We start from the raw sequence: 267,607 nt of genomic DNA, 5'->3' as shown, positions 1-267,607 counted from the left end.
CTGTCTGGTGACCAGTTTCATTCTCTTCTCTCCCTCCGTGGCCTGTGGTTTGTTTCTGTTTGTCAGTAGGTATTTGAGGGACTCAAAGTTGTAACTTTGTGTGAGATGATGAAAGACTTCAGTCCATCCCTCTGAGATGGTGGCAGCCAGGGGAAAAATACTTAATGAATATATGACAGTAAGGTCTGTGCAAGATACTCACAGTAGACCAACCATGTGAGATTCTGGGCCAAGCAAAACAAATTATGCATTTGAAGACAGAGACAAGTTAGATGTTTATAACCTCGAAGTTGTAAAGGAAACTTAGAGATGGCCTTTGACTAATTATTTCATTTTGGTAATCAAGACGTGTAAGATACAGACACATTAGGAGAACAAGGGCCCTGCTATACAAATAATTTCTTACAAGTACTAGCAAATAAAAAATAAAACACACCATTGAAAATGCGGCAGAATTACCTTTCTTTAGCCAGTTGAGCTTTCTATCTGGGGTCCTGGCTGATCTTTTGAGGTTATCTTTATATGTACACTTTTCACTTTAACAACAAGTTACAAACACTTGCTTTACAAACAATTTTTTCAACCTTTCCTTCTCTAGAAAGAGAATGATCTTGGAGCAAGGTGGATGAAATCTGTCCTTTATCTACATTTGGTGGAAATTGGACATATTGCTAGATTTGCTTTAGAAAAGAGATATGATTTATGTTTGCTTTAAAAGGAAATCAGCATAACATAAATAAGCAAGGCGGCATAGTATAGCAGGTTCTTAAATCATACTCTATGGGTTTGAATCCCAGCTTACTACTCAGTCCCTCTGCAATTATGAACAAATTCATTAACGTTTTTTGTGCCTCAGTTTCTTCTTCTGTAAATGGTGACAATGAGGAGACACGGGTCATATGATTTGGAGGAATAAATGAGATAATATACAGAGCACTTAAAGCAATGCCTGACCCATGGTAAAAGGTCAGTAAAAGCCTGGGCATGGTGGCTCACGCCTGTAATCCCAGCACTTTGGGAGGCCAAGGCGGGTGAATCACCTGAGGTCGGGAGTTCGAGACCAGCCTGACCAACATGGAGAAATCCTGTCTCTACTAAAAATACACAAAATTAGCCAGGCTGGTGGCACATGCTTGTAATCCCAGCTACTCGGGAGGCTGAAGCAGCAGAATCACTTGAATGGAAGTTGCAGTCAGCTGAGATTGCACCATTGCACTCCAGCCTGGGCAAACAAGAGCGAAACTTCATCTCAAAAAAAAAAGTTAATAAAAGTTAGTTGCTCTTATAATTTCCTGTTTTCCTCTTTCCCACCCCAGCCTCTGATAACTACCATTCTACTTTCTGTGAGTTTCATTACCTCACGTTAAGTGGAATGATTCTGTGATGAGATTACTTTACTTATCAAAGTATCTTCAAGATTCATCCATGTTGTAGCGTATGACAAATTTCCTTCTTTTTTTTTAAGGCTGAATAACATTTCATTGTGTGTGTATACATATATACATACCACATTTTCTCTTTTTTTTTACTTTCTTATTTTTAATTTTTGTGGGTACTACATACCACAGTTTCTTTTTCCATTCATTTATTGATGGGCATTTAGGTTTCTTTTAAACATCTTGGCTATTGTGAATAATACATCAATGAACATGGATATAGAAATATCTCTTCTATTATGTATTATTTTTAACCTTAAATATACATAGCATTATGATCTCAACTTGGGGGTTTTCCTTAAACCTCCCGTGCCAGAAACAGAAATTGATTAAAACAATGTTAAAGAAAGTGTCTTAGAAGAAGCTCAAGGCTCATTAAGTATTAATTAGCTACATTTTTAAAACTAATAGTTACTTATTTGAACCATTAAATATGGTATGCAGATTAATTTTTTCATAATTGCTAGAGAGTTATAAGAAGACAAAATTAAAAGAATTATTAATACCAGGATTAAATGATTATTCTTTAGAATAATATCTGTGTAGATTATTGACATGTTTGTCCGAAGGCATAAATATCTTACAAACATAAAAAGGACAAGAAACAGCATTAGCATCAAATTGTGAGCTAGCTTTTCATGGGGTGCAAGCTGTTTTTTCGTAGTAATCAAAGGAATGATAAGTAAATTAATCCTTTCAGACATGCTGACGAGATACAAATTGATACAGCCTTTACTGAGAGCAATTTGGGAATATATATTTAAAAGTTTTGAAACAGAAGAACAAAGAGATTTCTGATCTAGCTATTCTACTTTAAGGAAATTATTTTAAGGAAATGATCCAGCATATGTGAAAGGCATAGATAACATGATGTTTATCACAACGCTGTTCTTAGAAAGCAGAATGCATTGGCAACCTGACTGTGTGTGTGTGTGTGTGTGTGTGTGTGTGTGTGTATGCACATGGTGTTTCAAAATGGAACTATAAGATTTTGGGGGTGCTTTCCTATTTTTGAAAAAAAGAAAAAAAAGAAAAAGATATTGGGGGCCTGTTTTTTTTTTAACTCAAAAATAGTTTGTTGAACATACTTACATCTTTCCATTGCTTCAAATTTAGATGTACCTCAGTGTGTCAATTTATAGCATTGATGATTAGTTAAGTAAATTTTAATAAACCATAATAGAAAGTATGCCATTAAAAACAGCAGTCTAGGTCTACCTTTATAGATAAGGAAAATGCTCAGAATAGATAGACATTTGAACGAAATAAAAACAGGCCCCAAAACATCAGGTGCCATATGACTCTGTTTTTTGTCAGCAACATAAATACATACATATACATAGAAAATAAGTTTGTATATGCATAGAAAAACATCTAAATGTTAGCAGGTTATCTCTAAGAGCAGAATTAAATCGTTTTTAATACTTCTAATGAATATTTATTAAAGAGATTTGTTTCAAAAAGAAAAAAAGTCAGTCTGCCAATCTTTGTATGTATGTGTGTCTGATCAAACAGTGCTGGACGTTGAAGGAGATACGAAAGAAATGTAAAGCAAAGCAGAGTCTATGGTCATATGAGTCTAAATTTACATCACAATGTTAACCAGTGTCTGACTGATTGGTCTGGTAGTCAGATGAGGGTGTGGCTGCTAACCAGAGAAGGTCCCCCATGTGACATCTTAGGGCAAGTTGGTTTCACTGGCTTTTATGGTCACGAACCACACTAGTCTTAGCCAGCTGTCTCATGGTTACACTACGCTGGTCATGCCACACACCAGTCCAAGCTCAGTTTTGAGTTATGTTTGAATATCTAGTTATAATTATCTTCATTGCTTTTTAAATGTTGTCAAGTACAATTAATTTAGGGACTCTCTGAAACATACAGGTCTCAGCTGGTTAGTGAATAAGAGTTTCAAAATTTTTCTTTCTTACCCCCTCAAATGACCTACCTACCCTAAAGGATGCAAATACAGGTAAGCATCTGTATTAGCATCCTTTAGGGTAGGTCATTTGAGGGGGTAAGACCCTACTTTCCTACTCACTAAAGGAGAGGGAGCTTCATCATTGGTTTTAGAAATGAGAGGATGTGTCGAAAGGCTTCCGACATCTTTGACAGCACCATGTCCTGTCTCAGGTATTTGGTAGTTGGTCTCTCTGTATGAGTAGCAGCAACTTCTGGATTGCCCCCCATTTCTATTGGAGTCATAGTGCTGCCCAGTGCTTTACAGCAGCACCAGAAAAGTTGTACTGTTTCTCTTGCTCAGCTCCCAGTCTTGTCCCAGCTGACAAACATTGTGAATGGAAGACAGCCAAAAACTCTGTACAGTGTGAGACAAAGGCCTTTTGGAAGCTTACTTTTGCCAAAATAGAAACAGTTACTCTCACTCTCACCTTGGCCCGGAGGTTTTTACAGCATCACAGGGTTGCATAAAAGTCGGAATGTGTTCTTTGCAATGAACAGTCTTGCCCTGATTGTAGGAAGGTGAGTGATTAGTGGCTTAGATGTTCAAGAAAATATACCATCTCAATACTTTAGTGTCCAGAGAGAAATAGACAAGAAGTGGCTTTGTATATGTTATGGGAACTTTATCCAAGTTGGGACACATTCTTATATGGGAAGAATACTGCATAGAAATGTTTGCTCATCTGAAATCAGAGTAAAAGGGTCACAAAGAAACATTAACCTACTCAAATACAGAGTAGCATTTGCCTACTTTATCTCCCTTCATTCTCAAAATTAAAAAAAAAAAAAATGAATTTACAGAGTTAATTTCACTACGAAGAGGCATCCAGCTCTACTCCATCACCAAGAAGCCTGAGTGAAGGCTAAAAGGAGTGTTTTTCTGGAAGGAATTTTTTTTTTTAAATCCTCCCAGAATTTAATCTCTGAACAGTATTATCTTTCTAGTAAGAGAGCCCAGATCGGCTTCCCTGGAACCTTCCAAGTTGCAGTCTGTGTTCTGTCTATCAGAAATTTTTCCTTCCCACCCATGAGCACCCTTCTGTTGTAGGGGAAGGAGGGCCTTTCCAGTCTTTTGCCTGAGGCCAAGCCAACCCTCAAACTGTGGTTTTCTGTGAGTCTTCTTGCTGTAATGTGGCTGTTTCCCACACCCAGCAAAGAACCAAAAGTCATGTATATGCTGAGTACATGTTGACTAGGTCTTGAGTGGAGGCCAGTGCTTACACAGCTCTCTCATTCCCAGGACATTGACTAATGATGGTGCAGCTCCTATGCCTGTGTTGTTAATATTATATATCAAAACCTCATGTTTCTTACAAATTATTAGAGAGAACTTCATATAATTCTTCTGTCCTTTTATGAATGAATATCAGGACAAAACAATCCACATGATGGAGCAGTTCAGTTGATGGGGCTCTGGGATCGGGACCAGTACAGGCTATGAGGGTACCTGGAGAGGCTGATTTATGCCGCTAGTTTACATACAACCGTTTATATGTCTGCTTTTAACATTGCCTGAGTGTGTTCCTGGATTTCTTCTTATCAGATTTGATTGCTTTAATCCCATCCCACTTAGCCTTGGCTTTTGTGAAACACCTGGGGACTTGTCTACATTACCGATGCTTTGGAGTTTCAGATGGTATGCAATTATAATCATTTCATTATCTGTTCAGTGTATTACAGTATAATCACCAAACCACAAGTCACAACTAGAGGCTTTTTACTATTTTTGGAAAGAGTATCTGCTTTCTGTGATGCAGTACATGTTTGTTGTATTGAGGCTTAGGCAAGCTTGAATCTGTGGTGGATTGAGAATTATTTCTAGTTATCAGTTAAGACTCCGTTTGGCTGCAGGTAACAGAACTCCCCCACCTCACCAATGGTTTAATTAAGTTAAAGGGTTTTTTTTCCCCACGTAGTTAGAAATCTAGAGATGGGCTCTTGCAGACTTCATGGTGCCATCAGAAACCCATGCTCCTTCTCTTTATTCTCCGCAGTCCTTAGCAAGTAACTTTCACCCTATGCCTGATCACCTCTTGCTAGATATCCATGCTCTAGGTGGGAAGAAGAACAGGGAACATGAAAGGGCACAAGAAGTGCACCAGCCGAGTCTGCCCCTTTAAAGAGCTCTCCCAAAAACTGCACCCAGAAACTTCTCTTTACATCTCATTGTCCAGAATACGTATTATCCCTAGGTGAAGAGAGGTTTAGAAATACATTTCCTTTAGCTGGGCAAACATTATTACCCAAACAAAATCAGAGTAGTCATATTAAGAAGAAAGGGAGAAGTAATTGTATCTAAAGAAGTGATCGTCTCCTAAGCAGTAAGTTCTCCTAAATTATTTTATTTTGTTGTGTGAAGTGAAAACGAATCTTACGTAAAACATCAAATATCTAAGGTCTTGCCACAAATTTTACATATAGGAAGGTGTGAATTTATTTTTATGGGAAATCTGCAGAAGGGCTAACATATTTTGGGGCTGCATATGAGTTGGACACAAATAACTCACTATGCACTGTTCAAAGTTGAGAAAGTGGTACTTTTATAAGATTACATCTGGTTTTAAATGCACATTTGCCTATATTCCTTTGTAGGAATTTAGTTTTTGCTAAAAAAGGATGAATAGTTGGGGTCGTTTTATTTTTTTCATTTTTTCATTTATTAGGCACTTTTCTACTAGGCACTGTAGGTGAAACAAAAATTAATCGTATACAAATTCAGCCATTTCCACTGTCAGTCACCCGGAGGGGAGAGTACATATGTAAGTGGCTATAATACACAATAGAATGTACTGTGGTGAGACATACAGATACATTTTTCTAAGCATTCAGAAGAGAAGATTGTTTCTGCCAGAAAGAATTGAGTAAATAGGATCTGGGAGCCTAAACATATGTTTTCGTTTTAAGAATTTGCTTTCGTAACTAGTGAGTGACATAAGTCTGGAAAAATATGTTGAAAAAAGCAACTACCATTCACAAAGGATTACTGATAGGTAGACTTTCCTGTCATCCCATCCTTTAGTTTCTCAGTAGAACTGAGCTAGATAGAGGTTTGGGAAGAAATGGAACACTTGCTGAGTGCTTGCTGTGTGCCTAGGTCTTTGCTTTATTTCAGAAATCCTTACTGAATGCCTAGGCTAAGGTTACCTACATGATCTTCGTTTAACTTCCAAAAATCCAGTGAAGTAAATGATTTTTTTTTAAATTAAGCTACTCATCTTCTTTTTTTGTTGTTGTTGGAGACAGAGTCTCTCTCTGTCACCAGGCTAGAGTGCAGTGGAGCAATCTTGGCTTACTGCAACCTCTGTCTCCCAGGTTCAAGCAATTCTCCTGCCTTAGCCTCCCAAGTAGCCAGGACTATAGGCATGCACCACCACACCCAGCTAATTTTTTTTTTTTTTTTTTTTTTTGAGACAGGGTCTTACTCTGTTGCCCAGGCTGGAGTCCAGTGGTGTGATCTCAGCTCACTGTAACCTCTACCTCCTGGGCTCAAGCAATTCTCCTGCCTCAGCACCCCCAGGTAGCTGAGATTACAGGCACTCGCCACCATGCCCAGCTAATTTTTGCATTTTTAGTAGAGACGGGGTTTCAACATGTTGGTAAGGCTGGAATTTTTGTATTTTTAGTAGAGACAGGGTTTCACCATGTTGGCCAGGATGGTCTTGATCTTCTGACCTCATGCCCCACCCACCTCGGCCTCCCAAAGTGCTGGGATTACAGGTGTGAGCCACTGCGCACAGACAACCTCCTCATCTTCTAAAGGTGAAGTAATTGTATTTGCTTGTGAGAAAACTGAAGCTCTGAGAAGTTAACTTAAAAAGATCATTTACTTTGTAAGTGATAAGGCCTGCATTTGAGCTGAGGTACATTTGACTGCAAGCTGTGTCTTTTCCATTTACTGTGGGTCTCTCTGCCTTTCACCAATGACCTAATCTGCTTTTGTAGCCAGTGTTGAGCATTTAGTTCTTTCTTTAACCCAATCTGTTAGGAATCCTATATCCAGCTGGTTAAAACTTGGGTTTCACTTGGGTATCTTGATTTGTACTCTTTGATAACTTATAACCTGCTTATATGTTATTAGAACTAGACTGTCTTTTAAATTGTTTATTTTTGAAATAAATAACTATATGCACATAGTATAAAATTCAAAAGATACAAATGACTGGGCGCTGGTGGCTTGCAGCTATAATCCCAGCACTTTGGGAGGCCGAGGTGGGTAGATCACGAGGTCAGGAGTTCAAGACCAGCCTGGCCAACATGATGAACCCTGTCTCTACTAAAAATACAGAAATTAGCCGGGCGTGGTGGCAGGTGCCTGTAATCCCAGCTACTCAGGAGACTGAGGCAGAAAATTACTTAAACCCGGGAGGCAGAGCTTGCAGTGACCCAATATCACACCCCTGCACTCCAGCTGGGGCAACAGAGCAAGACTCTGTCTCAAAAAAAAAAAAAAAAAAGAAAGGACACAAATGATGTATAGTAAAAAGTTAGTCTTCCTCCTACCTTCATCCCTAGCTAACCAGTTCTTCTCCCTGAAGGCTACCAGGTTTTTGTGTATCCTTCCCAGAATCGTTCTGTACAGATACTAGTAGAGTGTATATGTGTGTATGTGCATAAATATATAGATATATGCGATGTGTATGTATTCCTTTTAAAACAAAAACAAAAATAGGAGCTCATTAAACTCTCTGTTCTGAACCCGCTGTTTTCGTTCATTATTTCATTTGTATTTAGATGTCCCAGATTTGGGGGCAAAAAATTGATGAATTTGAAAATACAATTGTCACCGTGGCAACATTTATGGAACAGAGGTTCTTACTAATGACAGTTTCCTTACAATATTAAATACGTAATTTAATAAAGAATATGTTTATTTCCAAGAGCTCTTTGCTAATGTTTTTTTCCCTCCTCTGCTACTCACTCGGGGAGTTTCTTTATGGATGGCTGAGTGCAGAACTCTTCAGCCCTCATTCTGAGTTTTGGTCTCTTCCCATCTTGAATGAGGCACCTCTCAAACACTCCTTACACCTAACCTCAGTTATTAGGATGTAGTGGTGAAAATAGATGCCTAGGGCAGCCCATTCCTGTGTCCCTCTTTACTTCCAATTGAGTTTCTCACACAGATTTTAAGGCCCTCAAATATGGTAACAGCAGCTACAAAGAAAGGGTTTGTTGTAGAACCTGTCCCAGAAGGCTGCCTCCTCCTTGTTTCCTTGTCCTAAGAAGGCCTACTTTAGAAGGGTCAGGGCTTCTTGATTCTCTTGGACCATCCAGAAACCTCTCCGTGTATACACGCTCAACAGTGCTGCCCTCCTAGATTTGCTTATGGCCTTGCATCTGTCTTTGATCCTCTTCCCCTGCTTTTTTTTTTTTTTTTGCCTTTTTTTTTTGAGACAGGGTCTCGCTCTGTCACCCAGGCTGGAGTGCAGTGGTGCAATCTTCACCCATTGCAACCTCTACCTCCCTAGCTCGAAGAATTCTTCTACCTCAGCCACTGGGACTACAGGCGTGCACCACCACACCTAGCTAATTAATTTGTATTTTTTGTAAAAACAGAGTTTTGCCATGTTTGCCTGGTTGGTCTTGAACTCCTGAGCTCAAGCAATCCACATGCCTCAGCCTCCCAAAGTGCTAGGATTATAGGGGTGAGCCACCATACCTGGCTTTGTCTCTGTTCCTCTTCTGTGACTCAGAGATGGAGAAGAATTGTAGCTCTTCACTTTCTCCCTCAGGTGGTTTACACAGGTTGGTGACATCTCAGTCAGATTGGTCAGGTTGAAAATGCTCAGACCCTTTCCCACTGAAATCTCTTTGTTCTTTGTCAAGCATCTCAGTCAAACACATTTACTCCACGCAAGACTCCTGGATCCCCCTCGTATTTGCTTAGTCTAGGACCTTTGACACATTTTCTGAAAATGGGCCATTTAAAGTCATGTTTATAGAATTTTACTAAAGCTAACCAGTTCATCTTTTAAATCTGAAAAAAAAAAATCTGTAAAGGGCAAAAATAATACTAGCAAACTGTCTAGAAGATGAATATTTCCTAAGAGCATCTCATATTATTTCATCATGCCCTGCCGTGAGTCCTTTACATGTTGTATATACAATGGACATCAGTTGCCAGAAATCCTTTTAATAAAAAAATACTATGCATTTTGTCAATGATGTTTTTCTCGTAATATTATTTCTCATTTAAAGTTTTTACAATGCATGCATGTTGAAAGCAGTGTTAATAGTATGAAAAGACCACTAACAAATTGAGACACAAAAAGACTATTTCTAATGAAATAGATAACTTTTTAAGCATCTACTTGAAGGAAGTATACTTTTATATCCTAATTACATATTTTGACACTTGTGATGTTTAGATGGTGATTTTTAGGTCTTTATTTATAGGCTTACCCTCTGAGCAAAAATATTTTTGTATCAATCGTATTCATATAACATGTATTCGTGTAGTAAATTTTGCTTTGAAAGTACTTTCAAATGTAAAATCTTACGTTAATCTTTAGGTCAACAAAGTGTTTCTATGCTAGGATTCTAAACTAGGCCTGAAGATTATAACCAGGCCTAGCTCATGGTTCCTGTTGCAGCCTCATCTTTCCCTCTGTGTTTGCTCACCGTGCCCTGGCCACACTGACTTCCCCACTTGCCTCCTACATGCAAACTTTCTACAGGAGCTCAGAGTTTCACAGTGGGCAGGAATCAAGTCAAGCTACCAGTTAGTTTTATTCTATGCTCTATTTCTAGTACTTCATGCCTCGAAAGAGACATTTATTAAAAATGTATTGAGTTTAACAATGAAGGAAACTATAATGAAAGAGAGCAAATGCTTTTCTAGTTCACATATGTGGACCAACACTTAGTATCCTAGGTGCCCTTACTCCTAGCCCAGTATGCTTTCAACAAGACCATCTCAACTCTGCTCCAAAATATTCCCCTTCTCTGAATCTAGAGCTGTAGTGGCAACTTTAGAGAAGTTTTTTTCTTTAAAAAAACAATTAACAGTTCTCCTTTTCTTTTTGTCCCTTGACAGGATTACAGACTAGTTGCATACAGCAAATGGGATGTGAAGGTGAGCTCCATCAATCTTTTTTTTTTTTTTTTTTTTGTAGGCAATATTTGGCAGCCAGACACTACCTAATCCCAATTTATGGACAGTGAATAATGGTGCAGGCTGCAGAATTTCCAGTGCCACAGCTAGTGGCCAGAAGCCAACCACTCTGCCACAAAAAGTGATACCACCTCCAAGTTCTTGCGCCTCCCTCGTCCCCAAACCCCCACCCAACCACAAACAAGTGCTCAGAAGAGCAACATCCCAGAGGGCTTCCAAGTAAGTTTGTTTCTGTTCAATTTCTACTGAGCTGTATCAGTTCTAAGCTAATAGTACTCTTTGTTTATTACTCTTCAAGACGGTTCCGCTGAAGTACTGAAAACAAGAACACCTGATGGGAAATAAAAGCTAACCCTGCTTCTCAGCTTGGCTCACAAATTAGAATGGCCTGGGGAACTACTGAAATATGCAGATGGTGGAGCTTTCTCGTGTGGGAGGGACAGGCCCTCCTCCTTCAGGTTCTCCAGGTGACTGTGATGAGAGCTGCCTGCAGGGTTTAGGGTCATTGCTAACCAACTCTGCTGGCCCCTGGCAGGAGCTACAATCCAGCAGTGCAGCAGGTGACACTTCTGAACCACAATGGGCTTGGAAAGTGGAAGTGGAAACTTCTTCCTTGATATATCTGTTCTTGGCCATTCTGAAAAATCAGATCTTTTCACTTTCATATAAAATTCAACACCCTGGCTGGGCGCGGTGGTTCATGCCTATAATGCCAGCTTTTTGGGGAGGCTGAGGCAGGCGGATTGCCTGAGCTCAGGAGTGTTGTTCAGCCTGGTGGGCAACACAGTGAAACCCTGTCTCTACTAAAATAGAAAAAATTAGCGAGGCATGACAGCAGGCGCCTGTATCCCAGCTACTTGGGAAGCTGAGGCAGGAGAATTGCTTGGACCCAGGAGGCGGAGGTTACAGTGAGCCGAGATCACCCCACTGCACTCCAGCCTGGGAAACAAAGTGAGACTCTGTCTCAAAAAAAAAAAAAATTCAACACCCTGCTTCCCCTTGGTTTGTTCACTTTTAGGCATTTGAATGGGAAGATAGAGGATTGAGATTTCATCTAGGGGGATAATATAACTTCATTGGCATTAGTCAGCAAGATCTGTGTAGCAACCGTGTTTTTAATACCTTTTGTAGTCTACCTGTTTACACCAAAAAGACATTTCCTTTCCTGAATCGAATTTTTGTAAGTCAAAATCCTTTACCTCCAGCCATTGTTGAGCCAGTGAACTAGAAATAGATTGGTGAAGAGTGTTGGTTCTAGCAGCCCTTCTTCAGTTTAAACTTGGGGAACTTTTAGAGGTGTTTAGAAGAGGCAGGCATTTCTTGCTACGTATTTGTGTAGAGATTTGTGTATTTCTCTTGCTGTCATTGAGACTCTTCGTTTATTTATCCTTCAGAAGATCAGTATTAGTTGTGAGAAGAATCCTAAAACATAGAAAAAGTCATTACTGTTTTTTCCTTGGATGGTGAATCAAATTCTGGATTTAGATAGAAACCAATTCCTTGTGACTATTTTAATTCTATTGCCGCCATTATTCATTTATCCAACAAATATTTATTCAGTGCTCGCTAAGTACCAACCACTGTTCTGGGAAGAGCTGGCATTGTAATGACTGCAGAACTCTCTGGAGTAGTAGGAAAGGGCAGTAGGAAGGCTGAAGTTTGTGGCTGAAGGACAGTAGCAAAATAGAAAGGAAACTGTGTCTTCTCACCCTAGAAAGAGTAGAGTCAAATCCAGGCCAGGCGTGGTGGCTCACGCCTGTAATCCCAGCACTTTGGGAGGCCAAGGCGGAGGGCGGGGATCACAAGGTCAGGAGATCAAGACCATCCTGTGAAACCCTGTCTCTACTAAAAATACAAAAAAATTAGCTGGGCATGGTGGCACACGCCTGTAGTCCCAGCTACTCGGGAGGCTGAAGCAGGAGAATCACTTGAACCTGGGAAGTAGAGGTTACAGTGAGCTGAGATTGTGCTATTGCACTCCAGCCTGGGCAACAGAGCAAGACTCCATCTCAAAAAAAAAAAAAAAAAAAAAAAAAACCCTTAGGTGTGCAGCCTCTATGGCCAGACTGCCTAGATTCACATCCTCAGGCTACACTTTACTAATTTGACACCTTCTGCAAGTTACACTTTACTTAATCTCTTAGTCTCATATTCCTCATGTTTCCATTTGTAAAAATAAAACAATAAGGGTATCTACTTCCTAGGTCAGTTGTTATATATTAACAGAGTAAATATGTGTAAAGTACATGGAGTAAGGCCTGGCCCTCCTAAGAACTCAGTAAGCCTTCGTCCCCATCATATGCATTCTAAAACTACACCCTCCTTCACAGATTGGGAAAGCCCATAGTTAACTAGGAAAATGTGTGAGTCAAATGCTAATGTTGAATTTGCCAGTGTGCCCCTTGTGGATTCTCCGATTATTGCCAGTACCCTCAGAGGGCCCTTGGTGGCCTGTGTGGCTAGCTGGTGGAGAGGTGGGCCCAGGCAGCAGGGCTGGACATTTGAAGACACTGCCTGCTGCTGCCCGAAACTCACTGCTGGCGGTAGAACTCCGCAGCCTCCTGAGATGGAATTTTAGCTCTTTGGGCAGACTTTGCTTTGCAGCATTTTTGTGGTTTCTTCTCTGTGACAGGCAAGAGTGTGGGAAAACCGGAAACAGCTCAGCATCAAAAATGCACAGAAGGGGGAAAAAGCAAAGATTTCTTCAGAATTTAAGTAATATAATCCAGGTATCAAAAGGCATGCTGTAAGGCGTTGTTCCAGGAAATAGTTTCCAATTTGCCTTTAAAACTCTAGGACAAGTCTCTGAAGCTAAGTTAGTACTAACAGGGACTTTAACATTCTCTCACTTAACATGTAAAATGTACAGTGTTGTGAGGACCCCACTCTTTTCAGATATTTTTCTGACTTTTAGGAAAAAGAATAGCATGGTTTCTCATCTGAACAGTGAAAACCTCCCTCTGTCAAGTATCCTGATAAAGTTTTTTTAAAAAAAAAACAGACTGTATTTTAATTTTAGATTTACAGAAAAGTAGGGATAGTACTGAGAACTCCCACATACCACTTGCCCAGTATTTTTTCCATTGTTAATATCTGACATTGCCATGGTGCATTTGAGGAATGTACCATACTAGGAAACTGTCATTGGCACATTACTGTGAACTAAACCCCATACTTACTTGGATTGGTGAAGTAATTTTTTAATCTAGAGAAACTTTTCATGGCTCTCGAAATCAGGATCCTGAGTATCAGTTGATGTATTCTCACTGTTCTAAAGTAATTCTTGTTCCTAGCCAGCATAGCAAGGTACTCAACATCTCTATGACTCAGTTTCCCATTTTAAAATGGGAACAGTAATAGTACCTGCCTCATAGGGTTATTAAGATAAATAAATGAGTTGATGAATGTCAAGCACAAATACAGTCCCGGGTATGTCATACATGCTAAATCGGTGTTAGGTACTATTAGCTTAGTAGCAAGATGGCGTTTCAAGAAATTTTCATGTAATTTTTTTACTTTCTTCCTACAAGATATGTTGCTTCATTTGCTTGGATCTTACTGTGGCCTTTATTCAGGCTCAGTTCAGATTAATCAGGAACCCCAGTTAGGACTGGTGGTACTGAGTCACACTCAGGAATGCCATAGTTGCCTCAAGAGACACAACTAATGAGAAGTTGTAATGAGCTTTTGACCATGCCAAGCCCTGTGTTTTTGGGTTGAACTTCAAACTTCTTCTCGCACAGAAGTTGGCATTAGACAACTATAGAAAGAGTTTCCAAGAGCATCAAAGTTTCCACATCCTAAAGGGTTGAGTTTTGAGTTTAGAGAACAATAGAACATTAAAGATGGAATGTCACTTGGATTTTGGTGCAAAGGGAGTTGAGAATCAGAACAGCGGGGCCCCGTTTCTTTATGATCATACCCAAGTCACTTTTCCTCTAAAGGTTTCATTTTCCCATCTGTAAAACAAAACCCACTGTCTCTACTGAATAATTAACCAAAATGACTTGTTTTCTGTCTATTCCATTGAGAACTTTTTTATGAGCACATTTGCTCTTTAATCCTCATGCTTTAAAGCCATTTTCCTCAGCCCTTTTTGTCCCAGCCATTCTTTGTTGTAGTTCTCAAATTCATATACTTATATTTCATTTAGCTAAATCTCATTTGTCAGTTCTGTGAAGGGGATGATTTAAATTTTTCTCTTTCTTTTTTTTTTTTTTTTTTTACCGTTTTCATGGTGCCAATAATCTTTCTTGATTTTCCTCTCCAATGTTTGCAACACTTCATAATTTAGTACCCGCTTCAGATCCTCCTTTCAAAACTATTTGTGGTATTTCTTCCAAGCAGTCAGCTGAACTAAGAAGGACGACAGACAGCCTACAAACAACTACATTGCATCTGAACTGTCTCTTCCTTGTAAATGACCGTTTTCTCAGAGCCAGAGACATACTCTCCAGGAAATACGGAGAAAGAAACCTGAAGAGATTGCAGTTTCCCAGGCACAAGGGCAAAACTCATAGACTGGAAATGAATTTGAAAGGGTAGGGCCAAAGCTGTTGTAACTTGGGAGACTTCGTTGAAGAAAGAAAACTGTTTAAGAAACACAGACTGAACTACAGTACTTTTCCTTAAATAGCTGAGATGGCCTTCTTTACCCAGGACTTAGGTGATTCTCATCAGGGTGACCTGAGTGGAAGTTGATGGTAATGACTGTTCTGTGTCAGCACCCAGGACAGTGGTGTTTGTTAAAGGCTGCCAGGAATTAGCAGGGAGGAAAGCCATCAGGACTAGGTAGCCTGGTAGCACCACATCCCAATTAATGCTACCTGAACATTTGGTGAGGTCAGCTGTATGATGAAAGATGTTTAAGAGATTAATGTCAGAATAATATGAAAATAAACATCAGGTTAAAAAATGTTACATCTTTTTAACATGTGAGCCTTTAAAGTGAGAGGATTTCAGGGCAAAGTAATTAGGACTTAAAATTGTCCAAAAGTTCTTGGGGTAAGCATAGTAGATACCATATTATGGGTTAACCATGTTCTGCCAGCCTTTTAGCCTTTTATTATATGTAGTCTCAAGAAACATAGTTGAATCTGTAACATATCCATCCTTAAACACAGGATTCTCTACATTATGTATTTCCAAGGTAGGTAGTTATGAAACGTTTGTGATAGAAGATAAAGGGATCGAGGCATAGTTGTGGGGATGTGAGTACAGCAAGGTACCCAGGTGGTCAGTGGCTGAGCTCAAACTGGAACTCATATCACCCGCTGTGCTCACCTCAGACTCTTCCCAGTACATCACTGATTTCGTTGTTTTTTTTTTTTTTTTTTTTTTTTTTTTTTGAGACGGAGTTTTGCTCTTGTTACCCAGGCTGGAGTGCAATGGCGCGATCTCGGCTCACCGCAGCCTCCGCCTCCTGGGTTCAGGCAATTCTCCTGCCTCAGCCTCCTGAGTAGCTGGGATTACAGGCACGTGCCACCACGCCCAGCTAATTTTTTGTATTTTTAGTAGAAACAGGGTTTCACCATGTTGACCAGGATGGTCTCGATCTCTTGACCTCGTGATCCACCCACCTCGGCCTCCCAAAGTGCTGGGATTACAGGCTTGAGCCACTGCGCCTGGCTACATCACTGATTTCAAAGGTCCCTCCCAATCTATTCGTATGTATCCATCCATACAGTAAGTGGCAGATTAATTATCCTAAAATACTACATTTGAAAAAACAATGTATGCACTTAGGAACTCACTCACTCCCCTCTTTTTCCACACCAGTGTTACCATGTAAATGACGATGAAATACTCAAAATGAAATACTCAAAAGGAGGAAGAATCAATGGGGGAATTTGTGTTAATGTAGCACAGGAAGATTGGATTGAAAAGCAACATGGAGGGCTTTTGTATAGTGTCTTCTGGGAGAGTGCAGTCCGGGAAATGAAAGGAAACCTCGACTACTGCAGACAAGAATATCCCCTCACTCTGAGGGCCAGGGCCTGAGGGTAGAAAGGACGTGAGCACCCGTCAGGAGATCACCCACTTAGACTCTGTCTTCTACTAACCCTCATTGTAGGAGGTCTTAGGGGTTGCTTTTGGCATGAACAGTGACATCAGTCAGAGGGATGTGTGCTAGCACCCACACCTAACCAAAAGTTGTGTGATTGTGTGTGTCTCAGTGGGGAGGAAAGCAACATGAGAGTCATGGAATGATGGGTCTTCCTTTAGTGATTTGTATTGGCATAATTTAAATTAAAACCTGACCTCTCATTCCTGCCTGCTGGGATGTTAAAATGGTGGTTGAAATGGTAATGTAACTGCTAGATATTTGCCATACCTCATTTCCCTCCTCTCTCACCTGAGTGTGAAAACTGCTTTTTAAAAGAGTTGGGCAGGAATTTAGGCTAACCTCTGATAGAATCCATCCATATCAATTCCTCCGTGATATAAGCCCTTGGCAAATTTAGACTTTCTTTAAGGATGAGCAAATACTGAAGAGTCTCGGGGCCTGGGGATAGGTGGCATAGCTTAAAAGAAGGCTTCAGCTAGGCGCCGTGGCTCAAGCTGGGCATGGTGGCTCATGCCTATAATCCCAGCATTTTGGGAGGCTGAGGCAGGCAGATCACGAGGTCGGGAGTTTGAGACCAGCCTGGCCAACATGATGAAACCCCGTCTCTACTAAAAATACAAAAAGAACCAGGCGTGGTGGCACATGTCTGTAATCCCAGCTACTCGGGAGGCTGAGATGGGAGAATCGCTTGAACCCAGGAGGCAGAGGTTGCAGTTAGCTGAGATCACACCAGTGCACTCCAGCCCTGGGTGACAGAGACTCTGTCTGAAAAAAAAAAAGAAATGTAGTCAAAGATGTACTCAAAGGTAAATTCATAATCTTCATCATTTTCATTACTAAAATACAGAAAGATGAAAAAGAAAATAACCGAGATACAAATGGCAAATTGATTTCAACAGATAAACTGGCTTCAGCTGATTTCCCAGAGTGTTGTGCTGGAAAGACTTATGAGAACTTATGCCTCAAACAGGGAAGAGACTGAGAGCAGTGCATAGGCCACGTATTTGTCATAACTGAAGTCAGCTTTTATCACATGACATTAGAAAAGTAACCATAAAACAAAAAGCTAAGAAAAACAGATTTAAGGAAATCAAGAAGAAAAGCAATATAAAGTAAAAAGCAATAAAATTAGTTAATTTCAAAATCTTATTTAGTTTGGGCCAGGGGAACCCAGAAGAAGAAAATAAATATACTTCTGGCAGAAAAATTAGAAGTAAAAATGAGAAAAAGGCTTTACAAGTAGATATAGGAGGGATTGAAAAATTATGAGAACACTGTGCACACTGTGTACAATTTTAAAAACTAGATGAAATAATATCTTGAAAAATGTCAAGTATAAATTGTTTCTTCTTGAAGAAAAAGAACACTTAACTGGAACATAGAACAAGTAGAAAATTTAAAACTGTCTAAATTGGTTCTTCCTATAGAAATCCATGAGTAGGTCCGGGAAACAATTTTTAAAAATCATCTCCAAAGTAGTTCTTCAAACCCTATTTCTGGAATCTTTGGAGGCTTCCAAGTGCCCACAAGATAAAGTTGAGAGTCCTGACTCTGACATTCAAGCCTTGTGCACCATGACCTCCCTCCTGTCTCCCGGCTTCTTCATCCTCTGTCACCGCTTTACACATACACTGCTCCCCATTCTGTGTTCTATGTTCCCATGTCACCTCCTCTGCAGAGTGCCCTTAGGCCTCTTGAATCCAAGTCCTGCCTTTTATTCAAGATTGCGTTTTAGTTACTCACCTTGATGCATCCTTCCCAGCTGTCCCTTCCTCACCTCCTCAGCTGACTCTACCATCCACCTCCTTATTTTATTTTTCCTTTTCTCTTCTGTTCTGCTTCCTGTAGCTCTCTTAAACACAGATACCTTGCCTTCACCCTTTCATCACATACATACTGAATCTGTTTGGCTCAACATTGCCCTAGACACCAGTAATAACACCAGTGGACAAGATAGATAGGATCTCTGCTTTCATGGTTTATTTTTGATAGAAGAGATAAGCTCCTTCCCAGCCCCTGAGATAGCTTAGATTCGTAAGTTCTCAGTAAATGGCGGTGGTGGTAGTGGAGATGGAAGTAGTGGAGGAGATAGTGATAGCTGCAGTGTGGGTGGTGACATGGTATTTTGTGTCAAGGCATATGCATCAAGGATCACTAAATAACAGTGATCTCATCACTAATTATTTACGCCTTGTAGAGTAGCATATGGGAGGCAGTAGAGTACGGTTGTTAACAGCCTGGGATTTGAAATGAGATTCGAATCCTGGTTCCTTCACTTAATTAACTGTTATCTAGAGATAGCCCTAAGCTTCTGTTTCATTATCTATAAAATATTACTTACCCCTGGGGGTTGTTCCTAGAATTAAATGAGATACTGTGTTTTCCTGACATATATTGTGTCCACTGTCTGCTGGTTGGTGTGTTGTTTTCCGCCTCTGCTGCTGTTCCCTACTAAAAGAAATCACATTTGTGTTGTTGGTAGGTTGTTATTTGTAAGTGCGATTTGGTTCCACCAATGAACTTACAGAAATTTAAACATATTCTTAATTCCTGAATACTAATAACTAAAGATGATTGAAGGCAAAAGCTCAGTTTCAAACAAAAGAAAAAATTAGATTTGGAGTTACTGACTTCCAGTCCAGTTGGCTCCCAGAGCTCACACTTTCACATCCACGTCCCCCCTCTGCTGCAGACACAGAGCAATGATGGATGAACGTTTAAAGAAAAAACCTACAGGAATAGCTGCGCTTCAAAAGAAAGCAAGTATCTCCCTGTACGAAATAAACGAGAATCAGTGAATGAAGCTGAAGCGAATAGGCTTTCTGAAGCAGGCAGTGGCGAGCTCCTGTGGCACACATAGGACCTGAAAGTGCCCTACAGGAGGAGAACCTAAAGCCAGGCTTACTACTTGAAAATAATTGATTTTCAGCCTGGGAGTTTCCCCCCTGGGAGAAATTTGGCAGTATCTGGAGACATGCTTGTCGTAACTGGGGGAGTGCTACTGGCATCTAGTGGGTAGAGTCTACAGATCCTGCTGAGCATCCTGCTAAGCACAGAACAGTCCCCCACTACAAAGAATTATCCAGCCCAACATGTCAGTAGTAGCAAGGTTGAAAACCCTACACTAAAAGATGCAGTGTGCTCTCCTACTGGGAGAGTAGTAAAACTGGCGTGAACCCACTAACTGAGGCTATATCTTTATATGAGACTACGGACCTACAGAGTCAGGAAGACAGTGTCATACCCTTGCTACTGTTCCTATCTCAAAACTGCCTTGGTTTCTAAATATCACTGAGGCAAGGGCCCCAAAATGCCACCATAAAGCCTGGTTTTGGGCTGGTGTCAGGGGTCTGGTGAAGGCAACTATATAATCTTCAGAGAGGGAGGAATGAGCAAGCACAGAGACAAGGGCGGGGAATGATTCTCATTCAAAATAAGCCTGCAAACCAAAATTCCAAAACACATGAAAAAAGTCTAATTCTAAGAAAGATTGCCAGAAAAATCAACAACTAGGACATGAATTCTTTACAGATAAATTAATACTTTTAAATAGTCAGACATGTTAGATCATGTGTCTAATAGCAGTATCTTGTGGAACATGACATGTGACTCTGATAGGAGTATCATAAGAAACACCTAAGGAATAATTGGTCGAGCAAATGCTTTAAAAAAAATAATGGAATTTTCCAGAATTGAAGAAGATATGAGTCCTCAGCTAAAAAATTCATTCATGTACCAAAATAAATGTACCTCTGGACACATCATAGTAGCAAGCAACCAGAACATTAAGGGTAAAGAGAAGTCTAAATACTACCAGAGACAAAATCTGCCTAAGTTACAAAGGAACACAGAGTACCAGCATTCTTCTCAATAATAATAGGTGCCAGAAAACAGTAGCCAATTACTTCAAAGTGTTGGTAATAAACTTTTAGTCTATTTTATACATAGCTAAACTGGCATTCAAGAGTGAAGGCAAAATAAAAATAATTTGAGGCCTTCAAAGTCTAAGAGCATACTTGAAATTCAAAGTAGGAAACAGTAAAGACTGTGTAGGAATAGAAGTGAATCCAGAAGTATTAGGTAACAAGAAACAATGAAGTACAACCAATCCATAAAATGTCAGTAAATGTTAATGACTATAAAAATAATTATTGGTCTTTAAGAAGACAAAAAACATTTAGAGATAGCAAAGACAAGATTCGAGCACCTAGAGTATTCAGCTGATAAGGTTCTATGTCAACTTAGAGGTCAGGACAGAAATACTGAATGAGTTTACACTTAGAAAAAATAACTAAATAATTAAGGCACAGCCTATAGCTTTCAAACCAATAGAGCAGGGAAAGGGACATGTAGATACTTTATTAATTTAGTGGAAGATAGGAAAATTAGAAGCAAAGGAGACCAGGTGCGGTGGCTCACCCCTATAATCCCAACACTTTGGAAGGCTGAGACGGGTGGATCACCTGAGGTTAGGGGTTCGAAACCAGCTTGGCCAACATGGTGAATCTCCATCTCTACTAAAAATACAAAAATTAGCTGGGCATTGTGGCACATGCCTGTAATCCCAGCTACTCGGGAGGCTGAGGCAGGAGAATCTCTTGAACCCTGGAGGTGGAAGTTGCAGTCAGCCAAGATGGCATGCCACTGCACTCCAGCCCGGGTGACAGAACGAGACTCTGTCTCAAAAAAAAAAGGCAAAGGAAAATGATGATAAATAGAAAACAAAAACTAAGATAGTTGAAATGAGTCCAAATATACAAGTAACCAAAATAAATGATGACCAATTAAACTCTTTCATTAAAAAAGAGATTATCAAGTTGCCTCTTTTTAGCAAGTTCAGTTATTGGCCACATAAAAGAGACATACATAAAGTAAAATCTTGAAAGAAAATAAAAGATTGGAAAAGATCAATTATGAGATGCTAATCAGAAGGAAAACTGGTATAGCCATATTAATATCAGATAAAATACAATTAAGCAAAAATCACTAATAGGGATAAGGAAAAGTACTTGTATGCACTTAACATCGTAAACTTACATAAATCAAAAGCTGACAAAATTATAAGGAGAGACTAGCAAATCATTCATGTTAATGGGTAATTTATTTGAATGTACTTCTATCAGTAACAAATAACTCAAAAATTACTGAGGATTTGAATAACTGAAATGGAGAATTAACATTTTGCTTTAATAAGTGGCTTTTCATCTTTTTGGACCAGCAGTTGTAATAAAAAATACATTTAGGGGCACATGTTCTCAGGACCTCCTGAGGGCTGTGTTATGGGCAAAGTGATACAGAAAAAGAAAAGACACTTTATATGCAACCCAATAAAAATACCTATCTATATATATGTAGGTATATGCAAAATTAAAATTTTACAAAATACTATTTTCTGTTTTTTAATACTGATTGTGAGCCCCAAAATTTATTTTACAACCCAATTAAGAATCACAGCTCACAGCCTGAAAACAGTTACAGCTATGTATAGACTTCTGCACTCAGTGATGTTCAAGTATATGTGGAATGTTTACAAAAATTCAGCACATACTATGTTACCAGTGAAGGCTCCATGCACTTCAAAATACATCAAAAAGTTCACACTCTTCAACCACAAAGCACTTAAATTTAGAAATAATAAAAAGAGGCTTTTTAAAAAAATCCATGTGTTGGAAATTTTTTTTTAAATGGAGTACCTATTATGCATTAAAGAGATAATCATAGTGAAAATTATAAAATATTTAAAACCGTATGGCTATAAAATACGACGACACATCAAATTTGTGAAATAACCAAAACTGCATTCAAATGTAAACTCTTAATACGTTTATTTAAAAGACAAGGATTACAAATAAGTGAGTTCATTGTTATTGAAAAGCTATAAAAGGACAACAGAGTAAACTAATGAAAATATAGAAAGGAAAAAAATACACAGAAATCCCCTAGAACAGTCGGGCACACGGCAGAACATGAGAGAACAGTGCCTCAAACTGTATCTGGCACAGGGTAAGGGGTCGTTAAATATGTGTTGAAGGAAAGAGTGAAATTGACAACAAGCCCTATATGGCTTCTGGAAAGACTATTGAATTAAAAGAGAGAAAGGGCCTACTCAGGGACGATAAGGACTGTAATCAGAAATATAGGGGAATAGCTAATGTGCAGTATATTTATAAAACAGAGGCCTATGTGTCTTTACTGCACCAAAGTTGACTTCACTAAATGTTTCATGATTTGGTTTTGGAACCTGAACCTAATTAATAATGTTCTAATTGTTATTTTCTAAGGATTAGCATTAACTTCTATTTCAGAATCATAATCCCTAGACTGATAGATAAAAGGAAGAGGCAGCATATACCTGTGTGTGTGTGGATATGTTGAAAGTTGTAGGATACATAATCTATGAGTAAATGTTTGGTAAGCAAAGTCAGGGTATGTATTTTTTGTTTTGTTTCTTTTTCCTTGGGAATTGAAAGAGGTTGGTTATCACTGTATTTTATAAAAATGATCAGGTTTGGAGTGTTTGTTTTCAGGAACTTCACAGATGGAGCCATGTCTTGTTTTGCCGCAGCCCTGGTAAGATCAGCATTTGTAGCTCTGCTCTTCCTGTAAAATCTTGAGCATTTTTCTTTTGTGAGTCCTTCTTTCTACAGAAAGGTCATCTCTGATGTGGTGGCATGAGTCCAAGATAAACGTATACTAAACCATTGAAATAGAAAACTATTACCCCTGTGTTGGGGATGTGGAAAGCCTTGAAAAGAACCCAAACAGAAATAATATAGCAGCAAACCACAGTCAACCTTGTGAAGTAATGAACAAAACAGGCCTTAAAGAAAGCATACCACTTTCAGAAGAGTTTCCACTGATCAAAATAATGGGCAAAAGAAGATCAGAGGAAACCACAAATAAAGAAACGAAGATCCATGAAAAAGCATGTCAGAAACCTTACCAGCAAAAGGGGTAGTGGGGATATTGTTCATTATAACCTTCCTGGACTAGGTTTATTTTTATATATATATTTATATTTATATTTATGTGTGTGTGTGTGTGTGTGTGTGTGTGTGTGTATGTGTGTGTGTTACATAGGCTGGCTGTGTGGTGTAGTCTTGATGCCAGTGGAATTCCTAGCCAACCATTTGATTGGCTTATATTCCCTAAATAGAGACTTGTACTAGAAGAAATTTTTCAAAATAATGGTAGTAATATTCGTATAAGATGAAATACAGGCATTTCATCTTATAAGGGTATTATTTGTTTTTAATGCATCATTGAACAATTTCTTTGAAAGGCTCGGGAGAGCTGTTCCCTCAGTGTAGGAATAATGCTCATGTGAGGCGCTTTCTCAGACTTCAGAAAAATGATAGAGGCAAGAGGAGTAGACAGATGTGAAGCAGATGAGTCAAATTAAGGGTTAGGAAGTATACATTTAATACTTAAGGAAACTCTTTAGCTTCCAGCTGTGAACATGTCCCAAGGAAAGAGATTTTCCCTTTATTGAGAGGAGCATACCACTATTCACTGAATTTTTCTAATTCTTTGTTGCTACTGTATGTGGTCACGTTTCTCATTATAGTTTTTAAGTGGCTAACTTAATCCGGCAGCCTGCTCTTAAGCAGTTTTGTTTTTATTTTATTTCTTTATTTTTTGAGACGGGAGTTCCACTCTTGTTGTCCGGACTGGAGTGCAATGGCGCGATCTCAGCTCACTGCAGACTCCGCCTCCTGGGTTCATGCGATTCTCCTGCCTCAGCCTCCCAAGTAGCTGGTTTCACAGGCATGAGCCGCCATGCCTAGCTAGTTTTGTATTTTTAGTAGAGATTTTGGTCAGTGTGGTCTCAAACTCCTGACCTCAGGTTCGCCTGCCTCAGCCTCCCAAGGTGCTAGAATTATAGGCATGAGCCACCATGCCCGGCTTAAGCAGTTTTTAGTAATTATTGGCAGTTTGTCCTCAGAGAAGAGCCTGAGTAAGACCATTACCACAGCTGGGATTGTAGTAAGCCTCTTACTCTCAACCTTTCACTACATCAAGCACCTTCCCATCTCCTAGACAGTCGCATCATTTCCAAGAAGAGCAGTTAAGGTCTAGGTATCACATCTCTATCATTCTTCTCATATTTGAAGTCTAACTTTTGTATAATGTAAAGTTAATGACACCTTTGTCCTATCTTTTCAGTGTTTCTCACTCTCAGGCTCTTGATACTTCTATAAATCCAGTTTTTCTAACTTCATCTTTAGCTACTTCTTTGTATTCTGGTATACTATGAGCAGAGAACATCAGATAATGGAGCTGTATCAAACACATATTGAACTTTATACATTCAGCTATTCAGAGAGAAATAGGTTATAATTTTAATAAAGTAGCTGATTCCAGCTGATTTTACACTTCGGATAAGAGGGGAGATACGTCACTCCAGTCAGTCTGTTGCAGTTCCTATAGTCCTTTCTGACAGGGCATCTGTTATTCTCATGTTTAAAGATACATATTTTAGGCCAGGTGCAGTCATTTATACCAATAGTCCCTGCACTTTGGGAGGCAAAGGCAGGTGGACCACTTGAGCCCGGGAGTTTGAGACCAGCCTGGTCAACATGGTAAAACTCTGTCTCCACAAAAAATACAAAACTTAGCTGGACATGGTGGTACACACCTGTAGTCCCAGCTACCTGGGAGGCTGAGGTAGGAGGATCACCTGAGCCCAGGGAGTTGAGGCTGCAATGAGCTGTGACTATGTCACTGCACCCCAGCCTGGGTGACAGAGTAAAACTCTGTCTCAAAAAAATAAAAATACATAGTTTATACAACATGGTCCCATAATACAAGCCTACTTTTCTAAATACAACCTACTTCATTTGGTGCACAGTTGAACAAATCATTCTGACACTGGCAGAAAAGTACATATTAGGTTTATTAAGAGGTAACCTGTCAATCTCAAACGTGACCCGTCTTCCTAAGGGATCTTAAGAATAATTTTTACTGTGAGACTTCTGTCTTATAGGTTGCCAATTAATTACCTTGTTATTTTTATTTTTATTTATTTTTATTTTTTTGAGACCAAGTTTTGCTCTTGTTACCCAGGCTGGAGTGCAATGGCGCGATCTCGGCTCACCGCAACCTCCGCCTCCTGGGTTCAGGCAATTCTCCTGCCTCAGCCTCCTGAGTAGCTGGGATTACAGGCATGCACCACCATGCCCAGCTAATTTTTTTGTATTTTTAGTAGAGACAGGGTTTCACCATGTTGACCAGGATGGTCTCGATCTCTTGACCTCGTGATCCACCCGCCTCAGCCTCCCAAAGTGCTGGGATTACAGGCTTGAGCCACCGCGCCCGGCACCTTGTAACTTTAATAGCAAATTGCTGTTAACTTCCGGGTTCAGAATGCCTATATCCGTTCTTCAGTAGTTTAGCACTAATATTTCATGCTGCTTCTGGAGTCAGTGAGTCATTCAATTTGGTATTTCTGTATGTAGATAGACTTACAGTGAATGCAGAGTGTTAAGCAATATTCCTAAGTAAAAATGACAATACTAATGAGAGTTAATGTATATTTAGTCCATAATATAACACCTGTATATATAGTCCATAATATAACACCAGTCACTGTGTTTAGATACGCTTTTTATTCACCATCTTGCTTTATCTTCGGAAGCCTGTAAGGTAGGACCTGTTATTCAGTTGTTAAACCCTAGTAACTGACGTAAAGACAACCAAGAGAACATATACGTACTTCCTGACGTAAATATTTCCTAAAACACAGGTATTCCCAGGAAAGCAGCAAAGAATCAGGGGCAAGTGCAAACTAACATGCAGGCTCTTGACAAGCTGTGTTTCAAAAGTTCTCATTTAGGGGAAGGTTGTCCAAAAGTTGGAATATATTTTCCCAAGGAAATGATGTTATCACAACAAAAGCATATTTACCCATAATGTGCCTAAAGTAGTAATAACAGACCTAAACTGTTTTGTGCACCAGTGTTTCCATGGAAAAATTCACTCAAGAGTTTCCCCTTGGATAGCTGTAGACACATTTCTACATCGCAGGGAGAAAGGGGACTCTATGCTAGAAACAGTAGAATCATTAGAAATGTTCAAATTCTGAATCAGTGGTGGCTTCCAGGGCCTTTGATGGGAGATGAGGAGAGGGAGGAGGATGGAAGAGGGAGTGAAACCGGGCATGAGGGGCCAGAGGGTCAGAAGATTTTTGGGTGAGAAACAGGATAAAGCCTGAGAAGGTGAAGGGTGGATTCGGGGTTCCAGAGAGGAGAGGGAAAAGTTTCGAGAGTTTTAGGGACCCAGAATTCATTGAGTCTAACCCCCTGCCATGGACTCTTCTCATCCCTCAGGCAGTTTTCTGTTATGCTCAACCAGTTTCTTCTACTGACCCAAAGATTTTGCCTACCTCTTCCCCCTTTTTTTTTTTTTTTTTTAAAACCACGAATACTTTGTGAAACTGAGACCAGCCCAGGGCTTTGCTCCACTCAGCTGTTCCTAAAGCGAGCACAGTGGCTCTAATGGTTTTTAACTTCTGTAAAGGAAGGAGCTTATCTTAGGCGCTCCAGAACTTTCACATGGACATGAAAGAGCAAATATCAGCTACATGGGAGATGCTTTGGGAGAATTTTTGAGTCCCGTAAGGGGCTGGAATAAAATGCATGAGGATTTCAGATGTGGCTCTCCACGGCTGAGGCTGATGGGAAAAGGCTGTTCCTTTCTCTCCTGCCTCTGTGGTTCCCTTGTCCTCCAAACGAAAGTGGAAAGGAGGAGGTAGGGCCCAGATTGCTTGCCAGAGGGGAAGGGCTATGAGACATTCTGATCCTTGCACCAGGGCTGGGCTAGATCTTCTCAAGCGACATGTCTCTTTCAGGGATATAGGAACTATGTGAATACCTCAGGCTCCACCCGACCCTCCAGGTGTACCTCACACCACCTTCCTCTTTACCCACTAGCTAGTGATGATGGGAATCACCTGGGAACCTGTCCCCAGGCCCACCTGGAAAGCTGTGTGATGAACAAGTGACCCCAGGCCCAGGTTCCTCCTGTCAAAGACGTTCGGCAAACACTGGCTGACTATTCCCACCCCATCCCATCCCGTTCGCTGGTCTTTAAAGGTTCCGATGACTCCAAAGCCTTGAAGGAAGCAAGGGCATGAGCCACAGGAAAGGAAGCACCAAGAGCGAGAAACGAAGCTGTCACAGGGCGTGTGCCTGACCTCGCTTCTCCACCTGCAGGTCTGACCAAGCTCCCTTGTGTTTCAGAGGGTCCTCCGCAGAAGGGCAGCTGAATGGACTCCAGAGCAGCCTTAACCCTGCAGCCTTTGTGCCCATCACCAGCTCCACAGGTTAGTGGGCCCCAGCTCTTCTGCAGCTGGTTAGATGACAGAGAAGGTGTTGGGCTTGGCGCATTCTCTCTTCTGCCTCCAAAGATAAAAGAGTGAAATATCCAGCCTCTTAAAACGTTGGTAAATGGGCGTTTTTGTTACATTCTTCTTTAGAATAATTTTTGGCAGCCTAAAATAGAATAGGCATTTTCGGGAAATAGTTTGGGGTAAATGAAACCTCCCAGTCTTATAAAATGCTATCAGATTTGCAGCATTTGATAAAAATGCCCCATATTGACTGGTATTTCACTGTTCATGTTGTATTTCCACATGTTATATCTCTCACTTAATTCTCACACAGCCCTGTAAGGTTTATCTTCTTATCCCTTCCACATGAGGAAAAAGGCTCAGAAAATTGAGGGCTTGAAGGTTATGCGTGGATGCAGCGCTGGTGCTCTGGCTTTTGATCTAGGTGTTGTGCTAATATCATGGTCTGTGGACAGGTTGTTACCGAGAGCCTGAAGCCTCTCAATGTAGGTGCATACAGATATGCTAGGTGGTGTTGGTCCAGAGATAGTTTTCTCTGAATAATTAATAAAAAATGCACTGAGAAGTCAGAAAATTAAAAGAAAATCACTTAGATTCAATGTGACAAATATTTATTATTGAGTACCTACTATGGAGAAAATAACATGCTGGGCACTGAGATACACACAGGATAAATAAGACAGTCTGCTCTCAGGGAGCTTAAAGACTCAAGGAGATAGAAAAGTCAGCGGGGAATGTGCTGCCAAGTGGGTATTACTGTATGCCTGAGATACATAGAATAACAGTAGACAACACTGAGCATTAGCTATGTGTCATGCACACTTCTGAATGCTTTACATGTAAAACTCATTTGTTCACCAAACAGGCACATAATGTAGGAACTATATTCCCCATTTATGGCTGAAGAAATAAAGGGCACAGGCAGATTATAAAACTTGTCTAGGCCAGACATGATGGCTCACACCTGTAATCCCAGCACTTTGGGAGGCCGAGGTGGGAGGATCAAAAGGTAAGGAGTTTCACCACCATGGTGAAACCCCATCTCTACTAAAAAAAAAAAATACAATAAAAATTAGCCGGGCATGGTGGCGTGCACCTGTAATCCCAGCTACTCGGGAGGCTAAGCCAGGAGAATTGCTTGAACTCAGGAAGCAAAGGTTGCAGTGAGCCGAGATCGCGCCACTGCACTCCAGCCTGGGCGACAGAACAAGACTGTCGAAAAAAAAAAAAAAAACTTGTCTAAAGTCTCACAGCTAGTAAGCAGTGGGTCAGTATTTGAACCTAAGCAATTGGGCCCAGATCTTTAGGGACTGGGGACGGCTTCTTAGAGGAATAAACATCTAAGCTAACACTGGAATGTGGACGAGTCAGCCCGGAGAGGGAAGGCACAGGTAGAGTAGGAAGAGGGAACAGGGCAAGCAAAGACCAGGGAGAAATGAGACTGTGCTGTGTTCCGCAGGCTTCCATGGATCCGTGTGGCTGGGCACCAGGACATGAGCAGGGAGTGGAAAGAGAAAAGGTTGTGAGTTGGTAAGGCCAGTTTCTGGGCCATGTAGGGAACTTGGTCATTGCCCTGATAGCGATAAAGAGCCATTGAGGAGTTTTAAGCAGGAGGAGCTGGGTGGTTAGGGGTCAGGGATTGACGTAATACACCTTAAAGTGATTACAAGCTCTCTGAGAAGCTTGGGCCAGGGGCAGTGGCTCATGCCTACAATCCCAATGCTTTGGGATGGCGAGGCAGGAGGATCTTTTGAGACCAGCCTGGGCAACAAAGTGAGATCCTATCTCTACAAAAAAAATTTTTTTAATTAGCCAGGTGTAGTGACACATGCCTGTAGTCCTAGCTACTAAAGAGGCTGACATGGGAGGATCACTTGAGCCCAGGAATTAAAAGCTGCAATAAGTTGTGGTCCTGCCACTGTACTTCAGCCTGGGTGACAGGGCAAGACCCTACCTCTAATTTAAAAAAAAAAAAGCCTAGTTACTTGACTGCATCCTGGGGATAATTATATGGATCTCTTAGGCTTATAGTGAGGATTAAATGAAGCAATATATAGGGAAGGCACTATAACTACATAACCACACCTAGGTCATGTAGTAGTATGATAGGAGTGTAAGGATTTGTTCACCATTGAAAATCTACATTGAGCCTGAATTCAAGAAATAGTTGATGGGTATCTACTCACCTCATTCCTCCAAACAAACAAACAAAAAGAATTACTAGAACATGGTAGTTACTATATTTTCAAGAAAGTAAACTTTTTCCACCTGGGATTGTTGTGGACTGCGAAGTAATGGCACAGGGAGTCATGGCCAAGTTAGAAGGATTTCTGTGAGATACCCTGTTGGAACCCCTTCGGCTCTTCAAATCTGCTTCAGCTGGAGAAATCTGCAAACCTCCCCCCACCTCCAAGGAGATCCCTGACTATACTTCATTTGCGTGTCTAATTGACAAATTAAGTGTTGAATTGAACTTTGTATGCACTCCAGCTGAGCCAGTTGGAAACTTGGGTGGTCAGGTGGGTCATACTTGTAGCATCTCGACCGTGAATTAGTGTTTACAGACTCTTGGTAAAGTTATTTAGAAGATTTTGTGGCACTCACTACTGAACTTGGTGTCAGTATAAACCACAGAGCAAGGAGAAGTTGTATTTTTCCTGGCTTCTCATAGCGATCTTTCCCTGCTAATTCCACCTTATGATAACAGGCAGATCATTCTTACATTGTTTAGGTAGTTTATATTGCTTACTGCTTTTGTCACCAAGTGACTCTGGGCCTCTGAACTCCTTGAGTTTGTTTCTACTCTGATTTTCCTGGTGCTCCTGATCCTTAGTTAAAGAAACACTGAGGAGCATGATAGGGTAAGCTTCAGGCATTTTCTGTACTTCCCAATGAACATGTTACCTTCACAGCATTAGTAACTAAATCTGTTACAGTTATTTATACAACTAGTAGGTAACTGTCATGCACACCAACGTTTGAAATGCAGATCATTTGTTTTCTATAAGTAGATTTAAAGCAGTTCTATCCTAGGGGTTCAGAAGGATATCCTACAAAAAGATTAGGTTGCTAATCTTTTTTCTTTAAAAAGTAGCAACATTTTTCTTTAAACCCATAAGAAAGAAGAACAACTTTCATAATAAGCCTAAAAGTTTACACTTCTCCCTGAGACCCAGGAAGTGTGTGCCTATGAAGGAATCCCTGAACTGTCCTTGAAAGGTATTTAGCCCGTCTGGCCCAGTTAATTCAATCCATTAAACATGATATTGAGTCTATGACTATAGCAGAAGTCTGTTTTCTGGTTCCTTAACTCTCCTGTGAGTCTTGCCAGCCAGGCTTCCGGCTGTGTGAATGTTTCTCGAGCAGTCTGAATGAGATGGTGGGTCGTCCCAGGCCACTGTTGGGAAAACAACTCAGTCTTTTCCTATTGATGGTGCCTTAATGGCATTCTTGGTATTATGAACATTAAATGAGATCGTGAGTTGAAAGCTCCTAGCAGAGTGCCTGGAGTACTCCATGAATGTGGCTTTTCCTTGACTTTCCAGCCTCAGGCTTTATATTCATAGTTTGCTATGGAAGGGAAGGTGTAGAGTCAGCAAATTTGGAAATTTGAGAAGGAAGCTGGAGTGAGGGCTCTTGGCCTAAAGCCAAACTCGTTGGCCTTCCTTCTTTATACCCGCGATGTCCTTCTTGAGTTCTGAAGTGGTGATGGTAAACTAAAATAGCAGAGAGCAACAGATTAGATAACTGACATTTCTCTCATGCTGATTTGATCATGTAAACTACCATTACTGTGGAAGTCTGAAGCCACAGCAGCTGCCCTCAGCACTGCCCCTTAGCTTCTGCCTAAGCCTTTCCTGTCCTGAAGCCCAGCCTCTCCCTCCTTTTATTTTTAAGCTCTTAATAGTCTGCGGTTGGTGGAAGGGACCTTACCATCTTCAGAGAATCAGTGATGGATTTTATTTGCAAGCAGTGAGCAGTGTCCTTGTTAAATGTCCATTGTTTCTGGCCCTAGTAAAATGCACTGTAGCTTTGTGCTCTTTGGATGGGGGTGGGGCAACAGCGCATCACTGTGGCTGTGACTGCCCACTTCGTTGGGTACCCAAGACAACAAGAGAAAGGAACATTATTATACATTAAACTCAGTGGAGCTAAAACCCTAAGGATCTCGATGTCACTTTAACTTTCAAGTGAAATTACTTGCCTGGCAGCTCTCAGCAGAATGACCTATTTTCATGATCAGATTCCTACTCGTTTTACCATATGCTGTATAGTTTTTGGAGCTCCTGGGTGGATCTGGAGTATAATCGCATAAAAATAAAAATAAGTAGTGTCCTATACCCCTTAATGCTCCCCAGATTTTCTCTCCAGAGCCAGAGGGGTAAGAGTCTGATGCTTCAGCCTATCACCTGAAGCATGCTTCCTTTATACTGTGAATGCAGTGTAGACAGCAGAGGTCCCTTCAACCACAGTCACAAACGAATGTCATCACCAGCCATGACAGTCCTAGAACCTCTTCGTATGTGGGCTTAGGAAGGCAGTCAAGTCAGGTTAGAGGATTTGAGTTGTGTTCGTATTACATTGTTTTTTAAAATACATGATCACCCATTTTTACTGTTGGGAAGCAAAAGAGAGGCTGTGAATTGGTATTTGGCAGGAAGTGGGGTGGTGTCATCTGGGGGAACAGTGATCCCCTTAACCTAGTTTTAGATTTCTACCTCGTGTCTTTTGGGCTAAAATCAAAACGTAGTGCTAAGTAGAGATTCTTTTTTCCATTTTTCAGGATCTTTGGAAGCTCCCCAAGTTATTTTCGCCAGATCCAAACCCCTACCCACACAATCTGGAGCCCTTGCTACAGTTATAGGACAGAGAAAATCAAAGTCGGTGAAGGCAGGGCCAATTTAAGGTAACAGTAAGAATAAGAGCATATTTTTATCATTGTCACTTGCTGACTTTATACTACAGCAAGAGATTTAGTAGCTACCAAAAGAAGTTCTAGCTTCTCAAAATGACAGTGAAGTTGGGCCTCGGAAGGACGCTCCAAAACTGCGGGTCAAAGTTGAGCCCCAAATAGCCTGCTCCTATAACGGTCTACCAGTAGGTGGCACTGTGGCAGTAAGAACTTTCTCTACTATTACTAGAGGCTTTTGTTTAAAAATATGAGGATTTTGAGACAAATCAAAGAAAGAAACTAAAACCATAATTGAGTTGTCACAGACAAATTATAACATAATACATAGGAAAACATATTTGAAGGTCAAGTTGCAGTAGTTTCAAAAGAGAATGAATATTATTAAAGAAGGCTTTTAGACTAGAGTTTATAAATTGGACTTTCAGATTATGGGAGGCAGGGAGGGAACAATTTTCTTTTTAATTTTGGTGAGGTTGATAAATCAATTGTGTTTTTGCTGAGTTACTTGAATAAACATACGCTATAATTAGCAGCAAAACAAACTATAAACCTCATCCTCCATCCAGCTAAAACAAGCTCATACATTGAAGTATGGTCTAACTGGATTTTGTGAAGCTGTTTCCACAGTTCACCAATACTGCCCTCAGTATTTTGTTCCCAGCCGTGGCCTTCAAAATTTTCCAGAAAATTCTGTGAAACTTCAAGGCTTTGGTAATTCCTTTTATCTTTGCTCTTCCCTACACACTAAAGCATTAACGGCACACCTGCTATGAGCCTAATACTCTTCTTATCTCTGGGGGAATATTTATAAACTTATTTGAGAAGCATTATTCATCAGAATACCCCAGGAGTGCAAAAGAGAGAGGAAAATTATTTACCCACCACAGGATTCATTTACATTGGACCAGCAAGCTTCAAATATCTTTCCCTAGCCCATCTAAACTCTTTCCAGAAAGGAATGAGAAGAGAGAAGGGAACACAAAATCCATGGCTTGGTCATCTACCAAAATGTACCAGAGAAACTGAAAACAACCAGAGTTCTGTTGGTAATCCTTAGCCAGTGGTCCTTTAATTCTGATACGAAGAAGTCTGTCCAATGAGGAACAACGAATAAAATATAGAAGACTAAAGCAAGAAGGTCAGTATTTCCCTCAGGAGACTGGCAGCCAGAAGAATGAATGTGACATCAAGCTCCAAACTAAACTGATGGCCTGCCAAGAAGTACTCATGTCCATCCGCTTCTAGGACTGTGATACTTGGACCTGCCACAGTTATAATATCACTTTCCTTGAACCTCGTTCATTAGTATCCTTTACAATCCACCCTGAACATTACATCGTAAAATGGGACCATCAGCAAAAGAAGCCTTGGGAAAGAGCCCGTTTCTCAACATTTTGATCTGTGTTGCAGATACAGCCCTGCCGAGCCTGAGCTGTGTATAAGCTCGGGATGGCTGATGCTGTGCTTCGTGATTAGCCGAGGCAGTGAGACAGCATGCCAAGTGTGTATGGACGAAGAGGACAAAGCGGGTCAGAGGGTCTCAGAAGTCCTGCTCCTATGGTACGCCGTCACTGCTGGGAAGCTGCAGAGGCAGGCCCATCAGCCTGGCACGTGCCCATGGTTAGAGGAATTAGGTAGTTTACAAAGTGAAAAGGCAGAACCCCACAGGCCTCAGCCCATCACCTGAAGCATGCGTTCTTTTTATTGTGAATGCATTGTAGACAGCAGAGGTCCCTTCAACCACAGTCACAAACAAATGTCATCACCAGCCGTGATAGTCCTAGAACCTCTTCATATGTGGGCTTAGGAAGAAAGTCAAGTTAGGTTAGAGAATTTGAGTTGTGTTTGCATTACGTGTTTTGTAAAACTGAGAAAAGCATCAGTTGTCCTTACCAGGAGGGAGCTGGGCTGAAGGATATTAGGCGCAACGCCTGTGTATGAGCCCTGTATGCTGCCCAAGCCAAGTGTCTTATTTACCTACATTGTTCTTTGTTTTCTTAGATTCTGTATGTGTCTGTTCATCAGAGGGCCAATTATATTAACTTTATTTTCTTATTTTCTGTATTTTCTTGAGACAGGGTCTTGCTCTGTTGCCCAGGCTGGAGTGCAGTGGCGTGATCACAGTTCACTGTAATCTCCACCTCTTGGGGTCAAGTGATCCTCCCACCTCAGCCTCCTGAGTAGCTGAGACTACAGGCATGTGCCACAATGCCCAGCTAATTTTTCATATCTTTAGTAGAGATGGGGTTTTGCCATATTGCCCAGGCTGGTCTCGAACCCCTGAGCCTCAAGCAATTCACCTGCCTCAGCCTCCCAAAGTGCTGGTATTACAGGCATGAACCACTGCACCTGGACATTTTCTGTATTCTCTGTGCTCTGGCATTTGGGGTCCTTGTAGACCCAGGGGAGAGAGTGCCTTTCACAGGGCTAATTAAGTTCTAAATGTAATAACAACTTGTCCATGAGCACACCTTTTATATGCAGACCAACCAGTTCCGAGTATCTGCTCCCAACCTCCATATCAAACTTTCACACACCAACCCAAAAATTCCCCTGCCCTAAATCATCTCAGGGCCAGACAACTAGATACCATCCCTGTATCCCAAAGCCCCCTGGAATTATCCAAACTAGCCAATCCAGCCAATCCAAAGCTGTTTAATTGCCCTGCCTTGCTTTTTCTGTGGAAACCTCAGCATAAGGTTCTGACCTAGACTTTGACCCCACTGCTGTCTCTGTCTTCTGCCTCCAGACGGACATTAGTACGTTCACTAGACCCTTCTTAGTGTGCAGTGACCCCCTCCCTGGGAGCTGTGAGAATAAACAATACCTTTCTTCCAAGCCTTGATTTTGTTTTCCTATTGCGACCATGCCAACTTTACCATACCATATCCAACATGTACATTCTTAGAACAAACGCCAAGAGGATAAATATCTTTAACTTGTGATACAAGGAACCAGAAAGAAACATGAATAAGGTTTATATCACCCAGTTCTAAGCAACTGGGGATACCACTTCGTATGTAGCCTGTATTACACAAATGATGTTTTAACAGTATGTGTTTTGGTAACAATGACCTGACCGTAGCCACACAAGAAAGACGTGGATCTATCTACATGACAAAAATCACCTGGCTTTGAGCCATCGAAGTGCATGCTTTCCTGTCCTGAGGCCTCTTTCATTTCATTTAATAACTGTGCCTACATTCAGAAACAAAACTCAAGTGTAGCTGAACAGCCTGGTTGGAAGTGAGGAAAAAGACAGCCTGACTTTTAGTTTGGGAGAAGGAATAGGAGTACTTTTAAGAATCTGTCCAAAAGGGGTTCATTGGCCTTAAAACCAGAGAACTCCCATTTCTGAAATGGATTAAGAAATAGGCTACTGAGGGAGATAACATCTGAAAATTGGTATTTTCTCTTGCTGAAATGGCAAAATCCCAAGAGAGGAGTGATGATTCTTCAGTTGTTAACAATTACCACTTTGTTATAGAGAAACACGGTGAGTGCAGTGGCCCCTTTCTCAAATTACACTGATGTTACAGAAACACATACACCTCCTGGAAAAAATGTCTGGCAGCCTGGATTGTTAGAGTTTACCCACCCCTGTGTCTTGTTGCAGAGTTGTGTGGTCCTATGTAATATCCACGTACTTTGGGTGGAAGAAGATCGGGTCTGTTCTTGCAGTTGACTGGGCAAGTAACCAGCAGAAGGCTGCCTTTCTTTCTGTCTTTATACATATCACATCAGGTTATCCATCTGTTCGCTGTGGTTATCCATCCTGTGAACCCACACACCTTGCTGCTAGTTTCAGTGGGATGCTTGTCACAGCCTTTGCTTTACTGTCCTTATATCCTCAGGGCGTAATTGCTCCTGAAAGTTCTAAAGAAGAAGATGAAGTGCTAAAGCCACGCCTGTCTTTGGAAAAAGCAAGCTTTTCACATGGAAATATTTACAACTCTGCTTCTCTGATGTAGAGTTTGAACCAGGTCTCCAAAAGTGTAGGTAGATAATAGCAGGACTTGGAGAACAATGACTTGAAGTATATTGCCCTGTTGACATAGGTGGTATTGATTTTTATCCTTTATTCTTTCATATTGTGATTATAAAGAAAAAGATTCTCTGAAGTCCTCACGATGAAGAGCATCACGAAAACTAAAACAGTAGTCTCTTACACTTCTTTGTTCTCTTCTTTTGAACATACAGATATTTCCAGTTTGTACCATAGGTGTCAAGTTCTCTTAAAACTTGAATCCAGCCGGGCGCGGTAGCTCGAGCCTGTAATCCCAGCACTTTGGGAGGCCGAGGCAGGTGGATCACGAGGTCGAGAGATCGAGACCATACTGGTCAGCATGGTGAAACCCCGTCTCTACTAAAAATACAAAACATTAGCTGGGCATGGTGGCACGTGCCTGTAATCCCAGCTACTCAGGAGGTTGAGGCAGGATTGCCTGAATCCAGGAGGCGGAGGTTGTGGTGAGCCGAGATGGTGCCATTGCACTCCAGCCTGGGTAACAAGAGCGAAACTCCGTCTCAAAAAAAAAAAAAAAAAAAAAAAAAAACTTGAATCCAAGTTACGCAGAGTTGTTTTTTTTGTGGGGAGAGGGAGGTGTTTTTGTGTTTTTGAGTCAGAGTCTCGCCCTGTTGCCCAGACTGGAGTGTAGTGGTGTGATCTCGACTCCCTGCAACCTCCGCCTCCCAGAGCCTTAGCCTCCTGAGTAGCTGGGATTACTGGCATGCACCACTATGCACAGCTAAGTTTTTTTTGCATTTTTAGTAGAGACAGGGTTTCACCGTGTTGGCCAGGCTGGTCTCGAACTCCTGACCTCAAGCGATCTGCTCACCTTGGCCCCCCAAAGTGCTGGGATTACAGGTGTGAGTCACTGCGCCTGGCTTGCTAATGCAGTTATTTGATACTAGAGAGGAGTAGCTTGAATGGGTGGACTTTGCTTAGCTATAGTAAAACATAGACTGTATCCTCATTATAAAATGGAGAAAGAAGTTAGGAAACCAGCCTGATCTCAAGACGATGAGGTGAAGAAAAAGACAGCTGCTTAGAAGTTGCTATGGTAGTGGTATATATTGGTTTGGTGTTAGAAGAATCACTTTTTCTTCTTTCTTTTTTTTTTTTTTTTTTTTTTTTGAGACTGAATTTTGCTCTTGTTGCCCAGGCTAGAGTGCAATGGCATGATCTCAGCTCACTGCAACCTCCACCTCCTGGGTTCACATGATTCTCCTGCCTTCACCTCCCAAGTAGCCAGGATTACAGGCACCCGCCATGACGCCCGGCTAATTTTTTGTATTTTTAGTAGAAACAGGGTTTCTCCATGATGACCAAGCTGGTCCGGAACTCCTGACCTCAAGTGATCTGCCCGCCTTGGCCTCCCAAAGTGCTGGGATTACAGGAGTGAGCCACTATCCCCGGCCAAATCACTCTTTTTTTAATACCTAATGGACTGAAAAGTGAGTTTGAGGTTTTTTTCTTCCCCTTTTATTTATTTGTTATTTGTTTCCCAGGGAAATTAAGACTTGTGATAAGCCCAAATGAAGATATTTTGGAATTTGACAAGAGAGTTTTTTAACTTATGCCTGAGCTTCAAATTGTATTAGGCAATGAATTGTTGATAGTTTTTTATCAGATATTGGAATATGGAATTTTCAAAAACACGACTCAGAAAAATGACCACTCATAGGCCTTCTGTTTTCTATTGATTCACCCTTTTTAGTATTCTCCAAAATAAATCACCATTATGCACCTGTACATGTGCTTACTCTTCTCTTTATACAGAGGATTTGAGTGTCTACAAGAGCCTTTTGATGATCGAGCAGAGAGAGATTCTCAGTTTACCTCTGGAAGGGAAGTTGTTGTATATGAGCACAGGCAGGGATGTCTCAAGAGCCAGACCTCGTGAAAACCTGCAGCCTTGCTGAGAGAATCAGCAGCTTTACTGGCTGAACAGCAACTCCCTTAGCCCAACCCTGTGGCCAGGTCATTTGCTGGCTCCTGGGCAGCCAGCTTCCACTGTTATCTAGGCTGACAGCTCCGCCCTGTTCATGACATGACCTCTCTTTGCAGGATTGTTTCTCTCTCTCTCTCTTTTTACTTTCACATTCAGCTTTCAGAAGACAGAATTGGAATACTTCCCATTCATTCCTCCAGCTAAGTGCCTCTGGTGGGCAGAGCTCTGTCTCTCCCAGGCCTTAGCTGGCCTAAATAAAGTGGGCGGCAGCTGCCTTCCAGACAGATGCCAGCCTAGTACTAGGGCAGCATGACTGTGAAATACAAAGCTGCCAATGTGTGCACGTCTGACCATTTTTTTAAAGATGGGATTGTAACTAGGCAAGTATAGCATGACCTTTTCATGTCTTACACAGGATCTTAAATATAAAACCACATGCAATAAAATAAAATGATAAGATATAAAGGGAAAATCGGGGCCCAAAAACAAGATAATTCCTATTTTTCAAATATAATCCTAAATAAACTTGTTGTCATTGAAGTGAAATTTGGTTCTAAGTCTCCTAATAGCCAGGGCAAACAGGGAAACATGATAGAGTATTTAGTTTTCACTATCAAAAAGAAAGAAATACTCCAGGGAAAGTCAAGGTTTTTCCTAGCATTGATTCTAACAGAAGTATTTTACTCACTTTATGTAGAAGACCCTTAACAAGGTAGTCGTCAACTACTAATGAACTATTAAAAAATAGTAGTAGCTTAGCAGTCCACAAGCCAATAGAGCGATGTGTTTCATAGGCCTACTCCTTGTCATGAACTATACAAAGGTAAAATATTATAGTACACATCAATGAAGACAGTTTTGTGAAGGAACAAAAATAATATAGCCTAAGTCTCTTTGTGGTCTCTGTAATCCAAGGGTAAGATAATGGTTATTTAGAGGATCGGGAGAATTGCATGTGTCTTAGGCAATCTTAAATATAACTTCTCTCAATTGATTGCTTGATAAAAGCTGGTTGTATTCTTAGGCAAGGTTCCAGATACCTGGTCTTTTATCTTACTGTTTGAAGATGCATCTATTAATATATGCTTTGTAAAGCAGGTGGCAGAGGTAACATCTGAAAGCGTTGGCACTGAGCAGTATTCTCAGGCAATCATGTGAGATGTTTATTTTCTGCTCCTTTGCTCACATGCATAGTTTCCTTTGCCTACACGCCATCTCCCCACTTTGTCTCCCTCCCTCCCCAATATGCCTAATTCCTATTTGTCCTCAACCCCTCTTCTCCTGTCCAGCCCTCCCCTGTTTTAGTCTGATTTAGTTGCTTTTGACTGTGCTCCATTAGAACTCTGAGATTACCTCTATCGTGGCTTTTACAACAGTCTAGTATCTTTATGGGTACTTAACTGTTCCCTCTACTAAGCTGTAATTTCCTGGAATGCAAGGATCAGGTCCAAGTGTACTCTGAAACTCTAGGGCCTAGCATAGTGCCCAGCCTGTAGTAGGGGCTTAAGAAATCCCAAATAGGAAAAGAAAACAACAAAAAATAATAAAGTGACAAAATAACCAAAAACAAAAGGAATTCTGATTGAATAGATGAATGAGTAAATTTTCCTATTTCTGCCTCTGTTTATTCTTCTACTGACATTTGGAATAGCTCTCTACATATGCAAATTCTTACTATCCTCAGGCCAGGCTCAGTGACTCACACCTGTAATCCCAGTGCTTTGGGAGGCCGAGGTGGGCAGATCACTGGAAGCCAGGAGTTCAAGACCAGCCTGGCCAACATAGCAAAACTCTGTCTCTACTAAATATACAAAAATTAGCCAGGTGTGGTGGCACATGTCTGTAGTACCAGCTTCTCAGGTGGCTGAAGCAGAAGAATCACCTCAATCCCATGAGGCAGAGGTTGCGGTGAGCAGAGATTGTGCCACTGCACTCTAGCCTGGGCGACAGAGCAAGACTCTGTCTCAAAAAAAAAAAAAAAAAAAAAATTATATCCCTAAAGGGTCCAGTTAAGTTTTCTGTTTTGTTTTGTTTTTGTTTTGAGATGAGTCTCTTTCTCCCACTCATTTATCTTGCTGTTCAAAAAATTCATAGAGACCTACAATTTATATCACAAAGTTTAACAGTTCTTCTGATTTTGTCATCTTTTATCACTACTTACTTTTTGGTTGAATTGTCTCTTCAATAAGACCATAAACTCTTTGAGGACAGAATTATGTTCTGTATGTTTCTTGAATCCCTAGTTTCACCCAAAATGTTTTATTACCTTGTACTGTAGACCCTAAAGGAAAGAATACATACATACGTAAACTTTCTGGAAAACAGTCCATTTCCTCTGTTCTCTTGGATTTAAGTAAAATGCCTGAACTGCACCCTTAAAAATGGTAGGATGGCAACGTTTATATGCATTTTGCCACAATTTTTAAAGAAAGGTTATAGATTGTGTATGTATTTAGGTGTTTTTGTTTTCTTGACTTTGCATTTGAGGAAACTAAGGCTGAGAGAAGTAGCTTGTCCAAGCCACACAGTCAATGGTGGAGCTGAAATTCAAACCCAAGCACTTTTTTTTCCAGAATCTGCTGAACTGCCTCTTCATCTGAAAGCTCTGGGCCCTTTAAGGTGATTTCATTTTATCGGCTTCCTTTCCTAATGGAGCTGAGCAGCTGGTGATCAGGGCCTCCACCTCCCTGTACTGTCTGGTTGTTATCTCAAATGGCTCATTAGGGGGATTCCTGGCAGTAGGTCGGGGGCATATGTAGTTTAGGCTGGCCATTTTTCTATCCAGCCATTTAACTTCCCCTCATTTGGATGGAGCCAGACCTGGAAAGGGGAGGATAGGAGTGAGGTGGGCCTTCTGCCTGTACTCTGCTGGATAGGAGTGATGGTGGGGGTGGCGGTGGTGATCTTTCCCACATGCCTGAACTGCCTTTGAAGGGACAGCAGTTCTGATTGGCAGTGAACACTGATGCAGATTAAGCTCTGCAGCAGAGGGTGGAGCTGAAGTGGGGAGGTCAGAGGTCAGGGAGAAATGAGAGGGCTTGGGAATCACTGGATTAGTTAAGAGAACATTCCTTGCAGGTAACAGAAACTCAGAGAAATCAGTGGCAGGGTAAGTACGGGATTTATTTTTCTCACATGTCAAGAAGTCTGGAGACAGGAGGTCCCGGGCTAGTGCCAATTTTCAGAGACAACTGAGGAGCCAGGCTGCTCTCTTTCTGCTTTACTAACTCTAAAGCATTGGCTTTCATTTTGTTGGTCATAAGACAGTTTCTGTTCCTACTGGTTGTGTCCATGTTCCAGCGAGAAGAGGGGGAAGGGCGAAAGACAGATGCCGGCTCAATCTGTCCCCCTTTCAAAGACACTTTCTTGGAAGCCTAGCAGTTCTAACTACCATATCACTGGCCAGCAGCTCCCTTGCCTACTTCTTCTTAGCGACAGAGGTGTCTAGGGAGGTGGTCTTTTGGCTGAGCACATTGTCTCCCAGTCAGATCTGGGCTGTCTTATTGAGGAAGCAAGGGGTCTGGCTGTTGATGTACATCTACTGGTTTCAATCACAGTACATTTTCTGTCCAGAGACTCCATCCCTTCTGGAGGGAGTTCATCACACTTCTGCAGCCCCTCTATCACCAGCTTCTTGACTGCTGTAAATAGATGTTGCTGCTTGACCCAGAGTTGCCCCAGTTCTGGCTACGAGTACATGGGGTTGGGGGTCCCTATTACCTGGTGGTTACAGTAACACATGAGAGCCCTCATCTTTCTGGAAGTATTTAAAGGTCACCATAAGTGAGGAAGATGGAAAAAACGAGCCATAGAGAAAAAAAAGAACCCTATAAATATACTTATTAAAACCATAAATTTGCTCTAAGTACAATATGAAATTATGATACGCCACATCCATTCACATAAATTACTACTTGATTATCCTTTAGCAGAATAATGACTATGTATACTCTTAAATTATGGGGATTAATATTATTATAACTTTATGATACTGAATTCTGTTCATGAAGGTTGTCTTCCTAAGATTTGCTCACAATACAGCTTCTTAAAACACTGAGACAGGTTATTAATGATTCCTCTTTTGTTTAAAAAAAAAAAAAAAAAAAAAGCTTCCTTATGCTCAGGTCTTTGCTGAGATTCTCCAAAAAGAATAGAACAGGGTCCTGGCAGCTTGAAAAAATCCAAAATCCAAAACAGAAGTTCACTCAGCAGTATTGAGTCAGAGAATTTTGAAAAGGATTTAAATCTAATAGTGAATATAAAACTACAGTAACCAAAACAGTGTGGCATGAGCTAGATGGATGGAGAATGGAATTAAATGTCCAGAAATAAACTCATATATCAAATGGCCAATTGATGATTCAGTGGACTAGTCTTTTCAACAACTGGCACTTGAACAGTTGGTTATCCACATGCAAAATAGTGAAGTTGGACCTCTATCTCGACTCTACACAAATATTAACCAAAAACTGATAAAATACCTCATGAAAGGACTAAAAGTATAAAATTCCTAAAAGAGTACATACGAATAAATCTTCATGTCCTTGGATTAGGTCACACTCTTAGATGTGATACCAAAAATCATAAGCAACAAGAAAATGAGACAGGTTGGACTTTATCAAAAGTTTAAAATTGTGTGCTTCAACGGATATCACCATGAAATGTAAAGGACAAGCCAGGTGCATTGGCTCACACCTGTAATCCCAGCACTTTGGGAGGTCAAGGCAGGTGGATCACCTGAGCTCAGAAGTTTGAGATCTGTCTGGGCAACATATCAAAATCCCATCTCTACTAAAAATATAAAAGTTTGTCAGGCATGTAAGTCCCATGCTACTGGGGAGGCTGAGGGGGGAAGAGTGCTTGAGCCTGGGAAGTGGAGGTTGCAGTGAGCTGAGGTCGCGCCACTGCACTCCAGCCTGGGTGAGAGTGAGATCCTGTCTTAAAAAACAAAAAGAAATGTGAAGGACAGCCCACAGAGTGGCAGAAAATATTTGTGAATCATATATATGGCAAGAGACTTGTATCCAGAATATATGCAGAACTCTTACAGCCCAACAATAAAAAGACAACCCAATTTTTTAAATGGGCAAAGGATTTGAAGAGACACTTCTCCAAAAAAGATCTACAAATGGCCAATGAAAAGACGCATCATTAATCATTAGAGATATACAAATCAAAACCACAGTGAGATGCCACATCACACCCACTAGGATGGCTATAAGCAAAAGACAGGTAATAACAAGTGTTGGTGAGGATGTGGAGAAATGGGAATCCTGGTACACTGCTAATGGAAATGTAAAATGTACAGCTGGTTTAGAAAACAGGTTGGCAGTTCCTCAAATAGTTAAACATAGAGTTACCATATGACCTAACAATTCCACTCCTAAATATATATTCAGGAGAAATGAAAACATATGTCCACATAAATGTTTGTATATGAGTGTTCATAGCAGCATTATTCATAATAGCCAAAATGCGGAAACAACCTAAATGTTAGCCAGAAAATGGAGTGATGAGGAAAATGCAGTGTGTATATACAGATTGCCCAGGGCTGGGGGGCAGCAGGGAAACAGCGAATGACTGCTAAAGGGCATTGGCTTTCTTTCTGGAGTAATGAAAATATTCTGAAATGAGACTGTGGGAATGTACTCCGTTTTGTTTTTGTTTGTGATTTTTGTGGGTACATAGTAGGTGTATATATAGGGTACATGAGATGTTTTGATACAGGCATGCAGTGTGAAACACATCACGGAGAATGGGGTATCCATCTTCTCAAGCATTTATCATTTGAGTTGCAAACAATCGAATTACACTGTTTTAAAACAATTAAGTTACTAACTGTAACCACCCTATTGTGCTATCAAATAGTATGTCTTACTCATTCTATTTATTTTGTACCCATTAACCATCTCCCCATTTTGTGTATACAGTAAAAACCACTGAACTATAGACTTTAAATGAGTGAATTTTATTAATATGTGAAATATCTCAATCAATCTGAAAGAACTAATAGTTAATATTTAGAAGGTTAAAAAAAAAGAAAAAAAGGCCCTTCAATGTAAGCAAATTGTTTTCACATCTTAAGACGGCCGGATTGTTCATCAGTACTTTTTTAGTGTGTCCTATTCATTCGTCCAACAAATAATTTGACTGCCTCCTGTGTGTGAAGTGTGCTCTAAGACCTTAGGCAGAAAGATGTCAGGGCCCTGCTTTGCCCCTAGTGTTTTACCCTCCCGGAGAAGATGATGTGCTAGGGGACAGCAGCTGTCCCTGGGCCTGGCTCACTCTCTTTTTCCCTGTTTGGAAAGGTGTCAGGCTCCCGGGTATTTCTGTTGCTTTCGTCAGCACAGAGCAAGGAGGATCTTGACTATAGTTTCACAGCCTTAAGCTTCACCTCATGCTTCAAATCCACAAACAAGCAGCTGAGAATGGGGCTAGCTGTGCCACCAATTGCTTCTCTCCCATTGTTAATCCCTTTAATTCTGCTGTTCCTAGGTACCTCTCCCTGACACCATCCTGCTGCCTGCTTGTGATGTGATTGAACAAGTGGTTTAGACTTTGAAAGGTGATTCTTAGAGATACCTCAAGTGACCCAGCCCCTGGCTTGCTGGGATGCTCTTGGTGTTCATTTCCATGGAGCACCAGAGATTGTAGGCGAACCCTTTCCAGCCAAGCCCAATTTACAAAGGAGGTAACTGCTACTGACCCCCTCTGAGATCCTCGCCTAGCTGCCAGGGTCATTAGGGAAAGCAGCTTTTCATTGCTTAGCGAAGATAGTGAGAAAGCTCCGGTCCTTTTTGACTTGTACAGAAGTTTATGTCCCGATACCTGAGTTATTTAAATTACAGCACAGCTAGCTCTGTGATGAATCAATGCCAAAAACATACATATATACAGATATATATATTGATACATCTATATATATCTCTCACTATATTTCTGCTTTGCTCTGTCATTTCCTTGTCAAAATATCATTTTATTTTAAAATTCATCCGTCTCTTTCACAAACCTCAGCTTTTATGGCAAAACACACAGACACGCACTGAGCCACTTTTCAGCTTATGTGTACTCTTTTCAGAGAGCATTAGAATTAAACTAATTAGAATTCCTCCTTTCCTCCCCCGAGATTGATGTATTTCTCAGTATTCTATGATGCTCATTATACAAAAGAATGACTACTTCCTAATGGCTTGTGGACAGAGAAAGCCAGATGTGTGCTGGGGGTAAAAGGGAGTGTTAGAGCATTAACCTGCCATTATTGTCATGCCATCCTGGTGATCGCAGGGCCCAAGGAAAGCCTCTTCTGTCCTGAGCTCTCCCCTTAGTTGCTGTAGGAAGGGGAGTAGCAGGAAATGGAATCTGCCCTGGTCATGGGATTTTTTGAAAGAAACAAGGCATGATCTGATGGAGAGCAGGTTAATCCTGCTATTTCATTTCCCCTTCAGAAAGGGCGGGGGCAGGATTGTGATATGAAGTATTTAGTTTCACATCTGTTCCAGGAATTATCCTCGGCATAAATCCATTTTTCTTTTAAGCATAGTAAAGCATCCCAGGGAGCTCCTCCTCCTGCCCACCCTCCCCACCCTCACAGTTCATTTCGTGGCCACAAAGCAGCTGAGACTCCCAGAGAGATCATCTTGTCATTGCTGCACAAGGAGGGAATCTCTGAGTCTTAGAAGTCAGAATATCTGTGGATCAGTGGTATCAATTTTGTGTACTGCTTTCCACTAAGTGTTTAGAATAAAAATAATTAGCATAGGAGCAGTGTAGTATAATGAAAAGCACTCTCAATTTAAAATCAGAACTGCTTCTCATCTCAGCTTTGTTACCATTTGTGTTAATTTGGGCAAGTCACCAAACCTTTTTCCCAAGATGTGGGAAAGAGGTGCTCATCATTTCCCAGAATGTGTCCACAAAATACAAGTCTTCACAGTCAAATAAGTTTGACTCTGCCGCTTCTTAGAGGTGTAATATATTTGCATATTAAAGACTCTAAAGAGCCTTTCACTAAAGATACCTATTTTTAATTCAGCATTTCTTAAGTGTATCTGACCTGGAACTATTTTTCCTATAATCCTGATTAGTATCTTGACCTTTTGAGAAAGAATGTTCAAGTCCAAAGTGCTGGTAATCTCTATAATCTGTCACATGTCATGGTTACCAAACTCAATTTAAAGTAACTTTTCAACTTTCAAATCTCATTATTGGAAAAAAGAAAATTTTATATATGGCAAGGGGACTTCGAATTTAAAAAACTGCACTTAAGCACCAAAGCAATTATGCAGACAGACTTGTAACTGGAGTTGCAACAGAGCTTCCGTAGACATCTGTTTTCTGTTCCCACCTTTCAGATGTTTGGTGTTCTCCTGCGGCCTTGCTTGTGTCATCTGTTACTTATTCTGTGAATAACTAATTATGCTCAGCACAATACGAGCTGCATGTAAAGAATAACAAATCCAAAGGTCCTAATCTATACATCAGAGAATGAACACATACAAGGAAAAACAGTACGTCAAATTTTAGAGTAAGGCAAAAGAATGATCACAAATTCATATGTTGACAAATATTAGCACAGGTCGAGTGTACCTAATCCAAAAATGCAAAATCTGAAACGCTCCAAAATCCAAAGCTTCTTGAGTGCCACCAATGTGACACTCATAGGAAATGCCCATTGGAGCATTTTGGATTTTGGATTTTCAGATTAGAGATGTTCAACTGGTCAGTATAATGCAAATATTCTAAAATCTGAAAAAATTCAAAATCCAAAACACTTCTAGTCACAAGCATTTTGAATAAAGGATCCTCAGCCTGTATAGTTAATTAAATATCTACTGAAGTTTCTTGCAGAGAACAAGATATTCAAGGAACAAGTGGATCAGGGGTCAAATGGGAGATAAGTGAGGGGGGAAAATGCCAAAATAGAATGAGGCAAAGAAAGTGCTTTAATGGTTCCGAGAGAAAGAATCGATCTCACCTCGTATACATATTGAGGTGAAGATTAAGTTCTAAGATTAACCTTAGCCAGAACCTAACATCATTTGAAAGTATAGCTAATGATAAATCTTTTGAGAAATCAGTAAGGGCAGTTTATTTAGTCACTCAGTTTTAAAAACGTCATCCGTATATTTAGAGTGTCGGTCTTTAACAACACTGAGTTTTTGGGAATGTTGGCTTTCCCTCTCTACCTCTCTAGCTGTTCCTCCTCCTTTCTGATAAAGCCCCCCATCCTTGCTTACTTGTTAATTTTCATATTATTCTCTAGGATCCTGTCCTTGGTCTGTTCCCATAGTTTCAGCTGACCTCCATCTAGGACAATTCCAAACCTGTTCCTCCAGCCAGGACGGTCACATATGGCTTCAAGGTTGGTTGCGCCCAGCACAATTCTGGGGCACCATACACACCAAACATGGACACAAGTAGCACTTCCCCAGCCCACACTCTTTGGATCCGTGTTCCCCCGCCACCTCTAGACATGTCTCTGGAGGGGCTCATGGACATCTCAGGTGTAACACAACCAGAACTGACCTCATCATCCTCTCAGACACACTCCTTCTCTGTTCCCTCCCGTTCACCTTCATCAGAGGTGTAGCCAGAAACTGAGAGGCATGTGAGCTCCTCCCCTCAGTCCACATATTTGGTTATTATTATTGCACTTTCCCTTTAAATATTTCTCAGTTAACAACTTAAGTCCAATCTCATTCATATCCACTGCCTTGATTCAGACACATAACACTTTGTTTGAATTACTGCAGTGTTTTCTAGACTGATCTCTTCATCCTAAGTTGTATCCTGCCTTTAACCTACTGCTCTCGAAGTGATCTTTTAGAAACAATTATGAGTGTGATGCTTCCCCACTAAAAAGTCTTCAGAAGTTCCTTTTAAAGTGCAAACTCCTTAAGTGGGTTGCCAAAACATCATGGTTTGCTCTTTAAAGACCACTCCCCAACCACTCCGTCAACACCTAGGTTTAAATTCCAGTCATCCCAAACTTCTGTACCATTGCACAAGATGCTTTCACTTCCTAGAAATCCCATCTCTTACTATCAACTCCTATAGGACCCTTTACTTCCATTGTAATAGAATTTGCTAAAATATTTTATTTTACTTATTTGGCCTCTACCACTAGATTATTAACTCCCAAAAGGATTGGGAATTGCATCATTTACCTCTGTAGCACCAGTGCTTTTCATAGTACTGGGCAAACAGTAGGTATTCAATACATAAATGTGGGATAAAAGATAAATTTCTGTTGCTATTATAAGGTTTAGCATTCACTGAATAAGTCGCTGTACAGTGGGAAGATCAGCTATGCAATATTCATACCTGTTAATTATGGATATTTTAATAACTACTTCTTTCTGTCCATTGGACTTTTGAGAGGAAACAGAATCTCCATGTATTTTTGTAATGAATTTTTTGGGGGGAGGGGGGTCTTGGTTGTTTTTTTTGTGTGTGGGTTTTTGTTGTTGTTGATTGTTGTTTATTTTTATGAGATAGAGTCTAGCTCTGTAGCCCAGGCTGGAGTGCAGTGGCGCGATCTCAGCTTACAGCAGCCTCTGCCTCCTGGGTCGCAGTTCAAGCAATTCTGCCTCAGCCTCGCAAGTAGCTAGGATTACAGGCACAAGCCACCATGCCCAGCTAATTTTTGTATTTTTTAGTAGAGATGGGATTTCACCGTGCTGGCCAGTCTGGTCTTGAACCCCTGACCTTGTGATTCGCCTGCCTCAGCCTCCCAAAGTGCTGGAATTACAGGCGTGAGCCACTGCGCCTGGCCTGTAATCAACTTTTTTTCTCATGTTCAGAAACTATTCTACTTCATTTATGCAGAACTTTGGGGTTGGGGGGAACCAAAAACGGGCCCAGAGTGGAGTACCTATCTTTAATAAGCTAAAGGTATTAACTTCACTATACACTGATACAAATCTGTTAGAATCGACTCAGTAGCAAACTAGGGTGTTTATGTCCATACTTATGAACTGCCCATTTTCAGAATGGAGTTTTTTGCTATTTGCCTCTCCTTCTCATTCATCCCAGCAGAGCCCCTATGGGGGAAAAAAAAGATAAAATAGAATGTTAACAGACTTTGTTTTGTTTTGTTTTTATTTTTTATTTTTTGAGACGGAGTTTCGCTCTTGTTACCCAGGCTGGAGTGCAATGGCGCGATCTCGGCTCACCGCAACCTCCGCCTCCTGGGTTCAGGCAATTCTCCTGCCTCAGCCTCCTGAGTAGCTGGGATTACAGGCACGCGCCACCTTGCCCAGCTAGTTTTTTGTATTTTTAGTAGAGACGGGGTTTCACCATGTTGACCAGGATGGTCTCGATCTCTTGACTTCGTGATCCACCGGCCTCGGCCTCCCAAAGTGCTGGGATTACAGGCTTGTGCCACCACGCCCGGCCTTTCTTTTTTATAAATTTTTAACCCATGACTTCAAGGAAGAAAGATGCAAACAACAAATACATAAGGTGAGCTGCTATGGTAGGAAAACCCCGACTTAGCTTCTGTTCCCATTCCTGTCACTTAGTAGCTGTGCACTCTTAAGCAAGTTAATTAACCTCTCTAGACTCAGTCTTGTCACTGTAAAATGGAAATATGTTCATTTAGAAATACTTTTAATGCCTGCTTTGTGTCAGCTGCTTTACTATGCACTCAAGGTAGCTGCCGTACCTTCTTCATGAGGTTGCTGTGAAAGCTAGCTGAGACGCTGCCTGTGGGAGTGTTTTGAGGTTGTTTTTGTTTATTACTATCAAGTGACACCTAGAACAGTCTCAATCTTCAGTCAGCAAAGACTCGCTTACTTTGACAGAAAGGTAAACTGATTCATCTGTAGCAAAGTTTGAAACAAAGAAATATTTGACTTTAACCCCAATTCACAGAAAAGTTCAAGTAGCCCCAATCTTGTTTGCCCAAGCATTCTAGTTAATACAGTTTTTTGTTGACGAGGTGAGGTGGTTATTGTATTATTGTCTACTGCTGCGTAACAAATTTTACCTGAAAACTTAGGCTTAAAACAATAACTGTTCGGCTGGACATAGTGGCTCATGCCTATAATCCCAGCACTTGGGAGGCTAAGATGGGATTGTTTGAGCCCAGGAGTTCCAGACCAGCCTGGACAGCAGAGTGAGACCTCATCTCTACAAAAAAAAAAAAAATTTTTAATGAGTCAGGCATGGTGGCATGTACCTGTAGTCCCAGGTACTGGAGTGGGTGAGGCAGGAAGGTTGCTTGAGCCTTGGAGGTCAAGACTGCAATGAGCCAGATCATACTACTGCACTCCACCCTGGCCGACAGAGTGAGACCCAATCTCAAAAAATAAACAAACAGTGATTATCTCACAGTTCCCATGGATTACACTTCCTAGGTTAACTGGGTGTCTCATGAGGTTACAGTCAGGCTGTCAGCTGGGAACAGTGGTCTCCCTGGAAGAATAAACTGATGGAATCTGCTTCCAACTTGTGGTTGTTGGCAAGCTTCTTTCCACTTGGGCTTCTCTAAGGGCTGCTGTTATGGACTGAATTGTGTCCCACTCAAAATTCATATGTTGAAGCCCTAACCCCCAATACCTCAGAATGTGACTGTATTTAAACATAGCTCCTTTAAAGAGGTGATTAAGTTAAAATGAGGCCATTAGGCAGGGCCCTTCTCCAGTCTTGCCTTTTTACAAGAGGAGGAAATACGGACACACACGGAGACACCAGGTATTTGCACACATAGAGAAAAGACCATGCAAGGACACAGCAAGAAGGCAGCCACCTGCAAGCCAAGGAAGAAACCAAACCAGCCAGCGCATCCATCCTGGGCTTCGAGCCTCTGTAACTGTGAGAAAATGAGTTCCTGTTATTTAAGCTACTTCGTATGTGGCATTTTGTTATGGCAGTCCCAGCAAGCAAATCCAGCTGCCTTATCCCTTGGTGGCTGGCCTCCCCTGAGCAAGAAAGCAGTGAGAGAGTGAGAAAGCCTCATGGCAGGAGCCACAATCTTTTTATAACTGAATCTTGAAAGTAACATCTCGTATTTTCTGCAGTATTCTCTTTGTTAGAAGTGATTCCAGTGTACACGCAAGGGGAGGCGATTACATAAGGGTATGCCTTCCAGGAGGAGGAGTCACAGAGATCATTAGGAGGCTGCCTGCCACACTAGTTTAGGGTTGCTTTTAAATAAGTTAAAGCATTAAGAGATGGACAGATTGGCAACTTTTACATGATACAGTAGTTTCAACCTCACCAAATACACAAGCACTCCAACTGTATCTATAGGCCATACCCTCATTCTGTGAATCTAAGATTGTTATGATCTGTAAGATAAAAACTTTCGACATTTAAGACAAGGTTTTCTGGGGGGGGTGAAGAACATTTTAATGGACTAGATTGAAGAGAAATGGTATTATCAATAAATGCTTAAGTCTAAGTTGAATACGGTGCTTCTCGTCCAGGGTTGCATACCAAGAGGAGGTGAGGGGAAGGAAAGAGGGATAAAGTTTATCTTTAGTTAAAAAGCATGGTCAAACTGTAATATAATCTTATGAGTGAAAAGTGAAAAGAAATTTATAGCTTTCATAAACTGCAGAAGATAAAACTGAAGATAATCTTGGCTGATGGAGCGTAGGTCATAAAAGGCTGAGAAACTGCTCTAATCATTCTCTCATTGCTAAAGGACAAAAATGAGACTGGGTTCAGGGTAGCTGTGCAGTGCACCATAATACCCAGAGAGATTTTACAGCTTAGAACATCCTGTGAAGAGTAAGAAAACAGTTAAAGGGCTGCATGGATTAGTTTGGAAGATAAATATAAAGTACCACTCATATTCTGGATCCTTTAAGAACTAATAGGAAGAAATTCACAGGAGAAGGATTGGGGGTTGTTGAACCCAAGCTTTAGTTCAAAGGATCCAGAGGACATCTGCTTTGTGGTGATAGTGAGCTGACATCTGATTCCTCAGTAGTACACTGAGTTCACAGTAGCTTTAGCCTCTAAAATTGGTAGCATTCTCAGCTTGATTGTCTTATTTTTGTATAACAATCAGAGGCTATGTGGCAAAGCTGTCATTATTCCCAACCAAGGTCAGACTTCCTTTCACCAACAGCCCTCGTTGGTTTCTTGAATGATGCTAATATGAAGGGAAACTCTCCCTTTGCCTTCCCGAGAGCTCTAAGGAGCTGTCACTAGTAACAACATCTCTACATATTCAGCTCCAATAATTGAGCTCCTGCTTCATTGGAACTCTCTCTTGGGTGGGCCTTTAAGAGAGGAAGAAGCTGTTTCCTGTTATCTCCAGGTTGCCTCGTAACAACATGACAGGCTGATTCTAGGATCCATTTCAGTTTCCCATACAACAAGCTGTGAAACTAGAGTCAGACGGATGGGGAGAGGATCCCACAAGACCCACACTAAAAAGATGTTTTGGGATTTGGATATTTCTGTGGATTATCTAAAGAGTTCTCTTGAAAGTAGATGTTTATGTTGATATGGAACAATTTTTGAGAGATACTGTTAAGTAAAAGATGCAAAATAACCCCAACCCACTGTAGATGATGCAGATTATGCAAAAAAGAGGAGGAGGAATATACATTTGTATTTGCATAGACAGTCCTAAGAAGGGTGAACCACACACCTATGCAAACCAGTAACAGGCAGCTGCCTGCCTCGAGATGGAGACCCAAGAGACTAGGGTAGAAGAGATACTTTAACTCCATAATCTTTTGTATTGTTGTTTTAAAAAAAAAAAATTCATGCATAGATGACTTTTAAACCACACAAATAGGAAATTTTTAAAAGAGAAAACCCTTGAAGAAATGATACAAAGTTACTGCATATAGCCTTCAAATTCGTGCTCTATTCTCCTAAATAGTAATTTGAGTTTTCTGGTTCTCGATCCTTTTTGTCATCAGAGTTTGAAAAATTGTGGTAGGAATAGCAGTTATGTATTGAGCACCTGCTATATCCCAGGTGCTGTAGTTTTTACATAGATTTTTTTCACTTAATAATCACAACAATCATATGAGAAATACTTCTTACTGCCTCGTTTTTATAGTGGAAACAGATATTCCTTCTTTGGGTTTTCTTTAGAAAATAGAGAGTTCCAAGATTGATTTTTCTACCAAATGTCTATTACTTTGCTCCAGCAAAGATTAGAATGGCCCTTCTGAGGGGTGCACTAGATCAGTTCTACCTTTGAGTTTTTCTCTTCTTTCTCTGGCTTGTCTTAAAGTGTAGTCAGATTTTTCTTGCTCTCCATCCCTCTCTGCTTCATGGTCTTTCCAACCAGCTCTCTTCCTCACTTTGTATTTCTCATCACAGCCTCATTGACCTCCCTATTTCTTGGGTTACATGGCTTCTTTCATGTGGCAAGATCAGATAGAGGAGTGTGATTTGATCATCTTTCTTCCTATTCTTCCCAGCTTAGTGACTACAGAGCGAGGGAAGCTTCTCTCCTCCTGTCTTAGTGTGTGTGTATATACCCAAAGAAGTTCTGGGATGGGCTTGGCCTGGAAAATAAGACAGCCTCTTGAAGTAATTGCTGTGGCCAAGGGGATTCAGGCTTTGGCCAGGCGTGGGATCACTTTTGCATCAACTTTTGTGATCAAGACGGTATGAAATTAACATTTGTAGCCTGGCAGTAAAATAGCTTGGTTGGAATAGAAGAAGTGGGTAGCAATTTCCCAAAGGAAGGGAAAGGGGCTGGAACTATAAGCAAATGGACAGTGTCACCAGGCAGAAAAAAATAGTAAATTTTCTCACTTTTCGCCTTTAGCTTCTTAGCATCTATACAAATGCAGAGTTAAATAAGACAATGCATGCAGTCAGCACTTCATATAACACTGGAGCAGAATTAGTGATGGATCAATATCTGTAATTATTGAACATCTTTAAAATTGTGGTGAACTATACATAAAATATGCTGTTTTAACCATTTTTAAGTGTATGGCATTAAGTACATCCACATTCTTAGGATTGTAATTGCCACCATTCACCTCCAGAGTTTTTTTCTTCTTGCAAAACTGTAGCTCTCTACCCATTAAACAGTAACTCCTCATTCCCTTTTGCCCCCAGCCCCTGGTAACCACCATTCCACTTTCTGTCTCTATGAATTTGACTACCCTAGGTACTGCATATAAGTGGAATCATACAGTATTTGTCCTTTTGTGACTGGCTTATTTCCCTTAGGTTAGTGTTCTCCAGCTTTATCTGTGTTGTAACATGTATCAGAACTTTCTTTTTTAAGGTTGAGTCATAATCCAGTGTATGTATACACCACATTATCCATTGATCCATTAATGGACACATGGGTGTGTAAATATCTGTTTGTGTCCCTGCTTTCATTTCTTTTGGGTATACACACAGAAGTGGAATTGCTGGGTTATATGGTGATTCTATTTTTAATTTTTTGAGGAACCACTTTCCTGCTTTCCATGGTGTCTGTACCATTTTACACTCCCACCACCTGAGCGCAAGGGTTTTTATTTCTCCACATTCTCACTAACGCTTGTTATCTTATGTTTTTTAAAATGTTTATTTTATGTTTTTATAGTAGCCATCCTAATGGATATGATGTGGTCTTAAGTTAAACCTTGGTAACTGAGATAATACTAGTGCCACTGATAAAATTAGCATCTGGACGAGTGGGGCAGATAGTACTGTTAGAATTTTCGAAGTCAAGTTTCGATGATGGCTGAGTGTTAAACTAAGCTAGGTTTTCTCAAAAGAGAGGGAGAAGTCGGAGCCAGAGGTAGAGCTGAGCAATCATCCCTACAGAGATACTTGTTAAAGCTGTGAGTGGGTACATTCTCCAAAGGAAAGAGTTTAAGGATGAGCAGCAAGGTTCAAAGGATTGAGGAGAAGGAGCCAGTGGGGAGCTCATGGAGGCAGCCTTGAGAAGCACCTGGATATTTCAGAAACTCAGAGACCCAGGATGGAAACGATCAGTGAGCTCAAATGCCAAGACAGATGACTTTATTTAAATTGCCTGTGAATAAAATTTTGTTAAATTAAATCCGTTTATATGGATAATACCCTGTAGTGCCCTTTATAATTTTCAGAATGCTTTCATGTAGATTTCCTTATTTGGCCCTTAAAACAATCCAGTGAAGTACATACGTTTTTGTTCTCATATTACAGAGGAAGAAACTGAAGCACAGAGAGATTGCAGTTTTTCTAAGGTTACTGCTGGTACATCTCGGTTTCCCAGGATGATCGATTTTGGGGAGGCCGAAGGCACAGTAGTTCATAGAAGCTTACAGCAGAGTAGGCATGAGTTGTTTTCCTATAATGCCCCAGAGGCTTGTCATCCCTAGCACATGAGATCTCATCCAGTACCTCCTGAAAACAGTATATACTGGCCACTCTCAGTTTCCTCTGAAAACTAGGCAAGAGCTTGATTGCCCATCCTCTAGAGCAGTGATTGTTAACTTGTGAGTCATGATTGTTAAATTGTGAGGGCACAGTGGCACATGCCTGTAACCCCAGCACTTTGGGAGGTGGAAATGGACAGATCAAAAGGTCAGGACTTCGAGACCAGCCTGGCCAACATGGTGAAAGCCCATCTCTACTAAAAATACAAAAATTAGCTGGGCATGGTGGTGGGTACCTGTCATCCTAGCTACTCGGGAGGCTTGAATTGTTTGAACCCAGGAGGCGGAAGTTCCAGTCAGCTGAGATCACGCCATTGCACTCCAAACTGGGTGACAGGCCAAGGCTCTGTCTCGGGAAAAAACAGCAACTGTGAATCATGACCTAGTGGTGGGTCATCCATTCATTTTAGTGGGTCACAGTGAGGCTCACGAGAACTAATAGAATGTGTCCCTTCCCAACTCTGCCTTCAGTAACTTCGTGTCGGTTATCTGAACTCAATAGTGGCGGAAATCAGCACACAACACAAAGTTGGGGCTTTCGTTTGTTTTACTGTAGAGAGCCAGTGAAATGTTTTCTAGCACACCACCAGTCACAGTCATCATTCCCTGCATCTCCTCCCCACTGCAGCAGAATGAAATAGAAAAATGCCAGGGTCTATCTATAGTAAAAGTATAGTTAAGTATTAGGGGAATTTTATTTAAGTCATAAAGATGGTTATGTATTCAGTGACAATGTGAGACACATTTTTTATTATGCATTGCAATCAGAAAAAAAGTTTGAAAGTGACTGGTGGTCACTGGTCTAGAGTCCCTTCATTTACTTCCTTTTTTTGTTTGTTTGTTTTTTGAGACACAGCCTCACTCTGCACTGAAAGTGCTGATCTCCTGATCTTCAGGCAGAGAACTGGTATCTGGTGTCCTCTTTGACTCATTAATAATACTGCACCTACCAGAGGAGGAATGAGGCTGAATTGTTATCAGACTAGAAGCTATTCTAGAAGAGACGAAACCCCACTTACATCAATCTTTTGACTCAAAGCTGTATAAAAATCCATTCTAATGCCCCACCAAAGATTTTCTCCAGTGAGCAGAAAACAAAAATAATTATCCTTAAATCCCAAAGGTTTAAGGCTTGTGAATAGGATAAATCAGTTTATAGCCGGTAGCATTGTTTTACTCTACCCCTCTTCATTGCCAGAGCTCCCTATAAAGAAATTAAATCTTTTTAAGAAAGTAAAGAAACTCTTAATAGAAAAAGTGACTCTCCTTTTAATAATTCAGTCATTTATTTTCTAAATCTAGGTTTTATATGCTTATATAAAAATACATCAGATATACTCAAGTAGGTGATGCTTCGAAACTGGCATGGTAGATCATAGAATTAGATCTCAAGAGCTTTAATTTTAATCAACCGTAAACATTTTAAATTTTCATAAAAGGGTGGTTATTAAGTATTCATATGCCAAAAAACCTCTGTCAAACACGTTAATCAGTCTTCCCTTAGGATGCTTACTGTCTAAATGTAGTTGCAAAAAGAAACACTTTTCACTAAACGACATTTGAAAGTCATTCAGAGATCTCAATCTCTCTATTCCATGATAAAATTTTAGCATACCCATCTGACAGGCTTATTGTAATAAAATGATCCAGAAAAGGGGAACATGGTTTTTTACAGGTTTGTAAGAATTAACTGTATCTTCAGAAATGAATTATGTGCATTTTTCTTAGAAGAATTAGTCTTGCATTACTACAATTCTTTATGGTAGAATTTCTTAAAATAGCATTTTATTAAAATTATTCAACACTCATTTGCGAGTAGAAAGGAAACCTTTCCCCATAGATGGACACTTGAGCTCTTGTTGGTTTTATCATCTGAACTGAACCAGATGCCTGCATTACTCGTGAGAAATTAAAAAGCATTTCTGGGAGGGCATGAGGGCTTGGTGGTGCTGTTGTAGTCAGCAGCTCCCATGTGGCTGCATTGCAGAGTTCCTTGGGCTGCCTTTGCTCTGAACAAACCCCTTGCAGCTGTGCCCGGCGCCTTTGTGACACTCAGGCAGGGTTTCATGAAATGGATCTGATGCTCTTGTGCCTGTGTTGTTCATTCCTACATACTGGAGCTCTGCCCAGGAAGGTGAGGGGGCAGCAGGTTGGCCCACACGCCCCAGCTGTCCCTTTCTACTAATGTCACTGAGGATATAAATAAATTGATTCATTCACTTCCTTTCTTATCGAACCAGAATGTTGCCAGAAGATACTGCCAGGGCTGTCCAGATCAGTTGAAAAGGCCTTAGGGACAAATCTAAGAGGTAAACATCTTTGCATTTAGGTAGTATTTTAAATTAAGTTTTTAATTTGATTTTTCTTATTTACTTCAGACCTTGGAGGGAAAAAAGTAACTTTGGTTGTATGTTCATAACATTTAAGGTCTGGACCTTCTTTATTTGCCCCGTTTTCCAAATGGCAATTTTTTCTTTTCACTGTAAGTTTTTTTTTCTTTTTTTTTTGAGACGGAGTTTCGCTCTTGTTACCCAGGCTGGAGTGCAATGGCGCGATCTCAGCTCACCGCAACCTCCGCCTCCTGGGCTCAGGCAATTCTCCTGTCTCAGCCTCCTGAGTAGCTGGGATTACAGGCACGCGCCACCATGCCCAGCTAATTTTTTGTATTTTTAGTAGAGACGGGGTTTCACCATGTTGACCAGGATGGTCTCGATCTCTCGACCTCGTGATCCACCCGCCTCGGCCTCCCAAAGTGCTGGGATTACAGGCTTGAGCCACCGCGCCCGGCTTTTTTTCTTTTCTTTTCTTTTTTCTTTCTTTTTTTTTTTTTTTTTTTTGAGACAGGGTCTTGCTATGTTGCCCAGGCTGGTCTTGAATCTTGAACTCCTGGGCTCAAGTGATTCTCCCTCCTCAGCCTCCCAAGCTGGGATTATAGGCATACATCACCACACCTGCCTGGCTTAGGGCCTTCTTTATTGGCAGAGAAGTCTAAGATAAACTTTTTTATCATAGACTGTCATAAAAAATGTGTATCCCTTGTCTTCAGACAGCTGATGCATGGTAGAAGGACTGGCCTGGAAGTACAGATTGCCACTGATCACATTAGGCCTTTTGTTGTTTGTAGAAGCCTCATTTGTATTGTTAGTTGGAAGTCGTTTGCCACCCATAGGGTAACACTGCTATTGATCAGAGGTCAATCAACTACTTACCAAGCAGCTCTCGTGTAAATATTTACAAGGCAGAATGCTAGGTGCCTTGGGTCATGTGAAAATTTGTAAAATGTGGTCTCTGCACTTAAGAATGTAGCAGTGAAAATAAGCAATATATGCCAGACAAAGTCTCTCCCAATACCACCCCCAGACAATAAAGGAAACAGTGATTTAGGTAGTTTAGGAGAGTCTATCCACCATTCCTCTCAGGTAACTTATGCTTCCAAATGAGCATGAGATGTGAATCTGCTCTTGGCTTCAATGGTTCTTTATTCCTAGGCGATTCTCATGGTGTACTTCACCGTGGCAACTGTCGATCACAATGTCTGAAAATATTTGCCTTCTCTATGGCCCCAAACACAATCCAGTCACTTTAGTCAGGTGCTAACAAAAGAACAAAAGGCTGGAAGAATAAGTGTGTTTGTTGGACTCCCTGATAGTTGCCAAACTGGCATGATGTATTTTACAGGTGCTTTAAGACTTTTTACGGTAGTTCTGAGTATATTTTATGTTTGTGTTGCTTGTTGACTTTAGGACTAACATAATAAGATATAACTTCATTTATTTCTTAAATGCCAAGTGAGTGTATAAGGACAGCATTGTCTGTAGATTTGACTAAAAAAAGAATTTCCAGGCCAAGCCATCAGAGCAAAAATAAAGATAGGTTAGCTTCAATGGCTGGCATTTCAAAGTCCTACAAAAAAGGGAGGGGGATGCGGGAAGAGCCTGGCTGTATAACTGTGGTCATAAAGGCAGTGATGGTAATTTATAACCACAAGCTGGACCCCTTGTAAACTTGGGATATGGATTCGCATTCTGTAGGTGGCCCGAAAACTTCAGACTGGGAGTTTAACCTAGCAGAATCAAATGCATATTTTATCTGGAGGAATCCTTCTCCAGCCCCAACCTCAAATAATTCTCACAGATTAAGTTTTATGAGATCAGAGTTTAAAATCAGAAAACAAATAAAGAAACGTGACGCCATGAGCAAAGCCAATAAAATAATAGATAACAGTGTTAGACTAAGATATTGAAATTGCCAAATCATGCAAAATAAATTTTCTCATATGTTTAGAGAAATTAAAAAGAGAGAGTAAACTAGGAGATTAAAATTACGACCAAGCAGATTTGAAATAGAACGAATTGAAATTGGAATTGAAAAAATAATGATTAAAGTTTAAAAATCAGTGGATGGGCCTACCTGCAAATGTGACCCGTTCACTGAAGAGAGATTTAATGAACTCAGTGACGTATTTAAAGAAATGATCTGGGCACTTGTCTTTCAAGTCGCCTTCTTGGCCCTCTTCCAAGTATACTTTCCTTCCTGCTCTAGAGCTTTTTAATAAACTTTCACTCCTGCTGTAATACTTGCCTTGGTCTCTCCTTCTGCCTTATGCCCCTCAGTCACATTCTTCTGAGGAGGCAAAAATTGAGGTTGCTGCAGAGCCGTCCAGATACAGATTCACTGCTAACGTATTCTAGTGCCATGTGACTTGTATACCTTCCGCCGGTAACCTACCTTGCTGTGTGACTCAAATACATTCCCTGCTTGCCATCAAACTTCAGATCATTCTCAGTGAGAGGTATCATCCTTTGAATATTCAAGAGTCACCCTTCTACAGAGGACCCCTAGATTGCCCATCAGTGGAACACAACAAAGACAAAATCCTGTCCCTATCTCCCTTGGGCCTGGCTGGATACCACTTTGACCAACCCACGGAGCCACCCTCGCCTGACAGCTAGCAACAGGCCAAGATCCGCAGAACAGCCAACTACCACCCCTCTGTCAGCAGAAAGCAATTACAGAAGACTGAGCTTCATCTACTTTCCCCAAAGAATCGGGGTCTTGGACTTTTGAGCGGGGAAAGGTTATAGTAGGTAGACATGGGCAGGAGAGGGCTCCTTCCCCATCCGCTCCCGCATCACCTGATGGTCAATGTCAGGCGACAGGTGATGTTTAGGCAGTTGTTAACTGTTTTTCTAAAACAATAATCAGTTGCAACCAGCACGGAAAGGCAGTCTCCTTATAGATAGGAAAAACCTGAAACTGGTATTAGTATACTCCTGATAAGATCTCAGGAGTTGGGTGAGTTGGCTTGAGCATGTGCATGAAGAGGCAAAATGGTGGCGTTTAACTGGCACAGGACCTCCTAGGGACATTCAGCTGGTAAGGGAAACACGTCTCAAGTGAGCATGCGTACAGCTCCAGCAAACACTCTGTGGATGCTCACCTGCCGAGTGCCATCAGGCCACTGCATCTGCATATGTGGACAGCCCACTCCAAGGGAAGAACCAGGGGAGAAGAGATGCAAGATGCCAGAAGTATGCCAACATATAAAACTCCAAGTCAGAAGGTCAGACGTCACGCTTGGTCCCTCAAGCCACCTGCATGGCCCTCTTCCAACTATACTTTTCTTCCTTTTGTTCCTGCTTTGAAGCTTTTTAATAAACATTCACTCCTGTTCCAAAAGAAAAAATAAATAAATGAAAAAATAAATGATCGGGAATGCAGCACAGAAAGAAAAAGAGGTGGAAAGCCCACTGAGAATGCCTAATAAATACTTAGTTGGAGCTCTGGAAAGGAAAAATGGAAAGCGACTATATTCGAAGAGATAATGGCTAAAAATTTTCCAGAACTAGTGAAGGATACACATATTGCAGTGAATCACAAGAAATCCACACCTAGACACATCATACTTTAGAGCACTGAGGTCCAAAGATGTTAAAGCAGCTGCAGAGGGGAAGGATTACCAGAGCAGTTCCAGTCTGATTGACAGCTAACATCTCAACAGCAAATATGGAAACAAAAATACAGTGTAATGTTGCTGTTGAGGAAAGGAAATAATTACTAAACCATAAATGTATTTTAAGCAAAAATATCTTCATGAATGAGGATGAAATACATTTTCCAACACATGATACCCAGAAGAGTTTGTCACTAGCAGACCTTTGCCAAGGAGTGTAAAGAATGTATTTCAGACAGAGGAAGGTAATGTAAGACCAGAAGAGTGCCGGGCGCGGTGGCTCAAGCCTGTAATCCCAGCACTTTGGGAGGCGGAGGCGGGTGGATCACGAGGTCAAGAGATCGAGACCAACCTGGTCAACATGGTGAAACCCCGTCTCTACCAAAAATACAAAAAATTAGCTGGGCATGGTGGCGCGTGCCTGTAATCCCAGCTACTCAGGAGGCTGAGGCAGGAGAATTGCCTGAACCCAGGAGGCGGAGGTTGCGGTGAGCCGAGATCGTGCCATTGCACTCCAGCCTGGGTAACAAGAGCGAAACTCCGTCTCAAAAAAAAAAAAAAAAGACCAGAAGAAAGACCTGAAATGCAGGAGGAATTGGGGGCAAAGAATGTGCAAAATCATGGCATATATGCACATAATGAGCAACAAAGTGATGATAATGTTCTTGTGAGGTTAAAAAGAACATGAAAATATCCAAACCACTGTATCCCGTAAATCAAGGAGAGCAGACGTTCAACATTAAAGTCATCTAAGTTCATACTATACAATAAAAAGGTAAGATGATTGATGAATTTTAGCTTTACATAGTTAACATATACAATTGTTAAATGAATAAAGTTTTTGTTTTTGTTTTTGTTTTTGTGTTTTGAGACGGAGTTTCGCTCTTGTTGCCCAGGCTGGAGTGCAATGGCACGATCTCGGCTCACCACAACCTCCGCCTCCTGGGTTCACGCAGTTCTCCTGCCTCAGCCTCCTGAGTAGCTGGGATTACAGGCACGTGCCACCATGCCCAGCTAATTTTCTGTATTTTTAGTAGAGACGGGGTTTCACCATGTCGACCAAGATGGTCTTGATCTCTTGACCTTGTGATCCACCCACCTCGGCCTCCCAAAGTGCTGGGATTACAGGCGTGAGCCACCGCACCTGGCCCGAATAAAGTATTTTTTTTTTAAATAGAACATTTTCAAAGTAGCAGAGAAAGTGGAATGAACGAATAAACCCACAAGGAAGAAAAGGAAACAGAGAAGGGGCAGAACAAATAGAAAGCGCAACTTAAAACAATGCTAACAAATAAAAGCATTGGTCGCTTCAAAAATGTGAGGCCACTAAACGTTCCAGTGAAAATCAAAGGCTGATTCATTCACGAATGCAGCAAATATGTACCAAGCATCTTCTGTGTGTTCAGCAGTATTGTAGGCGCTAGGCACAAGCCATAGAGCAGTGAGCAAAACAGCCAAAAGTCCCCAATAGGAGAGACAGACAACAGACCAAATAAGTAACTTACAAATAGTACGTGAGATAGTGGGAAATATTCTAGAGAAAAAAACAAGCAGTCAAAGAAAATAGAGAATGAGGACGTTTGCCATTCTAAATAAAGAAGTCAGAGAAAGTGGCCTTTGACATATAAGACCTGAAGAAGAGGGACTGAGGTGGCGGATATGCATGGAAGGGAATTCCAGGTGGAGGGAACAGTGTGAGCACAGGCCTTGGGGAAGGGATGTGGCTGCTGTGATTGGGAAATTCAAGTGGAGCTGTAGTGTTGCACAAGAGAGCAGAGGAGAGTGAGAATAGATGAGGCTGAGATGACAAGGGGCGGAAGGGGTATATATCCAGATACTCCTACACTCTTTTTTTGTACTGCTGGTCCTGTACCAGAAACATTTTGTTTTATTGTTACTTGCTTTTAAAACTGTTTAAGCACTTAAAGAAAATCCACTTAAAGCACAGTTTGCCTCAAATCCATGTCAAATTGTATTTTTTTCCAATAAAAAATTACAATTTAAAAAGTAAAAATTGACCAAGGTAATTTATTGCAGTAACAAATTAAAGGGGAAATACATTTCCTTCAATGGATACAGAATTAGCATTTGTATCTTCATGACTTTTAAAAAAGTTTTTTTAAAAAAAGTTTTTTTTAAAAAACTTTTTTTAAAAAAATTTCCTAGGATAGAAGGGAATTTTCACTATCTAATAATAAAGTATCTTTACCAAATCCAAACATTATACTTTTAATTGGGATTCCTTGAAAGTATTCATGCCTTAAAATGAGGAGCAAGTCAAGGGAGCCCACCGTCACTTCTAGTCAGTGTTGTAGTGGGACATCCTAGCAAGTAAAGTAAACGGAGACCAGGAAATGACACAGGATCAGAAAGGAGACAGATAACGTGTTTGATTGTAAACCCAGAGAGAATGTTCAAGTAGATTGTTAGCTTTATCAGAGAATTTTTCCAAAATCAATTACATTTCTGTATTGCTGCACAAACAAGTACAGCATGTGATTACAGAAAAGATACCCTTTACAGAACATCAAAGCACACGCCTAGGAATAAATCTAACAAAAGATACATAAGACCCATGATTAAAATATATATATATCTAAAACCTTATCAAGAGACACTTCAGAAATTAATGGAGAGACATACATGTTCATGGATTAAAAGTTACAGTTTGTGGCAGGTTGTGGTGGTTCACGCCTGTAATCCTAGCACTTTGGGAGGCTGAGGGGGATTGCCCAAGCTCCCTAGGAATTTGAGACCAGCCTGGGCAATATGGCAAAACCCTGTCTCTACTAAAAATACAAAAAAATGAGCCGGATATGGTAGTACATGCCTGTAGTCCCAGCTACTCGGGAGACTGAGGCACAAGAATCAGTTGATCCCAGGAGGAAGAGGTTGTAGTGAGCTGAGATCGCACTGCTGCACTCCAGCCTGGACAACAGAGTGAGGCTCTGTCTCCAAAAAAAAAAGAGAGAGATGTCACTTCTCCCTAAAATTGACTTAACATATTTGAGAGGGTATTCGTTTATTTTCTTGGAAATTTATATGAAAGAAGAACACTTCTACTCCTGTAAAGAATAGGGATGCCAATAGGGGACTGTGTGTGACTTGTCTTAACCAGAGAACAAGAATTACCATCAAGCTTAGGTGCTTAAGAGAGTGAGATATTGACACAAAATAGAGAAACCTAAAACTGGTCTATGTATAGGAAACAACTTATGACCAAGACGCATAGCAGTTAGAGGAGGGAATGATGGACTTCAGTAATAACGTCAAAACAGTCAGTTATTGTGTAGGAAAAAAATGGAATTAGATCTGTGCTTCATACTATACACAAATTCAGGTTGGATTAAAGACTCAACTATGAAAAGACAAGACATTAGAGGACCGTATCATTATGAAAGGACTTGCAAAATTAAACCCACAAAGTGCAAACCATAAGGTAAAAACTGATAAATTCGACTTGGTTAAAATTAAGAACTTCTAAGATGCCATGAAGATATTGTAGGAATTTCTTTTTCCTTTGTTTCTTATCCATTAGAGATAGATTGTGAAGTATTTATGGGTGGAGTGATAATGTTACCTTGAGTTTGCTTTGAAAATGCTCCAGGAAAAAAAAAATGTGAAGAGATGAAACAAATAGTAGGATGTTGGTAATTATCAAAGCTAGATGATGAGAATGTGGAAGTGTATCATACTATTTATGTATGTTTGAAAGTTTAAAAATGTTTATAGGGGCCGGGTACATTGGCTCACACCTGTAATCCCAGCACTTTGGGTGGCCAAGGCAGGAGGATTGTTTGAGTCCAGGAGTTCCAAACCAGCCTGGACAACATAAGTCTCTACAAAAAAAAAAAAAAAAAAAAAACTTTAAAAATTAACCAAGCTTGGTGGCACGCACCTCTGGTCCCAGCTACTCAGGAGGCTGAGGTGGGAGGATCACTTGAACCCAGGAGGTCGAGGCTACAGTAAGCTACGGTTATGCCACTGCACTCCAGCCTAGATAAGAGTCTCCAAAAAAAAAAAAAAAAAAAAAAAGCTTATTTTATTTGCTTTGTTTTTTAAAACATAAACCATCCTGTTTTTATGGTGACGCTCCTGGATTTTCTAGGAGTCTTCTAACATTTTTTAAAAACCTTTTCTGGACCATGTGTGGTGACTTGTGCCCATAAACCGAGCACTTTGGCAGGCTGAGGCAGAAGGCTCACTTGAGCCTAGGAGGTTTAGACCAGCCTGGGCAACATAGGGAGACTCCGTCTCTACAAAAAAAAATAGAGGAAAAAAAAAAAAAACTAGCTGGGCATGGTAGTACACGCTTCTGGTCCTGGCTACTCAGAAGGGTGAGGCAGGAGGATCACTTGAGCCCAGGAGATTGGTGCTGCAAGTGAGCAATGATCATGCCACTGCACTTCAGCTTGAGTGGTAAGGCAAAATGCTGTCCTGAAAATAAATATAAAGAAATAACCTTTTCTGAAAAGATCACTTGTTAATTACATATCCAGATACAATTAATCTTTATCCTGAGCACCTCTTATCTTATAAATCAATAAATTATAAAACAATCTCTTTGAAAAAATACCAGGCAGGACACAGTGGCTAACATCTGTAAAGTCAACATTTGGGAGGCCAAGGTGGCAGGATTTCTGGAGCCCAGGAGTTCTAGACCAGCCTGGGTAGCATGGCAAAACTCTGTCTCTACAAAAAAAAATTAAAAACTAGCCCAGGTGTGGTGGCACATGCCTGTGGTCCCAGCTACTCGTGAAGCTGAGGTGGCAGGACTGCCTGAGCCCTTGAGGTTGAGGCTGTGGTGAGCCATGATTCTGCCACTGCACTCCAGCCTCGGCAGCAGAGCAAAACGCTGTCTCAGAAAACCATGGAGTGAAGAGACAAGTCACAAACTGGGTAAAGATGTTTGTAATACATAAAAACCAAACAGTTAGTATCCCGAGATTTAAGAAGAGAACTTCTGAAATTCAATAAGCAGTTTCTTAGATATGACATCAAAAGCATAAGCAAAAAAGAAAACAGACAAACTGGACATCAAAATTTTAAGATTCCCTGCTTCAAAGGACACTATCAAAGAAGTAAAACAATAATCCATGAAATTGAGAAAATATTTACAAATCATGTATATGACAAGGGACTTGTATCTAAAATACATACAGAGCACTTAGAATTCAGTAATAAAAAAGACAACTCAGGTTTAAAGAGGAGCAAAGGAACAGAGCAGATGTTTTGCCAGAAAAGATATATACAATGCCAAGAAGCATATAAAAAGATCCTCAATATCATTAGCCACGGGGGAAACACATCAAAACCACAGTGGTCAGCAGCCAACAGCACGGAAGATCACTTGAGCTGAAGAGTTTGAGACCAGCCTGGGCAAGACAATGAGATCCCATCTGTACCAAAAGAAAAAGAAAAATCACAGCAGTGTATCACTTCATGCCCACCAGCATGTCTATAATGGAAAAGAGGCATGGGAACCTTCATGTACTGTTGGTAGGGGTGTAAAATGGTGCAACTGCTTTTGGAAACAGTTTGACAGTTCCTTAAACAGTTATACAAAGAGTTGCCATATGACCCAGCAATTAATTTCACTTCTGTATCTATACCCAAGAGAAGTGAAAACATAATTCAAATATTTGTACATCATGGTTTATAGAAATACTATTAATAATAGTCAAGAGATAGAAACAACCCAAATGTCCACAACTGATGAGTGGATAATGAAATGTGGTCTTTACACACAATGGAATATTCTTTAGCCATAAAAAAGGAGTAGAGTAGTACTTGCTACAGCACGGATGACCCTTAAAACATTATACTAAGTGAAAGAAGCCAGTCACAAAGGACCATTGCAGGATTCCATTTATAGGAATTGTCCAGAATAGGCAAATCTATAGAGACAGAGGGTAGACTAGACTAGTGATTGCCTATAGCTGAGGTATGGGAGGTGTAGGGGGTGATGGTGAAGAGGTGTAGGTTAATGAAACTGTTCTAAGATTGACTATGATAATGGATGGACAACTCTGAATATAATATACTAAAAGCTGTTGAGTTGTAGATGTTAAAGGAATGAATTGTACCATATGTAAATTGTATCTCAAACTGTTTTTTTAAAAAATCAATAAATAACAATTCAGTAGGAAAATAAGCACAGGACATATCCATGCATTTCATATGAGAAGACACACGTATGCACAATAGATGCTCGGAAAGATACTTAACCTCATTACTTCTCCACATGTAGCGATGTGGAGAAGTGGGGGCACTCATCCACTGCCAGAGGGAGTGTAAATTGTATAATCACTTTGGCAAGTAAGATGGCATTAGAGAGTTGAAGATGCAAGTGTTTCTGGCCCAGCAATTCCCCTCCTAAGTGTATGCCCAAAGGACTTCCACCAGTAGTACACTGAGATCGCATATGTAATCACAGGAGCGCTACAAAATTCAAAGCCACATAAAACTTAACAGCATATTATATGGTGGTATAAAGATCATAAACCTGTTTTTTTAAAAGCAAACCAGGGAAGGATAAACACAAAATTCAGGATGGTGAGACTGGGAAAGAATTGGTAGGATCTAGAAGGGATGCTAATTCCTTTTCTAAACTAGTTGGTGGGCATATAGGTGTATATTGTTGGGATTGAGGGGTTGCAGAGAAGGCAAAGGATGACTGACAACCTGACATCGAGGGAAAATTCAGAAAAGCTCAAAAGCATACATGCAAGAAGTGGCTCAAGCCTGTAATCCCAGCACTTTGGGAGGCCGAGGCGGGTGGATCACGAGGTCGAGAGATCGAGACCATCCTGGTCAACAAGGTGAAACCCCGTCTCTACTAAAAATACAAAAAAAAATTAGCTGGGCGTGGTGGCGCGTGCCTGTAATCCCAGCTACTTAGGAGGCTGAGGCAGGAGAATTGCCTGAAACCGGGAGGCGGAGGTTGCGGTGAGCCGAGATCGCGCCATTGCACTCCAGCCTGGGTAACAAGAGCGAAACTCCGTCTCAAAAAAAAAAAAAAAAAAAAAAAAAAAAAAAAAGAATTTTTTTCATGCACTTTAAAAATGCAAATGTGTTTCTAGAAAAGATGGACATATTTAGAATTTTTTATTTGAAAAGCAAAAGATAAAATGTTTTTGTCCAAGAAAAAGAAAGGAACGAGAACAACACAAAAAAGAAACAGCATGGAAGGTTTCCAACAGAAGTGGTTAAAATTAAGAGCTTTGTACTTGGAAGTGAACTTCATTTATTTGAGCCACCACGTCTTTATTCTTCAGTGATGTTAGATAAAGCAGACATTGCTGCCTGTAAGTAAAACCCCTGCTGTCATTTCATTCATTTTAATGGTTGCCTTTTTCTTTCAGATCCTGCTCACACTAAAAGATGAACTACAAACACACAGAGAAACAACCTATTCACCACTCCTGGGTGCGTGATTGAGGGTGAAGCATCCACCAGCACTGCAAGGGGTCCATAGTATTTTTTTTTTTTTTTTTTTTTTTTTGCTGCCTCAAAGTCCCCAAAACCTTCAAACAGATGTGGCAGTAGATGGTTGCCAATCGGCCAATGCAGACTTTCACTGGGACAACAGGAAAGCAGATCCTCTGGGTTTTGATGGAACTTGGCAGTGGGGACATTCAGCTGATGCATTACATACCCCAACAGAGCACACGTGTATCTTTTACCTTCCCTTGACCCTATGCCCCCAACCTGCTTAGGTCTTCTCTGTCCCTTTCCTGCTGCTGCACAGAGATGATATAAAAGAGGCTTTTTGGCTATTTGCATTTTGCTTCCTCATCTTTTCCAGATTGCAGTATGAAGCTTTATTTTGTTTGTACAAGCTTAATATTCCAACCTCATCATCTACCAAAGTCGCTTCTCCCTTTTCGGAGGGTCTGGGGGAAGGAGGAGCATTCATCACAAGTCTCCTAGGGAGAGGAGACAAGTCGCTGTGCTGTCGACAACACGAGCCAGGGTAAAGGCACCCTTTGGAATTACTGATTTCAAAGATTAATAAAGTAATTCTATTTTTATTTTCTTTTTTTTTTTTCCATTTACTAATTTCCCAACAATCAATATTCACAAATAGGACTGAAGTGGAATCAGTGTTTTATGGCACTTTATTGCTGGGCAGTTGTTTAAACCTCATTTTAGAAATGTGAGCTATAAAGAGAGATTTTATTTTTACATTTTGTTTCAGCAGATGGTGGGTCCAGGCTATTCCCAAAGACGGCTGCGGTCCCTGGGGAGTGGGCATGTGCACATGTCTCCGTTATCAGCCCTCGACAGGCAGGCTCCCTCACAGCGTGGGGCCTCCAGTGGCTTGAGCCCTGTATCCAGTTGCACGTTGCTTACCTCGCAGTTCACCTGAGCCATGCAGCGTAGCCCCAGGGCCAGCCCCTCAAAACTCCGCCCTCTCGCTTCCTCCCCTTTCCTAGGTCTTCTCTCTCTCTCTGGCTTCTGCTGGAGAAAAGGTTGAAAGTTGGACAGCAGAGTCCACTGAAGGACTGACTTAGCTGCCCTAGGGAGTTACTGGGGAGAACCCAAAGTCTGGGGCTTCTTCAACAGAGTCCTACAGACTCAGCGTTGAAATCCAAAAAGAAAATTGACACCTAAAAAGGCAGAAAAAGGACTTTATTGCCTTCTTAGTGAATGAAAGCAAAGATTTGGGCACATTTAAGCATTCTGTTTGCTTGTGAAGGATAAGGTTTGTCGGTGGCAGGGGAGACGTGAGAATGCATTCCAGGTGTGCCCGGGGCTGGACAGTAGTTTGCGGACCACCTTAACTATTTGCTCAACTGGTTGTGTGTTGATTAGGGGACAAATTAGAATTCCTCCATAGTCCCCTGTTGAGGTATAGCATCGGGAAATAATGGATTTGGGAGGAACCACCACATGAATCTCGAGACAAGGGAAAAGAGGGTATGAGCCCAGTAAAAGATATTTTAGAATAACTATAGTGCTTGAAATTGCCCTAAATAACCAATGAGAATTAAGTCCTCCAGCTAATTTCTTACTGCATTTGCCATATGCTGATCAGGTGCTAAGATGCCAGATCTCTCCCTTCATGTGTCCAAGTGGTTTCAGGTCATTTTTACTGGTATTGGACTTCACCTGGTAATAAACCAGACAGATCCTATGAGCCCTCCTCCAACAGAGGTGGTATTTGCAGTGTTAACTCTTTACCCTCCCCTAAAACAAGCATAGATTTTTTTTAAGATAGACAGTGATTCCAGGTTCTGTGGCACCTGTCAGTGATGTGTGGAATGGGGAGGCTGACTCTAGAACCCTGTCTGTATTCATGTCTGCTGCCTAACCTACAAGTAGAGCTCTGACAGAAAAAGACCATTTGGAATCGCACCATGTTCTGTTTTCTTTGGAATAATCCAGGAAATGTATCTAGTTGCCTTGGTTCATTAGGATGAATCACAGGCCAGCGTTTCAGTGATATGCTGTGAAGTTGGATAAAAGGGGGTTTCTGGGGCCAGAAAAATTATTTCCCTTTTTCATATTGAAGCCTCAAGCAAAGACAAGTGATGTCAGGTATAATGTACCATTTCTCAAAATGTATTAATAGTTTTGAGGCAACCTTAATCCCTTTGCTCTGTGCCCACTCCCTGTGGACGGCTGCCCCACTTGTCCATACCACAGTGGGACCACAGCCTCACTCAAAAGAGACCTATGGTTCCCAGATCCCTGACAAGAGGGCCATAGTCTGAAAAGGGGTTCCTGGTTAGCCCTTTTAGGCTTAACTGGATAACAGAATTAGCCTCGTATTTTTAGGCCATTTGCCCTAAACATTTTCTCTAATTCTCAACTGATAAGGGTGGGGATTTTCAAAAATGGTGATGTTGGTAATTTGCAGTTAGTGGACAAACCATGTTTCCATATGCAAAGGTTCAGGCCAGGGGATTCTGCCCACAGGTATCTGGAGGTCAAATTCGTATGCTTTCTGCCCATCTGAGCCACTGCCTCTGTGTCTCTGAGAATAATATACTCTGCAAGAAGGAAAAGCCACAAGCCACAGTGCAGTCTTCTCAGATGGCAGAAGTCAGCACAGCGTGCCCCTGTGTAGGGCGACCGCGCTAAGCAGTGTGTTTGGCAAGTGAGAAATTCTCTGCCCCAGATTCCGGTTACCTCTGATTAGTAGATGCAGACGTGGAATTAAGAAAAGGGTAATTTAAGGATATTTATTGAAGTCAGACATAGACTTTAGAATAAGGCTTTTACTGTTCTAGAAATAATATTCCAGAAGATGAAATCAGCCAAGATTCCCCAAAAATATTTATTTATACAAAGATTTTGAGAGTAATATTCGTATTTGGCTTTATACCTCAGTCTGTGTGTCTGGGGCCAAGTCACTGTGTGGCACACGTGTGGCTTCCCCGAATGCCTCACATGTTGCAGCACCTGCTTCCAGGAACACCGAATGAACACAGGGTCTTGGAGAGGAAGGGGAAGAACCCATAATGCCCCAAGGCTGCATGAACCCACAGTCCAGAAATGTGCTCCCTGACCTGGAAGGCATCTAGCCAAGTGTCCAAGGGGAAATATGATTGAGGGAGAGGTGAGAGGAGGGACCCAGAGGGCAGACAGGAGAGGGTTAATTCCCACCCTTTGCTTTTGCATTCAGCATATCCAGAAGGCCCAATATAGTTGATGGCCCAGGAACTACATTACCTGGATTTTCTCCCTGTAATGACCCATGATGCTAATTGATATAGAGGACAATTTGCAAAAGTAATAGACTTGCCCTTAATCCCAGACAGTACGAGATACAATTCTGGGACTTTGTCTTGGTAACCTGTCTTTTTTAAAAAAAAAATGCTTGCCTTGTATAACATAATCCAGATTCCCTAGAGCAGATGTGGTACAGCAATGAGCAAATCCAACCTCAGATCTGAAGTGTCTTCCAGTCTGGCCCTGACCCGGCCATTTTCTGCCCTTCCTCTTCCCTTTAGGGTAACCCAAATCCCATTGGCACACAACGTCTTGACTTGCCATCCCTTTCCTCTCTCCCCATCCCCTCTGTCTGCATCACAGAAAGTCTGTATGTTCTGAAGAGTTCAGCCTTCCTCTAACCAAACCCACACTTGCTTTACCACAGTGATTCTCGGAGCCAGCAAGAAAGAAATGTTCCGAAAGGAAACCTCCGTCTCAGCCATCTGCCCAGAGCCGAAGGTTGTGGGCTCCAGGCCTCTCGGTGAGGTTTGTTGCTTGTGTGTTTCCCGAGGAGCGGGCAGTCAGGCAGTGGCGGTTCTCTCTCCCCTCTCTCCGTCGCAGGTGGGGTCTCAGCTACACTTACAGGACTTCACCACCATGTTGGAGAGCTGCTCCACCTTGGGGGTCCTCCCAACATAGTACAGGATGGTCAGGGGCTCCAGGTCCTGGGGCACGCAGCAAGGCGAGGCAGATGCTTCAGGGTTCAGAGTGTTGTACAGTCCCAGCACCTGAGAAGGGACACGTCAGTGAGAGGTTAGAAAGCCAAGCCTCAGCCCTGGAACCCAGGAACTCTGCCGGTTCTAGGGGCAGTCCCAGAGGCCGAGCAAGTGCTAGAATGGCCACTGGTGCTCTTTAAGAGGAGTCAGGGGCCAGGCATGGTGGCTCACACCTGTACTCCCAGCACTTGAGAGGCTGAGGCAGGCAGATCACTTGAGGTCAGGAGTTCGAGACCAGCCTGGCCAATACGGTGAAGCCACATCTCTACTAAAAATACAAAAAAATTAGCTGGCCATAGTGGCAGGCATCTATAATCCCAGCTACTTGGGAGGTTCAGGTGGGAGGATCACTTGAACCCAAGAGGCAGAGGTTGCAGTGAGTAGAAATCATGCCACTACTCCAGCCTGAGCCACAGAGTTAAGACTCTGTCTCAAACAAGAAGGAACTGTTGGAACCTGGTTTAGGTGAGTGAGTAGTTGCTGTTCATCCACAATGACAGAATGCGGAACAGCTGCACTTGTTTGGGGTGGTCAGTTAAAGCATAGGACAGCTATTGGGGGACACTGATAACGATCTTGGCTTTTTTTTTTTTTTTTTTTTTTTTTTTGAGACAGAGCCTTGCTCTGTTGCCCAGGCTGGAGCAGTGGTATGATCTCGGCTTACGGCAACCTCTGCCTCCCATATTCAAACCATTCTCCTGCCTCAGCCTCCCAAGCAGCTGGGATTACAGGTGTGTGCCACCACCCCCAGCTAATTTTTTATATTTTTGGTAGAGACAGGGTTTCACCATGTTGGCCAGGCTGGTCTCAAACTCCTGACCTTGTGATCCACCCTCCTTGGCCTCCCAAAGTGCTAGGATGACAGGCATGAGCCACCGCATCCAGCCTATCTCAGCTTTTAAGAAAGCAACTCTTATATTGCTCTTCCTATCTGTAATTGATCACTTCTGTGAGAAATGTTCTCACTAACATTGCCGTGGACCATTTAGTAAGTGCCAGAGTGTAGGGCCCCAAACAGGATGCAGAGTTAATGAGCTAGAAGGAAACATGCTTCACAAATTACTGCCCTCGAGGGAAAGACAAACTAGTTCCAGGGTTTGTGGACTCGCGGCTGTCTCACTTTCTCTTCCTAGCATTTCATATTCGCTTCTTCTCCATGCTTTGTGTTGTCTTTCAGAGTAAGCTTTTCTACATTCGAGAGGCTGGAATGATCCGTTCTGGTAGAAGCCTTTCGACCTCAGTGTTCCTTGCCAGCCACCTGCACACATCTCTGACGTAGGGTGAGACGTGGCAGTTAATTAATGTCTGTGGTACAGAGAGCTTTAGACAAAGCAAATAAACTGAGGCAGGAATTTAAAAGGGCAGAATGTGACTGAGTGGAACTGAGTCAGGGTGCCAAGATCAGAACCTTCACCAGAGGGGTTGTACCCACCCCAGACCATCATTCACTCACTCAGCATTCAATCCTTCACCCATTCTTTTTAACAAGCAGCTGGGCAGTTAGCCCCAGTGCCTCAGATGGCATGACCCCTGCTCCATACCGTGCTGTGGGTTGTGTCTGCACTGCGGAGGTACGGGCAAGGGCCTGAGCAGAAGTTGGCATAGTAGCCCTTAGGTTCATGGACCCATTTCCAGCCCAGATCCTGTCGGAAGTCAATGTAGAGGGGGCGCACACAGCAGTTCTCCTCCAAGTTGCTACAACAAAAACATTTAAAGAAAATCAACTTAAAAAGAACCCACCAATCAAAGAAGCTTCACGAATGCCCTCATATTCTCCCTTGGAGTCCTTTCATACCATCATAGGTGGTTCTGATCAGTGGAATCCCAGGTTCAAGGGGACAGAAGAAACCAGAAAGGCACATTCATGTGTTAAAGGCTACGATCCCAAGGATGTAAGAAACAAGAGATAAACGCCACATGAGGAAGAGTAAAGAGGCAAAGGCGGCCCTGCTCACTTTTAGATGACAAATCAAAGCAGAGCTATAAAGTGCTCCACATAAAACCAAGCACTCAATGTTATTAGCCAACTCAGCTTTGTTGAGGTTGGTTTCATTGTTACCCTCCTAATGTGCACCCAGCCAGAAATAAAAGTGTAAGTTTATGAAGCTTGTCTACTATAGTAGGTGACTACTGAGACTGAATCTAAAGGCCGTTTAGCCAAATAAGGCATATCCTTCTATTAGAACTGTGGTTCAACAGATCACCCAAATGTGATTATCAGGCCCCTTCAATTCTGTTGCCTACAGAGATCCATTTGGCAATAACAACCCTTGCCAAGTGGGCATCTGGCCTCTGCCTTATCTGCTGAGACCTAGAACTTGCTACCTCCAAAGGCAGCTATTAGCCAAAATCTGGCTTCTTGTGGGTTTCAAGGGTGAACCATGGCAGACACTACTGGTTATCTATTCAGTAACCATTCCTAACCCCCTTCTTCCCTTGCCACATCTAAAGCACCAGACACTCCTTTTCCTGGCCTCCCTTGCAAGTCTTGATGGTCATGTAACCCAATAATGACCTATCAGACAAGGAGAAATATACAGGGCAAAGATATGTGATTATTTATAAAAGCAACAGATGGAAGACGAAAGCTTCTGGCTCTTCCCCTTCCCTCATTCTTTGTCTTAAATGTGGACAAGATGCCTGAAGCCTTAGCAATCACTTGTGACCATAAGCAAAAGGATGAAAAGCCAACATACTAAGCATGGCAGACTGGAAAGAAAAAGCCTGAGTCTTCAGTGACATCATGAAGCAGCCAACCCACCCTAAGCTGCTGCTACAGGCCTCTTGTGAACAAGAAATCCACTATGATTTAAGTCACAGGCCAAGAGCATTCATTCCTGATAGAGACACATGGAACAAATAAATCTGCATGCCAGCCTTCATGGCTGCATGACAGCTGGCAGCAACTACCTTGCCTCTCTGTTCTTCCAGCTCAACATCCCTAGTTTCCCAAGCCCAACCGTCCTGATAGGACATGGTTTCCAGATCTAAATACTTCCCTGTTCATTTTCCCCAGTTTTATTCAGGGATCCTCAGAGGCCAATTGGATTCACTCATGCTCCTTCCTTTACCTACAGAGCTTCCCTCCTAGATCCCTTCATCCTGAAACCTCATCCTTGAAGCCTCTGCTCAAATTCCACACCCTTCTGAAGCCTTTCCTGTCCATAGGTGAACTCGTTGCTCCCAATTAAAGCACTTAATCCTTCAGACCCTCTCATGGGCATGATCATGTCCCTTTTAGGAGTTTGCATGCCTGCTTTATCCTCCGCTTATAAATGAGCAGTGAAACTGCTCCTAAGTAAGAGAAGCTGGGTCTTTTCTCTCTCTCTATTATGGCTACCCGGTAATTTCTGAATTCATTTGTTACTTTCTCTAGCTCCAATTTCCCGTTCAAATGGCGATTGCTCTATTTGCTCCCATCCAGTAGCATCCTTGGACCCTTCATAGGGAACTGAGCACTTCTTTAATGGAAACTCCTACATTAATCTCACGCACACACCCTTTAAGTGCTTAAAACATGAAAACCACGGAGAGGCTTTGACCAAGCAACTCCAATCCAAACTGCTTTAGCAACACTCTTCCTCATAGAGTCTTCCTCATTTACTTCATCCAGCCCCTTCCAGAGTTAGCCTATGGAAAAACAGTGGGACTCGCAGGAAAAACAGAAAGAGATCTGTAATAGATTTTTAGTCTTCTTCCTGGAGATGTTTGTGAACAGCATCAGGGACCCTCTGTTGAGTGTGGCTTGGTTCTGGGGCCTGACCTGCAGTAGACAGGCAGTAGATGTTGGTTCCCTTGTGGGCCCAGGCTCACCGGAAGCAGTAATTGGTGTCCAAGGCCCGCTTCTTCCTCTGACCCCCCTGGCCCGGGCTGTCGAGCCGATGTGGGGGAATCATCATGAGGATTAGATGAGGGTTGTGGTGATCCTTCTGCTTCTTGAGGCGCCCCAAATCGCCACGGCCATGGTCATCCTCATGGTCCACGCCTGCAGAAGGGAAGGAAAGTGACAATCCGTCTAAGGAGAGCAGAGCTGTTGGAGGCTGCCTCCTCCTCACGTCACGTCACTGCTCAGGAGGAAGGGCAGTGCAGTCTGCGAGGGAAGCGTGGGGGACAAGTGCAGCTACATTCTGATATCCAGCTGCAGGAAGGGGAAGAGCAGGTGGAGGAGCCAGTATCGAAAGAACTCATCATCATTATAAGGATGCCACTGAAAGCTGCCCCATGTTCAGATCCCCTGCTCCTCTACAGACATCTTCCAAGTGACAGAAAGCCCCTGCTGCGATTCCTAGAATCGTCATGGACCCATGAAGCATCCCTGTTACTAAGTGGGTGCCTAACACATACCTCCAGGTTGTCAGTTTATTTATTTATTTATTTTGAGACAGTCTCGCTTTGTCGGCCAGGCTGGAGTGCAATGGTGCCATCTTGGCTCACTGCAACCTCTGCCTCCTGGGTTCAAGTGATTCTCCTGCCTCAGCCTTCCAAGTGGCTGGGATTACAGGTGCCTGCCACCACACCTGGCTATTTTGCTATTTTTAGTAGAGACGGGTTTCACCACATTGGCCAGGCTGGTCTTGAACTCCTGATCTCAAGTGATCCCCCTGCCTCGGCCTCCCAAAGTGCTGGGATTACAGGCATGAGGCACCACACCCAGCCCTGGGTTGTCACTTTAGATTCTAGACTTAGAATCTTGGGATGTGAGTTTCCTCTTAAAATGTGAATAGATCAAGACAGTGCAGGAGTCCTACCAAAAATTAAGGTGTCACAATTTAAGATAGCCTGAATGGGAGCCAAAGAAACAAACCCGCGTAATTGTTAACATTCACATTGCACTTATTGTCTTTGAAGTGTTTTCACTATAAAATTCAGATGAGGGCCGGGTGTGGTGGCTCACGCCTGTAATCCCAGCACTTTGGGAGGCTGAGGCGGGTGGATCACAAGGTCTCAAGAGATCGAGACCATCCTGGTCAACACGGTGAAACCCTGTGTCTACTAAAAATACAAAAATTACCTGGGCCTGGTGGTGTGTGCCTGTAATCCCAGCTACTTAGGAGGCTGAGGCAGGAGAATTGCCTGAACCCAGGAGGTGGAGGTTGCGGTGAGCCGAGATTGTGCCATTGCACTCCAGCCTGGGTAACGAGCGAAACTCCGTCCCCAAAAAAATAAATAAATAAAATCAGATGAGATCATGAAGCATATGATAAATAGCTTAGCAAAAGCTCTGGAAAGAACACCTGAATTCATCAACCCATTTCGTCTGAAAAAAAAAAAAGGACTAGATTGGAGACTGACTTAGAAAGTCTCAACTAAATGGAGATCGATTTTGTGAAGGTCAGCTTCCAGCTGTTGTCCATCCTAACCAAAGACAGGAACATGAAGAATTAATTTACATAGCTACAGGATGGGCTCAGATCTCAGAAAGGGGCACCAGGTCTGTAAGATACATGAGAGACCTGGATCACATATCCCTTTTTCTGAAAATCTTTATGAACAAGGTATGGGAAGGTTTCATCCTAGGCTGGCCTATAGGTTAGGACTGAGCTCTAAGGTTCTGTGATTAGGGTGTCAAATCCTTGACTTTAAAAAGGCTCTAAAATAGAGCCCATGCAGGGTAAGATCACTGTCTGGGGCTGAACCAAAAGAGGCCTGCACCTTTTCACAGCCAAGCCTCTGACCTCAGGCATTCGCAGTTACCCAGAATGGGAATATGAAGGGAGAAGAGAACGTTCCTGAACTCCAGAGCCCATCAAGGCTGAGTTCCTTGCAAACATAATGGAAAACCAGAAATGACTCTCAACGACTTCTTCTTCGCTGCCTCTACCCAAACACCAGACAGAGATCCTGAGGCTCAAAGCAATCAGCCAAACCCAGAGGATCCCTGGGCAACGTCAGGCAGGCCCTGCACATCTGGAAAGCTCAGTCATCTGGGCACTTATGTTCAGGACAGCCAAAGTTAACTTCTTTCAGGGAGCGGGAAGACAACGCCTCTCTGTTGAGCGTTGCTGGCACTGTGTTCCAGGATCATTATCTCATTTAATTGCCTGACAACCCTGTGAAAGAGGAACTCTCATCCCATTTCACTAGGCCCAGAGGCTAGACAGCTTGCCTACACAATTTCACCACTCTTAGCAGACCATGTTGTCTTCCAGAGGCTAATGCATCCTCTAAGCTGTAAGCTGGAAGTTACATTCATTGCTTTTGGGGCAAAGCAGAATTACTCAAGTACAAAATAGTTGGCTATCTCTCTGAAGGATCTTGGTTTCTTTTTTTTGAGGTCTGGTAAGCGTCTCCTGATCTAGCCTCTTACATTAACTCCCACCCCCGACCCATCCTACCACACACATTCATTCTGTTACCTTTGAATTTGATTTCCATCACCTCGTGAATGTTTTCCAGGATATCTCCATTGGGCTGAAAGGTGTGACATGGACAGTGAATGCTGATTTCTAGACCTAAATTGGACTCTGCAAAATAAGACAGAGTTAGTGAGAAAGCGTCTTGTGTGATGGGGAAGTGTGCCCTACCACCCATGCAGGGGTCAGCCAGGGCCTCCGCTCCTGTAGGGACTCTTAAGAACTGAGTTCTACTGAGGGTCGCAGGAGACAGAAAGTGCCCCCAAAGCCCAAAGTGGACCTTCATGCACACGTTGCCACGTTCCATGTATTCCTGTTATGTTATGAATCACCACATGGGGGCATACGCTAGTGGTCGTCATGAAAGAAGGGGCATAATCATTCCCTTTCAAAGCATGGTATTAAGAGAAAATTGTCACCTATCTGCTTGGGGGCCAAAGGACACAGATCCAGGAAGGAAAAAAAAAAAAAAAAACACCTCAACGCCACCTATGTGTTTGTTGGGAGAGAAGATCCTTGAGTCAACCTACTGAAGAAGGATGAGGGCAAGAGGCAGAAGGACTGGAAGAGACAGGGAGTGACTCAAGAGTCTCCAAGCACAGAGACCGCGATGCAAAAGGCCACCAAATCAAAGGGCCACAGGATGTAAGGCTCGCAAAAGGATTCAAAGTCAGGAACCAGTGCTAGAGGCAAGGTCACCTGCAAACAGGAAGCAGAATCTGTCTAAGAAGATGCAAGCATTTCTACCAGGGCCATGACTGTGGGTCTAGAGAAAGTGGCGGATCCCAGAGGAGATAAGATGAACGCGATGGTTACACTGGGCCATATTTTCCCTAACAAGGACCCAACGAGGTAAAAATTACCTGGACATTTCTTCTTTGGAAATCCTTGTTTCACCATGATGGGAAGTTGGAATGTGGATTGCTCACCAAAATGTACAGGTTGGGAAGACAGTTGTGAACTTAGAAAACAGCCCAGCGGCGATGACAGAGAACTTTAGCCGAGGGTCCAGAGAACATGAGCATGGAGAGAGTACGCATGATAAGGTGCCAGGGTTTGGTGTCTGACATTCTGGTGCATGAAGGGTGATTCTGGCCCATTCGCCTAGTAGTTGTGGGATCATGTGTTTTGGCAACCAAAATCAAGGAAGCAGGGAACTCAGTAAATGAGGTTGAGTGAAGTGAAGGAAAAATAAAGAAAATGAAAAGTTTGCACCGAGACAAGTAGACTTACACAGAAAACCAGGTAGATCTGGTATCATGTCAATTCTGGTGGGTAAGACTCAATTAGGGAGGCTCTGTTGATGCTGGGGTAGCAGTCAGCTGTGGCCAGGTGTAGGAGAGGTCAAGGGGGATGGATCTCTTGGATTCAGGGTCAGCCTACAACTTAGGTGATTGGTGTGCTGCTCCCTGGGGCCACATACTGTGTGTGAGCGTCTGGCTTTAGAACCAACCTGGAGTCTTCCTGAAATCATGCCATCAAGGAAAACCCCAAAGAGTCTGACCTGGCCCAGCATCCTTCCCGTGGACAGAAGGATACAAGCCTGGAGATTCTCATCACCATTAGGTTGGCTTGGACATCCCAGTCCTACTGATTAAAAACCAGCTCCTTTCTTCCATAAACTCCAGAGCCCAATCAGATCCGTTCTGCGTCAAGTCAGGGCAACCTCTGGGGCACACTACACACTGCACCTGCAAGATCCCAGAGCCTGGAGATCTCTGTTCCAGCAGGTTCGCTCAGTGAGGGAAGGCAGACCCATATAACAATGCAGCTGAGACCCAGCTGGAGGAGAAGTGAACGGAGAGGAAGGCATGAGGAGTGCCCCTCTCCCTGGGTTGAGGCAGGTAGAAGGAGGAGCTGGAGGAGTTGAAATGGGCTACCTGACAACATGGTGTACCTCCTGGTCAAGATGGTTCAAGGAGAGCTGGATGAGACCTGGAGTGAGTGAGTTCTGTGATTCTGTGAGTTAAAAAGTCAAGGTGCAGACAGCTGTGTTGGAGAGAGCGAGGGTTAGGGTCCAGAGGATAAGCACGAGAGGATGGCCTGGCTTGGCCAACAGGCTCTTTGTAGATAGAGGACTCAGAGATGATGACAACAATCACCAGATGTATGGAACATATCACACACTGCTCTGAGACTACAAGCATTAACTCATTTAATCTCTATAATAATCCTACAGAGCAAGAACTATTTTTTTTTTTTTAAACAGAGTTTCACCCTTGTTACCCAGGCTGGAGTGCAATGGCACAATCTCGGCTCACCGCAACCTCCGCCTCCTGGGTTCAGGCAATTCTCCTGCCTCAACCTCCTGAGTAGCTGGGATTACAGGCACGCGCCACCATGCCCAGCTAATGTTTTGTATTTTTAGTAGAGACGGGGTTTCACCATGTTGACCAGGATGATCTCAATCTCTTGACCTCGTGATCTACCCGCCTCAGCCTCCCAAAGTGCTGGGATTACAGGCTTGAGCCACCGCGCCCGGCTGCAAGAACTATTATTATTCACCGCTGTACAGATGAGAACACTGAGGCTTAGGGAAATTGATCAGCTTGCCCACGACATCCAACCAGTGGATAGCAGGGCCAGGATTCAAGCACAGACAGCTGGATGCAAGATCCCAAACTCTTGTTAGAGACCAGGAGGGGCATGAGGAGTGCCCTCTCCCTGGGTTAAGGCAGCTGGAAGGAGGAGCCAGAGTAGCTGAAATGGGCTACCTAACATCACAGTGTACCTCCTGATCAAGGTGGTTCAAAACGGGCTGGAAAAGACCTAGAGAGAGTGAGTTCTATGATTCTGTGAGTTTGAAAGTCAAGGTGCAAACAGCGGTGTTGGGGAGAGTGCACCCAGAGACCACCAAGGAAGATGCCCACACATTCACCAAGATGCAAGATGGTTGTTTCCCAGTGTTCCACCTTTCCTGAGCCATGATGCTGAGAGGCTCCCTGCCCAGCCTGCTAGCGGAGGCCTGGCCCTGCCTAGCTGGGTGCTGCAGACTATATGAGCAATGGCACAAGGGTATGAGACTTGGGTCCCCAGTGACCCTGGTGGGCTCTAACCAACTCTGGGACCCAGAATGCACCTGGGTACCCAGTGTACAAGGGCTCTCAGATGTTAGCTTAATGAATCCAAGACCACATGTGTGACACAGTTTCATCAACAATCCATACCACCAACTGTTCCAATTTGGAGTCCTTTGCTGTCTGGTTTGAAGCCATGAACTCTGAAGAGACTCAGGGGCTCCCTATAAATACAAACCTGTGCGATGATTTCCCTGTGGGAAAGGTGGGTAGTATCTGCCTAAGTGGGGACTGAAGGTTCCAATGGAGAGCTAACCTCAAAATTGGCAGCCGTGGGGATGGTGGGTGGGGGACCCATAGATTTTATTACGAAATTATCTTTTTGATGTCTCAGGAGGATGGAAATTATTCTCAATGCAAACTTCTCATTGAGTTCTGCAGCTGTGAAAATAAGAATTCCTTCAAGTGCCCAGGGCTTCAAAGAAATCCAGGTGGAGCTGATCAAAATCAGACAGGGAAGTTAAGAGATTAATTTCCCCAGCCCCTCCTTTCTGTAGCTGTCTGAGTCAGAATTCCCAACAGAGCTGCAGTCGGCAGATCCACGTGGGTTCTCCTAGGCTCTTGCCCGCATGCTCAGTAGCAGGGACAGTAAGGAATTCCTTGGGACTGGGGCAGGATCTCCAGCCCACCAACTCCCAACTCAGCCCCCAGATAATTCCCCTTGGATGGGGAATTTTCTCATTTATGTGACCTGCCTGGGCTCTGTGGGCATCAAGCAATACGATGCTTCCAGAGCCCAGACAGGTCCCGTGAGAAAATCGAGCCAGCACATGACGTTAAACAGGAACTGCCAGCCTCACTCTAGGGGAACAATAGTGAATGGTCGGGGCTGTGGGGACATGCCCCATCTCCAGGGGTGGCTGGTACTCATCTCTGGTGGATGGTTATCAAGAAATCTTCCAATTTTTCAAAAACAGCTAGAAGTCCAGGTTTTATGTGAAATCTCCAGACTTAATAATAACACCCAAAACTGTTGATGACTAATCAAATTGAAAACAATATGCAGGCCAAAACACCAAGGACCTAGAAGGATCCGCCTGCCTCAGGGACTCTGGGCATCAATATGTGGATGGACTGTGGCTTTACAGCAGCTGATAACAAGATAAAACCCTTCCCAAGAGGGAGAGAAGAACAGATGGGACTGCCATCTGCGACCCCAACCCACTGAGCAATCAGACCAGGCAGTACCAGCCAAGGAAAGGGAAAGAAACACAGAGAATGGTGTTGTGAGACACCAAGGTTCTAATCCAGACCGGATGACCCCCATCGAGTCACGTCTCTCAGCCTGTTTCCTTATCTAAAATAAGAAAAGCTTACTCTTGTAAAACATGGGAAAAACCATGAAGTTCTCTCAAATACATTTGATCTTTAAAACAGCGCTGTGAGGCATGCAGAGGAGGAACCATTGCCTTATGTCCCAGGTGAGCAAAGACAGTGCGTGGATAAGGTCTTTGGGACATGTGAAGTTTGATAATGCCTAGAGGATAGCCCTGATTGCATGATGACCAGGCCTTTCAAACTTAACTGGCCAGAACAGAACCTGTTCTTCTCCTAAGCCCCCATTTCAATAAGTGATACCACCTGGAAGTCGAAAAATGTAGAAGTCATCCAGAATGCTCTTGTGTCCTCACACCCCATATCTAATCAGCCTGTGCTACTGGCTACTGTCAAAATACAGTACAAATCCATATGATCTTCACATCCACGCTACCACCCCAGTCTCAGCCCATATTGCTCTCGTCGGGGCTGCCCCCATGGCTTCTAATTGGCTTTTCTGCCTCTTCCCTTGACCTCCTAGAAACTAGAGGGATCTTTTAAAGATGTCAATCAAATCGCATCAGCCAGCCCCTCCTCCCTGTAGCCGTCGGAGTCAGAATTTCCAACAGAGCTGCTGTAGGCAAATCCACACACGTTCTCCTAGGCCAGGCGTCCCCAGACTTTTTACACAGGGGGCCAGTTCACTGTCCCTCAGACTGTTGGAGGGCCGCCACATACTGTGCTCCTCTCACTGACCACCAATGAAAGAAGTGCCCCTTTCTTTTTTTTTTTTTTTTTTTTTTTTTTTGAGGCGGAGTTTCACTCTTGTTACCCAGGCTGGAGTGCAATGGCGCAATCTCGGTTCACCGCAACCTCCGCCTCCTGGGTTCAGGCAATTCTCCTGCCTCAGCCTCCTGAGTAGCTGGGATTACAGGCACATGCCACCATGCCCAGCTAATTTTTTGTATTTTTAGTAGAGACGGGGTTTCACCATGTTGACCAGGATGGTCTCGATCTCTTGACCTTGTGATCCACCCGCCTCGGCCTCCCAAAGTGCTGGGATTACAGGCTTGAGCCACCGCGCCCGGCCAGAAGTGCCCCTTTCTGAAGTGCGGCGGGGGGCCGGATAAATGGCTTCAGGGGGCTGCATGCGGCCCGTGGGCCGTAGTTTGGGGACGCCTGTCCTAGGCTCTTGACTTCATGCTCAGCAGGGGGATAGGAAGGAATTCCTGGGTACCCTGAGTATCCCCAGCTCTGGTTATAGCACTCCCACACTTCACAAGTCCCGAAACCTCGCCATGACCTGATGTTCTAACTTAAATTGGCCAGGCACAGTGGCTCACACCTGTAATCCCAGCACTTTGGGAAGCTGAGGCAGGCGGATCACTTGAGGTCAGGAGTTCAAGACCAGCCTGGCCAACTTGGTGAAACCCCGTCTCTACTAAATATATAAAAAATTAGCCAGGTATGGTGGCATGCGTCTGTAGTCCCAGCTACTAGGGAGGCTGAGATACGAGAACTGCTTTAACCCAGATGGCGGAGGTTGCAGTGAGCTGAGATAGTGCCACTGCACTCCAGCCTAGGCAACAGAGCAAGACACAGTCTCAAAAAATAATAATAAAAATAATAAATGATATGGCCCTAGCAACCTTTCTGACCACCTCTCCCCCACCTCTCTCCTCCCCACCCCCACACCCCAGTTCACCATGGTCCAGCTACACCAATCTGTTTGCTGCCGCTGCTAGAAAAAAATCAAGCTTATTTCCACCCAAGGGCCTGGGCCTCGCTGTTTCCTTGCTTAGCACATCCCATATTCTGATCTTCATGGGCTCGCTCCTTACCATTCAGATGTCAATGCATCCGTTTCTTCATCTTAGAGAGCTTCCCTGTTGGACCCCACTCAATCATTATCACATTGCCCTCTTTCTATTTCTCATAGTTCCCATCCCTGTGGCTGCATCCCCAGGGCCTGGCTTACAATGAGCATTTAATAAACATTATTTGAGTGAATGAATGGAGGATACTCAGTGGCAAAGCTAGGGTTTGAACCCAGATCTCTGACTCCCTTAATTCTGTCCTCTTCCCTCTGTTTCATGGAGGACTAAGGGACCTGAGGATCCACCTACCTCTTCTCAACAGCCACTCACGCACAGTGTCAGTGACATCAAAGGACAGCCACTCAGCAGTGCCCCGTGTAGGCAGATTCTTGCCACCAATATAGCGCTGTTTGGCAATGTGCTCATCCGGCCGAAGGATCTACAAGGCAGAGAAAGGAGTGAGCACCCGAGGCCAGGAGAGAATGCCCCAGAAGATGTCACAATGCAGGGCACAGGTGAGGGAGCCATAGGAAACCAGTGGTTCCTGAATGCCATGCCCCTCAATCACCTTAGGTAACTCTTAAGCCTCTTAATGACACACACAGATACAGAAACTAAAGATCAGAGAAGCCAGGATTCAAACCCAGGTCTGCCAAACTCTGCGCCCAGTGGCGGCCTGATATGGCAAAGGAAGTGGCTTTCCCGACAGTGTGGTTTCTGTTCCGAGAGAGGGGTTACCTGGAAGAGCTCGATCCTCTGCTCATTCCGCTTAGAGCTGGGGTTGGGCACCCGCAAGACCCGGAATTCTGCTCGGAACAGGTTGGTTCTATTTTTCTCCACTGAGGACACATTGAAGCGGAAGACCTTGGAGGTAATTCCTTTGGGGCAGACAGCCAGCTCATCTAGAAGATAAAGCAGAGGGCACAGCATGAGCAAGACATGCAGGAACAGCGTGCTGCCAACAGACAGGCACCAAGTGGCCACCATCCTGCCTGCCACCTCCCTAGAGGCTCAAGGCCTCGGACCTCAAGGTAGAGATGGGAGGAAGATTCTTGGTGGCCCTAGAATCACACACAGTCCTGAGCAAGGAGCAGTTGGCCTCAGAGCTCCATGACATGGCACTAGAGACTGGCCAGTCAAACTCGACCACCCCTTCCTCCCTCTGCCTTGACATCTCAGTTCTGGTAAGCTCTCCAGCCTGTTTTTCTTGCTTTTTGAGAAAATACTGATTCTAGAAAGATAGCAGCAACCTAGTGATTTACGTATCTTACAGCTAGTTGATTTCATTCATGTGTTTGTTCATTCGGTCATTCATTCATTCACCAAAAATGTACTGGGCAGCTACTATAGGCCAAGCATAGTGCTAACATTGGGAAGCTAAATGTGAACAGACACAACCCCTGCCTTCAAGGGATGAAAATCCATTTATGCCTAGTGTTCCATTATTGGAACGCTAAGCATATGGGAGCTATTTATATCCTACTGCTCAGGGTCATCGCCAAGGTGAATTTCAAAATTCAAAAAAGTTGTAGCCTCAGGCTTATGGGTCAATATGGGGGATGGGTATTAATACATGGGTCCAAATAACAGGATGAGAGAGAAATAACAGCACAGAGTGTCCCGGAAGATGTCACAGTGCAGGAACACGGGCGAGGGGAGCGATAGGAAACCAGTGGTTTTTAGGGAAGCCCAGGAGTTGCTGCAGAAAATCCAAGGAGGGAAATGGCAGGGAGCACTTCATGGATGAGGTGAGAGTTGAGAAGATTTGAGGATGGAGAGGACAGAAATTTTACATGGAGTGGCTGCTGGAAGCAAAGGCAGGGAGGGGAAGAAATGCAAGTTAAGAGGGGCCGGAAGCGGCAGGTGGCAGCCAGGTGAAAAAGGGCAAGACGGTAGATTGGGGTCCACCTGTCAGACTGAAAGGTTAAATTTTAACCCATTAACAGTAGGGAGTCACTGAAAGTGTTTGAACAGCAGAGTGACATCTCAACCTTGTGTTTTAGACCCAAGAAAGCAGGGTTTATATAGCAAAGAGCCCACATCATGAGTCTGGCAGAAACACAAACGCTTCCTCAGACCAAGCTGGTGTGTCACCACTGGCTCCGTTCTCTTTCCTTGACAGCACATGCTATGCCAGACACTGTCGCCTGCTGGCCTCTTCGTCCCTGTCCACACGGTAGCAAATGCTCTTTTCCATCCGTCCGAGCCAGATAACGGGAAGAGAAAGAGCCTGTCTTTTCTCTGCTCCTGTGCACTTGACAGCCTCACGGTCTGAGCAGTATATAACACCCACAGAAAAACTTTCTGCACAAATGGTAACAATAGCCCGAAGTTGAAATTCAAGCTCATAGACCCAGATTCCACACATAATGGACATGGCTGGAATGAGCTTATAATTGCCCCGAGGGGTGGTTTAGTAAGTCACGGACAAGGCAGGAAGGATCAGAGGCCTGGAAACAAGCAAATTGCTACTGATCTTTAGGAAAGGATGAGTGAGTGTTTCTGGAAATTGCCATCTGGTGGGCCTGACACTGGTTCTTAGAAAATTAATGGAACAGATGATAGGAAAACAAATGTGCGAATGCTGGCTGGTGATGTCCTGATTAATAATTGGCTTTGAAAGAACAAATACTGCCAACGATTCCCTAAACCACTTCAGACAGAACCAAGGAGAGAAATCAGTGATAGCAAAGTAATGTATAAGTTTACAGGTCTGAAATACTCTGAATATGGATAAGCTACTTGCATTGGCAACCCTGTCAAGGACAACAGAGCTGGGTCTCGAAAGAGCTGTCATCAATATGGCTTCAGTTACAATAGCACCTCCTGGGAGGATTGCTTGAGCTTGGGAGGTCCAGGCTGCAGGGAGCCATGATTGTGCCACCGCAGTCCAGCCTGGGTAACAGAGGGAGGCTGTTTCAAAAAATAATAACAAATAAGTAAGTAAATAAATAGAACACCTCCAATGACTAGCTACAAGAGGAATAAAGGGTAAATCAGTGCAACATACACCTTGATGTAAAAACAGCAGCAAGATGGAAAATGGCACTTGCTGGTGAGGACAGTCACAGTGGGGGCGAGGTGGTGGGAAGCCGGGAGATAGGGGAAGTTATGAGCTAGGAGAGTTCTCGGGACATCCCAGTGGCCATCCTCTGGTTTCTTCCAATCATAATCTGCTCCTCAAGATGAATTCCTCCTGGGGAGAATTTTAAGATTTCAAGAAAGAGATGGGAAAGGTCATTTTCTTTTTTCTTTTCTTTTTTTTTTGAGATGGAGTTTCGCTCTTGTTACCCAGGCTGGAGTGCAATGGTGCGATCTCGGCACACCGCAACCTCTGCCTCCTGGGTTCAGGCAATTCTCCTGCCTCAGCCTCCTGAGTAGCTGGGATTACAGGCACACGCCACCATGCCCAGCTAATTTTTTGTATTTTTAGTAGAGACGAGGTTTCACCATGTGGACCAGGATGGTCTCGATCTCTTGACCTCGTGATCCACCCGTCTTGGCCTCCCAAAGTGCTGGGATTACAGGCTTGAGCCACCGCGCCCGGCCGGGAGAGGTCATTTTCTATTACTGGGATGTATAGATTTCCAATGAGTTAGAAGGGACATCAGGAGTCATGATGCACAGCCCTCCTCAGAGGAAGAAATGGCTGTCCAGAGGATCCTGGCCAGGGTCACTCAGAAGTTAGCTGACACAAGCAGCTCGACACTAGCAAGCAAAGCTTCGACACAATTGCTAGTGATTAAAAAAGAATTGGAACCTAGGCAACATGGTAAAACCCCATCTCTACTAAAAATACAAAAATTAGCCAGACATGGTGGTACATGCCTGTAATCCCAGCTATTTGGGAGGCTGAGGCAGGAGAATCACTTGAATCTGGGAAGTAGAGGTTGCAGTGAGCTGAGATTGCACCACTGCACTCCAGCCTGGGTGACAGAGTGAGACTCCATCTCAAAAAAAATAAAAATAAAAATAAATAAAATTGGCAGCCAGGCGCAGTGGCTCACACCTGTAATCCCAGCCAGCACCTGGGGAGGCTGAGGCGGGTGGATTGCTTGCGCTCAGGAGTTCGAGACCAGCCTGGCCAACATGGTGAAACCCTATCTCTGTAAAGAATACAAAAATTAGCCAGGTGTGGTGGTGCACGCCTGTCATATCAGCTACTCGGGAGACTGAGGCGGGAGGATCGCTTGAGCCTAGGAGTTCAAGATCAGCCTGGACAACATAAGGAGGACGTATCCCTATTATTTAAAATTAAACATTTTAAAGGCACAGTGGTTCATGCCTGTAATCCCAGCACTTTGGGAGGCTGAGGCAGGTGGATCACTCGAGGTCAGGAGTTTGAAACCATCCTGGCCAACATGGCGAAACCCTGCCTCTACTCCAAATACAAAAATTACCTGGGTGTGGTGGTGGGCACCTGTAATCCCAGCTACTTGGGAGGCTGAGGCACGAGAATCGCTTGAACCCAGGAGGCAGAAGCTGTAGTGAGCTCAGATAGCGCTAGTGCATCCAGTCAAGAAGATTGTATCTACATTTTCTTTTAATTTCCCAGGCAGTTCTTTTTAAAATTAATTTTAATTTTAATTTTTTTTGATAGAGTATCACTCTGTCACCCAGGCTGGATGCACTAGCGCTGTGTCTTACCGAGTTTTTATTAATTCATGTGACCTTCTAACAACCCTTGAGCAGAATGAAAACATATAAAATTTATCACTTGACAAATGAGAAAGCTGAGCCTCCAAAGAGTGAAACGGCTTTCCCAAGGTCACACAACTGGAAGGTGGCGGAGGCAGGGTTTGAATCCAGGTCAGCGGAACACGCCTCATTTACTGAAGCAGAGATTCTGGAAGCCAGGAGGGATTTGGGAGATCATCTCATGGAGATGGTTTCATGAAAAAACGACGGCAAGATTCCACTAAATGGGCCTAGAGTGTCAACCTACGCCTCAGACGTTGACCCACTGCAAACGAGTTTGTGGTTCTTAAGCCATGCCTCAGCGGAACACTAGGGTTATTGAGGGCTGGACTAGGGGGTCCCACCTTTACAAACTAAATCATGAGCAACTTTTTCCATTGCACAGAAAAATATATATTGATGAATACCATTTTCTCCATTTTGCTTTAGGGGGAAAAACACAAGCAAAGAATATTTGTGTATAGTATGCGTGGAAAAACCAGGAACTAGCTGACCATGTTTAGTTAATTGCCTTTTAAAACATGTTCAGACACCTGGGCTGCTAGGTGTGCCTCTGTTTGTACACATCATTTCTGCTGGTTCCAGTGAAGGGGCTGTATTTATCAGTGTGGCTACACTTCTCTACCCTGGCTGCACGTTAGAATCATCTGGAAAGCTGTAAAAACAAATGATGCCAGGACCCATTCCCCAGCAGTTCTGACTATACTGGAGTGAATGGGGTCCACAGTATTTTTTTAAGACCTCCAGATGATTCTAATGGGCAGCCAGGGTTGAGAACCACAGATTATAACGTGCTGCAAAGGGTACCATGACTTCCAGATGTTCTGGAAGTTGAAACCACTGCTTTAATGGTGTGAACTTTCTATGGATTAACCTTTAAATGAATTAGACATGTTGCTTCACTGATGGAACGCCTTTAGCAATTTTGAATTCGTAGCCCATAAACATTTTAAGCCCATATTAAAAATTGGAATACTTCACAGAAAGATCCAGATTTTTTGCTCTTCTGGGACGTGGGAAGAGCTAATCAAGGTGGATCCAGTCATCAATGCAAAACCCAGCAGGAGCTGAGGCGGGCTGCTGCTTGGGCTGGGCACGTGGGCTCCAGGTCCCTTCCCTCTCCCTGCCTCACACATCCCACTTTCTTCTTGACCCCAAGGCCAAGTGTCCTAGTGCAGTTTATCATGACACGGTGGCTTTTCTTTCAGATCATTTGCATTTCCTGTGGGAATGTGTACGCACTTGTGTTTGCCATCCCTCTAAGAAAAGGTTTTGCCCTAGTTCACTGAGTGTGAACTAGGGTTCACTTCAGTGTGCTTAAGAATCCAGAAGGAGCTTGTCAAAAATACAGATTCCCCAAGACTCCATCCCCAAAGATTCTGATTCTATAAGGGTGGGCGGGACCAGGGAATGTACATTTACCTCCAGCTTCCTCTGGACCACACGTGGAGAAGTGCTGACCTCTACTGTGCAAAGGGCATTGGCCCTTGGAGCAAACGATTTTCAGAATAATCTCAGAATAAACAAAATCTACACTTAACAGCCAGATAAGAAACACTAAAATATCGAGTTTTCTCTTTGCTGAGGAACTCCGGGTTTGCTGGTTGTCTTAGCACTGCCCTTGGCTGAAAACAAGTCTCCGAACAGACACAGATAATTACAAGCCAGAAGATAAAACAACACCTACGTTGGTGATATCTTAGTAAGAGAGATGACAATGGAAGTAAAAAAGCTGTGGGGTCAGAGAAACTCTTTCCCATCACGTGGGGTCAGAGAAACTCTCTACTTCCTCCCCACGTAAAATCCTGGAGAATTAGAAAAGGGATTACAGAGTCTTGCCCATACTCCCCAGTGGAGGCTCTGCTGATTCATCCCAGATGGAATTATAAAATTCTTTCAGCTGAAAAGGAGTTTGGAAATAATCTCTGACTTTACAGATGGGGAAACTGAGGCTCGGAGAGGTCACTTTTACATAGCTGCAGTTGCTTAACCTGCTTGAGACTCTTCATTAAATTAAAAAAAAAAGTCTTTTATTAAATTAGGGAGCACATTTGTGGCAGTATGCATCTCCTGGGCAAAAAAAAAAAAAAAAAAAAAAAAAAAAGGCAGCGCTAAGAAAGGATAAATCCAGTTATCCTTATGCAATCTGCCACCTGGGTTACTAAGATAATAACTCCGGACCCCTCTTTCTTGGTCCAACATGTGATTCATTTATGTTATAAATCAAAGTTCTACTGAATCCTAAAAGTTAGTGCTTAACTGCATGCATCCTGCCTGCAGAATGTCTCGGTTGCAGTCCCCGCTCTTTTTGGACTAATCTTAAGCCATCCAGGTCTCAGTTTCCTTATCTGTGAAATGGGGAGATAAGGTTATTTAGGAAAAGGGCTTCCTCTCTGCTCTCGCCTGGGTGCCCTTTCTCCTGCACCACGAAAAAGTCTTTCTTCTTTCATTTTCCTCTCCAGGGACCTCCATCTCCTTGCCCGGGCTCCTACTGTCACTTTCCTTTGAATGCCTGTCTACTGGGTCAGGGAGGTGGCCAGAAGTGAGGACATATGGACCAGAACGTGATCTCGTGACCTCCCCCCAGAGACTCTGGCATCGAGACCCTGCGGCGCCCCATCACAGTCTTGATGTTACCCCTGTCAGCCCTCATGAGTTAAGGACAGGCTTCCTTCCCCGCCTCAAGCCCCTGATGATGGCTCTCTGCTACTGCTCAGCACCTGTCCACTGCCTTCTTTGTAATTAGTGTGCCTTGTGTGTCTGCCTCTCTGGGGTGGGCTCACTCAGCACCTGACCAGCTCAGCCTTCAACTCACCTCTAACAGCTGTGGAGTCTGTCTGCTTCCTATTTGCACCTGTGAGCCTCATAGCATCTCTAACAGCCCCAGGCCAGACCACTGCTCCATAGCCCCATAGCCACCCCCATCTGCTGTAGTTGTAAGGTCTTGGTGCTGCAGCCTGGAAGCTGTCCAGTGTCTGTGGGGCCCTGCCTGGGCTTTTCCCAAGGCCATCTGCTATTTGTGCCTCAAGTCTGCACAAAAATCAATGTCCACTTGCACCTGCGTGGCCTTGCCTCCATGTGGCTCATTCATTCTCAGCTCAGGATTCCAGGTTTGTGGGGTGGGGCGGGGGGTCTTTGTGACTCAGAATCCCTCCTCCCTTAGACTCCTCCTGCTGACCCAGATCATGAAGGTCTGAGTCCTGTGTCTTGTCCTGGACTCTCCTCACACCTCTCCTGCTGGCCTCAGATCTTGATCTTCCTCTGATGCTTGTGGTCACTATCTCCTGCCTTGGTGGGTTCCCAGGGAGTTGAGGCTTGGCCATCCAGCGCTTAGGTGCCTCTGGGAACTGTGGGTTCCTGAGCCAGCCCCACCCAGAGATCCTGGGCAGGGAGCAAGAGCTCTGCCTCAGCCTCCAGCCTCCGCCCCACACAGCAGCCACATTCTAAGGAAAGGCACTCCAGGCAGCCACAGGAAGCTGGAGTGGGAACCCCTCGCCAGTAACCACAGGCTCCTCTGCCTGGCATGGCGCCGTGAACGGGGCCTTTGCACCTCCAGCCAGAGATGGTCCACCCATCGGTACCCACTCCTGTTCCTTCTCTCCAGCCAGGTTCCTTTCATCCACTGCTGTGTGCTCTGCTGACCACCCTCCCTGCCTGCCGGCTCCACCCCACACCCTCCACCCCACTCCAGGTGCCGCCCACCTCCCAGGTGGGCCTGGGCTAAGGTAGTCAGGGCAGCGAGGACACCTGCTGGTAGGAAAAGCAAACAGAGCTGCTCCCGGAGCCCATGGCCCAGGAGCGACTCACATTCCTCTTTCCTAGGCTGTCAGTTTCTCAACATCTGCCAAATTTCTCTCCCTTGTACTGAGGTTTTTAAAATCCCCGTTCAGTAAACACATATGACTTCCACACGTGTACAAACACACACAGACATCTCGCCCAGAAGCCGTCCAGCTCCTCCATGCAGACGGAGCCTCCTGGGACAGCAGACTCCCAGACACATCCCCCCGCCCTGCACCCACTGCCACCCCTCCACCCGCTCTCCCATGACACGCAGACACAAAGGGCGCCAGCCTCCTCTACGCATCCAGAGCCACAACCCGCTCTCCCCGTGCCCACCAGCCTGGAGGGCGCCCATTTTGAGCACAGGAATCTGTCTACCGCACAAGACTACATGTTACCCTAAAGCACCCGGCCCTGGGAACATTTGTGCGCACCCTCTCCCCTCCACACACACAGCTCACGTGGGGCTCGTGGGTCACGTGGGTGGGGTAGACCAAAGGGCCCAGTTAGCAAGAAGCTGTCTCTTGCCTGGGCTTCAAAAAGCTTGACAGACATTAATTGAGGGCAGGTACTCTTCTTCCCAAGGACTGGAAAAACTGAACCGGAGACGTGTCACAGTGAGCTGTGAAAAGCAGGGAGAAGACTGAGGTCTCCATGCTCAGAACCGTAAGGGCTCCTGACAGAGCCGGCCTTCCCCTTTGTGGCACCCAGATGCTTACGGTTACTGATACGATCGCATGTGCAAGAATACATATGTTTCCCTGGACAGCACAATGTAATTCCAAATTAAAATCAGTCAAGGATGTGATGTGAGTTCAGCAAGCCGTTCAGCTCCAGGGTTCCTGACCTCCCAGAAGCATGGGCTCTTAGCAGAATGGCTCTATCTCCCTCCCCACCCGCCTCCCCAGCCCCAACGGAGGAGCATCCCACCTCCTGAGCCTCGGTGCTGGTCAATCCTGGGGCACCCTGCTGTGTGGCCAGCACTAGGCTCCCCCTCTGCAGAGCTCCCTGCTCCAGTTCAGACCCTGCAGCGCAGACACCCCAGCGAGAATTTGGACTTACTGTGTTCCGTCATCCCCTGGATCATGTCGAATTTGTGGATTTCTTTGGCATAGTATTCCGACTCGGTGTTTTCCTGGGTGCAGCCTTCCTCCTTCTCCCCGTGCATCTCCTCCAGCAGCTCCCGGGTGCTGTTGTAAAGGGCCAGGACCTGATAGGGGACGTGGGTCATCACCGATGGCTCAGGGGGGCTGGTGAGCCTGAGCTTGCTCAAGATCTGTCCCCTAATGGCTTCCACCCTCTTCTTCTTGATGTGGCCGAAGTCCAAGGTGGTGCAAGTGGACAGAGAGAGGCTGACCGTGGCGAAGTTCAGCAGGGCCAGGACCACCAGAGCCCTTTGCAAGTGCATCTTCATGCGTGAGCCGAGAAGAGAGGCAAAGGGGATGGTGAGGCCTGGAGAGGAGGAGACCCCAGCAGACGTGCAGAAGGAGGGAGGAAAACCAGGCGGTCTCCCCAGATCCCAAAGACTGAGGCTTGGCAAGAAGGTGCATGAACTCACTGCACTGCGAGAGCTTCAGGACTTCCAGGAAGCGCTGGCAACCCTGAGGACGAAGAAGCCGACTGTGTGCCTTGTAGCTCTGGGATTCTTGTCCATGTGTCTAAACAGGTTTTGCTGGGCTCTGACTCCCAGCAGGCCAGGTGGAGGGCAAGCGGAGGGCTGGGAGGGGTGGCAAGGCAGCTGGGAGTGGGAAGGGAGCTGGAGTTTTTCCTTAGGTAAAAATAAATAGAGCGGATATCTGATATCGCCAAACACCGCTTGGCGATGGGGAGAAAGTGGGTATTTTAAAGAAGGAGCAGAAGGACCATGGCTGGGTCCCAATATCAAAATCCTTGCCTTGCCCTAAAGGAAAATAAGAAAAGAATGGAAAAGAAAAGGGGGAAAAGTTTAAAAAAAAAAAAAAAAAAAAAAAAGTCAGATCACCAGTGAGTAGGTGGGGAGAGGCCGGGCCGGGCAGATGCTGGCCCAGTTAAAGGTGGGGGCAGTACAGGACACACTTGTCTCTCAGGCACTCCATTCATGCTTTCTCTTTTGTTTACACTTCCTCGGGGGCTTTCTAAATGACTTTGTTCACGCTGCCTCTCGTCTTCATTGGCTGGGGTGTGGGGTTATGTGCATTAGAAGGCAGGGGCAGGCCTCCGAGCGCAGCAGCCCCAATCATCCACTCGGACGCCCAGGGTCACCAGCACCTCGGCTTGTCTTCTGCCTCGGCCATTGCTTCTGTCCCCTGCTTCTCTTTAAAAAAATAAAAAGGAGAAGAAAAATAAAATAGAAGCCAGTTCACGGCACGCCTGCTCCGGAAAGCTGTTATTCCTTCTTTCGCACGCCTCTTCCCCTGTCTCTGCCTCTCTCGCTCATTCCCTTGGACTTGACTCTCTGCTTCCCTCCCTTTCTCCCTCTCCCTCTCGCTCCTCTCCCTCTCTCTCTCACACACACATGCACACACACTGCTTTCTCTATTTCTCTCTGCTGAAATTTTATACCTCCCTCCCATGACGTCTCTGGCCTGGGGTGGGGGAGGGAGGGACCAGCGCACGCAGCCTCTTTTGCTGCACGATGTTAATGTTTTAAACAGGCACAGGAAAAGCCGAGCCCATTTGAAAAATACTTTGCGAGTCCTCTCGTTCGACGTGGTAGCTGAACTTTTTTTCCCCTCTTGGAGTCACTCCTGCTACACGCTGGCTGTTTTTCTGGAAAGTTACTCCGATGAGCCCCCTCCCTCCCTTTCCCCCAGCCCCTGCGCCCTCTCGCCGGCTGTCAGTACGCGCCGTCCGCGGCCCGCGTCTCTCTCCCTCCTGGTCCACCGGTCCCGGGGCCGCCCCCGGGCCAGGCCCGACCCGGGACAGGGTCCGCAGAGGGCGCGGGGCCCGGCATAGTCGGCCGGGCCAGCCTCGCGAAGGGGACTCCCGGCTGTGAGCAGGGTCGGAGGGTCGGCGTCCGCTCCGCCGCGATCCTGGCCCGATTCTTCATTGACAAGCTCGGAGTCGAGAGGCGGGCAGAAGCCGGGAGACGCTCCAGGGGCAGTGAAAAATGGTGGCGTTTTCCGGAAGATCGAGGGTGCCCTCTGGCGAGGCGAGGCCGCTAGTGAAGGAGCTCGGCGGGTCGGGAGCCGGGGAGGCGCGGGCAAGGGGGGCTGGGGGGCTGGGGGCAGTGGAGGGGCGGGAGAAGCGGCTGCGGGAGAGAGCGAGAAAAACAAGACCCGGGCCCCGGGGAATCGCCTCCCTCCCGGCCCCACGTGCGCACGAGCGCACCTCTCCCTCCCCGACCGCGGCTCCCGAGCCGCTCTCGCAGAAATGTCATCCAGATGTTCAGCCTCCCTCCCCGCCGAGGGCTCCGCGGGGAGCTGCGCCAGCGAGCGCGAAGTCAGCAGTTGGCCCGAGCCCATTTCCCAGATGGGTGAGGGGAAGTTGGCTCTCCGCTTTCGCTCAACTCGGCCCGAACCTCCAGGCTTTTTTCCACGAGCAGCATGGGGAGGGCAGGGCACGTGACCCCCCGCACCCGGCAACACGGGGCTTGCATCTGAACTAACTTTCCTGAAAGTGAGTGCAGCCCCCACCCCACCTCACTCGAGCCTCCCTGGACCCTTTCTGAGAGGTCTGCTTTCTAGGCCACTAATTAAAGGGCTGTTTACTGTATCCCAGCACAGCGGTGGCTCATAAACGGATGAGGAAACTGAGGCATATATATATATTTAAAGACCACAGTGCTGTTTTGTGAGTGATGGAGATGATATTTTACACAGGCTATCTAGTTTGGGTAGGCATTATTTTCATTTCCATAACTGACGAGGATACCTAGGGGTAGAAACTTTAAAAGTAACTTGCCCAGGATCACATAGCTGCTGTTGGGATTTGGACCCAGGGCATTGCCGGAGTCTGTGGACTTAATTACTATGCTATACTGCCTCTGGAGTTTGAGAAAAAGGTTAATGTTTACTATGTGCCAGGCACCGTTCTAGACTCTGTGAACAAGATCAGTGAACAAAACAAACAAAACTCTTGCCCTCATGGAACTTATATTTTAGAGGCAGGGGTGGGGCAATGGAGGAGGCAGTAAACTAAATATGTAAATGATGCAGTAGGGTAAAAAGTCCTGGGCCTCAAACGTGATTCGGGTGCTCAGCAAGGTTGGAAGCCACTACTTGAGGGTACCTCTCTGCCCAAAGTGAGGATGATTTGCCTTCTGTTTTCAGCAAGCTGGGGAAGAAGCGGGGGTGAAGGTCTGGAAAGTGACTATAGGGTGATGGTGGTATGCTGTGAGCTTACAAGAAATGGAAAAATCCAAAGATGAGTCCCTTCTTCCTCATCTGATGCCAAAGGAGAAGGGAACAAGGGATTCACTGAAACCTGTATTTCATCTATCTTGGATTTTTGGCAATGAATATTTCTTCAGATTAAAATCTAACAAAGTATTCTCACTGAGAAACAAGTTAACAAAGGATCTTAGAGATAATCTCTAAAGTAATTGCATGGGAGGAAACTGATATCCGGAAAGGGCTCTCTGGCTACACAGGTAGCTACCAGCAGAGCAGAGATGAGAACACAGCTCTTCTGACACCCAGGCCAGTGCTTTTGCTGTCATAGGCATGCTAACGTGTAGTCCTACCCAGTAACGTGTGATTGAACTGAGTGATTCACTGGGTACTTAAGAAATGCTTGCAATCCGGTTTCAGGGGTACTACTCCCACTTCCAAGTCCTTGCTTTTAACCTGTGGCCATCCAGGCCTTCCCTTCAGCATAATACTGGGAACTCTGTTGCTTCGAGGACCATCAGCCAATTTCCTTTGGACCTCAGCCAATCAGTGCCAGGAACCTGGCCAGTGATATTGACTTGGAGGTTTTTTATGAAGAGTCAATGAAGACGCAACTTAACTGCCCCATTAGGCTGGGAACTTGTGGTACATCTCCTTCTGCCAGCCTAGGAGAATGGCTGGCACCCAGTAGTATGTGCTGGACAAAAATACTTCAGTAATGTCCGGTGTGAGAAGGGCATCTGGCTCTGCTTCTTGGCACTTAGGTGATTGTCCTCAGCCCCCTTCTTTGTACCTCAGTGTCCTTTGTTGTTGTATTAGAGATACTACTGCTACTCGCTTTGTGGGATTGTTGGGATTTAATAATATATTGAATATTTGTACTTTTGACTATTACTCAGCTATTCGATGTGTTCGTTTCAGCCTGTCTGTAAACTTCTTGAAGGCAGAGATTACGTATATTGCACTTTCCGTAATTCATGGTAAACCATTTATTACACCTGACTCCCTGTGAGCCTGTTTTTTTCATCTGTCAAATGGAAACCGTGCAACTTATTTTGCTTCCCACACAAGGTTGTTATGCCTCTCACGTTAAGGCAATAACTGTGACGGCCCTCTGTTCATTGCAAAGAGCTATACAAATGGGAGGCACCGGTATAATTACTGCTATTAGCAGTAGTAGTGCTTTGCACTTAATACTGATGTATTTAAACAGAGCTACAAATGTAGACAGTTCCTAACAACCAAATTATTTTACCGTCTCGAAGGAGGAGCCTTGGCGAGTTTTAATAACTGGATGTTGCTTCCGGATGCCAAGCAAGGCAGGTTTAAGAAAGATTCGGTAGAGTTTGGAGGATGGCACACAGAATCCGGGAACGATGCTGCGGACCCTTTAAAAATTGGGATGGAGGGGCGGGGCTGTTAGCAGGGACGCGGCTGGGTCGGTCGGTTTCCAGGAAGTGACGTCAGGCAGCCGCGGAGATGGACGATTTGGAGGAGTTGGGCGAGGAGCGGCGTTACGGCTTGGCTACCTCCGTGAGGACCCGTTCCGGGGTCTTGGGGGCCAGGATTTGGCGGGTGGGGAGGAGCGACCCAGCCGGCCCCGACTTCCCAGAGGGGACTCAGGGCGGCAGGCCTCGAGCTGCGCCGGGTGAGGCCCAGGAGGAGGCGGCCTCACCGCCCCGCCCCCGGGCCGCGGTGGGCTCAGTCGTGGCTGGCATGGGGTTTGCTTTCTTTAAAATCCTCAAAACGCAGAAAACATCCTATCCCTGCCCTGGGACCGTGGGAAATTTCCGAGCCTTTCTCCGTTTTCTAGAACTCCGGTGCGAACTCCCCCAGAACAGATCGATCACAGGCTGATGGGGGTGCCCCGGCCGGGGTCGCACTCGCTCCCATCCTAGGGTTTTTCCTCTGGGGCACGTCATCCTAGAAGTTCCTGCAAAAGCCGTACTGTTTTATGCCTGGAAGGGAGGCAGGCAGGGATGGCCTTTATTTCCCGTCATCCCCGCGGGGACGTAGGAGTTGCCTCAGTTACCTCAGTAGTTAAGGAAACCACGACTCGGATTTGTAACGTGAGGGAGTGATTAGGTGCTCAGGTACTGAGGTCAGATGGAGCATAAAGCTGTTGCCTAGGTTTAAAAACAAACAAACAAACAAACAAAAAAAACTAAAAAACGATTTAACCTTTCCGAGCCTTGGTTTCCTTATGCCTAGAATGGAAGTATTAGAGTGAAAAGGAAATGGGACAATACATGGGAAGCTTGTAACTCAGTATGTTACCACGGAAGAGGTCAGAAGAGGTTAGCTGCCGCCGCTTCTGAGGCTGTGGTTTACCCAGCGTTATGGTCAGTAAATTCTGGAGCTTCATTCAAGACACAAATTCAGTGTTTGTCTTCCTCCTTTGTAACCCCCATCAGGCCTTTTTATCTTTAAAATTAGTCAGGATCACACTTACTAAAAGATTGAGCCCCAGAGCAAGTCTTTAGTTTCTGCTGTGAAGTTTCTAAGTGTTTTGAAGGTCATCAGGCCTTGCTCATATGTGAATGTTTTTTAGTACCCGGGGATGTGAATGTAGTTATTCATTCATTCAACAAGTATTGATTGAGCCCCTACTGTGTGTCAGACAGTATGCTAGGTGCTGGAGATACAGCAGTGAATAAAGCAAAGTTCTTGTCCCCATGGGCTTATGTAGTGGGAGAAGATGAGCAGTAAATAGACTACATTTGACGTACACAAAAATCAGGCAGTAAAGAAATTTTTCTACCCTATGGGTCTATACAAGGTCTTCAAAAACTTTAAAACCTTGAAATATTTAAAAATTGTTAAGAGAAACCACCTGTGAATGGCATTTAGAGATAAGATCATTGAATTTTTGTTCTAGCAGAACCACTATATGCAGGTTGCTAAGGAAAGGGCAACCATGGTGAAAGGGTGGAATTATCTGCCTTGAGAAGAAAATAAGCTGCTTATTATCAGAAAGATTGTTTCCTTCATCCCTGAAACCTAAATGATTGACACTACAATTTGAAGTGTAAACACTGCCCCAGAGTTTTCATGAGCTCTTCTGTAACTCCTCTCAACTTATTGGTACAGTCAGTCCTTAGAACATCCTAAAACAAGTTTCAGCAGGGTATAGTGGAAAGCACCCAGGAAACCCAGGATCTGAAATCAGAAGGCGCTGCTCCTAGGTTTATGTGAGCCACTTCCTTACCTTCCTGGATCTCAGTTTCCTCCTTTGTAAAATGGCATCATTCTCAGTTCCTGTCCCTGTTACTGTGAGACTCAAAGGAAGCCACATTAAATGAGACCTGAAAGTGTTTATGTTAATGCTGTTTTTCTAAAGCAAGAAAGCAAACATGTAAATGTAAATATTTCAACACCCAAGAGTCTGACTGAAAAAAAAGTTTTGCTTATATACCGGGAAGCCTTGGAGGCAGAGTCTCCACGGCCTTTGGAAACACCTGTAAAGTAGTTCATTTGATGGCCAAGGATTTTGAAGTGCTCTAATTTCCAAAGGCAATGTCTCAAAATTCTTGTACTAGATGTTCTTTAATGTCTGTAAAGGCAAATCCAATTACTGTATATATCAAAGCAAATGCTGTTTTCCAGTTGCCATGGAATTTAGAAATTCTTTCCAAAAGCCTGTTTGATAATGATTTTCATGCCAAGCTGCAGATTTGAAATTAAGCCTTCCTAAAATTCTGCATAGGAACGTGGAGCTTTTACCACCTTCTTCTCTGACCTGTTCTAGACGAATTTCTAACTGCGTTTCTTTGGGGAGAAAACAGCTTTTCTTTTGCCGTCTCTATAGCTGTTAAAACCCTGTCCAGCCTGGGCAACACGGGGAGACCCCATCTCTACAAAAAAATGAAGTAAATGAATTATCCAGATATGGTGGTATGCACCTGTTGTCCCAGCTACTCAGGAAGGCAAGGTAGGAGGATCACTTGAGCCCAGGAGTTGGATGCTGCAGTAGGCACTCCAGCCTGGGCAACAGAGTCAGACCCTGTCTATTTTCCTATGAAATAGAACTGACCTCAGGTGCTTTGTTTTAAGGGGTTTTAGAGGGTTTTCTACAAACATGTCCAAGTAACTCAAATCCCATTCTCCACACCACATCATCATAAATCCAGTCCTTGCTTACTTTCCCAGGATTGTCATCTTTATAGTGGCCCAAATGACATTTGGGTTAGCAGTGCCTTCTGTCTTGCCTTACAGAGGGCCAAGATGGGTCGCCGAGCTCAACAGGAGTCACCTCAGGCCGAGAATCACCTCAATGGCAAGAATTCCTCTTTGACTCTGACTGGAGAGGTGGGTGCAAAAAAAAAAAATAATAATAATAATCTGAAGAAATGCTGTTTAAGAGTTAGTGATTCCTGGCTGGGCGCAGTGGCTGTCACCTGTAATCCCAGCACTTTGGGAGGCCGAGGCAGGTAGATCACAACATCAGGAGTTTCAGACCAGCCTGAACAACATGATGAAACCCCATCTCTGCTAAAAATACAAAAATTAGCTGGGTGTGGTGGCATGCATCTGTAATCCCAGCTGCTCAGGAGGCTGAGGCAGGATAATCACTTGAACCCGAGAGGCCAAGGTTGCAGTGAGCTGAGATCATTCCGTTGTACTCCAGCCTAAGGGGCAGAGAGACTCTATGTCAAAAAAAAAAAGAAAAAAAAAGTTAGTGATTCCTTAATGACCAAGGATTTGATATTCCATATTTCTTCTCTTGAATGCCAACCCTTTCTCCTGTCTTGATTTGGGAATTCCCTTCCTTGGCATTTGTCCTAGTAGCAAGAAATGAAAGAGGAACTTTTTTTTCTTTGACACCAGACTCGTTTCTGTGCATTTCTTTGTATTATTAACATAGAACTTTTTATGTTAGCTGAAGCAAGGGACTGGGAAGTTTCAAAATCTGGTAGGATTCTGGGTTTTTATTTCTGCCGAATAAATGCCAGCAAGGCATTCTGGTGATGTAAGGTTAGATTACACAATTGGACATATGCTCTCAGTGGTGACCTGTACTTTCTGCAGTCTTCTGATGGGAAGGGGATCGTTTACTGGCCTTACTTTCCTGGAAACTTTTCCGAATCGCCTGGAATTATGGGAGATGATCCAGCTTCGTTGTGGAGGGTGGGTAATGCTGATGAGCCATACTTTTTACTGCCAGGGCACTGCTTTTGGCAGCTTACTCAGAGCCCCTTTTTACTTTCCTCTGTCTATTTGAAAAAATACTGCAAGAGTCAGCCTCAGGGTCATCCCTTGCCTTAGCTCTTCTCTAACTTCTCCAGGCTGACTTAGCGGTCCTTCCTCTCGCTTTCCATAGTACCGATTGTAGAACGTGTCCCATTATATGTGAATTGTCTTTTCACATGTCTGCCTCCCCCACTGGACAGTGAGTTCCCAGATAGCAGGAAACCTGGCTTCTGGCTTGCTGGCCCATAGTAGGTTTACAACAGATGAAGGGACCCATGCTGAGGAGCCTAATGGGGGTCAGGCAGGTGCATGAGCAAATGAGCCAGGTACCTGCCATGGACACACTTTACTTGCATATTACGTAGGTAGTAATATTCTTCATTTTCATAGGAAATGCATTCTCCACCGTTTTCTTAAGCTCTCCACATGGCCTTATCCATTTGTCTTTCATTTTCTCACTTTACAAGTGTGGGTATGGAGAATCATTACTTTAAGATAGCATCTGTGCTGGCCTAGAGAAACTAGCAGCTGACCCCTTGGCCTCATTGCCTGGAAGACACTAGGGGAGCGGGTTAGGTCAGGGGAACTGGGAACTGGAGGCCACATGGCCCCTCTAAAGGGACAACCACTATTTAGCCAAAGCTGATTGATGCTGTAAAGAATACAGGCCCAATATTGCCAGATATAATTCTTCAAGAGATGCTGGCAGTCTAAAATTTTATGTGAAAGCAACACATTTTTAGAGGTTAGCAACTGATTAAGAAAACTAAATCATCCTGTGGACTAGATATTAAATCACCATATGGGTTGGATTTGGCCCAAGGATTGTTAGTTTGTAACTGTGGCCATGGCACTTCCATGATACTTATTACATTGTATTCTAATTGTTTATGTATCTGGTTCTCTCATAAGATGTGAGCATCTGGAAGGCAGAAGTTGTATCTTATCTTGGTACCCTATTATCTATCACAGTGCCTGGCAGAATAGACGTGCAATTGTTACTGCACAGGATGAGGTGGGGTAAGGTACATAATGTGTAATGTACTTACACATTAGAAGCTGAGTAGAAGTGTTACAGAGGGTGGGGGAGTTGAGGGGGTGGATAGTGGAGCACTGGAGGCACAGTTAGGAGTGGTGATATAAAATAGGAATTTGGTGAAAGGAGATATACCAGACCCAACCTTGGATCTCAAGGAGCCTGAACTGCAGTGTTGTGTGTCTTTAAAGAGAATATGAGGAAGCAAATGACTGAGTTGATGGAAGCCAGTTCTTGGGGCTGTGGCACTTTACACTGTTCCGCGTGGATCCAGGAGGATTCATCCCAATACCCCCAACACCAGATCATTCGTTCATTTACTCAACAACTATTTATTGAAGGACACAGTAAGTGCCAGGTACTATTTTGCAGTGTTGACATATTTCAGTGAACAAAAGAGACAAGATCTCTTGCCGTAATGGAACTTATATTCTTGTGAGTATTGGCAACAAGGAAGACTAATTAAAAGTCTACTTAAGTCCAGGCACGGTGGCTTATGCTTGTAATCTCAGCTCTTTGCGGGGCCGAGGCAGGAGGATTGTCTGAACCTAGGAGTTTAAGACCAGCCCGGGCAACATAGTGAGACCCTGTCTTTGCAAAAAATTTAAAAATTAGCTAGGTGTGGGTGGCATATGTCTATAGCCCCAGCCACTTGGGAGACTGAGGCAGGCGAATCGCTTGAACCTGGGAGGTGGAGGTTGCAGTGAGCTGAGATTGTACCACTGCACTCCAGCCTGGACAACAAGAATGAAACTCCTCAAAACTCCATCTCAAAAAAAAAAAAAAGATATATATGTATCTTATTTTTTTGAGATGTTTTGAGAAGGAGTGTACACACACACACACACACACACACACACACACACACATATTTTTTAAAAGTCTACTTAATTGTAAAGAAGGTTATAGCCACCTATGTTGGTTAGGTGAATGAGCCTGTGATGACTTGATTAGGCCTTGAAGCCTTATATGACCCCTATACCAATCAACTCCTGGGCTGGGGTCAGTGGGCCCTGCTTATCTATATCCACTTCTTGGCTCCCACACGTGAGAATCATTGCCATAGTCACAGAGTGTGATGCACCCTTGCAGGGTTTCAGCCATTCAGTAAAACCTAATTATTTCGAGGTTTACCTTTTTTTACTCTGAGCATTTGCATTTTTCTGGGAGAACATGATGAAAAGTCATTCTGCTCTTCGCCCAACTGTTGCCTCTGAAAGCAAGATGCCAGTCAGGATTCCAGGATCCCTTTTCTCCCTGGGCTAATTGAGGTTTAAACAGTGTGGGCAGCCTCCCACGGGGCCAGATGCTCACTGTGCTGTGTGGGACTTTTTGGCTGTTTCTTTCTAAAATTAGATCCCAAGACTTGTGTCTGTGCCCATTTACATTCCAATTCTATTACTTGATATATTTATTTTTGTCCTCTTGCTGACTATATTCTAGGATGACGATATCCATGTAAATGTAAATATGGTACCTGGGAACTGTCAGATATGCTGGAGTTACTTTAGACTTAAGTGGAAATTAGTTGAAACACATGGTTATTTTAAAGCAAGGTAGTAGAGTTGGGAGCTCTGGTGAAGGAAGCAGAAAGAACACAGGGCTTCACATCAGAGGACTGGGTGCTAATTGCCTGGATTGTGAGTAAGTCCACTAATCTCTCTAATCCCCCATTTCATTATCTGTCAAATAGTGATAGTAATACCTCCAGATTGATTTGGGGGTAAGTGAGATATGCATTGAAAAGCACATTAATAAACTGAAAAGCACTGTGCAAGCATTCATTCAATAAATTAGTGAGTAAAGGAGTGTTGGGACAGTGCTTTGCTGCTTTTATTAAAGGGCAGCAAAGAAAGAGCATGTGGCCACAGTCTCTTAGAACTGATCTGCAGGTTTTTTCAGAGGCTTGCTACTCATTAATCCATAGGTTGGCTAGAAGTTATCTGGAGCAGAGGGATTTTTGTTTTTTTGTTTTGTTTTGTTTTTTGAGAGACAGTCCCCTTCTGTCCCCAAGGTTGGAGGAGTGCAGTGGTGCGATCTCAGTTCCCTCACTGCCTTCCAGTTGGAAGCAATTCTTCCTCAGCTTCCCGAGTAGCTGGGAAAACAGGTGCCTACCATCTCACCTGGCTAATTTTTATATTTTTAGTAGACAGCGTTTCACCATGTTGGCCAGCCTGGTCTGGAACTCCTGACCTCTTGATCCACCACCCTTGGCCTCCCAAAGTGCTGGGATTACAGGCATGAGCCACCATGTCCGGCCTTTTTTTTTTTTTTTTTTTTTTTTTTTCCCCGAGGCCGTGTCTTGCTCTGTTTCCCAGGCTGGAGTGCAGTGGCATGATCATGGCTCACTGCAGCCTTTAACTCCCGGCTCTAGTGATCCTCCAGTCACAGTCTCATGAGTAGCTGGGACCACAGACATGCACCACCACACCTGGCTAATTTTTTTTTTTTTTTTTTTTTGTAGAGATGAAGTCTTGTTATGTTTCCCAGGCTGTTCTCAAACTCCTGGCCTCAAGCAGTCCTCCCACCTTGGCTTCCCAAAGTGCTGGGATTACAGGTGTGAGCCACCACACAAGCCTCATTTTCCTGTTGGTGAAACAGGGATAATATTCCATACTTCATAGGATGGCTAGAAAGAAAAAGTGATATAACCCTTAACCCAGTCCGACAAACAAATGCTCAGTATGTTGCCAACCATTATTATTTCTCTAGAACTTGGGTGGTCTTTTTATTCCACCTTAACTTGCTCTACTGAGGTTGAAAGCTGGCAGCTTTCAGGCTGAATTTGGCCTGTAGTCATGTTTTGTTTGATCCATACAGGGTTAAGAATTTTAAAATTTGGTTCACATTCATAAAGTAGGAAATGTAATATGGAAATCCAGATTTGGGGCTTCTCTTTAAAATCAGAAGTCCTGGCGCAGTGAGAATGCTGGATTGACATTCCCACATGGCAGCAATTGGCTGGAGCTGCAGCTGTTGGTAGCTTACGTGCATCCATCCTTCTTCAGTTCACTGCTTAGTACTTTGATATACCTGCTCAGATTTACTCACATTTGATCTGCCCGGCTCCCATTTCCATTTGAGTTTAAAACTCCTGTCTTGTAGGTTGGATTGATTTTCAAGTGGCCTCCTCTATCAGTTAGTATTGAATTTGGCCGCCTGCAGCAGAAACAACTCCAGTACTTGAATGAAACAGGAACAATTTTTCTTTCACATAGCAACGAGTCCAGTGGTGGGCAGGGCAGAGTGAGTGCCATCCTGGAGCATGTCCTGTGTTACTCTAGCCCCTTCCAGCTTCCTGCTCTGCTATCTGGAGCTTGTGACTTTTGTTCTCATGGCAGCAAGATGGCTGGTCCTTCTCCTGGGATCAGATATGCATTCTAGGTGGGAAAAGAGGGAATAATTGAAGAGTTCAAGGTGCTTGCCAGTAAGAAGGGTGTACCCCTTCTTATCAGGAAAATAGTAGCCAGAGACCTCACTAAGGAGACTTCTAGTTGCATTTCATTGGTCAGCACTGGATCTTACTGTCATACGCTTTTTAAGTTTCAAGGGAATTTTTAATGGGCACATTATCACACCACAGCATCAGGTTTCTTGGTAAGGGAGGTGAGGAGAATGGCTTTTAATTAAGGAGTTCAAAAATGACATGTCAATTTAAAACAAATAGAAGACCTTTTTTTTTTTTTTGGTAGCCCAAAAAACGAATTATTTTTAGTAGCTTAAAAAAATCTACATTCTTCACCAGTTTTTAATTTGTAATTGAGTGAAAAAATTGTATGCCCTAAGTTCCAGGATATCTGATTGAGTGGCCTGTGTGGACTCTCTTCTTGATCTTGTCCTTCTTCTGATTGTCACCATAACCACTTATGACGTGGTGCCAGTAGGATGCTTGTGGTTCGGTCCAGGTAATTAAACTCTTCTTCCTGCTCTGAGAGAAGAGGAAGAGTCTCTTTCTTTGCTATGTCATTGGGCAAATTTCAAATCACTTAACTGTCTAATTTTAAAATTTACCAGAAAGATGAACTCTTTGTGTAATTTTACTAGTGTGGAGTAGATTGGAATTGTGTCTACTTTTTTAGGGTTGTTGTGAAGATCAAATTAGGTAATGCATGTAAAGTACTTAGCACAGGATCTGGCACACACAACTCCCTCAAGAAATGGTAAGTACTAAGAAAGCTGATGACTGTACTTTTTTGGGGCTGGTTGGGGGTGGGATTCACCTGTTGCAAATCAGTTTGGATCACCAGAAGTGTGGTTCGGCTAGCAGTTCAGGTTGGAATGATAGGTATTGAGGATTTTGCTGGAAGATAGTTCTATGATGAGTGTTTATGTCTGTGATGTATAACTTTCTCTTTGTGAGGATAGGTCTGAGAGTTAAACCAGATTTCTCTGCCTTCAACTTCACCTTCTATTGATTCAAATGATTGTACCCTTACAGAATTCTTTCAAGGACAGACCCAGACGCTTTCTACCAAAAAGTTACATTCTGCTGAGTTTGGGCAAAAGTAATCTTTGGCAAAACCTCCCCAGGGATAGCTCATCTTTTGTTTGGGCACTTCTCGATGGGATCTAGACCTCTTTTTGGCTTAGCTTTCATTTTGCAGATTGTCCAAGTTAATAATCATCATCTTAGCTTACACTGGAGCAGTTGCTAGCTATCTGTTAATTACATGCAATGTCCTAGTTAAGCCTCGTGGTCACTCTTGAAGTAGGTAGTCTTATCATTACATTGTGCATGTGAGGACATGGAGACTTTGAGAGTCTGGGTAACTTGTCAGATTCATTCTGCTAATCTGTGACTCTAGTAGAGTCTTTCTGACTTACTCAGGTGCCTAACCTCTCCTGTCTGCTGGATGGGAAGAAGCACAGATCTCCAAGCAGAGAAGAGGATTTTGGAGAGGGCAGAGAGACTTAGGGTTATTCCCTTGGGGTCCTTTTGGAATGGGAGTAAGTTCTTACTTGGTCATCCTTATTCGTTCAGTGGTCTAGAGAAGTGTTGGAGTGTTGGAGTCACAGCTGTTCCCTTTCTCTCCCCCCATCCCCTTATTGTTCCTCTGAGGACGCAGAACTGAAAGTTAGCCAGATTCCCTCGCAGGAATCTGAGCAATGCTGCTGGGCTCATGTTCCCAAATTAGGCCAATTTCCTCATCCCCCAGCAGCCTCACTCGGCCGGTCGGAGCTCCCTTGGCACTTTACATTACGTCTCTCACCCTCTGCCTGTCCCCTTACTGGTCTGCCAGCCACCAGTTATTTTCAGCCCAATAGGGTTATCTGCTGACCCTTTTTGGTGACATTTTTCTTCTTTCTCACAAAAATAACTCTCCTGATTGGTCACATTTTCCAGCCTTTCTCTTAGCTGCTCTCCAATCGGCTGGATTGAATGATGCTTCTGATAACGTTGCCGGAGAGGGATGCAGGGAATTTGATATGGAGTTGTTCGTAAGGAATGTGTTTTCCACACTTCATATTTATGTCATGCTTTGCGTGCTTTGGTTTCGAACTCTCCCCTGGGGTGTGCAGATGTGTATCGCTGACCCATCCCTGGGGCCGGCCAGTGTGTGGGAGGGAATGTCATCTCAGGGTAGAGCCTGCAATTGGAAATTAGCATCTTGAGATTCTCCACTAGTACTGGCTCTGGCTTTGTCAAAGGCTCTTCAAGTACCCCAGGAAAACATGCTGTCTTGCTGGCGTCTGTGAGACCCAGAGTGCAAGTTGGTGCTCAAAGAGCACTTTAAGATTCTCCTCCTCACCTATGGTGGGGGAGGTAAATGAGAAATATATGTCAAGAGCTTAGCCCAGTGCACCGTAAGTCCTCTGTTGTTTTCATTTTCTATGTAATCTGAGAAGCAGAAAAGATAATCGTTTTGTCTTTAATCCCAGCTCTGCCAATTACTAGGTGTACATCCTGGGTGTGTTACTTAACCACTCTAAGCCAGTTTCCTCATCTTGAATGGAGATGATAGTAATACCTATCTCATTGGGTTGTTGGTGGACTAAATGAAATATTCAAAGCTCTTAGAGCAGTGCCCAACACTTGCTAACTATTACTGTCCTTATCTGTGTCACAGGAGAATTAGGATGTATTGTCAGTTTATCCTAATTACAGTTCTATCCATACAGAGATACACATATTTCATAGACTAACAACTGGCCCTTATGGCAAAGAAACATTTGGGCGAGGAATCCTTTTGGCAAGAATTCTTTGTGCCACTTGAGACCCATTTTATTTGCCCCTTGTAGTAGCATTTCTGTCCATGCCATTGGCCAGTTGTTTGCCAACACCTTTCCATCAACAAAATGCAACCCTGTGTCTGGAGGTTGACAGTCTTTCCAAAGAACAATCCTTTATTACTGACTGATATCATTTTGTTCTGGGGGCAGATGACTAGAAAATGAGGAGGGCAGGAGTGACTTTGGTGACCTCAGTTACCCTGGATAAAAGGAAATATTTATTCATTCATTTATGAAACTTGATTGGGAGCGTTCCATGTGCCAGGTATCGTGCTTGGAACTTGAAATACGGTGATTAACCAGACATACTCCCTGCCTTCTAGAACTTTGACCTAGGGGCCTGCAGAGAAGTGTTAGGTGGAGGTGGTTATAGAAGATATGAGAGTGCCCACATTGAGCCCATTTTATTCTCAGGGATGTCCAAAAAAGTGGTCCAGGAAGAAATCATGTTTGAGCTGAGACTTGAACGATGAGTGGAAATTAGCCAAGAGAAGAGGGGGAAGAATATTCCAGGTAGAGGGATGAGCATGAGCCAGGTTCTGGAGACAAGGGAGCAAGCATGGCATGTTGGATTTGTGAGTGGAGCAGTTGACCATTCAGGTGATGATAGAGGGTGGTTATAGGTGACTTTATATTTGAAACCAGCCCTTTTGCCTTCCTTGACAAATGAACCAAGTGTTTGAAAACCAGCCCTTTTGCCTTTTCACAAATGACCCATATGAGGCCAATGACACTGAAATGACTGGTAATGTTATGAGAGCTAAACAGTGAGCTTTCAGTATTTTTAGCCTTGTCTTTTATTGCTGCATCTTCATTGCAGCCACTATACCTTTCTCTATGCATTTGTGTTTGCTGGTCAAGAAAATCTCTGAGGTGTACATGAGGATTTCAGATTCTATTGTAATGTTGGAATTTACTGTGACTCCTTTCTGGAGTAAATTACTGGTTGTGTTCAGAAGTCTTTTTTTGGTATGTGAAACTTTTCATGGGAATGATAACCTTTGTTGTAATGAGAACTGAGTTCTATTTAGGCAAAGTGCCCAGAGACTTGTCAGGATCCATGGCTGTCAATAGAATTCTGTTGGAAAATAAAAGTGTGTGTTTGGGGTCGGGGGTGGTGGTGGGGGAATTAGAGAAATGATTTGAATCACTGTCATCCCACCTGGGCTTCAATAGTTGCCTCATAACTCGTCCCTCTTTTTTTTTTTTTTTTTTTTTTTTTGAGATAGAGTCTTGCTCTGTCACACAGGCCGGAGTGCAGTGGCATGATCTTGGCTCACTGCAATGTCTGACTCCCTGGTTCAAGTGATTCTCCTGCCTCAGCCTCCTGAGTAGCTGAGATTATAGGCACGCACCACCATGCCTGGCTGATTTTTGTATTTTTAATAGAGACTGGGTTTCACCATGTTGGCCAGGAGGGTCTGGATCTCCTGATCTCATGATCTGCCCACCTCAGCCTCCCAAAGTGCTGGGATTACAGGCGTGAGCCACCGCGCCTGGCTGGTCCCTCCTCTTATATTCCCACGGTCCTGCAATTTAGCTAGAGTGGTCTTGTAAAAATATGTCATCAACCATTTCACAGTGAGACCCTTTAATGGATACTCACTGCACTTAAGATTTAAAAACAAAAACAAAAACAAAAACAACCCAGATCCTTAACTTAGCCCTGTGTGATCTGGGTCCTCTCTGCATGGCCAGCCTCATTTCACACCTGTCAGCTGTTATAGCTGTGCTGGGCTCCTTACCATGCCTCTTTAGTTCCCTACTTCTTATGATGTCTAGTTCCCTAGAGTAATTCCCTGAAATAGTAGAGTTTCACAGACTGGAATAGAAAAAATCCTTCTATGCAGTATCTACCCCTAGTCATTGTTGGGCTGACTACTCTTCTTATCCTTTGACTTGAGTATCACTCCTTCAAAAAACATTACTCTTTGATTTAAATGAGGTCCCTTTATTATATGCTCTTGTTTTTTTTTTTTTCTTCACATTTTCTCTATCACTTCAATCAGAGTTTGTAATCGTGTATTTGTGTCCTTATTTAGTCCCATCTCTCTGACCAATTGCAAGCTGCAGAAGTGCCTGTTCTGCCCCCTGGAGACTGGCACTTTGCAGGGCCTCAGTAAGTGCTGGTTAAATGAATCCTCAGGTGTGAGGAGTGGGGGATGATGTATTCAACCTGCAAGAAATGCCCAAGAGGCTTTGATGTGTGGGACTTGTGTATATCAGGCTCTGGGCTGGCGCTGGAGATTTGGAAGTCCTTAGCATTGAGGTGGCAAATGGAAGCCCAACTCTCTAAGAGAGAGTTTTAGAGGAAGAGGAGAGGGCTTCTGATGGAAGTGGATGTACAGACAGAAGCTGAGGAATGCTCACATTTAGGAAAGTTTAGGAACACACAGCCAAAAAGTAGCTTACCAAAAGAAATTCAGGAGTGATGGCCAGAGAGGAGAGGGAAACCAAGCACCTGTGGTGTCCAGAAGCCAAGATAAGTGAGAGCGTCATGAAAGAGTCAGGGATCAGCAGTGTTTGATGCTGCTGAGAGGGTCCAGGAAGGCAAGGCCTGAGCACGGTCTATTGGATTTAGCAGTAGGGAGTCCCTGTAATTTCAGGGAGCAATCAGAGAGGGAGCCACACGCGCCTGGCACAGTACATCCTGAGTGGGTTCTCAGTAAACGTTTATTGAAATAATTCAATGAATAGGCTACAACATATACTCTAGGGCAGGCGTCCCCAAACTGCGGGCCGCATGCGGCCCCCCGCCGCACTTCAGGAAGCGGCACCTCTTTCATTGGTGGTCAGTGAGAGGAGCACAGTACGTGGCGGCCCTCCAACGGTCTGAGGGACAGTGAACTGGCCCCCTGTGTAAAAAGTTTGGGGACGCCTGCTGTAGGTCTTAAGCAATCCTCCTGCCTCAGCCTGCTGAGTAGCTGGAACTATGGCCATGCACCACCAAGCCCAGCTAATTTGTTTTTATTTTTATTTTTTGTACAGACAGAGTCATGCTATGTTGCTCAGGATGGTCTTGAACTCCTGGCCTTAAGCAGGCCTCCTACCTTGGCCTCCCAAAGCTCTGGGTTTCTAGGCGTGAGCCACCGTGCCTGGCTCTGATATCTCTTTCTCTTTATTTTCTTTCCTCTCTCTCATTGAGCTTCCTCTGTTTTTCCTGCATCTCTTTTTGTTTGTCCTCTTAACCAGTGATAACAAAGAACTCCAACCCCCATACTCCATTTTGCTTTGCCTGTTCATTTATATGTGTGTGTGTGTGTGTGTGTGTGTGTGTATGTGTATATATATATTTTGTACAGACATGATCTCACTGTGTTGCCCAGGCTGGTCTCAAACTCCTGGCCTTAAGCAATTCTACCACATCAGACTCCCAAAGTGTTGGGATTACAGGCATGAGCCATATGCCTGGCACATTTATGTATTTTTAAATTTACATTTTATTTAAATTTAAATTTAAATAGAATTTAATTCATTCATTCACTTATTTATCCTATATTTAATATACACTTTCTGATACAAAAATGAACAAGGAAACTTCATGTTCTAGTTGGGGAACCATACACCTAGACCAAAAATTATAATTCTGAAGTAGTATCTGAGAACGGGAACCCAGCGGGAGCACCGCACCCCGCCTGGGAGTTAGGGAAGCGTTTCTAAAAGAGGCAGCTCTTGAAGTGGGTTGACATGAACAAGTAGGAATTTGCTAATGAGCAAGGAGGGCAAAAAACCACTTCTGGCAGCCTGCAAAGCCTTTTCTAAGGCATGCCATTGCACAGGGGCCTGAGGTTTTCAAGGCACACTAAGACCATTTCGTGTATTGTGAACATAGGCCTGGCATTCCAAATGGAGAAATCAGAGTTTATTTTCTATCTTGTAAGGAGCCCACAAAGATTTTAAAGCAGAGAATGACATTACCAACTTTGTTTTCTAGGGAAGATGCAGCTGGCAGCTACATTGGGGGATAGAGTGGGAGAGCTTGTTGGCAGGGAGATCACTGGGAGGCAGTTGGAGCACTCCTTCTGAGAGCTGATGAAGGCATCAACCAAGGCAGCGTTCCCAAACTTCAGGCATTTCCCCATCATTTTTACAATTACATTTTTACAGTTACAGTACATACCACTCACATTAACTTTTCTCTTTAAATCAACTTTCCTTTTATACTTAAATGCATTTATTTTTAAAAAGAAACTTTTTTAATGAAATTATCATCTGTGATATTTTTATTTTTCTTAGTGTACATAACTGGCAATAAAGGTTCATCTGTTTTCCTTTTCCAGGCATCTCACTAGTGCCATATGTGCCTTACTTTGGGAAACAATGAACAAAAACCTGGCAGAGGGGGGTAAAGAGAAGAGGTCAGTGACAAGAGACCTGTTTGAGGACGTGGTAACAGATTGGCTGTTGGAAGTGGGAGAGAAGGAGAGTCTGGAGTTGAGCCCACGTGTGGCTGAAAAGACTGTATGGAGAAATGACATTTTTGAGACCGAGAATTTAAGAGTCTCAGCAGTTGGGGAGCAAGAAAGGGTAATTATTTCACTTTGGGACAGGGTGAATTTGAGTTGCCTTCAGGATTTTCAAAGAGGTCTGCTAAGATAAAAACTTGGTGTGGAGCTTAAAGAGAATGTTGGAAACTAGTGATAACAGATGTGGGAGTCATCAGCATATATTCTGGGGTCTCTGTGAAGAACCTATCGCATGAACTCCCAATTCCTTTTTTGACATACAGACCCTTCAGGATCTCCAAGTGCAAACACATTTTCAGTAGAGAAGCAGTATGATTGGGTTTGCATTTTAGAAAGAGCACTTTGGCAACGATTGCACAGGGATAGGTCCAGGTTTTGTGAGTCCTGAAGCTTATGCAATTTGCAGGCCTTCTTTAAGAAAAACAATTCAAAATTACAGATTAAAAATCAGATATGAAAGCAAATACTTATACTTGGGAAAGAAATCATAGCTGAGTTACTGGAGTCTTTGATATTCACATGCCTTTCTTCAGAGATCTTATTAGGCAATTTACCGGAAATATTTACATAGAAATGCCTCCTGGCTGAAACCTAGCTTTCCCTCACTATCGAGAACTCTCTGTAACTCTCAGGGGCCCATGCAGGTATGGAATATAGATTTGAGGCAGGTGAGACTGGAAGCAGGAAGAGCAGGTAGGACCCTGCTGAGGGAAGGCAGAATATGCGTTTGTTAAGCCTTAAATTGCGTGATTGTGCAGTTTTCTCCAACACCCCTATGCAGGCTGGGTCTTGACACAGTGGAAGTAGGTGGTTGGCTTGATTTAGGCTTTAGGGGTGTCTTAGTCTGTTTTATGCTGCTCTAACAGAATACCACAGAGTGGATAATTTATGAAGAAGCTAGGAAGTCCAAGATCAATGTGCTGGCCTCTGGTGAGGGCCTCTGGTGAGGACCTTTGGTGAGGGCCTTTTTGCTGAGTAATCCCATGGCACAAAGTGGAAGGGCAAGAGGGCATATGAGAGATAGAAGAAAAAGGAGCTGAACTTGTCCTTCTATAAGGGACCCACTCTAGTGATAATGACATTAATCCATTCATGAGGGCAGAGGGTCTCATGGCTTAACCACCTCTTACAGGTTCCACATCTTTGCCAGGCATGGTGGCTCACATCCCCAGCACTTTGGGAGGCTGAGACGGGCAGATCTCCTGAGGTCAGGAGTTCTAGACCAGCCTGGCCAATGTGGTAAAACTCCATCTCTACTGAAAATACAAAATTAGCTGGGCGTGGTGGTGCATGCCTGTAATCCCAGCTACTCGGGAGGCGGAGGCAGGAGAATTGCTTGAACTCGGGAGGCGGAGGTTGCAGTGAGCCAAGATCAGCCACTGCACTCCAGGCTGGATGGCAGAGCAAGACTCCATCTCAAAAAGTTATCCAGGCATGGTGGCACATGCCTGTAATCCCAGTTATTCTCCTGAGGCAGGAGAATAACTTGAACCTGGGAGGTGGAGGTTGCAGTGAGCCAAGATCATGCCATTGCACTCCAGCCTGGGCAACAAGGGCAAAACTCCATCTCAAAAAAGTGTATATATATTCCACATATTAATACTGTTAAAATGGCAATTAAATTTCAACCTGAGTTTTGAAGGAGACATTCTAGCCATAACAAGGGGAAGTGTGGTAAGAGACAAGGTGGGGTGGCATGATGTCATAGACCTTGGGAAAGAGCTAGGTTGATAGGGAAAGAAGTGACACCAAGAAGGAAGTTGTTAGACAAGAAGGGAAGGAGGGGACTGGCTATTTCAGAGCTGGAGCAGTTCCAGTTTTGAGTGGAGTTTATAAAACTAGCAAGGCCACTGGCATTTAAAGGGTCTGGGAATCATGAGGCTAAACATTAGAATTGTTCATATGAACACTGACTTTGCTTAAAATAATGAGAATAGTTGTGGAGAGGAGCCAAATGCCCAAATTTTTGGTCAGTGTGTGCTCAGGGGATTGTTAGCGACAGGAATAAAGAAGGAGAGAGGTGGCGTAGCGGAATGGTATGAGTTTTGAAAGAAGTATTTCATAATAATTTGGAAGAGTAATGGTCTAGAGGAACTTTGGGGAGTGAAAGAAGAAAACTGTCTTGGGACTTGGGTTTGTGGGGTTTTAAAGAATGAGCAGGCTCTACTTGAAAGAGCTACAAGAGCAGTGAAGTCCATAGGGCAAAGCCATGATTTAGGAGAGCCAAGGAGATGGAGAGAGTGTGCTATGAATTTAGAATATCTCCTCTGCTTAGAAACCATAAGATTGTGACCAGAAAGCTTCATTGAAATCATTAGCTCGGCTAGATTTCTTATTATTATATGATACGTCAATAATTACTGAGAAGGAGCAGAATGCTTGTAAAATATTCTTAAAATAATGATACTTTACAGGAAAAGGGTCCTGACTAATGTTGAATGTCATTGGTGATAGACTGAAACATTTCTGGTCACATGCCTTTACCCAGTATAATAGAGAGTTATGTCACTGTGTTTAGCCCATTGCTTTTATGTTCCATTTTAATTCCTTCATTGGCTTTTAAGTATAGTTTTTTATACTTTTTTTTTTGAGCTTCCTCTGTTTTTCCTTCACTATTTCCCTCTTTCCTGCATCTCTTTTTGTTTTTCCTGTTAACCAATGATAACAAAGAACTCCAATCCCTGTACTCCATTTTGCTTTGGAGATATATATATATATATATATATTTAAATTTTTTGTAGAGACACGATCTCACTATGTCACCCAGGCTTGTCTCGAACTCCTGACCTCAAGTGATCCACCCACCTCAGCCTCCCAAAGTGCTGGGATTACAGGTGTGAGCAACCATGCCTGACCAAGATGTGGACTCTGTAAGAGGTGGTTAAGCCATGATGCTCTAAGATTTAAAATGTATTATCCTTATCACTGGTTACATAGAGTTAATGTTATACCACGGCTGGGTGCGGTGGCTCGTGCCTGTAATCCCAGTACTTTGGGAGGCAAAGGCAGGGGTATCACCTGAGGTCAGGAGTTTGAGACCAGCCTGGCCAACATGATGAAACCCCGTCTCTACTAAAAATACAAAAAGTAGCTGGGCATGGTGGCAGTTACCTGTAATCCCAGCTATTTGGGAGGCTGAGGCAGGAGAATCACTTGAACTGGGACCTGGGAGGCAGATGTTGCAGTAAATCTAGATCACGTCACTACACTCCAACCTGGGCTACAGAGTAAGACTCTGTTTCAAAAAAAAAAAAAAAAAAAAAACATTATACCACTTTATATAAAATGTGAGACCCTTGAAGCCATGTAAGTCCATTTGTCTCTTCAGTCCTTTGTACTTTTAATAGCATTTATTTTAAAACTACTTATGTTAAGAACTCTGCAATACAGTTTGCTGGGTTTTTTGTTTTGTTTTGTTTTATTTTATTTTATTTTATTTATTTATTTTTTTCTGAGACGGAGTTTTGCTCTTGTTACCCAGGCTGGAGTGCAATGGCGCGATCTCGGCTCACCGCAACCTCCGCCTCCTGGGTTCAGGCAATTCTCCTGCCTCAGCCTCCTGAGTAGCTGGGATTACAGGCACACGCCACCATGCCCAGCTAATTTTTTGTATTTTTAGTAGAGACAGGGTTTCACCATGTTGACCAGGATGGTCTCGATCTCTTGACCTCGTGATCCACCCGCCTCGGCCTCCCAAAGTGCTGGGATTACAGGCTTGAGCCACCGTGCCCGGCTGTTTTATTTTTAAGACAGAGTTTCACTCTGTTGCCCAGACAGACTGGAGTTCAGTGGCACGATCTCGGCTCACTGCAACCTCCGCATCCCGGTTCAAGCAATTTTCCTGCCTTAGCCTCCCAAGTAGCAGGAATTACAGGTGCCCACCCCGACGCTTGGCTAATTTTTTTATTTTTAGTAGAGATGGGATTTCATCATATTGGCCAGGCTAGTCTCGACCTCCTGACCTCAAGTGATCCGCCTGTCTCGGCCTCCCAAAGTGCTGGGATTACAGGTGTGAACCACCACACCCGGCTGTGGTACAATATTAACTCTATGTAACCAGTGATAAGGCCACCACCCTTGGCCCAGTTTGTCGTTTTACTTTAAGCAGTTGTTGTTTAGAAAAATTCTGCCTTTTTTGTTGTTCTTTATTTCTTCCAGTAGCTCCCAGTTTCCATCTAGTGTCCTCTGGCCATTTTTTTCCCCTGATTGTTCTATATGTAAGTCTTTTCTCCTCCCTCTGGCTGCTTTAAAGATTTTGTTTTTATCTTTGCTTTTTAGCACTTTGACTATGATGTGACTGGGTATCATTTTCTTTGTTATGTATTCTGATTAGGATTTGCTAAGGTTTGCACATCTGAAAGTTGATATTTGTCACCCAAATTTGGGAAGTTTTAGGTCATTACTTTTTCAAATATCTATTCTGCCCCATTTTCTCTCTGTTCCTGGGACTCTAGTTGCATAAATGTTAGACTGGCTGATACTGTTCTGTAACTTTGTCCTGTGTTTTTTGTTCCTGAAACCTTATTAATTTTTTTCCCATCTTTTGTCCTTTTGTTCTTCAGATTGTGTGTTTTCTATTGGTCTGTCTTCGAGTTCACTGATGATTTTTACTGTTGTGTTCAAACTGCTGTTAAGCGCAACTGATTTTTTTCATTTTGGCTATTTTACTTTTAAATTAGAGATTTCCATTTATTTTTTTCCCATCTGTTTTTTTTTCCTACATAGCTTCTGTTTCTCTCTTAGGTTTCCCATCTGTTCATTCATTATGGCTGTCTTTTCCCATAAGTCCTTGAACATATTTATATAGCTGCTTTAGAGTCTTTTTTTTTTTTTTTTTTTTTTTTGAGACGGAGTTTCGCTCTTGTTACCCAGGCTGGAGTGCAATGGCGCCATCTCGGCTCACCGCAACCTCCGCCTCCTGGGTTCAGGCAATTCTCCTGCCTCAGCCTCCTGAGTAGCTGGGATTACAGACACGTGCCACCATGCCCAGCTAATTTTTTGTATCTTTAGTAGAGACGGGGTTTCACCATGTTGACCAGGATGGTCTCGATCTCTTGACCTCGTGATCCACCCGCCTCGGCCTCCCAAAGTGCTGGGATTACAGGCTTGAGCCACTGCGCCCGGCGAGTCCTTGTCTTTTAATTCTAACATCTGGGTCATCTTGGGGTCAGTTTTTTTATCTACTTTTTCTTCTGATTATGGGTCACATTTTCCTGCTTCTTCATATGTCTAGTAATTTTTGTTTGTACAGAAGGCATTGTAGATGAAAAATTACAGAGGAAGTTTCTGTAAAGTATTTATTTTTGTTTTAGTAAGCAGTTAAACTATTTGTAGATCACCTTAAACTTGTGGGAACTTGGTTTTGGATTGTATTAGGTTGGGTCTATTTTGGTTTTGCCCTTTGTCCTAGAGCAAATCCCACAGTCCTGGGACATGGTCTTTACTCCTAAGATGGCCCTTCTGCGTTTTCAGTGAGAGACCCAGTGTTTGTACCAAGCACCTCTAACTTTGTGGAACTGAAACTCCGAACTTAACCAGTGATAACGAAGAACTCCAACCCCTATACACCATTTTGCTTTGGCCATTCATTTATAGATAGACAGATAGATAGATAGATAGATAGATATGCTTATTCATATGTATTGTCATTTTTGTTTGTGCAGAAGGCATTGTACAAACAAATGCAGCAGCTAAAATCTCATCTCTACTCAACTTTTTTTTATTCTTTCAACAGTTGCTTTTCACTGGGTTTCTTGGAGTTTCCTTTATGCGTGTACAATTCAGGTATTGACTAAGAATTTTAGAGAAGTTTGTGTACATATTTGGGAGCTCCTTCTTTCTCAGGATTTCCCCCTATTTCTAGCCACTCTAGCCGCCCTAAGCTTTGTTCTTAAAGCCAGTAAAATTGCAGCTTTCTGCTGGAGTTCCAGCTACCCAGTTGCTGTCCAGACCAAGTGCATTCACACTCAGAGAATCTACGTGAACATGGATTTTTACCAGTCCAGTTATTTTATTTCAAGGATAAAATCTCCTCCAGTTTCTGCCTGCTTTTGTTTGCCCTCCATATCTTCTATATGTTTTGACCAAAGTTGTAATTATTATCTGTGTGAAAAGTAGTTGAATATAAACTCCTCTCTCATTATGTGCCAATTGCTTTTGGACTGTTTCAACATACACTGTCAGGTAATATTATTGGTGAGAAAAGAATGAGAGAGGTTGTTGCAGAGACAGGTTGTGTCCGTTTCCTCTTGGGACTAATGACAAGGAAGTTTTGATACATTAGCTATTGAGACAGAAAGTGTTCTAACATCAGTGTTGCACTTGGAAGTAATGACCAGAAACATGGGTATGAAAGAGGCCCAGAGACAAGAGATAAGTCACCAGAATACAAGTGTCCATCCGTGCAGACACTGTGCTGAGCACTAGAAAAGGTTAATCTAAAAGGGTTCTAGAGTTAGAGAGGTTGGCAGTGTGCTATTTCAAGGACAGAAGTGGGGAGGGTCTTTCTGTGCAGCCTCAAGCTGAGTAGAAAAATTTATGGATTAAGTGACTGTTCCTTGGTCCTGCCTTTCATCTTAGGCCATTGTCAGCTGAGGTAGTAGAGGAACCGGCCTTCAGTCTTGCTCGTTTGAGAAAGGGTGGGAAGAGAACCTGAGAAATTAACCTGGGGTTTGGACTGATAAGCTGAAAAAGAGACCGTAGCATGTTTTATCACTGGTGTATGCGTTAAGGAAATTTTTACTGACAGGAGAAATCCAAGAACAATGTAGTAAGTTTTTCATAAACTAAATTTATTCCATTTAAAGGACCGTTTCTTAGCCTGGTTTGTGTCTGCTCTCATTTGGGGAGATTAGAAAGGTCCATTGTTTAATGAAATGATGGAGAGAAGAAATGGTTTACAAAAAATGTTCTTAACAAAATTAAAAGCTGTTAGCTAACAGCCAATCCACACAAACAGAAATTTGCTTTTTGAAATATTGACAGTCCATGAAATCCAAAAGTTTGGTAAACAGTTCTAAGTTTAAAAAATATATTTTTTAGGATTACTGGGGACACTTTTTTTTGCGGGGGGGACAGAGTCTAACTTTGTTGCCTAGGCTGGAGTGCAGTGGTGAGATCATGGCTCACTGCAGCCTCTATCTCCTAGGCTCAAGCAATCCTCCTAGATCAGCCTCCTGAGTAGCTGGGACTAAAGACATGCACCACAATGCCTGGCTAATTATTTCTATTATTTTTGTAGAGACAGGGTCTCACTTTGTTGCCGAGGCTGGTCTTGAACTCCTGAGCTCAAGCAATCCTCCTGCCTTGGCCTTCCAAATTGCTTTACAGGTGTGAGCCATTGTGCCTGTCCTGAGGCCACTTTTCAAATGGTACATAGTGGGGTTAGTGAAATGTGTGCTCATTTGCTAACCATGACCTTGTTCTGTGCTAATAGTGTCTTCTCCCACAACTAAATCAAGATTAAGAACTGCAGTGTGAGGCCGGGCGCGGTGGCTCACGCCTGTAATCCCAGCACTTTGGGAGGCCGAGGCGGGTGGATCACGAGTTCAAGAGATCAAGACCGTCCTGGTCAACATGGTGAAACCCCATCTCTACTAAAAATACAAAAAATTAGCTGGGCATGGTGGCGCGTGCCTGTAATCCCAGCTACTCAGGAGACGGAGGCAGGAGAATTGCCTGAACCCAGGAGGCGGAGGTTGCGGTGAGCCGACATCATGCCATTGCGCTCCAGCCTGGGTAACAAGAGCGAAACTCCATCAAAAAAAAAAAAAAAAAAGAACTGCAGTGTGAAACCTGCAGTGTCCCTGGTCTCACCACTGTGTGACAGAGTGGAGAATGAAGACGGGCATTTCTTCCGTAGGTCCCACATGGTGGGGGCCACCAGCCCATGGGTTAATGCTTCTCTCAAGCCATGATGACTTTTCTGTCATCGCCCGTGAGGAGTCTTGTGAGAGATCAGGTTTCCTAAAGCATCAAGGTTACAGCGTGTTTCTACTGCTCTCAACTTGCTCCGAGTTATTCCATCCTGGATTTGGTTGAAGTAGCAAGTCTAGACTGTGCTAATACAAAGTCAGTAAGTCATGTGCCAGGAGGGGTTGCTTCTTAGAGTGTTGGGAATTTACACCTTCAATATTATGCACATTTCTGGCTACGCACATGCTGGGTTAATTTTAGCAAATGGAAGGGAGTTAAGAGAATGACAAAAATGTATAGGTTTTGATTTATGATGAATGTTGAAAAGAATGTTTATGTTGGCTGAATGGCAAAAAGTGCAGGGGAATAATGGAGCATGTCTTTATAAGTGTCTGAAGGGTATATAGACCCAAGAAGAGGAAGAAGAGAGAGCTGATTTAGGATGTCTCAGAAGGATGTAATTGAGATGAAGAAGATGCCATCCAAGGTGGGAAAGTCCAGGATGAATTTCAAGAATAGTTTTCAGGGCTGAAATCTGTTCTCTTTGGATCAGCCTCTTCAACAAACTATCGGCAGCCCTATCCCATGAGTCACTTAAAGTGGGCAGTTCGATGACTCTGTATTGAGCTGTGGGGTGTGGGTCTTTTTGTTATAGATTATGTATGATTATTTGGGAAGTGCAACACCGTTAGAGCATTTGCCAGACACCATGGCTGTCCTGAGCATGGCATTTATGTCTCAGTGAGCAACAGAACTGTGGTTTTCTCTTCTTGATTCAGGTGGCTTTAAAAGTTCTCTCTCTCTTCAGGGAAACTTGAATAGATAGCTGGATCCCTAGAATGAAACATATGCATCCCACCCCTGTCTCCCACCAAGTAAATGGCCGTATAACATCTGGCCACCAAAAACTTCCATTGTCTCAACCCTAAGCATTAAGGATTTCTCTTCTGAAGTCTGCATTTTGTTACCATTATTATTATTTCTGAAAATGATATGGTAGCCACTGTTGTTACTATTTATTAGGAGGCTACTCTGTGTCAGGGATTTTTTCCAGTGTCTGTAGTAGACATGGAAGGGACTCATGATCATTCTCATTTTACACACGAGGAAAGGGAGGCTCAGTGGAGATATCATGAGCCCAAGGCTGTCCAGCTAGAAAGAGACAGTTCTAGAATTTGAACCCACGATTGTCCCTCCTTCCTGCTCCCTCTTCCTTTCCTTTTCTGCCTCCCCTCCCCACCTTTAAAACTATGGCTTTTCCCTTTTGCTTCCTTGTGGCAAAATCACATGTACCCCTTGATTCAGTCCCTCCTTCTTCAAAGCTCCTCCACTGTTGGTATAAGGAAAATATCTTGTAGTATTCAGTAAAGACACAGCTATTTTCCAAGTGCAAAGGTTTATACTGAATGCAGCCTAACACAGCGTGGCACAGTGTTCAAGCTTTATTAATATGATTTTGGCATCACTTTTTAATTCTGACTTTGCCCTAACCCTTCCCTCAATATAATCCTTGACTTGCCTCATTAAAGGGGTAAGGATTAGAGTATGCTATTTTTCTGGACCTCCTATCTTATTGAACATTTGAAAAATAAATGAAAGAGACGATCTTTTCAGTTTGGTCTTGCCAGGTCTTATATTTGTATTATCAGTCTGGATGGCATGGATCTAGTCTCTCTTGTTGTTGGGGTCTTTGTTTCAGCCCAGATTGGTTCTTTTCTATGGCGGTTCTGTCCTTTCAAGCCTGTTCTAGCTGGCATGCAACTAGCTGCTAGGCAATCTTGTAGCTATCATCTGCTTCATTGCAAAGCTGGGGTTTCAGACAGACCTGGGTTTGAATCCTTCTCTGTTATTTGCAAATAGTATGATTTTTAACTGAGTTAATCTCTAAGCCTTAGTTTCCTTATCAGTAAACTTAGTATGTAGTGTTACCCACTTCATAATATCCTAAGATTCAGCAAATAATCCTCCTAAAGCTTTCACATAGGATAAACCCTCAGTAGACATTGGATATTATCATTTTATCATTAACTTTGAATTTGTTAATATATTATTTCTAATTGCCTAGCTTGGCTTTTTCACCATCAGTCAGGTCCTTATGCTTACATATTCTCATTTCTCTCTGTGGCCTGTGTTCTCTGTTTTTGTCTCTGTCCCCTTCATGCCTGCTTAAATGGATAAGTGTTTGGCGTTGCCATTTATATCTGTTTTGCTTAGATACCTTCTTCCTAGGTACTTGAATTCGAATTGCTACAATTCATACACCCATAGAGTCACAGAATTGTAGAAGTGGGAGGAATCAGTTCTACCATGAAGAAAAACCCAGATCGTGGTGGTAGTCTATGGTAGAGCAAGGACCAGAAGCCAGATTACTTGGTGTCTCATCTAGTGTTCTTTTTTTTTTTTTTTTTTTGAGACAGAGTCTTGCTGTGCCTCAGCCTTCCAAGTAGCTGGGACTACAGGTGCATGCCACCATGCCTAGCCACTTTTTGTATTTTTAGTAGAGGCAGGGTTGATGTTGGCCAGGCTTGTCTTATACTCCTGACCTCAGATGATCCTCCCGCCTTGGCCTCCCAGAGTGCTGGGATTGCCAGGTGTGAGCCACTGCGCCCGGGCTCTAGTGTTCTTCTACTACATTGTTTTCTTCCCCAGTATAAGGTATACACAATTAAAATATAATCCACAGGAAGGTGGGCGGGCAGGGAGGCGCTTTTATTTAGAAGTGTATTCCCCCATCATCTGTAGTCATGGCAGGGATCTCAAGACCCTGTGTTTGGAGTGTAGAGTAGTTTTCTGGTCCCCAGCGTGCTAGGAATTACCAATCATTAGGTGGAGAATGTTCCATTGTTTTTCACTGAGCACATGTATTGAGGAACAACCTCCATGCTGGTACCCTCCCAACCCTGCCTTTTTTCTCTTTTGTTAAACCAAAACTTCATGTGTCTAGTTTCTTCATTGTTTCATTTTAACTTTTCGTTAAAATTAGAAATATCCAGAAAGGTAGAAAAAATTGGTACAATAAACAACATACATCCATCACCTAGATTCAACTGTTATTACCATTTTGCCATATTTGCTTAAATTATAATTTATAAAATATTTAAAAATAGAATATGTGTTTTATACATAATTTTTTGCTGAATTATTTCAAAGCAAATTATAGGCATCATAACACATTACTTAGATACTTCAGCATATATCTCAAAAAAAAGATATTTTCCTAGAAAGCCGCAAGTCTGCACCTAACAATATGAATAATTTCCTAACATCGTCTGTTACCCACTCCAGATTTATTTTCCACTGTTGTCTTCAAAGTATTCTCATAGTTCTTTTGTTCACACCAGAATCCAATTGAGAATCACACAACTGTTTCTTTTATGTCTCTTTTAATTTAGAATAGTGCACTAACTTCCGCACTTATACTTTTTTTTTTTTTTTTTTTAATGACAGGGTCTCATTCTGTTGCCCAGGCTGGAGTGCAGTGGCGTGATCATAGCTCAGTGCAGCCTCCACCTCATGGGCTCAAGTGATCTTCTCACCTTAGATTCCTGAGTAGCTGGTATTACAGCTGCATGTTACCACACCCGGCTAGTTATTATTATTATTATCACTGGTGGAGATGGGGTCTGTCTCACTTTGTTGCCTAGGCGGGTCTTAAACTCCTGCTCTCAGGTGATCCTTCTGCCTTAGCCTCCCAAAGTGTTGGATTACAGTCATGAGTCATTGCACCTGGCCCACTACTATCTTTTTAAGACATTTGAAAATATCGGCCAGTTCTTCTACCAGAGTTTCCCACATCCTGGGTTTGTTTGATTTCTTTCTTCCAAGTGTCCTTTTACTTACTATTTTCTCACCTGATTTCCAGTCATCTGGAAATCAGATTGGAAGGCTTAATTAGATTCCAGTTGAATGTTTCAGGCAGGAAGTTTTCCTGGGTGGTGCCATGTGTTTCAGGTGGCAGCACCATTACGTCCCACTGTTAATGCTGCTGAATTTGATCACTGGGTTAGGATAGTGATAGATATCTCCATTGTTAAGGAACATTTTTATCCCCTGCAACTAGCACGTAAGATATGGGTTGATTCTTTGGCACTGTGAGAATGCCCAGTTGCTAACCAGTCAGTCTTGCACCTAATGGCTTTAGCATCCATTGATCATCCGTTTTCTTTCTTATACATAAAATAGACTTTGCATTTTGATATGTCCCTTTGAGCTTGAGAGAACTATGTTTATTCATAGAAGTTCAGTTATAAGCTTAGGTGATCCATTACCTTCCATGACCTTAAATCTGCTATGGAGAAACTCAGTTCTGTGAGGGATTAGTTGTCAGACCCAGGGTTGAGGTAGGAGGAAGAAACTGGCAGAGCTGGAACTGTTCATGGAGGACAGATTGCAGGAATCGACGCCAGCCCTGCAGCGTATGCACATACCATGTAACTGTCAGACTTGTCACTCACCAGGCATATAAAGCACAACTTTCTTGAATCTTCTCTAAGATTGCTGGAGAAAGGAAGGGAAGTTTGTTTTTAGTCAGTAATCTATGATTGAATGTGGGAGCTGCATTGCCCCTAGAAGCTGGAGGATGGATATGTGTGGAGTCTGTAATAGATTTTGCTTAACTAAATGTCTTTCCGTTGGAATTTATGCGTGTATTTGGACTGAGTTTTGGAAACAGGTTGCAGTTTGGACTTAGAACTCCTGGCCTGATTCAAATTTTGGGGTTAGGGTGGAGTTTCTCCAGGACTTCTGAGAGTGTGTGAGAAGTTTCTAAACACAGAAGGCTCCTTTTTTGGCACTGCAGCATCTTTTCTGTTTTGGCATCTTAAGAATCTGGGGGAACCATATAAAGATCAGAAACAAGTCTGGCCCTAAAGACTCCCTCTGACATGGTAATTCCAGTTATTGAATCCTAGCCCATTCGGATGAGACCATATAAAGAGGCCATTTCCTGAAATTCCCACTCTCTGCCTCTCACAGGCTCCTTTTTGTAGAAAGCTGGTATTTCAGGACTGCAACCACCAGTCACGTGCTTCCAACTCTTTACTCGCAGTCATTCCTGCCCCGTGTTTATTTTTGGAGAGAACACATTTTTGCTGCTCTTCAGGAGCTATGCAGGGTCCTGCCCCCTCCGTCCATCAGGCGGCAGCCCCAGCAGGCTGTGCTCATTTCCCACACTCAGAGACGTGACTCCAGCTTTTAAGAGAGAACACGAGAGATGCACTGCCTAAGGACTACCGTCACTTGTTCCTATTTCTGTCCCTCTTGGTGTTGCATATTTTAAGACTCTTTTTTTAAAACAAGTTTAGGGAATGTTACCTGGCAATAAATCAGCCAAAATTGGAAATCAGTTTCCAGCTATTGTCTTGGGGCTGTGCCTCTGAATTTCAGGAGGGTAATTTAAAGAATAAACTAGGACTCTTGAATTCTAGGATCAGGCCTTCTCTTCTTTTCTGGCTTTTAAACTTGTTTGAGCTATAATCACTCTCTTCCATGTAGTTTCTTCCTGTCCTCCTTAACACAAGGACAGAAAATAGATATCTTCCAAAGTGCTAACTCAAACAGATAACTTCCCAAGTGCTTGGTCAAGGAGGATTCCTGAGTTGAAGGGCTCTAGGGAAAAAAAATGCCACAACTGTCTTAACCTACCTGAAGATTAAGTTTTTAGCTTCAGTGATGGAGCAGGAGGATATTCTTTTTCCTGTGAATGCGTAGGACATTAGGTAGAGAACTCAGACTCACAACATTTGAAGAAAAAAATAAATCATGCATTTGTGTCTCCTCTGGCTCTACCTAGACCTGATGGGAAGGACCCCTGGTCCAAATGGAAAGATCTGTGAATAAAGGGCAGGGACTGGAGCTCTGACAGTTGAGCTGGTGAGATCATTCATACCCCCGCAGGTTCCCCAGTATCTAAACTGTCACCTTTGGGAAGGGAAGGCCAGCAGTTCTGACAGCTGGTCATAAAAGGAGCAGCAGCAGTGGCTGGCCTAGGTGTGTGTCTTGTGTTTCAGATTGCCCTGGAGAGACAGCTGTGGGCTTTCTTTGAAATGGGGATAACTAGATGTCTAGTTGTCATGATGCCTCTTACGGAGAGCAGCTGAGTATTCAAAGGCTGGACTGTCTATGCAAAAGGAACCAACTAGACCTTTAAAATCATATTGCTGGGGAAAGGAGCAGCACCAAATTCAAGATGGCAGCTAGCAGGAGGCTGCTGAAGGAGCTTGAAGAAATCTGAAAATGTGGAATAAAAAACTTCATAACATCCAGGTTTGAGGAAGCTAAGTTCTTGACTTGGGAAGGGCTAATTGTTCCTGACAACCCTTCATGTGATAAGGAGGCCTTCAGAATGGAAGTCAGCTTTCCAGCAGAGTACCCATTTTAACCCAAAGACCACAGTTAAAACAAAGATCTATCACCCAAACAATGACAAAAAGGAGCAGGTCTGTCCTTTTTAGTAATTAATGCTGAAAACTGGAAGCCAGTAACCAAAACTGACCAAGTAATCCAGGCTATCCTAGCACTCGTGAACGACCCCAGCCTTAGCATCCGTTTCGCGCTGACCCTAGCTGAAGAGTACTCTTAAGGATTGTAAAAAATTCTGTAAGAATGCTGAAAAGTTTGCAAAGAAATGAGGGGAAAAGCAAACCATGGACTAAAATCTGCTGCAGTTGATTCCAGCAAGTATGAGCAGAGACCCCAAGCAGGGCATTCAGGACTCTGTGGAAAATTGACACTTGCTGCTGCCTGGCATTTGCTTGTGGCTCTTACTAACTTTCTGTAGTTTTCTAAATCAAAAGTAGTCTAGGTAACCCATAAAGAAAGGATTAAAAATTTAAGATGCTCTAAAAAAATCATATTGCTACAAGCCAGTCATCTGCTTACATTTCAGATTGTTTGTATTTAATTTTAAACTGTCACATTTTGATCAAGTTGCATCAGCTTCCACTTAAGGCCTGCATTGTAGAGTAATGAATGCTGAGGGGCTCAAACTCCGAAAGGTGTTTCCCAGGGGCCCTTACAATATGATGGTCAAGTAACAACATTTTGCTGTGGGAGAGTTATGTGCCATCCATAGTATCACTACACCCTTGGATCTGGTTGCCTCTTGAATGTTTTTTCTTTTACGTTTCCAATCCAAGATAAGCCCCACTTTGCCCATAAAGCTTCCTTGACCTCTCCTTCTCAGCACTTCCTGAGTCTGTACAATTCTGTTTAGATTTTAGACATGTATAGTAAGCTTTATGCATGCTTATCAGAGCAGCCTTAATAATGCCCCAACAAAAAACAGCAAGATGGCAAGAAAACTGCAATGTTTGCTGGAACTGCCCCATGGCTGAGGGATTCCTCTTCAGCTTCACCTTTGGACCCTGTATGCAGCCTCTCCCTGGAACAACTCTGTGTCTCCATCACTGACGCCTACGTCTTCCCTCCATTGTGGCCTCTTGTTTCAGGTTAAGCCTGACATCCAATTACATGGATTTCGTACAGGCCTGATACACTGAACTCTGCATCTTCTTGACTCATGGAACATTTGGGACCGGGATGACATCTTATACTTTTTGTATTGCACCCAGTGCATATAGGACCAGTGCACAGTTCCCCACATAGGGAACAAAGTTGATTTCTGGGGAAGAACATATAACTTGATAATAGTTGCTAATTAAGTCTGTCTCATCCAGATGGGGTATTTGAGTGTGCCTATAACAAGACTCATAGTAGGGGGTGTTTACAAACACATTTCTAATCCTTGGACTCAGAGAACTAAATCATGAATGTAAGGACTTCCCATCAGGAGATAGGCATCTCCCTCTAAATGCCCACGCCTACTTAGCAGAGAGCTAAGCCTACCCGCCCCTCCTCTTCTCCCCTCTGCCTCAGCGCTCTCTCCTGAGGTTTGCCAAGACTCCCAGTGGGAAGCAAGGTAACTACCATAGCTCCTGACTCATTTTGCTCAGAGGATTTGTTTGCAGTTTTTACTTTCCTGAGTGATCTCAAGATTTGGGTGGAGGAATGAAAAGTCGCTTATACAGTTTTTATTATATCAACTCCTAATGGCCTCAGTTATTGGTGAAAAAATCCTTTGATTTTAGAAGTAGGTGTTAAACTATTGGCTCTGGAGGAGTGACTCAGCTGGTGATCTCTTTGTTTTGAAGCTGCTGGTACCATTTTATAATGGGAGGAAAATGAGAGGAAATGTGGCTTTGTGTTACCTCTAGGCAGAAAGGATTTTCACCTAATAGCCATGGCCTCCTGGGGTTTATGGTTAAGGAAAATAAAGCATTTTGGTTTTTAGAATCTTAAGGAACACTATTAACCATTTGATATCCATTAGTAAAGTGACAGCTCAGGCCAGGCTCAAAGTAGCCATTTTAACTGGGGTAAGTTGATATCTCAGTGCCTCTCTCTGATGATCAGTGAGGGAGAGCATTTTTTCATATACTTGGCCACTTGTATGTCATCTTTTGAGATTGTTTTCAGATCCTTTGCCTGCTTTTTAATTTTTTTTTTGTTTTTTGCTATTGAATTATTTGAATTTCTTGCATATTCTGGATACTAGTTCCTTGTTGAATGAATAGTTTGCAGATATCTTTTCCTGTAGTTTATCCTTTCACTGTGTTGTTTCCTTTGCTGTGCATAAGGTTTTACTTAGTAGTTTTTATAGTTTCAGATCTTACATTTAAGTCTTTAATCCATTTTGATTTGATTTTTGTATATGGTGAAAGATGGGGGGGTCATTCTTCTGCATATGGATATCCAGTTTTCCCAGTACCACTTATTGAGGAGACTCTTGTTTCCCTAATATGTTCTTAGCATCTTTTTCTAGTTGGCTAGAAATACATGGATTTATTCCTTGGTTCTCTGTTCTCTTCCACTGATCTATTTCTTTTTATTTTTATTTCTATTTATTATTTTTTGAGACGGAGTTTTGCTCTTGTTGTTTAGGCTGGAGTGCAATGGCGCAATCTTGGCTTGCTGCAACCTCCACTTAATGGGTTCAAGTGATTCTCCTGCTCAGCCGAGAAGCTGGGATTACAGGCACCTGCTACCATGCCCGGCTCATTTTTGTATTTTTGGTAGAGACTGGGTTTCGCCATGTTGGCCAGACTGATCTTGAACTTGTGACCTCTGGTGATCCGCCTGCCTCAGCCTCCCAAAGTGGTGTGATTACAGGAGCAAGCCACCATGCTCGGCCTCTGTTTGTTTTTATACCAATATTATGCTGTTTTGGTTACTATAGCTTTATAGTATTATATATTTTGAAGTCAAATAGTATGACTCCTCCAGCTTTGTTCTTTTTGCCCAGTGTTGCATTGGCTATTCAGGCCCTTTTGTGATTCCATACAAATTTTAGGATTGTTTTTCTGTTTCTGTGAAGAATGTCATGGGTATTTTGAGAGCATTGTATTGAACCTATAGATTCCTTTGGGTAGTACAGTCATTCTAACAATATTAACTCTTCTGATCCACGAGCATGGGATATCTTTCTATTTGTGTGTGTCCTTTTCGATTTCTTTCACCAGTGTTTTATAGTTTTTATTGTAGAAGTCTTTCACCTTTTTGGATAAATGTATTCCTAAGTATGTTTTTTGTAGCTATTATAAATGGGATAACTTTCCTGATTTATTTTCCAACTAGTTTGTTATTGGTGTGTAGAAACACTACTGATTTTTGTATTTTGTCTTTGTATCCTGCAGCTTTACTGAATTCATTTATTAGTTCTAGGAATTTTTTGATGGAATCTTTAGATTTCTGTATATATAAGATCATGTCATCTGCAAAGCGGGACAGTTTTGCTTCCTCTTCCAGTTTGGATGACTTTTATTTCTTTCTCTTGCCTGATTACTCTCGCTAGAACTTACAGTACTGCGTTGAATAAAAGTGGTGAAAGTAGACATCCTTGTCTTGTTTCAGTTCTTAGAGGAAAAATCTTCAGCTTTTCTCCATTAAGTATGATGTTAGTTGTGGGTTTGTCATATGTGGCCTTTATTAAGTTGAGACCTGATTTGCTGAGAATTGTTATTATGAAGGGATGTTCAATTATATCAGATGCTTTTTCTGTATCTATTAAGATGATAATATGGTTTTTATCCCTCATTCTGTTGGTGTGATCTATTACATTTATTGATTTGCTTACGTTGAACCATCCTTGCATCCCTGGGATAGATCCCACTTGATTATGGTGTATTATCTTTTTGATGTGTTGTTGCATTCGGTTTGCTTGGATTTTGCTGGGGATTTTTACATCCTATGTTCATCAGGGATGTTGGCCTACAGTTGTTTGTGGTGGTGGTTGTGCTTGTGTCCTTACCTGGTTTTTGTGTCAGAGTAATACTGGCCTTATAGAATGAGTTGGGAAGAACTTCCTCCCGTTCAATTTTTGGGAGAAGATTGAGAAAAGTTGGTGTTAGTTCTTTGTAAATTTGGTAGAATTTAGCAGTGAAGCTATCTAGTCTTGCACTTTTCTTTTTTGGGAGGTTTTTTTTTCTTTTTTTTTTTTTTTCTACTGATTCAATCTCATTACTTGTTAGTGGTCTGTTCAGGTTTACTATTTCTTCCTGGTTCAATCTTGGTAGGTTGTATTTGTCCAGGAATTTGTCCATTTCCTTTAGGTTTTCCAATTTATTAGCATATAGTTGTTGATAATGATCTCTTAGGATCCTTTGTATTTCTGTGTTATCAGTTGTAATGTCTCTGTTCTCATTTCTACGTTTGTTTATTTGGGTCTTCTCTCTTTTTTCCTTGCTTAGTCTAGCTAGCAGTTTAATAATTTTGTTTATGTTTTCAAAAAATCATCTTTTGTTTCATTGATACTTTGTGTTTTTTTAAGTCTCTGTTTTGTTTAGTTCAGCTCTGATCTTTATTATTTCTTTCCTTCTAGTGATTTTGGGTTTGGCTTGTTCCTGCATTTCTAGTTCCCTGAGGTGTGTTGTTAGTTTGTTCATTTGAAATTTTTCCTTTTTTTTTTTTATGTAGGTATTTATTGCTATACTTCCCTCTTGGCTCTGCTTTTGCTGTATCCCATAGATTTTGGTGTGCTGTGTTTCTGTTTTCATTTGTTTCAAGGAATTTTTAAATTTTCTTCTTAATTTCTTCATTGATCCAATGGTTGTTCAATTTCTATGTATTTGTACAGTTTCCATAATTCCTCTTGTTATTGATTTCTAGTTTTATTCCATTGTCACTTGATATGATTTCAGTTTTTAAAAATTTCTTGACTTTTTTTTTTGTGGCCTAACATAAGGTCTATCCTAGAGAATGTTCCATGTGCTGATGAGATGAATGTGTGTTCTGTGGATGTTGGATGGTATGTTCGGTAAATGTCTGTTAGTTTCGTTTGGTTTAAAGTGCAGTTTAAATCCCAGTTTTCTTCATTTGTTTTCTGTCTAGGTGATCTATCCATTACTGAGAGTTGGATGTTGAAGTCACCAACTATTATTATATTGGAGTCTATTTAGGTCTAATAATATTTGCTTTTTATTATCCGGAGGCTCCAGTGTTGGGTACATATATATTTAGAATTGTTATATTGATCCCCTTATCACTATAGAATGACCGTCTTTATGTTTTGTTTTGTTTTGTTTTTTTTGAGATGGTGTCTTGCTCTGTTTCCACGCTAGAGTGCAGTGGTGTGATCTCAGCTCACTGCAGCCTCTGCCTCCTGGGTTCAAGTGATTCTCCTGCCTCAGCCTCCCTTTACAAATTTTGACTTAAAATCTGTGTTATCTCGTGTAAGTGTAGTTTCTCCTGCTTGCTTTTGGTTTTTACTTGCGGGAATTTTTTTTCCAACCCTTCACTTTCAGTCTATGTGTGTCTTTGTAAGTGAAGTAAGTTTCTTATAGACAGCATAGAGTGATGTTTTTTAATTCATTCAGCCAGTTTAGTGAGGAGTTTAATCCATTTACCTTCAAGGTTATTATTGATAGCCAAGGACTTATTTCTGTCATTTATTAATTTGAAGTCAAATAGTGCGACGTCTCCAGCTTTGTCCTTTTTGGCCCCCAGATCATGCATAGGTGGCAGACAGGGCAAAATGATCCTTTGGACCCCAGAAAATGTGCACCAGTGGTGGTGGGCAGGGTGGATCGATCCTAGGCCCCTGGGTCATAATGCGTTCTGGCAGTGGTGGCCGTGGGAGGGGTCCGCCTATCCTCAGGCCCCTAGATGGCGTACATGGGTGCTAGTGGTGATGGGAATTGGGGGCAGGTCAATCAATCTCCAAGCTCCTTAGACAGTAAAAATTAAAATTGCCATGGAGTCCCCTCTCAGTCGTGTACATATAATCCATTAACACTAGATAGTATGTATTGATAATTATTTCAAAAAATGTGACAAAAGCATATACTTGCTGTTTGGTAACTTGTTTTTGACGATTAAAATTTATTGAACTTTCTTATATCATTGGGTATTTCTTAGAACTTTTTCGTGTTATTTGCTTAGTGTTTTCATTCTACCATTTACTTAATTCCTTATTGCTAGCAATTTTGGTTGTTTTCAGCTATTCCTGCTCAAAAATAACATTATATTCCTCTCTGATTTTTTCTTTGAGATCAATTCCTGAGATTGCTAGGTCAAAAAAGTATGAATATTTTTAAGGTCAATAAACACCACCAAATAGCTCTCCAGAAGCATGTTGCCAATTTATAACTCACCAGGAGGGTATGAAGGAACCCAGATTTTCATAGTAAATTAGAAAGGTTACTGTATTTTTATTCAGAAGGTAGTCTGAATATTGATTGGTGTAGGTGACCTTACCCTCAACCATTGGTGTTTAAACACAAATGTTGGCTGGGCGTGGTGGCTCACACCTGTAATCCCAACACTTTGGGAGGCCCAGAGGGGGCAGATCACTTGAGGTCAGGAGTTTGAGACCAGCCTGGCCAACATGGTGAAACCGTCTCTACTAAAAATACAAAAATTAGCTGTGCGTGGTGGTGCGTGCCTGTAATCCCAGCTACTCAGGAGGCTGAGGTGTGAGAATCTCTTGAACCCAGGAGGCAGAGGTTCCAGTGAGCTGAGATTGTGCCACTGCACTCCAGCCTGGGTGACAGAGCGAGACTTCATCTCAAACAATAGAAAATAAAAAATAAATAAATGCAAATGTTGAGCGATTGTGTTCTTTTGACTTGTAGACTTCCCCTCCCCAATTTCCTCGCTGCCGAGAAGGAGGCTGGGCAGACGATTCCGTGAAGGCTTCAAAGTGAGTACCAGTAGCTCATAGAAGTGGGGTTGGTGCTGGACACAGTGGGGTGGGGACTTTGCTCCTGTGTTGTTTTATTTTTTACCATAGTTTGATTGAGAAAAAATTTACATATCATACAGTTCACCCATTTAAAATGTATAATTTAATCGTTCTTAATATATTCACAGAGTTGTACAGCCATTACCACAATCAATTTGACAGCATTTTTATCACCTCCCCACCGAAAGAAACCCTGTATCTATCAGCAGCCACTTCCCGTGTCCCCCCAACCTCCCTAGATCTAGGTGGCTACCCGTCAACTTTCTCTCTATCTGATTTGCGTATTCTGGACATTTTATATAAGTAGAATCTACATTATGTGGTCCTTTATGGCTGACTTCTCTCATTTGTCATAATGTTTTCAAAGTTTATCCATGTTGCATATTCTGTGTTCTTCTTAATTTTCTAAACATAATGGAATTGCCTGCTGGTAGCTGCTGCTGAACTCTGTGGTATGTCTTCCCTTGACATAGATCAGTCATTGTTCATAAAGGAGACTAATACAGATGACCCATCACCCTGCCTAGTTGGTATCTTGTGTTTTCTGTAAGTTGGCATGAATATTGGTGCCATAACCATCCAGCGTTATCTAATCAGCCTATCCAGAGGTCCTGGGAAGGCTGGGAAACCTAATGTCACAGTGCATGCAGCAGCATTTATAAACTGCATAGGGCTCACAGTGTGGGACTGTGGATGCAGATGCCATTCTCTCTGAGCTGGATGAGGTTGGGCAAGGTGTATACCATGGCTGAGCCCTGGATGGACACATTGATGTTCCCTACAGGGTGATTTCAAAGACTGAAGGAAATTACATACGTAACAGGACTGTTGCTGTTGTGTTTAGCCCTTGAAACCTTTCCACAGCTTAGACCAGAAGCTGATCCCTGTGGTTCCATATCAAAAGACAGCAGGGTGTGGTGAGAGCCACAGGTTCTGGAGGCAACTGCCTGGTTTTGAATCCTAGCTATGCCATTTATTATCTCAGAGACTGCAAACAAGTAATTTAACATCCCTGGTCTCCATTTCTGCATCTCTACAATGGGGTTAAAAATAGTTCTTAACTTGAAAGGATCATTGTGAGGATTAAATGAATTCATATGTATAACACGTTAGAAGAGAGAGAAGCATTTAGGAAGCACTTGATGGACATTGGCTGTTGTTATGATGATAATGATGATGATGGTTGTTTCTTATCCTCATTCTGTCCTCATAGATGGGCCTTGACCATATTCTTCTCACAGGCATTCTGGCAGGTCATGATATTTATGAGTTGTAGGAGCTTTGGGATCTTTATGGTGGCATAAATGCTTCATATGAAGGATCTGTTTGGGAGAAGTAATTCCACATTAAGAAAAGCGATGTTTATTTTGAAGGTCAGGAATCTTCTTTAGTTGTGAACTACATTAAAGCCTTAGCATAGGAATGTCAGATTTCCGAAGCTGTAGTATCCAGAAGTATTTTCTGAACCTTACGATGTTAAGAAGTAGCCAGGGGTGTTCAAGGGAAGAGAATACAGTCACGGATTCTTAGTTTCTGTTTCTGACTGGGCCAGTAAAACCCTTCTTTATCCCTCTTTTCCACTTATCACTAGAGACAGAAACTAAAAACCATTGTTTTAGGCTGCGAAAAGCCTAAAATAAAGTAGAACAACAACAAAATAAGGCAGGTTGGACAGGCTTGAATTAGACATAACCAATGGATGATATCTCCTCAGATTTCTGCCAGCATCTGGGAATGCACATGAGTTACAGTAGAAATCTCTGCGAGATCTTCAGTTATCCAGGATAAGCATTCATATCTCTGGGATGGTCTCAGAATTACAGAATTACCTTGTCTTGTATAAGGAGGAAGTGTTCCTCAAACTTCCTACCACATGCCCTCTCTGCATTTCTTCCACACTCAAACCAGCAGGATTTTCAGGCTAAGGTGTGGTAATTAAGTCATCTCTTGTTTTACTCATAGGAAGCAACATCACAGTAAGGTTAAAACCATGGGTATCTGATTCAGACATACCAGGGTTTGAATTCAGGTTTCAGCATTTAACTGGCTGTGTAAACTTGGGGAAGTTACTTAACCCTGTAAAGTAGCAATACTAACACCCATTGTAAAGAGTTGTTCTGAGCCTTGAATACACAGGAAGAGTACTCAGCATAAAGCTAATACATAGCCAGTTGCTGCAATTAAGTTATGACTAACACTAGTGCATAAGGAGTAAGGTAATAAGGCAGGTGTCTCTAAGTTTTATGGTTCTAAAACATCAAAGTGTTAGGTAACATGTATTTTGTGAATGGCCTCTATAATAAGATGGTGCTGGCTGTCACCTCTAGCCACATTTGTTAGCCTCTGTAGCTGTCAGCACCTTCCAGATGCTTTAAACAGGTTTTGATGACAGTTAGTCTTTGTGATTCTTGAAGTTTCATTCATTGCTTAAATACAATTAATCTAGGCCAGCCTGACGGAGAATATGATAGTAAGGCTGAGACATTTTGCTAGCTTTGCCTTTGGTCCCATTTTATAGATGAAGTAAGTGGAGTCATACATGCCTGTAAGGAGTGAGCTTAATGTTTTTTAGTTTAGTTCAAAGTCCAGTTCTAAAGACTGGATTACATTTTATTCCTTAATCCCTTGTACTAAGTCTTAGATGAAAGATTTTAACAAATTATACCAGTGAGATGGCCAGTTATCAAATTTAACTGCTTAAGATATACATGAGAATAGTTTCTCAAAGAATAGTCATTATTCTAGTTTAGACTTTCCTTGAGCAGTTGTTGCCTTCAAAATAGCACTATCTTGAAAGCTCTCTACAAGGAGAACCACAAAACACTGTTCAGAGAAGTCAGAGATGATACAAACAAATGGAGAAACAGTTCATGCTCATGGATAGGAAGACTCAATATTGTTAAAATGACCATACTGCAAAAGCAACTTTTAGAGGCAATGCTATTTCTATTAAGCTACCATAGGCATTGTTCACAGAACTAGAAAAAAAAACTATTTTCAAATTTATGTGGAAGAAAAAAGGGCCTGAATAGCCAAGGCAATCCTAAGTAAAAGAAAACACACACACACACACACACACATATTCACACACACACACACACACACTCATACACACACACACACACACAAACACACACACACACACCCACCCAGAAAAACCTGAAGGCATTACACTATACTACAGGGCTACAGAAACCAAAACAGCATGCTACTGGTACAAGAAAAGACACATAGACCAATAGAATGAATAAAGAACCTAGAAATAAGGCCACATACCTGCAACTATCTTCAACAAACCTGACAAAAACAAGCAATGGGGAAAGGATTCCTTATTCAATAAATGGTGTTGAGATAACTGGCTAGGCATATGCAGAAGGTTGAAACTGAACCCTTTCTCTATACCATGTACAAAAATTAACTCAATATGGATAAAAGACTTAAATGTAAAACCCAAGAATATAAAAACTCTGGAGGACAACCTACGCAATACTATTCTGGACATAGGATTGGGCAAAGATTCTATGAGGAAGACACCAAAAGCAATTACAACAAAAGCAAAAATTGACAAATGGGATCTAATTAAACTAAAGAGCTTCTGTACAGCAAAGGAAACTGTCAACAGAGTGAGCAGATGACTTACAGAATGGGAGAAAACTTTTGCAAACTATGCATCTGACAAAAGTGTAATATCTAGCATCTATAAGGAACTTAAATTTACAAGAAAAACCCAACCCCATTAAAAAATGGGCAAAGGATATGAGCAGACACTTTCCAAAAGAAGACATGCTTGCAGCCAACAAGCTCAACACCACTGATCAGTAGAGACATGTAAATCAAAATCATAATGAGATACCATCTTACGCCAGTCAGATAGCACTTACTAAAAAGTCAAAAAATAACAGATGCTGGTGAGGTTGCAGAGAAAAAGGAACGATTATACAGTGTTGGTGTGAGTGTAACTTCAATCATTGTGAAAGTTCAATCATTGTGAAAGATAGTGTGGTGATTCTTCAGAGACCTAGAGAAAGAGATACCATTTGACCCAGCAATCCCCATTACTGGATATATACCCAAAATAATATATCATTTTATTATAAAGACACATGCATGTGCATGTTCATTGCAGCCCTATTTGCAATAGCAAAGACATGGAATCAACCGTGCCCATCAGTGGTAGACTAGATAAAGAAAATGTGGCATATATACACCACAGAATACTGCGTAGCCATAAAAAAGAACAAGATCATGTTCTTTGCAAGAACATGGATGGAGCTGGAAGCTACTATCCTTAGCAAACTGATGTAAGTTTGATGTAGAAACAGAAACAGAAACAGAAAACGAAAAACTGTATGTTCTCACTTGTAAGTAGAAGCTAAATGATGAGAACACATGAACACAAAGAGGAGAACACCATACACTGGGGCCTATTGAAAGGTGGAGGGTGGGAGGTCAGAAAGGATCAGGAAAAATAACTGCTGGGTACTAGGCTTAATGCCTGGGTGATTAAATAATCTGTACAACAAACCCCTGTGACACAATTGTACCCGTATCACAAACCTGCACATGTACCCCTGAACTTAAAAGCTAAATTTACAAGAAAATCATTATTAAAAACATTTACTTCCAAGTTTTTCCACCCTCTCCTCCCACTTTTTTGTCCCTTCCCCCTTCCCCAACACACCCCAACACACACACATTTTCTCCTTAGCCTGAAAATAAGTTGTAGCTGTCATGACATGTCACCCCTAAATACTTTAGCATGCATCTCTCAAGATTAATTATATTCTCTGCATTATCACAGTATCACTGATATCTAAGACATTATATCGTGGCTTCATAATACTTAATACATAGTTTATATTTAAATTCTCCCCTTTGTTCCCCCAGATGTCTTTTGTAACTCCAGGATCCAATCAGAGCTCAAACATTGCAGCTTCGTAGTTGTCTTTTTAGTCTCTCTTGATCTAAACTAGTCCTCACCCTTCCCCATTCCCCACCAAGACATTGACTTTTTTGAGGAGTCCAGGCCAGTTGTGTTGTAGACTGTCTCACATTCTGGGTTTCTCTAATTGATTCTTCATAAGATTCAAGTTAAAGGTTGTTGACCAGAGCAGGTGATCACGTGTCCTTTTGAGCTTATTAAATTAGCATGTGACATCAGCTGATCCCTTGGTTGTTGTTACTGAGTTTTATCACTTGGTCTAGGTGGTGATCTCTAGATCTCTCCATTGCAAAGGTTCTTTTTTTCCTTTATAAATAATTAGTCATTGTTTGGGGGTGCCGCTTTGAATCCTATTCACCTACAGCCTTTCACTTGGTGGTTTTAGCATCCATTAATGATCTTTGCCTGAATCAGTTACTATATCAGGGGTTGCAAAATGTTAGCTTTCTAATTCTGCCATTCTATATTAATTGCTTGGAGTTTTTCTATAAAGAAGAATTTACTTTTTCCCTCTTTTCTTTTTCTGTTGCTCTCTCTTTTTAAAATTATGGACTCGTGGATACAAAAAAATTCTATTATTTTATTTTAGATTCAGGATATACATGTGCAGGTTTGTTACAAGGGTATATTGCATGATGCCAAGATTTGAGCTTCTATTAATCCTGTCACTCAGATAGTGAACATAGTACCCAATAGGAAGTTTTTCAGTCCTCACTCCAACCCCTTTTGGAGTCCCCAGTGTCTGTTGTTTTCTACCTCTGTGTCTACACGTGCCCAGGATTTAGCTTCTACTTATAACTGAGACCTTACAATATTTGTTTCCCTGTTTCTACGTTAGTTTGCCTAGGATAATGGCCTCCAGCTATAACCATGTTGCTGCAAAGGATGTGATTTCATTATTTTTTAATGGTTGCATAGTATTCTATGGTATATATGGACCACATTTTCTTTATCCAGTCTACCATTGATGGGCACCTAGGTTGATTCCATGTCTTTCCTGTTGTGAACAGTGCTATGAACATATATTTGCATGTATATATATTTTTTTGTCTAATGATTTATTTTCCTTTGGGTATGTATATACCATCCAGTAATGGAATTGCTGGGTCAAATGGTAGTTCTATTTTTAGATCTTTGAGAAATCTCCAGGCTGCTTTCCACAGTGGCTAAACTAATTTGCATTCCCACCAACAGTGTACCAGTAAGCATTCCTTTTTCTCAGAAGCCTCACCAACATGTGTTATTTTTTGACTTTTTAACAATAGCCATTCTGACTGGTGTGAGATGGTGTCTCATTGTGGCTTCAGTTCACATTTCTCTGATAGTGATGTTAAGCGTTTACTCCTGTGTTTGTTGTCTGCTTGTATGTCTTCTTTTGAGAAGTGTCTGTTCATGTCCTTTGCCCACTTTTTAATGGGGTTATTTGGTTTTTTCCTTGTTGATTTGTTTAAGTTCCTTATAGATTCTGGATAATAGTCCTTTGTCAGGTGCATAGTTTGCAAAAATTTTCTCCCATTCCCATTCTGTAGGTTTGTTTACCCTGTTGATAGTTTCTTTTGCTGTGCAGAAGCTTGTCAATTTAATTAGATCCCACTTGTCAATTTTTCTTTTTGTCACAGTTGCTTTTGAGGACTTGGTCATAAATTATTTGCCAAAGCTGACATCAGAAAGGTATTTCCTAGGCCTTCTAGGATTTTTATAGTTTGAGATCTTACCTTTAAGTCTTTAATCCATCTTGAGTTAATTTTTTTTTTTTTTTTTTTTTTTTTGAGACAGAGTTTTGCTCTTGTCACCCTGGCTGGAATGCAATGGCATGATCTCACCTCCCTGCAACTTCAACCTCCCAGGTTCAAGCCATTCTCCTGCCTCAGCTTCCTGCATAGCTGAGATTATAGGCATGTGCCACCACACCCAGCTAATTTTTGTATTTTTAGTAGAGAAAGGGGATTCACTATGTTGGCCAGGCTGGTCTAGAATTCCTGACCTCAGGTGATCCACCTGCCTTGGCCTCTCAAAGTGCTGGGATTATAGGTGTGAGCCACTGTGCCCCGCCCTGAGTTAATTTTTTTTTTTTATATACAGTGATAGGAATGGGTCCAGTTTCATTCTTTTACATATGGTTAGCTGGTTTTTCCAGCACCATTTATTGAATAGGATGTCCTTTCCCTGTTGCTTATTTTTGTTGACTTTGCCACAGATTGGTTGGTATGCTGTTCTATTTCTAGGTTTTCTGTTCTGTTCCATTGGTCTATGTGTCTATTTTTGTACTTTTTTTTTTTTTTTTTTCGAGACAGAATCTCTCTCTGTTGCCTAGGCTGGAGTGTAATGGTGCAGTCATAGTTCACTGTAACCTCAGACTCCTGGGCTCAAGTGACCCTCCTGCTTCAGCCTCCCCAGTAGCTAGGACTGCAGGCATGCACTGCACCACAATGCCTGCCTAATTTTTTTGAATTCTTATTTTTGTAGAGATGTGGTCTCACTTAGTTGCTGAGGTTGGTCTCAAACTCCTGGCAGTCCTCCTACTCTGGCCTCCCAAAGTGCTGAGATTATAGGCATGAACTTCTGCATCTAGCTGGACTCATAGATTTTTGTTGTTCATTATGTTATAACTCATTTCCATCACCACAGTTTTTATTTTCTGTAATACTGATTATTATTAGTACTCAGATTGTCCCATGTTTGGGCAGGGAGAACTTCAAGATGGCTCTTATGCCTTTATGCTTTATTAGTATTTGAGCACATACTTGCTTTTCAATGCAGCAAGATATTCCAGAATAACTTTGTATTTTCCTTGGAGTCAGCTACTTCTCCAAGGAGGCCTGGGTCCTTTTGGTGGAGAACAGTTTTAGAATTCAGGATCTGTTCATTACTATTGGATATCTTTGCTTCTAGGCTCTTGTAATAGAACTAGGAAACACATTAAAAAAAAATAACGCTCTATCCTGTAACACACACAAAGTAGTTTTAAAGTTACTATACTAATATCATTATCAAAAAGAAACTTCCTAAGAAAACCTCAAGATTTCTTTGTGGTTCTTTTTGTTCTTAAAATATATCACACAAGTTCAGGATACTGTTTTCAGAATTCTTTGATGTAATTGAATTATTTCTCATTTAGGTTCAGATATCAATTTAATACACAATTGCATTCACTTGTTTCTATTTCTTTGTGGTCAATTTTAAGATTTTTAAAAATCCTTTTTATTTGAATCACCTTTGAATATGTAGGACATTTACACTGATCAAGAGTTAAAATTGTATAGAAAGACATACTCAGAGATGTTATCACTCCCTTCCTTACCATCCCCTCTACCTTATTCCCATCCATTCCCTAGAGGTAGTTTCTTTTTTAGTTTCTGATTTATCTTTCCTATACTTCTTTTTGGAAAAGTAAACACACACATACACACACACACACACACACAATTATATATACAGATATATAAATTATATATAATTATATATACAGATATATAAATTATATATATCTGTATATATATAAGTTTTTATATTTCTCCTCCTTTGTTTCTATATCTTAGGTGTCAGCGAACTGTGGCCCACAGGCTAGCTGCCTATTTTTATAAAGTTTTATTGGAATATAGCCAGCCACACCCTTTCATTTTAAAAACCGAGATTGCTGATCCATGTGGAATTTATTTTGATGTATGGTTTTACTTTTTTCTAAATAGCTATTGTCCCAGCACTATTTATTTAAAAATCTATCTTTTCCTAGTGATTTGAGAAACCACCTTTATTGTATTCTGAATCTTTTTGTGTACCAGGGTCTGCTTTTGGACTCGTTATTCCGTACCAGTGGTCTCTCTATTCCTAGGCTATTACGTACCGTGCTGTTTTCCTTATAGACTGTAACAATCGTTTTTAGTGTTAGCAAAAACAAGAAGGTGATGTTGAAATGCAGGTCTCATCTACTAATGCGAAACTTATGGAGGAGCCTTGTTTTACTAATTGTTAGGGGATTTTAATACCTGTCATATCTGGAATTTATTTTGAAATAAGTAAGTAAGCCGGATGCGGTGGCTCACACCTATAACCCCAGCATTTTGGGAGGCTGAGGCAGGTGGATCACGAGGTCAGGAGTTCAAAACCAGCTTGACCAAGATGGTGAAACCCTGTCTCTACCAAAAAATACAAAAATTAGCCAGGTATGGTGGCAGCATGCGCCTGTAATCCCAGCTACTCAGGAGGCTGAGGCAGGAGAATCATTTGAACCCAGAGGGTGGAGGTTGCAGTGAGCTGAGGTCACACCAATGCACTCCAACCTGGGTGACAGAGCAAGACTCCATCTCAAAAAAAGAAAAAGAAATAGGAAAATAAGATAAACCATGTCGTCTGCTTCTTAGAGAACAAAAGATTATCGCAGTACTCATTCCTCAGTGAAAACATTAAAGATTTTTCATTAAAGATCAAATTCGTTTCCTCTGGAGAGAGAAGCTTTTCCTTGTCACGTGTTACTTTCTGAGGTATTCACTTGCTTGGCTTTTCAGTCTGTGGCCGTTTCTGACCCCTCAAAATGTTGAAATGCCCAGAGCTCTTCCTCTAACCTTCTCTCCTCTCTGTCAACACTCAGTTTCTGCATGATCTCAACCTGGTCTCATGTTTGGCTATTGTCCACGCAGTGATGACTCCAGAATTTATATTTCCAGCCCAGTTCTTCTCCTGGATGACCATTTGTCTACTTGATGCTTTCAGCTTGAATATGCAATGCAAACCTGGCATATCCAAATTAGTCTTCTTAATTTCAGCCCCTTGTACCCCCGCCCTTAATTGTGCCTCCAAAGTCTTCCCTAGATCTCAGTAAGTGGTGACTCTATCTTCCTAATTGCTCAGATTGTAAACTTTGGGATTATCCTGGCTTCTTCTCTTTATATCAACCCATTCAGTCTGCCAGCAAACCCTGTTAAGTCTGCTGTTCAAATACATCGGTTGTCTGAACTGCCAGTGCTTGGCTGCAGCCACCATCATTTCTGGCACTGACTCAAGTGAGAACTTCCTGACGAGATTCCCTCTGTGTTATCTCTACATAACCAGAGTGATCCTTTTAAAACAGGCGCAAACCTTTTATGTACACCCAGAACCCTGCAGTAGCATGCCACTCAGAGTATAACCCAAAGTCCTTACTATGGCTTACAAGGTCCTACCTGACTTCACTTTACGTAAAGTAGCACCCCTCATCGCTCTGTGGTCCCACTGCCTGCTTTCTTTGTCGCCACCTGACATCTGCATGCATGCATACATACTCTCTTTTTCTATCTGCTGTAATGTAAGCTCCATGAGAGGAGACACACTCTCTTATTTACATACCCACAGGACCTTGCACAGTGCCTAGTTCATAGTAAGCACTTAGTGACTATTTATTGAACACAAGAACAAATGATCAGATCAGTATTTTTTTTTTTTGAGACAGGGTTTCACTCTTGTTACCCAGGCTGGAGTGCAATGGCGCGATCTCGGCTCACCGCAACCTCCACCTCCTGGGTTCAGGCAATTCTCCTGCCTCAGCCTCCTGAGCAGCCGGGATTACAGGCACGCATCACCATGCCCAGCTGATTTTTTTGTATTTTTAGTAGAGACGGGGTTTCACCATGTTGACCAGGATGGTCTCGATCTCTCGACCTCGTGATCCACCCGCCTCGGCCTCCCAAAGTGCTGGGATTACAGGCTTGAGCCACCGTGCCCGGCCAGATCAGTATTTTTAAATGGTCACTTTGCTTTCGTGTGGAAGGTGGAGAGCTGAAATGCTGGGAAGACCTGTTGGGAAGTAATAATCTACATGAAAGAAAGAGCCTAAACCAGGGGTGTGGTGTGACGATAGAAAAGAGGGAGATGTGGAGACCTTTTGGAGGTAGAATTAATAGAAATGACATTGGTTGGATGTAGGGCAAAGGGAGGAGTCACTGCAAGGAGCCGCACTTAGGTGTCTGGTTGGTCGTGGTGCTGTGAGAGAGGGAAGGCAGGAGAGACTTGATTTAGGGGCTAATAGTGGAACATGTAGGTAATTTCCACAGCTCAGGAGTTGAGAAGTGAGGTCAAAAAAGAGATGGACTTTGAGTCATCTACAAAAATAGGAGAAGACAAGGATAGATCTTTGGATTTGGCCGTTTGGAAGTTATGAGGGGCCTTTGAGAAAGTGGTTACAGTTATTTGTGTTTGAGCAGAAACCAGATTACAGTAGATTGAAGAGGACGTGGGACATGAGGAAGTGGCCAGTAATATAGGATAGTATGAAAAAAGGAAAGGGATAGAACAGTATTTGAAAGAAGAGTCTAGATTAAGAATCATGTCTGTAATATATAAGGAAAGAGTGATTAGAGTTGTAGTGGGAGGTTAATTGATGTAGCGGGATCCCGGAGGGATGGGATAAGATCTTCCAAGAGAAACTGAATGACCCTGGACAGGAGGAGGGGGCGCAGATAATTTTCCTCCAAGACAGATGGAGCTTGGAAAGGCTGGGTAAGTTATCGAGGAGGATTGAGGGGAATGGGGGAATTCAGAGAACTTCCTTTTGGTTTGGCTTCTTTTTTTCCCGTTTTTCACAGTGGGAAGACAGACCGACTGCTGGGCATGTTGAGGCAAAGGAGAGTAGTACCTTGAGATCAAGTCGGACAGATTTAAAACAGAAAAAGAGGCTGACGAGGGGTAAGAGGTGACTTCTGAGCTGCTTTGAGGACCTACCTCATTAAGGTTGGAAACATGAGCTCCTATTTGCTGGATGCTCTAGTGAGTACCAGAGTAGAAGATATACTTCCTGTCCTGCGAGAGCTCGAATTCTAATTCAGGAGACATTTTCATCCATAAAGATCAGGAATGGGAGAAGGAGCATGTTGGCCAAAGGAGCACATTGTAAATGAGGAACAAGTGAATGAGTGACACGGGTGATGTGATGGCAGAAGGGAGAGTCATCGTTATGGTTAGGGAGTACCTTACAGAGCAGGTAGGAGTCAAGCTGGATGAATTTTGATGGTCAGAACAAGGTCATGAAGAAAGCATTTTGGTTTAAGATTTGGTGTTGTGGGAGTGATAATAACCTTATTGTCAGTCTAGTTACAGCAGAGAATTGACACCGGAAACAGTGTACTCACCTTAAATTCTTTTTGGATGATAATAACAATGGCACCGTGCTAGGTGCTTGTCTTAATTTGGTTGCTGTAACAAGTTGCCATATACTGGGAGGTTCAAACAACAAACATTTATTTCTCATGATTCTAGAGGTTGGAAATCTGAGATCAGGGTGCTGTCATGGTTGGGTTCTTGGTGAGGCCATTTTCTGAGTTACATTCTTAAGTGTCTTTCCTTGGCACATGCATGTAAAGAGTGAGATTTTATGTGTCTTTCTCGCCCCCATCATGAGGGCTCCACCCTCATAATCTCATCTAAACCTAATCAGCTCTGAAAGTCCCACCTCCAAACATCATCACGTTGGCGATGAGGGTTTCAACCTGAGAATTTTGGGGAGACACAATATTCAGCCTATGGCAGCACCTTATATATGCATTACACTAACTCTGTTGGGTAGATTCTGTTCAATAAGGTAGGTATCCCTGTGCAAAGAAGGTAAGAGGAAAGTGTCATCAGTGAGAAGTAGAAGGGCTGTTTATGGAGCTGTTGAGGAGCTCATAGCTAAGGAATATGAGTTTCTGGGCTACCTCAGCTTTATTTGTATCACACTGCGCAGGATAGAGAGCAGGACATGTGTCAGCCACCTCACTGGCTAGAGATGTTGGGTGCCAGGCTAAATTTCTCATCCCTGAGCCACAGAAAGGGCTAAGTTCAGGAATTGCCTGGGGCCTGGGATCACTACCAGTCCCTTCCCCTTGGCATCAGAGTCATAGCTATGCCAGAGAGTCCATCTTGGAGTGTCCTTGGCTCTGAAGTTGCCCGAGCTAGGACACTTGTGGTGGGTCACTGACTTGGCCATGGGGAATAGAGCTGAAGAGAAAAAGCCAGCTTGGTAAAGAGGGAAGGAAAGGTAGTCTGATTAAGTTTTGTCTCAAAGTGTCTGTTTTTGGGTTTGTCCCTGCATTGATCTGCAAGGGAATGAGGCAAGTAATGGCCCCTCAGGGACTTTCAGGACTTTGCTCTCAATGTCAGCCGTCATTTTCAATCACCCTCTCCCTCCCAGCCATTAATTTTGGCCCAGGATCATGGGGACTTGTCCATCTATCACTCCTAATTGACACTAAATGATCTGTCAGTTTATTGATGAACGGCAGGAGTGGAATTGTCACAATATATTTTACTTTCTAACAACTCCTCCTGACAATTTTACCTTGTCCATCTCACTCTCCTCACATAAATCTCCATTGGCCGCTCATTCCTTCTCATGGGCTGTTCTGGTGCCAGCCACTTCCACACCATCTGCACGCATCAAGGACATCAAGATGGCGGTAGAACTGCTGTGTCCTGGTCCCGAGGTTATCCCCCTTCCCTCCTCCTCTTTTTTTTTTTTCTCTCTCTCTTTTTTTAATGGCATAGATGTTCTAAGAATACTAAAGGGCTCTGTCCTCTCCCTCTATGTCATTGCCATGCCAGATCTTTTTGCCTCTTTTTAGCAGCACGTAGTTAATTCCTATTAGGCTGCGAAAGTGTGAAAAGCAAAAACTCATGGAGCCGGAGGGCTCTGAGATCGGTAAGCACAGTTGCAAACACACATTCTGTCCTCTTAAACCAGCTCTGTTACAGGCTGTCCATCCCCATAGAAGTCAATTTCCCAGAAAGGCGTCACAGAGGGAAGGTTAGCTGGAGCTGCCCGCTGGTGTGCCGTGTGCTGCACTGTGGGTGCCGCTGTGCCATGATGTGGGCACTCCTTGCCTGTGTCCCTGCTGGGGTAGATCTAGCCAAGGCCCTAGGCTGGTCACCTGTGGCAACGAGAAGTCTCATCCATCCACCCCAGTTAGCCATTTGTATGTTATTTTGTCCTTGCTTCCTGTCTTAAAAAAGACAGGGACGTACTATGTCAGACATTCATAAGGGTGCGCAGTTATTTAGTCTCAAGAAGGTATACCTATGGATGTGAACACGCTTTATCCTGTACGAGGCCGAGGATGAGTAGAGAAGCTTGATGATATATAAACAATGCGATTGATTCCCTTCCTCACACCTTTCCTGTTGCTGCTGGAGATGGTTTTTGTTAACTGATAAGGACTGTTTTTGTTTATTAACATTGTGACATTAGCATTTGTAGCAAAATTAATAATTCCTTAATGTCATCTGATATCCAGGTCATATTGAGTTACTTCCATTTTCTCAAAAATGTGTTTTATAGGTGGATTGAAAAAAGGACAAATTAAGGTCCATATATTGTATTTAGTTGTTGATATTTCTTTCTTTCTTTCTTTTTTTTTTTTGAGTTGGAGTCTCACTCTGTTGCCCAGCCTGTAGTGCAGTGGTATGATTGCTCACTGCAATCTCCACCTCCCAGGTTCAAGCCATTCTCCCACCTCAGCCTCCTGAGTAGCTGAAATTACAAGTGTGTATCACCATGCCTGACTAATTTTTGTATTTTTAGTAGAGATGGGGTTTCACCATGTTGGCCGGGCTGGTCTTGAACTCCTGACCTCAGGTGATCCTCCCGCCTCAGCCTCCCAAAGTGCTATGCATTAGCCACCTCGCCTGGCCTAGTTGTTATATTTCTACAGTCTCTCTTTTATTCTGCAACAATCGCCACCCCCCATTTTCCCCCCAGTGCCATTGATCTTTCCTCCCTTCCTTTCTTCCTTCTCTTTTAGAAACAGGGTCTTGTTCTGTTCCTCAAGCTAGAGTGCAGTGGAATCATAGCTCTCTGCAACCTTGAGCTCCTAGGCTCAAGTGATATTTCTGCCCCAGACTCCCAATTAGCTAGGACAGGTGCATGCCACCATGCCTGGCTAAATTTTTTAAAATGTTTTGTAAAGACAGGGTCTTGCTCTGTTGCCCAGGTGGTCATGATGATTTCTTTTTTTAAAGAAACGTGTCCTATAGAGTTTCCCACATTCTGGATTTGACCCGTTACTTCCTAGTCATGGTGTTTCAGTTGTTTCTCTGTCCCTCGTATTCCCTGTCAAACTGATAATTAGGTGTAGCTCTAAATGGTAGTTCCATTTAGGCCTAGTTTGGGCAGGAACACTTGTAAGTGGTGCCGTGTACATCCCACTATATCACCTTGAAGGCACAGGTGTGAGAAAGCACAGGTGTCCTGTCATTCCACTTTGAGCCTGTGATTGACCGGTGGGGGCAGGGCTGTGTGAATCTCCATTTTGTAGCCCCATCAGACTCCCTTCTCATGGTTGGAACATCCACTGATGATAGTTGCTAGAGCCATGATTTCATTAAAGGTTGTTGAATGATGATTGTCTAATTTGCATTTATTAACAGAAATTCTTCTGTAATGAACCGTCTCTCACCAGCTAGTTGGTTGCTTGAAATACATTTTATACTTGTAATCCTACCTTTTTCTCCTAGTATTTTTATTTTGAAAAATTTCAAGCCTATAGAAAAGTTGCAATAGTGGTACAGCAAACATCCATGTGTACTTTTACCTGGAACAATCAGTTGTTAGTGTTTGCCTAAATGTGGCTTTTCCCTTATTCTCTGTGTTTTAAACTTTTTTTAAAAAATTGAACTAATTAAGAGCTGCAGCTGCCTTTGCCTTTGCATTACTATTAATAGTAACAAGCAAATAGTTACTGTGCAAGAGATGTGTGTCTATTTTGTTTGCATCTGGATCTGTAGGGCTTGGTACACATAGGTGCTCAGTACATATTTGATCAATGAGTAAATTTTGGTCATTTCTTACAGAGTTCTAATAATTGAAAAGGATGTCCCTGGTATGACAGGCAGCTCTGATTTTCAGTAAAGTAAAAGGACTTAATTTTTGACCTTTAGATTTTCATCAGTAAACACAATTTTGCTCATTTGGTTTTCAAGAAACACAAAACAAAACTGAAATACTGAGAATTGATTTTTCCCTTGCTACCCTCAGCCACAAAGAACTTGGAATAGGTATGGCCTGACTGGAGTCCTGAACAATGTGGGTGAACTGTTGTTTGGTTGTTAACTAAGTCAGGCAGGTACCAGAAATGAGTGTTCAACATTTGGTGAAATCAGATGGGGCTGTTGCATGTGAGATGGTTGAGAAGGAAGGTCTTAGGTAGCTACTTGTGCTCCCATTTCCAGTGGCTGTGCCTAGAGTTTAGGGGCTATGTCCCCATTTCTGTGGTTGTTAGAGATGCTCGTGTGAGCTCTCTGCTTGGACCTCTGTCTCAACAATTTCACCATCGTGCATTTTGCCCTGCATAGATGCTTTTCTGCCATGTGCCTTCTGAGATATGGTCCGTTCAGAAAGGATGGCTCTGGGACCATGTAACATCATATCTTGTTAATGTACATCTTAGATTTGTTTATTCTAGATAGGCTCCCCAAAGTGTAATTTTTTGCTTTGCTCTCAACTTATATTCAGAGCCTGGACAGAAAAATGGTAGAGGAAGGGCTACGTAAGTTTTTATTTTAATGAACTTAGAGAATCCACAGTTATTTTTAAAAATTGGGATTCAGTTGCATTGTTTATTACAGGAAATCATATATGTTCAGCAAGATTTGAAGATGAAGTGAACAACCCCCAGACTGTGTACATCGAAATAACTGGTGAAAAACAAGTACAGTCAGTGTTCGACTTACGACCACCGTGGGGACCGCGGAACGGTCGTAACACGATTTGGTCGTAAGTTGAGTAGGCCATATGTACAGTTGAAATGGTGCACGCAGAGATGGTAGTGCTGCCAGAAGCTGGTCCGCACTGTCGTATGCCCAGCTGGGCAACGTTTGCGCTGCCAGATGCGGAGCAGTCATGGCTAGCGATTGTGGTTGTAAAGTCGAATGGTCGTAAGTTGCATGGGTTGTAAGTCGATCAATACCTGTATCCTCATTGAAGTAGGGAAAAGCATGAGATGTGTCACACTCATCCTATCCTTAGGCCTTTCCTGTCTTCACACATTTGTATTGTTGTGGTAGATTTCATTTGTTCTGGTAGCTGGTGGGTGGGAAGAATGAGAATAATGAGTGGGTCATGGTGGAACAGCCTGTCTGTGGAGCATGTTCCCTGTTAAACTGATAGTTAGAGCTCGCTTTAACTGGTAGTTCCATTTAGGCCTGGCATTGTTTCCTATTTAGCCCCCGAAGTGTGTACAGTGAGGTAGGTACTTCCTGAAAGTCACTGTTCATGGGCATAGATGTAAAGGTAAGCGTTTGTTCATTCTGAGGACCCTTGTCCAGCACAGGCACCCAGGTCTAATGTTAGAAACAACTCCTTTTTGTAGTGGTACTGCTTCTTTTTTTTTCTTTTTTTTTTTTTGAGACAGGTTCTCACTCTGTTGCCCAGGCTGGAGGGTGGAGATGCGATCATAGTTCACTGTAACCTCAAACTCCTGGGCTCAAGCTGTCCTCCTACCTCCTCAGTAGCTGGGGCTATAGGTACCCCTGAGTAGTTGGGACTATAGGCGTGCGCCACCACACCCGCCACATTTTAAAATTTTTTTGTAGAGATGAACTCTTGCTGGTCTTGAACTCCTGATCTCCCAGGCTGGTCTTGAACTCCTGATCTCAAGCAGTCTTCTTGCCTTGGACTCCCAAAGTGCTAGGATTACAAGTGTGAGCCATCGTGCCTGGCCTGCCTTTTTGTGGAGTGAAGTCTCTTTGACTTTGAAACTCAAATGTAACTAAGTTGAAAAAAGTGGATCATTTTAAGAGGGCTGGAAGAGAGAAAAAAGGGAATGGGATATGGAGACAGTACACATTTTTAGATTTTAGTTTTTGTGTAACGCCGTGTCTTCTTTTGAGACATTAGAACTCTTGGTGAATTTTATTTATTCTTAAATAAAAAAGAAACAGCATAGGATAAAATTCAAAAAATATGGAAGAATGAGATATGAAACCTAAGTCTCTCTCTTCCTTCCTGACTTTCTCAGGGACCCAGTTTCCTCTCCTGGAGGCAACCACTTTTAACCAGTTCTTTTGTGTTTCTCTCCAGAGGTATTCTGTGCAGGTTAATATATTTTCCTCACGTACCTCCACATACAAATGGGAACATATGCGTTCTGCACGTTTTAAAAAAATCTCTAACAATTTTTCTTGCTGATGTTAATAAGGAGTAGAAGAGCTTCTTTTCTTTTTTTGAAACAGAGTCTCACTCTGTCACCCAGGCTGGAGTGAAGTGGCGTGATCATGGCTCACTGCAGCCTTGACCTCCCAGCCTCGAGCAATCCTCCCATCTCAGCCTCTTGAGTAGCTGGGACTACAGGTATGTGCCAAGGTGCCCAGCTAATTTTTAAAATTTTTTTGGTGGAGACAGGGTTTTACTATGTTGCCCAGGCTGGTTTTGAACTCCTGGGCTCAAGCCGTCCTCCCACCTTGACCTCCCAAAGTGCTGGGATTACAGGTGTGAGTCACTGTGCCTGGCTGAACAGCCTTATTTTTAAGGGCTGTAGAGTACTCCAAAATTTCCTGTCTCAATAAAAGTAATCATAGGCAGGCAATACATGTAGTATTTTCTGAGACTGAAAAAAAACAGACTTCTATTGTTTATTCATGTAATAGGTATAACGTCACCCTTGGAAAGTATTGTGAAGGCTTTAAATATGGCACACATAGATCCATAGGCTAGGGAAGAGGTATGAAGGTACATCAGCCTTTTTCTCATTGAAGATTTGGGTGAGCACTTTCATGAACTTCTGCTTGTGTTGATATAGTGACATTTGGTGCAGAGCAAGCAGAGACGTTCTAGGTTATGTTCATTGCAGTTTAAGGCCTCAGATGGCTAGTGACTAGTGTCACAAAGCCCATTTACTTAGGCAGATGACTAAGCATGAAATCACTGGACTCTTGCACTTCTGTTGAGTGCCTCCCATTCAAAGGGGACAGCAGTGTGTCCCCACAAGCCCTGCTGCAGCAGCATTTGGATACTTTACTTCCTACTCTGAAAAGCAAAGCAGTCCTCCTGACAAGTAGCCCCGGTCAGTTCTCTCCCTGGAGCAGAGGGGAGCACCCAGTGCCCTAGGGAGGTGGCTGGAGAACAGGTGGGGGCTTGAGGTGAACTTGTTGCCTATGCATGTGTGCCAGGGAGAGGACAGCTGAGACCCAGAGGCCACACATCGTACAAGGCTGCACCTCTAAGGGCCCATCAGCAGAACTGCTTCCCAACTGCCTGTGGGCTGGACTTGCAGGGAGGCTGCCAAAAGATGGCCAGGTGCAGGCGCAAGCCTTCCCTCCCTGAGAGCCTGCTCCCAGCTTCCTCTCTGGCCTTCAGCTTTTCTTAAATGAAGCAACCCTTGACTTTCATTGTAATTAAAACCAAGAGTGAAAGGCCGGGTGCAATGGCTCAAGCCTGTAATCCCAGCACTTTGGGAGGCTGAGGCGGGTGGATCACGAGGTCAAGAGATCGAGATCATCCTGGTCAACATGGTGAAACTCCATCTCTACTAAAAAACACAAAAAATTAGCTGGACATGGTGGCATGTGCCTGTAATCCCAGCTACTCAGGAGGCTGAGGCAGGAGAATTGCTTGAACCCAGGAGGCGGAGGTTGCGGTGAGCCGAGATCGCGCCATTGCACTCCAGCCTGGGTAACAAGAGTGAAACTCCGTCTCAAAAAAAGAAAAAAAAAAAAACAACGAAGAGTGGTTCTACAGTGGGTTCTCTGTACGTCCTGTGAAGGTTTTGACTTTTGGCCTTTACAGTTTCTAGTTTTGCAGAAATGAAAATGCTCTGGTGACTACAGCAGGTCAGTTATTGGAGCCAAGGGTAGTATTGTAAATTTGGAAGGTCTCGGAGAGTCAGGAGAGAAATGAGGGGCCCATGAAAGTGTCCCTTAAATAATAGCTAAAAGCACAGCCGCCTGTGGAATATTCCTTTGTTTTTCTGGACTTGCACAAAGTTAGAGCCAGTCTCATCCAATGTCCTGTCAAATTCTGGTGTTTCTACTAAGTGCTTGCCGGGGTCTGCTTGAACCCCTCCAGCTGGGGAACTTGGTAGAAACAGCCCCACTGATTCTGTTTTTTAATGAAAAACAGTTGTACAAGCAAATTGATAGTTCTTTAATGATGTAAAAATTCAAACAAGACAGATAAGCTAAATTTGACTAAAGCTAGTATTTACTGTGATCCTGGCCATCTCTCTAGAAGTAATTAACTGGAATAGTTTGTTGGTGTCTTTTACACACTTCAATACATGTACTTTAAAAAGTATATATTTTTTTACGTAAGCAAATCATATTAAGTGCATTCTGCACCTTACATTCTTTTTTATTCTTGCAATAAATACATCCTGGCGATCTTTTAGTTCGCGTCTATTTACCGCAGTTTTCTTACGGCTCCATGATAATCCCGTGGTGTGGATGCACTATCCCCGGTTCGTGGACATTTAGGTTCCTTCTTTCTTTTTTTCTATTTTTGCCATTATCTACCCGCTGAGTTTCTTTAGACAGCTCTAGACTTTAGGAAATTTGCAGCTTCATCCTCAGAAACAGATTCTGGTTTCCAGGGATGTGCTGCAGAACCCGCGTGTGGAGAGCCCACATGCCTTGTCTATCCAGTTGTTTAGATGAGGACACACGCACACTCCCATACCCATGTACATCCATTATTTATTGTGACTTATTTTACTGGGCACTGTGCTAAACACAGTTATCTTTTTCCTCAAAACAACCCATGGAGTAGCCACTGTTTTTATCCCTGCTTACAGATGAGGAAACTGACTTTCAAAAGGTTAGGTAACTTCCTCAGAGTCACACAGCTAGTGACTAGCCAGCCAGAATTTGGACCAGGTAAGTCTGATCGTAGGGATCATGGTCTCGTTCTCAGCGCTTTGCTGCTTTCTGTTTTTATTTCCCCTTGACACCTGATACAGCGTCTTTGCTCATGGTAGAGCCTCAGCAGATACTCCCTGAGGGCTATTGTGACAAGAAACCAATGTGTTCAGCTTGTGAGAATAATGGCAAGGAGTGCATGCGTGACCTAAGCCCTTCCCAGCTTCCTTTGACCTCGCTCTCTGCAGAGCTGTGCTCCAGCCAGCTGCCTGACCCACCAGAAGAAGGTGAGTGCAGAGGATGCAGCCTGCTCTTAGGGGCACTGGCCAAGGCCCTGCCAGCCCTGCCAGCCCTGCCAGCCCTGCCATTAAAAGGCTTAATTAGGCTAGTCGTTAAGTTCAATTAAGCATTGGAAATGATTGTCCCTTCTAACCCTGCAGTGCCCTCTAAGAACTGGATCCATTCCCAGGCAGCCCGCTCAGAGCCAGGTTCTAGTTACAGGTGCACCTGTAAAACTGCTTCTGGTTTTGGGGCCTGTGACTTCACAGCTAGACTGAGGGCAGAGTAGCCCAGAGCGAGACACTCCAAGTACATGTTAAATCGGGTTAGGTGTCTGCCTTTGAGGCCATTTCCTAAGTTCATTTCTGAGCCACCTTTTCTTATTGGGCCACCTTTTCCCTGGGTGTCATTAGGAGTCAGGACATCTGCCTGTGCCATGGGCACAGAGCAGAGCCCTGGGCTGGGTGAGAGGAGAAGAGGTACAGTGTAGCCCTGTGCAACCAGCTCAGTGCCCTTGGCCTCTGTCTTTTCAGCCTCACACACAAGGGCTCTCAAAGGCCCTCCCCAACTCCAAAAGGATGTGTGAACATCTAAAACATACTTTCTAGATGACTTGCTTGAAACAAGTTCTTTTAGTTTGTGATTTATTTTATTACCTTGAAATGAAACAGTTGACAAGCACTGAGGCGGGGCCAGGGGCCAGGTGAGTAGAGGCAAGAATGAACCGCCACAGTGTGTTTAGGATGAGCGCACCAGGCTCTGCAGAGGGGAGGAGGAGGACAGGTGGGCAGGGTAGAGAGGAGCTCGTGTGCAGGGCCTGGAACTCCAGGCAGGCCTTATTTTTTAGGAAATAGGAGCCACCGCGGTGTTGACAGGCGTGGGACTGGTGGTACAAGGTATCACACTTTTTTTTTTTTTTTTTTAAGACAGAGTCTCGCTCTGTTACCCAGGCTTGGGTGCAGCGGTACAATCTTGCCTCACTGCAGCCTCTGCCTCCTGCACTTCTGAATGCCTTTTTGACATGGCACAACCTTGGGGTACTTGCAGATGTAAAAGGAAATCTGTTTCTCCCAGTGTAGAGTCCTCTTGGCGCAATGTGAAAACTGTTTTCTCCTACTGTGCCCTCAGTACTCCTCTTGTGACACCATGCATATAGAAGTTTTTCTCCATCCACCACCCATTTCTGCAGTGGACACCAGCTGGCTGTTCTACGGTTTCCCTCAATTCTGATGCTATCTGCCTGGTGTTAACATCAGATCTCACAGGTTCAGGGCTGAGTCCCACAAGACTGGCCTACATTTCCAATGCCAGTTGCAAGCCCTGGGTTATTTCACCTGTATGTCTGAACCACTGGCTATAATCCAGTGTTCCTATGACCCCCTCTCCAGTTTGATTAATTGCTAGAGTGGCTCACAACTCAGGGAAACCAGTTTTTTACAAAGCATATTTTATTTCTCTTTTTTCTTTTTTGAAACAGAGTCTTATTTTCCCAGGCTGGAGTGCAGTGGCGCTATCTCAGCTCACTGCAACCTCCACTTTCTGCCCTATGTGCTTCAGCCTCCTGAGTAGCTGGGATTGCAGGCATGGACCGCCACACCCAGCTAACTTTTATATATCTAGTAGAGACCCAGTTTCACCATGTTGACAAGGCTGGCCTTGATCCCCTGGCCTCAAGTGATCCACCCGCCTGGGCCTCCCAAAGTGCTAGGATTACAGGTGTGAGCCACCATGCCAAGCCACAAAGCATATTTTAAAGGATGCAAATGAAGAATATAGGGCAAGGTTTGGAAGGGACCTGATTGTAGGAGCTTCTGTTTTCATGGAGTTGAAGTGTGCCGCCCTTCCATCACATGCAGACATTCTTGCTCTGCAACCCAGAAGCTCTCAGAACCTAGTCCCTTTGAGTGTTTATGGAAGCATCATTGTGTAGGCGCAATTGATTAAATCATTGGTTATTGGCAGTCAGCTCAACCTTCAACCCATCTCCTATCCCGAGGTCAGGGAGTGGGTTTCCCTGGCAACCAGCCTCCATTCTGAGGCTGTCCAGAAGCCCCCCTCCATCTACCTCCCATCAGTCATTCATTAGCATACAAAAAGACATATCACTTTGGAGAGTCCTAGGATTTTAGGAGCTATGTGCCAGAAAACCAAAGATTTACAGTGGCTTTTAGAACTGAGAAAGTCCACCTGTAGGAGGATTTTCTGCCTCTACCACCCCTGAAACATCAAGGCCAACCCTTCCTCTGCCTCCTTCTCCTGATGCACTTCCACGTAATGGGTAGTAAATATGTTTTTCTTCCTTCCAATTTTCCTCTAGCTTACTTTATTGTAATACAGTATATAGTCATATAACATACAAAATATGTATTGATTGACTAATTATGTTATTAGTGAGGCTTCCAGTCAATGGTGGGCTGTATGTGGTTAAGTTAAACTTCAACTGTATGAGGGGTCAGTGCCCCTAACACCCACATTGTTCAGTGGGCAACTGTATTTGGAGGAAGATCAAATAGATATTTCTCATTCTAAATCACCGTAACACACTCTTCTTAGGGGCTCACTCATACTCATTCTTTTTTTTTTTTTTTTTTTTTGAGACAGAATTTCGCTCTTGTTACCCAGGCTGGAGTGCAATGGCGCGATCTCGGCTCACCGCCACCTCCACCTCCTGGGTTCAGGCAATTCTCTTGCCTCAGCCTCCTGTCATCCTCATTCTTAATAGCAAGTGTTCTCTTTTCAGGCTGGACACAGTTGTGGAGAGGGTCTGCTCATCTTTTCCCCCTGGGTTTGCCAGCTTTTTCTCTAGCAGATACTGGCGGTGTCTCTCATTTGCATCCTTAGAATTGTACTCCTCTTGGCATCCGTGTCAAATCATTGCTTTGTCTTCTGAAACCATATGTGAAGGTTAACTAATTAGAATTATGTGAGGTGGCTTTTTCCATAGGATATGTATTCCTGCCTGACTAGAGTGAGTTCTCACTTGAGATGTGCTGTCGTAGTTGGAGTTAAAATCTGCAATCCACAGAAAGTCCTATTAACAGAGGCTTAAACAGAAAGGAGTTTGTCTCACTAAAGGAGGGGTCCAGGGCTTAGCAGCCCAGGGCTGTAGGTACCTGCAGAGCCAGGAGGGATAGAGCTCTTTCCCTTTCTGTCCCAGCGTCCTTAGCACGTGGGCCCTTGTCACCATGTTCATGCCTCCTGGCTGTGTGATGGCTGCTGTACCGCCAAGTCTCACCTGTTTTCCAGGCAGAAAAAAGAGTGGCATGAAAGTGAGGGAGGGAAGGGGCTCTTTCTTCGCAAGAATTTGGGTTTTTGGAGGTGAGGGAGGGGAATGTGCTGCATTTTTCTCATGGGTCAGAAATGAGGTGCATGACTATCCCTCAGTCCCAGGGAAGCGGATGTTTAGTTGGCTCATTGTCACCCCAGACAAGTTGGTATTTGAATCAAGATGTGGGGAAATGGCTGTGGGTGGGTGCCAAGCTATCTTCTGTGATCTGACCCCATCAAGCTGAGTCTCAGAAGTCACTAGATGAGACTGCCCTACTCTAAAGACTGTGTCATGTGATGTCGGGGGTTAGGTGTATAGGTAGTGCAGAAACCCTTTCACCTAATTCTAGAAGCTTCCCAGAGGTGGAGAATCCTTCAGAAATATATGGAAGCCAGAAAAAGTTGCTTTTTTAGACAGGAATAAACAGAAGTGACTGAAATGAAGAAAGGGAACCAAGAGGCAGAAAAAGTAAAACAGGAGATGGAAAAAAAATGAGAGGGCTGCCTGCTGAGAAACTGCGAGGTGAATTAATGGTGTTGTGGAAAGCACTGGCCGGCTGGTGGGATGGCTTTGTGAGCGGGACAAAATGTTTCTCCTGTGGGGCTGCAGGGGAGCCTGTAGATGGGGTCAGCAGGTCAGGTGGCAAGGGCAGGCTGCTGGCCTTGCCACTGAGGGTGGCCCGGACAAGTTCAGCAAGGGAGGCAGGAATATGTGTAAGCAGGGGAAGTGGCGGGTCCCCAGAAGCAAAAAGTGTGAAGCCACTCCCCTGGGCATACCCAGCCAGCACCCATCTCAGGGGTAGGGGTCAGTTACAGGATCGAGGAGGAGAAAGCGTCTCAAGCAAGGACAAGCAGCACAGGGAAGAGACAGGATGAGAACCACCACCACACCGCAATAATGACGACGGTAGCAGCAGCTGCTGTTCACTGAGCACTTCCTGTGTGCCAAGTTCTGTGCAAAATGCTTTGCCTGAATTAACTTATTTGATTCTTAGAACAACTTTGTGAAGTAGAATGTGATATTATCACCAGCTTAGCAGAATTTAAAGTGACTTGTCCAAGAGCATGCAGCTAGTGAATGATGAAACTTGGTTCTAAACCCACAACCTGTAATACTTAGTTCTGAATTTAGAGCCGATTCCTGCTGCTATAACAAACATTCCTGCTGCCCACAGAGTGGGCAATTTATAAACGATAGAAATGTGTGTCTCACAGTTTTGGAGGCTAGAAAGTCCAAGATCAAGGCACTAGCAGTTTCAGTGTCTGGGGAGGGCTACTCTGTACTTCCAAGATGGCGCTTTGTTGCTATGTACTCACCTGGTGGAAGGCAGAAGGGACTAGCTACCCGCTAGCCCTTCGGTAAAGGACTAATCCCTTGTAATGGCCTTGTCACCTTCTTAATACTGTGGCATTGAGGATTCAGTTTCAACATCAATTTTGGAGAGTACCCTCGGACTCTGGAGCCCATGCTCACTATCACCGGCTTCAAGCTAGTTGTTTAAATTGGGGCCCGAGATTAGAGCTCAGCACATACACTTTGGCTGGCCTGATTGTGAGTGATGGAGCCGGGGGTTCCTGGAGTCCTGTCTGAATAGGAAGGTTGGTTTCTGAGTTCCCTGTGTTTGGAAGGTTTGGCAGGTCTAGGTAGCCATCCTCTTTCCAGCTGCTCGGAGCGAAAGGAAGTAAAGAAGTCATGTTAAGCAGGAAGAAAACAAATGGAAATGTTAAGAGCAAGTTAACTGTTTAGGAGAGGAGTATGAAAGGGAAGTAACTTTTCTCTGTGCAACTGGGAAAGTTGTAGCAGGTCTGACGATAGCTAAGAAAAAGAAAGATGGACCAAGGAGGAAAATGCCTTAAATTCTTAGGTAGAAAGAGTGTTTGAGTCAACTTTGTTTTGCCTAAAAGTAATTGGAAAAGGGAAGAGGCAGGCCTGCCCGCCCGCTTGCCCACCTGACTGCCCGCCTGCCTGCCCACCCGCCTGACTGCCCGCCCACCCGCCTGAATGGCCACCCGCCTGCCCACCCGCCTGAATGGCCACCCGCCTGCCCACCCGCCTGAATGCCCGCCCGCCTGCCCACCCGCCTGAATGCCCGCCCGCCTGCCCACCCGCCTGAATGCCCGCCCGCCTGCCCGCCCGCCTGACTGCCCGCCCGCCTGCCCGCCTGCCCATGTGCCTTCCTCCTCTGCTCCTTCCCTCCCTTCCCCTTTTTTCTTTCCCCTGCCATGTTGTCATTGCAGTTTCCAGACCTGCACACTACATTGTCTTGATTGAGATTTTAGGGCTGGTTAAACCAGTTGCAAGCAAGGGCCTGTGTGGGGGTTGTCGGAATAGAGAACTCTATTAATGGGGAACAGATGTGGGTGGGGGCCAGAATCTAGGGGAGGCAGGATCAGTGATCATTCACAGAGCCGGGGAGTCCTGAGAAGCTATGGAGTCTGGCCCCTTCCATTTGGAGATGGAGAAAATGAGAGCTAGGGAGGTTAAGTGACACTGAGTTATAGAATCTTAGAGTTAGAAAGGCCCTTAAATGTCACCTTGCCCCACTGCCCAAGGTCGTACAGCTAATTAGTATAATAGAATGTGCCTCTCATTCTGCAGCCATGCCCATTCTCAAACCTTGAGTGCTGCGTGCATTTATCTCAAGTTCACGAAAAGGCCATGCACTATACTATTTGTGCAAGAGTGAGTCTGTTAGAATAAAATTGTCTTTACTGCTGTCCTCTGGGACTCTCACAGAATTGAGATGTTGATCGTATGAGGCCATCTTATTGAACAAAAAAACTTTCAAGGAAAAAAGTTGTGTCCCCTGAGCCAGCCAGTCTCTGCTATGGGGGCCTGCTGCTTTGCAGAGTGAGCAGCTGAAAGCCAGGAGGGAACGATCAGAGATGCCAGCCATTGGTTAAAATTCTCCGAACATAAATGATCTCCTTGTTCTCCCTTTGATGGATTCGGTCTCTCAAAAATAAAATGCATCTGTGAACATCACACCTACTTCTTTCCTTTTCTTTTTAGTCCTGTGTGGAGAAGTACCCGAAAGCAATTTTAATATAGATGAAACAGGTTGGGCACACATAGGTATAAATATGCATAGGAAATGGAGGCCCCTCACATCATCTGAGTTTTTTCTGGTCTAGTGGGTCAGTCAGTGATTTTACTTTTTGACCCATGCTGCCCCCTCCAGAGCTGAATACTGATGGCTCTACCAGTTTCTCCAGCTTTCACAGCACCCATTGTACAAGAGCCCACGGGATAGAGTGGCAGGGTGCTCTTGGTTCATATTTACCAGGGATTCATCAGGGTGGGTCCTAAGCCTCCCAGGAGGCTGCCACACAGGGTCCTGTGCGCCCCCAGTGGTTGCATGCTGACGAACAGAACTGAGGCACCTTTGATTGGTGTACCTCATCACTTGGGTGAGTCTCAGTGTATTTATGGGATTTCGGGGGGACCACAGGATATAAAAGAAGAACAGAAGCAGAGAAGATGAGTTAGTTACTAAAAGGAAATCTCTACAGGTATCCCCATTATAGAGCAGAAACTTCTATACAGGAAAAGTAAGAGACCCACTCCAGCAATTAAACATACATTGAAATCAAGGTTTCCAGACGCTCTGAGAAGTTTGTCCCCTGCCTTGTGGTACGTGGTTTCTGCTTGCCTCAGTCACCACAACCCATCTCATTTGTCTCCATCCTCCATCCTTGTAGCTCTGTTTTCCTAAGATTGCTGTGTAGTCCCAAAGTTACTCTTTTCCATTAGCTTCCAGTTCGTCTGATGATGCCAATGGAATAGTCTCCATTCGCAGCCAGCCTTTCTTTCTTTTTTAGACGGAGTCTAACCCTGTCGCCCAGGCTGGAGTGTAATGGCGAGATCTCAACTCACTGCAACCTCTGCCTCCCTGGTTTGAGCAATTCTCCTGCCTCAGCCTCCCAAGTAGCTGGGATTACAGATGCCCACCACCACGACTGGCTACTTTTTTGTATCTTTAGTAGAGATGGGGTTTCGCCATATTGGCCAGGCTGGTCTCGAATCCTGACCTTGTGATACGCCCGCCTCGGCCTTCCAAAGTGCTGGGATTACAGGCGTGAGCCACCGCGCCCGGCAGCCAGTCTTTCTTTAACACTTCCCTAACCCTGCTAATTTCCCCTTTTAATAAAAAATAGGCTGTAGGCTCTTGGACTTTTCACAAACAGCAATATCTAGCTAATAAAATTTATAGTTTTTAAAAGCTATGTTGCTTTTTACAATTATCTCCCTATGGCTGGTGATGATAGCTTTCCATTGAGGATATAGAGTTTTCTTTAAAAAAATTATTAAAATAAAACCAAGGAATCAATTTAAAGAAAATACTAAGTAGTTGCATAAAGTACATAGCTATAGCAAAATTCATCAAGGTGGCACTTGGAAGTGGTAGATGTTTGGGGAACACTGTCATATGGCAGTTCTTCTTGGCTGCTTCTTCCCATGCCCCCCCCCCCACCGCCTTCTCCCAGTGTCAAGAATAACAGCTTCTCGCACTTAACTGCTTTCTGCTGCTTTTGTACTGCAGGATACAGGGTAAGCTGCATAACATTAGATCATTGACATCTCTATATGTGGGCATAAGTAACTTGGTGGGGGCGGGGGGAAGTAAAGAACCCAGAGAAAATAATTTCTAACCCCAGATGCCCTCCTGATCCCTGATCAGTGTCAGTGTATATGCTTATAGAGTTGACACCAGTAATACCATCTTGTTTGGTCTGATTGCTTATCCACTCAGCCCTGATGCCATTCTCATCTCCAGCCACCACCTTTTCTGTATTTCAGTCACACCATGTCCCCTGCTGTTTTCTGAACTCCCTCAGCCTCTGCAGGCCTCTGACCTCTGTTCAGGGGGTTCCCCTCCTGCAGCTTTTCTGTCCACTGCAAGCCTCTTCATCTCTCAGTTGGCGTGGCTTCCAGGAAGCCTTCCCAGACGCCCAGCTAGAATGGCTGGTTCCCTCTTTAGTGCTCCTGTGACATTTTGCTTACACCCACCTCACCTGTCCTGTCCCATCTGGGGCTCAGTAGAACAAGCAGCACAAGCTTGGGATTGTGCACTGCAGTTTCCAGGTCCAGCATTGGGTCCACTGGCTTTGGAGCCTTCATTAGATCTCTCGGAGGACTCCTAGCCTCAATTTCCTTATCTTGCAGCTGTACAGTTAGGGTGTGGTGGGAATCTTTTTTTTTTTTTTTTAGAGCTGAGGTCTTGCTTTGTTGCTTAGGCTGGTCTTGAACTCCTGGGCTCAAGTGATTCTCCCACCTTAGCCTCTTGAGTAGCTGTGATTACAGGTGCACACCACTGTACCCATCTGGTGGTAAGTCTTTTTGGCCTTACAGTATGTAAGTTTATGGAAGTGTTAGTGTTATTTTCATAATGTTCTTTTCTCCCACCAAATTGTAAAATCTTGAGCGAAAGATCCCCAATTCCCAACACCTCTCGGTTGTGCCTAGACGATTAGTGATCCAATAATGGTTTCCTGAATAAAAAAATGTTCATTAGAGATGCCTAAAACCTCTAGAGTTATGAAGTCTGATGCCTTTTCTTGATAGCAGGCATATTACATTATATATGTTCATATAACTGTAGCTACTCAAAGTGTTTCTGTGTATTTCAACCTTTTTTTTTTTTTTTTTTTTTTTGGTACGTTTAGTTGGAAGCAAACAAAGCTGTCATTTTTAATATGACCAGCAGGGGGCAACCTTTTCCCAGGAATTGCCTTGTGATTCACTGGGCCTTTGGCAGTCCATACGCAGGACATGGGCATGGGTTTTTATCTTTCTACCAGACATCTTACTGATGAACTGTGCGGGCAGGAGCTAAATATGGTCTAGTGTGACCTAAAACCCCGAGTGCCAAAATTTGGGTATTAGGGAATACCTGCCTGTTTTTAAAAGAAGGAAGAAAATATGGTACCTACTAGCATATACTAGATGCTAAACCCATGAATGGCAAGAACTAGAAACTGAGTGGAAAGGGGGTGGTGACTTAAGCGTTCACGGGAGGTTTAAATGAGGAGAAATCTACTGGACAAGGAAAACTTCAGTTCACGAGAAATATCTAGGTTTTAATGAGTATTGTAGATGTGGGGGCAGCTTAGAGCAGAGGGACCCCAATTACCCAGTCCGCTGCCTGGGATGGAATGAGCAGTGTAGCCAGGATGGCAGTGGCAGATCTCTTCTTTCTCAGATTTGGGTTTTCACTGTGAAGGCTCATTTGGCAGGTCACACATTTGTAAAATAGAGCCTTGCTTCTGGATTGGCTGGTGACATTAGATGATCTCGGAATATTACCTTGTCTCTCATGCGTTGGTCAAATTTACCTCAATGAGACTTGGTGGCAACTGTGAGGTTTTTATTGGACGTTAAAAAATTATCATGGTAGAAAACCTTGTAAGAAAATGGCATTTTGATTTTTTCTCTCCAGAGGAGGAAATTTTTACTTGACATTTTGAAAATGTAAAGTAGCTTTGGCGTCAGCGTGGTTGGTGTCTCTCTTCTGCTCTTCCCCAGCCAGCTTTTCTTCATGCATTTGGGCCCCGCTGCAGAGTGCCTTCTGTTTGTCATGGGCACTCTGCAGGTGCCTTAGTACGGCTTTGGTGCTTCTCTCACCCGCAATAAGTTATAGTCAGAACCACTCATCCAAACCCTTCACGCTCCTCCCTGGGTCAGAGTGATCCATGAGGGGTGGACTCCATGGGGCCTTCCCCAGGGACAGGCGAGGCTGCACGTGCTTGGCACTTTGCTCTATTTTAGGCCTGCTATGCCTTGTAGCAGGGAGGTGAGTCTAGGGTCCAGTATGTGCTGTGGATATGTGGATATTAAGAGACTTCAAGGACACTTCCCCCCATTTATCCCAGTTATGTCCCCTGCTAAAATAGGTTAACGGTGTCTAATTAACCACTGAACATTGTCATGCTGCATAAAGATAGCATCCTGGCTGTTCTCTGAGCCGTGGTACTTTATCTCCATTTAGATCTCTGCAGTCTTCCATTAAACTCGAGAGAAACATTTTAACTGAGATGATGTCTACATTAGGGTTGCCTTTTACCCTTCAGCACATAACCCATGTTGCCACAGTTACGGCCTTCTGTCTGGTGACCGGGAATCCAGGTTGTTTTGTGGTCTCTTCCCCAGAAGTTCATGGGGTCCCGGCAGTTGGGGGTCATAACTGCTTGCTAGTCCCACTTGATTGTGATGGCCAGATAAGGTCCCTTGATGCAGCAGGGAGGAGACAGACCCCACAGGCGGAAATAAAACTATGAGGATCCAAGATTCCGCCCTGGCCCCGTATGGCTGAAGTCACACATGTGCCCCTGGGATCAAGCTTGTGCTCAGTTGCCCAAATCATACTATCGAATGTCAGTGTGGGCTCTAAATGCCAAAGAAAGGGATTACATTTGAGCAAAAGAAATTCAGAAAGGGGGGAACATGGAGAGAAAGGTGACTTAGTAGGACAGGATCTCTTTTTTGCCCTGATGCATGCTGTTGCGTTGTAAATAAAACATGTATAATAAATCACAGAACAATTAAACCAGCATTAACTAACAAATTGTCAGGACTGAAAAAGCTATAGCCTACTGTAAGTTGAAAGGATGATCCGGGAATATTGCCTTCTCTCTCACACCTTGGTAAAATTTACCAAGGAAATATGGAGATTATTAGTTGGATTTGAAGCAGAGGAGCATTTCCCACAGTATAGAACTGCCTGCATGTCTCCAACGATCCTTCATGGTGTGAGGGTTGGGAACTGAGCTTTGGAGTCAGACACCCTGCTTGCATTCTGGCCCTACCACTCTCTAGGTAGGTGACCTTAGGCAAGTTACTTACCTCTCTGAGCTCCTCACCTGTAAAACAGAGAGAATAAAATCAGGTACTATGATACTGAAATCAGATAATGTATACTATACGGGACATGTTTGATTATATAATTGTATAATAGTCTGATAAATACTATAATGGGTGGCTGGTGCCTAACAAGCTTCGTAAGTGTTGACTGTTGTCATCAGTCATCATCCTTCTCAGGGCAGACTCGTAGGGGGTGGGGTGGCATAAAGGAAGGGTGGACTGGGGGCTGGGACTGGGCTTTCTTTCCCCTGAGAGTTGAGAGTAGGTGCACTGAACCAAGCAGGAGAGGCTCAGCGTAGGTCAGAGAGAAGCTGGGATGAAGACCAGGAGGGGCCTGGGTGAGTGTGCGGCTGAGGGACTCGGCTTTCAATGCGGGTCACAACAGCAAGACAGTACCCTTCACCTTCACCTCCTCTACCTGAGAGGCCACGCTTCTGAGCACTCAGCAGCTTTGTGGCTGAGCGTTCTAGGCAATTTGGAGAGGGCCATCAGAGCCTGCGTGATGTGGGGAGGGGCAGCCAGTGTGTGTTTCCTCACCCAGCTCCACAAGGCGGAGGAGGTGAGAGAGAACGTTTACTCTCATTGTCCCGGGTTAAAACTTCATTCTGCAAAATGGCCAAAGCAATCAGTGAGTGATGGAGTAGCTCTTAAAAAGAAACCTGGCATTTAATTAACTTTTCAAAGTGCTGGTTCAGCAGCCTCTATGTTTTACATTGTGAATATTGAACAAGCATCTCTAATCGGATCTGGCTTGCTCTGGGTCTGGTGTGCTGGAGAGCACCTGCTTAGTTTTCACGAGCACCACTGACTCGGGCATGAATTTCGGGATCACTCAGGAACAGAGACTTCACCTAGTGGACCATTCAGGCCTCTTGCTGTTTCTTCCTCCCCTCATCCTTTAGGTCAAGTCCACGTTCATTAGCGCTTCTGTTAGAAGAAAGTACTCAGGTTGGGAGGAGAGGGCAAGTAAGTTTCAGTTTTGCTGCTTAGCACCTGGAGTATTCAGCTGAATGTCTCAAATAAGGTTTAGGGCAAGGAGTCTCATCTATGTGACTAGGTCCCATTTCTAGAAGTTACTACCTTAGGGGGATTGAAGTAAGCCCAGCCCAAGTACACTGAAAAAGCTTCCGGGGTGAGTCTCGTGCATCACTGAGGACTCAGCAGCTTCGTGGGTGAGCACGGCTAATTCAAAGAATTCTCTCCAGCTTCCAATTCTCTGTGTATACCATATTGTGCCTTCCATAAGTAGAGAAAGTCAAGAAGGGATGGTCTATACAGTAAATCCAAGCAGATGTCGGGGTGCCCTAGGGATATTGGATAATCAGCTGGTATCTTCCTTTCAAAAGGCTTGAGGCAAAGTGTTTGGAATGTAGGGTGAAGTAGGGAGACATGGATTCTAGTTGCAGCCTCATCGCTAACTAGCTGTGTGATCTGGGCAAAGCCTACAACCGGTGTGCCCAGCCTCCCTCTCTGTGTATAAAATGGTGCTGCTGAAGCCTGCTTTTCCTCTTCTCCAGAGCTCAGCCGAGGTAGTGTTTATAGATGTGAACGTCTTTGAAGAGTATTGAAGAGTGCTGTGTGAGGTGATCTTGCTGGAATTCTTATGACTTGCCACGTTCCCCAAACCTCTAATAGCCACTTGTGGGGAAAAAGGCACATGGGTCCTGAGTGCGGAAATAGCCGGCAGCCCAAAACTGTGCTGATCTCAGCTCTGTAACAGCCTGCCAGGGGCCAGAGCAGGCCACACAGGCCTCTTCACAGCCTCAGTTTCCTCAGAAGTTGGGAATGAAGCATCTGTGAAGAGGTGCTCCTGAACCCGTAACTCTTTACCTCAACCTCTGTCCCCTCGCAGTCTGGGAGGCGGAAGTTCCGCGACGGATGCGTCTCTGATTGCCTGCCCTGTGGACTGTGGTGGACTGCTGTGTTTTAGATTCTTGTTTGCTTGCTTCTTGCTTGTTTTTAATCTGTCACCAATAGTTTTAAGAATACACTCAGGGCTGAGTACAGTGGCTCATGCCTATAATCCCAGTGCTTTGGGAGGTGAAAGCAGGAGAATCGCTTGAGGCCAGGAGTTTAAGAGCAGCCTGGACAACATAGTGAGGGCCTGTTTCTACAATCAATAGGAAAAAAAAAAAAATCACCAGGCACAGTGGCATGCAGGTGTATTCCCAGCTACCCAGGAGGCTAAGGTGGGAGGATAACATGAGCCCAGGTGTTTGAGGCTGAAGCGAGCCATGCTCCCAACACTGCCCATCACTCTGGGCCAAAGAGTGAGACCCTATCTCTTAAAAAAAAAAAAAAAAGGAAATTAATTAATAAAAAATAAAAATATGCTTCATGACTGGGTATGTGTATATGTAAAACAGAAAACAAAACGTCTGCCTAATACCAATCCTTACTATTTTGACCACACTGTGTTTTCTATGCTTTTAAAAAAGAAAGATGAAAGAAAAATTTTAAAAGGACAGAAAAGCTGGTGGTGATCTCCTAAACTGGTTTCATGACTCACCTAGTGGACCATGACCTGAAGTTTAAAAACCATCGTGCTAGATTCTGTGTCTTTTCCTGGGCTCTGTGTCACCGCACTAGCCTGGGGTGCCTTTGAGGACCAGGCAGATAAAGTAAATCTGTAAGTGAGGTTTTATTTCAGAATGGCACCTTCGCTCATATTCCTGAGATACATACACGAATTATTTGCATATTCACATTTCTATAAAGAAATATACTCTGCCAGTTTTCCTAAAACACGCTCCCCACTTTGTCTTTTGTTGGGAGGAGAAGGCAAATAAGTTGCAGTTTTGCGGATTAGCAACTGGAGTATTCAGCTGAATGTCTCAAGGCTTAGGGCAGGGAGTCTCATCTCCGTGACTGGGTCCCATTTCTAGAATTTTCTACCTCAGGGGGATTAGAAGTAAGCCCAGCCCGTGTACATTGAAAAAGCTTCTGGGATGAGTCTTGTACACCACTGAGTACTCGGCAGCTTCATGGCTGAGCACGGCTAATTTAAAGGATTCTCTCATTACGTTCGATAGCTGCATAGCTACACGACACACTTTGCCAGACTCCTCACTCCTATTGGAAAACCAGCTGTGCGGATTCCATGATTCAGGACTGGTTCTGGACCCCCAGTGTTCGGGAACAACACGGGGTTGGGGGAGTTTGGGTTCATCCAGTGCACATCCAGTATTGTCAGTTTAAAAAGTTAGACTAAAAAGTTAGAGTTCAGAAATTCGGATTTTTATACAGAATCTCCCCATTTTGGCAGTGGATTTACATTAAAACAGAACAAAACAAAAAATAGACAGCAGTGTGGTTTAGACCAAACTCATCTGCAGGCTAGATGAGGCTGGGAAGTAGCCAGTGTCTGTCTGTGATCCAGATCAGAGGCAGGGCGCACCCTCCCACTCAGCGCTCTCCCAGAACTTGTTATTTCTGGAGAGAGAGAGAAGACGCCACCTGAGGGCATCCCTGCTGCCCGTCCTTGAGGACTCCGTTGGATCTTTCTCCTTCCTCCGCTGCGAGAAAAGAGAGGGGGGGAGAGTCCTTGGGCTCCCCCTAGAGGGAGAGAGAGCAGGATGTGGGCTCAGCAGCAATTAAGCTGAATATTAAACTCATCCCCCTTTTGGATGTTGAGTGGATTAGTGGCAATTAATCAGCCTCCCCCCAAAGATTAGCATTATCATTCTTGTTTCCTTCAGACAGAATCGCCGCTGGTTTTGCCACTGCACATTGTGTAGGGAAGGAACGATTCGGTCATAACTCCTGAGGGTAATAGGAGATGAATGTGTCTCTTATGCACACAGCGAAGGCTCCAGCTTGTTTTCCTAGCCTCTTCAATCCCAGGATTCTTCCCTTATCTTTCTTTTCATCCAAGCACTTCTACCCTTGGTGACATTAGCTGCGTCATTTGGACAGTGTGGACACAGAGTTTAACTTCATGAGGACAGTTAGAGGCATTGGTCCTCGGGAATGGCGTGAGCTGAGAAGACAGCTTCTCTCCTCTCATACAGACAGAAGGTAGCTTTGGTGGCTACTGGGTGCTCTTGCTTTCGGATTCCCTTGACTTAGAACAGGCTTTGGAAGTCTATAGCATCCAGCAACACCAGGCTGGGGATGCCCTGGGCACCCTGCAGTGCTTTCCCTTTGGTGCCCTCCCACTGCCCATTCTGTCCCCTTCTGCCCTTCTAACCCTCATTACTGAGTCTCTTTTATCTCTCTTTAAGGGTTGAAAACTGTAGCCTGGGAGATTCCCTTAGAGTTGTTATACCCTGTTCTTCCAGCTTGACCTACCCACTCGCCTACTTCACTTCAGCCATCATTCTTTTTTTTAAAAAAAAATAGTACAGTTGTTAGAGAATTAAGTTCCATGGAAAGCAGTCTATTTAAACTTTGCCTTACTTTTAAAAAATGCTTTACCATTTTAAATTTTATTTCATTAATGTTTTTCGAGACAGAATCTAACTCTGTCACCCAGGCTGGAGTGCAGTAGCACGATCTCTGCTCACCGCCACCTCCACCTTCTGTGTTCAAGAAGTTCTCCTGTCTCAGCCTCTGAATAACTGGGATTACAGGTGCCTGCCACCATACCCAGCTAATTTTTGTATTTTTAGTAGAGATGGGGGGCACCATGTTGGTCAGGCTGGTCTCGAACTCCGAACCTCAAGTGATCCACCCACCTTGGTCTCCCAAAGTGCTAGGATTACAGGTGTGAGCCACTGTGCCTGGCCAAATTTTTTATTTTTTAATGGACAAAAAATTAATATAGAATAATACTTTTGGCAGGGGAGTTATTTGTGTTTTGCAGGAATTGCTGGTTGGCTCCAAGAAACTAGTTCTTATTCTTACTGGCGAGGCTCGTGGCCCCGTCAAGATCTACTTCCTGCCTCCAGACCATTTGCCACTCTTTGCCCCCACCCTTTGCTCTTGCTCATCATGGTGCTAGATTTCTGACTAAAAATAATTCACTTAAAACAAACAGAAAACCCACAATAACAGAATTGGGGACGTTTTCAGACATAGAGAAATGTAATCACCATGTATTCAATATTCAACTTTAATAATCATGAACATTTCACCAGTCTTAGTACAAAACTTCGTATCAGTGTTTCTCAAAGTGTGAGTAGTGACCTACTTAGATTAGAGTTTTAAAATGCATATTCCTGGGCCCTGCCTCCCCCAGACCAGCTGATTCAGAAATCTCCCCGCCAAGCCCACCGATGTGCTATCTAACAGGCTCCACAGATGATTGTTATGCACACTATCGTGTGAGAACCACTGCCATAGATATGCGTGTGTGTCAGCCAGGCCTGGTACTACTCACACAACATCACTCAGAAGGTCTTCTCGTCCTTCGTGTGAAGGACACAGAAAAGCAGTTCCTAAGGCTGAAGGCTGAACGCGAGTCTAGGACATCCCTTTTTGTGCGTTGGAAGCTGCAGGTGCTGACAGCTGATGGCACCAAGTAAGACCCCGGGCCTTAGTCCTAAGAAAGCGCTGCATAAATCAGTCAGTTAATTGCTGAAAGAAAAGCAATCACCTGTATCTATTTGAATTTTAAGCTTCTCGCTCAACCTGCGCTTAAACTCTCAACAATTCAATTTGGAGTTAGACCGATACAAAGCTGTAAGAAGGCACTACGCCGTCTTTAGCGCTCTCATGCTGGTTGTGGGGCTTTCCTCTAAAGACGATTGCAGACAAATAAAGCACTTGAGATACACTCATTTGCCTCCGCTTTTGAAACCCGCCCCCTCAAGATATTACCCAGTGCACGAGACCAGTAGGCTCTCAAAAACCTTGTCTTTTCTTTTTTTTTTTTTTTCAGATTTAGGAGGAAAGCTGCGGAAGAGATAGAAGAGTACGTTTCTGGTATTCTTACGGTATCCCACGTTGATCTTGGTCAGCAGGGCAGTCTTGGTGGCACTTTATCTGTTCCACCTACGTTGAACACAGTGTTAGAAGTCTGGGGCTAGAGTTGTTTATGCCTGACGAATCCAAGGTTTGGTTAATCCTGCTTTCTCAGCTGAAGGTCTGGACTCTGCCATTGATGCCCATGTCCTGTCGCCCACGGTGTGGTTTTTGGAATCATATGTCCAGATACCAGGGTACCTGGCCCATGCCTCCTGCATTATTGATATAGATGGGCAGAAGCAATACCAGCTTCTAAGCCTAGCCTTCTTGTAAGACTTGAATCAGAAAAGAAAGAAGTTTTCTAGATAAAGGTGGCTGTGAAGGCGGGGCCACCCAGCGTCCCACTCCCCGGGGCAGAGGGAGCATTCGTGTCAAAGTCTGTGTGCTGCCGTCCTCTGGAATAGCACATTGCACAGCCAGTGCAACCACACACGGCACACCCAGTGGCCTAATTAGGTTTGACCAAGTTGAAAAAGAAAAGCAGGTCCAGGGATGTTTTCATCTAGGAGAAAGAACGGATACAGTAAACATTCGGGGTGCTCCTTTCTGTGTTTGAAACTCATTTTCTGCTCTCCTTTTCTTCTTTTTTGGGGGCAGTCTTCGCCTCCAACAGCAGAGCCTGAATGGATCAGATTGCGGAGGAGGTAAGAGCCCTGGGAGGAAGCCAAAAGGTCTTCTAGAGAGGCCCCGGGACACTTCTCTGGCTACAGCTAAGACACTGTTGGCTGCAGCATTACTGAAGACATTTGCAGTGGTCTCCCGACGCACACTGACGCACATCTCCACGCCTTGCTGAATGCTGCCGCCTCTATCCAGAGAATCTCTCCCTTCTGTGTCTGCTAACACTGCTGATCCTTCAAAAGGTCAGCAGAAGCATCCCTCCCCTGAAACGTCTTCCCTTCCCATCCCACTCCCTCTCTGACCGGATGTTCTTTCTCCACACTCCTCTAACCTCCTTGGCAAACCAACACTGCAGTAACAACCCGGCTAACAAATGTTTACTAGATGTTGACTTTATCCCAGGCACTGTCCTTCCACTTTACACACGTTAAAGCATTTTCTTTTCTTTCTTTCTTTCTTTCTTTCTTTTTTTTTTAAGACGGGGTTTCACCATGTTGATCAGGCTGATCTTGAACTCCCAACCTCAGGTGGTCCGCCCGCCCCGTAGTACTACTGTTATCCCCATTCTACAGTTGTGGAAGCAGAGGCACGGAGAGGTTAAGTAAGTTGCCCAAGGTCAGAATTGCTAAGTGACTAGAGCTAGGGTTTGAGCACGGTTGGGACATACTGTGCTTTAACTCTTTGTTGGCTTGATTGTTTTCCCACCAGACTCTAAGCTCCTTAACGGCAGCCATTAACATAAACTCAGGGAAAACAGTACTAAAAAGGCAAGTAGCTGTGGCAGAGTAGAAGCCTGTGTTCAAACATCAGGAGAAAAGGTGAAGTTTGTGTGTGTCTCTAAAATGAAGCCTTCTAGGGAGAAGATTATACTTGGGACCCAAATTATTATTGTTGTTGTTGTTGTTATTATTATTTTGAGGCGGAGTCTCAGTCTGTTGCCCAGGCTGGAGTACAGTGGTACAATCTTGACTCACTGCAACTTCCACCTTCCAGGTTAAAGCGATTCTCCTGCCTCAGCCCCCTGAGGAGCTGGGATTACAGGTGTCTGCCACCACGCCTGGCTAATTTTTGTATTTTTAGTAGACATGGGGTTTCACCATGTTGGCCAGCTGGTCTCGAACTCCTGACCTCAAGTGATTCTCCCTCCTCGGCCTCCCAAAGTGCTGGGATTACAGGCGTGAGCCACAGTGCCTGGCCCCAGATTATTAAAGCCTTTTTTTTAGACACACTTATTTGTATCATTTCCACACTCCTTGTTTGTTTGTATAGATCCTAGTTTCTATCTGGTATTAGTTTCCTTCAGCCTGAAAAACTTCATCATTATTTTGTAGAACAGGTGGTTTGGCAAGAAAGTCTGTCTGCTTTATTTGTCTGAAAACGTCATCCTCAGCTTTTTATCAGACATGGAATTCTAGGCTGACAGTTTTTTTCTTTTAGCATTTTAAATAGTTATTTTATTGGCTTTGGCCTAGCCAATATTTCTTTAAGTATATTTTGTCTTTGGCCTACTGTCCTCCCCTCCCCTGCCCTCTCCTGCCCTCCCCTGCCCTCCCCTGCCCTCTCCTGCCCTCTCCTGCCCTCCCCTGCCCTCTCTTGCCCTCCCCTGCCCTCTCCTGCCCTCCCCTGCCCTCTCCTGCCCTCCCCACAGGGTCTCACTCCATCATCCAGGCTGGAGTACAATGCTGCAATCTCGCCTCACTGCAGCCTCAACCTTGTGGGTTCAAGTAATTCTCCTGCCTCGGGCTCCCGAGTAGCTGGGATTACAGGTGCCCACCACCACACCTGGCTAATTTTTGCATATTTGGTAGAGTTGGGGTTTCACCATGTTGGCCAGGCTGGTCTCAAACTCCTGACCTCAAGTGACCCACCCGCCTGTAACAGGCATAAGCCATCTCGCCTGGCCGACATGGTTTCTGATGAGAAGACAATCATTGTTCTTATCTTTGTTCCCCTGTATGTAAAGTATCTTTCCTCCTATCTGCTTTTAAGATCTCTTCTCCATTATCAGTTATTTTCAGCAATCTGGTCATCATGTGCCTTGGTGTGGTTTTCTTACCTATCCTACTTGAACTTCTTAAGTTCATGGGTTTATAGTTTTTGTCAGATTCAAAAATTTTAACCAATATTTCTTTAAGTATGTTTTTCTTCACTCCCACTCCTTCTGGGACTCTAATTACAAGTTTGTATGTCCAAACACTTGTCTCCACAGGTCACTGAGGCTTGGTGTTTCTTGTTTGTTTTGCAGTCTACTATTTTTCTCAGTGCTTCAACCTGGATACTTTGTCTTGCTGTGTAACTGGTCTTTTCTACTATGTCCAGTCTGCTGTTAAGCCCATCTTGCGAATTATTGTTTTATATATGTTTTTCAGTTCTAGAAGCTCCATTTAGTTCTTTTTTACAGTATTCCATTATCTTCTCATTCTGTTATGTTTTCTTTCATCCTTGATAGTAGCCTTTATAGAGACTGAGTATCCCTCAAATGCTTAGGACCAGGAGTGTTTCAGATTTCAGATTTTGGAATATTTGCATTATGCTTGTCTAGTTGAGCATCCCAAATTCCAGAGTCAAAATCTGAAATGTTCAGTGCACATTGCCTTTGAGCATCATGTCAGTGCTCAAAAAGTCTTGGATTTTAGAGCATTTTGGATTCTCAGATTAGGGTGCTCAGCTTCTATTAACTGTTTTCATGTTCTTTTTCTGCTGATTCCATTATATCTGTCTTTTATGAGTCTGTTTCTAAAACTGATTTTTCTTCTGGTTGCAAGTATATTTTTCTGCTTCTTCACATGATTAGTAGGTTTTGATTGGATGCTGGACATTGTGAATAATTATGTTGAATCTGGATCTTGTCTTCCTTTAAAGAATGACATATAGATATTCTTCAACTTACAGTGAGATTACATCATTGTGAGTTGAAAATATTGTAACATAAATAGAAATATCATAATGTATCACCCCCCCCCCCCCCCCGTTAACTCAAGGACCGTACTGAACGTGTATTGCTTTTGCACTGTCATAAAGTTGAAAATGCATTAAGTCAAACCATTGTATATTGAGGAACATCTGTATTTGTTTTGGTAAGCAGTTAATGTAGTTTTTTCAATCAATTTGATCATTTTGAGAATGTTTTTAAGCTTTATTAGGGCAGATCTAGAGTTGGCCCTAAACACTAATGCCTGGTTGATCTATGAGATCTCTGTACTGTGGCTGAGTGGAGCTGAGCGTCCTCTAGTTCTGTGTAAGTGCTGGGGATGGTTCAGCTCACACCTTTTCAGTAGTAATTGAAATACATAATGCAGTCTCAGGCCATACCACCCTGAATGTGCCGGATCTCGTCTGAAATATTATAATGCGTAACCCTCTCTAAGTCAAGGGAGTTGTGCCCAAGTCTGCTCAGGCTTATGGAGTTTCACCCTGCAGAGGCATAGCTCAGTATCCAGTCAGTCTGGACTTCTGGAGCTTTTCCTCTCCATAGCACCCCAGTCTTTTCAGACTTCACTTCTAAAATTTCAGCCATTTAAGCCTCACTAAACTTCAGTTTCTCTTCAACTCAGTGAGACCTCCACGTTCTGTGTAGGGCTTCCCCAAGCTGTGCCGGAGTCCAGGAATGACCGCTAGTGACCTAGGGCTTACTTCTGTTTTCCTGCTCTCGGGAATCAAAGTCCTAGGCTGCCCATTATCCAGTGTCTGGAAACAGTAATACCATATATTTTTTCTCTGATTTTCTAGTTGTTTATAGCAAAAGGGCAAGTCTAGTAGTACCAGTTACTCTCTCATGGGTGGAAATTGAGTCTCAAAGCCTTTTTTCTGTCTTTGTATGCAGTCCCCTTTGTACGTGACTGCACAAAGAAAATTAAGTGTGTAAAACTTAGATAATTGTCTGATAATCACAAAACTAGGGAAAGGATCAAAAAGAACATCTATGAAATATTCTGGGATGGTGGTTAAAATGCACATTCCCAGGCCATACACAAATAAGAAGCTAGAGCCAAGGCCCAGGAATCTGCATGAATTTAAGTAAGCTCCCAGATGAATATTTGACAACCCTGTAGGGACTGAGGATCGGAGAGGGCAGGAGTCCTGTGAAAAAGTACTTCTGCCTCCTCTCATTCCTGGCGGTAGCAGGGGTGGGGAGGCGGTAGAGATGAAAGAGTCGTCACTAGAGGTCAGAAAATCACTCCACACTCTTTAAGATTTAGTAAGACCATACTCTCATCATTCTCCAGCCTTTTTCTTTACTTTCTAGTATCTCTTCTTGACAGATCTTCTCCTTAGCACTACCCACTAACTTCCTTTTAGCAGCCAGACCTCTCCACCCACTAATAATTCCCAATGACTATATTAAATAGGAGAGCTTGCATTTCTGTTCTCAGGGTCTGTTTTCCAAGATAGGTACCTAGGATGTCTTCTCCTAGAGCTAAACTGTCAGCGGATGTCTTCTCCCAGAGCTAAACTGTCAGCTCACATATTGGTGGCTGCTGGCCACACTTGCGATCTGCCTGTCCTCACAGACTACTACTTCAGCCATTGGCTACGTAGGAGCAGTAAGGTGACCATTCAAGAGGATGTACCCAAGGACTGAAGGAGGCAGAGTGTCTGGCAGACATTAGCAAAGTGGGTAAGTGGTTCGGGAGCAGTGCTCATGGAAATGGTAATGCCAGAGCAATGATTCTAGACCCTTCGGTTTGAACTGGCAGGAGGGAGTGTGTTAATGAAGGCAGGTTATTTGCAGTGCGGGGATTAGTCTCAAAGGTGTACAGAAGTGAATATAGGGCAAGTTGTTTCCTGCAGGACGTCCTTTGTGGACAGATTCAGTCCCCAGTTGCTCACGTATTGTGCTTGTTCAGAGCACCAAGAGACTTGTGATTTAAGTAAGAAAGCATTAAACTCAGAAAAAAGGTTTTTAGAGTTCTTTGGCAGAAACTTCTAAATGGAAACACAAGAAAATGAATTCATAATCTATAGAAAGTTTACTGGACTCATATTCTTTTCCAGGCTTTTCTCCACCCTGCCTTGAACCTATTCCCAGCTCCCTTGAAAGGACTTCTGAATTTCTGCTTTCTGTACATTTTTCATCATGGAAATGCTGCATTTCAAGGAGAAACTGCTAAATGTTATGCAGAATCCCCTGAGCACTAAAGTTTAGCATGTTATAAATACATGGAATTAGAAGGTTGTACTGGCTGCCATCATGGCATCATCGCTTTAGGATCAAATTGTCGCACCTTTAAGGAACTCTGGGACATCTTGTCCAGTCCTGTCCTTTGTCATGTTAAGAAAATGAAGCTTAGAGATGATTATATGAAATAACAGGGCTCAAAGGGAGAAACTCTGGTCCTCTGACTTCCAGGACGCTCTGCTCTCATGCCCCAGTGTCCACCAATGTCACTGTCATCATCATTTACTACCAGTTTCCATGTGCAAGCTACATTTTTTCTCATATACTTCTCAGATCACTAGGAAAGTTTTGAAAAAAAGAACTTTAGTAAAGCCTGATTTGTATACAATAAATGATATCCTTATTAAAGTGTATAATTTAGGTTTTGACAGATGTGTATACCTGTGAAACCCCTGCCACAAAGTAGAAGATTCCCATCCCCCAAAAGTTCCTCCATGTCCCTTCCAGCCCTTTCTTTCTTTCTCTCCCTTGGCCTTAGGCAACTACTGATGTGTTGTTCATACTATACTTGCAGTTTCCAGAATTGTATATAAATGGAAGCATAAGTATTTACTGTTTTGCACTTAGCTTTTTTTCACTCAGAGTAATGACTTTGAGATTCATCTGGGCTGTTGCATATATCATTAACCTGTTTATTTTCATTGCTCAGTAGTATTCCATTGTATGGACGTACCATGGTATGTTCAGTTGTTGATAGACATTTAGATTGTTTATTATTCCCATTTTATTTATTATTTATTTAAAAAGTTTTAAGAGATGGGGGTCTCTCTGTGTTGCCCATGTTGGCCTCAAACTCTTGGGCTCAAGTGATCCTCCCACCTCAGTCTCCCAAAGTGCTGGACTATAGGCATGTGCCACTGTGCCCAGCTCCCGATTTTAAAGCAGACTAAGGCAAAGAAAGGTAATCTTACCTTTACCTAAGGTCACACAACTAATAAATGGCAGCATCAGGGTTTAAATACGAATCTTGACCTCAGAGCCCTCATTCTTAGCCTCTGGGCTATAGCGAATAGTACAAATCTCAAATACACTGACGTCTCCTTCCACAGGTAGGTTGCATTAATGTCAGCTCCTGGATTTATAATATAGAGTACCTAAAATGATTGTTGGGCTGCTTAATAAAATTTCATTAAGGTTGGAAAGAAGAAAAATACCTATTTTCAAGAATACCTCTAGTATTTTTTTCCTCCTTCATAAACTTGGTATGTGAAATTTGCAGTTTGGCCTTAATTTTGGCACTGGAGGTTTGAAGCATAAAATCTTTTCTTGACAGAGAGTGCTCCTGGTTTTACCTTCCAGGAGGGATGCCTTTTCTCCAACATAAATCTGTTTTCCATGCAGTTATGCTTGAGTCCTTTAATGGAAAATCAGTTCATATGTTACACTTCACACTTGACTTAGTCCATTTCACTGTGTATGAATGTTTAGAATCCATTATGCAGTAGGAATCATATGTTACATACAACTAGTTTCTAGAATTATCTTTGCTCAGAGAATTACTTGGTTGACTAGTGAAGGCTGCTCCTTTGAACTTAGAATATCCAGTGGGTGGGGAAACTCTGCAGTGATTTCTCTGAATCATCCATGGATGCCAATTCAGCAAAGACATTAAACGGATCTTTGGGTACCTGTAAGGAAACCTAGAGGTTCCTTAATAAAATCACATCCAGGCTGTTTGAGGTGGTCTGTGCAAGAAGCACTATCACTTGGGAAGGAGCTGATCACTTTCTTACGCTTGTAGGGATACGTGATTGGTGACCATTTCCAAAGGACAAGGTGTGAATGTAGGGAATAGAAATGAGGATCTAAGATCAGGGCCTCTTTCCAGCAGACAGTCTCCTTCTTCCACCAACCTTGGAGATTAGATTTGATTGAGGAAAGCCAGCGGCTTTTCATCCATCACCTCCTGTGGCCTGTATTGCTCTAGATGCTAGAGTTAGTGATGAATGAGACAGTCCTTGCTCTTCAGGAGCTTCTGATCCAGTGAAGAAATGCCCTTCCTTCTCTTCCTTTTGGTCTTTCATAGGCAACTTTCAGAAGATGTGTCTTTTTCTATATATATTTCTCAGCATTTCACCTCCCTTGCTTCACCCTTGGTGTGTGTTCTTTCCTCGGGAAGATGCATGCTGTCTTCCAGGGCTCTGATGCATAGGGTTAGAAGAGAAGCATTTTCTCCATCCATTGATGCTTCAGGCTTTCTAGAAAAGAGAAAAGAAAAATGGCAGAGAAGCCGGGCGCAGTGTCACGCCTGTAATCTCAGTACTTTGGGAGGCTAAGGTGGGTGGATCACCTGGTCAGGAGTTCGAGATCAGCCTGGCCAACATGGCAAAATCTCATCTCTACTAAAATAAAAAAAAATAAAAAAAATTAGTTGTGTGTGGTGGTACATGCCTGTAATCTCAGCTACTCAGGAGGCTGAGGCATTCTTTCCCAAGGAAAGAATAAGCAACGCACACCAAAGATGAAGCAAGGGAGGCGAAATGCTGAGAAATTACATAGAGACACGTCTCCTCAACTTGAAGCCAGGAGGCAGAGGTTGCAATGAGCCAAGGTTGTACTACTGCACTCACCACTGCCCTCCAGCCTGGGAGATAGAGTGAGACTCTGTCGCCAAAAAAAAAAAAAAAAAGAGAAAAGGAGCTTTGAAGATTAGGTGTGTTTTCAGAATGAGAAAAAGAGAGTGAGTGACATCAGAGGTAACTTAACCAGAATGTACTATGTGGGGACTATTTACAAGACCACAACCAGGCTACCATCTCAGACTCTTCTAGAAGCCAGGCAGATAATGTAAACCTGTGAAACAGGAAAGTGTAAGACAATAAAGAAAGGTAGGGCCTGTGGTGAACCCAGAGAGGAGATGGCTAGCATAACTTAAAAGTTTTTGAATTCATGTTTTTAAAAATGACAGAAATATATATATATATATATATATATATATATATATATATATATATATATATGTGTGTGTGTGTGTGTGTGTGTGTGTATATATATAAACATATATGTTTGTGTGTGTGTGTGTATATATATATTTTGGAATAGAAGTCTCGCTTTGTCGCCTAGGCTGGAATGCAGTGGTGCGATCTTGGCTTACTGCAACCTCTGCCTCTTGGGTTCAAGCAACTCTCCAGCGTCAGCCTCCTGAGTAGCTGGGATTACAGGTCCCCGCCACCTCACCCAGCTAATTCCTGTACTTGCATTAGAGATGGGGTTTCACATATTGGCCAGGCTGGTCTCGAACTCCTGACCTTGTGAACTGCCTACCTCGGCCTCCCAAAGTGCTGGGATTACTCAGGCATGAGCCACTGCGCCTGGCCCCATGACAGAAATAATATATATATATTTTGAGCTGGAGTTTTGCCCTTGTTGCTCAGACTGGGGCGCAATGGTGCAATCTTTGCTCACCACAAACTCTGCCTCCCAGGTTCAAGCGATTCTCCTGCCTCAGCCTCCCAAGTAGCTGTGATTACAAGCATGCGCCACCTCTCCTGGCTAATTTTGTATTTTTAGTAGAGATGGGGTTTCTCCATGTTGGTTAGGCTGGTCTCGAACAGAAATAATTTTTTTTTTTTTTTTTTTTTTTTGAGACAGAGTTTCGCTCTTGTTACCCAGGCTGGAGTGCAATGGCGCGATCTTGGCTCACCGCAACCTCCGCCTCCTGGGTTCAAGCAATTCTCCTGCCTCAGCCTCCTGAGTAGCTGGGATTACAGGCACGTGCCACCATGCCCAGCTAATTTTTTTGTATCTTTAGTAGAGACGGGGTTTCACCATGTTGACCAGGATGGTCTCGATCTCTTGACCGCGTGATCCACCCGCGTCAGCCTCCCAAAGTGCTGGGATTACAGGCTTGAGCCACCGCGCCCGGCTCGAACAGAAATAATTTTTAAAAACACTTTATAAACAGAACAAAATGTATCTGCAAGTTGGATTAGATCTTTAGGAGCTGATTTGCAAATCCTTCACCAGACCTTGTGGGGCACTGCTCTAACAGAGCACAGAACTTTGCTGGGGGACAAGGCATAAAAAGTAAAAGGCCCTGCAAAAGTTCCATAGCTAAGACAACAGTTGAGTGGATGGCAAAGGCAGCAAATAGTCAATCCTGTGTTAGTGGTTTACATTATTAATGGGCATGAGTTCAGAAGAGGAACTGATTCCTGAGGGCTGAGAATACCAGGAGAAAGGAAGACTGTGTGCTGGATCCTGAGGGATGGATAAGAGTTGGCTGGCTAGAGAAGAATGCGAAAGGCCTTTCAAGGAAAGATGCCTGGCATGAGAAGAGACTCCACATGGAGAATGAATAAGGAATTCATGGTAACCGGAAGAGAAGCTGATTCTGCAGAGAAAGGTCTTGACTCTGGTCCTTTCCCAACTGCAGATACTCATCCTTCCCACATAAACTGCCTTTGATTAAGTTATGAAGAATGCTCCTCACCTAATTTGCTGATTCTAGGTAGAATCACCTACAGCTATAGCTGACACAATGCTTCAGGGAAGTTGGGACTCATGATCCTGGAGAATAGCTGGAGAATGATGGACAGCCAGAGCCCCAAATGACCTCATGGCCCCCAAATTGGGATGACCATCCGTCAGTGGCATAATCATCTCTTCTTGCTCTTGGAGTCAAGTTTCCAGCTTGCCCGAAGGCCTTTAGACGTCTTCTGTCCTGGAAAGTTGTATGGTGTTAGAGAAGGAACATCAGATGTGGAGTAGGTTTAAACTCAGTCTCTACAGGTGACTTTGGGCAAGTCATTAGTTTATCTGTTTGTTCATTTACAAGCCCTTCTTGAATATTGCTGAGTGTGATTGTGATGCATGGGGCTGAGCATGGGGACGTGACGATGATCCCAGCATTCCTTGTCTTTACCTCATTCAGTTTACGGTCTAGTTGGGAAAACAGGGCTTAAGCAAATAGTTACACAGCATTAATATAAAAAGGGACAAACTGTGACTGAGCCCCTGAAGGATGAGAGCACGGGGTGCTGTGAGCGAAGTACCTGGGACTGGGTCATTTATAAAGAAAAGAGGTTTAATTGGCTCATGGTTCTGCAGGCTGTATGGGAAGCACAGCAGCATCTGCTTCTGGGGTGGCCTCAGGAAGCTTCCACTCAAGGCAGAAGGCAAAGGGGGAGCAAGAGAGAGAGGGAGGGGAAGGTGCCACACACTTTTAAACAACCAGAACTCACTCACATCTCGAGGACAGCACCAAGGGACTGGAGACCTGATTTGGACTGGAGGATGAGGGAAGGCTACTCTGGAGAAGTGACTTTTAAACTCCAACTTGAGGGAAGAGTAGAGTTGTCTGAAAAGGTGGGTATGAAGTCAGGGGCTGGGGAGGAGACTCCTGGAGTGGAGAGGAGACAGCAAGTGCAAAGCTCTGTCCCCCTCTAACCCTCCCCAGGCCTTCTTCGTCTCTCTCAGCTCCACAACTCCATTCTCAGGAAGTCAGCTGGACAGAAGGTGAGGCTGAAGATGGACATTGAGAGGCATACAGACAGAAGCAAAGAAATGATCTTTTTAAAAAGATGAAGAATGTTCAGGTGGAATAATCTCTGAATATGCAATTAGATATGGACTCAACTTTCAAAAGTTGATCTCAGAGCTAAATTCAAGTTACAGAAGAACTTGTGAGCTCCAAAATATATCTTTAAAAAGTGGAAAGTCTCTGAAAACAGGAGCCTAAAAAGGACTCAGTCTTTCTTGTGTTTAACTGTTGCCTTTTAGCAGAGCCAAGACCGAGTGGCATTGTAGCTCCCTCCTCCTGGCAGCTGCCAGCTCTCGGGCACGCAGGCATGCCTCACCTCCACTGGAGAGGGCTGTGCTCCTTTGCATCCTGAGGTCCAGTTTTGACAGAATTGAATACCTCAACACCTTAGGAATAATAAATCCTTCTGGCCAACCAAAAAGTGTTTAATTCCTAAAGGACAAGTTGGGTTGAGCCACTTCTAGCCAGGGGCTATTGAGAACTTAATTCTGCGAGTGTAGCAATCTGGTTGATCTGAAACAATTTTCTATCCAAGTCAACAGGGAAAACAGGTAAAAGTGGCTGAACACAGCCAAGCAATGAAGCTGGAAGAGATGTGAGATGCTTGGCTGTCAATGGAATTAGAAAAATGCTGTCTGTAGAGGACTGTCTCTCCCTCTCCCTGCTCATCTGTCTCCAGGATTTCTAACTCTCTTTTGGACTGTGTCTAGTTTTCTGCTTAATTCTTTCACCATATCCTTCATCCCTTCTTCTTCAAACAGCAGAGTCAGTCTGAGCCTAAACAGCTTTGCCATAGACAGAAAGTAGAAAGAACTCTTTAAAACGGATCAATGGAAACCCTGATGGCTCAACTACACTCTTATGTAGTAAGAACATTTCATTCTGTTGCCATTTCTTGCTTGGGCTTAATATAGCACATGAGACTTCATAGGTGGTTCCTAAACCTAGTTCCTTGGCCTTCCTAATTTTTAAAAAACGATTGTAACTACTTGATATCATTTGGATATATGTCCCCACCCAAGTCTCACATTGAATTGTAATCCCCAGTATTGGAGGTGGGGCCTGGTGGGAGGTGGCTGGAGTCTGGGGCTGGATTTCTCATGAATGGCTTCACACCGTCCCCTTGGCACTGTCCTCGTGATAGTGAGTGAGTTCAGGTTGTTTGTGTGGTGCCTCCCCCTTGCTCTCTCTCTTGCTCCTGCTTTCTCCATTCACTTTCCGCTCTCCCTTCACTTTCTGCCATGATTGGAAGCTTCCTGAGGCCCCGCAGAAACAGAGGTCACTCTGTTTCCTATACAGCCTGCAGAACCATGAGCCAATTAAACCTCTTTTCTTTACAAAGTACCCAGCTTCAAGGATTTTTTATAGCAGCGCAAGAATGGCCTAACACACTACTTCTGATGTTTTATCAAATAACACTCCTTAAAATCAATTGGTTTTTCTAAGTTCAAAGTTACTAGGACTGGACATTAGGGTCTTTCTTAGCCTCCCCAACCTTTCCTAACACATGCACACGTACGAACTCCACATCTATAGTGGGAACGAGGGCCGGGATAGGGTGGATGGGTGCTTACTGGTCCAAGGACTAAGTTGCTCTTTCTTTTGTCTCACTGCTTTTTTAAACGTTGGTCTATTTACAGGATATTGGGTAAGAAATTTGAAAAAGAAGTCATTCTGGTAGGAAATGATACTGGTAATTGATGTTTGTGCTTACCATGAGCCAGCCGTCACGCTAACTGCTCTACCTAACGGCTCTGTCTTCCATGCTTCAGTTAATTCTCACAGTTCTGAGGAGACACTGTGATTATCACCATCTTACAGAGGAGGAAATGAAAGCCTTATGAGGTTAAATAACTCACTGAGGTCACATGGCTGATAAGCAGTGATGTGCTTTCTACGTATGGGGAAAGGTCCTGATTGGTAGTGTTTGCCAAGTCTGTGGTGTAAATACTTCCACCATGATTGATTTCAAGCTCCCAGTATGACATCACTGATTCCGGAAGTGGGAAGAGATGGGCAGCAGCACTGTCACGTGTGTTTACTTCCTCTATACAGATACACAATAGACATACATAGCCTCAAGAGCACAGATAATAGGAAAATGGAGTACATTTCAGAAAGTGGTGGTGAGTTCTGAGTACTTATTAGCTTTCTTTTTTCTTTTGTTTTTCTCTTTTTGGGGGTGGAGTCTTGCTCTGTTGCCCAGGCTGGAGTGCAGTGGTGCGATCTTGGCTCACTGCAACCTCCATCTCCTGGGTTCAGGCAATTCTCCCGCCCCAGCCTCCTGAGTAGCTGGGACTGCAGGTGCCTGCCATCATGTCCAGCTAATTTTTGTATTTTTAGTAGAGGTTTCACCATGTTGGCTGGGCTGGTCTTGAACTCCTGACCTCATGATCCACCTGCCTCGGCCTCTGAAAGTGCTGGGATTATAGGCGTGAGCCACCGCACTGGCCCTTTCTTTGTAATATAATTTACTTAATTATAAGAATGTATAATTTCACCTTAAATGGTGTTTCTTGACAACCTGCCGGCAAAATTCCTAAGAATTTAGCAAGTGGCTCTTTGGGGCCAGTGGGAGCTAGGAGTAGGTGGCGCTGGGACTCAGACGTGGTCTTTGTGACTCCTAACCCCTCTGCTCACAGCCTTACTTAGGGAAGAGGCTTGTCTCCACCCGTTTTCCAGAAGCCTGTTGCACATCTGCTCCCCATCCCGGTTCTCAGCTTTACTACTTGGCCATGTCCTTGGTTCTGATGCTCCTCTTATTGTCAAGTCTTGTCTACAGCAGGGCCTGGGCTGGATAGAGACAAGCCCAAGAGACCAGGTCTTTAAAGCTCTCATGACGTGAAGCAGAAGGTTCAGGTTTGACCATTCCTCTCTTTTTTCCATCAAATCCATGGTGATTGCTTTTACGTGATGAATTCAAGAGTGCCTGGGCTAAATCCTCCAGAGAGGAGAACCTATTTTAGGGCGAGGAGTTTCACTGGGCTTGTACAGATTGCATTGTGAGTATTGGAGAGTTTGGGAGTTTGCTGAGATCTGAAATGCCACAATGTGCTACCTGGGCCATGAGTCTTGACCAGACATCCTGTTGCATTGGCAGGGCAAGGCCAGAGTCCCTAATTGTGTCCTGAAATGTCTGGGTTACACTAGATGTCCCAAACATACCATCACAAACGTCTCTGCTCAAAACATGGTTGACAGTAATAACCTTCCTGGGCTTCCATTTTCCTTGTTACGGGAGCAGCTTGCTTGCATGTCCACATCTAAAGAAGTAGAATGTGAAGGATGAAAATGAAAGTCTTGCAATGGGCATGCATGCACGTTTAAATGAAGCAGGCAGTGTTAACCTTCCTCCAGGAACACAGACAGAAAGCTCTGTCAGCATTCTGTCATGCTGTAGTCTGTTTGGAGGACTGTGATTAATAACAAATTATCCAGCATTGAGCACTGACGAAAGTAAAAGAGAGTTAAATCTCCCCGAAATCATTATAGAGATCAGAGTTTATATGCTGTAACTCCTTGGATTCTGTCCCCGTTTAATACAGAAGACAAGATCAGGCTAGGACAAAGCCAATCCCATTTCGTTTTGTGAGACTGTCCCAGATGTGACTGTGCGCAATGCTTCAGCTTTCAGGAAGAGGCATGAGCACTTCTCCACCTCCACGCAGTTGTCACAGGAGCAGGTTGAATGAGGATGTGAACAGGGGAGAGGCCTTAGATTGATGAGGATCACTACCCAGGGAGATCTTAGACTGCTTTGATTTTTATCCGACCAGAAAGAAAGAGAGGCTTAGTATTCTAGGATGGCTGTTTCCAATGATGGGGACTCTATAAAGAAAAGGCACCATGTTCTCTGCAATGAAGAAAGATGGGTGGAGTTGTAGAGTGCTCCAAATAGTCTTTGTAACCCAGAACACAGCAGGCTGTGGCCTGGATGACTGGTGACGTCTGTGTTCTCCTAAATAAAAGGCTGTGGTTCATGTCTCAGTTTGAAGGCTGGCAGCCAGCTGTCCCCTAGGTGAGACGGGAAGGGACAAGCATGTTTGTGCCTCTGAGGTTGGACTTAGGACTTCACTTAGTCCTTGGTTGGAGAAGTCTTTTCCTTCTGACACATCACACATGGGGATAAGTTTCTGAAGGAGGACCTGAGGCAACAAAACCTACACAGGGCAGAAATCTGGGGAAGAGGCGATAGGGAGTCCTCTGACCCTAGCAAGAGGCAAGCTTCATGGCCAAATGACGCAGCTTCCTTCCACGCTGCACGTTCTCCCAGCCTTCTGAACGTTCAGAGATGTCCAATGTGTGTGCGCACTTGTCTGTATACACACACAGGAGGACACGAATGTGATTCCTGAGTCCGTAAGTGTGGTTGACGGACTAGGTTTACCTAAAAGACCCTTTAAGAGAAAGCTCTTGAAAGATGATTACAGAATTGAGACACCATCATTTAAAAGTGCTCGAGGCGAACTCCTTTGAAAATTGCAGCAGCGGAGGGACAGAGAAAGAGCCCCGCCGCCCTTGATTGTTGCGCTGCTCCCTCAGGACCCGTTCTCCCCCTCCCCCCGGTTTCTCATCTGATAAGAGAGCGAGCAGCAGTAAGACTCCTCATCTGTCTTATGAAAATTCGATTCCGAGTGGCTGTGATCAAAACCAGCTGGCTGTCACCAGCAGTGGCCTTGTGCAGAGGGAGCCGCTCAGAAGCGTTCTGTATGTGGGGGTGTCACGGGTGGCACCAATCAAAGGAGCATTTTTTTAATAAATATATATAAGGAAAAATACAAAACCTAAGGATTTAGAATAAAAGCAGTGTAGTTTGTCTTGTTTTTCTCAGTGTAACATGAAGAGGATGAAATGGAATCAGATATGCCCGCTTTCTAATGTTCTTCCACGGGCGGCTCTGAGAAGGTGCTGTCTGTCACATTAATACCGGATCACCCGTCTTGGGCCTTACTGAAGAGAGTGGAGAGTTCCTCAGCTTCCATTCCTTCCAGCCACTTTATTTCTTCGTCACGTTTAAAGCCCTTTACCCCTCCTTGTTCTTAATACATCTCCACAGAGAAAAGCTGGGACCCCCACGAGGCTCTGGGAGAGCCACTGCAGGATGTTGTCCTCTGCTCCCTTCAATTGAAAGTAACCAGCAGAGTGACGCTCCCTAAGGGTCACCCAGGCAGGTGACACCGGGGTCCTCTTCAGAATGGGGTCACTTGAGACTGCTGGGCCGAATGGGCCCTTCCCTGTGGAGAGTCCTGTCTGGGCCGGGCCTGTCTCTCAGGAACCGACCTTTGAATGGCCCGCAAAGCTGAGTCCTGGCCGCCGCTTCCTTGTGTTGCCAATAGTGATTCCTGCATAACCTTCAGCAGACCTGGGTGGGACGACAGGAACATTGCTGTCTTGGGGGTGACACTCATGGGTATTTCAGAAACATGCTAACCTCCCTCTGTGGGTAACATGATGAGGTCCAGCATTCACATCCCATAGTGTCTCCGGAGCCAGGTCGACAAACCCCCTTCTCTGCAGAAGATCCAGCCAGATCCCAGGTGTGCTGAGGCATGGCTGACCTCAGAAACCCAACTCAGTCCAAACCTCCCTCCCCATTGTCAGCTAAGAGAGCTGCCACAGCTTGGGGGAGCTGTGAGGAGCAATCAACTATTTTGATCTTCATCCTCTTAAGGTCTGTGATCTTTTTTCCCTGGCAACATCAGGAGAGATTCACTTTGGAGGAGCACAGAGGCATTTCAACATATGGGCACCCCAAACCGGCACTGCAGAACAGGGCCTCCTCTCCCTGTCCCCCCATCGCACGCCTCCTCAGGGACCTGCTCGTGCCTGGCTCCTGACCACGTACCCCACCATGTCTGCAGGGCCACATGCATGTGGTGTGCGGTCAGTCCTGTTCCACAGCTTTTGCAGCATGGCTCCTTAGCCACTGTCGCAATGTTCAGCCTCTTTTCTCCTACCTGCCAGTAATGAGTACAGCCCTGGACCCGGCTCTAATCAGGTGAAATCACAAGGGACACGTCTTCATACAGCAGACCTGCCAGAGACCTGAGATGTGTTTGTGCGCCTTGTCCCCTGATTCGAGGAGTGCAGCGGACCGCTCGGGAGCTCCTCTGAGACTGCCTCTTTCCCTTGTTCCTTCGGGTGTTTGAAGCCTGTTGCCTCTTGCTTTCCCTTTTCTTTTCCCTTTTAAAAAATTCTCCATTTTTTCACTTAGAAAAAAAAATTATTTATACGATTGAGATCCACTAATTAAAGCCATTTTCTGGTATTTGGTTACTGGAGCGTTTGATGTCTCTCTGACAAGACCATGAAATGCATGGAGTGTCCACAGGGACAGAATTTGCTGAACACGGCTCTTTGTAAATGAGGGGACATAGTGTCGCAGCAGCTCATGAATATGAAACGCCCATGATGCCACCTCAGTGGACTTGGGAACACAGATGAATCCTGTCATGTGCTAAATGAGACCAATTTCTTTCACTTAACTTCATCTTCAATCAGACCTTCTTCCATTTGCCTGTTTAAAATTCCCCATACGTGATGCTGAAGGTAACGGCATTCAGTAAAACAAAGTTTTGCAGCTGCAGAGAAAAATTATAATGATCTCTGGTTTTAAGTTGCCATCTCCGGAAAACATGGACATTGTTTCCTTCCACCTGAGAGCTCTGAATGTCTGTTGACTTTGGGCACAGAATTAGGGTCTGGACTGCTCTTATTGGGGTGTCCTTAAGCAGCATGACCAGATCCCTTTCATGTGGCTGGGTTGTTGACTTGGCTATGTATGGCAGATGTGAGCCCTAAGCAGCCTGTGAGTGCTCTCCAGTGGCCAGGACACTGAGTGGGAAAGAAGTTTGGGAAGAGCTTGTGTGTAACCAAATAGGGCGTTTGCCTTTGGAAGCACGTGGAATTCTCTACCCCTCCTTGTCATCAGTGACAATGATGTGAGAGGGCTGGTGTCATCAGTAAGCCCCCTGAGGAAGCTGGAAAGCTAAGCCAACCATTTGTATCATTTGCTTAGATGTCAAGGTGAGCAAGTGCTGGAGTACAGAAGAGACCTGATGTAGTTCTGTAGAAGTCCTTCTGAACACGACCAGGGAATCCCATTCAGAAATCCCCAACCAAGAAAATTAGCCAAGAGTGGAACCTAAGGGCTTACAGAGAGAAAGAAGCACCCTGCCTGAAACATCTCTGCCTGGGTGGGACCCAGGGGCCAGACTGGGGTGCCTCCTTTGTTTTCTTCTTCCTGCCAGAGTTAGATTTATACTGCTGGTGACGAGCTGGGTAGTGCTTGGGGTATACTCATTGCAAGCTGAGTCCAATCTAAGAAGTCACTTTCTGTTCCAGCAGTACCCAAACAGGCAAACAACAGCTGGATCTGAACACATGCTATCACAAAACGCGTCACAGAGATTTGGGGCTGGCTTCATTGGAAGAGGCAGGTAGGCTTTTGACTGTCAGGCCATGGGAGCTAAAAAGGATCCTTCTGGGACTTCGCTAGGTAATTAGCATTTTAGTGTGCACATGTGATGATGATATCCATAATGCTTGTATTTCAGGGCAAATGGCAGTTGCCCTCACATCTAACAGCTCACATCTTTGAAATCAGTTGTAATGGATCTATTGGTGTTCCATACGTTTCTTTGTATTTAGGCAGCACCCATTCATTTCTGTGGTATCATCTGCTGAGTGATTTATTGGGTAGGTGTGTTGGGTGTCAGCAGACTAGCGTTCTGGTATCAAAAGGCGTTTCCCATTTGGTGATCTCTCTTTTTGAAACAGGTTTGCACTGCTGTTGCTGTGAGTTAATAAGCCTCTGTTGGGTGCTTCCAGAATGTGGAGGTTGGTGAAGAGCAGTGTGACCCAACCTCAGGTTTGAAAGCCACTTGGGCCATATGGACCAAATTTGAATGACTCGTCCTCTGAAACTTGGTCTCCACGCATCCATTGTTCCTTGGGTATGCATAAGCCTTTCTCAGTGGGCCTTGCAGCTCTGAAGGAAGCCAAAGCCTGTTCTATGAAGTTATCAATGCCAGGAAGTGTCCAAGGATTACTCTTGGTTGTTCTTGTGAAATGAGTCCTACTCAGGCAGCTTTAGGACTCAACAGCAATTCTAGTTGGAATAATGTAGAGAAGGTTGGCGTGGCTTTTCCGTGTGTGTCACTTCCTGCTCTGAGGGGTGTCTGGTGGACTGCAGCTCTTTTTTCCTAATTTTTCCAGTCCTTGGAACGCACAGGTGCCTGGGGTGTGGCCTTTGCTCTCAGCTAGTTCACCATCCAGCGGGCAGACGTGGAGCGAATTTCACGTACTCTACCTCCTGCAAGGTAGTGAGGGCTACCCTGTGGCCACGAATAAAGTATTATGGAAGGATAAAGTAGGAAGCTTTTATTTCTGCTTGTTAGGTTCAGAAGTGCGCCACTAAGGAGGGGACATGCATTTTCTATCCCGCTTAGTCCCTCTGGGTTTTCCCCCGTCATGCTTTGGAAGGGGTCTGGCATAGCGCAGCCACAGTGCTCTGCCTTCCGTTTCTCCAGTGTGGCCAGTGACTTCTCACCACGGAGCACCTTCGCACATGTTGTCTCCTGCCTGGCCTAATCCTGCTCCTCCTTCAGCTTCAGAAATACCTTCCTCCTTTAACTGCTCAATCCTAACCCTACTAACTCTAATCCCACATGCCCAAATTAAATCCTCTTTGGACTGGATTAAATGCATCGTGGAGCAGTGTTCAGTAGAATATGAGAAGGTCATTTAAAAGAAAAAATACATGTATGTAAAAATACATGTGAGGAAAGATACAAGCAAGGTACAGAACAGTGTCTGTGTAGTGTGATCCCATTTGCGAACACTTTTGAAGGACATACCTGCTGTGTTATTCACGAATTCTTTTCAAAAGTAAATAAATGTGAAAAAGTCGTTAACAGTGATTACCTATAGGGAGATGACTGGGTCTCACAGAAGGAAGGGACATTTTCATTCTAAGCCTTTCTATGGCACTTGAATTTATTACGACCTATAATGTTACTTTTGTTGTAGAAAAATAATCAGGTTTCCCTGTTACTTTCCGTCATGAGGTCCAATTGGTTTCTTTCTCTGTGTGTATTTTAATTTGTAAGCAGTACCTTTCTTTGTGTTCATTAGCCTCTACCAGACTGGGGCCCCATGAAGACAGGGACCATGTTTATTTTATTTGCTGCTGTTACTGGCATGGTACCTTTCACATAGTGGGTGCTCCATCAGTATCCTTGAATGGATGAATGAATGAATCTATGAATGAATGAATGAATGAATGAGCAAGCAGACAAATGGAGTTTCCCCACAGCGTGGCTGACCAGGTACCACGTGGGGCAGCGACAGGTTGAACAGCTATGCAATAGCTAACACTGAGCCAGGGAGCAGTGCACAAGGCAACAAGGAGTCTTCTGTTTAAGAAGAACCGCATGGCCGTATGAGGGTGGCACTGCCTTCTGGGGAACTGAGACAAAAACTGGGGACCAGCTCCCATGGTGCCGGGGGTGTCACAGCCTCACCTTCTCCTCGGGCTGTTCAAGGTGCCTGGCTGCCTCCTCCTCCTTGGGGCTGGTTGAATAAGATAGGGTTGGTGGAGATGGAGTCTTTGGGACTCTGGTGTGGCACACGTGTTTCATTCTGCTCCGTTTGGCCTTGTAGGGAAGTAGCAAGTCGGGGTTTACAGTAAGGGAGAGGACTGAGCGGATTTATAGTTACTGGAATCAAGAGAAAGACCCCAGAAGAGAGGACATTAAGTTTCAGAGGACACCGAGTGAAAGATGTCTTGACCACAGGCAGTTGTCTCACCCCTTCACTGTAGGAGGAGGTGTCTTTGAACGCGTTTCACTTTTGAGAAGAAAGCCCGTGTGGGGTGTGGCAGAGCTCAGGCATTGCCGCCACATTGAAGTGGGAAGTCTGGCTCGGTCCCTTATGCATAGTTTCACCCCATGCAAGCTGCTGAATCTTGCTTAGCCTCAGTGTTCTCTTCTGAAAAATGACCATCACTGGGCAGCTGAAAATGAAGGTGGAGCCATATAGCTCCTCTACATGCATAATATTATAATATCGGTTAAGTCCGTAAGAAGAGTTACTGAATATTCTATGCTGATCACAGTGCTAGTATTTTATAGAGATCATTGCATTTAATACTTACAGCAACTGAACGGGTGGGCGTGAGTCCGACCTTCGTTTTATTGATGAAGAAATTGAGACAGAGAGAGAAAAAGTCACACAACTAGTAGGTGGTGGAGCCTGGATTTGGAGCAGACCCTCCTGCCTCCAGAGCCTGCCTCTTAACCATGGAGCAAGACTCCACCAACACAGCATGCGTCTGACCTCCCCACGGCCGTGCACGTTCTTCTCCGTATCAGCAACATGGAAGAAAAATTTTTGAAAATGGTGGTTGCTTTTCAACAGTACCAGCATGACTCCTTTCTTCCTCGTATTGTCTCAGTTAAAATCATGTGCTTCACATGGCAAACTCGACAACCCAAAGCAGGCCCCGTCGCCCGTCCACCTTTGCGAGTCAAGTCACTGCCTCTTACTGGACGCAGGCCAGGTCACTCCTCATAGATAATGTTGGGAAGAAGCTGGTTTCTTAAGTCTGTTTTCATTTTTCTGTGTTCGTTCATGGTATATGTGAGAGTGGGGGGAGCAGGGAGGAGGGAAGGCGATAAAGAGAATGTAAAATTCTCCCGAACATATTTGCTCATGAGCACTTGCAGAAACCGTAAAACCGTGAAGTTCTTTGAAGTTTGCCCAAAACCTGCTCCGTAGACACCTGTTCTTCCGGGGGCCAGAGTTGGATGGCCTGCCTCTGCTGCGATGGCTCAAGCTGTCACTGCACAAGAGTGTTCCAGCTTGCCTTGGCCTGGCTGTCATCGCTGGCTCTGTCCCACTCAGGCGGTTCACCGGGTTCTGCTGGGCACCAGGCTTCCAATTAGACAGAAATCCCACTGTGTGGCCAGCCCCACCAGCGCCGTTCTGAGCGGCCCCTTTCCAAGGCCTGAGCTGACCTCTGATCTGTCACAGATGGGCCAGCCCCACACTCTTTGTGCACATTTGGAGGAGGGGGTTGGGGATGAAGAGGGAAGCCCGTGGAGAGAGAGAGTGGACATCAGGCAGAAGTGCAATTCCTCAGAGCCCCGAGACGCTGGGCAGAGTTGACAGGACCCAAATGCTAAAGTTGTGGAGGGAGAGGGGAGTTCGGGAAGACCCTGTCCTGAGCCCCAAACTCAGCACGGGGCATTTTCTTACCACCTTCTGAATAATTCATCTCAGGCTGGACTCTGCATCGGAGAGAGCCAGGCGCACTCCAAAACTGTCACACTGCCGATGGCACAGCCAGCTTCCTCCCAGCCCTCCGCAGGGCCTGCGCAGCCTTACCAGCCTTGGGAACGACACTCTGGGCAGCCTGCACAATGGACTGTATTAATCACGCAGAGCAGGAGGGAAAAAGAAAGCTATGTTTCTATTAGCATGAGAAATAGAATCTTAGAGCATTTAGTCTCCAGTTCTCCAGCAGGACAGAGAGAGGGAATCTAAGCTCTGAACGGCTCCTTTCTAGGTGTAAGACTTGCTGAATGTGGTTCAGTATTTGGGGGGTGGTGGATGTCTCTTCTTTATTTTCCCTATCAGCAACTCCTCTTTATTTTTATCCCCTTTCGCTCTTTTTTTTTTTTTTTTTTTTTTTTTGAGACGGAGTTTCGCTCTTGTTACCCAGGCTGGAGTGCAATGGCGCGATCTCGGCTCACTGCAACCTCCGCCTCCTGGGTTCAGGCAATTCTCCTGCCTCAGCCTCCTGAGTAGCTGGGATTACAGGCACGCCCCACCATGCCCAGCTGATTTTTTGTATTTTTAGTAGAGACGGGGTTTCACCATGTTGACCAGGTTGGTCTCGATCTCTCGACCTTGTGATCCACCCGCCTCGGCCTCCCAAAGTGCTGGGATTACAGGCTTGAGCCACCGCGCCTGGCCTCGCTCTTTTTATCCCGTATTTTCTCTGCCCGTCTCTTTCTGTTGAATTTTCTCTGTCTCTGTCTCTCCCTTCCATGCTCCCCTTTTCCAGGTACAACATCTGCGCCTCCACAGTAGGAAGTCGTAATAGAGACACCAGGCTCGGAACTGACATTTCCATCCTCTGGCGTCGCTTGACTAGAGTGATTGAAAAGTCTAAATCATGAATTGCCTGAAAAGGGCAAGGGTCTTCTTCTCAACTGTTCTTGAAACGATTTTAAAACTAAGATTGAAGTCAACCCATGAAAGCAGAAATGAAAGATGTCTTCGCTTGTCTCTCTGTGGGATTTTTTCTTCTTTCTGTGTTTACAGTTGGCTTAGGAATTCCAGGACTGTCTCACCCCACCAGGCCTTTTTCTTGTACCATCTCTCTCTTCTCCCTCACCCCTGACTGTTTAAAACAAAATCTCTCAACCAATCCGTGATACTCACTTGGAGGAGGAAAGGTTTCTTTAGGGTGTTAGGTTGACCCATGAGAACATGGACAGTTTTTGGTCACTTAAGCAAGTTGCCACAGTTAAGGGATGGACTGGTTTCCCAGTTTCTCTATTTGCATAATTTTGTTGAACTGGTGAAAGAAATGGCCTCATGTTTCTTCATACGTTGTCTGGAGAGTTCAGAGATGGAAAATCTTGAGACAGCAAGAAAAGCGCGATTATAGAATCAGCATCACTGATGATATTAGACCTAGTGAATGGAGACCCAGATCCCAAGGAGTCAGGTTGTGTCATTAAGTGGAAGATGCCCTTCAGATGCAGGCTGAGGGCCATGACGATTACACTCCAGGGCTAATGCACTTCTGCTTTGTGACACTACACACTCTCAGTTCCTCTGTCCCTGACCACGCCAGGCTCACTTGTCCGTTCCTCTTTTTTCCTCTCTTCTAACAAGACCTTCCTCACGTGCTGTCTGGGAGTCTCATTTCTTTACATTTCTCCTTGGAGACCCACTGCAATGGCTCCTGACCTGTTGCATGCATCAGAATCACCAGGGAACTCCTGGGAAAAAATCCAGATGCCTGAGCCCAACCCAGGAGGTTCTACCTCAGCAGGATCTGGGGTGAGGCTGGGATTCAGACATTGTTGAAACTCCATCTTTGAGCCTACCCCTAGTTAGATTCCTGCCCCAGCCCACAGTCTCATGGCTGGTGTGTTGAAGAGGAGTAAGAAGTGGAGAAGCAGGCACAGTCGCTTTGAGTTCTGCGGACAGGGCTGCCTCTGCCTCTCCTTGCAGATATTCCTATCATTCCGGACCTGGAGGAAGTACAAGAGGAAGACTTTGTTTTGCAGGTCGCAGCCCCTCCCAGGTAGGTTAAATCGGATATGATTAGGGAGGCAGAGAACACGTGAATTAATGTACTCCAAATATTACCTACAGTGGCCCTTTGCCACCCCCCAGTATAAATCCAGATCTTTCTGGTGTTGGGCTCCATCCAGGGTTCCCGTTTTGTTAAGACATGTCACTCCCATTCTGGTCATCCCCAGCTGTGTACCAGGCTCTGGGGATGGTGGCCCGGCAGCACTCCTGGAACAGGTCCTGCTTGGGGTTCCCTCCTCTTGCTCTCTCTTTCCTTCAGCATCCAGGTAAAGCGGGTGATGACCTACCGAGACCTAGACAATGACCTCATGAAGTACAAAGCCATTCAGACGTTGGTGAGTGGAAAGGCTTCTGCACAGAGAGGCAGGCTCCAAGCAACAGCCATAGAGATTTCTCAGTTCCTCCGAAGCTATACAGCATCTCCAGCAGTCCCAGAGGCTGGCTGCCCAGGACCCATACCTCTGCTCGAGGTTTTATCCTCAGTTATCCCACAGCAAGCCTGGACCCAACATATTCCAGTGTTTCTCAGTGCCAGGCTCCCACCTGCCTCCATGGCTGCCCACGTGGCACCTGATGGCACCCACTCCCCTCTGTCCCTGTGGGTATGCTACTGTCACGCTCTGCCCTCCCAGTATGGTCCTTTGCCCCAAAGCCCACCCAGCATGTAGGAAGCATAGCCTTCCCTCATTTTCCAGTGGCCAGGGGGTTCATTCATGATTTTACTGTCTTTGAAGGCATGCCTGCAGGTCTCAGTTGGGGAAGTTCTGATACACAAATACTGATTGTGATTTTGCAAGAAATAGTTGCCTGAAAGCCCTCAAGGCGCTTAGCCTGACATCTTTTGTTTGTATTTGCAGGATGGGGAGATTGACCTGAAACTCCTCACCAAAGTGCTTGCGCCAGAGCACGAAGTCCGGGAGGTACAGTGGCGGCACCAGATCCCCAGCCTCTCCGTTTTGGCATTCCTATAACCAGTGCCTCCCAGGCTGACCCGTGCCTCCTCGAGGCCTGGATGGGTGGGGGAAGTTAGCTACAGTTGAGGGAAAAGGCCTTTCTTTGTCTTACCCAGTGGTACCCTTCTTGGCAGGATGATGTTGGCTGGGACTGGGACCATCTGTTCACTGAGGTGTCCTCAGAGGTCCTCACTGAGTGGGACCCACTGCAAACAGAGAAGGAGGACCCTGCGGGGCAACCCAGGCACACCTGAGCCCATCACCCACTCCCTAGACATGAAAAAATGCAATGAGCTTAAAGCTAAAGAAGCTTGCAAGGAGCTCCAAATTTTTACATAGAGTATTTTGTAATAAAAATATTTATATTCAGTCAACCACATTGGACAATTCAATTGCAATAAATTGCTTTATCCTGTGCCATCTCCTCCCTTTCTTTCCAGTCTCTTCTTGGAAAAGTTTATGGCAAGTGAAGGAGAACAGTTTTTAAGCCAGCTGATAGGAACTCGAAACTCCGCCGAGGAGCATGCGGGAGAGTTCGCTTCAGGAGGAGGAGGAGTGGGCACTCCTACTGGAAGCTGTCCACTTCTCGGGAGGTTTCCAACAGTTGCCTGCTAGGGCTCTGGGGTGGGGCCTCCCCTCCTGCGGTGCTCTGGGCCCTCTGTTTGTGACCTTAGTGATGCTGCACTGCCACCTGCATCCCAGGCTTCCAGGCAGCAAGGCGGGAGGGATAAGGAGACCCATTCTCCATTTTCACCAGGGTTTGGTGGCTGTTCGGACAGCATTCTCCTTTCTCCCCTCTTCCTGCAACCCGTGCCTTGAGCTCCAAAAGCTGCTACAGGTTCCCAGAGCCTTGTTGCCGAATCTCATGGAAGGGGCCAGCCAGCAGCCTTGGGAATGCCATGGAATCCGTCTCTTACAGAGCCTGGGCCTCCCTCCTCATCCTTTCAGATACGTGGCTGCCTTCTCCACGGCTGCAAGTATTGTAACCACCTGGTTCCAAGATGTGCTGAGATCCGGAGCAGAGTCCCACCCTTCTCCTAAACTGAGCTGTCTTTTGGTTTTTGTTTCTCTCTTTCCCTCCCTGAGGCTCTCTCAGCTGAGGACAGAGCCCTTTCCCTGCCTGCTTCTCTTGGATGAGGCTTTGGGTTAGGCCCAGGCGGCTTTGGGTTAGGCTGGCAGCAGCTAACTCAGGCCCACTCCTCGGCCGTGGGGAGCGCTGAGTGCTTCTCTTACCCTGCCTGGAAAGCCCTTCATTAACATTCAGGAAAACAAAGAGGCTCAACACATCAAAAACCCACTGGGGGGTTATTTTTGTGCAACTATGGTGCCCTTCCCCGGCGAGCCACATGGCTCCAGAACAGGCAGAGCAAATGCTTGTCTGTTAATTATAAACTCGGGGATTTAGTGGCTTTAGGGTCCCGTTTCCTCCTTTTCCAGAGTCACACTTTTAGCCCAGGCAGCCCCTCTTTGGAAGAATTCCCATGGCCGCAGAAAAGTTTCCGTCCAGGCTAGTTTTGCTTGAATCTACATGATTCTGAAACCCAAAGGAGAAAGGCTGCGTTTCTGTTCCCTTAATTACTGGCAAATCCACTGCCTCAGGACTCTGATAACCTTGGAGGTCTTCAGCCAGCCTGAGCAAGTGGCTAGGGTGTGACTTCCCTTCTCCCTTTATTTTACGACAACAGCAGCAAGAAGATCTAACACGGAGCTCTCACTACATGCCAGGTGCTGGCCTCCACACATAGAATTAGCAAGTTTCAGCCTCACAGCCTCCCAGAGAAGCAGAGGCTGTGGTTATCCCATTTTACAGATGAGGAAACTGAGGCTCAGAGAGGTTAAGGGATCGCCCAAGATTATCCAACTGAGTGGCAGAGCTGGAATTCCAAGTTCTGATGCCACAGTGCTTTATCACCTGTGTTTCTGTTACCCACTGCTGCCTTCTGCTTGGGAAAGTAATCTAGTTTATAGCAGACAGAATTGCAGGTTCTTTGGGAGAAAGAAGTCCACTGCCACCCCCCCCCCACTCTTGTCTGCGGAGTGACCACAGAGCAGAGGGCTTCTGTCAATCCCCTGGTGTGAAGCCTGGCAACATGGGTGAGCTCAAGAGTCTTGGCCCCACGGCAGTGGACCTGGGTAGGAGCAGCTCTGCACTGAGTGAACTAAGCTCAGACAAATTAGGTCCAGGCCACATGTGACTGAGTCTCCTTTCACTCGTCCTGTGCCCTGGCCATGTCCTTTCTGGGCTTCCTTTACCCAGAATTTGTACATCATGTCATCAGCGTGCCAGAGGAATGAGATGTTCCAGAATCTACGGCCACCCGGTTCTCATCTCACATGGAAAATACCTTCATGAGGTTATGTCCAGTGGTGTCATGTACTTGATTTCAGAGAACCTTTCAGGAAGATGGCCCAAGAGGGCATAACAGCAAGCATAATCAGCTAAGCATCCACAGGTAGCACCGATACAGTTTTGTGCAGGCGTGGAGGGGCATGAAGTAAAGAATCTTGCTGTTGCCATTTCTGTGAGTACATGGCTTGTTAACCAGTCCCTTACCGGTTTCTCTTAGACTGGCTCAAGTCACCTCTGAGCAGGCTTGGGTAGCCCAGCTGCTCTCTGACAAAGTCTCCCCTGGTGTCTTTGGCACTGGGTGGTCACTGCAGAAATGCTGCTCATAGGCTGTGCTGTGATGGGGAAGTTCATTACTTCATGAAATAATTGATTGACACTGCCCTCATGCCAGGCTCTGGTCCAGGCAGTCCAGATGCAGAATTAGACAGGTGAAACTCCCTTTCCTTGTAGAGCTTACATTCTGGAAGGGGAGATGGACACATAGAGTGAAATCGGTAGTGTCGCAGGTGGTAAGAGGTACTCTGGAGAAAAATGAAAACGGGCTGGGGTTGGGAGCTGTGGTTTTTAATAGGGTGAGCAGGGGAGGCCTCTCTGAGGAGGGAGCATTTGCGCACACACCGGACAAGGTGAAGGAAGGAGCAAGCCTGGTGCCAGGGAACAGTGCTCCCGGTAGCAGGAATGGTACTGGCAAAAACCAGGAGGCAGGCGCGGGCCTGACCTGTTGGAGGAGTGGCTGGAAGTCAAGGTGCCTGGTGTGAGGGTGTCAAGGAAAGAGAAGATCCTCCAGTTCACTACGCCCAAGGCTCAGCTTATCACAGAAAAGGCCTCTGGGTGTCTGGGGCCCCCTCCCTCCTGTGCTGACAGCATTCTCAGGCTTCCTTGGGCTTTACAGACAGACTGCGGAAAACTTTCAAACTACTGCATGGCCTCTTCATGTATTGGCCTGGAAGAGGCAGAACTACTGATGCTACATTGCAGGAGAGGAGAACAATGGGCTCTTGTCTGTCAGAGACCAGAGGTTGGGAGGCCGCGGCCAGCCCCCACCGGGCAAGGGTGTGCCTACTGCGGCAGACAGGCAGAGCGGCACCATGGGGGCACCCCTGCATGAGTGCTCCCTGGGAACTCAGCTCCCAGTGAAGAGCTCAAGCCAGAAATTCATCCGGCAGGCCAGCAGCTGAAGCTTAGGTCATCTCTATCCCTGACTGGTGGCTCATCTTTGCTAAAACCCGGGACACTCAGACAGGCTTTTGTAACTACATGCTCCTGGTGGAAACTGATGTCACCACCCGTTCAGTGTTGCTTGACCAAAATGTGCTAATTGCACAAATCAAGGCCTTTCTGCTTAGTAGCTAAGGGCGCTTCTCGGCTTACTGCTGCCGGAGACTTGCATGCAAAGTGCTGTTGGCTGCGGAGAGATAGGGAGGCATAGACTCTGCCTTGCCTGACCAAGCAGCACCATGCTTTTCTCCCTGAGGTCACAGGATCAGTGGGGGAAGGGGGCAGGTAGAGGGAATAGGAGCAAATAACAATGGCAAAGAGCATGGCTTCTAGAATCAGGTAGAATGGGGTTGAGGCAGAATGGAGCTGTGGGCCCTGGAGCAAGTTACTTTCCCTTTCTGATCCTGTTTGATAATCTGGAAAAATGGGATGATATTAGTATTGTCTTGTTGGGATTGTGGTACCCACTAAAAGCCAGCTGCTGTTACTGGATTTCAGAAATGGATAAGATCAAAAAGTTAACACAGGAAAAGTGACAGTTTACGGCAATCGCGCCTGCAGTCGGCTAGCGGGCATCACCTTCATCTCCTCTCATGAATCACGTCTCAGCTGCAGATAGAAAGATGGCTTGGCACCAGGTTTTGTTATTTGTAACAGGTTTATTTAGATAAAATTTGTGTGCCAAAAAATTAAAAGTATACAATCGAAGGTGTACAATTCAGTGATTTTAGTAAATGTATGGGTCCCATTATAGAGCATTTATGTCATCCTACAGAATTCCCTCATGTCCGTGTGCAGTTCATTCCTGCTCTCATCCCCAGCCCTGGGCAGCTGCTCTCCGGCCCCATCAATATTTGCTGATTCTGGGCGTGTCTATAAATAGACTCATAGAATGCACACTCTTTGGAGTTCGGCTGCTTTTATTTGCATGTTTTCAAGGTTCATCTGTGCTGTAACATTTATCAGGAGTTCTGACTGCTGAATGGTATTCCATTGTGTGGATATCCACCACATTTGGTTAACCATTTGTCTGTTGATGGGCATTTGGGTTGTTTACAATTTGGGGTTTATGAATGAAGCTACTGTGAACATTCCATGTACGTGTCTCTGTGTGCACAGATGTTTTCTTTTTTTTTTTTTTCTTTCTTTGTGACAGTCTCGCTCTGTCACCCAGGCCGGAGTATGATCTCGGCTCACTGCAACCTTTGCCTCCTGGGATCTAGCAATTCTCCCACCTCAGCCTCCTGAGTAGCTGGGACTACACTACATGCAAATTTTTGTATTTTTAGTAGAGACAGGGTTTCACCATGTTGGCCAAGCTGGTCTCGAACTCCTGAGCTCAAGTGATCTGCCTGCCTTGGTCTCACAAAGTTCTGGGATTGCAGGCATGAGCCACCACGCCCAGCTGCACACATATTTTCATTCTGCCTAGCTAGATTCCTAAGAATTAAATTGCTGGGTCATATGGAATGTTTACATTTAACTTTTAAGAAAAACTGCCAAACTGTTTTTCAAGGCTTCAGTTTTCTTTCTTTATGGTATGTCTTCAGTTCTTTAGGGTATCAGGGTTACTTCATTTTTTCTTATTTCCTGTCCTTAATTTTTTCCAAGTTCGCTATTTGAGTTTGTAGGAGGCGCATTCTCCTGATTCCTCCCTCCCGGCCTTCTTCCTACCATTGAGTTTATCTCTGCTTTGAGAACGTAGACCTCACCTGTCTGTATTCCCCACTAGCCTGTAAGCGCTTCCAGTCTAAGACTGGGTGTTGATTGCATTTCTTTCCAACTGCATGCCTATTCCAGGAGTTCAAAATCAAATAAGGCATACTCCTGACCTCAAGAAACTCACAAGCCAGCAAAGAAACAGGACCTTTCTGTGTGAGTGAAGGAGTCCATGTGATCTGCTGCAAAATACAGATGGGAGGAGAGAGAGAGGGATACTTCACCCACCAAGAAATCACAGAGGTGGGGGACTGATTTGCTTAGAGCAAATGGCGGGAAACTACACCTCATTCGCCGCTTGTTTTCATAAAGTTCTACTGGACCATAAGCCTGCTCATTTGCTTACGTGCTCATTTGTTTACAAAAGCTCATTTGTCTGTGGCTGCCTTTATGCTACAATGGCTTAGTTGTGACAGAGATCATCTGGCCTGCAAAGCCTAAAATAATAACTATCTGCCGCTTGGCAGAAAAATGTTGCCAACCCCTCTTTAGAGGAAAGAATGAAGATGAGAAATAACAAAGCTGCATGCTCACAAAGTCCAGCTGCTTGTTTCTCTATCCAGAAAATTCACTGCGGCAGGAGTGATTTGAGTTAAATATAAGGAAGGACTAGAAGGGTGGGGAGATTCTGGCCCCTAAAAGAGAGACAACCTTTCTTTAAGAAAAGGAAATGAGCACTCATCAGTTCCAGGAACAGGGACATAATCTATCTGGAGACAAAAAGCTGGAAAGGGGACATCTGGGCTCCTTCTCGGCCCTTTGATCCTACTTGGGATGTGGGGGTGAGGAAGTCTGTAGGAGCCAAATGCCTTTGGCAGTGCGCTCAGGATAATGAAGAGGAGGCCCGGTGGAGGGGTGTTAGAAGTGAGGGAAGGGGAGAAATTTGATTTTTCTTTTGGCGAGGCAGAAATCAGAAAGCAAGGGTGGTGGGAGGAGAAATGAGGAAGAAGCTGTTCCTCTGTGGCTGTGCTGGAGTGAATTAATTCACGGCATATGTTCCCAGCATCTGTCGTGGTGACCTGGACTGGAGGGGTCAGTGAGAGAGAGGACCATGCCAGGATTGAGCATTAGCCCAGAATTCCCGGGCTGCAGGGGCTCTTGGCTCCCAGCGAACGCTGGCTGGCCAGCCTGCCCAGGAACAGCTGCTGCAGCTGTAGCAAACAGCGCTGCCTCGGGGAGGAGGGAGGGCATCCCCCTTCATGGGCTCCCCACAAAAAAACACCTGACTGAGGAGGGGCTGGGAGAAGACCAGAAAGAATCCTGCAAAATGCTAACTCTTCCAGACCTGAAATGGAGGTCGATTCCACCCAGCGGCCTCACGTCCTGCCAGCAAACGGGAGGTGTGACCCCAAGGGACAGCACAGGAGGGGGTGGGAGAGCCACAGCCCTGAACGGAGAATGAATTTGGGAACTTCCTCTTAAGTACCAGTTCCAGAATTCCCCTGGATGCTTTGTGGGCTGTGTGGTGCTGAAGCGTCCCTTGCAAGTGGATGGTCAACCTAGAGGAAGCAAGGCAGGTGGGCGTGATGGCTAAGAATGTGGATGATGGCAGGTTCACATCTCTGCTCTCCCACATCGCAGCTGTACGACCTTGGGCACCCTCTCATAACTCCTTGAGACTCAGTTTTCTCATCTGTGGAGTGACATTGAAAATCATTTCCGTCTCATAGGCTGCTGTGATGATTAAATGAGCTGATGCCTGTTAAGCGTCTGGCAGAAAGTAAGCGCTCAATGAAAACTAGTTCTGATCACATTGAGTGGGCAGGCAGTGTCACTTGTACCTGACCATAAATCATAGGGCATTAGGCCCCGACCAGACCTGAATGGGCATCTACCCCAAGGTCACAAACTGGAGGCCATAGGCTGATATTGACTCACAGGATATGTTGGGTTTGGCTTATGCGCTGTTTTTGTTTTGTTAATTCTCAACATTTAAAACTGAAAGACTTAGACTTCTGGTTTCTCTTGGAAAATAACTGCATACTCCCAAAGTTCAGCTGCTTATTTCTATCTAGAAAATTAATTGCAGCTTCTAGCTTCTCTTGGAACATGGGAGGATCAGCCAGGCACAGTGGCTCACGCCTATAATCCCAGCACTTTGGGAAGCCGAGGCTGGCGGATCATGAGGTCAGGAGATAGAGACCCTCCTGGCTAACACAGTGAAACCCCATCTCTACTAAAAATACAAAAAATTAGCCAGGTGTGGTGGCATGTGGCTGTAGTCCCAGCTACTTGGGAGGCTGAGGCAGGAGAATTGCTTGAACTTGGGAGGCAGAGGTTGCAGTGAGCTGAGATCTCACCACTGCACTCCAGCCTGGGTGACAGAGCAAGACTGTCTCAAAAAAAAAAAAAAAAAAAAAAAAAAAATTGGGAGGATCTAGCCACTCTGGAACTGCCATTCTTACAGCAGCTATTGATTGGATTGAGAAGCAACAGCTTTTAATGAGCATCACCTGCACAGCCCACCCCACTTCCGTGGACACATTCCTGCTGGGCCACTGCAGGCATTGGCTTTAAGACCCCTGCCCAACCTTCTCATTTTGCTAGTGAGGATTCTGTCCCCCAAGGACACTAATCCAACCAAAGTCCTGTTCCTGAGCCTGGAGCCTGATGACTAACGAAAGCCAACATCCTCTGTCAGTAACCAGGACCCTTGCCTGCCATCTAACCTCACATCGCGCCAGCTGCGGAGGAGGTCCGGGTTCCGAGCACCGGCTCTCCTTCTCTGATCTACCTAACTCTGTGTCTGGCACACATCTGACGAGAGTTGAAGCAGAGTCCTAGGATATTTCCAGGGCCAGAAACGGGACCCTTTGCCAGGTGTCCAACATGGATGGTGTCTGTCCCGTGCTCAGCAGTCACAGGGAAAGACAGGAGGTTTGCCTGCTTCCTTCTCTAGCCTCCACCGATGTAGGCATTATAAAGAGGCCCGGGGGCCACCCAGCAGCCAGCAGCATCTCTACACAGGCCGCTCTGGGCCCCACTCGGATCACCTCAGCCTTCAAGAGAGAACACGGCAAAGAGTGAGGTTAGGGGCCGGCCTCCAGTGGTGTTCAGGCTCTGCCTCAGTGTCCCGGCTGAGACCATGTGCTTCCCAGCCTGTAACTAACCATGGTGGTGTTGCAAGGACTCACCATTTCCAGCCAGCACAGGACTTTCTGCTGCAATTTTTGCACCTCGCTCCCCACTGGGAGGCCGGAACTTTCTCTGAGCTGTGCTGTTGTCTGAGACACTTGCTCTCCAGTCCTCCTTCTTGCCCTCTCCCCTTTCTCAGGCCTCAGACCCTGTGTTGGAAATAAATGTTGGAAATAGATGCTCTCGGTGCCACAAAGACAAATTAGCACTGAGACAGAGCGTCTTTCAGCAATGCAATTTTTACTTCCTGGACTGCAGGAAGGGTACCCTCGCTAGCCAGTGTGCCACGAAAGTGCAATGAACAAAGGAAAACACACAAATTCATCCCTTACGCATTTGGGGTCATCCTGCTTGCTGTATCTAATCTCCGTTGGCTGGAGCCAGACCTCACAATCTAAACTAAAACCCGATTGGCTAACAACTTAAAACTTTTCTAAACAGGTAAAAGCAATGGAGAGCTGGGACATGGCTGTGAGCATGTCCAGCACAGGTATCTTGGTTAAAGTACAAGGACTTAGAGTATACTACGTGCCTGTAAGCATGGCATGCCTAACAGCTACATAGCATAGGGCTTAACACACTTATTAGCACACTTATTCTTTAACAAGAAAGGAAACTTTAAAAAGGAACTTTTCTACTTTCCACACCCTCATCACCACCTGAAGGCTTTTACTGCTCCCCCTGCTGCCCCTCCCCCTTGATCTTTCCCAGGAATCACCTTTGATCAATCTCCTGCACTTCCAACTCCGTGTTGGTGTATGCTTCCCAGCTGAGCCAAACTGTGGGCTGGTGGTGGCCCAGCTAGACTGCGGGGGCAGCGACTCCTGGCCAGGGCTGAGAGGACGCAGCCTGTGAAGGGGACAGGGAGCGGGCTCACCTTCAAAGCCAGATGGCTCATGAACCCCAGTGGCTTGGCTGGGTGTGGCTGAGATTCAGGTCGGGGATCCCCGCTGGCGGACCGGGTAGCAGATCCCTCTCTCATTCAGGTAAGTGCCAATGTGGAATCCAGTCCAACTGAGGAGGTCTGGAAAGGAGGAACTGGAAGCCCCTCAGGGGCACTCAGCAAGAGTTTGGTCTCCTCTCAGCAGGAGTAGAAGCCAACTTGGCGTCTTCTTGCTGAGGCAGGGCACGGATAGCCTCTGTTGGTGGCTTTATGGGCAGAGAACAAGGGATATTGGGACATACCAGGCCTGCCAGGAGACAGGAGGTACCTGCCCTCTAGAGTGACACCTGTTGCCTCTCAGGATCTGGGGGTCATCTCTGGATGTGGGAGAAGAGATGTAGAAGCAATTGCATCCCAGACCTTGCTGGGGCAGGCGCCGGGAAGCAAAGCCGCCGCTCTGATATGGCAGAACGGGGCGGGGCATTCTCTGATGGCAGAGCAGAGGCTACTGTGGTTTTTGTGAAGTTTTGTGGGTTTCTGACAGGAGATGAAGGACGGCTCCTCACTATCCCTAAGGTGCAAGGCCCTCCAGCGTGGCCTTGCAGTTTTAAGGACAAAGGCAGTAGAACACAGGTTGAACAAGAAGGTGCCTCTCTGGGTGGAGATTGAGGCTACGTAGATGGGAGAGATGGCACTTAGTAGGAGAAATAAGCAAAGAAGGAAAAATTATTTGGCTCTTCAGGGAACAGAAATTAACCAACCTGGGGGAGTGGGGCAGGGCGGCGATTGACTTCAAAGGAACGGGAGAGAGAGTTGCTGGGGGTTGGGGACTGGAGGGCAGAAATGTTCCATATCTTGATTAGGTGGCAGTCATATGTCCATTTGTTGTATTTGAAAAACTCGTCAAGCCTTACGCTTTAAAAAAGAATGATTTTTGTTTTTGTTGAGACAGAGTCTTGCTCTGTTATCCAGGCTGAAGTGCAATGGCATGATCTCGGCTCACTGCAACCTCCAGCTTCTGGGTTCCTCCTGCCTCAGCCTCCCAAATAGCGGTGTGTGCTATTACAGGTGTGTGCATTACCATGCCTGGCTAATTTTTGTATTTTTAGTAGAGACGGGGTTTCAGCATGTTGGCCAGGCTGATCTCGAACTCCTGGCCTCAAGTGATCTGCCCACCTCGGCCTCCCAAAGTACTACGATTGTTTTTTCATGCACAGCCAAAAAAGGATGATTTTTATTGTATGTGAATTATACCCCAATGAACCAGACTAAAAAGATTTTCCCCCCCATCAGCCCTCACCATCTCAGGTGGATGAGCTGGGGAGTTCCTGTTTGTCCCCTACTGTCTCTGGCATTTTGCGGCACCCCCCTACCCCCTGAGAGCTAGATCAGGAGGCAGAGGGGCCTCCAATGCCCCCTCAAGGAGTGCCCCTCAGCCAAGACCTCAGGCTAGGGTGCTGTGCAGGCTCAGAGCTAGCCTTTCAATTTCATCTTCAGTTTTCCGTGATTACATTTGGAAAGGAAAATCTAGCAGATTTGACTATTGGAGAGAGCAGATGGTCTAATTTGGAGTAAAACACAGGCATTTGGGAGCTGTTTTTGACATTCTTGTGGAAGTGAAGGTTTGTTGCGCTCAGAGTAAGGAGGACACAAGGAACCTTGAGGACCCAGGGCTGTTTAAAAAGTGCGTTGCCTTGAGAGAGCGGATGTGCCATCTTTTGCATTGCAGTCGTATTTTTGACCTGGAGGATGTAAGAACTTTTGATGCCAGATCTTTTAAAAAATATATACCTCTTTAAAAGGTCACACAATCCTATTTTTTAAAAATCATCTTTATTTAAACAATTAATGCATATTCACTAAATTTAAAGCCATCTATTTGAATATATTAAAAATCCCGTTTCACTCTGCTCTGTCCCCACCCATTGGACAGCCCTCCCCAGAAGTGAGCAGGGTGTGCCCATCAGATCATTCAGGGCTCTGATGTACACATAGGTGGACAAACAGAAACCCAGAGCTGGGCTTTGTGTAATTGGCGCCATTCTGCAAGTCTGGCCTGCATCTTGCTTTTTCCTCTTACCAGCACACCTTACAGAACTTTCCCGCTGGTGCTGCTATCCTCGTTCTTTTCAGTAGTGCACTTGACACCATAGATTCTCCATCCATAATACGGTTTCCTCATTAACCAGGGACGATTGTTCAGACTGAGTCTGCTTCCTTCCACCAGGGACCTTGCCTCCTCATGACAGCCTGGCAGGGACCTTGCTCCAACCCAGCACTGGTTCGCCTCCTAAATTCTTTCTGCCAGACCGCAGCATCCCCTGAGCCCCTGAGAGCTAGGTCAGGAGGCCCAGGGGCCTCCAGTGCCCCCTCAGGCAGTGCCCCTCAGCCAAGACCCCAGGCCAGGGCACTGTGCAGGCCCAGAGCTAGCCTTTCAGCACCCTGGAAGGACAGGCGGCTGTTTGACTCTTTCCTAATGACCTGCTGGGTAGGAAAATGGCAGAGGGAGCACTTGTTCTCTGAGATGGTTTTTCCAGGGCTATGGTGGTGGGGGGCGGGGTGAAGGGAAGCCAGAGGCGTTAGGCCTTCTGGGGAAGAGGACACGGTAGCCCACGGTACAGCAAGAAGGTCCAGCTCAAAGAGCTAGGCCAGTCTATGTTTGGGGTGGGGTGTCAATTTGAATTTACAGGGCAAGTCAGGGTTGGTATCTCCTGAGGGCCCTTTGAACATTTGTTTTTAATGCATATTGGGAAGCGCTCTGTCGCCAGGCACCGTGTTAGGTGCTATCACCTAGATAGATGGCTTTGCGTGTGGTGAAGACTGAGTAAAGTCCCTGCAGTGTCCCCGTTAGCTGTGTCTTTGTTCATGTTACTGACCTCCAATAATAACAGTAACTAACATTTCTGATGCTCTTACCAGTTGCCAGGCAATGCGCAAAATACTTTCTGTACATTATCCCACTCATTCTTCTCAGTCATGAGGTGGGTACTGCAATCACGCCCATTTTAGAGAGAAGAGAAACTGAGGCTTAAGCCCAGGACTTTCTCATTCCATCCTCATAGCACCAGATGAGGTGAGCAGTGTCCACCCCTGTTTTGTGTTTCTATCGGTGATCTGCTGGATCCTCTTCCTCACTTGACGTGCAGCAAAGCGCTACCCCTCCTCTGGGGTCTCCTTCAGTAATGAACACATGTCCATGGTCAACACTGGGTGGCTCTGCCCCTTGGAAGCTCGGCCCATTGACTCGGCATAATGGGAATACTGAACCCAGGGAGTCCCACCTTGCACCAAGGACATCAGGTTTTCTTCCTGACCACCTTTAAGTGGGCTGCTAAGGTGTTTCCCTTGAGGCTAGAGGCAAAAATGGCAACACCTGCCAGGAATGGTTTCTCAGAGGCAGCCACCTGGCCCTGGTCCACCTGCATCCAAAACCCCTGCAGGGCTTATTAAACACATAGGTTCCTGGGCCCCCCAACCTACTGGGTTAGGGCAGGGAAGACCTACCTGAGCTTATACATTTTAGATAAGTGTCTTCCCAAAGCCCTACCCCATTCGAGAACTTTTGTCTAAGGCAGAGAGGTTGCAAACTGCTGGCTCACAGTAAAAACAAGACCTCTGCTAGATTGAAAGCTCTGCCAATGCCGAGCCTACTTTCCCTCACGGCACTGACTGGAGACCCTGGGACAGGGCTTAGGCTGCCTCTCCAGCTCCCCCAGTCCCTGCCTGTCCTCTTCCTGCGGCTTCCGTGGACATTTTGAGTTTGTGACCACTGGTCAAAGGAGATGGCAATGGTCATGTCTCAGTGCCCGTGCCAGGTGACCAGGGTTTGACAAGCAAGGCCAGTTCTGGTGCACACCTCCTCCCTGCGTGCAGGTGGCACCTATGTCCTCCTTTGTAGAGCTCACCTAGGAGGCACCGGTTCACCCCTCTGCAGCCTCCTACTGTCTGTCCTTTGGCAGCTGCTGCCACATGTACTTTCTGAATGATCTGGACACAAAATACGCCTGTGTTCCAGGTTGAATACCCTCCCTGGCATGAGATCAGTGTTTCTCAAAGCAGTTTACAGACCACCTGCACCAGATCCCCTAGGGGGAGCTTATGAAATGCAGATAGATGCCTGTCTTCCACCCTGGGGAATTAGAATCTCTGGGGTGGAGTCTGGGAATCTGCGTTTTGAACATAGGTGCACATAGGTGATTTTTATGTACCTGTTGGGACTGAGAGGCCCCTGGTCTTCTGGAGAAAAGAGAGTGAATGTAGGTTCATTGAAGTTCTGGTTAAATAGGCCTTCTGGCTCTTTGGCCTCCCTGAAAGAAGAGGGCCCTTTCCTCTGCCTGGCCAGAGCCTCTCCCACAGTTTCCTGCTGTGCCCCAGGCAGCAGGCACCCAGGGCTCAGCTCTTTATCAGATTTCATCTCCTGTCACTTTCAGAACCAACTCATTATTCCTTTATTATTCCCATTCTCCTGCTTATCATTATTAATAATCACCCCAGACAGGCCAGGGTGCTGACAGCTCCCCCTTGTCCATTCTTTCTGCCTGTTTTAATCCTGCCTGCTTATCTGGCATTGACCTGATCTTTTCCCTATTTAATTAAGCAGCACTGGTCAGTCCACTGCAGCCCACGTGGAGATGGGACTGATCAGCTTTCCTGATAGGCAGAGGAGTGATGGCCACCTCCCCAGAGGGGCATGAGGGAGTGGGCAGGGGTCCCCGGAGCAGCCACATTGGGTCCAGAGGCCTGGGGAGCCAGGATTGGCTGACAACCAGTATCCATTGAAAAGCAATGCTTCTCAAACCTCAGTAAGTTCCAGAATCACTGGGAGGGCCTATGAAAACCCGAATGGCTGGGCCTCACCCTCAGTGCTTCGATTCAATAGGTCCGTCTGGGAGTGGCCATGAATCTATATTACTAATAAACACCCAGCTGGGCTGTGCTGCTGGTGTAACGACCACATTGTCACTGCATTCATGGGCTGACCTTGGCCTAGTGATGGACACTGGCCAGGCCAAAGGGGGTATTGCTCCAAATGGATTAAAGAAGAGACCTAAGCCAGGTACGGTGACTCATACCTATAATACCAGCACTTTGGGAGGCCAAGGCAGGAGGATCACGAGGTCAAGAGATGGAGACCATCCTGGCCAACATGGCGAAAGCTTGTCTTTACTAAAAATAAAAAAATTAGCTGGGTATGGTGGTGTGTGCCTGTAATCCCAATTACTTGGGAGGCTGAGGCAGGAGAATGGCTTGAACCCCAGGGGCAGATGTTGTAGTGAGCCAAGATTGTGCCACTACACTCCAGCCTGGTAGCCTGGTGACCTGGTGACTGAGCAAGACTCCGTCTCAAAAAAAAAAAAAAAAAAAGATCTCTGAAGAGTAAACTGATGGCAGTCTTTATGAACTGAGCCGGGGGTGCTCAGGAATAGAAAGGGAAGGGAGGGATATGGATTCCACACGTGGTTTTGGTAGACAACTTGGTCTTAGCGAGGCTAGGGGCAGTGAAAGAGAGAAAGTCAAGATGCCTCCATGGTTTGGAGCAACTGGAAATATGGTGGTGCCTGACAGCTAAGTGCCTCGGGAGGCCAAGGGTGTGAGGCAGGGATACACTGAGGTTGGTGCAAGCTATGTAATCTGCCTGGCCCAGTGAAAATTGAAAATGCAAGGCTCTTTGTTCAAAAATGATTAAGAATTTGAAGTCATAGGCAGCAGGGTGTTAAGCCAAGCACAGGGCGCTTCTAAGTATAGGTGTCTGCCCTGGCTGAGATTCAGGCAGTAGCAAGAGAGCCACAGAACAGACCACCACCTTAGCGGGCTGCCCATCACTCGGCCATCTCTTGTGTGATTGGCATGTCCATTTCTGATGTCATAAGAGACAAAATGGAAAGTCATGGGGCCCAAGAGTCATCACTCAGAGTCTTATGGTGGAAGTGCTGCAAATCTGAAAACGTAATGGGTAAAATCCTCAGAGAAGCTGTTGGCGCCATCCAGGGAGAGGTACTGTGGTCATCATTCACACAAACCCAACCACCTTCCAGAGAACAGAATCAGACTCTGTGAATGGAAATTTAGTTCTTTAAACTACCATTTACTGCACATTTACTCTGTTCCAGACACTGTACAAAGCCCCTTAATAGAGCACTTCATCCTTGCAAAAACCTTATGAAGTACGTGTATTATTGTCCCCCTTTTGCAGATGAGAAAACAGAGGCAGAGAGCAGCACAGTAACTTGCCTAGTGAGTGAAAAAACCAGCCCATTAGGCCCGAGCATGTGTCTGGAGCTGGGAGATGCTGCCTCAGCTGGGTGTTGGTACAAAGGACCAGGGAGCTCTGGGCTGACCCAGATGAGGGCGCCGTGGGATGGGGGAGCCATAGGATGGGAGCTGTGTGTGTGTGCACCTGGGTGCTGCAGGAAAATGCACAGATACCCAAGTGCCAGCCAAAGATGGAAGGATTTATAGCAATTAAAATGTTTTGCCTGGGAGCTGTTTGGAGCCTTTTTTTTTTTTTTTTTTTTTTAAGCGAGAGTTTTCTGACTCCAAGGTGTTAACGGGCCCTCTAAATGGTTTTGTTTTTTAATTGCAGCAAATGACTGCACAGCCATTAGATTCTGCCTCTCTGCAGTTGTTTCTGAGCCCTTTCAGGCCTCCTCCTCCTATTTATTCTGTTTAATTCAGTCAGGTAGCTCCAGGGCAATGGAGATCAATACCTCTCTTTGATAGAAAAGAGTCAGGCTTGAAACCTAGAGATAAAACTGACACATTTTGTATAAATTTAATTAAAAATGCACCTTTAGTGGCTTGTTGCCGGCACAAAGCCGAGTGTCTATCTCTCTATCTGCCTCTCTCTCCCCCTTTCTCTCTCTCCCTCGCCTTCTCCCCCTTCTCTCTCTTTTCTTGTTCGTAATAGGGAGATCTCTAAATCTGCCTCACTTGTTCTCTGAGTGTAGACCTGAAACTTCTGCACTGAGGGATGATGAGGGAAGCTGTGAAATCATAGCAGATCCCCTCTGGCCTCCTTGCTCCGGAGTAAGCCAGGGAGAGAGAGAAAAAGGGGAAGATGAGGGTAGCAGAAGGGCCAGGAGTGGGTTTGCTTTTCTTTTTAAAATGCTTTTTCTTTTGAGCCCACTACCTGGAGGAACCGGGGCTCCCCCGGTCTCCCTGGACTTTCCAACCTACCCGCCAGCGCGGCTGCACGCGCCTCCGGAAGCCCTCAGCCGGGTGCAGGGACAGAGCCTGGCAGGTGCAGCAGCCACCAGCCCCTCTTCCCGCTAACCCCAGGGCTGCTGCACACATTTGTCCTGTGTTTTACAATCCGCCCCTTCACCTCCTTCCCTGCCGGCGCTCCCCCTTTCACTCTTCTCTATCCCATTTGGCTTTCCTCATTTTTCACCTGAGTGGGTTTCCTATCCCCGACTCCGCTCTGGCCTCACTCCGCTCAACACCAATAAAACACACTCAACACAGGTAGAACAAGGTGCCCGGGCTCGGTGTGACAAATGGCTTGCCCGGCCCTCACTAAGCGAGGCTGTAAATCGGCCCTCCCGTTGGCCCGGTATGGCCGGGGCGTGCTCAGCAGCCCCTCCATGGGGGTGAGGGGGCCAGCAACGGACCTTAGACCTAACATTTGGCCAGCCCCCAAGGCCTCTCCTAGGGCCCTGGCATCTAGGAGAGAGGCAAGGGGCATCTGTGGCTTTGGCTGGAGCAGCTGGGACATCTTCATTGATCAGACTGTAACTCTAGCACCTAGCATTTCCGGCACACCACCATGTGCCAGGGGCCGTGCTGAGGTTCCACAGTAAATGTGATTTAATCCTCATGGCAGCCTGCGAGGTGTAGGCACCATGACTATTCCTGTGTCACAGATGACAGCCCTGAGGAAGGTTTAGCAAGGTCACATAACTTGCCAAGGTCATCTGACTAGTAAGTGGCAGGCTGAGTCTAGAGCAGAGCTCCCAGACTCTAATCTCTGGATTTTAATTTTTTTTTTTTTTTTTTTTTTTTGGAGATGGAGTGTGGGTCTCTCACCCAGGCTGGAGTGCAGTGGTGTGATCTCAGCTCATTGCAACCTCCGCCTCCCGGGTTCAAGCAGTCCTTCTGCCTCAGCCTCCAGAGTACAGGCATGTGCCACTGTGTCAGCTAATTTTAGTATTTTTAGTAGAGACAGGGTTTCACCATATTGGTCAGGCTGGTCTTGAACTCCTGAACTCAAGCGATCTACCACCTCCGCCTCCCAAAGTGCTGGGATTACAGGAGTGAGCCACTTCGCCCAGCCAAATCTGGGCTTTTCATTCCATACCCTGTGCAGGTGGCAGCAGGCTGGGCACAGTGGGAAGTAAGATGTCAGCTCCATGCTCCAGATGTTCGTGATGTTGGTTTCCTTCTCTACTTCATGAAGCTCCTCCTGCTGTGCCCCCACAGCCCATGGACAAGGGGGAAGACACTCGCAGCTCCTTCTCCCCAGAACAAGTGATCAGAAGTGGGAAAGTCCATGCTCTTGCTTTTTTGCCTCTCTGGGAACAGCCAGGGTACCCCCACCTTGGAGAAGCAGAGGGGCAGGGGGCTTGTCTAGCTCATTCTGTCACCAGGGGAGCCCCGGGGACTTGTGTTTTGGGGAATGTAGAGCCCAGGTTTTGCGAGTCTGTAACCTCATCCCCATGGGCATCTGGTAACATGGTAATGGGCATATTTGAGCGTCTCATCTTTTGCTTTGGGGGCCTTTAATTGCTGCCAATGAAAGTTCAGACCAGAGAGGAAAGCAGCCTGAGCTGGGGCTGCTGGACTTCCTCTCTCTGCCTTCTTCCTCACTGGTAATTACAAACACCAGCCGCTTTGTGTCTAAAATGGCCGAGATAATTGAAACGGAATTTGGAATCAGGGCCCTGCAGGCAACACTTGTTGAAAGAAGAAATAAAGATCGGTTAGGTCACGTCTTTTGTAATTTGCGTTTAATAATCATACCAGGAGGTACGCATAAAGGGAGAGGCGGCATGTGAGCTAGCTCCCAGCCTGCCTGCACCCTCCCTGGGTCTGCTGGGGAGGGAATAAGGAACATCCCAGGGGCGGGCATGGGTGGGTAGAGGGGGGAAGCACACAAGTTGAAGAAAGTTTTCTCTGCATGGCAGGGGCAGGAGAGGGGGTGCGGGTTTGGGTGGGCCAAGTTGCTAGCTGAGAGAAAGGTGACGTGAGAAACCTTCATGCTGGGCCCTCACCCGCCCCATGCTCTGGCACACCTGCCACTCGCCTCCACGCACACACCCCGTGGGAGCTGAGGGTGACTGCAGTGAGATGGCGGGCGCCCAGGAGATAGATGCCATGGCTGCAAACCCACTGCCGAGAGACTCTTTGGATCAAGAGCTTGGAATATTGCCACTACTTTGTAATGCCAGCCATAGAGCTGGGGCAGAGGGGGCTGCCCAGCAGGATGTCGCTGCAGCTCCCAGGCTGTGGGTGTGCGTGCTTTCACTGGTGCTCCCTGGGAGCCCTGCCGCCTGCTATTCCCAGAATCACGAGTACTCATGTTTGGGTCCTTAAGGAGCGTGCCACTTTTACGCAGATACACCCTCACGCTCCTGCCACCCCCTACACTCAGCACACCTAGAACCACACTCTCTCAGCCCCCCAAAACATTCCCACCCCTTCCCTTATACTTCCCCTTTCTGTCTGCAAGACCCCGCGGAACTGAGATCTCAGTGGCTCTCCCCTGCTGACACCTCATCTTGGAGTGGGGGGCTGTCTTGGAGGTGGAGAGATGGTGTTACAGGCCCCCTCGTTATTCATATTGTCGACCCTCTAATCCCCATATCCCAGATGGTGACTATATTTGGAGACAGGGCCTTTAAAGAAGTAATTAAGTTAAAATGCGGTCATGGAGATGGGCCCTCATCCAATCTGATGTCCTGATAAGAAGAGGGAATTCACATACCCAAAGAGACACGAGGGGTGCGTGTACGCAGAGGAAAGACCGTGTGAGGACGCAGCGAGAAGGGGGGCATCTGCAAGCCAAGAGAGGCCTCAGGAGAAACCAGCCCTGTCAACACCTTGATCTTGGACCTCTAGCCTCCAGAACTGTGAGAAAATACATGTCTGTTGTTTAAGGGACCCATCTGCGGCGCTTTGTGAGGGCAGCCTTAGCAAACTAGTACAGAGGATGAGATGCAGGAGACCCTGGCCTGGGATGCCACTTGCCCTGCAGGCCCCTTCCCTCTCTTGCTCGAACATACATAACGTGTGCTTGAAATGCACCAAAGAGTGAAGCCCTAGCTGCTTCCCTTCCTGCTGGGCCCAGAGCCCGGATGACCCCAGGAAGGGAACTCGCATGCTAGTCTTTACCCGTGGCTCTTTCTCCAAGGCCCAGGCTGCTCTCCACCAGGCCCTGGTCATGGGGGTGCTCCCAGCCCTGTGATGCCCAACTTCCATCCCTTCCTTCCATTCTTAAGCCTCTTCCCCTTTCGCCTTTGATTAGAAAAAGTGTCCTGCCTTGGTAACACAGGGGAGCTCTCGGTCCTTGCAGAAGCCAGAATCCTGACAAGCAGCGACCTGGAATCTGGGAACCATCCAGTCAGTAATATTTCTGAACAAAGAACTATAGAAAGGGGGCTTGAATGAAGAGCTGTTCAAGGTCTGGATGTCTGGTGTGCGCAGTGTGACTTCCGCCCTGCCTAAGGCCTTGGCGTGGGGCACACACCCCTTTCAGGGCAAGGCCTGTGGGTGCAGGATCCCCCGTGGCTGGTGGCCATGCTGCTCCTGGGCTCTTGTGGGTGGATTGCTTAGACCATCAGTGGATGGACTCTGGGGAGCAGAGGTAACCGCGGGCTGGGGACAGAGGAGGGAGCACCGCAGCAAAGGATGAAAACGGGATAAACAGAGTCCTGGGCTTTTCAGCTTGCAAGGGCTTTGTGGCGGAGGGGGGAATCAAGGGCCTGCTAACATTCCTGAGAACTGCCTCTGCTGGCTGCCAAGAGCTGATGGATAGACTCTCGAATCTTTTCATTTTAGCTCCTCCATGCTGGGGCGGGAGGAAGGGGAAGGAGAGGGTGGTATCTCGACTGTACAGAGGAGAAAATGGGGTTCAGAGAGATTCAGTTCTTGCTCACAAATGCATGGTTTAAAAACAGCAGAGCTGTAACCCAGGGCTTCCAGACTCTCCATCCAGGCCTTTCCTTCTAGAACAGGGGCTGGCAAACTACAGCCTATGGGCCAAATCTGGCCCACTGCCCATGTTCGTGTGGCCTGTGAGCTAAGAAAGGCTCACATTTTTAAGTGATTGGGGAAAACAAATCAAAAGCAAAATAATATTTCATGACAAGTGAAATTACATGACATTCACATTTCTGTGTTCATAACAGAGCTTTATTGGCACAGAGCCTCACCCACTGGTTTACCTTTGGCCCGTGGGCTTTCGTACTACAACAGCAGAGTTGAGCAGTCATGACAGAGATTGTAGAATCCTCAATACCTAAATATGCATTTTCTGGTCTTTCACAGAAAGCATTTCCCAGCGTCTGCTGTAGGGTCACATGAATTGAGAGATGTAAGAGATCTCAGGCACCATCCAGTCTGAAAATTTCAATTCCCTCCCATCTATACCCATTGCATCTAAACAGCCCCATTCCAAGGCTGCCCTCGGGTCCCTACCCAACCCCCATCACCCTCTGGCCCCACCTGCACCGCTCTTAGGAAGCCAGGCTCACGGCAGCCTGCCCCAGGGCTGGGATGAAAGACTTTGTACTTCTTGTCTTTGCTCTGTTGTGGTCCATTCCTGAGGCTCTTAGGAGGCTCCTGTGGCATCAGGCTAACCATGTCCTCAGGCTTGGAAGGCTGCAGCCTTCAGGAGCCACCAATACCAGGGCCCAGAGGTGACCCCTACCTGGGTGATTGAAGTGGGACCCGTGGGGAAACCCAAGGGTGTGGCCTGGGGTTACACTGTTTTGGTGAAAGCAGGTTCACGTCCTGGCCTCTGTGTAACTGCTGACTTGAGTGAATCACTTCAACATTCTGTGCCTCAGTTTCCTCACTTGGAAAATGAAGAAAATAATAGCATCTACCCCATGGGATTGTGTGAGCATGAAATGGGTCAATGCACGCAAAGTGCTTGGAGTGGCACCTGGCGCACAGTGTGCGCTGTATGAGTGACGATGACCATGATCGTGATGGTGACGGTGATTACCATTGTTTTTATTTTTTTATTTTTTAAGAAGGAGTCTCACTCTGACACCAGGTTGGAGTACAGTGGTGCAATCTCGGCTCACTGCAACCTCTGCCTGCTGGTTCAAGTGATTCTTCACCTCAGTCTCCCAAGTAGTGGGGACACAAGCGTGTACCACCACACCCAGCTAATTTTTTTATTTTGAGTTGAGCCAGGGTTTTACCATTTTGGCCAGGATCTCTTGACCTCATGATTTGCCCCCTTTGGCCTCCCAAAGTGCTGGGATTACAGGCGTGAACCACTGCACCCAACTTGATGATGACTATTATTATTAGTCTTATTCTAGCCAGCTTATGATTCCAGGCCTACTGAGTAGAAGCAAAGATTTCTTTTTTCTTTTTCTTTTTCTTTTTTTTTTTTTTTTAAGACAGAGTCTCGCTCCGTCGCCAGGCGCCATGTTGGAGTGCAGTGGCATGATCTCGGCTCACTGCAACCTCCACCTCCCGGGGTCAAGCAATTTTCTTGCCTCAGCCTCCCGAGTAGCTGGGACCACAGGTGCACGCCACCAGGCCCAGCTAATTTTTGTAGTTTTAGTAGAGATGAGCTTTCACCGTGTTGGCCAGGATGGTCTTCATCTCTTGACCTCATGATCTGCCTGCCTCGGCCTCCTAAAGTGCTAGGATTACAGGCATGAACCACCATACCCAGCCAGAAGCAGAGATTTCTGTTCTTTTTTTTTCGTTTAACTTTAAACAAATTTTTATTATACAAAGTTTGCCACATAATTGGATATTTCTCTACTTTGTACACAATTATTCTCACTCTCCACAGAAAGGCTGCCTAACTTCTCATCTGGCGGTGGCAAGCACTAAAATCCTGATTTTAACAGAATAGTAGTAAAAATGCCTCAGTGATTTAAGTTGAAAGCAGTACACTGGGACATGGCTCTTGTACCCAGTATCAGGAATGTACAAATGTCTTTTTATTGAAAAATACAAAATAAATTATCTGTAGGTATGGATAACGACAGCAATAAACCATCATGTATTTTGTCAACTGAAACCAGTAACTGATAGTTATAGTGATGTCTTAAACATCAGCCAGCCTTTTCTTCATTTTCTCCAACTGACTTCTCTGAAGTTATTGGTGAGGAACACTGCCTTGGGCTTCTTGTCACGGTTCAACAATAAAGGTAAAGCACTATTCTAGGAGTTAGAACATGCCACCTCTTATACCACCTCCTATTCCACCCATTGCACCCATTCCAGGGTCCTTCTCTTCTTTAGGAATTTCTGTGATAACAACAGAAGCAGAGGTTTCCACTGGACCTCCCCACACAGAGATCCCAAGGGCCTTCATGTGACCATCAGCGGCCAGAAAAAAATGTATAAGGCCATGAGTGTTAGCCTGAGATTCTGTGCCAGATTTCCCCTGGAATCTGTGTCTGGGCTGAGGGTCGGGGGGGATCAGAAGGTCAAGGCCACAGGCTAAGTGCTTTCTGTCTGGGGAAAGAGGTTCTATGAAAAATAAGGGCAAGACGGCAGTGAAAATGAGTGAACTGTCAACATGCTTGAATCCCATAAATACAACAGGGAGCTAAGAAAGCAAGTTGCGAAAGAAGGTAAGCCATGCGGTGGCAGTTTATATAGAAACGTGAAACATGCCAGACAATTATGCATACTGTTTAGGATACATTCCTATATGGTAAAGGTCTAAAGAACTATTCGGGAATGGGCTGGGTGCAGTGGCTCATGCCTATAATCCCAGCACTTTGGGAGGCTGAGGCAGGTGGATCACTTGAGGTTAGGAGTTTGAGACCAGTTTGGCCGACATGGTGAAACCTCATCTCTACTAAAATACAAAAATTAGCCAGGCATGATGGCAGGTGCCTGTAATCCCAGCTATTTAGAAGGTCTAAGGTAGGAGAATTGTGGAGATTGCAGTGAGCCGAGATCACCCCACTGCACTCTAGCCTGGGAGATAGAGCAAGATTCCATCTCAAAAAAGGAAAAACAAAGAAAAGAAAAGAAATATACAGGGAAGATGAACACTGAATTCGGGGTAGTGGTTCCCCCGGATGGAGGGGAGGGGACTGGCCTGGAGAGGGGCATGCAAGGTCCTTTACCTGAACGTGGAGGGAGAAATGTATGCTAAACAGTGAATCTGTGAGAGTCCTTCATGCTATTCTAGACACCTTGTTATAGATCTTAAGTATTTTATAATGTAAACATTTTTTTGATATAGGGCAGGCTAATTTTGCAAACCTAATAGACTTTGGAGGGAGGGAGTCTCAAAATTGTACCAAGAAGCCCCAAAGATGGGCCAGCAGAGATGACCGCATCCTGGTGGACAGCGTGCCCTGTGGTGCGCAGGCGCTGCCTGACGCTCCAGCCCTTCATGCACGCCTACCCTGCCCGCACCCGCTCACCTGCTCCTCTCCTGCCCTCCTCCCCCGTGGCTAGCAGTCCTTCCCCATCTGCTTGCTGTGCTGTTCCTTGCTCGGTAATATGTCCTCTCTGGGCTGTGGCATGGGCAGAGGCTCTGGCCCCCCCTCCCTGGTGAGGCAGAGAGGCTTAGGAACATGTGTTTCTGGAAGGCAGACACCAGCTGGTTGGGGAGACATTTGCATATTCCACTGAGCCCCCCAGAGCCAAGCCAGGGTTGGGAGGGGGAGGCTGTGGCAGGACAGAGGGAGAGGGAAGGCTCTGGTCAGCTAGGGCTCAGATGGAACAGATTTCAGATTGGAGAGACAGATGGTTAAAGCAGAGAAGAGGGACGGGAGCGAATCGTGACCCCTACATGAAGGAAGTCATTTGAGAGCCCTAAAATATCTTGTGTCTTTGCAGGGATTTGCGACTATCAAAGCATTTTCTTAGCATTCACTTGATTCCTCATTGTAATCCACTGAAGTAGGTGTGATCATCAGACCCATTTTACAGATGAGGAAGCTGAGACTCAGACTGCAGAGCTAGTGCATGGGGAAGTCTCTGGACTCCTAGTCGGGAAGTGTTCCTTTCACTCCATATCAGAACCAGCTGCAATTTTTGTCTCCATGTGCTTCTCCTACATTCTTCCGTCAGCCCATTCCGGCAGTGTTTCTGACCCTGCCATTCCACAGAAATTGTTCTCCTCTAGGTCACTAGTGACCCCCTTGGTGCCAAGTCCAATGGTCACTTCCGTTTCCACCTTATTTTGCCTCTCTGCAGCATTCGATGTTATTGTTGTTTGAGACACGGTCTTACTGTGTCACACAGGCTGGAGTGCAGTGGTGCAATCTCGGTTCGCTGCAGCCTTGAACTCCTGGGCTCAAGTGATCCTCCCACTTCAGCCTCCCAGAGAGCTGGGACCACAGGCACGTGCTACCACACCCAGCTAATTCTCTGCAGCATTTGACACAGGTGACCACTGACCTTCTCTTCTTCCGGAAATGGCTGCCTCCTTGGTTTCCATGACAACCCCTGCTGTGGTTTCCCTCCCCCTCCTTGGCTGCTCCTTCACAGGCTCTGCTCCCTGTCTGAATGTTGGGATGCCTAGGGTTCAGACTGCAGCTCTCTCCTCTCTCTGTGCATCAACCTGAACCACCTGGTCCAGTCCTGGCACTTCCAGTACCATCTATGCTGAAGCCTCCCAAATCTACTTCTGCAGGGCTGCTCTTGTCTTGGGCTGCCCTACACTGTGGTCAAGAGCACAGCCTCTGAATCTCAGCTCTGCCATTTATCAGTTATGTGGCCTTGGACAACCTTGCTCTGTCTCATTCTTGCCATCTGTGAAATGGGGATGATAAAGTCTCTACTCTGTAGGGTTGTTATGAAAATTAAATGAGATGGAAAGGGGTTAGAACATTGCCTGGCACATAATAAGCACTCGATAAATGCAAGACATTGTTACTTGAGGTCTGTCTCTCCAACAGGCCAAGCATCTTCCCACCCCAGGGCCTTTGCACTAGCCCATTCCTTTATCTGGAATGTTATTCCCTTGACTTTCCTAAGGCCCACTTTTTTTCCTTCAGATTCCCTGACCACCCAGGCTACAACAGTCACTTAGTAACTCGCTATCACCTCATTCCATTAAAAAACTTGTGTATAACACCTATTGTTACTGGATTTTCCTTTTTATTTGTTGACTCCCTCAGCAGAATATAATCCTCGTAAGGAAAGGGATTTTTGTCTGCTCTGTTCACTCTATCTCCTTGTCTCCCTATGCATATGATAGGTGCTAGATACAAATTTGTTGCATGAATGAATGATATAAGCTTCTAGCCTGGGAATGACCTGACATATGCCTCATTCCCTGACGTACTGGTCATTGTCAGCCAGGGAATAGGTTGTTTCCAACCGAGAAATCACTAAGAAGGCATTTTGTGTGTGTGTGTTTTCAAGCCCCAGAAATGTTGGAGGTCTCATAAATTGCCCCCTTCCCCTCCCAAAATGCGATCACAGCAACCACCCTCTCCTCTGACTTGACCCAGCCCAAGAGAATTCTCTCTGTCACTCCATGGGGGTTGGGCGGCTGATTCCAGTGTACTGGGAAAGGCCCCAAAGACACCTAGAAGTACTGTAAGATTTAGTCTCCAATCTAGAAGACCCTACAAATCAGAACCAGAGTTAGGGCAAGGGAGAGATCAAGGCCAAGCTTGTGGAGAACATTCAGGGCTGTGGACATCCCAGCAGAGTGGCAGGAGTTGCAGAGGAGAGGGCCTGGTCACCCTCAGGTCAGAATACCCTCCTCAGGCTACAGCACCCTAGGATCAGGGAGGGGAAACTACCCATAAAAGACCACCTCCAGGTCCCACTGCACCTCACCTCACATCTCTTCTCTGGCCTGCCTCTCTTGCCTCCGAGGGATGGGGCAATGGTAATCTGAGAGGCTGGCATCTGGGCCTGTGCTGGCCGGCTCTTCGAAGTGCAGAACCATCCTCCTCACCTAGGGGCCAGGACCATGCTTAGCCTTTTGTGTTTCATCAGGGCCCCGCTCCCTTTGTAGACAAAGTATTTCCCAGACCTTCCCGGAAAGCGCGGATTGCAAACACCTGCTTCCACCGACTGTGTGTTAGGGCACCCAGACTGGCCAGATGCAGGGCTGGCTTTTGATTTGGAAGCTCTGCTCATGAGCCTGGAAGGAATCTGGTGTTCCTGCTCACTGTGGGAGAAAAAATGGCTTCAGAGAATGGTAATGAAGAGAGTGACCTGGGAAGGGGATACCAGGCTGGGAGCCACAGAGATCCAGAGCAGGAGGCTGAGAAAGAAGGTAGGCTGAGTGTGAGAGCAGACCGCCCCACAAACCCATGCACCAAGATGCAGAGAGGCAGGACGGTGAGATCCTCCTGGGATGAACCATCATGGTCATTTCATTGCTTGCTAATATGCTGTAGCCCCTGCTCCTCTCATCTCCAGGAGGCTGCAGCATCTCCAGCTCTAGATCCTCAAATCCATTGGGAAGAACCTCATTTTCAGTGTTTCCACAAATAGACTCGTGTTCTATTGGCTTCTACCAGGCCCTGTGCCTACTGAAGAACCAATCCCTGGGTCCAGGGTGATGGATGCTGGGGTTAGTGTGGGCAAGCCTAGGTGACCTGCTCAGAACTGGGGTTGGTGCCCTTTATGCAGAGCCTCAGAGTTGGGGAGGGCTCGTTTCCCAGAGGAAAATTGGGGTACGGATATCAAAATATATATCTTAGAGTCTTGGTGTGAGATTCCAAGGAGATCTTGAAAAGCCTCAAAAGGGAGGCTCAGAGTTTCTGCTCTCCTGGTCTCCCGGCTTGTTGGAGGCAGCGCATGGACTCCAGGCTGTTTCCCGCACCCCTTGGTGCACGGGTCACCATGCCGTCCCTCACCCTGCAGTTCTCCCAGTTCCCATGCCACTTTGCCCCACCTTGATTTGGCTTTGCTCACTTTGGGTTTCTGAAGCAGAGGCCCATGGGCAGCTCTCCGCAGGGCATCCGTCATTAGAGATCACCCTTTGTCTGTGTGTGTAATTAATTGGGAGGGTAGAAATGAGGCTGCTCAAGTGGGTGTTGGGGCCGCAGGTATCTCCTCCTGTGGGATTCAGGTGAGAGCCACCACCCTTTCCCAGGGGGGCTGAGCTGTTCCCTTTCTATGAGCCACATCAGACCAAGCATCTGAGCTTGCCTGGGTGCAGGTGGCAGAGTTCCTGTGGTCCCAGGGCAGCCTGGCCATCCCAAGAGCTCTATTAACACTTCCAAGTTCCTCCTGAGCCAGCTGCAGGGACAGGGGGACAGGTTTGAGGGTAGGAGCCCCCATTTCCACCCTCTAGTTCCTAAGCTGACTCCATGTGACCTGTGCTGGATCGGGCTCACCTCCCTCCTGGGGTGGTCTCACTCAGCGTTCTCTTTCTCTCATTCCCACTGGCCACCCACCATGCCTGCCAAGCCCTTTCCACCACAGAGACTTTGCACCTCACTCAGCCTGAATGCGCTGTCCCTGGAGCACAGATCTGCCACCTCAGAGAGAGACCCTCTGACCTCCTAGTTTAAATAAGCCGCCTCCCAGCTGGAACTCCTGACCTTTATTTTGTCATCATGGTTGTCTCCTCACGGCACCCACCACAACTGTAATTCCCCCGTTGTTTACCTGGCTATTGTCTACTCATTACTAAAGCCCCGTGAGCAGAAGAACTAAAGCCCTCTCTGTCTTCCTCCCTCTTATGCTCCCAGACCCTAGAATCATGCCTGGCACACATAGTAGGTGCTCAGTACATATCTGTTGGAGGAATGAACTGAAAAGCCTTAGAAAATACTTATTATTGTTCTGCTTTATGGATAAGGACATCAATGAAAATAAGAGATTTACAATGACTTTGTAAGTAGGCAATAGCTACACCAGGGATGCTATCCCAGGTCTCTAGAAATCTGTACCCCACTGTTATAGTCCATTCATGTTGCTCTAAAGGAATACCTGAGGCTGGGTAATTTATAGCAAAAAGAGGTTTCCCTTGACTAAAGCAGTGATAAGAGAAAGAAAAAAAGAGGTTTATTTGGCTCACGGTTCTGCAGGCTGTACAGGCAGCATGGTGCCGGGATCTACTTCTGGTGAGGGCCTCAGGCTGCTTCCACTCATGGCAGAAGGGGAAAGGGAGCCAGTGTGTGCAGAGATCAAGGAAGCAAGAGAGAAAGGGAGAGATGCCAGGCTCTTTTTAACAATCAGCTCTCCTTTGGGAAGCTCTGGCAAGAAATATTAGGGCAAGAACTTATGGAGAACTGGCACCAATCCATTCATGAGGGATGCAGCTCCATCAACTGAACACCTCCCATCAGCCACACCTCCAACAGTGGGTGTCAGATTTCAACCTGAGCTTTGGAGAGGACAAATAGCACCGACTCTGTCCAGTCTTGGTGCAGTTTCATAACCTGAGGCAAGACAGCCTGTGAGTACCTTGGTGTGGGGTCAGCAGGCCTAGCCTCACCCTCTTCAGACTCCAATCTTGACAATCGGGTGGGAGTAGGGGTACCCAGTAAAGGCAGAAAAGGGGAAATTCCATTTGGGGTTGAAGAGCATGAATGGCTAGAGACAGCCATGACTCTCTGTGGATTTGGAACCCCCAGAGACTCTGCACTGCCTTTTTTTTCTAGGAGGAAATAAAAAGCATGTGTTGGGGGCAGAAACCTCTTTTAAGATGAAAACTACAGTCTGGGTGCTTTGGCTCATGCCTGTAATCCCAGCACTTTGGGAGGCCAAGGCGGGCAGAACATGAGGTCAGGAGTTCAAGACCAGCCTAACATGGTGAAATCCAGTCTCTACTAAAAATACAAAAATTAGCCAGGCATGGTGGGGTGAGCTTGTAATCCCAGCTACTCAGGAGGCTGAGGCAAGCAGCATTGCTTGAACCTGGGAGGTGGAGGTTGCAGTGAGCCGAGATCGCGCCATTGCACTACAGCCTGGGTGACAGACTGAGACTCTGTCTCAAAAAAAAAAAAAAAAAAAAAAAAAAAAAAGACGAAAACTGTAGAAGTGACCACATTCCACTGCATATGCTCCTAACAGACTCCTCACTGTGCAGGTGGGGTGGTGAGTGCCCCAGTTCATGCCTACAGCAGCCCCACTCTAAACCCGGGGCAGCCTGCCTAGCTCAGCCCTGCTTAGAGTCAACTTAGATTAACTTTTCTCCCTTTAACCTCCCACAGGTTGGAAAAGTCGTTGTCCCCAGCCCCAGCCTCCTTTCAGTGCCCTTTCCTAACACCCCACAGCAACTCCACTTAAGCCCAGACACCACTCATTTGCTTCACCTGTGTTCCCTGCTGCCCTTGAAACTGATCTTGGCATGTGTTCTGCCTGCAGCCTCAGGGAGGCAGGCTAAATCCTGATGGTGAGACCCCTGGTGGTTGGGGACTGATGAACTCTCCCTTTTCCTGGTAGGTGGAGGAGAAAGAAAGGCAGATATCGCTTGAGCTGCCTCCAGCATCATAGGGTTTAGAGCATGGGGCTGTACCGGCACAGACCAAATGCAAGACTTCCAGGGGCACAGGGACCCAGCTCACTGAGGGAAGCCCAGCCCAAGCTTACAAACACAAAGTTCAAGGCAACAACCTGTCCTGGCCTTGCCTTGGCCTGAACCTGATTGGAAAAGGTCTGGGTTCAGAGCCCAAACACCTGGGTACCAAGTCAGTCCTGTCCTTTAACTAAGAGAATATAATCTAAGGAATATACATTTGTAAATAATTTTGCTGCAGTGAGAATCAAGTAATGAGCTAGTGCATATGAATGAGCTCAGAAGACTACCCAGTGCTGTGAAGTGGAGAGTGGGCCGGGCCTCCACTGTGTTTCTGCCTACCACAGCCAGTGGGTCGGGTTTCACCAGGCACAGTGTGGCCTGTGGCCTTAGTGTGTGCTGTTGAGAAATATTAAATTTATGAATATTGATGAATGCTGACTATATGATAGAATATATTGTTTGCTGGGAAGAATGATGGCAAGGAAAACCTAGCCGGTCCCCCCAACCCCAGCCATGGCAAGTGGAAAGAGACAATGTATAAATATCATACACCAGTTAGAACAATTCTTTGCGATATCTGCCCCTGCCCCTGTGGCTCCCTCGTGGAGAATACTTTTTAAGTTTGTCCATAATCAGTGGCAAGTGGGTCACACCTGCCTACTTAGTATATTTTTGAATTATGAGAAAACACAAGACACTTGTTTGCTAATCATAATCACCTTTTCAGAGAGAGTAAATATGTGGATCAGAATCTGCTCAGGGTCTTCAGCCTGGAATGCTGTCAGCCCCTGAGGCTCTCAGCTCGGAAGGCTGTTGGCCCCCTGGATAGACCCACTTTGCTGTTCTACCTGGGTGTCTGCCTCTCATTTCCTTCAGCACCCCCTGGGTGGGGGTCTTTCCAGCAGAGCTGGTACTCTGTAGTATGCAGCAGGCATCCCAGCTGTTCACCCATATCCCATCCCTTTCTCTTTCCTGGCATATGGGAAGATAGTCTTTCTCCAGCCCCTTGAAGTTAGGCAGGTCCTGTGATTAATTCCATCCAGTGGGCTGTGGGCAGCAGTGCTCATGTGGCTTCCAGGATGGTGTCTATTTGCTGATGTGAAGCACCCCAGCTCTGCTCCTTGATGGCTGGCCATCATAGACTTGTGGTTGAGATGGAGTGCTGTCAGCTGGGGTCTCTGAGTAACCACAGCAAACAGACCCTCCTTGCATTGGCCTTGGGGCTTGAACAAGAAATGAATGGCAACTGTTTTAAGCCACTGAGATTTGGAGGCTGTTTATTATGATAGTGCCCCTTAGCCTAACCTAACTGACCCAGTGCTCCATCAGCAAAGTTCTTCAAATTTGGGGTTCAGGGACCAAATGCCTCAGAAGCCCCTGGAGGAGCCTTGTTAAAATGCAGATTCTGGCTGGGCGTGGTGGCTCACGCCTGTAATCCCAGCACTTTGGGAGGCTGAGATGGGCTGATCATTTGAGGTCAGGAGTTCAAGACCAGCCTGGCCAACATGGTGAAACCCCGTCTCTACTAAAAATACAAAAATTAGCCCGGTGTGGTTTCGGGCACTTGTAATCCCAGTTACCCAGGAGGCTGAGGCAGGAGAATCACTTGAACACAGGAGGCAGCGATTATAGTGAGCTGGATTGAGCCACTGCACTCCGGCCTGGGCAGTACAGAGAGACTCAGTCTCAAACAATGCAGATTTTCCTGAGTCAGCATGCCCAGGGGTGAAGCCCTGGGATCTCCAATTCTAAAAATAATAACTATTAATGATGGCAGTGGCTGCTGCCATCACACCCAGCTGCTCGGCTGAGGCTACATGCTCCATGGAGCTGGTGAGAACCCCACCCCTTTTCCGAGATGGGACAGGAGGTCCCTGTGCTGCTACAGCAGCCCAAACCACAGCTGCAGACCCAGGCCTCCTGCTCTGTGGAGTAGCAGGAGCCCCGTGCTCCTGGGTGGGGCTACAGCTGCCCGAACTGCAGCTGTGGATCCGAGCCTCCCTGTGCTCTTGGGGGAACCAGGAACAGGCAGGATCTGCCTTCCTGGGTACAAAGGTGGTGGCTGCAGACACGGGCCTCCTGCTCCAGGAAGCAGGCAGGAGCCAGGGACAAGTGGGAGCCCTGTCCCTTCTGAGTTGGCAGGGTGGGAACTCAAGGGCCTAGCTGTGGCCACCCTCCCAGGTGCAGGACCCAGGCATACCTTGGGGGCCCCAGGAAGGACCCCCTCATCCCTGCAAGCTTGGGGGTGTCTTTTCCTGATGCCTGGCCTCTCTCCACTCCCGGCACCTGCTCCAGTCTTGAAGCAGGGGTTGGGGCCCATCCTGGGGGGCCATGAATGGCAGTGAGAGGCAGACTGATTCCTAGGTAGAGGGGATGGATCCCCAATACAGCCCCACCTTTGGGCCAGGGAGGGCCTGAAGTCTGGGGGCCGCACTGCAGGACCGTGGACCAGAGTGGGGACTTGTGGTGCCTCTTCTGGCCCACCCATGGTTGCCCATGGACGAATTGGCACACACTTCCTCCCCTCTGAGGTCTATAAAAGCCCTGGCTCAGCCAGAGCAGGACAGAGGATGGCCAGAGGATGAAGAGGGCAGAAAGATTACAGGACAGGTTAGCCAGCTGCAGAGAGCTGCAGGGACAGCCAAAGCAGCAGAGAGGATCTACCCTCTCTGCTGAGAGCTTCAGAGACCTGGAAAGACATCCAAATGACTGCCTGCAGAGAGGAGCCACCCTCTCCAGGATCTCTTCTCTGCTAGGAGCCGAACATTTGACTGGACAACTTGCCTACAGAGAGGAGGTACCCATTCCTCTGAGCTGTTCCAACACTACATAAAACTCTTCTTCTTCACCCTTCACCTGTCTGAGTATCACCTCATTCTTCCTGGACACAAGACAAGAACTCTGGCAAAGATGCCACAGCCACAGAGGTTTCCTGCCAGAAAAATTAACACCCCAGAGATCCCGTAACATTAATGTATCTTCAAAGACAGCAGGCATAGACCCCAGGCCTTGGGAGGGTGGGAGCCTGGGCTCCCTCCTCTTCCTCATCTGCTTCCTCTGGAATATTGCAGCAGGACTGCTCTGTGGTCTAGCCTGGGCTCTTCAGGGACACACTTCCTGAGAGGCCCCTGCCCCAGGTGACAGTCACAGCACTCTACCCCTCGTGCCTGCCTCTCCATGTCTGCCATCTCGTGATGCAGCACGTCCCCTGGGCCCAGGGCTGGGGGAAGGGCTCACAGAGTGGTCTTGGAGCCGGAGCAATAGAAACCCTGCGTGATGGATTGAAGGAGACGAGACCATTCCTGGCTGATGGCTGACGTGCATCGGCAGTGACAGGCGACGATGTTTGTGCTCTGAACCTGCAATCTCAGCTAATGGGAAAGATTGAGGGGTTCGGAATGAGACACATCGTGTGCTGCAGCCCCACGGGCAGAGATACTGCTGGCAGAGAATAGCACAGCTTCGTTGCTTCCCAAGGGAGGGGCTGCAGGATGCATTCCTGCCCCAGTCCCCAGGCAGGTGCGCAGATGCCTCTGGCTTATGGGAGCCGGCTTTCCTCAGCAGGTTCTCAGCTGCTCTTTGGCTGTCTGGGATCCTGTTGGAGGGCCAGGCTGGTGAGCTGCAGGAGTGAGCAGCAAGAGAGTCTTCTGGGGAATCCTCAAAGGCTGCCTTCCTAGCACCTTCCACAAGGGGCTGCAGTGCTCTGATGAGCTGGGGCCCTTCCACCCTTATTCCTGTTCAATCCCCAAGGGAACTTCAAGTGTCTTCCAGGGAGTAGCCTGAGGGAGGAGACAGCAGAAAATGGAAGCAAAAGCTTAGAAACCGAGATTTAGTTCATATATGCTGCCAGTGCTTCTTTTTTATTTTTTTCTTTTTTGAGACAGAGTCTTGCCTTGTCGCCCAGGCTGGAGTGAGTACAGTGGTGCGGTCTTGGCTCACTGCAACCTCTGCCTCCTGGATTCAAGAGATTCTCCTGCCTCAGCCTCCCAAGAAGCTGGGATTACAGGCATGTGCTACTACACCCAGCTAATTTTTGCATTTTTACTAGAGACAGGGTTTCACCATGTTGGTCAGGCTGGTCTCGAACTCCTGACCTTGTAATCCACCCACCTCGGCCTCCTAAAGTGCTGGAATTACAGGCGTGAGCCACTGTGCATGGTCTGTCAGTGCTGCTTTTGGTTTTGAAGGCATACTGCCCTGGGCTTGATTGCCAGTACTCCTGACACAACTGTTTCCTACCTGTGTGATCTTTAATAACCACTTCTACTTCTCTGGGTCTGTTTTGTCAGCTGTAAAATCTGAAGGAAAGAAAACCACTTCCTGGAAATGTTGTACTAAGGACTGATAGAAACAAGCTGGAAAGCCTTGCTTCTCAAATGTCACCATGCATGTGAGTCAACAGGGATCTGGTTAAAATGCAGATTCTGACTCAACAGGTCTGAGGTGAAGCGTGAGATCCTGCATTTCTAATGAGCTCCCAGGTGATGTCGATGCTGCTGTCCGTGAATCTCAAATTTAGCAACAAAGAATGTAGAAGATCATAGCAGGTACCTGGCTCATACGAGGTACTCAGCAGGCAGTGTCTTTGGTTATTATTGTTACCATGGTTGTCAATGCAACATAGGTGAGACTGTCTCTTTCCTGACTACAGCCCATATCCTCCTTCAAAACTGTGCCATTCCAGGTTTCCCTTAAAGCCCCCAGAACACAAATATTGGAGAGGCCCAAAGTGGAGGCCATCACAGATGACCCAGTGGCCAAACTGTCCACTGGACATCTCTAGAAGCAGACATTGTTCTCGCCGACCCAGGGTCCAGTGGGCCCAGTTGTTTGGGCTCTCATGTGGGAAGCTGGGATGGCATTGGTGTTGCCCAGCCACTTCTCCACTGCATCCGTCACAGCTGCCTGAAGGTACAACAGAGGTCACTAGAGTCCCCTATCCCTCATCCTAAAAGACGCCACTTGCTCTCCTATTTTCTCACGGGAGGGAACTCTAAGGGATCGGGAGCAAGCTCCTCCAGTAGCAGTGGAAGCAGCGTGGCTCGTGGTTACCATCCTGAGACCTTGGACAGCTCCTGAACTCTTTCGGGGCCTCAGTTTTGTCATGTGTAAAGTGGGGCAACACTCTACCACCTTAGTGTTGTGAGCATGAAATGGGATAATGGACATATAATCCTTCTCACGCTGTGTGCGCCAACTGTGCGTTATTTTATGATGATTAGGGTGTCTCCACAATGTGTCTCCTGCCTCCTCATCACTAGCCACAAAGGCCGGTGCTACAGCCACCTGAGCTGTAATGGAATGGCATGTTTGAGCTGGTCCTACGCTGACTTGGAGCTGAGAGCTTCGTGTGGTTTGGGGTCAAGTTGAGTGTATTGGAAATATGAAGCCAGAGGAACCAGAGCTATGGCTCATGAGAAGGCTGAGCCCCTTCTGAGAAATTGTGGGGAAAGGAAGGGAAAAGAGGAAGGGGACAAGGGGACAAGGGGAAACGGCGAATGCAGTTCCATCTTCTGCTGCAGGCTGACCTGTCCATGGGTATAGAGTGTCTGGGGAGGGCCCAGCGTGCTGGGTAAGGCTGCAGGGTGTGTGGTGGTAGCAGCAAGGATGCAGAGATGCCAGGGCCTTGTCATTCAGATCGCCCACCCCAGCAGCTCTATAACCCTCTCTGGGGACACTTCCTGTTCCCAGGAGGCCTACCTGTTCCAAACTCCTTCATTCCGTTTGCTCTTGTGCAGGGGCAATGGGTGAACTCAGCCTCTTCGGGAAAGAGCCTGCTTATGAATCAGCACATGTCTTAATGGAAGAGCAGATCCAGATGTCAGGCCTGCCCCTCTGTGCTTCCCGTTTCTCCGGGGCCTTGGCCCTTCCAGTCCTTGCTGCTGTAGTAGCTCTCTGCTGCCTTCAAGTGGGTGTTGCTTTTTGTTTTGTTTTGTTTGTTTGATACACAACATAAAATTTATCATCTTAACCATTTTTAAGTGTACACTTCAGTCATATTATGTACATTCACGTTGTTGTGCAGTCTCCAGAACTTTTCATCTCGCAAAACAGAAACTCTGTAAATTTGACTAATACATAGATAATCTAAATCGAGTAATACAGCATTGTATTTATCTTTTTGTGACTGGCTTATTTCACTTAGCCCAGTATCCTCAAGGTTTATCCGTGTTGCATATTTTCTGGTTTTAGATCCAGCTTTGCTAGTTGCTCCTGGAGGCTTGGTTCGCCAGATACGAGCTAGTGATCATAGCTGGAAGCAGAAGTCCAGCCGCGATGACCGGGTAGGCACGGGACTAGCTTTCCTGCCATTGCGCTCATCGTGTGCTAGGAGGTCAGTGTGAGAGCATCCTTCCCACTCAAAAGCTTCAATTTTAAGCAGTAATTTCCAAGAGTACCAGGCTGGTGAACTCAGCAGGTTGCAGGTTATAGGTTGGGCTCATGAGGTCAAGTCCATGCATTTGCTACCTCCAAGGACAGTTTTATGTACTGATGGGGAACTTGGGCTCTGGGGTCACATGGCCTGGGTATAAATCCTGGTGTTATTAATGACTCTCTATGTGGCCTTAGGCAAAATGCCTAACTTGCCTGAGTTCCTTTATAAAGTGGAAATTGTAGTAGGGCTGATTGAGCGTTAGATGATATGACCTTTCTAAAGGACATTGCCCAGGCTTGGCACTGAGGAAGTGCTTAGTGACAGCTTGAAATCAGTGATTTTATTAGTATTTCGTGGGTGAAAAACCTCCCCTCCCTGGCTTCTGATGTAGCCCGGCTTGGACTGAGATGAGCAAGATGTGCCTTGGGGTTGTTCTCCAGCTAGTCTGGTATTTTTCAATTGTTATGTGTGTGCATTTTTTTTTTTTTTTTTGAGACAGAGTCTCACTCTGTCACCCAGGCTGGAGTGCAATGGCACGATCTCGGCTCACTACAACCTCCACCTCCCAGGTTCAAGCGATTCTCCTGCCTCAGCCTCCTGAGCAGCTGGGATTATAGGCGTGTGCCACTGCGCCCAGCTAATTTTTGTATTTTTAGTAGAGATAGGGTTTCAACATTTTGGCCAGGCTGGTCTTGAACTCCTGACCTTGTGATCCACCCACCTCGGACTCCCAAAGTGCTGGGATTACAGGCGTGAGCCACCGCGCCCAGCGGTTACATGTTTTTAAGCAGTAATGCCCCTTTTTTTTTTTTTTTTTTTTTTTTGAGATGGAGTTTCGCTCTTGTTACCCAGGCTGGAGTGCAATGGCGCGATCTTGGCTCACCACAACCTCCGCCTCCTGGGTTCAGGCAATTCTCCTGCCTCAGCCTCCTGAGTAGCTGGGATTACAGGCACACGCCACCACGCACAGCTAGTTTTCTGTATTTTTAGTAGAGACGGGGTTTCACCATGTTGACCAGGATGGTCTCGATCTCTCGACCTCGTGATCCATCCACCTCGGCCTCCCAAAGTGCTGGGATTACAGGCGTGAGCCACCGCGCCTGGCGGTTACGTGTTTTTAAGCAGTAATGCCCTTTGATAAGTTCTTTTACACAGTTCCAATGTGGGTTGGGAAAGGAGAGTTGCACAACTGGGGAACAAGAAGCCCAGCCCTGTCCCCATTGCATGTGCACGTGCGGACACACACACACACACACACACGTGCACACACACACACACACACACACAGCCTCCTCAGGCAGGAATTCTTGAAAGCTCTGGGTTCCATGGAGGAGCTGGAAACCATAGGCTTGTGGGAGGCCCTGCCTCGTGGAGAGTCCTGAAGAGTTTCTGACTCCCTGCAAATAAGGAAACTCCACGTGTGGACACACTTACTGGGCTTGGGGAAGGTAGGGCAGGGCATCTGCCTGAAGAGGCCTCAACACCATCATGGGCAGGCTGGGCAGCCAGGGGCCTGAACCAAAGCCAAAAGGGAAGCAGCAGGCCATGGGTCCTCCATGTCCCTTCATCTTGAGTCCTCACAAAACTACCTTCTCCTTGCTTCCAGAGAGGAAACATGTCTTAAGAAGCAGGTCTCTGACGCTGAGTCTCAGGTCACCTGCCTGAGCTGAGGACAGTGTGTTTGTTTCTAGCACCGTGATGGAGTCAGCCAGATGAAGGAGTTTGTCAGATGTGGGTTAATGGACTCACGTGTGCCTGTGCAGGTATCTGTGCACATTGCGTGTTTGTGTGCACGTCTGTGCGTATGCACCTGTGCACGTGTGTATCCATGCACTGTGTGCGTGTGTGTGTGTCTGTGTCTGTGTGTGTGTGTATGTGTGTGTGTGTGTGTGTGTATAGGTGTGTTTATACCTCTTGGATATGGGCAGGCATATTCTTGGCCTGAGGTCGGGAGGATACTGAAGTCCTTCTGGGGTATACTGAGGTCCTTCTGGGGAGCGGTGTGAGCAACTCCAGGTGTGTGGGTACGTCTCTGAGCATGCCCTGGGCCTGGACCCGTTCTCAGCCTGTCCCCAGAAGCCCCCACTGTGTTGTCCTGCCAGTAATTACAGCAGATAAACTGCTCCGGTTGAGGGCTGCTGTCCCCGGCTGGCTGCCAGCCGTGCGGCCCCAGGCTGCGCCGTGGGAGTTCATTCATTTTAATAAGAGGTACACCCTGTGTTATTAAGAAGAGTGTTTATTACTGTCGCCACGCACTGACAGCAACTTCCATCATCGTTAAACGGCAGATGGGGGGAGAGTAGGGGGGCTGCACACCGCAGCTTTGCAGAAGCACAGGCCCAGCTGGTGAGGCTGGGGAGGGAGGGGCTGTCTCTCTCCCTGTCTTACCCTAGGTCTGCATGGCACCCCCTTTCCCAGACAGAATGGAGCTTTGGCTGAGCCTGACCCTGCTGGAGGTTGGGGTTGGGGCCGCAAAGGGATGCAAGAGGGGACTCTGCTTGGCATCCGCATGCTGCCCCAGAGGGCGAGGGAGTCCGGGGTTGGAGCTTGCTTCCCTGGGCCCACTGGTCCCATTCCTCCTGGTGTCACCAAAGGCAGGTCAGACTTTTATTCTGCTTGGAATCTTCTGTCTGCCTTAGGGATCCTGCAGTTTCAGCTTAATCTGAAGCAGCACCGCACCTGCCCAAACCAGCCTTGGGTCATTCTCATCCCATTACCAGCTGGAAACTTCAGCCGGAACCTTCAGCTGGTAATGGGATGGGAGTGACCCAAGGCTGGTTGGATCTCCCCATCCCGCTGAGGAAAGCTCCACGAAGATGTGCCACTTCTCATTCACTCATTCCCATTCACTACTCTGCCCAAGCACAGAGAACAGGGCTGCTGCACAAAGGCCTCCCATAGATCTGTGTTCAACCACTGGATAAATGAAGCCCCTTCATCCTTACCCTTCCTGTTGTCTTTTGGGATGTCTGGGTGTGGACAGGGTTGATGTGCATTAAGGACAAGTGTCGTGGAGTAGAAGAAACACAGAGGATCTCAAATATTCTCAGTTCTTAGCATCGTGGTCATTTTTCATGGTGTCCTAAGTTTAACGAAACACCTGGGTGGGTGCAGTAGCTCACACCTGTAATCCCAGCACTTTGGGAGGCCAAGGTGGGAGGATCGCTGGAGCCCGGGAGGTTAAGGCTGTAGTGAGCTATGACCATGTCACTGCAACTCCAGCCTGGGTGACAGAGTGAGACCCTATCTCAAAAAGAAAAAAAAGAAATGCCTGAACATTCTGGTTTGTTGTTGTTGTTGTTGTTTTAAAGTAACTAGGTCCAAACAACCTAAGTATTCATAACAATGAATTAGTCCTTTGAAAAACAGCATCCACATGTGCCCCAGAGAGGGGAAGGAACCCTACCACCCAGGTTTGGACTTGATTTTTTTTTTTTTTTTTTTTTTGAGACAGGGTCTCACTTTGTCGCCTGTGCAGTGGTGTGATCTCAGCTCGGCTCACTGCAACCTCGACCTCCCGGGCTCAAGTGATCCTCCTACCTCAGCCTTCTGAGCAGCTGGGACTACAGTCATGTGCCACCACATCCAGCTAATTTTTGTCTATTTAGCAGAAAGAGGGTTTTTCCATGTTGCCCAGGTTGGTCTTGAACTCCTGGACTCAAGTGATCTGCCCACTTTGGCCTCCCAAAGTGCTAGGATTACAGGACTGAGTGGCTGTGCCCAGCTGAACCTGATTTTTAAAAAAATATTTTAATTTAATTATTTACTGCAATTACACAGCAATGGGATGTGTGAGTCTGTGGAGATACAACCTCTCAGATTGGACATGGCCACCCTCATTCCATGATGATTTTGATCACAACAGCCACCAAAAACCCACCTTCTCGAAGCTATGGTATCACTGAAAAAAAAAATGCAGCAAGATCTAATATTGAAGCTGGGAACTACCTTGAGCTAGTAGTGTCTGTGGTGTTCAATGGGTGTGAGTGTTGCTGTATTTGCCTGGAAAATTGAAAACCTCCTAGGTGCCTCTGTGTGTGCGCTGCAGTGCCCATGGGCACCTTGGTACCTAGTTTGAAACCATAGTGGTAGAAGACCTGGTTCTAGTCCCAGTTTTTGGTAGTTTGTTGACATATTTATTTAAGAAACACTTTAATAGTACTGATTCTGTGCCAGGTCTTGTTCTGAGAGCTGTACGAGCATTAACTCATTTGATCACCCTAACAACCTCCTGAGACAAGTACTGTTCTGTAATGGTTAATTTCATGTGTCAACTTGGCAAGGCTATGGTGCTCAATTATTGGGTCAAGCACCAGTCTGGATGTTGCTGTGAAGCTGTTTATTAAGATGTGACTAACATTTAAATCAGTGGACTTTGAGTAAAACAGACTGCTGTCAATAATGTTGGATGGACCCCCTCCAATCAGGTGAAGGCCTTAAGACTGGAGTTTCCCAAAGAAGAAATTCCCAAAACTGCCGCATGGAAATCCTGGCCGAGTTTTCAGCCCGCTGCCCTGCGGAATGCGGTGGGAGCGCTGAATTCTAGTCATTAGACTATCAGCGAGCATCAACTCCTGCAGAATTTGGACTCAAGACTGCAACATCAACTCTTACCTGAAATTCCAGCTTGCCAGTCTGCCCTACAGATGTCAGACTTGCCGGCCTCTACAATTGCTTGAGTCAATTCCTTAGAATCAATCAAAATCGCTCTCTCTCCATAGATAGAGATATCGATAGCTCCTATTGTTTCTGTTCTCTAGAGAACCCCCACCTGACTAATACATATTATTATCCTCATTGCCAGCTAAAGACAATGTTCAACTCTAACTAGCAGTGTGGCCCTGGACAAGCCTTTTTCTCTTTGGGCCTCTGTTTTTTGTTTTTTGTTTTTTTGTTTTTTTGAGACGGAGTTTCGCTCTTGTTACCCAGGCTGGAGTGCAATGGCGTGATCTCGGCTCACCGCAACCTCCGCCTCCTGGGTTCAAGCAATTCTCCTGCCTCAGCCTCCTGAGTAGCTGGGATTACAGGCACGCACCACCATGCCCAGCTTATTTTTCGTATTTTTAGCAGAGACGGGGTTTCACCATGATGACCAGGATGGTCTCGATCTCTCGACCTCGTGATCCACCCGCCTCGGGCCTCCCAAAGTGCTGGGATTACAGGCTTGAGCCACCGCGCCCGGCCTGGGCCTCTGTTTTACCATGGCCAAATGTGGGCCTTAGGTGAGATGAATTCTAGGTTACTTCCAGGGCTCACATCTGCTTCCTCATCCCTGGAGCTTGGCCGGCCTTTGGTGGGTCTCGGACCAAGTCAACAATCTTGCCAAGGACGCTGTGGTGGGCCTTGCATGCTGGCCACCCAGCAGCCATTCCTAGTCCATTTCTCCCTCACCACCACTCACAAATAGGCCTAGATACTCTCGTTTCTAGCCACCCAAGTAGTTAGGGGAAGTCATGTGAACTTCTCCTGGCTAATGATAAATTAGCTAATGACGCCAAGTCTCCTGGAGGTTTCTAGAAAAGGTATCTTGTTTCCCAACAGAAATGTTTAGAGAGAAGAATTCACCAGCTCTGATCTTTCCCCTCTCTTTGTGCCTCAAGGAAGGTCATGAGGCTTAGAGCTGCAGCAGTCGGCCTGTGGCTATGGGGCATCAACCAGCTGCTTAGGATGGCAAAACAGAAGTGAACACAGAGGTCATTGATATGTCCTTGGACTGCCAAACCAACCCTAAGACCTGCTGCCTCTGGACTTGTTGGTTTGTGGGCTGTACAAATCCTAACGGGAAAGCCATGATGGCTAAGTCCGGGCTTCTTGTACTTTCTGCCTGTAAATAAGTCACAGCATTGTAAACTGACACCAGGGCCTTCATCTGCTGCTAGAGACCAAGGCTCAGCTTGGCGAGGGATCTAGGGAAGGGTCCTGACTGGGAATGTTGCTTTCAGCCTTAAGAAAACTGAATGTGCTCATTTTGATTGAGTCATGACTTTGACCCCAAAGAGAGAGCCACTAAGACTATGCCTCTCCAAATTCCCAGTAGGTAGTGCCACATATTCTTGATCGGTAAGATTGATGCTCCCAGGCAGTTTCAGAACAGTGTGCTTAGCAAATAAATGGCTTTGGAGCTCATAGAAAGGCATGTGGGTCACAAGGGGCCTGCATTGCTCATCCCAGCCAAGCCTCACTTTCCTGTTTCATAAGATCGATGAGGAGAATGTCAGAGACTTCACATTCTTATATTTCAGAGTGTTTGATAAAACCTATCATAATGGACTTGGGGCCTCATATAGAAATGTGGGTTAATAACAATTTCAGTTTCCGTCCCTTGATCTGTCAAGTCCCAGTTTGTTTACCAAATGCTTTCATATTACTTGCTATGTGCTAGGCCTAAGAGCTTTACAAATATTAACTCATTTAATCGTCACATCCATCTTATGAGGTAGGTGCTATTATTATTCTCACTAAAGAGTGCTGATCATTGGATTGATGTAAGCCTAGATGAAGTGTCTAGAGGCAAGTCACAGGACTCTGCTCTTAACCCTATCTTGTTCAAACCGTTTTTAAAATCCAAGACTTGGAGCTGGGTGCAGTGGTTCACGCCTGTAATCCCAGCACTTTGGGAAGCTGAGGTGGGTGGATCACCTGAGGTCAGGAGTTTGAGACTAGCCTCGCCAACATGGTAAAACCCCTGACTCTACTAAAATTACAAAAATTAGCTAGGCATGGTGGTACACACCTGTAATCCCAACTTCTCTGGAGGCTGAGGCAGGGGAATCACTTGAACCCAGGAGGCAGAGGTTGCAGTGGGCCAAGATTGCTCCACTGCACTCCAGACTGGGTGACACAGTGAGACTCTCTCTCAAAAATAAAATAAAATAAAATAAATAAAATCAAAGACTTGGATAGGAAGCATCTGGCATTTTGTCCACAGTTTTAGGACTGCCAAAGCTGTCCTGTGTTAGATGATTCCAGTGGGCTGGAATGAGGCAGCTGAAACCATCAAGCTGAAATTGAATAGGGTTACATATAAAGCCATTCATTCTTGTTGAAAAAACCCTACTGTAAAACACAGAAAAGGAGATGGTGGCTAACTGCAGCACATGGGAAGGAAGACGTGGGTGTGTTAGTTCCTGTGGGTTCAGGGAGTCAAAACTGCAATGTGGTCGTATCATACCAAGTGGGACACTTGCTGCTGTGATGAAATGGGCTGTCCAGGGGTGGAGCGGGTAGACGTAGGCCTCCGTCTTTGCTGTTGACAGCACACATGAGATGCTGGGTTCTAGTATCTGAACTACACTTCACAGAGAAAGACAAGCATACCAGAGAATGGTCAGAGAGAATCGCCAGGATGAGACGAGCCTCAAAACCTTGGGAATTACCATGGGCAGTGGCCACTTTGGCCCAACCCCCATTCCCCTCTGTTCTGGAAATGGCTGCGTGACTTCCCTTAGGGGATCCACTCCAGCCCTCTTTCCATGTCATCTAAGTGTGGTCAATTCCCAGGGGATGGGCACATGACCCAGGCCTGACTACTCAGAGACTTGTGACTTCCTGGCCATAGGTACTGGTTCGGGAGTAGACACATAACTTAAGGGAAGCCAAAGAGAGCCATACCCATGGCTTCTGCTGGATTTACTGGGAACTGGGAGCTCTCTTCCTGCTGTGTTTGCTGGGCTGGTGGGATTTAGGCTGGGTCTGCCAGGGCTACCACATTAGGAGTGCCTGCCTGAGAATAGGGTCAATGCGGAGGAGGGCGGGGGCCAAGAAAGGGGAGCAGGTTTCTGAAAAAGTTGTTTACACCTTTGTATGCCACAGTCCCTAACTCTGGATTTTCCAATTCCTGAGCACTAAGTTCCCTTTCCAGTTGACTTTTGGCCCCTGTGACTCTGGTGCAGCGGCTGAGCCTGTCTGGCCTGACAAACGGGCTTCAAATTCTCAAAAGTGAAGTGACTTGCACTGGATGGGACTTGTTTGTGTGACTCCCAGGAGCCGGTGGTAGCAGAGATGGAACCTCATGGACTGGGCTCCAGAGAGGTGAGAAGGAGTTTTCTAAGAACAGGGCGCCGGCAGGGGCTGACACCCCGTGTTGAGGTTATCTATTTGCGCGTATGGTACAGAATGGGACCCTACGGTCCTTGAACTCTGAGATATGATGATTCAACTGTAAGTTTGTAGCTGCATGTGGTGGGGATCACAATTTCATAGACTGTTCTGGTGGAAACAGACAGATCTAGAATCAGAATCTCTGGGTCCTGTCCCCTTCTTTCACTAGCCACCCCCATGGGCTGAAGCAAGCCAGGTAACCCTTCAGACTCACACTCTCCATCTGCCCAGGTTGGAGGACTGCTGTCTGTTGGAGGTTATTGTGAGGCTCAAAAGCAGTAAAAGCTGTAAATGGTTTGAGAAAGTTAAGGCTCGGGGCAAACAGATGTAAGAGGCTGGCAGGAGGGGGTGAGGTGGAGGGGGTGAGCTGCAAGAATGAAAGGCTGAGTGGAACCACCCAGAAGCCAGGCCTGGGCTGCAGGGGCTTCCTTAGGGTCACATTCCTTGTGGAGAAGAGGTGGGTGGTGTCAATGACTGGAGCTGGGAGAGAGGGTGAGATGGCAGATGTCTGTGGAACACAGACTGCTGAAAGCATGCCCTGTCTGAAGATCTGCACATTCTAATTTGATTAAATCAATGTGGGCTGGGCGCGATGGTTCAAGCCTGTAATCCCAGCACTTCAGGAGGCCTCAGCAGGCAGATCATGAGGTCAGGAGTTGGAGACCAGTGTGGTCAACATTGTGAAACTCCATCTTTACTAAAAATATAAAAAATTACCCAACTTTTGTGTGGTGGTATATGCCTATAATCCCAGCTACTTGGGAGGCTGAAGCAGGAGAATTACATTAACCCGGGAGGTGGAGGTTGCAGTGAGCAGAGATCGCACACTGCACTCCAGGCTGGGTGACAGGGTGAGACTCTGTCTCAAAACAAACAAACAAAAAGCAGTGCAGATCAAATATAGACAGATACCTGTGGGGCTATGTTTGGCTTATGGGCTCTAGTTTGTACCGCCTGAGCTAGACTCAGGGAGTAGGTAAAGAAGCCCTTGGAAGCCAACTGATGTCTTGCTGAGTGTGTTTTGGGATAATCAACTCAGCCCAACTTGAAGGTACACCCACAGAAGGGGGATATGACTGCCGAGGCCAGGGTTCCAGGCCAACAGCATTCTGTTCTTTCTCCAGCACCTCGGTGGAGACAGGTCCCTTCATCCTAATCAGTGAAGCTTAGAGAAAGAAGTCCCCAATGAGTGCTGCACACAACCTGTGACATCATCCTCACAAGTGTCCTCTGTCCAGCTGGCCTCTCACCATGTAGGAGGCATCACACCCAGGCCTGATTCTCCTGCCCTGTCTCCCACATGGAAGAAATTCCTGGTTGAGCTCTTCAGAGAACCACATCCAAGGAGGGGCTTGGCCAGGGGTTGTTTTGCATGAGGCTGATCCTCCTTCCTTCTCTCCCTTCGGTGACACAAAAAAGCCACCTAGGAGCCAGCATCCATGGTCCTGCTGCCCTCCCCCATTCCACCATCCCCAGGGACATCAGGGTGGACGTGACATTGGAACTCCTTTAGAGGCTACCAGCTTTGGCAAGGTTGATTGGGACCCACATGTCAGCCCCGGCCACTTCCTCATCAGCGTAACTCTGTGCCAAATAACAAGACCACGGGAATCTGCTAGCGCAGGCTTGGGGAACGCACTCCATTACTCTCTTTTATTCTCTCGGGAGATTTATATGGCCTATCTCCCTTCCCTTTGTCCACCTGCGAGGCCCTATAAGTCATGTCTCGGGGCTGACAGGTCACAGGGCCTGTGCTGCTGCTCTGTCAGAGTGAGTGATGCTGAGGGGTGATTAAAAGAGAGGAAGGGTGAGAGGTCAGCAGCAGACGGCATGATGGGAGTTTGGGATGTAATTATCACTCCTGTGACATACTGCTGGGCTGTTCTCCCCCTTCTTATAATAGATATACACACTTGGGTGCAGCCCAGAGAGAGGAAAGCAGTGATGCTGAGAGGTGCTGAGGACCTGCTGGGATGGGCTTTGTGTCATGGGCCTCACAGGTGAACTCAGAGCACCAAGGGACCTAGCAGCACCTGTGGCCTCGATGGAGAGCAGCACCCTCCACAGTGAGACATTCCCCAAAGTCCTCTGCACAAAGCCTGGGACACAGGAAGCACAAGTTACTGCTGTTACTGTTGATTATCAATTAGCTCTGAGGGAAACTATTGGGGAAGGCACAGATGGGGCAAGCTCAGGAGGTAGCTGGGTGGGGCAGATGGGTCACACCTCTCTGAATTTACACTTTTGTGTGGTTTCCTCCCATACTGAATTTGAACTGACCTATGACTTGCAGCCCAAGTGAGGTTGTGCAAGGTCTGAAGGTTGTGCCTAGGTCTGAAGAAGCCTTATAACTTCTGCTTTCTTTCTTGGAGTTCTAAGCCTCCATGTAAAGAGGTCTGGGTCATCTTGCTGGACAAGTCACACAGTGAGAAAGGACCTGGAGGATGAAGGACTGTGAGGAAAGAGGAGTCCCAGTGTTCCAGCCATCCCGAGGGAAGGAGGCAGGCATGAGAAGGAATCCAATGGGGATCTTCAAGCCCAAATTGTAGCCACACACTAAGCCCTGTCAAGCCACATGGAGCAGAGATGAGCCATCCCAGCTGAGCCCTGCCCTGCCTTGCCAACCCACAGAATCATATGCAACAAAATGGTGGTTGTTGTAAACCATGTGTTTTGGGATGGTTTGCTATGCAGTAATGAATTCCTCTTATCTGTGGTCCCTAGACCCATTTCTCCCTCTGCTCTTTGCCTCCTGTTTGGGTCCAGGGCTAGGACCACTTACTGGAGTAGATGCACCTGTACCAAATAGAATTCCTGCCTATCCTTGATAGATAATAGAATACCAACCTATCCCTGGGTGCACCAAAGATAGGTTGAGGTGGGAAATGGCCCACCCTGAATGCAGGCATTTAGAACTTAGGTCAACAAAAGAATTTTTCAGGGAGGAGAATTTTGTCACTGGCATGGTTTAGAATTGCTAGGACATGGTAATAATAAAAAGCAGACTGACTTTCAGTTGATATTATCATTTTTTAAAGCTCCTTAAGGCAATGGACCCCCTTATGACCAGTTCCTGGGGCAGACTGCGCTTGCTGCCCCACCCTTGAGACGCCACTGTTCCTTGCTCTCCCTCATGACCAATGAGCTTTGAGAAGAGAGAATTGGGAAGAGGTCAAATCTGAAAATGGCCCCAAAGTCCAAGGCAAGAAATACAGTAAGGGTTTTGGGGGCCTCTGTTCTATGCAGGACTTTTGCAGGTATTGTCACTTTTAATCCTCCAAGAGACCCTGCCTGCATTTTAACCAAGGAAGACAGGGAGGCCGTCCTAGGTGGGAGGTTTGCCCAAGTTTACAGAGCAAGAAAGTGGTTGAGCTGGCTTATAGACACAGGCTTTTGGACTCTGGACTCCAAGATTAGCAAGGATGGAGGGAAGCATGCCCAAAGGCTGGGACATGCTGTACAAGGCTGGGGTTATGATGGCCTCTTCCTAGTGTTTTTCTGAGGCAGCTAAGAGGTTTATCCCACTTTTCAGTTACTGCAAAATGTGAGATCTGGCTCCCGCTCTCTGCTTTAACAATGCACAGTGCAGTGATTACATGGTGCAGAATGACCTGAGTTCAAGTCCTAGGACTGTCCATATGGTTGTATGACCTTGAACAAGTTTTTAAATCTTTTTTTGCCCCAGTTTCTTTTTCCATAAAGGGGGATTAACAAGAGTATTTACTGAATTAGAACTGATGGGAGACTCAGCTGAGTCAATATACATAAAGAACATAGATGCTGGCATATATTTGTGATAACCTACAAATACTAATATAGCACTATGGGTGGGCACTTGCAAACTTTACAAATACTGTATTAGTCTGTTCTCACACTGCTAATAGAACATACCTGAGACTGTGTAATTTATAAAGGAAAGAAGTTTAACTGACTCACAGTTCCACATGGCTGGGGAGGCCTCACAATCATGGCAGAAGGTGAATGAGGAGCAAAGTCATGTCTTACACGGTGGCAAGCAAGAGAGTGTGTGCAGGGGAGCTCCCCTTTATAAAGCCATCAGCTTTCATGAGACTTACTCACCATCATGAGAACAGCATGGGAAAGACCTGCCTCCATGATTTAATTACCTCCCACAACATGTGGGAATTATGGGAGCTACAATTCAAGATGAGATTTGGGTGAAGACATAGCCAAACTATATCAAATACTAACTCATTTAATTCTTCCAATAATCCTATAAGGTGGCTACTATTATCATCCCCTCTTAATAGAAGGGGACCCAGGACTCATAAAGGTTAATGACACACGCAATGTCACACAGTTAGAAAACAGCAAGACCAAGATTCAAACCCAAGTACACCTGCCTCCTAGACACGTGCTTAACATCTACACAGGGGTGTGCTCAGTAAATGCCATCTGTTACCATTTTACTCAGTTTCCCTGAATAAACTCCAGGGGTTGCTCTATCTATCCCTCCACTTTTCTTCCACGGGAATCATACTAGGGACCCCTTTGTGTAAGTAATCATGGGAGAAGAGAAAGCAGAAAAGTTAAAGTCAGCACTATTTTTCACCCATCAAGTAAGTAAAATTTAAAAAGTGTGGTATCAAGTATTGTCAGGAGTGTGAGGAAGTAGTACTTTCGTACACTCCTGGTGGTACTGTAAACTGTAAATCCTCTTTGAAGAGATTGTTTGGAAGGACAATTAAAGTTAAAACCATGTATTCCTATGACCCAACAATGTCACTTATGGGTGTCTATCCTAGAGAACCATGTGCACAAGCATGCAACAACACGGACATTTTTACTGCGATCACAGTTACCACTGCACTGTGATAGCAATAAATCAGGAACAGCCTAAGTCTGTTAATAGGGATGGCTTAGTTCCACGTGGAGCAAACACCATGTAGTGATCAACAGAATGCTGAGTGAAGAAAGTCAGTTGCAGGCTGGGCGCAGTGGCTCATGCCTATAATCCCAGCACTTTGGAGGCCAAGGTAGGCGGATCACTTCAGGCAAGGAGTTGGAGACCAGCCTGGCCAACATGGCAAAACCCTGTCTGTACTGAAAATACAAAAATTAGCCCAGTGTGGCGGTGTGCAGCTGTAATCCCAGCTCCTCAGGAAGCTGAGGCAGGAGAATCACCAAGGAGGCCGACGTGGCAGTGAGTGAAGATCGTGCCATTGCACTCCAGCCTGGGCAACAGAGCAAGACTTCATCTCAAAAAGAAAAAAATACCCAAACAACACATAGAAAGCCATTTATGCAAGAATAAAATAACACTGTAGCACAATAATATGTATTTTCCTGAAGGGTATACGCATTTGTATGTAAGGACATGGAAAAATCATTGGAAGGTTATACCCCAACTTTCTAACAGTGATAATCTCTGGGAGAACAGGAGGAGACCAAGACTTAAGATTGGTCAAACATTGTCATTTATGTTTTATTTCTTAAATAATTATTTTGCTATTACTTTTATAATTAAAATTTAATATTAAAGAGGCAAAAATCAATCAGGGAATGTGGTTTTTTATAGCATAGACCTCAAAATTAGACAAGCCTGATGTCCTAGCCTGTTTGGGCTGCTGTAACAAAATGCCATGGACTGGGTGCCTTAAACAACAGACATTTATTTCTCACAGTGCTGGAGGATAAGGCCGAGATCAAGGCATCAGCGTCTGTCCACTGAGGGCCTTCTTGCTGTGTCTTCACATGGTAGAAGGCGGGTGGGTGGGGCAAGAGGGAAACCAACTCCCTCCCCCAAGCCCCTTTATAAAGGCAGCTAATCCCACGGACAAGGCAGGAGCCCTCCTGGCCTAATCACTCCTTAAAGGCCCCACAACTTAATACTGTCACATTAGCAACACCTGAATTTTGGAGGGGACACATTCAAACTGTAACAAAGAGAATGACTCTAACCAAGCTTCCCTCCCTCCTCTGTTCTAGCTGTGCCTAGGAAAATGCCAACAGCCCCTCCCTCCAGCAGTATCTCAAGGTGGTAGGCAACCCAAAGGGCAGGCATTTGGGTTTCTCGCAGCAGCTGCCAAGGCAGATAGCCCTGAAGTCAGAATTGGAGTGTGTGAGGGCTGGCAGTAGAGAATGTTCTCTGTTGAGAAGGTGAGAGCCCTATTCCCAGCACAGTGTGGGGCTCAGTGAAAGTGGGAAGGAGTGAAGAAGGGTCTGCAGAGAGAGACAGTGGTCACAGAATCCACGTGTGTTAGTGCTGCAGAGGCCATGTGGCAAACAAGAAGAGCAGAGACTATTTTCCACCATGCAACTTCTCCTTCAAATGAAATCCTGTAGAGACGCAGACACAGGTGGAACCACTGAGGCTGCTCACTCCACCTCCTGGAGATCCTCATCAGTGACCCCTGAAGCATCTCTAGAGAACCCTCTGACAGTGGCATGGCTAACATCCCTCCTCTCACTCAACAGTTCACTTCCCAGAAGCCTAGAAAAGAGTAGCTCTTTATCCAAGGAATTCTCCTCCTTTCCCACCAGCCTTCTAGACTCTTCTGGGTCCTTCGCAGCCTGAGAAGCTTTGCTGATGTCTCACCCGGGTCTTCTTCTGACAACATTTTGACTCTCAAAAGCCTTCCCTGGACACTGGACACTTCTGGGGTGTTGGAACTGCTCTATATCTTGATCTGAGTGGTGGGTGCACAAGCCGATTCTACAATGTACAGAACCGCTCTGGATCCAGCTCACCCTGGCTCCCACCCACTCACATCTCTTCCCAACTCCGTGTGTGGCGAGGCCACATTGAGGTTTGAAATCAGCCATGATGGGAGTACCTACACCATGGAAATGGGCAAATGTTACATTTGGGGTTTCATTCCCCATGAAGAGCCGGTTAAACATTTACCAGCACACTGTTGGGTATGTACATACATAAATATTCATTAAGCAGTACACCGATATTTGCATACTTTTGTGCATGCACATCATACTCAGTGGAAAGATCTGGGCTCTCCAGGCTCCAAGGTCCATGTCTGCAACCTAAAATTATTTATTGTCTGCCTTCTTTTCCTAAGTTCTGCGAGAGCAGCGGCCTCACTTGCCTCTTTCACTATCCAATAATTAGTAATTGGATGAAAAAAGAATATCTGTGATTCTAACGAAGCATGGGCCATCCTAAAGGTGTGCTCACTCATGACATGCCTAGGTTTGTGCTGCTGAGGACCTCAGCTGCATAGGGGTGCCCACCACTGGCGCCTCGGTGGCCTAGAACTATAAGGTTGGCATAGCTTCTTATCCCCGCCACACGGCCATATTTGGAGAACACTGGTTCTTTTTTCAGTCTCTACCACCTGAAATTCTATTTACCACCCCTCCCCCACATAGATAGAATTAACCACTGTTCCCTCTCCAACTCTTTGCCTGTTTCTCTACAGAGCAAATAGAATAGAGCTGAATAGGGAACAGATAGGGAAACCTGTCTGTTTCCCCTGCAAGACTAGAGGCTGTTTAAGAAGGACCATGTTTTATGCATCGCTGCATGGATGGGACTGTGGGACTTATGTCCATCAGACCCTGAACAGAGGCCTGTGGAAAGAGTGAAATGGACTTCAAGAGTAGCAAGCGGGCTGGGTGCAGTGAATCACACCTGTAATCCCAGCAATTTGGGAGGCTGAGGTGAGAGGACCATTTGAACCTGGGAGGTCAATGCTAGGCTACAGTGAGGTTGCAGCAGTGCATTCCAGCTTGGGCCACAGAGCAGAATCCTGTCTGAAAGAGAGAGAGAGAGAGAGAAAGAGAGAGAGAGAGAGAGAGAGAGAGAGAGAGGAGAGAGAGAGAGAGAAAGAGTAGGTTTGGAGGAAGAAGAAACTGCCCCACTGACAAGGTCACACATTGTTGAAACAAGAGTGACTCTCCAGAAACAGACCAGGCCAGTGTGCTTCAGGATATGGACTTGCTTGGTGGTGAGGGCGACCAAGTAGCCTTTTGAGCTCTTCTCCACTTTTGGGCCCCACTACTCCAAAGCAGAGGACATGGCTGTGACTATTGAGCACAAGGTCAGAAGCCACTCCAACACACCGGCTGCTCTGTGCCTGGGATGTGTGCCTTCTGTAATCCTGCATGGAGACACTCCCCTCCTCATACACAACCTTCCAGATTCTTCTGGGTCCTCCAGACCTGAGGGATTTTGCTCACATCTGGTCTAGGTCTCCTTTCCAGAAGAGGTTAAACATCTCCAGGCATGCAGGAAGCAATTAGAGGTGCTAGAAATGTTTTACATCTTGATCTGAGTGATGGCCACAGAGTGGTAATATATGTAAAACACCACTGAACTGTACACATAAGAATTGTGTGTGTTGTGTGGGTTATACCTCAATGAAAAAGTGTTCCCCAGTGTTGAGGAAGGCACTAACCCAGTGAACATCACTCTGGCCCCTGCAGGGGATCCTGTGCAGGGAGCCAGCGGGAACTGAGGATGCTCAGAGGCTAGACTAACCAGGAGAGAGAAGATGGAGCAAGAAAATCCCTCCAGGGATTCCAGGAAAGACAAGGATGCCCAGGCTTTTGGGAAACAGGGAGGGTCAGGCCTGAGGAAGACGAGGAAGGCGCTGACATTCAGGAAGCCCTGGGGAGGTGGAAAGGAGCCTCGCTTGCCAGTGGGTGGGCTGGGTGGGAGCGCTGACCGTGGAGCCTTGGAGTTGGGAGGAGGGGGCTGGGGAGGGGGAAGACAGCGTGACTGTGTCTGATCTACAGTGACGAGTACCAATGCTAACTGTCACCTCTCATCTCCAAACTAAATCACACCTGGAATTGGAGAAGCCGAGGAGCTGATAGAGTCAGCCTCGCAGAGGCGACAAGTCAATCAGCGTGGAGATGCCCGCAGAGACACCGGCTCCACGGGCCGGGCGCCTCCATTCATTCTGGGATTTACACTTGTCAGGCTGCCGCCTCGGGTGGGCAAGAGGAGGGGTGGGCAGGAGGCCGATCTCACTTCAGCTCCACTTAAAATGGGATGACGGGCGGCTCCTCCCCAGCAGCACCACAGGCTTGGACCATCACTCTTGATGTGCCTCCACCTCTTTCTGTCCTGTGAGTCATTCCCCCAGGTCAGTGGACTTTAGGCCCGAGGACTTCAGGCCCAAGGAGTGGGACCAAGCCCAGCAGTTGGCAGATGGGGACAGATTGGTGGTCTCTTGGGGCAAGGGGTATTGGCTGCTTGAGCAACCTTTGTCTGGGAGCCTGACAAGAATTCTTTCCCAGTCTCCAGGTCATCTGTTTGGAGGGAGCAGTGGGGCCTTGTGCAAAAGGAAAGATGGAGTCAGACTACTTTGAAGCAATGCTATCTCTGGCCAGATGAAATGGAAAAGATTGTTGTTTTTCCTTTCATTCTTTTATTTGCTCATTCAACAAATGGCATTCAGTCAGGCTGTAGCAGAGTGCTAGGGATTTAGCAGCACTGAGCCTCCGCAGCCTGAAAAAGGTGAGAATGAAGGTGTTAAGAACATCTCAGGTTGCCTTCTGCCACTGTCTTAGGATTAGTGAATGAATCTGCAGCTACCCCCATCACTTTCCATCACTGACCACACCGTCATAACCCTCCACACAGCCATTTATAAAGTGCTTTTTCACCTATAAACACAACTGTGCTAAGTGTTGTGCCAAGGAAAATGCCTGGAGATATAAATTCCAGATTGAGGAAAGCACATTGAGGTCCCGTTGCTGTTTGAACACCTATTTTATTTTTGTCCCCATGAAAGTAAGAAAACTTCATTCCAGAAAATATGGAGCAATACGGGGGGGGGGGGAATCCCCTAAATACAAAGTTAGCATTGTGATGTGCTTCCTTCTAGTCTTTTCTCCTATATCTCTTTGACTTATTTTCTCAAAAGCCTCCAGCCCAGAGCATGTACTATGTCAATGAATGTGGGGTCAGTGTGGAAACCTCATTTTCCTCCTCTGACCCCTATTCAGAAAGGCCCCTGAGGACATGACTTCACTCTGCCTGGTGCCCGGACATAGCAATGGTGATACAGGCATTCGGTAGGCTGATCTCTTAATCCAGATTGGTGTAGTCATTTGAAACTGAAAGCAGCTCCTTTTTATGTCGCCTGCTTCTCGGCATTAACTTCTCTTTGATGTAATTTTTGCTTCCGATGCTCTCTCCCTTCATGGGTTAGATTAGTGTGAAATTGGCCTGGCTCCTCTAGAGACTGCAGTGTTAAGCTTTAAATACTTGGTCCTTATTGGAAATCCTTAACCCACATCAGGGGAGAAAAGTGGCAGCATTATTTGGGATTGAGAGAGAGAGAGAGAGAGAGAGAGAGAGAGAGAGAGAGAGAGAGTGTGTGTGTGTGTGCTTACAAACACATGTGTCCAGAGACGGGTGTGGATTAAGAAGGAGAGACATACCTTGGCAAGGGGAAGGTAGGAAAGGGGAAGTTGAGATTCTTCTCCATTTATTGACTGCTCAGGATCTGCTCATCTTAATCTTAGGAGGAAGAGGTGGGAATGGATCTTAGGGAACTTGAAAAGTGATAGATAATAAGGGTAGAAATCCTCTTTAGTTTGCAGGCTCTCTGGCTGGAGCTGTCCAAAAGTCTTGGTGCTGAAAGGAAGAAAGAAAACCTCCCAGTGCTGAAGAAAGTAACAGAGCAGTGATGCTGGACATCTGGCAGTTCACGTTGTCCTCTGTTTCAATGAGCTTCCCACGATATAGCTCGCCGGTGTCCGTTTCGCATGTCACAGTCACATACAGAGATGGCCGTGTGGCACAGCTGGAGCAGGTATACATCCGTGGCAGCAAAATTTGCTTTCTGATTTTGTCTGACAGGCTGAAGAATGCACCCATGTTAAAGAGCATGAAAAATAAAAACCAAAGCTCAGGGGCTGGCCGAGGAAAAGCTGTTATTCTCAAGGCCCAAGTGGCTGCAAGAGGAATAGGATGTGGAATGGGACGTGGGAACATCTTCCAGAAGCGAAGATAATTTTCTCCGTTGAACAGAACTTTGCCCTTTTTTCTTTTAGGTTATCTGAGTTCATTGGAGTAGGTGCTCGTGTATATGTTCTAGGTATTCTTTTGACATCTTTCTTTTTAGATTGGGGAAATGTTAAGCTAAATAAATCTGGTGGGGGGGGGGGGTAGTTCTAAAAGAAAAGAAAAGAAAAGAAAGAAAGTAACAGGGCAGTTACATAACCCCACATAGTCTGCTGGGGTTATGTCTGCCTCTGTGGTGTGGCACCTGGTTCAGATGTGACCCTGAAATGCACACAAGACATGGTCACCAACATTCTGAGAGGATTGGCAGGAGCCACCAGTCCTGCTCTTATTTCTTGTTACTTGTCATGGGACAAAGAATGGCAACTAATTAGGCCAGACTGTTGGAGGAAGGTACTCAACTGCAGGGGAGACTCACCTGGACAGGTGACCCAGGAGAGGGTTTCCTTCCAATTTTAAGGTATAACTGGGGGGCCTCCTGCCGCGAGCGATTCTGATCAGTCCAAAAGGAAGAAATTGCACCTCCAACTTACTCCCCCACTAATACAAGTTTGGACGCTCTGCCCCCAAATTTAAGTTGCAACCTGAGGACATCACTGGAGAACAGAAGCTGCCAGAGATGGTTCTGATGGCCAACTGGCTGGAGCTGTTCACAGAGGACATAATTGCCGAACTGTATGACTCTTGGAGTGATCTCAGCAAACTTCAGACCACCCATTCAAAAACAGTCACCTCCAAATATTTCAGGCTTGTTATCAGCTCTCCTGTACGTTCTCCCTGCAATCTCCATCCAACTTGCTCTGCCCCACTTGGCCTTTTCCTGTACCTTCAGCTTCTGCCTCAGTTTCTTTTCTTTCCCACAATGCCCCCTTTCCCAGTCTTAGCTGTCCATTACCCCCAGACACCATATATCTGAGACCTTTCTTTCCTTTGCTCTGTTCTCTGTTCATTCCCTTCACTCCTAGTCGACTCTTCCACTCACCTGGGTCTTCCACTTTGCCCCCTTCTTCCCCTAGCTCTGTTCCACTCGCCCCACTGGGTGCCCTTGCCCAGCCTCTGCTTCATGGAAGAGCCTTGGCCCACCATGGCTCAGCCTTGTGCCTCCCTGTGCATGGGCCCTCCTCTCCCCTTCTTGAGTCCGCAAATCACTCCTCCCAGTGTCAGCCGGCAAATTGGTTTATCCTCCCCCCAACCCGGCTTTCATTACCTTGCCGAAATGAAGCGATATCTCCTCGGCGGAGGCTTCCCGTCCGTGCCGCCGCTGGCATAATAAATGAAGACAAAGTGCCGGCGGCATAGACCATCTCTCCCACCGCGCCACCAGCCGCTGCCAGCTTCATTATTCGCTTAAGTTGCCGGAGAGAATTACTTAACCCTGACCCGTGTATTAGGGGCCTGTATTAATGCCGCGACAGGCGCCTCTTACGGCAGAGAACAATTTATTAGTGCCGAAACAGGCTGCTTTTCTCTGTCATTTTTCCAATCTGAGCTTTGAACACACATCATTAAACTTGTCTGACTCTCTCCCCTTCTCCATCATTCCTTTTTCATTTTTTTTTTTAAACAGAAAGCACCGTAAAGAATGGAGATTGTTCTGAAAATCTCCAAGTGCTGCCCCCTCTCTCTTTTCTCACCCTCTTCATTTCTTTCTTTTCCTTTTTCCTAATTTTTCCCAGGCCTCCTTTCGGTCTGGGGGTCTGCTGGTTGCTCTTCTATTTTTGCAGTCAGGATGTGTTGGGAGGGAACATTTGGTTCTTGGAAGAGAATCCAACTGTCCTTTGGGTGTGAAGTTTGGGAGACAGGATAACCATAGTCCCTTCCCTAGAGCCCAGCACCGACATACCTCCCTTGGACTCCTCTGCTTCTGTCTCTTGTGCCTCCAGCTGGGAGCATCTTACTTTGAAAACAGACGTTGGGAAGCATTCTGGGAGCTAGAAAAGCTGGGTGTGAAGAAGAACTGGGCATGGTTTCTGTTTGTCTTGGAAAATTTCTCATGTTCACAGTTGGGAGAGGAGGTCAGGAAGGTTTGGAATCATCTAGAGATGGCAATTTAGCGTCGGAAGCACCCTGAACCCAGGCGCAGGGTCTGGCCACAGCCTGGGAAGCTGGCCATGCTGCTGTGGCTGTGCCACCACGGGGCCGCCGATGCAGCTTTCCCCAGCAGAGTGTCAGTTTCCAGGCATCATCATCTCTGGCTCATATGTGGTTTTGTCTCGGCACCTGAGCTCAACCTGTGGCTTCCCTGTTCTCCCTGGCTGCTGGTCTTGGCTCTTCTGCCCCAGCACATGCCTTTGCCTCTCACACCTGCTGCTGCCCAGGGCCATCCGTAGCCATTCTCTGAGGTAGTGCTCACCACTCTCCATGGTGACCATCTCCTGCCCTTTATACTGGGGACACATATGGTCAGTGTTTCAGTATGTGTTCTCTTGAAAGCAGAACTGAGCAGACTTGGGTACAGATAGTTTGAGAGATGACACCAGGTAGCAGGAGTGAGGGTGGGGAAAGTGAGACTGATATGGATGTCGGTGAAAGAGTGTGCTCCCCAGAGAGCTGCTGTAGGCAGTGGGGCTCGACTCTGCCAGGCTCTCTGAGCTGGACAAAGAATGGCCCCAGAATTATCCTTCCAGGGTATTTATTACAGAGGTCTGACCCCCATTGGTATGGGGGCATAAACTCACCCAGACTTCTGCTTGGTGTGTGTGTGTGTGTGTGTGTGGAGGGGTCTATGTTGGAGGGCTAAGCACCTTCTCATTGGAGAAGTTTCTGGGGCAGAAAGCTTGAGAGAAATATGAGGTCCTGCCTGAGGTGGATTGGATTGGAACGGGTTCCCATGGCACTGACCAGCATAGCGATGGCTGAAATCAGAAATGGGTGGGGAGGATGTGAGGTAGGTACCAACAACATTCACCCTTGCCACCATCCCATGTGCGCATCTTCTGTCACTGTCCCCACCCTTTCGATCCCCAACCACCTCCAGCAGTTCTGAGCTCTGCAGCCCCAGCCTGACCGAGCTCCACACAAAGGATGTCACAGACCAGGCAGGGACATAAGCAAGTGAGGCAGGGTGGGGACAATAAACAGGAACTGGTGGAAACTGGTAAATCAGGGAGTGCAATCACAGAATTAAAACAAACACACTGAGCCAGGCTTGTTGGCCCACAAGTGTAGTTCCAGGTCTTCAGGAGGCTGAGGCAGGAGGATCACTTGAGCCCACAAAGGGTTTGAGTCCAATCTGGGCAACACAGCGAGACCCCATTTCTAATAAATAAATACATAAAATTAATTATTTTTACAAACCACACATAAACTGTTTTAGACAAACATATTTGGGGGGCTAGAAAATTTGACCTGGAGGAGAAGTGACTTCTACAAAGTTTTCACTCACTTTGTTTAGATTCTCTTCCCAGCTCTAGCTGCTAGTGTTGGGGACTGTTTGAAAGTGAGTCCTGGGGAGAGGGGCTGAGGAGGGGCAGGAAAGCTCATCCACAAGGCCAGTGGCTTTTCCCCCAACCCAGTCCTTCCCAAATTCCCACAGCTTCCAGATCCCTGCAACCCTCCCTCCTGCTTAGCTCAATAGCTCTTGAAAGTTCTCTAATCACCTCTCTGCTTCCTGCATTAATGAGCCTCTCATCTCACTGATGGCAATCAGAATATTTGCTTATGAAAGGGACACGGTTAATAACACGATTGCTCCCCTCCGCCTCCTTCCTTCCTCTCCTCCCCCCTCCCCTTCCCTTGCCCTCCACACAATTCTCTCAATTAATGATAGGCAGAAATTAATTTTTCCCCTCGATCGAAACAATTGCAGGGAAGCGGATTGCCAGCGTGGTTTCAGATAGGGACGGCTCCCAGCAGAGTGGAAAGAAAGGGGCGAGATGTGGAGATAAGCAGGCTCTATCTGCAGGCACAGGACAGAGTAATACAAATGTTATCCTTAGAAATGTACTTAAAGAGGATATGTTTATAATTCGGAGGGGATTTTCAGGGGCTCTCCTGCCCTCCCTCCCTCTCCAGGGCACTCCACTCAACTCACTTCTGCATAGCAGAACCCAGAGTTCTTGGGAATTTTGATCCTGTTGCCTCAAAATGAGTGACGTGGGCCTGTGGTGAGAAGGGAGATCAGGTTATGCAGGGGGTCTTGGCTATGGTCGGGGCCCAGGGCTTAGGTCACTATTGACAGGCTGTCTTTGTGGTTAAGTGCAAAACACTGGGGGTCAGGTCTGACTGTTGTGTGGGCTTTCCAGGTGAAGGCCTGGCTTATCTGCCATCTTTACCACCCCTTCTGCACCTGCCTGCACTCTTGGCATGGACCTCCTTCCCAGCCCACTCCTCCATCCAGGTAGACAGGCGGAGTGCTGTGTGGAAGCCAAGATCATATCCTAGCAACGTGGGCTTAAGGACACAGACTCGGAAGCCTAAAAGCCTGAGTTTGAATGGCAGCTCTGCTGCTTCACAGCTCTGTCATCACAGGCAAGTTACTAACCCTGTCTGTGTCTTGGTTTCCTCATCTGCAAAAGAGGGGCCACATCTGCTAAGCAGGGTTGTTATGAGGATTCAGTGAGTGAATATTAGTAAGTGTTTAGAACAGTAACTGCCATTGCAGCAAGGGCAAATGCTATTTAAAAGTTTGGCAGATATCTATTTTTCTTTTTCTTTCTTTCTTTTTTTTCTTTCTTTCTTTCTTTCTTTTTTTTTTTTTTTTAGACAGAGTCTCACTCTGTCACCCTCGCTGGAGTGCAGTGTCGCTGTCTCAGCTCACTGCAACCTCTGCTGCCTGGATTCAAGCAATTCTCCTGTATCAGCCTCCCGAGTGGCTGGGATCACAGGCACCTGCCACCGTGCCCAGCTAATTTTTTTTGTAGTTTTAGTAGAGACAGGGTTTCACCATCTTGGCCAGGATGGTCTTGAACTCCTGACCTTGTGATCCACGCACCTCGGCCTCCCAAAGTGCTGGGATTACAGGCGTGAGCCTTTTTTGTTTGCTTGTTCTTTTTTAAAAAGGCTGTACCCTTGTGGCAGTCAGAAATGTGTTGATCTATTGATTCCACAAACATTTACTGTACACTGGTCCTAGGGAGTTTACAGACATTTAAAAAATTTGGTGGCCTTTACACTTGACTTATAAGGAAGCATAGCATGGGCGGAATTCGCCGTAATCACAGTGTGTGAAGAGCGCTATGGGATTTTAGAGAGATTCAGCCAGGACAATCAGGGTTGGCTTCACCAACCTGGTGGAGGTGGTAGCAGAGCTGAACTTTGATGAATAGATCGGATTTTGGGGAAAAGTTGCTGCTGGGTAGAGGGGCAGGAACAATCTAGTTGTAACGCCAACAGATCAGTGGGGAAAGTTGGAGAATGGGATGGGAGGAGGAAGGATTAGAATGGCCCCTTCCATCATCGCCACCCCCCTCTCCGTCCCAACTCTCCCCTCCTCTCCACATCCAGGAAAGATTAACTTCTCTCAGTGCAAGAGAGAAAGTTATCATTAGCCGAGAATTAAAAGAGTGATTAATGATGCGCCCTCCCCTGGACCCCCTCCCCAAGGACTTATCTGGTGGCGGTGAGCTGGACAATGCGGCTGGGTGGGAGGGGGAAGCGAGGGCGAGCCAGAAAATGGAAAACAATAAATATTAAGTGCAAGAAAAAAAGGGAGCGCCGCGCCGTTCCCACTTGTTAGATTGAAGGCGCCTCTCCAGAGGGGGGAAGGCTCCAAATTGCTAATTAGCGCCTGTGAAAAGGCCTGGCTCTGATATGCGCGCGGCTGAAAGGCCGGCGTTAATGAAGCCGCGGCGCGCCAGCTTCCCTTTGACTGGCCTTCATCCCTCCTCCGCGCCCCGGGCCGGCCTGAACAATGCGGCGGGGAGCGCAGGCTCCCCCAGGCCTCGCCGGGACGGCCCGGGCAGCGCGCGCTGGGGGCGGCGCGGCGCCGGCGAAATGTGGAGGGGGAGATAAGGCCGAGCGCAGGGAAGAGGCTCACTCCCAGGGGCCCAGGGAAAATTTGCAGTTATTATGAAGGAGATGAGACAGATTAAAAGCCCTTGTGTTCGCCGCTTTGCCCCTTTATTTAGTGGCTTCATCTACGAGATGAAAGAAGTTGGAAATGACTTTCTCTGCTTTGCGCGGCGAGAAGCTTCATGGCACATTTCTTGACTTTATTCCTTCTTTTGTTTCTCTCTTCCCTGCCTTTAACCCCTGAAAGGCTTCGCTTTGCGGCCACAGGCATTTCAGGACTGGGCGGCCGGGACTGGCAGGGGCCTCCCCCGGTGACCGCTGGCAGCCAGACCCTGCCTGTCGGTGGGCTTTTGTCTCCGAGGGCAATGGCTGAGCCAGGCAGGTGGTGAGCTTACCTTCCTTGGAGGGCTCCAATAGAAGGCTGGATGACCCATTTTCCAGATGGGTTGACAGCGACTGGAACGCCCTGGGCCTGGCCCCAGAGGAAGGTAGAGCGCTGTGCTTGAAAGCACAGGGATGCCAGTGCCACATCACTTGGGTTCAAAGCTGCCCACTTGCTAAGATCTTGGGCAAGACATTTAACTTCTCGGTGCCTCAGTTTCCCATCTGTAAAAAGGGGTTGATGATCATAATTCTAATACCCACTTCACAGGTGGAGTAGACACTGCACGGCTGTCTCCGATGTTTCATGCCTCCCTGTATCTACGCCCCTTGCTACTGGCTTTCCATACTGACTCTGGGCTTGGCCACTTGACTTGCTTTGGCCAATGTCAGTTACAAGGTTGATTCAAGCAGAGACTTGAAGAAGTGCTGTGTGTTTCTGCCTCCTCTCTTAGAATCCTACAACGATTATAAGATTATACTAGGGCTGGCCTCTGGTTATGAGAACATGACTATGCCAGTCTATCTCAGGCATGCGGAACACACGAGGAAGAGAGTTAAGTTGTCCCAGACCAGGACATCCTAGAACATCCAGCCCCCAGCTGACTGCAGATGCAGGAGCAAGCCCAGCTAAGATCAGCCAAGCCTAGGCCAGTTGGGCAGAACTTCCCAGCCAGCATATGAACTTATGAGAAGTCATAAGTGAGTGCTGCTTTAAGAAACTAAATTTTAGGGTGACTTGTTATGCAGCATTAAACTGACGCCTAGAAATCAGGTATTGCTATAAAACAAAGCAAACCAAAACCCAAACCAACTCTAACACATACAGTGCTAGCTTTGGAATTAGAAAGCAAGTAGGGACTAGAAAAGATGATAAAGAAACTGGCTAGGCACAGTGGCTCACGCCTGTAATCCCAACACATTGAGAGGCTGAGGTGGAGGGACTGCTTGAGCCCAGGAGTTTAAGACCAGCCTGGACAACATAGTGAGACCCTATCTCTACAAAAAATAAAAAATTAGCCAGGCACAGTGGTGCACACCTGCAGTCCCAGCTACTCTGCTCAGGAGGCTGAAATGGGAGGATGGCTTGAGCCCAGGAGGTCAAGGCTGCAGTGAACTGTGATTGTGCCACTCACAGAGTGAGACCCTGTAGAGAGAAAAGAAAGAAAGAAAGAACAGAAAAGAAAGAAAGAAAAGAAAAAAAGGAAAGAAAATAGAGGGAAGGAGAGAGGTGGGTAGGAGAGAGAAGAGAAGGAAGGAGAGAGAGAAAGGAAGGAAGGAAGAAAAGAAGGAAACTAGGTTAGAAAAGAAGGTGACTCAGGATGTGGAACAATATAATAGGCAAAACTGTTGTCGGTGGTAATTTGGAAGAGAGAAGTACTTAATGAACTTGTGGATTTGAGCAATGAAATTTCCAGGCAGAAGGCTGAAAGGATCAAGTGGCTCTTTACTAACTGAATTTGATAAGGTACTAGGAAAAAATGAGCTGAAGAAGAAAATGACCAGTTTGTTAACATAATTTAGAGGGAATGTAAAAAGCCCAGAACCGGCTGAATTGGAGCAATTTCCCAGTCCTTCTCCCCAGCTGTCCCAGCCGGCAAAGGATTCTCAGTGTGCTACAAGACCTAAGACTTTCACTTTAGGTAATAATAGAATCACAGGAACTGTGTTTACCCTCTCACCTAAACGATTAAAGGAATACAGAAGTTTCCAGCATCCTACAAGGTAGAATTAACAATATCTGGAAAACAATAAAAATTGTGAGACACAGAGAAGCAGGAAAATATACTAATAATATACAGAAAAATCAATCAATAAAACAGATTTGGCAATCACATCAATGACAGAACTAGTAATCAAGATTAGTAGTCTACTAGTAGATGATTGACTTGTAGAAAATTAAATTATAGCAATTATGACTATATTTTATATGTTTAACAAGGTAGAAAAATTCATGAGCATACTAAGGAGAGACAGGGAAGATAGAAAAAAGCTCAAAATCTAACTTCTATATGAATATAATGTCTGAGATGGAAAAATGTATTAGATGTGATAAATAACAGGTTAGATACTGTGGAAGAAGAGGCTGGTGACTTTTAAGATATAGCAGTATAAACTAAAATGAAACAGAGAAAAAACAACTAAAAAAGCTAAATAAAAAAAAGAAAGACAATAAGGAAGGAAAGAAGGAAGAAAGAAAAGAAGGAAGGGCAGATGAAGAACTTAAAGTGACCTAATGTATGTGCAATTGAAGATCCAGAAGCACAGCTATATATTGGAGATATTGTGGTTTAAGTTTCAGACCACGGCAGTGGAACTAATACTTCAGTAGCATCACATGATATTTTTGATTTCCTGGTGCATATAAAAGTTTGCTTGGTTTGTTTTTGTTTTGTTTTGTTTTGTTTGTTTCTTTGAGATAGGGTCTCGCTCTGTCTCCCAGACTGGAGTGCAGTGGCATGGCCACAGCTCAGTCTCAACCTCCTGGGCTCAAGAGATTCCCCCCACCTCAGCCTCCTGAGTAGCTAAGACCACAGTTGTGCACCACTCTGCCTGGCTAATATTTTTGTGTTTTGTATTGGCAGGGTTTCACCATGTTGTACAGGCTGGTCTCGAACTCCTGAGCCCAATCTGCTCACCTCAGCCTCCCAATTGCTGGGATTAAAGGTGTGAGCTGCTGTGCCTGGCTGTGCATATTGTTTTGTTGGCCCGGCACATTGGCCAAAAAAGTTTTGTTTACACTATAGTGTAGTCTATTAACCTTGCAATAGCATTATATTTAAAAATACAATGTACATACCTTAATTATAAAATATTTTATTGCTGCTGGGTGGGGTGGTGCATGCCTATAGTCGCAGCTACTGAGGAGGCTGAGACAGGAGAATCACTTGAGCCCAGGAGTTTGAGTCCAGCCTGGGTAACATAGTGAGACCGTGTCTCAGAAAAAACAAACAAACAAACAAACAAAACTGCTAAAAAAAAGTTAGTGATTGTCTGAACCTTCAGCAAGTTGTAATCTTTCTGGGGGAGAGTCTTGCCTCAATGTTGATGGCTGCTGACTGATCAGGGTGATGGTTGCTGAAGACTGGGTTGACCGAGGCAATTTCTTAAAATAAGATAACAATGGTTTGCCACATTGATTAACTTGTCCTTTCAGAAAAGATTTCTCTGCAGGAGATGATGTTGTTTGATAGCATTTTACCCACAGCAGAACTTCTTTCAAAATTGGAGTCAATCTTCTCAAGCCCTGCCACTGCTTAATCAACTAAGTTTATGTAATATTCTAACTCCTTTGTTGTCATCTCAAAAATGTTCTCAGCATCATTACCAGTAGTAGATTCTATCTCAAGAAACCACTTTCTTTGCTCATCCATAAGAAGTAATTTCTCATCCATTCATGTTTTGTCATGAGATTGCAGCAATTCTGTCACACCTTCAGGCTAGTTCCTTTGCCATTTTCACCACATCTGCAATTACTTCCTCCGCTGAAGTCTTGAACCCCTCAAAGTCATCCATGAGGGTTGGAATAAAATTTTTCCAAACTCCTGTTAATGTTGCTATGATTACCTCCTCCCGTGAATCACAAATGTTCTTAATAGTATCTAGAATGATGAATCCTTTTCAGAAGCTCTTCAACTGACTTTGTCCAGATCCATCAGAGGAACTATAACTATCTATGACAGTTATAGCCTTACAAAATGTGCTACTTAGATAATAAGACTTAAATGTTCCTTGAAATCACTTCTTAATCTACAGGCTACAGAATAGATGTTGTGTTAGCAGGCTTGTCAACAACATTAATCTCCTTGTAGATGTCTGTCAATGCTCTTGATTGACCAGGTGCATTGTCAGAGCAATAATATTTGGAAAGAAATCTTTTTTTTTCTCTGAGCAGTATATCTCAACAGTGGGCTTGAAATATTCAATAAACCATGCTATAAATAAATGTGCTATCATCCAGGCTTTGCTGTTTCACATGTAGAACACATGCATAGTGGATTTAGCATAATTCTTAAGGTCCCTAGGATGTTTAGAATGGTATATGAGCACTGGCTTCCACTGAAAGTCAACAGCTGTGTTAGTCCCTCATTAGACAGTCAGTCTGTCTTTTGAAGTTTTGAAGCCAGGCATTGATTTCTCTCTAGCTATGAAAGTCCTTGATGGCATCTTCTTCCAAAATAAGGCTGTTTTATTAACTTTGGATATCTGTTGTTTAGCACCACCTTCATCAATGATCTCAGCTAGATCTTCTGAATAACTTGCTGCTCTATGTCAGTACTTACTGTTTCATCTTGCATTTTTACATTCTAGAGATGGCTTCTTTACCTAAACCTCATGAACCCACTTCTGCTGGCTTCCAACTTTTCTTTTGGAAGAAACATCCTTGCCTCTCTCAGCCTTCATAGAGTTGAAGAGAGCTAGGGCCTTGCTCTAGATTAGACTTTGGCTTAAAGGAATGTTACAGCTGGTTTGATCTTCTATGAAGAATGCTAAAACTTTCTCCCTATCAGCAATAATGCTGTTTTGCCTTCTTATCATTCATTTGCTCACCAGAGTAGCACTTTTAATTTCCTTCAAGAACTTTTCCTTTGCATTCAAAAACTGGCTGTTTGGTGCAAGAGGCCTAGCTCTTATTTTGTCTTGGCTTTTGACATGTCTTCCACACTAAACATCATCATTTCTAGCTTTTGATTTAAGATGCGAGCTGTGTAACTCTTCCTTTCACTTGAACACTTAGAGGCCATTGTAAGATAATTAATTGGCCAAATTTTAATATTGTTGTGTCTCTGGGAATAGGAAGATGTATTAGTCAGTTCTCACATTGCTATAAAGAAATACCTGAGACTGGGTAATTTATAAAGAAAAGAGGTTTAATTGGCTCATGATTCTGGAGGCTGTGCAGAAACATGGTGGCTTCTGCTTCTGCGAGGCCTTGGGAAGCTTCCAATGGTGGGAGACAAAGTGGGAGAGAGGTACTTCACATGGCTGGAGCAGAAGGAGGAAAGAGAGAGAGAGAGAGAGAGAGAGAGAGAGAGAGAGAGAGAGAGGCAGAGGTGGTGCTACACACTTTTAAGTTACCAGATCTCACGAAAACTCACTGTCATGACAACAGCTCCAAGGGGGATGGTGTTAAACAATGAGAAACTGCCCTCATGATCCAGTCACCCCAACGAGGGCTCATTTTCAACACTGAGGATTACAAATGAACATGAGCTTGCGTTAGGACACAGATACAAACCATATCAGGAAGCTTGAGAAGAGGGAGAGAGATAGAGAAATGGCCAGTCAGTGGAAGAGTCAGAACAGAAACAACATTTTTTGATTAAGTTTGCCATCTTATATGGCCACAACTCATTGTGTCTCAAAACAGTTATAATAGTAACGCCAAAGATCACTGATTAAATATCACCACAACAGATATAATAAT

At 45.0% G+C, this 267,607-nt stretch overlaps 3 protein-coding genes and 1 pseudogene across 19 annotated transcripts in view; 3 read left to right on the top strand and 1 right to left on the bottom strand.

Annotated features, from left to right (window-relative positions):
- TTLL5 (tubulin tyrosine ligase like 5) overlaps positions 1–70,123 on the top strand; it is a 280,545-nt gene extending 210,422 nt beyond the window's left edge. For 10 of the 15 annotated variants that reach the window (XM_074392954.1, XM_074392953.1, XM_074392952.1 and 7 more), the window contains 3 exons: positions 10,511–10,728; positions 27,817–27,899; positions 32,710–70,123. In XM_074392954.1, the coding sequence (XP_074249055.1) occupies positions 10,511–10,728; positions 27,817–27,899; positions 32,710–32,831 (423 nt within the window). In that variant the 3' untranslated portion in view covers positions 32,832–70,123. Of the gene's footprint in view, positions 1–10,510; positions 10,729–27,816; positions 27,900–32,709 lie in introns of those variants that run through there. The other 5 variants (XM_039469444.2, XM_010335312.3, XM_074392948.1 and 2 more) reach the window with 4 other exon arrangements.
- Positions 70,124–72,268: 2,145 nt separating this feature from the next.
- TGFB3 (transforming growth factor beta 3) lies at positions 72,269–97,632 on the bottom strand. 3 transcript variants are annotated; one of them, XM_010335314.3, is made up of 8 exons: positions 97,055–97,632; positions 95,576–96,806; positions 86,771–86,934; positions 86,342–86,471; positions 79,885–79,992; positions 77,342–77,513; positions 75,070–75,223; positions 72,269–73,540 (listed from the first exon to the last, which is right to left on the bottom strand). In XM_010335314.3, exons 2-8 carry the CDS (start codon positions 95,925–95,927, stop codon positions 73,382–73,384), a joined length of 1,239 nt encoding a protein of 412 aa, XP_010333616.1. In that variant the 5' UTR covers positions 95,928–96,806; positions 97,055–97,632; the 3' UTR covers positions 72,269–73,381. The 3 variants fall into 3 exon arrangements, with proteins under 3 accessions (XP_010333616.1, XP_010333617.1, XP_074249062.1); XM_010335315.3 differs by having other exon boundaries at positions 95,576–95,723; positions 96,072–97,630; XM_074392961.1 differs by having other exon boundaries at positions 95,576–97,632.
- A 2,646-nt stretch (positions 97,633–100,278) lies between these two features.
- Positions 100,279–201,089, top strand: IFT43 (intraflagellar transport 43). The gene is made up of 9 exons (XM_003924571.4): positions 100,279–100,356; positions 103,039–103,131; positions 136,788–136,855; positions 174,860–174,892; positions 175,543–175,589; positions 199,479–199,551; positions 199,822–199,897; positions 200,420–200,482; positions 200,650–201,089. Exons 1-9 carry the CDS (start codon positions 100,303–100,305, stop codon positions 200,767–200,769), a joined length of 627 nt encoding a protein of 208 aa, XP_003924620.1. The 5' UTR covers positions 100,279–100,302; the 3' UTR covers positions 200,770–201,089.
- Positions 120,582–134,193, top strand: LOC141583498 (ubiquitin-conjugating enzyme E2 L3 pseudogene; annotated as a pseudogene).
- Positions 201,090–267,607: the final 66,518 nt, after the last annotated feature.

The sequence above is a fragment of the Saimiri boliviensis genome, chromosome 2, assembly GCF_048565385.1.
Source record: "Saimiri boliviensis isolate mSaiBol1 chromosome 2, mSaiBol1.pri, whole genome shotgun sequence".
NCBI lineage: Eukaryota > Metazoa > Chordata > Mammalia > Primates > Cebidae > Saimiri > Saimiri boliviensis.
Note: the sequence above shows the minus strand (reverse complement) of the source record. Positions and strands in the feature narration are given on the sequence as shown.

Excerpts from the sequence above, each read along its gene's own strand:
- TGFB3 (XM_074392961.1), bottom strand. The coding sequence starts at position 95,927 with ATGAAGATGCACTTGCAAAGGGCTCTGGTGGTCCTGGCCCTGCTGAAC. Across the intron at positions 86,472-86,770 it reads AGAGGATCGAGCTCTTCCAG|ATCCTTCGGCCGGATGAGCA; the intron begins GTAACCCCTCTC and ends TCTGCCTTGTAG. Across the intron at positions 73,541-75,069 it reads CAGACACAACCCACAGCACG|GTGCTGGGACTGTACAACAC; the intron begins GTATGGAGCAGG and ends GTCCCTTCTCAG.
- IFT43 (XM_003924571.4), top strand. The coding sequence starts at position 100,303 with ATGGACGATTTGGAGGAGTTGGGCGAGGAGCGGCGTTACGGCTTGGCT. Across the intron at positions 103,132-136,787 it reads CTTTGACTCTGACTGGAGAG|ACTTCCCCTCCCCAATTTCC; the intron begins GTGGGTGCAAAA and ends TTTGACTTGTAG. Across the intron at positions 175,590-199,478 it reads TGGATCAGATTGCGGAGGAG|ATATTCCTATCATTCCGGAC; the intron begins GTAAGAGCCCTG and ends CTCTCCTTGCAG.